Source organism: Strigops habroptila, chromosome 9, assembly GCF_004027225.2.
Source record: "Strigops habroptila isolate Jane chromosome 9, bStrHab1.2.pri, whole genome shotgun sequence".
Taxonomy (NCBI): Eukaryota; Metazoa; Chordata; class Aves; order Psittaciformes; family Psittacidae; genus Strigops; species Strigops habroptila.
Window position 1 is genome coordinate 16,517,489 of NC_044285.2, and position 288,358 is coordinate 16,805,846.

The 288,358-nt window shown below is 40.3% G+C and overlaps 5 protein-coding genes across 21 annotated transcripts; 2 read left to right on the plus strand and 3 right to left on the minus strand.

The window, feature by feature from the left end:
* The first annotated feature begins 37,781 nt into the window (after nt 1-37,781).
* KLF13 (Kruppel like factor 13) lies at nt 37,782-65,578 on the plus strand. Of its 4 annotated transcripts, none has more exons than XM_030497617.1 (3): nt 37,782-38,039; nt 38,236-38,766; nt 60,403-65,578. In XM_030497617.1, the coding sequence occupies exons 2-3, from the start codon at nt 38,277-38,279 to the stop codon at nt 60,693-60,695; spliced, it is 783 nt and encodes a 260-aa protein (XP_030353477.1). In that variant the 5' UTR covers nt 37,782-38,039; nt 38,236-38,276; the 3' UTR covers nt 60,696-65,578. The 4 variants fall into 4 exon arrangements, with proteins under 4 accessions (XP_030353477.1, XP_030353478.1, XP_030353479.1 ...); XM_030497618.1 differs by having other exon boundaries at nt 38,239-38,766; XM_030497619.1 differs by having other exon boundaries at nt 38,260-38,766.
* A 19,683-nt stretch (nt 65,579-85,261) lies between these two features.
* OTUD7A (OTU deubiquitinase 7A) lies at nt 85,262-202,978 on the minus strand. 5 transcript variants are annotated; one of them, XM_030498194.1, is made up of 16 exons: nt 202,865-202,978; nt 156,279-156,351; nt 155,571-155,675; nt 139,099-139,235; nt 130,042-130,197; nt 129,232-129,383; nt 114,974-115,156; nt 113,987-114,205; nt 105,464-105,565; nt 103,817-103,944; nt 102,638-102,750; nt 96,198-96,325; nt 94,189-94,338; nt 89,089-89,203; nt 88,763-88,847; nt 85,262-86,885 (listed from the first exon to the last, which is right to left on the minus strand). In XM_030498194.1, exons 6-16 carry the CDS (start codon nt 129,377-129,379, stop codon nt 85,452-85,454), a joined length of 2,805 nt encoding a protein of 934 aa, XP_030354054.1. In that variant the 5' UTR covers nt 129,380-129,383; nt 130,042-130,197; nt 139,099-139,235; nt 155,571-155,675; nt 156,279-156,351; nt 202,865-202,978; the 3' UTR covers nt 85,262-85,451. The 5 variants fall into 5 exon arrangements, with proteins under 5 accessions (XP_030354054.1, XP_030354058.1, XP_030354055.1 ...); XM_030498198.1 differs by having other exon boundaries at nt 85,262-86,882; nt 139,103-139,235; nt 202,865-202,952; XM_030498195.1 differs by having other exon boundaries at nt 139,103-139,235; nt 202,865-202,952.
* A 36,177-nt stretch (nt 202,979-239,155) lies between these two features.
* Nucleotides 239,156-240,978, plus strand: GCNT3 (glucosaminyl (N-acetyl) transferase 3, mucin type). Its single transcript, XM_030497537.1, has one exon. The coding sequence runs from the start codon at nt 239,156-239,158 to the stop codon at nt 240,446-240,448; it is 1,293 nt and encodes a 430-aa protein (XP_030353397.1). The 3' UTR covers nt 240,449-240,978.
* A 6,109-nt stretch (nt 240,979-247,087) lies between these two features.
* Nucleotides 247,088-252,406, minus strand: GTF2A2 (general transcription factor IIA subunit 2). The gene is made up of 5 exons (XM_030497606.1): nt 252,336-252,406; nt 251,666-251,807; nt 251,076-251,180; nt 249,835-249,961; nt 247,088-248,162 (listed from the first exon to the last, which is right to left on the minus strand). The coding sequence occupies exons 2-5, from the start codon at nt 251,735-251,737 to the stop codon at nt 248,137-248,139; spliced, it is 330 nt and encodes a 109-aa protein (XP_030353466.1). The 5' UTR covers nt 251,738-251,807; nt 252,336-252,406; the 3' UTR covers nt 247,088-248,136.
* A 370-nt stretch (nt 252,407-252,776) lies between these two features.
* BNIP2 (BCL2 interacting protein 2) lies at nt 252,777-271,516 on the minus strand. 10 transcript variants are annotated; one of them, XM_030497595.1, is made up of 12 exons: nt 271,374-271,516; nt 269,552-269,679; nt 268,891-269,021; nt 268,117-268,184; nt 266,815-266,982; nt 264,182-264,358; nt 263,413-263,515; nt 262,983-263,114; nt 262,452-262,538; nt 262,227-262,325; nt 260,776-260,811; nt 252,777-258,193 (listed from the first exon to the last, which is right to left on the minus strand). In XM_030497595.1, the coding sequence occupies exons 3-12, from the start codon at nt 268,938-268,940 to the stop codon at nt 258,145-258,147; spliced, it is 969 nt and encodes a 322-aa protein (XP_030353455.1). In that variant the 5' UTR covers nt 268,941-269,021; nt 269,552-269,679; nt 271,374-271,516; the 3' UTR covers nt 252,777-258,144. The 10 variants fall into 10 exon arrangements, with proteins under 10 accessions (XP_030353455.1, XP_030353461.1, XP_030353459.1 ...); XM_030497601.1 differs by lacking the exon at nt 260,776-260,811; XM_030497599.1 differs by lacking the exon at nt 269,552-269,679 and having other exon boundaries at nt 271,374-271,468.
* Nucleotides 271,517-288,358: the final 16,842 nt, after the last annotated feature.

The following is a 288,358-nucleotide window of genomic DNA, read 5'->3' on the forward strand; positions in this document are numbered from 1 at the left end:
ATGACAGTGCAACAAAAGTAACACACATTAGATAATATTGCTTAATTTCAAATCTTTGCCTTGCATCCTGTTTACTGCATCTGCCATTTTTCATTCATCATCTATTTCTTTTACTGTTCTATGTATCAGCAATGTTTTATTCTACAAGCATAAAGAGTATAAAGAAAACTGAACTTTGATAAAGCATTTACCAAGTACATATCAAAAGATATGTACATACCTCTCTACTTCAAGCATGTTTCAGATGGCAAAAAATTACTTTCATTAATAATTTTGAAGATATAAAAAAAAAAAAACATCTCTTAAATACAAGAAAGATAGATGATGTCTTTGCTTAGATAATATATTCCAAGTATATTAAAATGTTATTGCATTAAAAGAACAGCTCAGATTTAAACTACTTAGGATGAATTAAAGTTGAATGTCAGAAGACATACCAACAAAGGTAACTACCACTTGGGAGAAAAACCCAGGCAGTTCTCATCTCACTAAAGATAGAGTGAGCCTTTTCAGCAGCCTGCTTTGCAAAAGACCTTTGACCCAAGCAAATGGCCACTCAAACAATGGCATAAAAGAAGACCACGTTTCTTTCCCCGGTTGCACCCGATCTGTTCATTTACCTCACCATCTTCCTTAAAATAGAAAAATGAGAAGCACCTACCTTGTCAGCCTGGAAGAAAGCACCATATCCTTGGGATGTATGTTAGACACAGTAAGATAATGTTTAGTTTAAAATCAAAGTATTCCCCATAGCCCTTAGCACGCAGAGGTTCTTTTAGCTCCACTGGAGGATGTGCAAACATCTACTCAGGGTATTAGAAAAGGCTAATTCCTAATTCCGTCGACTAAGCCTGCTTGCTGCTATGGACTACTACAAGCTTTATTCCTTTTAGAGACTTACTGGTTGCCCAAGGTGACAGTGCTGTGTCACAACTAATCATGAAAGTGACATGGTAAAGGCTTTCTAAAAATTCACCTTTGAGCAAAAAGATCAAATTACTCAGTCTCTTGCCTTTTAGGCCCAAAACCCAAGCACGTGGTTATGTTTTACTTTTCCTGTATTAGCTGATAGGCAATAAAGTTACATATGCTTTCCATTCACAAACCAAACTGTCACTCCAAGAATCAATGGCAGCAGACTGGAGTAGGCTGATACAACTCCCCAGATGGCAGCAATTCTAAAAAGAGAAGGTCAAGCCATGTCAGAAAAAGGAGAGACTGTCTGTGTGTGTGTGTGTGTGTGTGTGTTCATTTTTCAATTTTGGGAATAGGCCAATTCATCTTTTCTAACCATGTACCTTACAACCAGGCTGATTACCAAACAATAGAACAAATCCTAGGAAAGGTTAACACCTGTAACTGCCATCTACAGCAGGAACAAGAACAATGGTATTGATTGGAGGCATGTTGTTTGATGTTCCCTGCTACTTTGAAAAGAAACAAATACCTAGTAACCTAGCTGTGATCTTAATGAAACTCCCGTGAAACAGCTGAAAATGTCATTACTCAGTAAGGCATTCTCCAAGGAACATGTAAGTGCAGACATGGAATTTAACAAGATTTGTGTATCACAACTTGTTTGTATTTCTCTAGGGGAGATTTTATATTTTAAGTAAATAATGACAAAAATCTAAATGAGGCATTTTTGGTTTAGGTTGATTTCTACATCCTGGAATGTATTGTTTGAACAAATTATATTGTGGCATTTAGCTTTGAATAATCAGTGCTTACCTGGACTACCACATTTTATCAGGGGATGTGCAGGTAGCTGCCTATCTTCCTTGGTGGCCTGTGCCCAGTACCTCACATAATGCAGTATCTCATCTGGCTGGATGGATAAGATGCCTTCTGGAAGCCACAAGAACACAGCATGACAGTGAGTCACCCACTAAGCTAGCCCTGGAGAGAAGCAGCATCTAAAGCTTTCCACTTCTTGACTAATTTCACTATTTTAACTTTGAGCTCCTACAAAATGATTTCTTGAACTAACCATTTACAGGGCTTTACATTCCTGCTTAAGCTCAAATCTAATTAGGCTCTTTGGGGATCATAATACTTCCAGCTAGTCCAAGTCTTAACAGTTCTCTGGTGTTTTCCCCCATCCTTTCACAGTAGTCTGATCATCTGCTATTTCCATTTTCTAATATACAGCCCAGACAGATTGTCTTTGATATTTTAACAATACCTTGGTCTCTGCCTGGTGCTTTAGGCTAACATTTCATTACAAATGAGAAATTAAAATATTGCAACTGGACATAATTGCACCACAGACTGCAGACAAAGAATTCCATTTAGAAAACACATACATGAACTAGTAATCCCGTTTTTATCAACCTCAAATTTCTCCTTAACTTCAGTAAGTCTGGTGTATGAGCATCTTCCAGAAAATTCAAAGATTTATGAGAGCTAATACAACAAAATCTGTCATTTGCAATTAACCACCTTCAGCTAGTCTGTAGCATTCAACTATCTTTTTTACAAAGTTCAAACTATTAGATTGTATAACAATTCTGTGTACTGAGGTTAATTTAACCTTTAGATAATCCCCTGATATTCAAATTCGTTGTGGTGCCATTAGAGAGTACAACGTGTACCACAGAGAACCCTCTAATCATGAAAAAATCCTTTAGAAGTTTTCTTCCAGCTATTGCAAGCAGGAATCTGTGCAACAATGACAGAAGAAAGAAAATCTGTTCTCAGCCATTCTTTCCATGGTTTCTCACTTCCTCCTTTCTGCTTTTAGAACATGGAATTGCTCTCAGACACACCTGTGTCATAACAGCAGCTAAGGCTTCTCCCAGTGGGAAATACCACCTCACCCATGAGCCACAGTCTCTTTTTTTGCTTCTTTTCACCAAAGCATATCTCATGAGAATTTATCTAAGAACAAAAACTTTCTTAAACACACTGAGCACCTGCATCAGAAAAATCCCATTCCTAAGTATGTGATTACTTAGACAAAAAGCATCTTTGCAGGACAGAGTGCTAGATAATAAGCTGCCCTGTGGGTAAACCTTTCCTTTTGCTCTCCCCCCCATTTACTGGGCAGATGATTTTCCACAGAGGTGACAAAACAGTTGTAGGAAAAGTTCTCAATGTCTGTCAGGTGTTACTCTGCCAGAAATGCAGAGTTCTTGTCTGAAATGCACAGAACAGCACACTTCCCATAACTGAAATTACTCTGTGGTCTGCTACATCTGAAACAACGCTTCAGTTTCCGTAAATGGGAAACCATCTATAATTAATCTGCTTTGTAATTATCAGTCTTGAATAAACTACCTTCAGAGATGCATTTTCTGCACAGCAGCGCATGCCAAAGTAAAAGATAGCATTATACAGGTTTGTATGCTCTTCTAAATTGAATTAAGTTGTTTTGTGTCTCGTAAAGCAACTAGAAAAGTGGTAACTAATACAGCCACAAACGAACCTTTAATTATTCTTTACATTTTACGCGTCCCGGAGATGGACGTTCCCATCTAGTTTCTCAGTCTCGATGGCACACAGCGACTCCTTCTGGTTTAGGCTCTTTTTGTTTTTCACCGCTTTCCTGCGTGTCCAGCCACGCTTCCCAAATCATCCACATCGTCAGCTTCCAGCAGATGGAGCTAACAAGCCACCTGCTTGGCTTAGCTAGACGGGAAAGATAAACTGGCATCTAGACCAGACCGCTACTAACAGTACTAGCTGATAAGAACTTCTCTTGTGCAAATCAAATATCCCTCTGCGATTTGTTAGTCCTGAAGCAAAGTGATAGGCAGTTTCTTCTCTACCCTCCTACTTTAAATCATTGATCTCATATCAGTACTTTGCTTATCCCTTCTTCACAGAACCATGGAAGATAAAGGCAGACATGAAGAAGGCAAGGTGGCTCTGTACTTGAGTAAATATTTATTTTCATGGTCACAGCCACACTTTACCAGGGATATGAACTTCCTAGTTAAGCAATTACCAGTCCCAGATGCTACTAAACTACAAAACCATGGCTCTATCTTTACCTAAAAGGAGGGCGAAGTGACACATTTCATATAGACCAATCCGGCAGCAACTCAAAAAGACAAAGAAAGAGGTCAGGACACTCTTAGTGGCACCCCAGAACAAGACTCAAGAAGGACAGGAAGATTATGGGAGAGAGAAGCAGATTAATAAACTGAATTTGCAAGGGATCCTGATCTTTCTATTGCAGAATGAGACAAACCTTCCAACACTGGAGACAAAGTTCTTGTTCCTTGGATGCATCCTCAGCCACAGTAATCACATTCTTAGGATGCTGGCTAACAGTGCACTACGTCCCAAAGGCAATGATGGTATCTAATCTGATCTTCTACAGAGCCTTCATCAAAGATCCTAAACTGAAAAAAATTCCCACTGGAACATTGGCCTTTGAAGTGAGTCTCTCAAAATGGGAACTACCAGCATTCAAAAATATTATTTCTCTGTAACTAAAGTTCAGCCTGTGTAACAGGTTAAGTCAGATAACACAATCCAAAACCATGTATTTCCACCTCCCTACATAAAACTGACTACAGTCTTGCTCTTCATACTGTTTAATCTTACTCTCCTCTTGACCTATTGGGCCGTACACCCAGACAGCAACTCCCGAAGCGCAACTGTATCAACAAAGACTGGCAGGTTCAGAACAAGAATATATGGCAAACAGACCACACGTTACTTGCCTCAATAATTCTTATAGCTACACACAGATAAAGGCAGATTCTGACAAGTTTATTTTTCACAGAAGCAGACAGTGAAAGAGACTGCTGGAGATACTTTTTCACATTAATTTTAAGGTAATTTAATATTTTGAGAATTTTATGTTTAATACAATCTAAATTTTATCAGCTGGTGAAGTAAATGAAATGAGATTAATGTAATTATGATCGGTTGATACTGCAGGTACCGATCTGTTTGAACTGTATGCTGTTAGGCTATAAGCAATGTAAGAGTAATCGATGTAGCAAAATCTAGACAACAGTAAATGAAGAAAGCATGTGAATATTAAGAGCAAGCTACTGTTACAGCAGAACTACATTTTATGGGACCAAAACAAGAATTCTGGCTAAGAACACACTGCCCCTCTAATGGGCTCTGAGACAAAGAAAACTGCTGAAGCCAGAATAATACCATTAGCAGAATCCTGTTAGAAAATTAGACTTACAGCTGGTAATAAGAGACTCTTTAAACAATTATTACATTAACTTCTGGAAAATACATAAGGAGATTTATAGCTACCACAAAAAATGATTGCTTCACTGCTATTGTAAGCAGTATCAAACCCAGGCATTAAATAATGTTGAACTAGAACCAACCTAAAAAATTCAAGACTTTGACTGAGGCTCTGCTTTTAACTAGCTCAATTTGAGGGAGAAGGAGATCAATGTTCATTTTTGGGTTTGGTTAGTGTTCACAGATTCAGAGAACACTCAGCCACTGCTCAGGATGCTGGACAAAAAGGTTGTTAAATATGCTAAGATCCCAAGGCCCTCAGACTTCTCCCAGACCTTTTGCCAATTCCCAGGAAGACATTCAGCATGTTCCAGTTCTCACTCTAGCCCAATCTCACACACACACCCCCCAACTATTCCATCTCCTTACCAGAAGGGAAGCAGGCACTTCACTGCATTTGGATGCAGGCTGAGGAGAGATCGGACAATTCCTAAGCCAAAGACATCTCTGTGAGCAAATGTGACTGGCACAGCCCCACGATCTTACATCTGAAACCCAGCGAGGCAGCTAGCCCACATACCAGCTTTACTACTCAGTGCTTTTGTTCTTGAGCAAAGAACAATACGGGACAATTTAAGTCACTGTCTTCCTCAACTGCAGGGACAGTTTGTCTTCAGTCTGCTGTAAACAGACCCTTCTGTGGTCTGCACAGGTTCTTGGTGTTCCAAGCAGAAGAGAGTCAGAGCACACAGTGTTCATAACACCTCCACTGTGGCCCATGTTACAGCACAGTCTGGCAGATACACTGGCACAGAGCCATCACCTTTTCTAGAAGGGTCCAAGGAGCAATCAGACAAAAGAAAATACATGCCTTCCTTCCAGAAAGGGTCTTCCTAAGGGACACCTTTAACTTGCCTTATCTTTTTGCGCTGTCAACATAGTACAGACCATGTACCAAAGGAAGGCTGATCTCACAGGCATTTACAACTATGTGACTCCTTTGCTAGAAATGGGGTTGAGTGAGGATTCTGAGATGCCTTAAAGGGTTTGGGGAGGCTTAGGCAATGACTGAGGAATTTCGCATAAGCTCTGAGAGTAATTTCATAACACTGAATTTGAATAGTGCTAGTAGGGCCCTCACTGCAGTGGGGCAGCTAGGCCATCTGAAATGGCTGACACAAGAAACAGAGACATAGTCAACATACAGTTTGCTCCTTTTTCTCCCTAGGAGGTCCCTCCCAATCACCCTGTGTGGCACTGCTGTAGGGCTGCTCTCCCTCCCAATCTGAGCACAGTGCACTGGTGCATCGTACATATGGGATGTACGATGCAATGCTTGTCCTCATTCCCTCTAGTAGACAGCTCATGACTGAGCTTAATAGTAGTAGTACAAAGCAGAGAGGAGAAAATAGCTCTGCCTCCTACACATTAATTGGCTTTCAAATCTCTGCAGCACATCTATTCGGACATCTCTAGAGGTCTTAATCTATGTTAGGAACTAATTAAAGTTATGAGGAAAGGAAAATTATTAGCACATTTACCTAAGGAAAAGGGTCCTGAGAAGTCTGCAGACAGGTAGAGCACAATATGCTGGCAGCTTCTGAGGACCCCAGTGACACCTCGGGTATGAGAGGTTTGCAGGGGACAGGACCACGGGGCACAATGTTGCTGACCTATGCCAGAGATGAGATACTGTCTACATACTGTACGCCTTCCTAGCTGCCAAAGCTGTCTAGAATCCCAAAAGTGGAAAAGTAATTTGTCTTCCTCCTTGCTAGGTTTCAGGTCTTGTGCTCTGCGTCTTACAGCTATCCCACATTATGCGCCCAAACCAGTACACTATCAATTGAAAGGCAAGCTGATTCAGAAGGCAAGCAAGCAAGAGAATACTGACAGTTGGATTCACAAGCTGACACATATGTTCAACAGTGCTAAACAGAAGCTATTGCAATAAAAAGTTTTACTGTGACTATTACTGGAATTACTAAAATTAGAACAAGAGAGGGAAAAAGCATCCTCATATGAAGTGGTTAGTCTCACTTTTTATGATGTCAGCTACACAACTAGCTACTATGATTTTAGCCATCAGTTTTGGCTTAAATGGGATATTATGAATGCTGGCAGGCCCACTTACATAGAGGAAACAGACTTCTGCACCTTCTTGTGTACAGTTTGTAATCCAGAGCTGAACAGATGACTGTGTGCAAAGTCTGGTTCTCCCGATCTCACACGGATGTCAGCTCCAAACCCAACATTTCCTTCATTCAAATTCCTTAAGCACTGGCCTACTTTCCATATTTGTACTCAGAACTAAACCACTGCAATAAACAGAACTACTGTGCAGCAGGTGTTGTGCAGATCAAGATCTTTGTTCCTACAGGGAGAGGTGGGTGAGGCTTTGTACTTTAATTGTGCTGTTAAGAGGCTTACATGAGTCATTGCCTCTCCTCTTTCTTGCCTTTCTAATGGCCTTCTACTATACCAACAGGCACATGTGTGAGGGGACCATGGATGTAGTAAAAAGAACCTTGAAGAGTCCCTGCAGAGATATCAGTGCAGCTGGTGATGTTTCTAATCTTAATTTGGAATGACAATACATAAGAAGTTGCACTGCTAATAACAATAAGAAGAAAAACAGATCATACTAACAAATCCCAGAAAATCCAAATTAGGAACTAAACAAAAGTACCCCAGCTAATCTCTTCTGAATGCTGGCACTCCAACAGGTATTTGATAGTCAAGGCAGAATAAATAATGACAAAATTATTATTTTTAATTAATCCCTTGGGAGGGGGAAGCAGGAAACAGGAAGGGAATGTAAGTTGTCTTTGTGGAATGTTGTCAGATGAGAATTAAAATTCCAGTCTTTACTGAGGCCTCTGCTGGAATGTGTGAAACACTGGGTACATTCCCCTCATGCACATACACACTTTGTGTTTTATTTTTCCATGGCATGCTGGTTAAAGGCTCACAGCTGCATTCTTACTTGGTTTCTCAGTAAACTTGGTACATAAACACAGTGACACCCAAAGCTGCACTCCTCAGCCCTGGTGTCTTGTCTGAAATCAAAGTCATTTCACCCAAGAGTGAGATATATCTGAAGGTGCCTGGTGGGACTAGGAACAAAGCGCTGTACAGGATCATCCTGAGGTTTGGTCTGCTGCCTCCATGAAAAGCTCCTCGAACATGCTACCAAAGATGACTTAGGAAATCTTCAGTGGCCAGCAGTGGGACAGTGTGAAGGCAGCAGAACTCTGATTTCACTTTCAAATTGATAGAATTTGGCTTATGCTCTAAATCACCACTTTATATTCATCATCTATCATGCTGTTGATTGCAGTTGATTCTCAAAGCACTTACCTTTCACAAGGAGAGGAGGAGGAGAGGGGAGAAGTGATTTTTCTTCCTACAGTAGTTTCCCAGAACATGTGGTCTGAACACCCCAGACAAGGAGGCCCTGTAAAAGGGACAAACAAATCCCTTCACCACTGGGCCAGTTCCACAATTCGTAACAGAAAAATACAAATGCTTTTCCTAATACCAAATACACAAATTACATAGGCCACTTATTGTAGGCAACTATTCAATAAATCACAAAATAACATCGTGCGATAACAAAGTCAGATGCCAATTACTGACTCTTTACAGTCCATTCCCACTAAAGCCAAAGGCAAACTTCCAAGACAAGTATAAATGGAGCGGGATTTGTTCCAGTATCTTTTCAACAGATGCCTTATGATGCAGACAATACTGTAAAAAATGTCACTGTACAACCTTACTCATTTGCTTTGCTGAGGGTAAGTGAGGTTTGCAACTCTGAGAATCCCACTAAATATTACCTGAATTTCTAGGAGTTTAAACAGCTTTGAAGAAATGCATTCATCATGAAATCCACCCTGTGTTGGGTCCAGAAGAGGATTTTACCAACTCTATTTGGAACTAAGGGATATTGAGGCCCTGAGACGTAATGAGCAGGAAATCTCATGCCCACCACTCTAGAAGGTTGCAAATGCCTTGTTACAAATTAGTGTTAAAACTCAGATGCTAGAATGTAACTCTCATATGCAAGAGGACTATAAAAGATCACAGTACAGAGCCAGGCTGTACATAACAAACAGCAATTCCTCACAGATTTGGGCAAAAATTGTGTTCCTGGAAGCCCCACAGTGCCAAAGGAGACTCCCCTTATATGGGAACTTCCCAGAGACTACAAGTACTGTCCAGTTAGCAAGGGCTGGTGCCAGAGTCCTGCCCACAAGCCTTATCGCTAATTAGAGCGACTCATTAGTCACTAACTGCAGTTTCTGTTGGACTCACTGAGGGCAACTGGGGCAACAGTCAAGTTAAAATTTAAACCTGTAGATACAAAATACTGCTTTTCTAAGAGGAGTTCAAGTACACTTCAAATTCCACAAGAAAATCTATTTTCCATGGTAGAAGAGCTTCCTAGTTCCTGCAGCACTGAGCATATGTGCTCCAGATGACTGACACCAATAACACCTAAAACCACCAATGAATTCCATAAGCAGAGACACTAATGAAGTCAGGTTTTTATGGGTTTGTGTCTTATGGCCTCACTGCTGCACAATAACACACAAGCTCATGATACAGTCTCCCTCTCATACAATTATTTGGTCTCTTCCATTCTATTAACCTATTTAGCCTAGTTTCAGACACTGCTTTGCTGTTAAAGCTACCCAAAATCAGCTAGGGGAACCCACAATAGGCAGACAACCAGTAAGGCTGCATTAGGTCTCCCTGGTTTTGGAATCTAGGCTAAAAATAATCTATCCTCTGCACAGCTGTTGTTAAACATCTGTACTGTTGGGAAAGACCAGGAAGAGAAAATTCTTAAAATTCTGAGCGTGTCTGCTCTTATTCTCTGAATCCAGACATCAGAGTAAACTCTTTCCTGCAGGCCAAACTCCAGTTAGCCTAGCAAAATACAGGATTCCTCAGATCTATTACGGCCTAGTGCCAACAGAACATTGCCTGGGTCACTTCCAGAGAACTGTCCCCAAGACTGCATTCCCAAATACAAACAGGCCTACCCTTTTATATGGAAAATTAATATTTAACAGTTCTGACCTCAGGTACTGGGACAGCTTGTGCTTCCTTGACCCAGCGTGCAGAAAAGCAATTTGCCTCATTGGAAGACACAGTGCAGTGACGAGCCTTTTGCGTTCACAAAATTCACCCAGGTTCCATCTGGCTGTGTTTCCATCCAGACCTCAAAAAAACAAGTCAGGAAGATGATAAGCTTTAAGTATCAAAAAGAACATACAGCCTGTTGTCCAAGGCATGCCCACTTACAAAGCCAGTACTACCACTAAATTGTTTTAGACCTGCGTATAATCGTTTTACTTCTCCATCATAATTTCCTTGTTAAATGAGGCAACAGTAGATACCATTCTTCCCTGCAATGTATTTTTCAAAGATCATTTGTTATCTATAGATAGAATTTCAAACACAAATTTCATGTTTGAATAGAGAATTTCAAATATGCAAGTAGCCAGAGTAAACCAAACATTAGTATATCTTCAAGAACAGAAAAGTGACCATATTTGACAGGTAGTGCAGTATGTACCATATCTGAGGTGCATGTGGGCAGATATTTTGTAGCCTGCGTATTCACTTTCATCAGTTATTTATTTTTCTTAAGGCTCTAAACAAAACTACTTACATTTTTCTTTAACAAATCAGACATTTAAAAAGACATTTGTTTAATGACTTCATGGGAACCTTAAGCTATTGAAGCACGCACTTGGAAAATCCCTTCTGTCACAACTTGTAAGCTTGATTTGTCATTTTCTCATTATATGAGAATATACTTGTTTATTAGCCTCTGAAAACAGTAGAAGCCTTTCCAGTTACTTTAGATCAGAACTTGCAACAATGTATGACCTCAGTTTACATTTACATTAGGAAAAGCTAAGGAAGAGTTACATACTACAACTGGACCTAAATTAAGAATGGAAATCCTGCCAAACACAAGAAGGAGCTTTAACTACACTCACAGCTATACCTATTACCATCATGTCTTACAGCTGCATTGCTCAATACACTGATAACAGGCACATCTGTTTGGTTTGGGTTTTGGTTGGTTGGTTTTGCTTTCTTTTTTTAAGCCAATATAATTGACAACCTCACACATTCTGTTACTCTCTCACTAATACTTAAAGGAATGCAACATGTACTTTAATTACACCAGCACAGAGAATCCACAAATGCAATAGCACACTTCTGGTCAAAGTGAGATTAGATGGGTGCAAAACTGTCCAAGTCTAATTAATGTCTCAGATCCACTAAATACAAAACCAACCCACAGTCTGAAGCCAATCTTTCCAGACTTGTCCAACCAGTTTAAAAAAAAATACTCTATTATTTACCATATTTCCCTTGTCTATGCAAAACAGGTTAAATTCTAACGGATATTGCTAAAATATATCCCTTCCTTCTGTGGTACTAAACATGTTTGACGAGGAGTCTAAGACAGATCTTCAGCTATATCTGGAGCAGGATTAGAAGTGAAAGGACATATGGCGCATTTCACCTTCAGCTGTGAGATTCTGACCTTTTATTGTTTTCTCCCAGCTATAATCTGCTCTTCATGGTGGTTTTTGGTCTGTTGTTTTTCTTTTCTTTTTTTTTTTTTTTTGTTAGATATAGACTTTGAGGAACTTTTGCAGTTCCTAAAGCTTCTAAATTGTTAACTTCAAAGATGACACATTATGAAGAGTACATACTTAAAGTTTGATCAACACAAATGAACTTAGATGTGTACTCCCACCAAATTCAGTAGGCCTGAATTAAGTAAGGGCCACTACGACACAGGAACATTTGAGCAACGATATCTTTAAATCACCTTTTATACGAGGTGCAGAACTCAGATAAGTGACATCTAAGTTAGTTTTTAGAGTATGCAAAATAATAATCGATCAAACAGTCCAAATGCAAAGAATACAAAATTAGTCTAAGAACAAAATGTCAGAGTAGAAGCTTCTGAAAGTACCACAAAATTGCTGCCCTTTGAAGAACTGTAATTTGGTTTACTGTGTTTTCTCTGTTCTATGCTGCATTTTGGTGTGATGGCAGAATGACATCAAGTCTGTATCTGGTGTGGGCAACTGGGCAATAGGCCAGTCTCCACAACAGGCATTGACACCATCAAGAGCCAGCAGTCAAGCCTAACAAAGTCCAAACTTCCTGGCTATCAGTCGAAACATTCTGACTGAACGCAAAGTACTACAGACCTCCCTTACTGTGTGGCACCAGACAGCTAGCATAAGCCCAAAAGAAGAATATACTGCAAATAGTAAGCAAAAGCCAAGGGAAAATGGATGTCATCTGTAATAGCCTCCAACAGTATGATTTTCAGGGAGGCTTAGTGAAAGATAAAGTTACTGTTATTCAGCTAAAAGCAAAGACAGCAAAAGCTGAAGAGCTGAAGCCTGAGAGATCAACCAGGCCTGCAGCACAGGTATTCTGATTGTCACATGAAGCTGAACTGAGCAGTTAAGCTCTTTTTACACTCAGAAACATAATTTCATATTTTCAGCTTTTCAAAAGACAGACCATAATCTCCAGACCAAAATCCCCCATGCTTCAGAACAAACCTCAGCAGATAAATCACCTCTGGCAACATACTGAGATGCCCAGTCTCAGCACAGTGACTGATCCTGACATAGCAGAATAAAGGTCTGTGGATATGTAGCCCTCAATTTATTGGCTCAGCTGTGTTCAGTTTGTCAACTATTCACAGACACTCCAGAACACACATATACAAACAAGGCTAGCCTTGAATGCCTTTCTCATTTTCTCTGTTCATTTAAGCATGCATGGGGCACTCTACCCTCTCACCACCTTCAAACAACATTGAGCTCTTTATCTACTGTCAGAACTATGCAACTCTTTTAGTGTGTACGGGTCTAACAACTTGCATTTATCAGAACAAATCCTGTCATGAGATACTATTTGTCTGTGATTATTTAACATGTTGTGACAGAAGCCCATGTTGCAATGCAGTGGGAATTTACTAGCGGACACTCTTGAAGAATAACATGGTGCCACAGTCTCAAGAGGTTCATAAAGTATTTGTAGAGCAAATCACCTCTCCGAAGAGCAAAGGGCAAAAGCATTACTACTGCACACTTGAGGCTCCTGTTCTAATGCTGTGGTTTAAAGTGCTGAGGGTGTTCCTGCACTTAAGAGATTACTTTTGCTCTCTTCACCCCAGACACCACTAGAGTAAACTCTCTGCCACTGGCTGATTTGTTATATATTAAAGGAGCTGGTAGCAAAGGGTATGGGGATGAACACAGCTTTTGTCCTGAAAAGCGAGCAAATCCCCTAATACCCAAGAAAGCTGTAACATGAGTATCTCAAAGACACTCCCAACCCACTCCAACCCAGTGACTCAGGCTCATTTACTGCAACACTGCTTTGCTGGCAGAGGCATTAAAACAACTGGCCTTCTTTTCAGTGTACGTCACACTTGGGCAGTTGCTGATCAAACAGATACCACTAGTGCCAATAGCGGCTGGGTGTCAGCGTGCTTGCAACTGTGCTCCAGGGTGAAGGAGGAGGGAAGCTGCTCTAGACAGTGGAAACAACCTGCTGCTCTTCAGATGCAGTCTGTAGGAGAGATACAAGATTGAAGGCATCAGATGTGGACACCCGCTCTCCCCATCTCCTTTACTAACGACAGAGCTGGGGCGTTGCTTACTAGATTCATTCTTTGTTAAAAAAGACTGACAATATGTAAATAACTTGGGGGAGGAGGAATTGTTGCTACACTCTCATGTACTTAGACTGAAATAATGTCATTTTTTATGACTAACAGGAGCATTTCTCATTGTATTGAAATAAAAAGCATACAGAAATTAAGGTTCCAAAGTGGGGGCTAACTACTAAAGTAGTATTTGTAACATGTAGCAATACACTTTAGTCTTTTTGAAGGAAGCAATGGAAAAGAGGAGATACACATTCCCTTCGTCTTTTTCTGGCTACGTTCACACAGGATACTGAAGTAGATGGCTCTAATCCAGTATGGAAAGTTCTGTTTCTCATGCAGCACAGCCTATTTTGCTCTTTGATTACAGGGGATATACAAATACACTGTTACGCTGCCTTTACAGTGAGACAAAGGATCTTCGCTGTTTTTACAAAGTACAGTTTGTGTGTAGTAAACGATACCCTCTGTGGAAGGGAAGCATTCCATTCCTTTCTCCCCAGATCAGAGCGTGGGTGGACTGCTGAAAGAACACACGTCGGCGGCATTTCACATGCATGTTCCCATTTACCGGAACGAAGGGACAAATCTTGCCTTTGCAGTCAAAGCAGGTGGACATTTCAGTACCCCTCCCTAAACGCGTGGGAGGAAGACCCTGTTCTCAGCTCAGAAGAGAGGGGACAGACAGAAACCTCACTTGCCCGAGGGCAGAGCAGCACTGTTTGCTCTTCCCCTCCCTCACCAGCGGGAGCTGCACAAGTGTTGGTGTCTCTGCGGCAGGGAAGGCCGGACCGTTTCTCCCCCCCGCCGCCCGGGGACAGGGCTCGCCCCCACGCCCGAAGCGCACGGAAGCCCGGCCCGGGCTGTGCCCCGACACACGGGCTCTTCCTGCTCCTCCGCCAACAGTCCCTCAGCCGAGACGGGCTGCGGGGCAGAGCGCGGCGGGCGGGGAGCGGGGCAGAGGCGCGGTCCCGGTCGCGGGTGGCGGCGGGTGCGCGCGGAACCCGGCGGAGGCGCGGGGCGGCGCGAGGAGCGCCCATCGCGTGTCCCGGGGCGCCCCGCCCCGTCCCGCTATTAATAGCGCCGTGGCGGCTGCGGGCGAGGCGCGCGCGGGGCACCCGAGGACAGCGGCGGCGCCCGCTTAAACGGGCAACGGCAGCCGCGCCGCGCTGCCCCCCGGCCGCCAGACCCTGCGGCCTCACCGCCGCCCAGGCCGCCTCGGGCCCCCTCCACGGCGCGCACCCACCGCGGGCCCTTCTCGCTGCGCCGGTGGACCCCACCGCGCTCTCCTCGGGCCCGTTAAGAGAGCTCCGGCTCTCTCGGAGCCTCCCGGCTGTGCTGGTGACCGGGGCTTTGCGCGTCTTCCCCTGCTCTGCCCCAGAGCCTGGGCCGGCTCTGCTGGGCTCCCCTGGGGTCCTCGTGTTTTAGCTGCTATAATATTAAATATACTCCAGGCAATCTGCTGAGACTGAGCCCAGGAAACACGGACGTACTGGAAATGGGTAGGAAAAGCACCCGCATTTCCCGTACTCCCTCATTTCCAGCAGTGAGAAATGTAAAAAGGAATGTATCTGGAGACCAAGAAGCAAAAGTTTCTGTAGCTTGATCTCTTCTATACCAGTGCCTAGAGTGAGGCCTGACTGACAGAATACCACTCGTAGTCAGGTACGTACATCAGCAGTGGAGATTTCCACTTGCCTGACTGGGTGTTGATTTTCTCAGGAGGAAAGTGTCTGAAGAGGAGAGCCTGCTCCTCTCATGTGGTCCTCACTGTAATTTAGAAAGTTGGGATAACCTAAACAAAGACCTTCAAAGCCTTCAGTGTTCAAGCCTCTTTGTTTGTTTGTTGTGAAAAGCAAGCAAATCCCCTAACACCCAGGAAAGCTGTAGCATGTAGCATGTGCAATATAATTCAGAAGCCCTACCCTGAACTTCTGAACACAGAACACATGCTCTAAGGTCAAACCTTATCAGACAGAAGGGCTTCAATCTTCCCAGCCACTGTCCTCACAACAGCGAGAATCCAGTACACCTTTAATGCACATCTTTGAATTTGCAGTTCCATATGATTTTCTCCAGAAGGTCACTCAGAGGAGGAAAGGACTACAGAGCTGCAGTTAGCTATGCACCTACCTTACCAGGATCCAACGTTAACTGTCCATTTCCACCTCTCCCTCACTCTAAGCAACCTACAAAATTTTGTACTCTACATTTAATCTTTAAGGCTTAGGCAGAAACTACTAGCCTTGCCTTCAGCCTTACTCAATTAAGTCAACCTTGAACATTGCTAGATGACTACATTTATAACATAGTCAGCAACATTTGTGTTTCCATAAGTCCTCACTTTGTGGCCTGGACACAGCATTTTGACATGAGCTGCTGACTACAACCCTTCTTCCTACTTATTCCAGCCCCATCACATGTAGAAGCCAAAATGAGAACAAAATTAAGTCAATGTGCCCACTACCTGAAATCCCACACTTGCCTCAGGAGTGCTTAGCTGTCTTACACCTGCAGGGTTATTGTTAGTTTCTGGAGAAATTAACTTAATTGCAGTAGCAATAAAACTTTCTGCCCTCTCACATCAAATAACCTAATCTGTCTGCAGTAATTGTGCTGCCTTTTGCTCCATTTTCTTGCTGCTACTTATCACCATGCTTCTCACAGACCAACATCTAAACAGGCCTTGTTTTGACTAAGCTAAGGGGAGCAGACTCAATTCTGTATCAATAGCTTTTTCTGCACCCACACCTCTTTGGGCACCTAGGCCCACACCGCCCTCCAGGTAACTAAGCCTGAAACACCTTCCCCCCTGGTCTACATGAACAGCATTTTGGCTAGACTGTTAGAGAAAGCCTTGGAGGGTCCTATGGGAAACTCTATATGTTGACCATCTGAACCATGGAGCATGCATTTATTCACCTGGTTACTTACACAACCCTGCAATCCATCTGTTGTAGTGCCAGGTTATTCCAAGGAGAATCTACTCACTGCTTACAACTGAACAGTGGAAAATGGTGCCACTGAAAAGACAAAAGCCAGAATGCATGCCTAACAAAGAAAAAAAAGAGCAGTCTTCCTTCTTTTTATCTTGACATCAATGCAAATACTGGAGGTATAGAGGGGGAGCTTTACAGCATCGAACCTCCCTTGTTATACTTTCGCAACATAGAAAGCACTGCACTTTCAGGATTTTCCATCACCTTTCCTCTAGCTTAACTATAGCTGCTATTACTGGTGACGTTTTGATACTATATTTTGATACATCCAAATATCTGAATTTCATGTATCTAAGGAAGGAAGGATTCTACTCTCTGGATGTAGCCACGTCTTGCACCATTTCTTGTGAGCTTTGGGGTGTGCAAAAGATATGCCTTACTCCATTACAAGAGTTGGTTTCACTCCCTAAATTCATAGATTTACATGTGAAGAAATTCAACATGTTCTCCTTGTCCATGGTGGGTCCCTTCCAAGACCAACAGCATCAACAGGTGTCTAAGGTAACAGTCTGCAATCTATTTAACTGTGTGACATTTTCCACAAGGTCAAAAGCAAACCTCACAAGTTGACAAGTGAGATACAAAACCATAGCTTAACTGCTAAAGGACTCTGAGTTCAGTCATGCTGAGTGACTGTTCTGACAATTTCAGTGAAACAAATAGTAACATACTCAGCAAATAACTGCAAACAGCAAGGGGTTAAATAAGAGCAGTAAAGACTCTTATCCAGCATGATTTATGGTGCGGCTTTGAATCTTCCTCAACACACAACTTCCGCGGATTTGAGTGAGAGCACAGAAAGGAGTACACAAGTTGCACTAGTTATACTATCAGGAAAACGTACAAAGCAGGCTGAACACAGCAAGTTCCATGCCTATAAGAGGAAGGTAACACAGGCAAAAATGTAGCCAAGAAAAAGATACTATTCTTCAAGATGAACTCCACCAAATGACAAGATGGGAGAGTGGGTGTTATGATTGGCAAGAAGCAGTCAGGATTTCTGCAAGAACCTTTCTGAACACAGAAGTGATGCCAAAGGTGATAGGAAGAGTGGACGGCAACTTTGAATGGGAGGTCAATGGAGGTGGGGGGGAGAGTGGGAAAGGAGAGAACCTAATGAACAAAAAAAACCCAAGGCGGGTTTGTGAGAAAACACAAGATCTGTGTCTCTCTGTGTGTTTATATACATAAAAATAAGTGAGCTACGTGAGCTGTTTGGAGCCTGTCAAACTGATAAGAAATGGCCAACAGTGAACTAAAATCTAGCAAGAGAATGCAATTCCTTACAATATTAAAGAATGTGCCCAACATTCTTTGTTCTCCAGGTTTTTGATACCTCTAACTAGCACTTTGTACTGCGGTAACAGCAAATTCAAATGTCTCTCAGCCCAACAAAGATCAGCACTCAATACAGTATGACATGACATGGCAGCATGGTTAGAAATGGTGATGTTACCGTCTTGTTGTAGGTGAGGCTGGGAAGGTAGAAATGGAAAACCCAACATTTACCACAATGCGCTTTAGCTTTAGATTTTGCAGTTTTGGGAATGCTGAACACTGGATATACAGACCACCTCAGGTCCAGTGGGAACCCAAGAAAGTTTTGTGTTTGATTTAGCAGCCTCCAACTGGGCATCCAAAAAAAAAGATCCAGAATGAATGGAAAAGTTTTAGATAGTTGGGATGAATGACTTACCACAGGCCACATGTGAGATTGGGCACCTACTGGCTTTACTACCACCTTACTCACGAAAGTATATATGCATGTGTAGTCTTCAGTGGGACTTAATTGTTTCAATAGCACATTTACTACATTCAAGTAACAATAATGAACAAATGAAACATAATGAACATAATGAATGATTCAAGTAAACATAATGAACAAATATGTCCATAAGCAAACAGACGAATGGAAATTATATTTTAAACTTGTATGCTTTTAAACATGTTTCTTAAGAAGGAAATAGTTGTCACCATTCTGAAAACATTATCCTTCAGGCACCATAAAGACATGCTGCTGAATGCAAGAGTTTCACAGCTTTAAACTTGAGCAATTTTGGCTCAAAGCAGTCTGTTAGTCTTCCAATGTTATGATCATTTAAAACGGAAATTGATCACCCAAACCCAAAATCGCAATGTCATTACTGTTGACAGCACTGTCACAGCCTTCACCCCATGCAAGAGGGCTGGCCGCTTCCTCCTGAACTACACTAAAGCAGCAAGCAAGTAGTGACAGAGCATGCAGTGAGGACAGGCGCAATCAGACCTCCAGCAACTACCACCTGGAATTGGGACCCTTATTCTCATGGAAATATCTGGGCAGAACAACTTAGAAACAAACCTCTCCCTGTGTTAACACACTGCCTGGCTAAATAGGTATGGGCTAGGAAGAAATCACTGTTTGAAACACAGGAAGCCACATATCGCCATAATTCATACTTGCACCCCAAAACTTCATCCCAAAGAAAAGTAAAATGTCACTTGGAGCTAGCGAAAACACTTGGAAGACATTTTTGCCGTGAATGCTAATTCCCAGCTCCCACAGATGAGATAATGTAGTTAGGATTCTGCATAGCAGAGGTTAGGCCACTAGAGAGCTATCTAGTTGCTAAATTTAAAATAGAATTGGGTTGGTTTATTTGCAACTTCTTCTTTGCTGTCTTATACCTCAAAAGTCTGACTTAATTCTTATTAAATACCTCTCCAGCTTTGTGTGGCTTTTGGAGCAAAGTGAATCTAGGTGAAATTAAAGGTAAGATGACAAGTTCAAGCAGTTTAGTTCATAGGAATCTCTGGGGGATCCTTAGCACAAAACATGTTGAAGAGATCCAAGGCCTGAAAATTGTTTACTTTCGCACTGCACAAGGACATTGCATAGACTGATAGGCTGAGCGAAGAGAATTCCCTTAACAAGCCCAAACCAGTACATGTCCTGTGAGTAAAACACTTCAGAGCTGTGGGCAAACCCTGAATCATAGGCATTAACTCAAGTTATGTATTTTGCCCAGGCTTTAGTACAGGTAGAGAGATCAGCCAGCCAAAGTATGACGCCCTTACTGAATATTTCTTAATCAGTTCATATTACAGCTGCTGACAAACAAATGCATAATACCCACACATGACCTTCATTGGGTTTCTGCATGTCCTGTGCCATGAAACCCTTGGAGAAGTATGTAGATTAACCAAATCTTTTTTTTTTTCTAATACGCTGCTTCTTTCCCACAACTCCATATCCCACAGGGGTTAAATGGTACAGCAACAGAGTTAAAATAGGCTCAGGAAAAAGCATGAGACTTAAAAATAGATGAGGAATCCAGGAGGCAAAGATACAGGAAGAGGTCGCTGAGACAGGCTCCAACAAGCCTGTGGAGGGCAACTTGAAATCCTTTGCCTCACTTAAGTCAGTGTGGGTTTTGCCAGTGTCCTTTTACTGAGGCAGTACTTCATCCAGAGAGATCAAACTTGGATTTGATCAGCAAGTGAATGAAAAGCCAGTGTAGTGGGAGACGACAGTCACAAACATTTCACTGTTTATGTGGAGTACAGAGTGCAGTGGCCCTTGAAAGACACAGATTGGTTTCATGTCTGCCTTACACAAGCAAGATAGCTTTTAAATGAAAGTATTAGAACAAGATATGCTTTTGTTCTGCAAGGATATGAACCTCCTACCTCTTGTGGTTTTAAGGAAGATCAAGGCTGGAGGAAGTCTTACTGGGTTTGAAACTATGAAAGCTATTCATTTACAAATCTTTAGTCTTAACGCAACACTGCAGCAGACTAAGGGCTAAGGTAGTACAACACATGCTTAGCGACGAAGGACAACAAGACTAACTACACAGCTGAGTTTGCATACATCTTGCAGTGAAATCCTTCAGGCTTTTTAGCCTACAACAGACAGGTGACTGAACTCAAAAGAAAACAAAAAAAAGGTGTGACCAACCATTAGGTACCAGCAATTCCTCAAACACGTATTTGCATGTGTTGACACTTCTGAAAGGAAGGTTGTTGAGAAGTTATGCTGGGAAATAAACATTGCCTAACCCTGAAGAGTAACCACAAGAACAGAAGTGTTACTGCAGCTGCTCTCTTCCTCCCACAGCTCTAGTCTCTGACAACTGAAATAAAAATATTAAAAGTCATTTGAGGGTCTACCTGGTATTTAAGTAACTTTCTTACAGCTATATGAAGCTTGCAGTTCAAAAGTCTAGCAACCACTTCCACCCTATTACCCTCCACCCCTCCAAAAAGTTTGGCTACTGGGAAAACAAAATACGCACTCTCTCAGAAACTTTCTACTAGGTGTATTTACAAGTTTGGCTCTGCAAGTTTAGCCATGATCTTGGCTGATGGGGACATCAGCAACAGCACTTGTCCCCAGGCAAAGTAGTAACTGTTTGGTAATTTGGGCAAGGAAGGAGAGCAGGACATCTATTGAAAGAGATGGTCTGCTTCCCCATGGCCTTGTTTGCATCAAGTACTAGGACATACACACGAAAGAGGCTGAATTACTGTGCTGCTGGTGCCTACCCCCTTCATGAACAAAGCAAGCCAGTCTACCCTACTCTCCATTACAGTTGCTACCTCTACGCTAACTGAAGAGATACTTGTGCAGACTGTATTTACAAACACCAAGTGGTCACTGCCCATTTGAAACTCCAATATTTAGTCAGTTGAATTAGAAAGTTAGTCTAACCCAGTGAGTCTCAAAGTATAGGTGTGATCTCATCAGAGCCAAGCAGAAATAACTGCTTATTCTAATATTTGGGTTCATGAATCTGGTAGACACAAGTGTGTGGCTCAAAATGGACAGCAGCTGGAGTCAGTCTGGGAAACTCTGATGAAGATCATGGAATTTTGAAATGTTTTCTCAGAGAAAACCACCAACTCTTCTACTAGTTAGCATCCTTTGCCATTAGGATGTTATGCTGGAGGATACACTGTGTTTGCCTCAGAGAAGGAGAGGAGGCCAGAAATCAACAGAATCTCTCTTTGCCCTGATTCTTTTTCAAGGGTTGGGCTCAGTTTATCTTTTCACTTTGAATTTGGTAAATAATCTTGAAAGAATCACCATCCTGAAAGGATCCAATCTGCAATATACAGATGAATGATTCATGAACCACACGTGATGATCTGTAGAAACATTGGACCTAGAGCAAATGTGTGACAGTGCCTTGGAACATTTCTGTTTGAAACTACCAACTGAAATAAGCAGCAAACCTAACAAACGAATCTCCCAGGAACTCACTTTGTAGCTAAGTATTATGCAAGCTCTTCAGAGGTTAAGATTTTCTTTCCCTCAAGCCGTAGAATGAGATGGCAAGAATGAGATTCACCAGCAGATCTAGCATTTGGCAATAAAAAAGGAAGTGAAAACACATCACGAGTTGAGCAGCTCTTCTTGCATTTGTGGCTTTATATTACAGACTGGGGAGAAGAATCACTTCCCAAATACTACCCACAATTTAAATCCCAAGCACCTTCTGGCCAAGCAAAAGTCCATGAACATCTTCACCCAAGTTCTCAGGGGTCAGATTCACTAAACCCACCATTGTACTGTAGTGGCTGGAACACAAGTTTCTATCGTGGTTAATAAAGTTTGTGAAGTACAACATTCCGTATGCCCTTCCACTCATACAAAGCCTCAGCAACAGCCGCAAGCTGACAATTTATGCTTTCCATTGTGTATAGCTCATCTGTACGTGAGATGTAAGCATCACAAGTGCAACTGATTAAGATACTTCCAAAATTCAGCACAACAAAAAATTACCTGATGCCAGTCCAAAAGTGAATATGAACCTACATAATGAGACTGTTCCATGGGAGAGAAAGAAATGTAAAGAAACCCTGTGCTGTACCTTCAGATTTCAGACAAAACTGAAGCAAATGGCAGGAATTATATGCTTGCTATGAGGCATGAAGCCAGAGCTAAAAGAATTGCCTCTATTCAGCATCTCAGCTTTAGAAACAAGGAGTGGATAAACAATTAGACAATGGGTTTGGTGTACAATTTCACTGCACTGAGTCAGAAACAGCAGAGATGTATGCACTAGCACTCTTGGAGAACTGATGCTTGCATGAGGACGAGCTGCACCATCACTTCTGATCCATGAGAAACAAAGAGACCTGGCAGAGATTGAAAAGCACCCCCTCCTCATGCCACAGATACCATTTACTCCCAAAGCATTCTAACAGCCCTGAACACTTGGTGCACTTTCTCCAATGCTAGCGTCAGACTAAACTGCATAGCGTAGTAAACACAGGGAGAAAACATTACACAGCTGCGGAAGTGAAAGGGGAGATTTCCATACTTAAAGGCCTTGGCAAGAACAATCTTCAGCCAGACTTGACTGCAACTGTGACTGGCTACTTTATTCACCTATTTCTGTAGACGCTGGCCTTCCTCCACATACCGCTGATGCTTTTCAAGCAGACTGTGCTTTCCAGCAATACCCGTCATATGCCTCCAGCCTCTGCAACAGCACACTGCCTTGGCCATGAACGTGCTTGCTGTCCAGCCCGTAACCGCACTGACAGCTGAGCACTCATTTTATCAAAATGCCAGGGCTTTGGCCAAAGTTTTTAGCTGCTGCTTAAACAAACCCTCAGATCCAAGTCTCACACACCCAACAGCACATGCTACAGAAGATAACATTCCTTAAAGCTGGGGTTTGCAGCACCTGTGAGTTGTTTTCATTCTCCAGTTTCTAGCTCTGCCAGAATGCATGTAATGGGAAAAGGCCTGCGTAGGTACCATTCACCTCCTGATGTCAGCACCCCTCGGAAAAACACATTCTGGTTTGAAGCTGCTTTTTACCAGCAGACAACTGGCAATAATGGATATCCACTGCATGATCTAATTCCACCGTCCAGTTACTAAGGTCAGCCTACATTTCTTTCCACTGGGTAAGTGTCCTTAAAACTAGATACAAATATTCATGTATACTCTGGAGCTTACTTGAGATGCTGTTGCTATAGTCTTGCTGTGCAGTGTTACACAAGCAGATTTCACATAAGATTTCACAATTTCCTAAATTAGACTGTGCTGGGAGTGGAAGTAGGAGATGAGGGAGAAGAATGCAAATACTTGATAGAATTAATTCAGTGTGACACAGTCAGAGCCATGCATCAGAACATCTGATTCAATTACAAACTTGAAACCAAGGATTTGAAACCCATTTTGCTTATTTTACACTCCCATTAGGTATTTGCCACCTACTGCAGAAGGAGAAAGAAAGGACAATATATTCTGTGAATGCTGCAAAACTCCAGCAATAATCTCCAAAATTCTTCACTTTGCATGTCATTTCCTGTTCCTTATCTCTTGCCTTTGCTCCGTTACATGTACTCTCAGTTCTTCACTCTTATTTTATTCCTTGAACCTCCTCCACTGAACAGTGACCTGGCAAGCTCCACTCATACTGGACTTATTTGCACCTATAGCAATAGAAAATGACCCTTTGCTGTTCACATTGAAGACCAAAACATACGAGTATTTTGAGTATATGGCCAGGACAGTGCCTTAGGAAAAAGAGCAAAGGTATTCTGCAATGTAGCACCACTGCCCTGGCACCTCCATCAGTGCTGTACATAAATTCATTTACCAGAAGTTGCTCATTAAGTTTACGTGGGGCCCCAAGGTCACCAAGAGTGGCTGTATCCCTTTTGCTCTAAGGGAGAAAATAGCGTGCAAAAAAAAAAACCCCAACAAAACAATTCCTCGTAAGCCTCTATCAATGTAGGAATAGAAACCATTTCTGAAAATAACTGACAACTTGAGGGTTCGAGTTTGTGGAAAGTGCTAAAACATCTACATCTCAGTGGAAGCCCCAAGATCTTCTGTCACTTTTGAAAAGGAAAGTAAATACTTAAAATTACTTGGAAGGTCTTGAAATCTCTACCCTACATACAAAAAGAAGAAAAAGACCCAATCATGCAGGTGTGCTCCCAGCCTTCCTAAAGGGCAAGGAAGGCAGGCCCTGTAGAGGCAAGCACAAAATACTGGTCAAGATTACACTTTTTAGCAAGGTGCATAATTTAGCTGAGTAAGATGCAGATGTAAAGAGGCCAGCCAGTCTTCCAGCTTCACTGGCTCATTTCAACATCGCATCCCAAGGCTATTTCACTATAAGATTTTACACAATGACAGTGATCTCCTAAAGGGGCATTTCTTCACCCTGGGAAAAACATTCAGAACTACATACAGACTAAAGAGCACAGTAGCCTTACCTCTACCTACTTTCCTCAGTTACAGCCGTTTGTTTTAATCTGTATTTACTGCCACAGGTAGCGTTATACATTTGACTGACTGCAAAAGACCACACAGGACCCCAGACACTAAGGATCTACACTCACACACACACCTTACTGCAGGAACAAAGGCTCAATTGATTGTCATTATTGAATTCCAAATTCTAGCAAATGTATTCAAAACCAGCTCAAGACTACCCAAGACCTCATAGCAGCCTTCCAGTATCTGAAGGGGGCCTACAAGGATGCCAGAGAGGGACTCTTTGTCAGGGACTGTAACGATAGGACAAGGGGTGACGGGTTTAAACTTAAACAGGGGAAGTTCAGGTTAGATACAAGGAAGAAGTTCTTTACTGTGAGGGGGGTGAGGCACTGGAACAGGTTGCCCAAAGAAGCGGTAAATGCTCCATCCCTGGCAGTGTTCAAGGCCAGGTTGGATAGAGCCTTGGGTGACATGGTCTAGTGTGAGGTGTCCCCACCCATGGCAGGGGATTGGAACTAGATGATCTTAAGGTCCTTTCCAACCCAAACCATTCTATAATTCTGTGATTTAGTAAAGGGAAGCAGCAAGCTTCTACCTAAAGGTGATAAGTTTTGCCCCTCACCGCTCAGTTCTTTATTCATTTCAACATTTTAATGTTTGTTTCCTAAAATACTCTGGGGGAGGCATAATGGCAACAAGCATTCACAATGTGATTTCCTCTTCCACTGCCCTGAAAAATGGCATTTCCCCCTCACTGACAGAGCTACCAGCTAAATTCACGAACAGGCAAGGTTTGGCTTTCTTTTTTTCTTACACCCTTGATAAAAGAGATGCAGTTTCTCATTGCAAGAGAAATCAGGGATGCAGCTCAGCTCTTCCCTTACTCTGAAGGCATTCATGTCCTGTTGTTTGATCAGAAGCTGTGAGATGCTGAATCTTGACTCCTTCCTGCACAGAGAAAACCAGAGCTCACCTGCCGTTTCACTAAGGGTCAGCTGCTATTAACTGCCTCTGCATCACCCTGCGTGTTGCTTCTTGATCTGCAGGGTTTCTCACCTGGGAAATCCCTTAGACCAAAGAAAATCTGTTGTTCAGCGATGAGCTAGGGAGTCAACCCTCTCTTTCAAATACAAAGGCATCCTTCCCACTCCTGTGGGTGCTGTGAACTCCAGCCAGAAGGTGTGTGCTCTGACTCATCACACACACATTAACACCTTTCACCTAAACAATGGCATTGTCTTATTTAGTAATTCTGTTATATAATCACTAAAGCATTTTATTAAGTATCACCACATTCTAATCTGAATCGTCTGTATAGGCTTATTTTTGAAAGGTACTGCAAGTTACAACATTGAAACACACAGAATGAAAATAAAACCTAACTTGGTTATTAAATGCAGGTTTTTAATTTACAAACAAGTGCTGTCATGGCAGTGTACTAATTGGCACAACAAGTAATTAAGCCTGCATACTTATTTTGCCTGTACAAGATCTCTGTTGCAAGCATCAGCCTTCATAGTGCAACTGAAAAACTAGGCAGTTGCGGGAGGACAGAATCACGTCGTGATAGAACGTGATTACACAGTGATGTTATTTCTCTTATTGAGACACAGCATGGCAGTTCTGCACTATGCAGTAAGTACATTGCTGTTAGAAAGGCAGCACCCTTCCTGCTGGAGGCTGCAGAGAGCAGCCCACTTAGTTCCCCAAAAAGCATCCCACTCGCTGAACAGATTTATTATGATTTTCTTTTATCTAGGTTTCCTGGAAAACGCATTACATCATGTCACTCACTGTGCTTTGTTCAGCACTTGTGTTATGCAAAAATCATCAAAAAATGTTAAACAGGCAGCACTGCCCCGTGGCCTTCTAGTGTCACCAGTGTGACAAGCAGTCCCTTGTTCTGGGCTGTTGTTGACCACAGTCGTGGTTCAGATGAACCCTGATGTGCCTAGTTGGACAGAAGAACACTGGCAGCTGTGAGATGAACACATGCAATTAGCCAGCACCTGCCATGCAAAGCACTCACAACCCTCGTTCATAACACTAAGCTATCTTCTGATAAATAAGGAGGCTACTGAAGACAGAATAACCATGCTGGAGAGAGCACCATAAATTAGACAAGCAACTGTTGCAGTGTTGAGTTATTATTAGCCAAGCGCACTAAATCCCAGAAAATAAGTAGAAATGTTACTAAGCTCCAGCAGGGATCCTAAGTTCACTGTCCACTTGGAGTTTACAGGTAAGACTTTGTCCTAAATTCAAATGACTATCAGCATGTTACACACTGCTGAATGTCACTGAACTCATCTCCTTACTGACCAAGGATTTTCTTTTTTAATACACAAGCATCACCAAAAAGGAAACCAAGCTTCTCAGGCAGGCAGTGAATATTCCCACTGTAAAATGTATTCAACCACTTAAATGCAGAGAAAAGGAGCTGATCACCTAGCAGATCTAGCCAGACCACATTTCCCACTACATTTTTATTCTTGGAAACATGAATGCATGAAACAAAGGTCAGTTTCATTACATGAGTACATAATCTGGACTATGAGTAAATCAATTAATTCACTGAGAAAACTATTGGTACCTGTATTCTAAGCACACACCAGTTAGTGCTATTTGAACCCTTTTATGTTTGGTTTCCTTGAATCTGAGTGAATGCATTTGATTCTGATGAACGATAAGTCCTCTGCAGAGCTAACTAAGTCCACATTTATCTAACATTTGCTCAAAGTAAACTCTGGACTACACAATTACTCTGCAACAATGTAAATTGTTGACTGGAACTCCATGTTGCAACTGCTTTCCTACAGCAGTTACATTGGGGAAATGGAACTATTGCTTGAGTTGGGAAACTAATCAATAAACCAAACTGCACATTTTCACAGTCACCTGTCTCTAAACCGTCTGCACACCAAGAATTCCCTACTACAACCTATGAATAGTGTTAAACAGTAAAATATATTGTGATACAGCCACAGGCAGCTCCTCAATAAACAATAATTCCTGCTGAATTAAAGAAAAACAATTTTCTGGGGACAATTTTCAGTGTGGGGCCACTGATGCTCAAAAGGGGGAAAAGCCTGTTGTAGCTTCCCATCAGCATAGACCAATCCTCTAGCCACTTACCTGTTTTCAAAGAAAATGTATGAAATTACTTGGTTGTACCATTTGAACTCATAGAAGAAGCTGGAAATTTATGAGTAGGAAACACACAGAATTGAGTAAGCCTGCCTTCCATAACGGAAAACAAAACAACAAAAAAACACAACTAAAAGGAAGTAGGACCATGCAAAGTGCAAAGCAGACTCCAGGAATTTGGCTCTGGATTTTCATACATTTTTCCTTGAACAAAATTTGAGTGCACTGGTTCCTCTGTCCTCCAGTGAGGCTCCCAAAGGGAATTACTCTCATATAGCTCAATGTAGCACACATGCCTGCTTCAGAACAAGTTTATAAGTAGTAAACTACACTACTGTTAGTTTAAAAGCAAGAAATAACAGCTAGGAATTTAAAAAATGGATGTCCAAGGTCTCCAAAACTACATTAAAAGTACCTAAAATAAGGAAGCCAGTTTTCAAAGTGTCAATATTCTCAGAAATGGATAGCATTGACAAGCTTATGCAGGAACATACTGGCAGATGGGAAAACTCATGAGCCCTTAGTGCCAGCTGGTATAGCTCATGCTCCTGTGTCACATGAAATGCACATCTTTCCCCCACTGCTTGGGTTTCCTGGAAATATCTCTAAGTTTGTGCACAATGCTTAGTCAGACCCAGTTATCATTTCTGCATGTCACACTAGAAACGTAGCCTTCTTGTAGTTTGATGACACATTTCTGCACTGTCGTTCTTTGCCTTAGAGATATATCTAACTTCTGCATCAGGAACTGACTCAAGAGAGGAGAAAATATTGTCATGTTAAATGATGTTATTGTCACCTAGTGTCCCTGAAAAAAACAAGAGAACTCTCTGATGTCTTTCTGCAGATGACACACAATACTTAAATTGTATGTCTAGCATTTAATGGCATAAACTATGCCATTAAAAAGCATTTGCTTTTCAGGTGTCAGCAAAACCTTTGCCCAGTGCCCTGTGGCTGGGCATTCTGAAAATGTTAGGATTGGATTCTCAACCCATACACAAAGGTATCTTGGTTCTCATCCTAGAACAATAACATTGGCTGGGCTTCAGAGTACTTTTTTCTAGTTTATATTAGTTTCCCACATGGATTAAGTTTGGGCATCTGTGTACTGCTATGGTGTAACTCATCCTATCCTAGACAAAATAATCTGGGGCTTAGACATCTGTAGGGCTGGTACTCAGGCTTCAGTATGTAGCTATCGGGGTTATCACAAAGATAAAGTCATAGCATTGTCATGAAAGTGAGATGCCAGCACAGTGCCTGAGGAGCAGGAGACATGGACCAGATGCACGTCTTGTACTGATAGTCTGGATATACCGCAAACATGGGCAATAAACAATTAGAAAAGGAAAGAAAAGCAGAACACAGCTTCATAAGTGGTTTCTATTCATAAGGAAACATACAGACACTACATTTAAGAGTACATGTGTTAAATACATATGAAACAATGAATCACAGAGTTTACAGTAATATAAACAGTGTACATTTATATAGGAGTAAGAAAAGTTGGCTTAGCTTCTCAGGCCCTGTTTCAGGGAGCAGGATTACCTGCCAGATAAATCTCCTATGCAGAAGTGGCAATAAAAGTTTTTGGCTGCAGACAAATTGGTAGCAGTGCCAAAGGAAAGGGAGGATGGGGGGGGTCAAATCTCAAAGTCAGACAAATCTCCCACTGCTGCCAAGAAATCTATTGCAGAGAAGGAATCACCGAAAGCCCTGAGCTGGACCATCCAAAATGGAGCACCAGGACACTGACCAGGGGAGACAGCATTAGGAAAAAGGACTGCTTTTGGTTAACACCAGTAGACAATTAGAGTCCCACAGAGACACTCCCTCACTCCCCCCTCCAGTGGGATGGGGGAAGGAACTGGAAGGGCAGAAGTGAGAAAACTTGTAGGTTGAGATTAAGACAGTTTAATAAGGGGGGTGGCGGGGAGGAAGGGGGAAGAGGACGGACAACACGAAACAAAACGAATCAAAGAAAAACAAATGATACAAAAGCAATCACTCGCCACCAGCTACACCACTACCCAGCCAGCCCTCCCCAACCAATGCCAACCCCTGGAAAACTGCTCCCAGCTTCTATACTGAGCAAGACATGCTGTGATATGAAACAACCCTTTGGCTAGTTTGGGTCAGGTGTCCTGTCTCTGCTCCCTGTTGGTTTCTTGTGCCCCTCCTCACTGGCAGACCACGAGAGACTGAAAAGTCCTTGATCAGGGTAAGTGCTACTGAGCAACAACTAAAACATTGGTGTGTTATCAGCATTGTTCTCAGACTAAAGCCAAAACACAGCACTGTACCGGCTACTAAGACGACAATTAACTTCACCCCAGTTGAAACCAAAACAATCACATAAGACCAAAAGCAACACTGAAAACAGTTAAAACAGAGCCCTAAATAATGATTCTGTGGATCAAATCCAGCAGAAGTGATTACTCTCCATGCATGGCTTCAGTTTTCCTCACTTTCTGCTTTATAACTGGCAAAATCTGACAGAAATATCAGACTCCTGTTCAGAGACTGAAAATAGAAAAATTCATTATTTTGTTTTACCTTCCCATTATTTGCTGTACCTTAACCTGAACACACTCCTTTTATCTTGCAAGCATTATTCAACTTGCTGGTGCATTTCAAAATAGTTTGTTCAGGGTTTTTTTGACATGACTCCTCACAAATATGCACCAGCTGGAGAACTGGATTTCATCATTTCAAGTTCTATGATATTTTTATGTCAGGAAAGTTATATTTCCCAATACTGCTTTTACATCAACAGTTATAAGGCCCTTTACTGGTATAGCTGCTGACTTGTTATGATTGAATGTCTCAGAACCACTGGTCTTCAGATATTACTTCTTCAGCTGGAAGTCCTTCCACAGCATGTTACAGACCACTGACCTACAGGTTTGCTCTCATTAAATTGTTTTCCTGTAATGTATGATGAACAGCAACCTTATAAGAATTAGGAGATAGGAAGGTAAAAGGAAGATGAAAAAGGAGATTAAAAGCAAAAACCCCTGTTTACTTGTGGGTCACCAGTTCAGAGGTCTGACCACAGCAGAAAGGCATGCCTATACCTGGAAATGAACCAAGACACTCTCATGCCTCAACTGCAGAGGTCGGGCACACTATGGAACAGGCCTGCTTGGTGTATTCAGTGATGTTATCGCTGTGAAGCCTTTTAGGATGCCCTGCTGATTATTATTGCAAGAAACAGCACTACTATCTTAAAAAAGGCTTCCCTGCCTGCTGAGACACCAGAGAAATGTCCCTATACAGTCTCAGGTATGACATTTCTTTAGCCACAGCTTTCCCAGAGATTGTGTGTAGAAAAGAATGCCATGAGCACAGATGTCTTCTGTGATCTGCCCAGTATGTGACGTCTGACATGCAAAGCAGAAACTGAATCTCATGATTCAGTTTGCTGCTCACAAAGAAGTGCTTTACTTCTGCCTCTGGGCTTTCCAGTATAGAAAGACCAGTGCCTAGAAGCCACAGAACCTTATAACCTGTGCAACTAAAAGTGCCTGGATGCTGGCAGGGATGAGGAGAGCTGTGCTATGGAGAGAAAAGCTGGAGGAGTTCACATGCACCACTCTGTAGGTCTGCCCAGAAAAGTCAGAGCCAAGTCTAGCTTTGCTACACAGCCAGTCCTATACAGAGCATCATGAAAGGCTAATAAAGGGGGGGAGGAAGGGGGGAAAGAAGTTATATTAAGAAAAGTGATTTCATATTTCAAAACACGCCTGTCTGCTTACTAAACATTGTGGTAAGTGGTATATGAGAAATACAATTGAGAAAATTGAGGAAAAGAATCAGGGCTGGATTCCAAAACTAAAAGCATTGAAATTAAACATCTCCCTGTACAAGCAGCAATGGTTTCACTGAGCCATCCTCCCCATCTTTCTCCTCTCAAAAGGAGGTAAAAATAAATAAAATAATAAATGAAATCAAGTCCTTCTCCCCACAACCCCCAATCAAGTCTCGCTGCTTGGAAATGCACAGGCATCATTTGCACATACAGTGGCTGTGCTGATTATGCGGATAGCCTAAGAGTCCTCCCAAGAAATCCATTAAAATGGATACAAGTTGCATACAAGACCATCGATGCTCATTGCTAACATCTAAACTATTATTTCATGCTCCGATACAGAAAAGGACTAAGTATTGAACAACAACTGTGGTTCCTTTTGTTTGTCAGTTTTTCTCATTTCCCACAAAGATACAACATTCATTACACAACAACTAACACTTCACTCAGACCAGTTAAGAGGGGGGGAGTTCGGTTAAGACTCTCCATTCCCCTATCCCTTACATTGCCATACTGGTCACATCAGTCTCCTACTATAGAAATAAACATATAAAATTAAAATAAATATTTAAACCACTATGTGCAATGCAAGAACATTTTTACATGTATATTGCACTCTTTTCCATAGCACACAATAGCACAAACTGCTATAGTACTGTATAGAGAACAGTCTTTTTTGTGTCCCATCTTCCAAAAGTATCAAAATGCTTTTTTTTTTTTTCCCTTATTTTCTCAATTATTCAATTCTCTCTGCCACACCAGTAATGCCTTCTGCCATTCTGTGTGCAACTATTAATTACTTCTTTAATCAAGCACTTCTTTAATTTCAGCATGGAGGTAGAACAATACTCAGGAATTCAGAAGCCTCTGTCCATCAAATTACACTGAAAATCAAATGGGACAGTTTGCAAAAGCAATTTAATGACATTTCCAACGTGTTTGGATTCAACTGAGTTAGAAAGATGGCAAGACCATTGTTTTGGCACTATTCTGGCATTTTTGATTCCTGTCACAGCCAGTCCAGGAAGCTCACTGCACAGCACACTGCTGTCACTGCAGCTTACAGTACTTTCTCAGCCCTCTGAAGCTGCTTGCAGTGTTTCTGAAATGTCAGTTGCTGACTGTAGACTCCCAGGCACCATGTATAAATGGCTTCTTATTTATTTAATTTTTCTTTAGTATTCAGGCCTTACCTCCACCTTTAACAACTGGAGACTTACTGGTGATGTTGATATGGATTCAAGCAATTACTTGCTATAACACAGTGGTTTGTCCAAAGTAAAATCCAAAAGATGAGGGTGAACATCTGATACTTTTTTATTAAGTCACAGGGAGCTGTGGCAAGAACAGTGGTGTGCAAACATTCCTCCCTCTATTCTTCTCTTCTACCAGTTCTACACTATTATTAACCCAGTATCAATACAAGAGACTTCATTAGGCATGCTTATCTTTGACAGAGCTAAAGGCCATAGGCTTTACAATTCTATCCCCTTTTACTCCCATGGCTATGAAATCAAACAATCACTCCTGCACAGCTCTTCCCAGAACTTCCCCTCGAACCATGGAACCACTAAGCAGCAACCACAGGGAAGCATCAATAAAGACTAATATTCTATCAAAAAAAAAAGGATTGTGAATACAAGTACTGCAAGAACACAGGCAGAGATGTCTGCTATCTTCTCTGTTTCCTTTTTTTTACCCTTGTTTCTTCAGTTTATTGGACAAGGAACTATTTACATTGACAAAATCAAATGAAATTAGTTCTTTTCATTTTACAGCTGCTGTGTAGGATCTGAAACAGGGAGAGGGACTATATGGCCTTTTACTTTTCCTGTTCTCATAGAGCTTCCTGAGGTGATGCAAAATAATGCAACTTCACTGAAGTCCACAGAACCGTGGTTTGCACTTTTTCTGTGTCTGACTCACTGGATCTAAAGCAGAAGAGTATGAAATACAGAAGAAATTATTGAGCAAACTAATGCAGAAAAAGTGCTGATGAAATGTCTGCTACTATAAAACCGCATGTTTAGATCTTACCATGTTCTTGGGAATAGTAAACTATTTTTTCTTATATAAAAGATGCTATAGCATCCTTTTAACTGGAATAGTGGTTTTTTACACCAATGATGAAAAATATTGCTATAGTTCAATTTTCCTTATTTTTTTGGCCACGCAAAACAAAACATCAGCTGGTCTTTATGTAAGTCTGGCATTTGTATAAGGACTTTGTTCTATTCTGTTTAAAGTTCTTGTTAATATAGTTCATAGAAGTACTTTCATTTCACAAGGTATTTTAGAGCTTCTTATTCCTGTAATTTAGAACAATGAGCTATTTGGGGAGAGGAAGAACAGGGTGGATTCAATTAAAAATATTCTACTGCTATGCATTTGCTGCTAAACAAAACTTTAACTTAAATATAAAGAAAACACTAAATATTAAAATCTCCTGCCAAAACCCAGGCTTCCTAACTTGAGTGGATGGAAAAGTAGTGCTATAACAGAGGAAAAAATTCTCACTTCAGCCTGCAGGTGAGAACACATCAACAACATAATCAAACAAAGAAAATTAAAGAGGGAAGTAGGATCTATTTTTATTAAACATTTTCGGTAATCTCAGTTTCAAAATTCAGCTCGTTTGGTGAGGACAAGCTCACAGTTGCAGGATATTCAGCAGAGGTGAATTTAAGGTTTCCTGCGTACTTACAGAAATTCACTTTTCACCTTGCTCAGAGAAAATACATATGCAAAAAATAATAATAATGAAGAAATAGGCAGGTAAATACATTATCATTACAAGAAAGTGTTGATAAACGGTCACAGTATTTTGGCTCATGATTTTCCATAAAATCTTTCTGTACTACTGATCTAATATTATCGCTGAAATCTCTTACAAAAGAGACTCTTCACCCCTGCTGCTTGCAGGGAGGCTATTTGCTAGTTAGTTCACACAGAAGCATTTACCATTTTCAATCCTGCACTAAAAGGCAAAGCTGGTTCCACCGTGCAGCTGGAATTTTCACGCTCAGATGACAAACACACTGCACGCTGCTCTCGTACGTGCGAAGAGACAGTGACTCTCATACTGATAGTAAGCAAGACAGGACTATTTTTTACTTCTAGTCATCTATTAGAGAGTCAGAGGCATATTTTAATTCACAGTCAATTTAAAAAACAATATGTGAACCCTAACTGGGCTATGCACACATCTGCTGGATACGACTAACTTTTCTTTTGCATTAAAAAACCTTTCTGTTACAAGTAACCTTCACAACACTGCTGTTTCCCAAATGAAGAAGTCACACCCAAAGGGTTCATCTAACCAAAAAAGTAGTAAGTTCTCATCAAGAGAACCCTTCTGCTCTGAGCCTCCCACCTCAGCAACCTGCCCTTCACCACACTGGGTGTGCCACATTTCTAGGCTGATACCAGAACAAGCACTCAACCATGAAACTGCAGAAGTACTAGACAGTTCATGAAGTTTAATGGGGACTTGCTTGTGGCCATTAATTTTACATGAAAGGCACTTCTATATAACAAAAGCTGCTATCAGGACAAAGCTTTAACCTAACAGGTCTCTTGAAAAATAAAGTTAGGGCTTCTCCCTGACGTTACCTATAGCCCACCATTACCTCCTCAGTCTGCCTGCTGCCATCAGGCCTGGCTGTGCACGCAGTGCAGTGCCTCTCTCCTCTGGCCAAAGACTCCAGGAACATGGTGAGCTGTGTCCTGCCTGCTCATATGATGAGGGCAAAACACAGGCAGCATCGGATTGTCACTGCAATAACCTCGGGAGACACAAACACCTCCACAACTACTCGGTTCCCAGACAATCCTGCCCTGAGGTAATATCACACAGCATACAAAGTCCTTCCTAATTGGCTGGCCTTCTCTGGAAGGTTCCGGAAGGGGGCAGAGCAGCCAATCACAGCTCTCGGCTCTCCCGAGGGTCTCTCCTCATGCCAGGCAGACAGGGAGTTGGCTGAGGTGGGATGCTCTGGGCTTGGTGAACCCACTGCTGGTCCCTGCCATCGTCTCTCCTCTGGCCAGGGCCTGGCCACACCAGCCCATCTGAGCCGCAGGAAGCTCTGGAGAAGCTGCTGCTACACAGCAGGGCCAGCAGCATGGCCAGGACAGGCTATGGAGGAACATCCTAAGATGAGACAGCATCAAGGAGAAGCGGTAGGAGGGGGGCACAGCAGCGTGGGATGGGGCAGGGAGTCATGAGGGTACCTCTGGAACCCCGCTAGAGCAAAGAGCAAAGCCAGCTGGGAGGTGATTGGCAACCAGAATAGTCCAGGTCTCCCTGTGCATTTACTGATAATGGTCCTTGGTGCTGTGGTAAGGATTGAGAATTTATGCCTAAACTTTGTCCCTTCCTCATTCCCCTGAAAATGGCCCATGCTTCTTGAAGTGGGAGAGATGCAGGGTTTCTGCTCTGGATCTACTACTAATTCTAAAGGATGGCCAGGTAGGTCTATTTTAGCAATCCTCCTCCCTCAAGGAGGAGGCTGAGCTTGAACTCAACTAAAATTTCCTATAAAAATGTTTTCTTCAGAATTCCTTTTTCAACTAGGAACAAATAAACAAATCCCAAACTCTACCTTTTTATTTGGAAACATGCAAACATTTCCTGTAGATATGCTCAGCAGAACAAATGATATGCCTCCATCAAAACGATCTGGCTCGATTCAGCATTAAACCACATCCTCCCACACTGGTTGTGTGACTTACTCCCCCCCTTTGCTGCAGTGACTCGAGTCCCGCGTAGCAGTGTGGCTGCGCTGTTCAGAGAGCTGTGGTGGACACAAGGTTACCAACGTGCCCCACTCTGAGGGGAATTGGGAACCTAAAGCATGTTTTTTCATGAAGTGCAGTGGTAGCACGAGCTCCCAAGTAAGACATTTTCATGTGTATGAAATTAACTTTTTACTCAGCCTAACACCAGAGCTGTTTGAGTTTCTGCAACAGATGTTCACTTCCCCTCACACCGCCTCCAACACTTTCCATCCAGAGGTGTTTCCAGAGAAGCCCTCCTGCTTTCTGACCACATCTATCTCAGAGAAAAGGTCCATACGTACTAAAGACAGGGATTAGTCTGGAGAAACACGTTCCGACAGAAGGTCAGAAGCACCACAGACTGGCTGCTGTCAGATCTGAATTCAGATGTGTTTCTCACACACAACTCTCAGGCATTAATCTCTGTAAAACTGGCTGAGCTCTATCTTTTGCACGTTGAGAATGATAATGAAAAGCACTTTCATTTATACTTTTAAATAACGTAGAGACAGTGGAGTGCTACAGTTTTGGCAGGAAGGCGATTTCAGGTGTATTCCCTGGCAGTGACACCTCTCACAACCTGCTAAAACCACACAGCAACTCCATCAGTACAGCCGCACACCAAACGGCGTCGTCCCGCTCTTTCCCGTCACTGGTATCGGTTTTAACCTCCTCCATCCCAGCAGTTGGGTGCCTGTTACGTTGCCCCCCCTTCGCAGCACCCGCTCTATCGCGACACGTCCGCATCGCTCTCGCCCGTTTCCCGCCGGCGGAGGGTTCCGCGCCCGCCGCCCTGCGCGCTGCGGCCCTGTGGAGCGGGGCGGCCTCCCCCCCACCCTAGCCAATGGGCCGCGTCCTTCTATTCGCTCGGCGCAGGCGGTGGCTGGGCGGTGACGTCAGGCCCAGATGTTGTCCCGGGCCCGCCCCGCAGGGCCCGGCGGCTCCGCGGCGCGGCAGCGGGCAGAGCGCGTCCTGCTGTCACACAGAGCGCGATGGCAGCTCTGCGCGCCCCGTCGCCGTGTCCTGCCGCGCACTCGGGAAGACAGCACTAACTCATGCGCCAAGCAACAAGCTGCCAGTGCCGGGATCGACCTGCTCTTCTTTTTCTCTTCTATTGGACTTCCAACGCTGGTTTTTATTTCATTTAGGGACAAGCTGGGTGTGATCGTCACGAACAAAGTGTGTTTCTGATGGCTGCTAAATCAGTCTTTACTGCTACCAAGAGATCCTAAGAAATAAGAGAGGGAAAGGTCTGCTTGCATAGTCTTTGTAAAAAGGGAAAGAGCAGCGTTGTGGGGTTTTTTTTTTTTTTGTTTTTTAATTTTTTTCCTGTTCTGTTTGGATTTCTTTTTGAACTTACAAAAAATGGCAACAGCAGCATATGTGGATCATTTTGCAGCAGAGTGCCTTGTTTCTATGTCCAGTCGTGCCGTTATCCATAGTCCCAAAGGGGAGCCTGATCCCCAACCTGGTGCAGCAATACCTCCTTCATCAAATGGAGAAGATAAGCGGGAAGTCAGAGAAACGGGGAAAGACAATGGATCAACATTACTGGTGGTAGCTAGCATTTTAGCAGATCTGAACCAGCATGTCCCAAACTCACCCGCTCTGAGGATGGAAGAAACTGAGACCTTGGATATCACAGAACAAATACACATTTCTATGGTTCCTAAGGAGTTTGGGGAAGAAAGTGTGTCTTCGGCTGGTAAGCGTGGAGGAGGAAGAGCAGCCACACCTACTAGCCTGGCTGCAGTAACTGAGCCAAGCCCCAGACAAAAGAACAAACGCATGAGAAGCTGGACTGACCCTGGATCACCCCAGAAAAAGCACAAATGCCACTATGTGGGGTGTGAAAAAGTTTATGGCAAATCTTCCCATCTTAAAGCTCATCTAAGGACCCACACAGGTTAGTTACAATCCAGCCAGAGATTTATTTCTTATAGCTTGGTAATTAAAATGAATGTGGAAAAAACCAAAACCAAACTTGTATTTGGCCACCATTATGGTTTTACCTCTCAGAACTCAAGCTTGGGAAAACCAAACGACGACAACAAAACCCTCTCTGGGACTAAACCCTTTCTGAGCGTAGATTCAAAGCTAATGTTGCCCCTTTTTTATTACTTAATGTCACAGGGAATGGCATGTGGGTCGTCTGTGTAGATTGTACCAAGCTGTAATTTTTAGCTGCTGGCTTCCTTGTTCGGTGTGTCTTCTACTTCCCTTTCCAGTGCTTCTTACCCTCCCCCATCTACATTTTCCTACCCCATGTTCCTGTCACTACCATTATACCAGCTTATCACTTCCCATGCAAGCATCAGTACTCTTGATATTTTAAAATTAAATGTTCCAGAGGCACCTGAAACAGTCTGTGTCTGTTTCTTTCTTTAGCAGACACTTGTGTGAAAGCTAGAGTAGGCAGGAAGGCAGATGAGAAGCTGAATGTGAGTCATAAGGAGATATTTATCATAAGTGTAGGGAGAGGGGGATATGCGCAGTCTCAAAAAAGCTTTTGGCAGCTGGGTAAAACTAATTTCCAAACAAAAAAAGCCACATTTGTATGCGAACACTATCTTGTTCTGACCAATGTTCAGTGTTTACTTTTTGGTGAAGACTTACTTGACCACTTTTTTGTTGCTATTGCAATTCATGAGGCACACAGAAAAAGTGGAAGTCTTGCAAGCACCATGGAAGTTATGCACTGAAAGTGTTAGGATAGGCCATTTTGAAACTGGCCCCACGCCTTGCCAGACCTTGTGCCTCTGCTTGGTGCTGGGGAACAGCGTGGCTGCCAGTCAGACAGGGAGCATGGAAAAACGAGGAGACGGATCTGTGCCGAAGGCCCCGATCATAGCACGTATGGCGAGCCACCATGCTGACTAGGGCAGGCACGAGCAAGCTGTTCCACTGAGTGATTTCAGACAACAAATTAGTTTACTAAGATCTGTGGTCAGTTCACTTACAAACAGCATTAAGAAAAAAGTCATCAGAACTAAGCATGATTTAGTGACCCTTGAACAGTTTTAGCTCGGAGGTGACAGCCTCACCCCCACTGGTCATACCTTCAGTGTACCTTCAGCTTTTCCTGTTGCCTTCCTGAGATAAAGAGCCCTTCTAAGTTAAGGGCATGTTTTGATTTCTCTGGGAGAGAAGAAAGCCCCATCAAGTTTGAGCATCTGGATGGACAATTCCCTGTGCCGCACAGCTGAAAGAACAGCATGTTCCTGGCACCTCAGGCAGCCTGCCCTGGGTAACTGCTTTTTGCGTCCCTGGGAGTTGTGCAAGAAAAGGTGCTTCCACTCGGCTTGCAGGCAATTGTCACCATTAATTTTCAGTTCTCTGCCTTCTTTTTGCTGACATTTGCCATTGTCCTAAACGTGAAAGATAAATTCAGCAGTATTTCTGGGCTTCCAAATCAAGTAGAGACCGAGAAGAGGAACTCCTGCCCCTGATAGAGGAGGGCCGGGCATGCCCGCCCTGCGGGAGAAGAGGGAGGGCAGGGCCGGCGGGGAGTGTCGCTCGGGGCTGGGCTGAGCCGAGTCATTCGGGGACACTGGCTTGCCTCCAAGTTCTCTGCCTTTTTTGGTGGGTTGTTTTGTTGGCTTTTCCCTCCTTTTTTTTAACTCTTTATTTCCTGTATTTTTTTCCTCCATGTCTGTAGGGCTTAAGTGGTTATTGCCGTAGCTAATGGCACTGAGAGAATAGAGTATACGTGTGTCTGAGAGCTAAAGGATAAGCTCGGAAAGGACTGGCTTTGCCCTGGGAGTGGCAGGACCCTCGGGGACTACAGCTTCTTTGGTTTTTTGGGTTTCCAGTGTCTGTGTGGGAAGCTTTAAGCAAAGCTGCCAAGTTTCCCTCCTCACTGGCAACAGGTCTGTCTCTGTTGGGATTGAGTTTTAAACAGGCTTAAATTCCTCTTACAGAACATTTTCTAAGGTGTTTGAATTTTTTTCTCTCTTTAAATTGTGACAGGCTTGAAAAAAGTCTATATGACACCAGGAGTTAAGCTAACAGAACAAATTATGACTTCCAGGACTGGCAAGTGTTTGTTTTTACAAAACATGTAATGGATTTTACTGATTTAGAGCAAGAGGTTTGGGTCTCCTCTGCTTTCCAGTGGTCCTGAACTAGTTAAGTAGCATGTACACATCAGTCTGCCCATCTGTCAGATGGATAAGGTGATAACTATCCACCTTACCAAGCAGTGGTGAAAGTACTCCAGGGACACATGCAAGGTGTTTTAAGCAACTACCCCAATAACTCCCAAACCTGTTTACTAAGAAACGATAAACCTTCCCCTTCTGCTATGGAGTGGAACTTCTTCCATGTTCTGTATGACAAGCTGGTATTTAGGGATGAACTGAGGGCTAAGAACAGTTCTGCAGGCTAGAAGATACTGATGATAATGCTAGAGATATTTGAATGGTGCAGCATATGACCTACTTTAGAAACTTGCTTGTCCTTGTCTGATATTGTGCCCAGAAACTAAAGGCTTTGCTCCTTATGCTTAGAGGAAGAATAGACTAGATTGCTGAGCTTATGCTGTGGCAAAGGGATACAGAGACTTCCAACTACTATTGGGTCAAATCCAGCCCACACTGGTAGGGACTGAAAGCTGGTAGTATTTTCCAGCTGTTTGGAGCCCCATGTGAAATCCTTCTGGTAAGTATAGCCAGATTTCAGGGCTTATCAAAAAACATAGTGCAGAGGATGCTAATTATCCTATTTAAAGCAGAAGAAACAAGATGGAACAGCCAAAGAAGCAGCATCTGCCTTTTGTCCTTATGCACTCACTCTGAGTACAGTGTTTTAGAATGAAGTTCTCTATTAGAACATAATGTCATAGAGCAAACCATGGTTTCTTGTGTTTGGTACAGTAGCAGTGAAGCTATCTCAGCCTTAGGAATACTTCATCTTTATTAAATCAACAAACCCTTGAACCAGGCAGAAAACATTAGTCACCAATGTCTTTGCTGTTCTCTTCACCAGATTTCAAACCCTTCCCCTCCCCCTACATTTCATGTTTATATTTTCCACCCTACTCTCTCACTGGATGTCCTGGAGTTCAACATGATCATCAGCCACAAATCCCTTGAAGTTTTAATGTTTACCAGAAGGTTATATTTAGTGTCAGTGGGTAGATGTCAAGTCCAGATTCTTTTCCACTGAGATTCCCGTGGACCTCAGAAGCTGTGTTGCGAACAGAGGCAGCACCATGCTTGTCCCAAGTTACTTTGATATATTGGCCTATGTTTAGGTGGATAAAGAAGCCTTTATGTAAGGTATGGGTAATATGTTTTAAACAGGAGGTTGATTTTCACTTTCAGTTCTAGCACATTTGATTTGCTCCAACTACATTAATTCAAGATGCAGCAGTAAAGCATGACTTCTTTGAAGTTAGTCTGAATCAAGATGCTATGTGTGTGTGTGAAGAAAGTGATTAACCAATGTATGGAGAAGCAAGTTCATCTGTCAGTGAAATGAAGTTTATCTTCCATTTTAGCACCTGGTGATTACCAGAAACTTAGCTGGTAAGCTAAAAGATATAGACTAGACTTGGATGGGCTTTCCTTTAGCTTGCCTATAGACACACAGCGACTCTGGAAGTCACTACATGCTCGTGTGTGGCAAGCAGGCAGTGTTTGTGAAGACCTAAGCCTTTGCAGGGGAATTGTAGAAGAGGAGAAACTTAATCTAATACCTCCTGTGCTATTTGAGAGCAGAGGACAACAAGGGCTACAGATTGCTCTTGTGAAGAGCAGGATGAATGAAATGAGTGGGTACTAGTGGTTCAGTCCATCCTCTGAGCTGCTCTGGATGCCAGGACTGACTGGGAAGCTGCACTCCCCCTGAATGAGATGCTAGAGGAAATGGGAAAGGCCTTTCCCCAATGCCAACTTCTCACAGGCAAGACGACAGACTAATTAAGTTTGTCCCTCTGCATGTTGCTCAGCAATTTCAGTGTTAGTGTCTGGGCCTCTAAAGTTTTTGAGTTCTTGTGTTAAAAGTCAGAAACAGCTAGCTTGCTCTGCATGCCTAACTCGCTATTGTTAGCATACACCCAGATTACCAAAAAGCTCCAGAGAGCCTCTAGGCTGCTGTGTTCCAAAATACTCTTCTACTGCCTTCCACCTCCTGCTGAAGTGCATCAAAAAAAGTGCATTTTGATGCTGAGTTTCTCTCTGAGACAGACTCAAATGCCAGCTTCATGAGACAGTTATCTTTCCAGCCAGAGCCATAAGCATTCTTTCTCAGTGTTAAGTAGTTCAGCAGCCTGCTCCTGCATTTTCCTGAAAACTGATAGTCTTAAGTGTCTTTTAATAAGCCTGTATTTCTAAAAGCACTACAAAACTGCAAAGCATTGTTTGTGTTCATTCTGAAAGAGCTCTGCAACTCCCTTCTTTCTCTAAGAAAACTTCAGCACATTAAAAAAATCAGTTGAAACCATAGACCAGCTTCATTTACAGCCCTGCTGAAGGCCTCACCGCAACATGCAATTCCAAAGAATGAAGTTCTTAGTTAAAAGTCTTGATCCTAAGCCTGAACCAAACAGTCTGTGTTCACTGAAACAAATAAGCAGCATATATACTTTAAGTCTCTTAAGGTTAAAATCTTTGAAATAAACACAAGGTATAAATGTCTTTAAAGAACAAGCAAGCTTTAAAACTTACAGTTTCCCCAAAGGAGCTAAAGCCAGGGAGAAAGACAACACTACTTCTACCCACTCCTTTTACCTGACTGGTTCAGGATTGAATAATAGGATTCAGTTAAGTCAGCTGCAAAGAGTTAGGGTTAAATTGGGTGCATGGAGAATCCAATTGGCTGATGGTATTTACCACACACTTGAATAGTATTAGCTACTAGTGAGAACTAAATCTCCTGTTTGTTATACAGGTTTCTCTGTGAAAGGCTTCCCTTTAGTTTGCCTCCTTTTACTCTCCAGTTTTTACGGAGATATTAATCATGTATATGTCACAGAAATAAAGCCTCTGATAACAACAGAGTTCAGGAATTGTAGCTAAAAAGCCTTTAAAGCAATAGTATACTTACTGTTGCCAGAACTGTGATGGAGAGAGGGTCTACTATGAAAAACACTTTTCCCCCCCCCTTCACCATTGTCTTTGAAACAGGTATAACCATCATAGCCAAATATGCTCTCTCCATAATTTAAAAAAAAATGTACATGAAGAAAATGACTCAATTTGTGGTTCCCACAGTTCTTTGGAAGTCACATTTTGCTGAGACCAAGACAATTACGGAGACAAGTCCAGCTCAGGCAGTGAGTCGCCAGCCTGTGCAATCTGTGATCTTACTGTAGTTAAGCAGAACAAAAAATATCCCACCTACAGTGTGGCTGTTCCAGCCAACATCATTCACAGAATACAGTGTTCAGGGACTGCTTTTTCTACAGGGTGAAAAGTCTGGATATCTAGTAGAAAATCAGAAATTTCGCAGAATTCTTTTTCAACAAACCATTTCCTTTTAGCATGGAGGTGGTACTCAGGTCCAGCGTAATGAGCCCTATTGGAAGTGGGGAGGATGGATCACCTTCCAATTGTTTTCCTCATCCTAGACACCAAAAGCAACATTTCCTTTCTCAATAGCAAGACCTAAGTCTTACTCTTTGTTGGAGTGAACCAGCAATCAATCTTTTCAATGGATGGATGATTGAAACTGATAGCTGTGTTTCTGTTAGAAATTAATCACTGCCTTATGAAAAAAGTGATCTGAATGATCTGTAGACGATTTTCAGTAGCGTTTAGTTCTCTGCAGGACACTGGAATGTATTTGCCTGTGACATGAGTTGTGGATAAACAAATCTTTTGCTAAACTGGAGTTCTTTATGAAACAAACTTGCAATTGGATTGCATCCGAAAAGAAGGCATCTTTAACCATTTAAAATACAACTGTTGCATTGTGTTATTGTCTGGCTGAACATGGTTATGGCACGTCCAAAAGCAGAAACCTGGAACTTGTTTATATTGGACATGTGGTTTCTAGTTCTGTTTTATAAGCTAAGCATGTTCCAACTTCCCCCCTCCCTCCTTCCAATCTTGGATCAGCTGTTTGGAAGTCAGTGCTGACAGAGCCAAAAATACTCTGCTGTTCAAATGCAGGACAACCTCTGAAGGGTCCTTTCTGTACAATTTCTGTAGGTACACTTTTTTCCCTTTGTTACCCACTTGGCTTTTATTAGGTAGATTCGCATGGGCAGCGAGATCATTATCTTGCTGTGTTCAGTTTAACAATAGCTAGACAATGTGGGTTACTAAGTGCAGGCACTGAAGTCAGACACACATATCCTGTATTTTTCAGGTCTTGCAGATTCAGCAGATCTTACAGAGCCTCCACTTTACATAAAAGAAAAGTTTTTAAAAGTTCAGAGTGCCGCTGCTGTAGTTACTGGTAGAAAAACGACCTCCAAAGCTTTTTTGCAGCCCTAACATAAAAAGCATTTACTAACCAGGAACTTGGCACAAGTCAAATGGTATTAAAGTGAGCATATCCTGAAATGACCTCTAGTGCAAGGAAAAGATTTTCTGTAATCAGTTACAGCACTTTTGTAGTGCTGTCAGGAATTACAGGCAAAATATTTGTGACGGGGTATCCGTTGACATTGCAGTCAATGGATCAATAAGCTATTTTAGATTTATTATACACTATATTTCTACCAGGCTGCTCTCTATTATTTGGAGGTTTTGGAATAGTGGCACCTGAAAAATTCCCATGAGAGAGCATCGAGTTGCTGCTGTGCATTTTGCAGCTTTCAGTCTGCTTTGGTCCTGCAGCCAGCTATAGCATCCCTGGACAGCAGAATGGGTGTGTAGTCATGTAGCCTTTACTGCCTTCAACAGTAGTTTTTAAAGCTGGTCAAGGGGAGATGCAGAAATATTAAGTTCCAGAGTAATATCAGCTGAGGTACAGCAGCTAAAAAAAACGTATAAAGCTTTTTAAACTGAACTGCTGTCAATATTGCCATCAGAAGAACTTACTGTGGAGCCAGCTGAGAAGGGTTAGAACATGACAGCCTAGTCCATCTTCAGATGTTCCCTGCAAAGTTTTGCTGAAATGGTGAGCTGTTTGTTAATAGATGAGAGAAATACTTTTTTGGAATTTGGGGGTAAATGAAATTACATTGGTACAAATTTACACACTAGACTGGGGCTTTATAGATTCTTGCAAAACCTCACAGTGCAGATGAGGCTTTTCTGCATTCTTAATCTGGTAGCTGAGGATCCTGCTATAGCAAATATGAACAGGGATGCTGCTAAAATCTCACTGAACCACAGACTAATTCTTGTTATATAGTGTAAGGGCTTGCTTACTGAATTTAAGTTTGTGATTTCTTTTACATGCCAGCAGAAGGACTGCAGACCAGCACTAATACATGACTGCCTTGGCAGGTTTTGATTGGTCTTTTCCAAGACCAACGGGAATCATAGGCAGCTTTCTTACGCATGCGTGTGAAACTCTTAATAGAACACTGAAAGCCCCTCTAAGTCAATGGAAATTTCCATTTGGTGTATATATGTTCATACAAGCAGTGTCAATAGAATGTTGGCAGATAACTAGTCTTATTGTATAATAAATCCAGGGCGTATTTGCAAAGTATGTTTTTTAAATTCTCAGAACATGGCCAAAACAAAACTGAATTTCTTAGATACCCCAAAGGACTACATCTTTGCCAGGATTCTCATTCCAAAAGCAAATGCTTGGAATTTATAGATGCCCTTACATAGTATTATTAGCATAGATACACCAATAAGAAATGGATTAAGCAGCTCTTTTTTTTTTTTTTTTTTTTTTAAACAAATAGCTGAAAAGATGTAGAATTTGGTAATGGGACAAAGTAATTCTATGTCATGGGTTTCACTGAATTCTAGAATAGTTTGGGTTGGAAGGGACCCCAAAGATCATCTGGTTCTAACCTCCCTGCCATGGGCAGGGACACCTTCCACTAGAGCAGGTTGCTCCAAGCCCCGTCCAACCTGGCCTTGAACACTGCCAGGGATGGGGCAGCCACAGCTTCTCTAGAAGTTAAAACTCACTGTTATGAATTGAGATGTTTCAATGTAGAACTCACTTGTTTTCTCTGCATTTCTGCATGTGATTCTTTTTTTTTTTCTGAGCAGTGTTGCCCCTGGAGGAAACAGTGTCATTACAGACATGACTTTTGGTTTGCTAAAGTCAATGATAATCTACTTCATCTTCTCTTCCCCATCATTTAAAATGAGATTGTTTAATAGGTTGCTGTTAATTCCTTGAAGTTTTAGGGCTCTATAATGTAAAAAGTCATAGTTCAGCTCTTTCACTATGTTTGATAGGATAATAAGGATTTGACTACTTTCCCTGCTCTCAGTATAACACCAAGCTGCTTCTTCTTTTGTCCTTCTCTTGACTGTTTATAGGAACATAACCAATTTTTTGTATGCAATAGACTACTCTCGTTTTGAATGTACAGATCGCTAGATTATTTTTTGTCACTAAGGCAAAAATTAGTATCTTTTATGTTTGTCATTGAGAATCTTACAGGTTACCAAAAAGGTCTGAGAGAATGCTATCTGGCTACTGCTTTGGTTTTGTAATGAATTCTTGGAAAAGCACCTATACTTTGTGCAAATATATCATCAATACCCTGCTTTGTGCTGCTAAGGTTAGCACTTGTGGGTGAGTTACACACTAATTATTTTGGAAAAGCATATGGCACCTGTGCTGAAATGCTGTGCACATGTTTGCTTAAAGCTTCTTTCCATGAACCAACTCTGGTCTTGTGTATAGTAAATCCTTTGGACACATCCACATTACAGTTCTGTGTTAGATATATACACTGTAAACTGGACAGGACCAGTGTTGTTTGCAAGAGACTGAAACTCATTTGGAATAAGCTATGTTTTTCTGGTGTTAGGATGAAAATTGCTTTCTTAGACATTCAGCTGAACTTCTTGCAGAAAGGCAAGGAACTGATGTGATTGATATACTTGATAGTTTTTCTTCTCTGAACACTTTGCTCTTACTTGCAAAGAAATCCAAGTTACCACGTAACTGTTTTCTCAACTAAATAGTTGTAAAGAGGCCGTAACAGTCTCATGGGTGCTCTGCAAGTTCTGTGGTATTCCCTTTATGACGAAACGATTGTGCTAGCACACTATTCATTTGAGTACATTCACTGCAGTTTCAAGGACAAACACAGTAAGAACAACACTAACTTCCAGTGCACAGCTGGTTTTCACTTGGAAATCAGACCACCTTTGGGTTTTTAATTTTTTTTTAATATATAAACAGTCCTAAGTCCAGCTTGTGTTTGACTCTTCTGATTATAAAACACAGTTGCAGCTCCTTACCATTTGTAGAGAACTCCACTGACACAGCAGTAGCCAGTGAATAATCAACTATAATCCTTCCAGCTTCTGTGTTACTTTCTGTGTGGACATTCCTTGTGTCCAGTTCCTTCTCCCATATATTAAGGCATGGGAACAGGCTGTAGCTGTTCACCCAAGAGTGGTGAATTTATTCTCTTAACGGCATTTACAACTTTGAGTAATAGAACAAAGGGGTTACGCTGAAAAGGTGATTTACAAACGTGCATTTATGAGCATGCAAGACAGCATCGTGTATACAACTTTACAGCACTGAGGTTATGTATCTTCTGAAAAAGAATGTAGAAGCAACCTGTTTGTATGCAGTGTAATTATGTATCATCTTTCTTAAGACTAAGATTTTCTCTTATTTGTCTGTTATTCACAAGAAGTATCAGTCCTAAAGTTGAGCTGTAATAACTTTTCTAGAGAAAGTAGAAACAAGTTTCTAAGAATTGGCTGAAATTCAAGGTCAAAGTACTTTGTGCATCGCATCTTTTGTAGGAATCATAAACTGTCCTTTCAAGCTGCAACAGCAATAGTGGGGTCATCTCAGTCCCCCAAAACTAAGTCAAGATACAGCCCAACTCATGAAGTTGCAATTCCTGTTTTTTTTGGTTTTATTTACAGTCAGTGTGTTGTAACAGAACCTTCTGATTACTCAAGTTTATGAACCTTGCAGCTCTGCATACTGCAATTCCTGAATCCCAGCCTGAGACCCCTCATGGCTGCCAGAGTTGTGCTTAGCAGGAGCTAGGAATATGGACAGGAAGTCAGGTTCAAATAATTTTGTAGTTCCCAGATTTAGGACTAGATTAACCAAGAGCCCAAGTGGAAATAGGAACAGCTGGGAACTTCTGTGATCTTTTTCAAGGAAGAAGTTATGTCCTCTCCATAGGGTTTTGAAGCTAGCCTGCAGACCTACATGGCAGGGCTATCTTTTAGCATTTCACAGTAACAGTTTAAAACAATGTGCATTTCCTATTATATTTCACAGAACTTTTCCATCAGAAGGAAGCTTCTCCTGAAAAATCTTTGGCCACAGTAAAATCCTGTATTTTGCAGAGTATTTCATTAGCCCTTCTGCTTTGGGCATGCAGAGTGTGGTCACCTAATTTTCTGCATACACAGGGAAGAGGTCCCCCATCTCAAAAAGCCAGAGAGGCCAGCAAATTTCCTCTCCTCACCCAAACAAGCAGGCCTGTTAGAGAGTAGACCTGCTCACTTCTTAAATGAAGTGTAGCAGGACATGAATAAATGTGCCTGAGGCACCAGTAATTATATTTTGACAAGTAACAGGGATCTTTCAACTATAACTTTTCTATCTTTATAACAACTGCATGCTTTACATGATACGTAGGACCTGTAGAATTCAGACTCTCTACTATGGAATCTCTCACACAGTAAAATGGTTTACATGTCAAGAGGCTTTTAAAGTACTTATAGAGAAAATGGTGACTGCTGGGCAGCCCTTCTAGCATGATTCGTATGTATAAACCACATTCTGTAGTGACAGATAACTGGTTTTAATGCTAGACTGCTCTGTAAAGGCAAACAATGAAAACATGGGTGCGGCATGCAGGGGAAAACAGAGCTGTAGCTAACAGAGAGGCCATGCTTGTATATATGTATAATTTGGTAAATTTCAAAATAGTAAAGATGTTCCTTTCAATACTACTTTGAAAAAGAAAAGTATTGAAAGTAGTATTTCCTTTTGAAAAAAGGCCTCCAGTTGATTTCTGTACCTGAGTACAAGATGAGTTAGTCGTTTCAGAAGTAGAGAGCTATATTTTCAAAGTTATATACACCAAGATGTCCTTGACAAAGCTGTCTTTGAAATATGTCCATGCTCTATTTCAGATCTTAGCATTTCAGTTCTGTTTCCCACCCAGAGTCACGCTTGGATAATTGGCTCCGGACTTGTACTCCCCCATAACCACATACTTCATCCATTCATTTCCAGCGCTCACCATGGCCTCTCTCCTACGCCATGACCCTACACGTCAGACGCAGCTGGTGAGGCTCTTCTCCCTGGTGACCCTGCAACACAATCATAAAACAGGAGAGATGGTGGGAGCTGAGCTGTGCCTAGGGTGTGTTACACTGGGAGTGTCAATGCTCAGAGAAACTGTGCTCTAGCAGCGATGCTCCTCTACTGCAGCCTAAGACAACAACCTCTCTGCTATCACATGGAGGTACCCCCCTTCATAGGACTTGTTGATGCCTGGAGTCTTACATGCTTAGGAAGAAGTTGCTTGGCAAGTCTGTCTAAGGAGGAGTGCTAAGGGAATCTCATTGCAACATCTTGTTAATAACCATTTATTTCTATTTTGGATAGAATATGGCCAAGGTGGTAACACGTGCTTTCAGAAACAGCTTGAGACATTGGACAGGAGCCTGATCTTTCAGAGAACTGGATGTACGCTGCTGCATGTTCACTCCAGTGATTAGAACATTAAGACAGCCAAAATTAAAAGACAACATAATCAGTGCTAATTGTTCAAAACCTCTCTTACTTATTTTTGCTTATATATGAGAATGAGGCCTAGATGTGTGCTTACACACCTTTGTAGTTTTAAAGAATTAACACATATAAAAGAGTGAAAAACAAGCTGAAACTAGGAAGGAGCAGGTAGCTGCTGCTCTTTTTTTCTTTTCATACAGCTGTGGTTGAAGGAGAGTGCTAGATGGGGAGATGCAAAATAAATAGAGAAGATACTGTGAGAATGGAACATATAAATGAGACTTGCAAGAGTTGAATGCTGAACTGCAAATACTGTCTTTTCTAAAAAGTTGACCTGCTTTAACAGTGAGCACACTAGAATATGAGTAGAACTGGTACCACAGAATCTGATTCCTTCATTAAAAAAACCCAACAAAACAAACCTCAAACCTAAATCCTGCTTTAAACAGGAAAATTGGCTTTATAATCTATGCAGATTTTCTGAAGCATATGCAAGGGGTTTATGCATACCTCAGCTGGTAGCTGCCTGGTGTCAAGCAACACTTTATCAGCCCATAAAACTACTTTCCAGAGCTGTTTCCCTGAAGCTGCATGGTCCATATGGTCATTGGCTGATGCTGCTCATAAACTACTTCAGCACCACCTTGCTCTCTGGCACAACAATCCATTAATCAATCTATTAATTCAGTTTTAAAAGAAAAGCAAATTCCTACTCCCTTCTCCATACAGTTGCGCTAAGCTCTCAAATCAGATTTTTCACTCAGCTTTACAGCTTTAACTGTGCCTATAAGTGCTGAAGTCCCAGGTTTCATGCATGCTATGGTACTGTAAGGTTGTTGATTAAACAGTTCAAAAGTTCAGAAAGAGACATTTCACAGTTGCAGCCAAAGGCAACTTTACTAACTTCTGTTTGCTCGGCTTCTGGCAAAATGAAATCTCATCCTGTCCCTAACTCCCGGGAGATGCTGTGCACATAAAATGTCATAACCTACTCGCAATGTCTATTCATGCCAAGGTATGTGGATTTCAGTTGGCGGCAGATGACATTCAACATCTTCCAGAATTCAGATAAATAAAGTACAGGTTTCAGTTTAGGTGAATAATCCCTTAGTCTGTTATTTCACATAGCAGGACAACCTTTAATTAATTTGATAAGTTTTGCTTTTACAAGCACTTTTCTGTTTTTAGTAGAATAGAATAATAAAAAGATCATTGATGCGTCAACAGAGAAAAGATTGATTCATGGGGTCATATGATTACTTCTCTGCAGTTGTAAAGCTTGGGGAGCCAAAGTTTCAGGATTTCAGCATGAATTTACCCACAATTCACACCAGATGAATATGTTTTGTCATTACCTATTTAATTGCTCTCCCAGTTAAAAGATTTCAGTTGTCATACCAGAGATCAGGAACATCACCATGTGATTTTTGAATGAAAGCCACCAAAAACTTATTTATGAGGTAGACTTTCATTGAAAGCAGTCTAAACCAGTACATAGGTAATTTCTGTGTTCACTGTACAGACAGGGATGGTTCGTGATGTTTCAGTTTGATTTCAAACATTCTTGCAATACAAGCATTCAGGTTTTTAGGTTTGATGTAACTATCAAGTTCCTCCCTGCCACAGTGATCGGAACTTGGATAAATTCAAACTTAAGACCATCTATGTAAGCTAACCAGAATTTTCCAATGAGGACTAAATAACAGCATTTTCAGGTAGAAAGAGGAGACCCTTGGGTTGTTAGAAGAGCAGGGAATAACCTGTGTCCCACACTGAAGGCTGGGGAAAGATGGGTCATCACCTTGATCAAAAAAGGAGCACAGTTATCTATGGAGATACATTCACAAGAGAATCTCCAAAGCAGCAGTTACGACATTTAGAAATCAGTATGCTGCGTTTGTGGTTCCTGCCATTTGACCCATGAGTACCTACTGGTTAATTCTACTAAGGACCACACGGTTGAGAATGAGTGGCTGGACAGTTAACCTGTCAGTTCTGTGGGGACGTAATCCTAGGTTTCAAGAAGTAGCACAGATTGGAAGAAGAGGGGGTAGTGCCCTATAGCGAGCACGTAATGTTTTTCCCCACCGTAAGAGCAGGCTGGAGAAAGACAGGGTGCCAAGGAGTGTAATACTCTTTAGAGCTCCCATGGAACTGCTAAGAGTCAGGTGTCTGATCTGGAGCTGGTTCGAGTTTGCAGAGTGGGCTAGTTAACAGCATGAGCAATTCTGAGGTAGCACAGGAAGGATCCAGACAGCGGTTTGTGATGGAAACCTTGTGTTTCTGTTGATACCTTAGCTACACATTCCGTGTAGATGCATTTGGTTCAGTTGTCTCAGCTATGGGTAAGATTTTTTCCCTCCTGGAGAATGGAGAATCAAGTCTGGGGAGTTTTCTTTCTTGGCTTCAGTTGCTGTCTGCATAACATTTTCATTAATCACCTTATCTGTTCCAACAGAGGATGAGTGGTGCAGCCGAAATCATCGGCTTATAACAGACGACAAATGAGCATGCTAGAACAGAAGTAACAGCAAATGACTAAACACGAGCTCAGTCCAGCATATATATTCATCAAGGTCCATATTAGTACTTTCCTTTTCAAGTTTTAACTGGCCTCATTTGATAAAAACATTGTATTCATTATTACATACATTTGGAGAGCCCTACTCTAGTCCCTTGACACTTAAAAAAGTTTGAATTGGCTTGTCAACATGACAGAAAAACAACAAAGTCCCACATACCTTCATTGATATCAATCTCTGTTATGTTTTAAGAAGCCAGACTGCTCTGACCTATGCTGAAGACACAGCTTTATATGTAAAAATAAAGCAAGCCCATTAAACACCAAGTTTTTGGCTCAAGGCAAGAATTCTAGGCTGGAATTCCTTTGCTGAGCTGATGCAATAGGTCAGAGTTGCTGATTAACACTTAGATTTTTTGATTTTGCAACCCCAGTATTCTTCTGAAGTATATTTAGTAAAAAGTGTAATTGACCAATGGAAAAGAAAAAAATCCCCCATCTTTGAGTTCAGTCATTCAGGAATGCCCAGATGTGTTTAGAGGCTCTATTTACAGTGGTTTTTTTCATTTATTTTCTAGTCACAATAGAGCTTTTGATGGCTATCCTCCTTTCTCTCATTGATGATGAGGAATCTCTAAGCCATAGGAGTGTTTTTCAAATTACACATATCTCTGTTCCCCCACTCTCACTTTCTCAGCCTGTAATTTCAGAGTTGCCTTTCTGCTGGCTTTTCTATTCCACTGGATTCTACTGCTGCATCAAATGGAGTCATCAGATGCACACGTTCTTACCTAAGTGGTAAGCATAAGATTAAGGTTAACTATACAGAAAGTTATAAAATTGCCGTTGGTTCAATGCTTTTTTAACTAATTCAGCCTCTTTGCTCAAGTAGCTTTAAATACTTCTGTTACTTGTAATAGAGAGTATGTATTTCAAAGATTTGTGTCTATATATCTAGACCACATCATAAAAGGAAGGAATCTTGATGGCTAAACTCACCTTAGTGATTTCGTATCTGATTATGTTTCAAGAGAAAAACTCTTCAACATATTTAACATACCCAAATGTAACTATGCTTACATGGCCTCAATTTTGATGAGGTCTGTATAATTGAATTCAGAGCTTCACAAGCCTGGCCTAGTGCAACTAATTTTTTTGTAGTTGCAAAAGAGGAAGGAACATATAAGACAGGGAGGGGTTGTGTAAGGAAGAGAGAAGAGATAAAGGGTGAACTCTTCAGAAACCAGGAAGTGACAGACTACACACGAGAAAGCCTAATATTAGTGATGACAAGTTTTATGTATCTTAGTACAAGGGTGCAGTAAAACAAGTAGCATCAGAATCTCAGCGCTCAGGTCTGCAAATATAGATGTGAATTTCAAACCATGGAATTCCTGAAGGGGTTTTTAATGACTTTTTTTATGGTCTTCAATTGATGGGAAAGAATTTAATACCTCATTTGTCCAGCAGGATTATCTAATTTTTGGAGTACTCTTTAGCAGAGAGAGAGAGAGAGATATTACAACATAAACATAGAGAGGAGAAAACCAAATAGAACTCACTATGTATCTGTACCCTGTGAACTGTAACACTCCAGAGAAGATCATAATACTTGTCTTTCTGTCATGGACTTTGGGTTGGTTGCTTCTTTGCATTGCCAGCAGTGCTTTTTTGTACTTTTTGAAGGCATCAGTTACCAACAGTTTGCAAAATGACTCAGGAGGACAAATTACAAGGAAACCAATGCGGTTTAGCATAACACTGGAAAATATGTTTCTTGTACTTAAGATGCTGTAGGGAATCACCAAAGACTCCTTGGGCCACACTGCAATGCTAGAGGGCAAATTCACAGTCACATGCTCAGCATAGATCTAAAATGTATTCCAAGATTTCTGTGTGAAGGAGAGGACAGACTTTTGGAGTCCTTACACTTGCCTGGGTAAGCTACCCCTGTTGGCTGTCTTTGAAAATCTCTTGTGCTTATAAACATGGAAAGCCCAGTGAAAGTCACATAATAAAGATGTCAGGCATCCAATCTTCATGGAGGGAAAGCTGCCAAGAAACGTTAATGAAGAATATTAAAAGCTTCGCATTTCTTTATTAGCAAGAACTATATGTCATTGTGTTGAAATTATCCCCAGAGCTAAAGGAATTAAATTAGTGTTACAAAAAACATCCCGAAAGAAGTAAATCATTTTATTCAACCAAAAATTAAATTACTATGGGCTTCTTGGTTTGCTGAATTCTTCTGCAGTTCAAATTTCAGATTCTTATTTCACTGTGCAAAAATGCGGGATAAAACACATGGGTATTCTAAAAGTGCTAAGCTATAGAAACTCACACAGATAGAGCAGTTCAGCTTGGGCATCCCAGTTTGAATGAGGATTCAGTAAAGCCATGGAATGCATATTTTAGACAATAGAAAGATTATGTGCTGGAGCATCCTGGAAAAAAAGAAAAAAGCCTAAAAAGCTAGAATGATTCTGCCTTGACTAAAGAGAAGCAAATGTGGCTGATAAAAATACAGTAAAGTAGCTAAAATTATTATAAACTGACATTTAAGACATTACTGAACAAGTTTGAAGTAAAGGCCTAGAACAGAACCGATAGAACATAATCTGTTTAATACAAACAAAACCCCCCAAAAGATTGTTTCCGTGATGGTGGAAGTGAGCAGTGACATTTTTTGGAAGGATCAGGTAGCTGCTTGGACATACCACATCAGTTATTTTGGTGCTTGGGTGGACCTGGCTGTAGGTAAGGCTAGGGGATGAATTTTGCACAACTAACATGTCTTTGGTATTGGAGCTGTTATCATTCTGGTATCTGGAGGTGTGTTCATCATTTGCTATTTGAGGTGTTCTAGTTAGCTGTGGTTATGCAGAGAGGTCACATGGTGTAATCTGTGCTCCCAGATGGAGCAACACAAGCACTTCCAAAGCAAACAGTAACACATATTCATTTAAAATGTAAACTTGCCGCTTGAAATTTCCCTTTCAAAAAATATTCCTGTATGTCTAAATAACTCAGTGAAAATGTTAAGACACAGAAAATAAACCCAGGATTTAAAGAACGATTATTATGGTAGCTGTTGCAGTTCCTACTCAGTAGTAGTTTCCTGTGCACACAGAAAATGTAAGATCCAATAATTTATCAATTCAATGACTGGAGTTGTTAAGATTAAAATAAAGATACCCACACTTGAAAGTGAGTTTGTACTTGGTGCCTACGTCTGTGCCTGCTGGAAACTGAGAACTCCAGTTCCTAAAAAAAGGTCCCATCACAGATAATGAAAATAGCAGGAACACACATGCTTCTGTCAGCAGGTACTAATGCAACCTCGTTCCTCGGTGCTGCCTGTCCAAGGGGCTCGGGGAGTATTATGTCCCAGCATCTAGTAACGTGTGAACATTGACTGAAGCTTTTCTCGGATTTGGACATTCCTACCACATTCCCATTAGTGGGTTTCTGGTGTCTAGTGACAGCCCAATATACCCTATAACTCTTTTTTTCACTGAGAACATTACTAAAACTTCCTCATTTTCCTGGAACTAGTCAAGCTTAATATTGCTGAATTCGCTACCTGTGTTAGATATGGGTGACGGTTGCTGGGGCATTCAAGAGCTGTTGTGTAAAACATGCTTGTATTAGGCTTCCTTGATTATGAACTGTCACCCCCAAAATCGTTAATTTAAAACTAACTGGTTTCCATTTATAGGAATTTGGAATTATGAGGCTTTGTAATTTTTTGATCCCTTCTTAAATACTTGATAAAGAAACCATTATTCATCTATCATCAAAGCTATGCACTATTTTCTATTTTGCACTCAGAAGGTTAGGGGCTTGGTTTTTGGCTCTGCAGAAGGGCTTGTTTATAAGCAAGAGAATAACAGAAGTGAAAACATTTGTACATACATGTCGGTGGTACTGAAGGATGACCTTTTCTCTTTCTCTTTTTCTTTTCTAAATAACAGCCAGTCTCAAGAAACCCAGTCTGCTTGGCTGAATGTTTTTTCCCAGGATAGCATTTCCTCTCTTGGAGGAAAGCTGCCTCAGTCACATCTCTATTTAACTGTCTGCCCCTCATCCTCCCCACCCAGTCTGCTGATCTGTATTTCCAAATATACCCTTAATTATGTATCTGAAAATGGAGAAACATAAGAATAGCACACAGTGGCATGTTCAGGTTTCTAGTCTGTTTTCATAACAACATACAATGCTGTTCTGCGAAGCAGCAGAACAGATTAAAGATCACAGAAAATTGTTTCTGGCTTACTGTTTCTGGTTTTGTAGGCGCTTGTGGAATTCCCAGTACAGAGATTTCTTTGTTACTTGGCATATGCTTGAAGATGCTAACATAATGTGCAGAGCTACTACATGAATTAAATAGAAAAAACAGATCCCAATACATGGCTTGACTTAATAATACTCTAATCTGTAGGGCAGTGGATATCACATTTCACATTTTTCAGACACAATTGCCTTATCTTTGCTTTGTAATCCTGAAAATGGATGGTATCACAGGTGTCTCAACCTGATTTAGCATTGCAGTCATTATTAGGCTATTTTTTAAGCATGCTTAGGCCTACGCAGTACTTAGTATCCTTTTTTATGGCTATTCAAATGCTGGATATCATACAGATGAAGTGGTGAAACAGAAAGCAAATTACTCCAGGGTCTGTACAGGAGTGCCACTTATATAGGAAAGGAGTCCTTAAAACTATGTGTGGATTGGGGTAAAGTCAAGAGCGCACAAAAAATGTGATACAAATGAAGCTCAGTAGACATCACATCTGGTTTCACCATCTCTGTAGTTTTTGCTTCCCATAACTACATAGAGTTGTCTCAATATATATAATACAAAGGACCTTTATATAATATCATAAGAACTGACTGGCTCTGCTTGCTTCTGAATCCTTTCCAGGAAGAGAGAAGAGAGGTGCATTTTTTAATGTTGTTTCTATAGCCCAGGCAACTCTGTGGTTCCTTTGGTGGTCTGCTCTGGCACACAATGTAAGCAGCATGAGCGGCTAGGTCTGTGCCACGGAAATGAATTTGAAAGTCAGTGCACCTGCAGATCTCATCTACTTTTACTCAGTGAGCACTGGAAGTTTCTCAATGCAGCTTTACACACATTTTTTTCTTTGGACCGGGTGGAGTTCAGGAAGAAGCCAAAAATGTTCTTGCTTGTGTAATTTTCAGTTAAGATCAGTTGAATTTAATTCTCAAATGTGATGTTTTTCCATCAGCTTGTGTAACAATTAACACAAGTTATGTGATGTCACGTGCTTTGGCAGAGGAGCTAGAAAGGTTACAGTTTGGTGGGATTTGGAACATGGAAATCCAAACCTATTTAAAATTGTAAAATAGTAACAATTTGCAATATTCCTTATCTCTTAAGGGCATCTCTTGCCTGCCTCTCTGAAGAGTAAAAAGCTGCTTTTTGATTCAGTTATCTATCTTTATCCTTTGGAGACTTACGTCTCTTTGAGACCTGCCAGTAATGCTCATAATGCACAAAAATACTCCCACTGCCAAGGCGCAGCATTGACTCTCGATGTACGCATTCATATGCTTGACGCACTTCCTGTCACATTTAAGATGTTTGATTACATTTCCACATTAATTTACAGCATCAAATTCTGCCCTTATTGTATAAAGGTAAAATCCTGACTTCAGCATTGACTAAGATGGAGCTCAAAATCTTTACTGTGTTATGTACAGCCATGTTAATGGTGAAGGCTGTTGTTGAGTACATGTCCATGGGCTACTGCTTATGCAAACTGTGGCTGCATGTTCCCTAATGAGATTAGGCAATCATTTCATATAATCTCTCATTCTGTTGATTGCTTTACTGCCCGTAAAAGAACATTTATATAACTTACCTGCACCGAAAACCACATCCCTTCTGTTTGAGAGATGAGGCTGATGACAGGCTGAATTTCCACATGTGGTTTTGGAGCAGCAGCTAGGTCTTGTCTTAATTAATACCCTGCAGCAACTTTGTTCCAGACTGTGTCCTAATTTTTTATGCATAATAATGATTCTCGTATCTTTACACAAGGCATCCCGCATTTCCTCACAATAGAGCTTTTCTTTGAGGAGGTATTGCTAAACCTCAACAAAGCTGAGAAGCACTCTAGAGACCGTATTACCACTACCAGAGTGATGCCAGCTTTCAGACAGTGCATGGAGGGGGAAACCATTTGACCAAGAAGCTTAAAGACAACTACCAAGAAGATATCAAAACTAGAGAGGACTGAGGGGAAAAAAATAGCTCCTAAGAAGGAGGAGAAAAAGGAACAGTAGAGAAATAGTGGAAGAAAGTCCACAGTTTCTTTGGCCCAGCACCCAAATCATCACCCCCATCATCAACACATCTAATCAGGCAGATGAGTAGGAACCTGACTGTTCTGATCCAGATCTGATATGTGGTGAGGAGAGGGGGAGATAAGTTGTGCAATACCTTCATCACCTTACTGTTAATGCTGGATAACACAGATCTTACACAATCCTGCTCCAGAACCTCTTCTCTCCTTAGGAACCAGACTGTCATGCCTACTGCAGGCTACCAAATGTGAGATACAGAAAAAGATAGCTGATGCCATGCTAACTAGTCAGAAGAAAAGGTACTGTTTTCTTTGTGCTTCATGGTGTTGTCAACAGCAGAAGCAAAACACTGCATGTTAACGCTTGCCTTCCTTGTCTGAAAGCAGTCATTTCATGGGCCAGTCCTTCTAGTGAAGGACATTGCTGACCCCATTTGTAATGAAAACATACACAGAGAAAATTAACTTGGGCAATAGAAACATCTGAAGATCATTGTCTCACCAAAAAACAATGCCGTAGCTCAGGAATAAGTGAATATTCCATAGACCTCAGTACAGATGTTCTTAAAGTCTGGAAGTCCAACAGACTACAAGAGATAAGAAATGTGACATCCATGAAACGATCAGGAGCCCAGCATCCCTGAAGATCCAATTATCAAATAAAGTATCAGTAGTTTGATTTACAGTACTTTTCAGTGGGTTAGAATACCACAGTGGCCACCTCTCTGGCAGACAGAACCACCTTCTCCACCCGGTAAGTGCCAAGTGGCATCTGCCTTGCTCCCAGCTTTTTTATTCTAAATTTTGCAGATAAAACCTACCCATGGATGACACTGCTGTCCCCTCCTAATCATGCCATGTTTGCTTCCTGCAGGTGAACGGCCTTTCGAATGCAACTGGCAAGGGTGTAACAAGAAGTTTGCCCGTTCCGATGAGCTGGCCCGCCACTACCGCACCCACACTGGAGAAAAGAAGTTCAGCTGTCCCCTCTGCGAGAAGCGCTTCATGCGCAGTGACCACCTCACAAAGCACGCCCGCCGCCACGCCAACTTCCACCCAAGCATGCTCAAGAGGCGAAGTGGAAGCAGCTCAAGAACAGGGTCTGTCAGTGACTACAGCCGCTCCGATGCCTCAAGTCCGACAATTAGCCCTGCCAGCTCCCCATAGACCTACCTGCACTGGATGTCAGCACTTTGTCTCTAATACCTAATGTGGAGTTTTGTTTGTGTTGCACACATTTAAAAAACTCTGTTGCTTCCCCTCCTCGGCAACCCTCCCGCCTTTGGTTTTAATAGCTGCCTATTAAATTTCCAGTCAAATTTTCTTTACCCAACCACACAAGTGGCTATTCTAACCTCATGGACAGACTTACATGTTACACTTAATGACTCCTGCTGTCTCAATATTTCATGCATTTTGCAGCCATTTACGGATCCTCTTGATTATTCTTTATAAGAAAATGAGAAAATCTTTAAAAAAAAAAAAAAAAAAAAGAAAAAAAGGAAAAAACCCCACTTAATTCACCTCAGGTGTCAAAGTAGTTTTTTAAGACCTGATTGCACAACACGAGCATACATACACTTACAAATCAACTGTGTTGGATTGTGTCCCCCTTCTCCTTTCTCAGGGATGGATATTTATATTACACAATACTTCCAATGAAGACACACCCTAACCGCAGCCTTACTTTGTAAATATATTTGCACTCGGAAGCTTTTTGTTAGGTTCTTTCACACACTGGGGAAAAATAAAAACCAAACAAACAATACAAACCCCAAACCAGTTACTGGAATGTAGTACCAGACTCTTCCATTGCTTGTTTTCCTGATTATATACATTGGGGAGTGTCCAAACTGGAGTCCTGTCTTTCTTCAAGCTGCCCTATGCTTTTGATAGTGAGCCATCTTTTCACTTCATGCTGAAGATGCTCCAAACCCAACTTCCTATTGCAAAAATCTCTGTGAGGTTGATAAACTTGTTTGTTTGTTTCATGCTAGATAAAAATCTGAGAAAAAAAGTCTAAATTAGATGCCTTAAGTAAGTAACCTAAATCACAAGGAAGCATTTTACACTGGGCAACATATGATTGCAAGGTGGCATGGAATCTCGGAGGCATTCTGTTGTCGCACTCTCCAAGTTGTAAGCTCTCTGCACTGCCTGTTCAGTATGGGACCAACAGAATATTCAAAGCAGACAGAAAACAAACCACACTAACTTCTTTATTGGTTTTTTGTGTTTTTTTAATGAACTATGGAAATAGCATAACTGAACCTGTGCCCGCCAAAACTTTCATCAAGGTACTACTTACCTACTGTACAGCTGTATCTTAGGAAGACAGATTGGTTAAGACATAGTTTCTGTGTCCTGCTGCATCACAATCATAGTCACTGATAAAAGGGTATAAATGCAGTTAAGTGTAGCATGGTGAAAAGAAACTCTCTACACCACACCTGCCATTTGATATCAAGTGAATGCCTCCAGATTCCAAATGAACCTGTATCTTACTTGCTGCTTTGCATTGATCCAATTTTGCAAGATTTTATTGTACTGTATATTAACTGTGAGATGCTAATATAGATTTCCAAGTAGTTTCATAGGTACTTCCATAATATTTACATTATTCCTAATACTACGCATTCTATTAGTTGTATGGATAAATACTTAAAGACAGTTCAAAGTGCAGATATTTTAATATTTTTTTCATGCTCATTTGCTTCAGATTTCACCTCTATAAAACCACAATTTTTCCTTTTGAATTGGAGATCCTGTAAGGTATAATTCTGTTTCATTTCACAGAAAATGAAAGCACATCGTAAGGGTTTTTTTGTAAGACAACAAATATTGTTGAGTTTGTGTGATGAGTTGCCTGACCACTGTGAGTTAGGGGAAGCCAGATCTGCTTGTCTCCATAGATTTCCTCTTTTCTTGTTTTCCTTTTTAAAATTAGTCATCTACCAAGATAATACAATTTTAACAACTTGATACAATTCAGGTAACAGGAATTCACATTCCAATCATTTCTGTGACTGCTAAAAGTGCTCTTGTGCTGTAGTTAGTAAAGAGGCATTTAAGCTATCTAGCTAAAGGAATTCTACAGGTCAGCTGTGTCTTGTGCACATACTTTGAAACAAGTCATAAACATATTTATCATTATCATTATACCTTAACAGAGGAATGGGGGTAACACAACCAAAATCAAAAGGAGAACTAAGTATCAGCAAAAATCATAGGCCTCATGTTCTAAATTCAGTTTGTTGTAAAATCATCTTTTCCAACAAGAGCATCATTTAATCTTTAGCAAAGGAGGAACCACTCCCGTCCATTTACTGAGGGCATAACAACTCGGCATGAGTCAGTAGGTGCATTACAAACGAGTTGTTTTAATAGCCTGGAGAAAGAATATTTGCACCAGGTTTTATTAGTACTGTGATTATGGGATATAAAGATTATGGACAACCTATTTTGTGTGACATAAGAGCTGTGTAATCTTCAACTCAAACAGTAGACTAAGCATTTTATGTGTAGTCCTCATAGATACTACTAATAATTCTCCAAGTTTGAACCAAAAAAAAAGGGTTCAGAGTCAAATTTCCAGTTCAGCCAGTTCGTCCAATGAGAAGGCTGAGTCTGTGCATAGCAGCATCGTTACACTTTCAGGGAATTCACTGAAATTTGTCAGTTAAACTTTTATTTACACCTTGGCTTTAAGTACCTCAGAGCGTGTTGGGCTGACAGTCACACTGCTGTGTTTTAAAATCCTAGCTAGAGTTTCAAATTAGAGTTTCATTACATGTTTGATACATGACAGCTTAAGGATAAAATTATGAATTCCAAACCACTAGTAGTTTCTAAGACTGAATGTGAACAAAACTTCTCTTAATATTTCCATACGGAAAGAGAGTGTTTGGGGTTTTCTAGCATCTGCTAGATGCTAGGAAAGAAGCAGAAGTACCAGCAAGGTGGTAAGACTTCATTCTGTGAAGTTTGAACAGCTCAAATGGTGTTTTGAAATCTGGGTGCTTATCTAAACCTCAGATTTTTACCCTTTTGTTGTTTCACCCAGCACTGTAAGCTCAAACAGTCTCCTGGCATAGCAACAAAACACTGCACACTCAGGAAATGCTGCTCTGGCAAGGTGCAGATTTCTTCCCACTCCTCTCCATTTGGAGGAGTGTGCATGTCTCCTCCTGCTTCCTTTCCCTATGTAATCTGTTAAGGTGAATCCCCACAAACTACAAAATCGCCCTAATTTTATTTTCCTTTTAATTTCAGAATATAAAGCCAAGTTCATTGTTATTAAGAAAGCCCTGAAAGTTTGTTTGTGTTACTCCAGCCATAATTCTATCTTCCTCTCTAAAAGTTGAGCTTATCTGCCTTGCTATACAAAATGGGTGCAAGTCAAAATCATCACTTCACTACCACAATGCAAATAAAACTAAAGACACTCTTAGAAACTCATTCACCCCTTCCACTAACCTCATCCTCTGCAAGGGCCTAAAGTGCATTAATGGCCACATAAATTCAGTTTTTATCCTGATTCTTAGAAAACAGTCCTGGTAAACTCCTGGCAGCTAGATTTTATTGTGAGAATTGTTTATATCTACAAACTAGTTGTTCCTTGCTTTTATAATATATGCATATTATCTGTTTACATAACTGCAAAGGTATGTATTTATAGCAAGTCATCAGAAGTTTCTGGTGGTAACACCTAACTCATATACGTATCCTACCCTTTTCACTGCACTAACCCTTGCAATAACTTTTAGCTGTGAGAGCCTCTGTACACCTTTAAAACCTCATTACCTTCTGTGTAGCTGTTCAGCGATTTCCGTGGTTCATGCAGCCAGGCAGTACGAGGCTGTGTAAGGAGCTTACCCATTTCTAGCTATTCACGGTCACAACTGCTTTTCTCCAGCAGAATCTGTACTGTGTGAAGTGCATTTTTGTTTTGGGGAAGATGGTCTGTGAAGAAAGAGTAAGGAAAAGGAACTCTGCATACTTTAAGCTTACCTTTTCATTGCCATTTAATTTACTAATTTCATAAGGTGATGCCAACAGACCGACTTTCAGGTGCTCTTTTACTCCATCACACCATACATTCGTGCATTAGGTGCTAACATATAGTCTATGTCAGTGAATGGTATGATGAACATCTGTATTTTTAACTCTTCTGGGATAAAGCTATATCCTTAGGCAGAAGAAAATAACAGAATTATTCTTGTTTACCCCATAAGCCAGAATATAAAATGCAAAAGCCTATTCACTGGTATAGGGTTTTTTACATATAAATATAAATATCTATATATGTGGATTTATAGGCATATGCACATATATAAAAATATGTATATATGTGTATATTGCACAGTACGTGTGTGTATACATAAATACACAGCAATGTGTGTACACTACACGACAAATAATGAAGAGATGTCTACAGAGCAAAAACAAGTATCCATTTCATTAGAACTAGTGATGGGGCTGAACCAAAATCCTAGATCCAAATGCCATTGCTTTTGGAAAGCGTGAACCTGTGTTTTGAGATTTGTGGTTGAGTTCCATCTCTGGTCACAGCTGCAGTTACATGTGTATATATGCATTCTGGGGTCGTGTGTGCATGCGTCTGCGTGCTTCTTCACAAGCACATGCCTGTGTGGGTGACAGGAATATATGTGCCAGTAAGTGTGCATGGGTTTACATATATACTTCCAGCTTTGGTGAACTATGATGTTGCCGTGTCATCTTCACCTGTACAGTTTTATCAGCAGCACATGAATGCTTCCTTGGGTCACTTTGCAACTCTTTAAATCACTACATTGAAGTATTACAGTTGTACAGTTATACGTTCATCTATTCTTGCTCTGCTGTAACTTTTTATGTATTTTGTACCGCATAGATTATATATTGTGATAATGTCCTATGCAACAACAATAAAGAAGGGAAAGAAAAGGAAAAAGGGAAGAAAATTAACAGCTGTAAAATATCGTCTTAACTTGTATGCATGGTTAGTGACGTTTACATTTCCCAAAATAAAACTTATAGCTATGAAATACTTAATTTCCTTCTCTATGTATCAGTTAAAAATCATCAATTGTTAATATTTCTGCTGTTTGTTTGAGGCTTGATACCTTGTTTGATATGTTTGTTTAAATTTCACCCTGTGCTGTTGCTTAAAAGGGATATATTTTTTAATCACTGAAAGTTTCTGTGATGTTTGTTTTGTACTCTCCTCTGCTTTAAGCAGTATTTTATAGTTGCACAGTGAAATTCCCTTCTCAAAGCTGGCATAGACTGTGTTTTTCTTTACAAGATGGTTATGGGATTAATATGCATGGGTTCAATGTCAGAGTGTTAACCATCCTTTCTTTCAAAGCTCAGTTCTTTGCAAATTTCTGATACCATCTCTGCAAGTAGCAGTGTCCTATCCAAACAGCAGTAATTTAATCTCATAGCACCATGAAATGTTCTTGCCTAATTTTAAAGATGAGGAAATTGAACCACAAGAGATTTGAGTGACTTTCTCAGAGACACGAGGCAGTGGCAGATGTTTGCCTTTATCCTCGTTTGAAAGCACCACCACACCCCCAGGAAAACAGTTCTGTGCCCTATAATGAATATATGTCTATAGAACACTCTAACTGATTGCAAAAATAATTCAAACCAGTGGACTACTATTGGAAGATGAAAACTAAAACATCCAATTGCGGGAATTACTTTAAAATTAGTACATTTTCTTTTGCAGGGGCCATGAAAACTCTTCAGAGCACATAACTTGGAGACCCATTATCTTTAATAGCAGGTTTCCCCATTGCAGTGTTGAACTGCCAGCGCTGTTCATTATCTGCCCATGCGCCCTTCACTTGTACATCTGTATATGTCTGTGATCAGCTGCTATTTTATAGCTCACTAAATAACAGAATGCTTAACTGTGCTAATGCAGTATCTAAGGGCTTGTTATCTGAGCATAACGGCCTCTGCGCACATGAAGTGGATTGCCCCGACTATTGGTGAGCCCTCATTGGAACGCAAGACAAAGTGCTCTTGTCCAGCAGAAAACCACAGGTTTGTTTCATGATCTGCTACTAACATCAGCATGACGTGGCCTCTTCCTGCTTATTCTCAATGTCCATGTTATAACTGGGAAATCCCAGGCAGGGGATTCTCTGAAGCATTCGGATTCTGAGAATCCTGAAGCAAAAATCCAGGTAAACCATCTAATAACCTGAGTGAGTGGAAGTTCCCTTGCAGACCTTGTGTATCAGTCTGTCTGGTGAACTTCTTACATTTCAGATCCACTGAAATAACTAACATTACCCTGCCCCTGGCAGTCTTTCCTCCAATGCTTCCCCAGACCTCCTTGTCACCCCATTCAGTTTTCACACTCGAACAGACAGGCTAGGCTTTCTGTTCTAGCTGCTGTAGAAGTCCAGTTGCTTTTTGCTAGTTTGTTCCTGTGGACAGGGTTAGTGTGACATACCTGGCTTCTGCCGCTACCTGGTTTTCCAGCCAGTTGCTCTGTCTGAATTCACTGTTTGTACTGGGGGGAAGGTGGTGAGGAGTCTTTTTTCGCTGATGCTGGAGAAAGCTCATACAGACTCTTGCTCCTCTGTGAAGGAATGAGCCTGAAGTTTCTTGAAAATACAGGCTACACAACACTTCTAAACACTGTTTTGTTTGTGAAAATAGGCCCTGAAGAGTAGCATTTCTGAAGTCTTCCTACATGAAGGATCCATCTTATGTCTGATAATCAAAAAGCAGTCAAAGACTGTTTTCTAACCTTTCTAGAAGAAAAGAGAAACAAATCCTTCTAAAAGGATATGCCTTCTTTTCAGTTTAAGTATGGAGTTGTTGCCTTGGTACTGTAGTGTTATGTGCCTCCCCACCCAGACACCCACACTCTGAAACATGTAGGTTCGCACATTCTCACCTTCAAAAGAAACTTCTCCTCTCGGGTTGCTAGATGTATGGGTTTGTTTTGCCTGTGACTCAGCATTTGCCATGAAATGTTCATAGACTTGGCAGTAGTCCATCAGTTCAGAAGAAAAGCGATATTAGTGCTGGAATTAGGATGGGATTTTCCTATTTACACTGACCTGTGTATCATTTCTGGCTTCAAAGCAGTCCCCTTCAGGTTCATTACCCCAGCTTTTCAGGAACCACGCCCATGGCATGCTTTGCTGTTTGACTGCAAGAGATTAAAGTGCCATGAATATAAATACACAGTCATAGAAACAGAAAAAAAAGTGAGAGAAGATGGAGATAGAAATAAAAGAGAGGTGAGGACAATGAGACATGCCCAGTTTCCAGCAGCTGACCAAAAAGGCTCATACTGCACCAGAACACATGTGGGGCTGCCAGGCAGCACCTCCAAAGATGACCAGAAACTGCATCATTTTTTCCAAGAGCGGTAGAGGAGGAAGCTAAGTCAAACAGCAATTCAAGCAGGCAAGCCCACATGTCTGTCTAGCTACAATGCATTGCTGGCAAGAAAAGAGTATAAAGAGTGAGGGATTATTTTAATAGATTTCTCAATCCATGCTCCAGACAAGGGAGGGGAGTCTGGATGCCCAGACATCTGAGCAGCAAGAGGGGAAGAGGGAAGCGTGAATGAACACTGGCTTTGGGAGCCAGATTTGTGCTTTGGGCAACTCAGAGAACAAGTTTACATTATACAAGTCTGGAGAAAATCAAATATTAAAAGAGTGAAAAAGAGAGATCTGAGAAAACCCGAGAGGGGTTTGAGGCAAGATCAGGCCCCAAAGGTCTGCTAACAAAACCTAAACACTGAGCTTAGCAATGACTCTGCCTCACCAAGAGAAAACAGCTCTAGAGTATAATTGCTGCCGCATCATAATTGTAAATAAAGGATCAACCTGTCCTACCTGGTTGGCATTGGCAGGAGCTTGATTTAATCTTCGGTTTCCACTGGCTGGAATAAATGTTCGACAGGAAAAGAGGGGGTGGCATCAGGTGCTGGGCTGAGAAGGGCTCTAAGATGCTGTTGCTGGCAGGTTTCTGCTGAGCTGATGTTTCTTCTCTGCATCACTGGCTAAACGTGCCTGCCTGAGCACACTGCAGCAGGTCTGAGCCTGCTGCATTAGAACTTGTTAGGTACGTGCCAAAGGGTCACACAGGCTTACACTGCCCAAGCTGGCTTGTTGAGAGCCAGCCCAAGTGTCCTTCCCAGGGCCTACCAGGTACAAGTGGGGAATCTCCCAGAGGGAAGGTTCCAATGGGTGGATGAGAGAACACCATTGAGGAAAATGGGCCAGTTGAAGGACCAGAGAGATGGTGCTGGTTAGAGAGAGAGGTTCAGGTGTATGGCAGCATAGTAAGAGGAGTGAGATGTACAACTCGTGGGAAACAGATGTAAGGTACTATGAATTGGCAAGGTATGGTAAAGAGGGGGAAGATAAGTATAGAAAAATTAGAAAGAAGTATAGGGTAATTTTATGTCATTTGCTAATAGAAAAAGAAGGGCCTAAGGTGCAAAATCCAAATGGGAGTCTAGAGGAAGGAGTAAGGTTGCTCAGGTAGTATTTCCAACAGACTAGAAGGTAAGGCATGTCAGTGTGTAATAAACAGGACTGTGTGTCTTTAAGAGACCAATGTTTGTGTTTTCCCATGCTCTCCTATTGTGGAAATAACTTTCTGAGTCATTTCTCTGATCCTGGAGACAAACTGAACAGACACAAAACATAATAAAACACAATAGCAACGGGAAGAGAGAAATTCCTCCCTCCCCCTTCCACCACATGTGGTTTACGTCAGCAATCCAAGCACACTCAGAGCCTCCCAGTGGAAGAAAAGCTGGGAACAGTGTTGTTTGGTACACACGTTTGAATCGAGCTCACCTTCCACTACATAAACGGTTAAAAAATGAAAGCCACGCTTCCCCAGTCTGTTACTTGTAGATACGTTACTCACTCGCTTTGGTTTAAAGTCTTGCCTTCCAGATTCTCCACAGACTATGAACTGCAACAGGCATTTGCTAGCTTTTTTAAACTTCAAAGCTTTGCACTTCAAAGACCCTGTAAATTTTCTCTCAAGCCTGATGCCCCACCCTCTGCAAAAAGGTGTCAGTCTGGGACTCTCTCAAAATGCCACATTTGGAAGCTCACATACAGCTAAAACTCAACATCACAACTATGCTCTTCCCAGAGGGGAATAATGAGATGGGCACCCCCACACGGGGCTGGCCCCACACCAGGTGTATCATGACTTCCTGCACCAAAACACAGGATCACATCAGACCCGAGACGAGTCCCTTTTCTCTGTTTCTTACTGAGAACTCCCATGAGGTTGTCACATCCTTGCAGGTTTGGTTTAACACACAATCTTTTTGTTAACTTTGGAATTCATAAAGCCAATCCCCAGCTTTCCCACTCTCAGGAGCCATTTGCAGCCTGCTGGGAGGAATGGGATGACTTGACAGGAAGAAGGAAGAATAAAGTTTTGTACAGGACTGTGAATCCCTCCCAGCTGCTGCAGTGAGCCCTGCTCATGGAACCAGGGCCAAGGGAGATGCCCGTGCTCCCGGGCAGCAGGCAGGGCTGGCTGCAGGTCTCTCAGAAGAAAAGACCTCCCGACCCGCGGGAGAGGAATCACTCCCAGAGGCTGAGGGTTTGGAAGCAGCCACAGCACCCCCCAGCTTTTCCAGCTTTACATGAAGACTGGCTCGTGGATGGCTTCCCCTTACCATGCCCTCGCATGCAGCAATACTGAAGAACCCGCGTGAGCGAACAGAGGCAAGCCCAGGAAACAGGAACCCTGTGGAGGGTGCGGCTGCACAAACAACGGGGCTGGGTGAATAAATCATGCCTGGCTGTTGGCTTCACTGTAAGAAACCTTCCATTAAGTCTCCACTGGATATTTTTGGACTCTGCCTGTCTATTTTTAGGAGGGATAATTAATACTGAAGGAAATAAGGAAAAAAAAACCAAACCTGAAATAAAGCTTTAAGTCCAAGAATGGAAAATTTGGTATTCTCCACAAAATCACTGTGATTAAAGAGGACTGAAAAGGAGGGGTTATATTTCAGGAATAAAATTATGCTACAAGTTACTGTAAAAATTGTGTATTACATGGTGTTGGCTAAGAGAGGGAAGGCATTTCAAGAAGACAGCGCTTCACCACTTAACTGTTACTAAACAGGAATGAAGCACAGCTGAATGCCCAGCTTTAAATCACAGCTGTACTCTGCCTGCTTTTGTGTAGCCCTGAGCTGTGCTGAGGCTCCCAGCTCCTCTGCTTTGGGAGGGGCTGGATGGGACCTCCAGAACAACTGGCACAGGCTCTGCTCAGTCCTGTGCATGGTGTCATGCAGTGAGAGAAAAATCACAGCCAAGTTACTGAGCACCCTCACCAGGCCCTTAAAATAGACTGCCTGAAGAACAGGGCTATCGTAAGGCCAGAAAATCTGTTTTATGAAGTAAGACAGGAGGTTCTCTTAGAAAAAAATCCGCCCTCTTGGATATGAGAGCCAAAACATGATGGAACAGTGTGTGCAATGCTTTCAAAATTCAGCTATTATTTTACTAACAGCAGTTGTTTATATTCACATCCCTTATGACAGCCTTAAGACAGCCATCTATCAGTGTTCATGTTACCATTGCCTGTAGAAGAAAAAAGCCTTTCCTTAGTCACCTTCTGCTTGTGAGTTCATCCAACTCCCAGGTGACACGTACCTAACAACAGCCACTGCCATCAACATCTGTGGGTACCTCACACATACATGCAGGGAGCTGACGTGAGCACAGGATAAGCGCTTTCCTCCTTACCCAGAGCCTGCTCCAGGAACGATCTGGGCATTGGAGCAGAATTAGCCCTGCCTGCCTGTAAGCACTGTCCTGCCTTAGAGCTGCAGGATGTGCTCCCCACACATCCTCTCTTGACACTACTAATTCTTTAGTTCTGGTGGCAAATTTATAACATGCTTGGTAATGTATTAACCAGCCTTCTGCAAAGTGTTGGTTACTGCATTAAATCCCAGAGTCCTGGTTTCAGCTGTAACGGTTATTTTTCTCCTTCCTAGCAGTTGGTGCAGTGCCATGTTTTGGCTTTAGTCTGAGAACAACGCTGATAACACACCGATGTTTTAGTTGTTGCTCTGTAGCACTTACCCCGATCAAGGACTTCTCAGTGTCATGCTCTGCCAGCGAGGAGGGGCACGGGAAGCCAGGTGGAAGCAGAGACAGGACACCTGACCCAAACTAGCTTAAGGGGTATTCCATACCACAGCATGTCATGCCCAGTATAGAAACTGGGGGGAGTCACCCGGAAGGCCCAGATCGCTGCTCGGGTTGGGCTGGGTATCGGTCGGTGGGTGGTGAGCAATTGTGTTGTGCATCACTTGTGTTTATTGTTTGGGGTTTTTTTTTCATTCCCTTTTTAGTTTTATATTCTTTCCCCTTGTTATTCATAGAGTCACACATCTATAGTTTGAGTTCATGTCCAGAAACAACTTAGTATTTTCTTTGTAATTTCTCAAGTTTCTAAAAACCTTTCTTTAAAGAAGAAGAGCAACATTTTTTACATGAACCTTCTGCCAACATTTAAAATCCCATGGATAGAACATTTGCCACTTTTTTTTCTTCCTGGAATACCATGCAGAAGACAAGAAGTCAGTAACAGATTTTACAACTGACACCGATACCAAATTAAACTCATGATTCTTCTCTGTTCACATAAATTATGTCATTTGAACATTACCCATAAGCACCTAAATAGTAAATATATTCACATATTTAATAATTAAAATGCATTAATAACTGGGTCTTAAACTAGCCACTGCTATTTGCTTCACTTCCTTCCTGCTCACTTGAACAATCAGTAAGTTAATTAATCATAAGTTCATTATTACAATTGGCAGATGAAGTCTAATTAATTTTACTTGAAAAAACCAGCAACCCTTGAAATACAATACCACGACTTACATGCAGTTGAATCTTGCATTAGCGGTATGGATGCTTGGGTCTGCCTTGCTTTCATTCCAGCCCCTCCAACAGTTTTCAACTTTTGTGAGCATCCCGCAGATGATTTGCTGTAGAATGAAGAAGGTAAATTCAGTATTATTGTGCACAGCACTGAGAACCGTGGCTTTTTCACTCAGATGGTTCTGTGAGCTTCTTGAGGGAACAGGGTGATGTGACATTTTTCTGTGCAGAAAGACAGTATTTTCATCTTGCAAGTGTAACCCGGGGCACAACAGAGTGAGGCCAGGAATTCTTTAGGCATCTCTTCAGCCCCAAGAGCTCAGTTAGCTGCCTTGGCCTGTGCTTCATCCATCAGATTTCTCCTAGTTCTTACGCTGCACATAGCTAGATGTTGGGCAAATGCTATGGTCAAAGTGATAATAATCATGGCTTTGTTAATTTTTTTGCCTTAGATTCACAGCACTTTGTGAGTTTAGATTAGCTGTTTAGCAGTCTTGTAAACCATTATTATCAGCTCCCAGGGTAGCCCTGTAAAATCTGCTTAAAAGTCTTCCTCGTCCATCCTAGGGAACACGCAGCTGGCATGTCAGCCATAGCTTCTGCTTCCGTTTCAGGATCCTTACACCCCTCTGAGTTTTTTGCTTTCAGGTTATAGACCTCAAGAGGCAACACCTGCAATACACCTTCCTGTAGCAAAGATTAGCAGTAAATCATGTAACTTTTCTGATAGGATTTGAAGTTGCCAGAAATCAACTATAAATGCTAGTTAGTTTGGTGAGGAAAAAATGCCACACAAGAAAGTTGGAATCACTTACGACAGAGCTGACAGGTTGAAGAGAATTCCTTTTTATCAGCACTCCACAGATGTGGGCTATTTCCTCTCCTCTCATTAAGAAATCAAACTTTCACTATATGCTAATACAGATAAGCATCTATCACCAGATTTCTGTGCTGTGGTATGTGATACCAACACCACTTCCTGCATCCCCACAGTGGGAGATGAGTAGATGGTTGTTAACTGGTACCAGTTGTCCAGGGGCAACTGCAGTGTGGGTTAGTGCAGTGAGCAAGCCCTCAGAGGAGAAGGGTCACCCCAAACAGAGCCATTTGACAGGGTGACCCAAAGGAGTCGTTATTTACTAACGCTGGTTTCCCTCTTTGAAACTTTTAGTGAGGTAGATTAGCAACGAGCAGCATAAACTGAAATGCTGTTTTCCAAACTTCTGGATTGACTGAACACTCATCCATGATAGTTCTGAGCACACCATGAAAAGGAAACAAATCTCCAAAACAAGTTGAGGGAATCTGAATGTTCGGATCTTGGCCAGGATGCCCGCTGGGGAGGCCAACCAATGTTTGATTTCAGCAAGTAAAGCCTTGTGTTGCTTTAATGTCCTTCCCCCAGGGAAGTCTCTAAGTGTTTTCTTAACTGTAAATGTCAGTTCTTCAAGCAAGTCTGCCCTTTGTTTTCCTGAAGCTCTCCTGGATTTGATAAAGCTCTAGAAGGATACAGGAATCTGATCATATTAAACAAATTGCATGATTGTGGTCTTTAAATCAAAACAAGGAGTGTGCTCAAGAATTATTTCATGTGCCACTGCAATAAAGGTAAAATAATTCCAGTATTGATCAGCCAGGCAGATAAGTTTAATATTACAATGTCCTTATGTTTAAGAACCATATTCCTAGAAACTAGTCATGCCACTTAAGAAAACTCTAGCAAATGGAGAGATTTGAGCATAACCTCCAGAATTAGGTATGCTGACCCTTAGCTTCTCTTCTGTCTCCAGGTGCAGCATCATGAAGAAAGGAAGTCCTAACGGTGGGTTGCCATATTAGTGGATGGATACCTTTGAGATCTGCAGAACAGGTAGACATATTCAAAGATTTATCTCCCCGTTCGCCAAATATTTTATTGATTTATCCCCAATTCAAATTCAAGATGATGTCAAACAACTATTTACACACATTGTGAGCACAGGCACAATAATAAAATGGTTAATATGGAACTTGAATCAAGAAAGAAATAAAGGTAAAATAAAAAATGTTTACTTATTTCCAACCTTTTTCGATTACTTGAAAAGATTAGAAGTTTATCTAATATGTAATTAACCACCAATTCAATGTCTCAAGAGAGGGCTAGCCCCACACTAAGAGTTTTATCAGCCACCAGGAGAAAGTGCTTAAAAGAATTATTAATAACATTAGAAGATTAAATGATTGGATGCTAATACAGAGTAATGTGGATTGCTTAGTAAACTGGGTACAAACAAACCAAGCATGCTTGATATAATCAGAATTAACTCAGGTATTTAGGAAAACAACAACTTGGCTATACTCACCAGACGGAGGACTCTAGCTCACAAAGCAAGGACTCTGAAAAATACTAGGTGAAAGAGCAAGGAATGAGAGTTCCTTGTGCATCTTACGGCCAGAAAGACTAAAGATATCTTTATGAATAAGTATACAATAATTTCAGTTAGGAAATAGACTCGTACTGACATACAGACACTATCAGTTCTTATATAGAAGCAATCTAGTTCAGAAGAGAGGCTGTCTAGCAGTCTGCAGCAGGGTCTGTGTGAGTTAATTCTTGTTGGAGCTGAAGTATTTTTCACAAAAAGCTTTCAGTCTAATTCAGATATCTACAGATGAAGGGAGATATTAAAAGGCTAGAGGAGACTTGAAGCACAGGCATGAGAAAGACTGCATTCCAGAAGCTGCAAATAAACCTTTGCAACAGCCTTGGAAAGCACAATCTGCTTACCCTAACACAGAGGTCAAGGGATGGCCCCATCAGTGGGTACAAGCAATTCAGGGGCAACAGAGAACTCAGACAGGAATGAAATGAGATCCAAGGCCAAAAACCGGAGTTACTTACCACATGGTAAGATGACTTTCTGCAACACTGGGATTTCTCTTCAAAACCACTGCAGTTCAAACATAGTTGTTTGCAGACATCCTGTCTGCTGCTTGTTCGTAGATGCCCTGAGGACGGTCACAGTGACAATCACAGCACAGGCTGTACAACAGCAGCACAGTGGCTTGGCAGCACTGTACCTCTGCATGGAGGAGCCTTGTGCCTTTGGAGCCTAGGAACTAGGAATACTCTGTGGAAATGAAAGCTGAGCAGGCCCAGCAGTGACTGATGGTTGGCTTTTGCCTCAGATTGTCAGAGTTACCCAATTGATCCAAATTAACCTTGAAATCAAATGGAGTGAACTTTGTGGCAGCAGAACGAAAGCTTGTGATGAACCAATTAACCTCCCTGGGTGTGCAGCATGCTCATGGGGCCTGGTTTCTTTTCTAGGCTTTAGAGTTTCCCCAGCATACACCGAGGAGAGCACACAGAGACCACAAACAAGAATTCAAGCATACGGATACTTTAGAAATAAGTTAATTTTATTGAATAGGCATTATAGCTTCTCTCTCTTTCAAATAATGGAGAAGCCAATTCACACAGATTACAGAGCTATCAGTTACTTTGAGTAATCTTTCATAAAAGAAAGAAATTAAATACAGTTCTGCTATAAAAAGTGCAACAGTTGTAACTGGAAGTTTTTCAAAACAAAAGCAAGTTTTACTACCTATTGCAAAAATTGGTTTAGTGCTTTAATACTTTACAAAGTAACAATCCAACTGCTAAAAACAGCTCTTACACATCATCTTTGTCAAAGTATGGATCAGATTAAAAATGACATTTAAATTGAATTTGAATGAAACCTGCATGTAGAAAAGGTTCTCAAGAATTCACACTTCACAACAAAAAATATTCATTATCCTTCAACATTCATTAATGCTCCTGTTTCTTTTGAACAATGGATTTAAACACAATATGGCAGTCATCTTAACAATGATCAACTGTTTTGTTTGCAGACGGAAGTGACTGCAACCAATCATGTCTTTAAATTACGAATAGGGAAGGGAATGGGAAAAGAGAAATTCACTCCTTTCATACAGGATAAAAGTTTTGCAAGAAAATGGTCAGAGAAACCTGAAAAGTCACTCCAGCTATAAATGAATTTGTATCTATTATATTGTTTACTGAATTCCTAAATCAATCTCTGCTAAAATCATATAAATTTATAGAAGACAACAAGAAACTTAAATCCTGACTCTGAAAAATGAGAAGGATGGTAAGACTCCCAAGAAGTTGAATTCTTAACCAACAGAAATCAGCCAGACTTGCTTTATTCCTTATTAACATCTATTTAAACCCCGGTGAGAGCCAAGCACTCCCTCTCCTTGAAATTCAGGCTTCAAGTACAAATCCATCTATGGTACATTTCTGCACTTTTAAAAATGCTGAGCTTGCTGGGTTACTAGGAAGAGACATGTTACCTATCCTGATTTCTTAAACTTCATATAATAAGCTTTGGTTAGAATTGAACAGAGACTTTCAGTTAATGAGCAAATGAATTTCTATAAACGCGGGGTGTGACATCTCTGTTATTTTAACTTATGTTTGGGGAGACAAGCCACTCTGCATGTAATCTGAACTGAGAGCCACATCTTCTGTATTGGAAAATCTACCCCAGGCTTTAAGGACAAAGAGCTTTTGAATTCGTCTAAGCAAGTAGAAGATGAAAGGAAAAATGTTAGCCATAGAAATAAAAAAAGATGTACAAATGACTTGGGGAGGGCATATTATACAACAGTAATAATAAAGTTATGATGCATTAGCTACATATACCTTTTGGGTATAATAATTCAAGCTGTCCTTCAAAATTTGCCCATAACTGAGAGGCATTGCGTTTTAACACCACAGAATTGTGTAACAAAAAGGTAAAGCATACTGACTGGCAGAAATACATGTAAACAGCATTAATATTTTCAATGGTTCATTCCACTTTTCCATACAAAAATGTTAGTCACAAGAATCCATGAGGAAGAACGAGGCCTTCCAAGGAGAACAAAGTCTTTCAGCCACACAGCAGTCAACTTCAAGGATTATGGAAAGTTTGTAACACTATTTTACGTCTTATAATTGAATGTGAAATAAAGCTCTAGAGAGAGTCCAATAAGAAAACAAGAGTTTTACACAGATCTGAAATCTGCTTTACTAGCAGGGTAGGAGCTTGAAAAGATACAGAAGGAATTGCTCCTTCCCAGGACAGAGCACAAACCTGATCTAGATCACTGGGATACAAGTTTGTACCAAACTGTCAAAGCTGGCCTGGAATACTATGGTTGGGAACTCCTAGCTGCTGAGGTCTATGTAGCTAATTACATTCATTACTTAATCTAGGCTTAAATCCTGTTTGTTCTCCTTGGTTTATGGATCATGTGCATGCAAAACTCTGAGCAGCTCCGAGGGAAAAGCATTTCTTGTACTGTACACACGCTATGTGCATCATACAAAGACTGTATTTACAGTACTCAATCTTGAGCAAATAAACAATAAAATCACTGATTTCTGTTAGTATTAAACATAAGTGCACACACTTTGCAAGGTTTAGAGACGAGAGCGCTTCTATCACGCCCGCATGGCTGTGTTTCAGTTCATACCTGATTGCACGCCCATTAAAAGGAGATGCAGGGCATTCTCTGAGCCTGAGGTGCCATGTTTTGCTGCTACAGCTCCTGCATATTTTAACCAAAAGCATGGGGAAGAGGCTTTGTTACTTAAAACTGGAGGCAAATGACAAGGCAGTGTTCCACTTCATCTTTACTGAAAAGATGCTGCTCAGACACCACGGGCCAGCATGAACTGTACGTGTTTTAAAGGCAAGAATGACCAGGCTTGCTCTGTTCTGGCTAGTTTGGCCATGTCTTGCAGGCTCCTGATACACTGTCAGGCTTCATCAGACAAATCTCCTGTGCCAAGGGATTCTAATTACGTGGCAAAGCAGCTACATGGGATTTAAACAGGCAGCTTTTACCTCTCTGCTTGCCTGAGAGGGAAAGTGCAACTCCAGTGTCATTCCATTTTCATGTTTGTATTGATTTTGCATGTGAACAAAGGAAGAACTGGGTCGCCACCATACAAGCTTATTCTTTAAACTCCCCCCTCCCTTTTTTAAAAAAACCCAGTATTTGAAAGGGACAAAATGGAAATTAAATACACAACTCACATAGAGGAGTTAGGCACTCTTTAGTTCTAACACAGGATCATATTTGTGCAGTCTCAGAGGATTCTGCCACTAGAGTATAATTTGCTTAGTTTAAGAAGGAAAGAAAATGTGACGTTTTTCTCTCCCTTCTTCCCCAAGAGCAAACGTCTGCAACAAAGCCAGAGACTACATTCGATGCAGAGATGAATGGCAAAACAGCATTTCCGTGTTCCCAGAATACAGGAAGAGCTACAAAATTTCCAGTCTTGACAGGAAATAGTTTTTGATACATCTTAACTATTTTCCCTCTCTTTAGTATTTTGGCGACATGGTTACTCTGTTAGTTAACATAATCTCTGTATTTTTACCCTCGTCTCCTCTTTTGATGGAGGTTTCCTGATACTTGTCAAATAATTACAATTTCTTAAAGAAACATTTCTTTTAAGATCAGATGTTACTCAGATGACTGTGCATACAGTTCTGCAGACCACAGCAGGCTAGAGTGTTTTACAGTCATGGTTAAATGAGGAAGTGGGACAGAGGCTGCATCCAGTTAAGTGACTCTCAGTCCCCCGAGAGTCATCATTTTAAGGCTGTTTGGAACATGGTGGCTTTTACCCATATCGCGTGTTCCATAGTGCAAATGTGCATCAGCCATTTCAGTTCTCTTGGTACAGTGCATGCATTCAGGTAATGGGAGATAAAACAGCAATCAGAACGACATATTCACTTGAGAGGCAAGAAACCCAACCAAACCAACCAGAATGATCATTACAGCCAAGAAAAAAAGGTCTTATATCCCCCAAAATCAGCGGAATACACTAGCCCCGTTAAGAATGCAACAATTAAATGGACAATTATATGGTGTTTTGGTACAAGGCAAGTCTCTCCACACTCAAGCAATCACTTTATGAGTAAGTCCAATTATTTGTTCGCACATAGAAAACTGCTAAAGAGAAAATGTAAATTCCATGGACTGAAGTGTAGACTAATAAAGAAAAGCCCCAAACACGTATTGGAGAAACGCTCACTTGGTTTTCCAAAACCAAGCAAGAGCTTTTGCTCCCACAGAAATTGATGCTCAGTACATCTTAAACCCAGTCTCTCTATTAGGAGAAACCTAGATGCAGAACCTTCATGTTGAGCACCTGGATTTGATCATTTTGCTTGCAGTACACACCTTAACAAACCAACCCCAACAAACTAAACCACAAAAGTTATGGAATTTTTAAACCTACACTGAACTAACTTAACATATGCACTAGTTTGCAACATCTTTTTTGCACAGTTCATCAGTAACTGATAGGTACAGTACAAAGAACTATGAAGAAATTAAATCTGAACACCTTAATCTGAAAGAAGCTAATGCATATTTGTTACCTATTAAGACACAATGTACCTGCCAATTAGAGGATGACATTTCTATGATCTAGAGTGATTTTCTTCCCACAGGTGCTAAATGATTGCACTGGGTATTCCTTCTTGATGTTCATTTGGAAGGAATAATAAATCTCTGATTCTGTTTTCAAAAAAGGCAAAGCAATCCTACTCCAATGGATTCAGGGAGTATCCTGAATGTCCCAAGTCAATCAGTCTGCGCAGAAATGTTTCACTTGGTAAGGAAATTTTCCAGATGAGTGTTTATTCAGAAGCTGCTTATAAAAGTGGCTATTGGTAGGGACTGGAACGAAGCATGGAATTGTTGTACCAAAATAGATAAAGAAAAATTTAAAGCTTTTCAATTAAAAAAAAAGTGTATATTCAACTTGCATTTGATATAGATGTGCACAACAGACAGTTAGAAACGACAAGTGCATTTACAAAGCTTTCTTTTCATGGGTAATTTCCATCAGCATTTCTGAAGGCAACCTACTGAAATGATGACCCTGTTTATAATAAAGGCGCAAACTATTGCTCTGTAGCATATTTGGAAAATAATATAAAAATAATTTCTATATTACAATTTAAACTTGGCTTGTAGAATTCCAACATAATACAGCCTTAAGTCTACAAACAGAACATACTTACAAACACCTTTGTGTTGCTTTTCTCTCATTTTTAACAATATAGTATTTCAGTCGTATACTATATGGAAATTAATGTGCAAATTAAAATAGATGCGAGTGTCTGTTACTGAAATAATTTAAATTCTATATTAGATACTGTTTGGTGATCCTCTGCACAAGCTGCCATACCCTAAAACAAATGCTCTTCGAACACACTGAGACACATAAAATACACTAAGCTGAAAAGCCATCTAAATCAACATCTGTTAATTTGCTTCTCTGAACCTATCTTTCTTTCAGGTCATTGTGATTTCTATTAACATTTGGGTTTTTCCCTGTGCAAAACATTCCCAGTGTGATCAGACCTTACTCCCCTACCAGATTGTACTTTACTTTCACATCCAGCTTGCAAGTATTCGGTGTGTCCATGAAGCACCTGATTTAAGGCCCCTCACTGCTAAGGGGATCCTGCCCACAGATTTCAGGACAACACGCGGAGCCCAAAGAGGCCTCAGGCTTCCCTCTACTCCTCAGGCAAAGTTCTCATCCTTCCTTTCGCTGGAAGAGTAAGGTCAGGCAGCCTGAGGGGAACCCGCGCTGGCTGAAGGCTCAGGCCTTGATCCTACAAACATGAATGCTGTTTCTGAAGATTTAAGTTTTTGAAAATAAGCAGTCTCCATGATGTCAGGGAGACTTTCGCATTGGTGAAGTTGAGCACCAGTGGGACTGTTTGCAGAATCAGAGGGCAGTATTTTGTCAGATCTGTGCTGTGCATTTTTTGATATCTACACATCCATCACACGAGAAGTAGATGTCCCTGAATACGTCTCTATGTGCAAGGACTGGTGTTGCCTCAGCAGACTGCCTCCACCTGCAGTCCAGCGGTGCGCACACCCGCGCTGAGTGCATCTCCTCAGTGCCTTCTGTGTCAGGGAACACTGCTCACACCACGAGCTCTGCAATTGCAGAAACGACCACTCTGAACACTTCACTTGGCCTAGTTAGACTTCTTAATAAATAAGCAACAGACAACTTTCCAAGTGCAGCATCCTCCCTTCACTCATCCCATTAATGTAACCTTTAACTTAGGAATATGGAACTAATTGCTAAAGAGAGCAGGGTCACACACTGTATTTCCATTGCATTTATAAGGCTTAATGAACCATAGTAACAAAAGGTTAATTGACTGTTCCAAAATCCAAAATATCTGAAGTTACTTTGGATAACATACACCACCTTCTGAATGAGCTGCTTGTTAGCCATGTGCTACAACTGACACCCGCATCTGACGAAGTACTTGTCAAGTCTAGCACTTTAAATGGATCTTCAATATAAAGTGTGACTGAAACCCATTCTGTATAGTGTCCTCTGTTACAAACAGACCTTTGTACCAGAGTTTATGAACAAAGTAAAAAAAGTGCATAATAGGAGTAAAAGCCTGTCTTAAATTAGAAAAATTGCACATTCACACATTAAAAAATTCCAGCTTCCTCCAACCTAAACATCTCCTGGTGATTTTAGATCTATTCTGGGAAGGTGAAGCCTTCCCAGGAGTTAGTCTGTACTTTTGAAATCCTAACAACAGTGGTAGTTGTTGACTCACTATCCAGGAGGCTGGCGGGGGGGGAAGCACACACAAGTGCAAGAGCATGCATGTGTATTGTGGCCACTTGAGCCAACAGCTGAGATGAACAGGGTCCTCCAGAACCAAAGCGGGGTTCTGGACTATGTGGTAACTCTGACAAGCTCTGAGAGGCCTGAAGACTATTCCCTCTCACACCCAGCTTAGGAATGACACAACATCTTCCAGTGCTGGTGAATGCAACTCACGAGCAGTGGGGAATTCTCTCTGGAAGAAAAAAAGATAGAGATTTGCCTCTTACATCTAGACTCTCATTTTAATGGGACTTTAATGGGCTTCTTCAGCAGGGGGCACTGTTTCTGCACATCTGGGCTGTTTAATACCAACTCTGGAATCTCCTTTAGACACCTGCCACAAACCTCTCAGAGATAAAAAAGAAAGAAAAAAAAAACCACAAAAACCAGAGTATGACGTATCCAGAAAAAAGGACGACTGGGAAATGGTCGGTAGATTTTAGCTGGCAAAGTGCGTTGTAGGCCTGCACCTTCTCTTCAATAGCAAACGTCAAGGGACAAAAGAACAGTGGGATATTAGAAAGCAGCAGTATTAAGCAAATGAATTAAAACTACAAGAAAAGGATTCTGAGGGAACAGGCACAACTAAAAAACGTTCTGTCAGTATTTCATGTAACATATTTTAAAATGAGCAATCCAATAGTGATAAATATCATGGGAATATCTAAGGGACTTGAGGCTAACAGTGAACACAAGCTCAGGGTCCTATTCAGACAAGCCTGTTGTTATTCAGAAGACCAACTGTTCAAAAGAATCTAACAAACAGGTACAATCTAGTCACTAATTTAGAACAGAGGAATTTATCTAAGTCCTGACCAGCTGTACACCTCTTTCTTTGGTGAGTAGTCAACACTAAAAACGTTCTATAGAAACAACTCCTCCGAGAAGTGGGAAACTGCAAATTCTCATGGGAATTGCTTATTTTTACATTTGTGCTGTTACTTTTTTCCTAATTCAGAAAGGATACAACTGATTTAAATACCTGGGCTGGTGTAGTTCGTTGCTAATCTACTATTTCTTAAGCACAATTTTACACAGAAGCAATTCTCAGATTATCCAATGCTACTGCTACTCTAATGCTCTAACACTTCTTAAATATGGTTTTTTTCTTTATCCTGTCAGTTTTCTCAGTCTCAGTAACAAATACAATCACGTGTATGTGATGTGGTTTAACATGATCTGGCTTGTTTCAGCATCATCTGCAATCACAGAACTTCCATGTAATCATAACAGTTACCCAAGCCATGGGGTTAGAATGTGCTTACCTTAAGGACAGACGTCCCGTGGAGTTCTAACCTCTCATTACTCATACCAGTATTTCCATTTTGTGAAAGAATGCAAATTCAGTCACATTCAGTGTATGCTCAGTATACAACAAGAAATATGAAGTACAGGTAATTCATGGAAGAGCTAACATGGCAAAGACTGGGACTTTCCCGGAGTGGCTATTTAATAGGTTTATTTTTCAACTATTCCTTAAACCTCCCATTCAGCAGAAAACCTAAAGATACAGTCAATTTTCAGTATATGCTCAGCTCTACAGATTTCAGTGGGACATCAGCACAAGCTTACACGCTCCCTGAAGGCCACTGCATGTCAGCCTAAGTTTTGTATCTTGTTCCACTACTTCAGGCTTGGCTTCAAGGCTAACTAGGATTACCTGTACACAAGTGAAATAGTGCCACCCTTGTCAAGAGTAAAAACTGGGGTACAGCAGAAAAGAATCAGAAACAAAGACTCTTTGGCAAAGAACCTTTCCTGTCCAAGCCAGAAAAGTGCTATTCCATCATGAGTAAGGGAGAACTCACGTTCTGCACCTTCAGGTGGCAGAGTAGGCAGTCTGGAAGGCAGCACGTGAATCACTTGTGGAAAATGAGCTCTCTGTGGACAGTAAAGGAACCACTGCTTACAGCTGTAAGGACTACAGAGTTCTTACTACACTACGCCAGCTGATGGTGGAGGGCTGCAAAAATGGCTAGTACTAGAGAGAGAACTTCCCAGGGTCACACATCTACTTGAACAGTATTTGTGGAGTCCGCTTCAAAGAACTGTTTCTATGAGCAAAGTTTTATTTTCAATAGTATTGCAAATACTTCTGGAAATATCTGTATATCAGACTTGTGCAAACCTGTGCTAGGAGCTGCCAGTCACACTGGAGGTATTCTATGGATATCTTGTCACCTTCTGGGGAGCATGCACCTCACTCCAGCAGAAGGCTCAAAAAGAGGTGGAGCCAACAGAAAACCTCAGGAGTAGTCAGGTTCACTATAACTGCCACTCAGTAATGTTGAGAAAGGAATGAACAATGATTAAATTCATGCAATGGCTAGGGGAATCAATCGATGCAATACATTCGTTTTGACAAGCAGTTCATTCAGCTCTAAAATGATCCTCACTTTCCCAGCTAGTTATCACATTTTCCAAATCTAATATTTTAATTTTACTTTTACATTTCTCTCCATTTTAACAGCAATGAAAATACTGCTGAAATTCAGGCACCCAAAACTACACTATGAGAAGGGTTTTGGTGGTGTGAAGTCTTGCAAATCATAACGTAAAGCCTGTTTAAAAATTCGGTACAAATAAAAGTGGCTCAAATCTACTTTTTTTTTTTTAATTGGGAATATAGAAATAAGTGGTAAAAACTTAAAATTAGGAAGAGCTACAGCCCTCGTGAATTCAGACCTTTCACTCCCATTTTCCCAGCATCATTCCATTCCAGGCTGAAGCGAGTACAAACGTTAGTAGTAATGCAATATGCTGCCATGTTAAAAATGTGCAGTATGCAAATCACTACCCTCCTAAAAAAAAAATAAAATAGGCTATGAAAAATTTAGGTTTTGCAGAGGAAAAAATACTCTCGTAATAGCTATAGAATTTCATCTGTCTGCCAGGCAGATACTACCCTACTACAACACCACATCTCCGGTATTATGACTTTCCCCTATCATTCTACTACCTGAGTGATGTCAGTGTAAATTCAGGCACCATTAGTAAATTTTTGACCAAACATATACACAGCACTGACAAAGGAGTAAACAACCCTTCAGCTTACCAGTATATGTAAAAAAGACACTGACAAAATGGAAAATAATATTTTTGTTTTTATGATAAATTAATCCTATCATTTCCTCATTGCCCCGGAAAAGCGAAAAGCTAGACACTATTTACTCATCAATCCTTTATTCTTTTTGTAAGGATTCCTTCTGCTGCCATTCCACACTGTTTACTTTGTAAGTAAGAAAATGGTAAAACTAAGTAGTCACGGGAGCATCCTCAATGCCTGTGTCCCTTGCTTTCTCTCTCCCTGCGCTTTAACTCCTCTTTGTAGCAGTATGAACAGTAATTGTCAGTCTCAGGACGACCATAGAAGGAACAGTTCTCCTTCTTACAGCGGTTCTGCTGGATGGAATAGATTGGGCAAACTGTGCTTCTGCCTTGATTTTTATCATTGTTCAACCAGGTCTGTGGAGCATCCTCATCAGCATATTCTAAGCAGTCTCTAATATCACCAGTATTGAACCCATTTGTGTATGTCTGAGACTTGTGTTCAGTAGGCATGGCATAGCTCAGCGATTCCACCGTGTTCACCGTGCGGATACCGGATATCCGGGCTGGGCTATAGCTCTGAGAAGACAGTGATCTGTTCTGTTGGGGATAGGTGGCACAGGTCTTTAGGGTGCCAACCACTGGCTTGTAGGTATCATCTTGGAAGCTCGATGGCTTGGAGTTGACATCATGCAAATGGATGACACTTTGCCTTTGGACAGGTGGCGTATGGCTATAGTGGGCAGATACTGGAATGGGTCCACTTTTCTTAGCACCGTTACTTGGTGAAGAAAATGACCCAGGAGTGGGGCTAGTGCGGTCTTTAAATTTTAAAACCAGCTGAGTTGTATGGCTTTGAGGCAAGACGGGTGATGCCCTATCCTGAGGAGATGTTTCGGATTTTTCTTTTGAATATGCTTCTGGCTCCAGTTTCCTACTAGATGACCCATTCAGTGCAGCCTTTTTCTCAGCATCCTTTCTTTTCTGTTCCTGTTCCGCATTGAAACGCTCCTGTGCACTGGTCAGGTAGTAGCCTATCATCTCCTCGTGGAACTGATGCCTGTGACTGGTCAAGAGAAGGCCAGCAAAAATAAACTTCCGTTCCCCCTGCATGGCAGCTCTCAGAATATTGAGGCTGAGTTTCACGTCAGTGCTGTACTTCCACGGGTCGGACTGCTTGTCAGGGAAGGATTTAGCGTTCGTCTTTTCGACGGGTGAGTTGCTCGCTCTGTCAGTCGGGGATGGAGTGGTCTTTTCAGATGGAGAAGTGCTCGCAGACTGTTCAGACTCCTCTTTGCTCCCTTTTCGAGACTTGGATTTCTTCTCTTTGACTTTCTCTACTGCATCACCATTTTTCCCATTCCCTGAATTGGCTCTGCTCATTTTACCATGCACCAGGCCTCCAAGACCACCCATATTCTTTTTCAATTTAATTCCCAGGGTTTTACTGAGGCTTCCTATTTTATTGGCAACTGAATCCGTCCTGGTTTTGTCTTTATCTTTCCTCTGCTTGTCCTTTTCTTTTTCTTTACTGTTTTTGCCATTATTGCCATTCGAATTACTACAGATGGAATCTCGGTCCGAGTCCATTGAGTCAGCCAGAGACTGAACATCTTCCCCAGCTGAAGCTGTAGGGGATTCTGGTTGCGCCAAAGGGGCCTGCTATGGAAAAGTAATCATAATTAGATACAGCAAGATCAGTTTCATACAGGGACTGGGTGCAAAAAAAAACCAAACCCCAAGCCCCTAAATCCAATATGTATTTTAACATTGATTTAAAATGTACTTTTTAATTTATGCACTGACATTTTTAGCCTCTTTTCTTCACCAAATAAAGCTTATTTGGCTGTGCTATGTATCTTGCTTGTTCCTACAGTAGCTTTTGGCTCATTTCAAGCACATCTGTACAACAGAGGTCAGTCATGCAGAGGTTCTGTCAAAATCAGTGTCTGGGTGATGGAAAGAAGTGTTAGTGCTCCTGCTGAGGAGGAGGCTGCAGCACAACCTCCCTGCTTGTGTTGACCAGCTGAGTGGCTGGCCAGCATACAGGGACTGGCCACTCCATAGGAAGCATCTACAGTACAGGCTGCCTCAATGAGCATGGAAAGAAACTGACAACATTGTCATGGAAGGGAAGTGAGGTTCTGCTGAAAGCTGCAAGGGGAATGTGGCACACAAACCTGTATGTAGCAACCTATTTCAATTACTTTCTTCATTGTTCAGGTCTCTGGTGCATGGAAATCAGAGGTCTGATGCACCAGAGCTAAACATCTCGCCTGGAAAATGAAACCTCAACAAGTAGACTGAGGAATACTGTGAGGTGCATTCATTCTTACTGGAAAAATAACGCAGATAAAGCTCATGTCAGAAGTCTGAGTTCCACTGCATATTTTATGTAAGGAAATAAAACATATTTCTTGAAAACGCAGTAACGAGGATCCCAGGCTAATTCAGAGTGGGGCTCTGTTCATTTACCCCTGCAAAACCTAGTCTTGCTTTCAAACACCATGATGCTAAAATCTCCTAGAGAGAAATATGAAGCATTTAACTAACCAGAATGAGGAAAACAAAAGGAAAAAAAGCTTTGGAGAGGTACAGAAATGCACGTCTGCTTCTTGTCCCTGGGTACTTCAGTGTCCTCTATCTCTATGGAGTCCCTGACCACCCCACCACCCTGCTGGGAGCAGAGCTGTTATCCCCACTTGACAGAGGAGAAAATGAGTACTGAAGTGACCTGAGGATGCTCATGTGGCAAGTGCAAAGCAGGGAGAGGCAACGCAAGGTTCAGGCTCACAGTTTACAACTACAGGACCATTTTGCCTCTACTTTTTCTGATGTGGTAGCTACAACTGCAGAAACTGTAGAAAAATGGATTTTTCCTTTCTTGCAGCTTGTTAAATCCTTTCTTCTTTTGTGTTCTGTTTCTCCTTTCAAATCCCATCTGTGTAGGCTGTCTAAATCACCTCCATCCTCTCCTAGCAACCTTTTGCCTCCAGACTAACCCCGCAATCTATTCAATGTAATTTGCGGAGAAATTTACAGCTGACTAGGTGCCAGCTGGGCAAGGTCCTGAAATAGCTTTCTGAGAGTACCAGGCTCCAGTTCAGTGCCAGTCTGTGGCCTTTTGTCAGCCACTCTAAACTGGGAGCTGTCCAGGGGTGCAAATGTATTCTCAGAAAGGACCTGGATTGGTGACCTGCACTAGGAGAGCTAGCCAAAGTTCTAAGAAAACAATGGTGAGAAAAGGTCTATTTTAAGGCTTTTCTGAACTACACAGACTACTGAAATACCTAACAGAAAGATTAAGCTAGAAAATACATTTCAGAACAGAGTACCAGTTGCAACAAAATATACAAACAATTCTGTTATTAAAACCAATAACCAGAAAAATCTATAAACCTGACTGCAGTGACAGTGAGCCATGAGTGACCTGTCCCTGCTGCTGGGACACTGAGGTGTTTCCTGCAGTTGACCCTACACAACACCCTGCCCTGCCTTGTATTCCTCATCTGGTTTAGACCGAGGCGGGTTCACCTTACCCGTGTCTCAGATGGTATGCGTATCCATGTTACATTCATATAGCTGTGCAGAAGATTAAGCTTTGCCTCAAGAGACAGAATCAAACTAAGGACAAAAAAAAGAAGGAAACAGTCAGTCAAAAAGCCTGAAAGAAAAAGCAACAGTTCTTAAACGAGGAGATGCAACAGCAGCCTGAACTGTGACCGTCAGCCGGAGACCCACCCTTGTCTTCTCCCATGTCACCAGAGCACATGAACAAAGTCCCCTCTGGTGCAGTTCTCCCAGTACTTCAATCAGGTATGGCTCAAGACATTTTACTGCTTAATACGTTACAGAAAGGTCTTACTTGGCCAGTCTGGTGTTATCATTGTCATCTTTTCCCCACTCCCAGTCTTTCCCAGGATCGACCGCAAAGTGCAAAGGCAGCAACTTGTGTTCAGAGTCAGTCAGGGGGATCACCGCTGAAGTAGAGAAGAAACAAGGATTTGGGCAGGGGGAACGACCAAACCAAACCAAAAGAGATTCAGCTGTGAAAAGCAGCATAACAGGTTGAAGAAGGGCAGAATCTGATTGTGCTGCAGAACTGTCTCATTCAGAGCATCGCGAGAGATTTATACCAGGCTCCATTTCCCTGGTTTGGTGCTTGTGCAATAGAAGAGGAGAGGGGGAGGTTAATGCACTGATTGCTCCTGGAGTGAAGGATAGTCACCTGTGGAGGAGGGGAGACCTCCGAGAGAACAACATCTCCATTTTGTAATGCACAATTAACACTTCCTGGAGACAGAGCCATTAGAGTCACAGAAAGCAATAAAAAGTTGAAATATCCTGCCTGTCACATGGATGCATACACTTATTATTTTGTTTTTTCAGTTTAGTACCTTTTTGTTTTCCACTGGCAAAGAAACAAAAATACATTGATAACAGCATTAAGAAAACAAAGCAAAACACAGTTATAGTGATTTTGGACTCAAACTGTGAATTACCATAAGTGAGGAGCATAGATCAACATGCAGATGGGTTAAGAGGTCAGTCAGAGGCCTGGCTGGAGTGTAGTGAAAAGACCATTACTGCTGCTACACCCCAGCACTACTGTCGAGCTGCTCTGGCTCTGCTGTCCTTTCCCCTCTCTGCTGGGGCTCGGCCTTCTGACACATCTCTTAATGACTCTGCTTTATACTCAGCAGGCAGGGGCTGCACTCTGATTTTAGTGTCTATCATTCACCACCAGCAAGAAATGAAGAGGAAACCCACTGTCAGCTTTAATTAAAGCCAACAATTTGCTACCATTTCATTAGGGGGGAAAAAAAACCACGAAAAGCTGTTGAGGGACGGGGTGGGATCCTGAGCATGGTTCATGGTGCAGGTCACTGCAGCTCCTCTGACACCCATCAAGGAATTTCATTTTCTATACTAGAATCCCTAGGGACTCTGCCTGGGTACCGACTGCAGCAAAGCCAAGTGGGCAAAGAAACTTGGGGGAGTCACCCAAACATCATGGTACTGAAATACTGAAAACTGATTGCACTTATTGGTTATATGCTCTTTATAATCTTTTCTACAGTTCAGAAAGCATTGTTAAAACAAAGGCACAGCATTTATGGTTAAACATTGTTCCTCGCCTAGCAGAACACAGGAGATTTAATCTGCATTTTAGATTAACTCAGTATTCGGTTCACAGAGTCTGGCAACAACTGCAGAAAGTCTGTGTATTTGGTCATCTTTGCAGATGGAAAATAAAGGTCAAACCTCTACAAAACATTGCGCCCTACTGCTTATAGTGGGTAATTGAAATAATTCTCCTCATATTAACTGCAAAGGTAGTATAGAACAGCTGGAGATTAGTCAGCTTTAGTTGCTGATACTGCTGTAAGATGCAAGCACAGAAATTCGAATTGTAAGAGAATTTAGCTCCTTAAAGAAACTCAGTGTGAATAAGTAGCAGAGAATCTAACTCTATGGTTCAAAATACACTGTAAAGCAAGCTCCTGAAGCACAAGAATATAAGAAATGTGCAGTAGAGGTGACAACTGAATACACTTTTTAACACTTACTGGTTAATGAGGGTTTAACCTGCTCTCCAGTTGAAACCATATTATTTGAAACACAGTCTACAAAGTCCAAATGCCCACAGATGGGACATGTCAAATGTAACGGCAGCAATTTTGTCCGTGGCAGTTTTAAGACACACGCTGAGGACTTTGATGCTGTTCCTCAGCTGGGTGGATTGCCTTCTGTGCTGTGAAGTCACAGCGGGTCCCAGCACTCAGCTTCCTGCCTCATGAGTCATTATTAATCTTCTGTACAGAAGAACATTTTAACTATTTCTGAAAGCACCCGTAAAACAAAGTGCTGACACAGATCCTGACAGAGTGCCGTTAAAAACCACTGCCACACTTCTCACTGGTACTGCACACTGGTGTGGGCAGCAACCTCACTGCTGGCTGCCTGACAAAGCAGGGAGGTGTGGGAAGCTCCACCTTCAATGCAGCATGCTTAGGGCAGTCGAGAGCTGGTCTTTATTTCCCAATAAAAAAAAATACAACAGACCTGCATAAATATGGCCTGCACGAATACAGAAGTATTTGTAGATTTTTAATCAGATGTTGTGGATTTCAAAACAAAAGAGCCTTCAGTGACGACCAGAATGCCAGCTATGTGCTGGTAAAAAGATGACATGGCAAAATGTGATTTTAATCCCTCTAGACAAGAGGATGTTAGCATGTTTTCTCTCCTGATATGCCGGAGCAGAACTTCAGGTGTTCACATCAGCATTTAATTGACCAGAAACATTTCACAAGTATAGGACATGCTGTCTCCTCCACATGAAAGCTTCTCAGCACCTTCAACACATATGTATGTACATGCAATATGTACATTCAGACAGCTTCAGCTGCTGCTCCTGACAGCCGGTTCCATGGCTAGGGTATAAATACTCTGAGTTATGAACGGCCTGGCTACCAGAGATGCTCCTTTTCAGTCACTGCAGTCTAAGCATTCAGCTGCATTCGGACAGTTCACAACCTGGCCATGTGCTGTGGCACCTGTGCACTGCTTTCCACTCTCAACAACTGCGCCTCTCCCTTCCTCTATGCTCAAGCTGCCAACATCTCTGTGCTGACAAGGTACAAAAATAAGCATTATTAGAGCATCCTTGTGCCAACCTATTTCCTGACACAGCATTTGAAGAACAGCAGCAATGCTGTGGTTGCTGTCAGACTGCTGCAGTCTCTTAACAGCAGCTAGCTCGGCAGCTGAAAGCTAAAGCATTCCCTTCATCCCAGACTTAATGCCAAGTGCTCTCTGCTGCTCCACAGAATTGAAGCCTGGGAATTCAAGGCCTTGCAGTAAAACATGTAAAATCAGATCATACAAAACAAATACTATTTGGATTCAACAACCCTTGTAATTAACCTGGATTAATTTATACACAAAGAAAGCCAGTATTTAATGTTACTGATGCTGTGCTGGACATTTGGCAGCTTTTTCTCCCCAACACCTTTCTTGTGCTGTTACAGGTGTAGAAAAATCCTACTGAAAGACAGGTTCTAACCACAAGAAGTATATTTAACCTTATTGCTAACACTCGTGGAAGAAATCAAATACGTGACGTTGTTACCAAGCCCAAGCTCTTGCAGAGTGTAATTAACAGCAATATATGGCTTGTAATACTAGGAGCCTTCCACTAGGTGGCACCAAGGTGTATCACCGCATACTTTAACACATACCGAGAGCAGCTGAACATTAGTTTCCCTCACTGCCTGTTGTCAATCCTGTCACTTGGACGATGCCACAATAACAAAAGGTTTGGTGGGTGGCAGTTACTCTATCTGCAAAGTTATTGCAGAGAGAGTTCCGTTCTGTATATTCAATCAAATTATTTACACCAGGCTCTTGCCACACCTCTGATAATGAAGTATTGCATGAAGGCAGATCGACGTGCCAGAAATAACAAGAGGTTACTGTCAGTCTACTGATACTGTTCTGATCCCAACTATTAGAAAGGAAAAAATGGACTCTGCCTACTACAGAAAATGTCTTGTTTCACCCAACAGACCTAAAAAGGATCAAGACCAAAGACATGGAGGCATCTTCAACAAGAAGATAACTCTACAGTTTGTAACATACTCACATATACAGGGGTTGTTAACAGCAGGCTGACATTACAGTCCTGGCTGCAGCGTGTCATCAGCAACAATCACCAGTGAAATCGCATCCTTAAAACAGCTCTCCCAAAACTCTGTCTTCATTCATATCATGTTATTGCATTAAAATGGCATGAATTTGCTTTGCAGACTTCATTTCTCATTAGGTGTTTCGTATCATACATCAGAGTACTGCTTTGGAAATGGTTCCTATGTGAAAAGCATCTTCCTCAGGGTTGCTTTTCTACAGATTGAGGGCTGGAAGGCAGCTGCAATGTCCCAGTGTATAATGCAACGGCCAGACCTATTGCCAAGCACCCACCACAAATCCCTGAAATAGCTATGTGCCACTGAAGGGTTGGACTGGATTGATCTTCATGTTAAATATCTGACATCTAGATCAACCTTTTTCTTCATTTCTGTCTTATGATTCAGTCTCCCCTTCACCGACACACTGTTTGCTAATACCACATGCAACGCTTTGTAGAGTGTTTCCCAGCTCGCCCAGCCTCATGTAATAAACTCTCTGCTCCTTCCAAGGTTGGCTTACCTAGAGGATTGGGACGTAAAAGCAAAACTCCACCAAATTTTTCTAAAGCCTCACAATGTTTTTGGCAAAACTCTTTTCCCTTTCCCAGAAAAGGAGCAGAGACAGCTAGGAGTTAACCTCACAGCTTTCTATTATTAGGCAAACAGGTCTTCTAAGTAAGGGCAGTTGTAGCCAGCTCTGAGGCTACTGATGGAGGGACAAATCCAGTCCTGAAGCTCTGGTTACTCCCAATCCCTGAACCAGGAAGCTCAAATTTGACACAGAAATATCTGGTCAGATTTTGTTGTTGCTGTTCCAAAGTAAAACAGAAGACAGCAAGACAATAAGATAAAAACCATTTCAACTAAATGTTTTAAAATGAAAAAAGTGCCTTTAGCACACTAGAAGAGGGATTTTTCAATTATACGATTTTCAACAGTCATCTGACTTGACTAACAGTCTTCTAAACACTTTAACTATCCCAATTAACAAAGGCCTTTGAGAACCCAGAAGCACAGCAGGTAACTATGATCATACCTATTTACATATATGGAACTGAGAGAAAAGGTTCAAGTGCCAAAGTCAGACGGTGATAGCACAAGGATTAGAACTGAAGAGTTCTTGTGATCAGACTGCTCAGACTCCTAAGAATGCAGCAATAAACTTTAGAGGATATTTTTTTCCTTTCTGGTAGATAAATACACCTACAAGCAAAAGACAGTACTTTGTGCACGTGTTCAATGTATACCCTTGGGTTGCTGTGTTTATAGCATACCTTGTTCTCTCTGTTGATCTTTTTGTTCCATGGAAACAAGAGCAGAGAAATGGGCCTGATCATAGGCTAGCACGAGAGGTGAGCAATGGCATCTGTTAGGTAGAACTTCAAGTGGCAAATAAATTCCTCCAAATGGTATAGGTGCAAACGCTGCAAAGAAAAATGAGGGTTTGAGTTTTAAACTGTCAAAGAACAGACAATAGTGTTGGTTCTAGTGTTTGTAACAATTATGCCACAGCATTTTCAGAGCTTCAGGGGAGCAGCCTCAAGTGGAGTAATTGATGCAGAAAACAGTCATAACAGCAGGTAGAATTTCAGTATGAAAACATCAGGAAATACACTGAGAGGAATGACAGAAACATTCTGCTCTGACATATATTTTCCTTGCTCTAATTGTTTATTAGTAAAGATATTAAGGTCTTACAACAATATCCTGATGACTCTCACACGTCTGCAGATTTGTACCTTCCCATAATACTTGTAGGTAGAAGGACATTTTCTAATAGTCACCAGTAAATACACTACCAGTTCTTTTGGAAACATACTCTGCTCTGCCCTGCATTAACAGATTTCTGTAAGAAACATCACAAACATGTTTATAGTCCACACACACATCACCACATGTCATATATGTATGAATGTGTATATTATGTATTTATAGTAATGATAAGATTAAAACATTCTACAAGTAGAATTTGAATGGGATGCTGCACCTGTAAAGGCAAAGCTCTTTCCTTTGATAGATCCTGTGCTTGTTTATATACAATTATGGGAAGCAGCAAGTTTGGGCAGGAAAATTCTCTCAATGTCTCTGCTTCTGACCAATTATTTTTCCTTTTGCTGTCAAAATACAAATCCTTATTGCTGAAATATTACCAAAATGAGCTTAAGGAAAAAGTAGACACAAACAATGCCCTGTTTTTACTACAGACTTTTCCTTTAAAGAGGTCTGCTATGTCCAGACTTTGGGACAGAGAGCAGTATTGGTTTTGAGGCATACATCTACATCCTGGTGAGTCCTTCCAAATTTGCACGAGTTATTATGCTTTTTGAAAACCTGTGCTTTGTACACACAACAGTTAAACCAAGGGAACTTGATGATGGTGGTCTATGAGGCCAGCAGTGAGAAAACACTGGAGTTATCACAGAATCAGATTGGCCAAGGAGAAGAAAGTGTATCGGGGTGGGGTGTGCGTGTGTGTGTGTGTGTGTGTGCAACTCAGGATAGGAAGTTATGGGAAATGAAGCAATAGTGATCAAGCCTGTCAGAGCAGACAAACAGCAACCATGCAACCAGTACCTGTAGTTCAAAACTGGAAGGGAAACTGAAACTACCCAGCATTGTCCTGGGGAAGTAAATTTCTGCAAACTCCATCACTAGTTCAACATCCCACTTCACTCAATCAAAAATCCCCCTTTAGTTAAGCAACATACTATCATTCATTAGCATTCATACTAGTCCATGGCAAAAAGTGAGAGAGATTAATTCAATCATCCAAGCCCTGCTCAGGCAGCTGTGCGCTCCACATCGGGATCTAACACTTGTGTACTCACATGTGCATACTGAATAAAACATTCTGGAAACTTCAGAACAACAGGCTGCAAAGGCGTTAGTAAAACCAAAAAGCTAAGAGATACACATTCAAAATTCAACTATTCAAAGTCAGATTAGATTGATCTATGCAGAGATTTAAGTGGCACCAAAATAACACAGCAAAATTAGAACCTTGTTAACCTAGAGCAGTAAAATTTATTATGTTCTGTAATGTGGTGGTTATTTAGTTAAGAGTAAGTATATCTAGAATAAACAGATATTCAGTGGGACTTACAAATTTATCTGTATTTTTTACTTTTATCCAATAGAAATAGATTAGCATTCTGCTCTTTTCTTTCCCTCCAGAACAAGGCAGCAGCTATCCCATAAACACTCAGATATGTTACAGCTGGGTCTTCTGTTTGTGATTCAATTGACACAGGTGTGTACATTTATAAAGCCAAACACTTCTTACCTTCTCCCCCTGAGTCTCGTAACATGGTGTCTGCTACTACAACAATAGGTCTTCTCAAAATATGGGCTAAGACAAAAACATGGAACTCTTCTAAGCTCTCATAGACTGGATCTTCTGAATTGTCCACTCTGAAAGACACAGCATTGAAACTTTTTGAACTGGCTGGAACCAACCATTGTAACTTCAGTGAATTAATACATCATGGCAGCTGTTTCTTCCTTGCCACTCATATTCCCATGCTTCTGAAACACATATTCCAGTTATTGAAATAAGCAACATTAGAAATTGAAAAGTAAAATATATTTCTGGCAATAATAGCAACAGAGAGAATGTTTTCACTCACAGACTCCACACTAGTTTAGTAGCTATCAAAATTCATTACTGTCTGAACACGAGTATCTTACATGGTAGGAGAGCAGAACATGAAGCCCTATGGAGAGCACTATGGTGAAACCCAAGTCTTTTCTTCACACTGACCTTCTACAGGTCTGATCCAAATAGTTTATGAAACCACAGGAGTTAATGAAAGCCCTTCTGCTCGATTCATCTAGCTGCAGCAGATACAGAGCACTTCAAGAATTGGAGACATAATATTTCATTTTTAGATTCAAGTAAGTATTTTATTGAGGACTACCTATACCAATTCCAGAAACCCTTTTTCTTCATGTATGAATGGACAAACACAATTGCTAGGTTTTAAATGCTGCCTTTTACTGAAGAGCTCACAAATGTGCAGTTACACACTTCACGGCGCAAAACATTTGACAGCAAAAGAGAAACTTTCTGTTAAAGGAGATGTGCTACTAACTTTGAGGGATGTGCTGCTGATCACTAAGTGCAATGGGGTGCTTTTCCACCAAAAAAAGGTAAAAAAATGAAATCCTGACTTGAAATTATGGTTAAAAAAGAGGTTTTCCAACTAGCAACAGTGTGCTTTGGATCAGCCCTGCAACCTTTCAGGAAACAGAAATGCCCAGCACCTTTAGAAGCTAACCTATAAAGCCTATCATTTACAAAACAGATCATTCTTTTCTCCAGACTGCAAGAACAAACCTGTTCAATTCCCCACTTCTCTAACTGAACACTTCTCTAACTGAAGCCCTTCTATGGCTTCATAAGCATTTTATAGATTTTTTGGTTTCAGTTATCTCCTTTCCTATTTTTCTAGTTTAACGTCATTAATGTCACTATCACATTTTAAAGCTTTGCCTCTGCCTAGAAGACAGAAATAAACACCCTAGATGGAGGGAGACTGAAAAACGGCAGGGTTGTGGGAAGCAGAGCACATCAAAGATGAGAACTCACAGCTGAGTGCCACTTCAAAACATGATACACACAGAACACAGCTTCTGAGAGACATGACAAGCCAAGGTGGGCAGCATAACCTAGACACTTTTAAATGAAGGCAGTGATTGCCCTCTTAGTGTTAGGTGTGCAGAGAACTTCAATAATTCACTGTCATTAATTTTCATTATATGTGAATAGTTAACTGAACAGAACTGTGTGGGCACTGCTCTAGAGCATGTGGGACCAACACAGGAACACCCCCACAGGTCTGATGGCATCCAGCCTTCCCCTGGAACTTGATATTAAAATCTTTCACCTCAACCTAGGAACACAGCAGGATGGATCATTGACAGTAGGCTGATGCAGGACATGAATTTTTGGGTCAAGCAGTGAGACACCTCTCCTTCCCTGTCTCCCTCTTCCTGCTACCCAGATTTGTCAGAAATTTTTTGCTGATGTTCGAACTGAATTGCCTATTTTGTAATTCCCTCTCCGATTCCTTACTGAATTCTTCTCCATCATTGGCTGCAACAGCTTTTCAGCATTTGCATTGTGTGACCCTCAGAGCAATTTGTGAGCCAAAAGGAAGTTAGAAGAACATGCTACAAAGATTTCCAGCTATTTTCCTACATTAGTATTTCCAGACTATCAGTCCTAAAGTTTTCTTCAACTCCTTGAATTATTCTTCATCTCCCAGGTAATGAAGTTTCTAGAAGTGAAAGGCATGTTCCAGATGCAGCTCTATCAGAAGGACCTTTATCCCTTTGGTCAGCTGATGTCAAGCCTGACTGCACATGAAGTCCAAAATTCCACTGGGCTTTTTTTCCTCTTCAGCATCACATCACCAAGTCGCTTAAATCACTATTTATGATCATATTTGCACATTTAAAAATCATTCTCTTCTTTACACATCTGTTTTCCACTGCTCATTTTCATGGACTCACAGGGAGCTCTGGAGGTCACATTCACAACACCCCTGTTCCAGCAGGGCACCGACAGCCAGGTGCTCAGTAGTGAGACATTGCCCTTCTTTTCTTTGGGTGGGGGAATAAATGGTATACTGCATTGACTAAAGGAAGTGAGAAGGCTTCAAGTTCCAAGTTTTGTTTCTCAGGCAGAAATGATATATAGGAAAGAGTTTTGAAGGCATGTAATAAAAGAGAAAACCTAAATCAGCTTTCCATACATTATTATTTTGTATTTAATTGTGTGGGAATGCAAGTTTTTGTGTAAAACATGTTCTGTGGCATGTGAGATGCAACCATCTGTCAACTAGGAAGTATCTTGAATTCAAGACTTGTTAAATAAGGAAAAACCCAATCACTATGTAGGTATAAGTAATTTTAACATGACATGATTCTGTTTCCTCCTTTGCCTTGAATTTTCTCTCTTCTGGAGGCTGTGGGGTATCCACTGTTTTCAGATCTGAAGGGCTGCCTGAACTCACAAATCTGAATCTCTACAGCAACTGGATTATTTCCAGGCTATGTTTGGCTTAGTATGATTTACATCAACTAAAAAGAGACAAGATAAACAGACTTACTGGCCCCAGCAGAAACTTCAGCTGATAAGCAAATGATGTACTGTTATAATGAACCTTTTTCTATCTGCGCCCTGTAATTGCTGCATATACAGTTACAAAGGGATAGCACTCCTACAATAAACAACCAGATCACATAAAAATAGTTTTAAAGCAATATTTTGTTAAATGAGCTAAACTGAATTCTCTACAAGATGAGGGTCTCTCATGGCCACAATAGTTTTCTATGAAGAATTGTATGTTGAAATACTCTGAATACCTAACAGAATCTGAAAGCTCAGAGATGACACGCATTTGAGAGGTACCTCCTGTTTAAATGTTCTGGGTTTCTGCCTTAAATAGATCTCTAATGATATACAGGAAGATTACAACAATATTCCCTCCGTTCTTCCCCATGTAAAATCACCTGACTTTATGAATAGGATAGTGCCAAGGGCATATGAGGCAGCTAGCTAGAAGCTGACAGATAATACTAAATAAGAATACCATCCACTTTCAAAATCTCTATTAGCTCACACCATGACACCTAGCTTTCAGCTCTACCAGGTTTTCAAGAAGTGAATAACTGTGATATTCAATCTCACACTAGAACAGGCTTTGAAATCGCTGTCTTGACAACAGTCTGCAATATGAAGGAACGGGTTGGACTTGTCTCTTTAGCAGGATTGAAACAGTTAGGTTCTTAACAAAACCAGAGGGTACAAGACATTTTCCTTTTTCTAGAGCAGTTCCTCCAATCCAACACTCCTGGGTTTGCTTGTAAATAGAGATAAATGAAACAAGTATGTTAATCTGAGATTTATTTTTTTACATTTACAGGAAGATGTGCGAATCTGTTTCAAAACAAGAATCTGCTTCATAGTTAATGAGCTGGCTCTGCTTTAGGGCTTGAAGGATTTTACATGTTGAAAACAAGAACTGAAGAAACAGGTTTTTCTGTGTTCCCTTTTTCCCCAACTTCCAAGCCTCAGAACAAGAGCACTCTCAAAGAAGGAATCTTTAGGGATGTAACAATAATCACTGATCTCCTTTGCATGTAGTTCACGCAAAAATAACTGAGAGGAACTCGTGGGTGAATGAGGCAGCATAATCCCAGACTTACCCTTGTCACTGAATTCTTTTGAAGCATATACACTTTTGATACTTTAGCTAATTCTGACACCAAAGGAGAATGTTTCATCTACAATTCAAAGATTAAATGGCAAGCTTTCTTAATACAGCATCTAACTAGAGAAAGTAATATACGCCATCTCAAAAATAGGATTTTGATATTCCTTCTCCATCTCAAGGGTACATCAAACTGAGAAAAAGAATTCATTCTGTCACATTCATTCTGTCTTTGAAATGACTGTAAAGAGAAATACATATTTACACTTTTAATAGGCTAGGTTTCTTGCCTGATTTCTGTTTCACTATTTTAAAAGAAAAATTAACTATTGTCTATTTATCCTTATTTTGACTGGCAAAAAGATAAATGCAAACCCTGATGAGAACATTTAAAACCAAATTAAATCAATTCTTTATGTAATAGGATACTACTCCCTGCTTAAGTGTCTGTTGATCGACTGGCAAATGCACCATTTGAGGATATCTGTGGCTGGCAGATACTGCAACTACACAGTACATGAAACGTACAGAAGGAAACAGACAGAATAAGGCCAGAAAATATTGGTGGTGAACAGAAATGTGAATTGAACTGCATTAGAAGACTAAAGCATATCAACAGGAAAGTATCAACAAACATAGGAAACAAACGAGAGTAAAATGAAACCAATCTGTCAGGGGTTTTTTTTTGCCTCAAAATCAAAGAAAATGAGACAAATTATGGCTGAGAATTTTCTAAATAATGTCCTCCTGCATGAGTAGACTCACCTATCCTTGACAGGGTTAACGGCAAAGTATAATACTCTCTTCATAGCTCAGAGATTATTTTCTAAAGATGTTATTATTCTCATTGCATCGTATGCCCTATTTTGTCGATTTACTTACCACCACATGCCATTTTCTCCAAGGGAAAACAGTAGCTACAGAAAAGTATGCACTGAACAACCAACCACTGAATATTTTTAGTGATAAACACTGGACACAAAACCTAAAGCTTCTGCCTTCTTGAAGTTGGTCAATAATCCTGTACTTTGGGATCAACTGCACTGGAAGTGAGGGATGGTTTATCATACCGGATGTTTAAAGCAGATTCTATATGTGGATCTGGGTATTTCAATGTTGCAGATACTATTTCATCCCAAACTTCCCCTCTTCCCCCCAAATGTGTTTCTATCCATTTTTTCCAACACCTTCTACACATCTAAACGAAACACATGTTGGCAGCAGACACTACTGCATTTTTCCTGTGACCATCAGATTTTCTGTTACTGTTTATAATAAGCTAATTGACTAGAATGCTATCCAGTATGATACAAAGCACACATACTAAGCTGGTCTTCAAGAAAACACACTCTTTCCTTGCTTGCCCTGTTAGCACTGGGTACTAATTGACAAACATTGCAACTTCACAGAGCGTAATAGAAGTCCCTGCCATCAGCCACACTCCTATGGAACCAACCTAGATCAACAGATATGAAATGAGGTAAGAAAAGCATCTGACGTGGTTCTTAGAAATACAGACATACCCCATGCAGAGCCTTCCAGGAACAATGAACTTTACCAGGATTACAGTGAATCAGTTTAATTCGAAATAAATCTCCCCACAATCCTTAAATAATTCTTGCACTTGAGAGAACTGTTCTTGTTACATAAATAAAAGCTTGAATAGTCAAAAAAGGGCAACTGTTCCTTTCAGGGCAATATTAATTACTGTAATTTTTAGGTGAACTTCCTTATAACTGTTCAAAGATTGAACTAGCACACTGATTTTTCAGAAAGGTTTCATGAGGTTACAAAATATAATATGATATTCTACTTCCTGTTTAAAAAGGCACTACATCCAAATATTTAATCTTTAGCAAAATATTACTTTTTTGCCCTTCTATGTTTGGGGTTAGCAGCATTTTAAAAGCAGAAAATGTGAAGAGTTACCTTGGTGATTTGCCCTCAAGAAAGAATCTCTGAATATTTTCTTTTTGAATTAGAAAGCTAAGTGTGTATGAATAAGAGAAGACGGCATTAAAGCTGTGCTAATGTACAGAAAATGTGATATCCAGGCACAAACTACTTTCTTCCAGAATGCTGTTAGAAGAGGTGATGTTACTCTGTCATTCCATGTTTTAGTGAAAACATCTGAGCAGTGGCTGTCTTTCTGCTAAGCCTTCCTCAAAGAGCTTTGTATCTTTAGTGGAACAGGACTCTTCATCTCCTTGAAATGCTACGGCCAACATGCTGGTTCCAGAGACCCACAAATTAGGATTAATGAAATCCAGATTCTTGGATGCAAAGTAACTTCAAGTTAGTGTGGTAGCTGTACAAGGAAACTTAATCAAAAAGCTAAATATTATAATGAGATGTTTAGATAGTTATATTCTACCATGAAAAAAAAAAAAATCTCAACAGCTGAAAAGACAGTTCGATGGTCCTACAAACATTTTCCTTCATTTGTGCTCTATTGTTTTCCTATTGAGAAAAAAAACTAAAGGATTTTGTCACACTCTGAACTTACCCACCACCAGTGCCTCCGTTTTTGCTGAAATGTGTGCGAGGCTCGCTCGATGCCAGTTTAAGCAGTTCATTCCACTCCCGTTCCCATTCTTCTTCCGTATACACTAAACCTGACTATGGGAGAGAATGAAATACCTTTAGCATTATGCTGGTACAAAATGTAAACAGAGTTCTGCAGTAGTGTTTATGACTAACTTATTTTGAGCTTCATACATCATACAGTTCAACATCTTGAACCATTAACAGTTCAACATTTCTATTCAGGTGAAAGACTATTAACTTATGAAAAAAGTTCTACCCCACTGACTGCATACTGGATTTCATTTCCAGATGGGGGTCTGCTGCTGCCAAGCACAGCGCTCCACTATTGTAGATCCAGCTATTCATGCCCATGGGAATTCCTTGCCAGCATGGTTAGTGTGCTTCATGGCCCATGTCTGGAGGTTTGCTTTCTTCCCCAGTATCCTGAACCTTGGCAGGCAGGTGATGCTTGATACTTTATCCCTCTGTTCAATAGCAGAAAGGTAACACTTCTGTGCCCCTGTGTTTTCAGGCAGCCTGAAGCAGCTGAGTCAGTCACAGCTCAGCTGTATTCTCATTGACTGCTGTTTACAAAGAAGTCACAAACCTTTAAGCATATTCACTTGACTGCTTTCAGGATTACCCCTGGAATTGGCTTTTCTAGCCACTGTTTAAGCACGGACACCTTCAGAAAATAATATGTGCTGAAGTACAGCTTTTAGTTGACAATCAAACCAAATCTATAGATGATTTTAAGTAAAAAACATCCCCTCAGTATTTTTCACAGCTTTAAGAATCCTAATTCACCATTCTGGGGAATTTTTCCTAAATGGGGTTTTCTTGCTTTTGTGGATTTCATCCACTCATTTCATACTGTTTGTGATAGCTAAATTATACATTTAGTTTTGTAGCCCAAAATTTTCTACAGGTTCCAAACTCATCTTAGGCCTTTGTAGGCACAGAACTGTATGTATTTATGCTCACAAAGCTACAAATACCTTTGCCTTCTGATACAAAAATTTCAAATACAAGTATCTCTATCCCCATACAAAAATGGAAGCCCAAGGAATTTGATAGCAATTAAAACTCACACCAAACTTCAGAAGAATGCTTTTGGCCCTAAATGGTATTAACAAGATTGTCTCCAGGCCATACAGACCTCCTTATTCTGCTGTGTCTGTTGCCATCTCCATCTTCTTTTCAGCGCTTCCCTTTCAGCTCCACTTCTCATCATCGTATAGAGTGCTTTACGTAGAACAAGGTCCCGGTCATGAAATCCCCACATACCTAAAGAAGCACAAGAAGACATTCAGCTTTCAAGAAGCTACAGTGAAATAGAAATATTAAGTACTAATACAATTAATATTGCTCTATTAGCAAAAGAAGCATAGCTTATCCGTTATTTAAGATTCTCCTTGGCAAATAATTCACTCACTATTTTTATGGCTTCCTAAACAAATAGTGAATATAGATAAGCTAATGAGTAACAAGAGGGAATGTTATCAAAGTTTAAACGTTGATTGAAGAATGACTAAGGATTTGAGTTGTTTGAGTGTTTGCTTGAAGGCAGCTTCAACTTTGCTGCAAACAATGGAATATTCAGTGCACAGGCTGGTTTCAGCTGTAGTTGCCAACAGCTCTTGCAGACACAAGAATGCTAATGACAACTTGCAGGCACTTCTGTGGCTCGCAGATGATGCCAACACCCAAAGGCCTCTAATTCTTATATAGCACGATGGTACATTTCCTTCGGCTTCAACATGCAACTAAAGACACCAGCATTCAAAATGATTGAAAGTCTAAAAATACAATCAGCCAGAGGCTTTAAGCTCGTTTTAAAATAAGGAAACATCTTCACGTGGTTACAAAGAGCAACCTACAGCAAAAGTGAGCAGAGCTCTCCCCAAGACATGTGCCCACAGCCAGCCACGGTTCAGTTCCCATATGGACAGCTGTTGGTATTAAACACATTTAAGACTTCGCATGTCAAAATACTCCAAGCATTTGCTGTAGATAATACACCATTCCCCCTAATTCAAAACGAAGTGGACAAAGAGAAAGATCCTTGGAAACAGCAAAAGCTCTTTTCTTACTACTTCTTTCAAAAAGAAAAGCCTCTTCAAAATACTAAAAATCCCAGTGTTTTTTAGAAAGCCACCTTTTGGAGTCCCACTGGGGGGAGATTTTAGCAACTGCAACAAAAACAATCAGTCTCCTCATAGCAGGTTAGAATACAGAAGGCATATCAAAGACTTTAATCTTCTCAGGTTTCTATTTGATTTGAGGAAGGGCTTCAAAGATCTTGTATTTATGATTAATTTATTGGAAATTATTCTAATTCATCCCTAACTCTGTTTCCCATATACTTCAACTCTACAAGGAACCAACAGAGGTAATAGCTAGATATTGCATGCTTGAAGACAGCAAGAGAACTGTTTTACGCAAGCCAGACAACAAATGCAATTCCTCGCCAACAAGGACAATCCTGCAGAAGCACTGGGAATTTGCCTGCTCCAGAGCTATTAGGTTGGGCTCTGTAAGGAAAATGCAAATCACTGGTGTTTATGATACATGTTTTTTGATACTGTTCCAATTACACTTCTTTTACAACCTGATAAAACTTTTTTACCTTTCTCTCTCAAGCGTGCCTAAAGCAAACAATAGTTAAATTTGAAGAATATATTGCTCCAGAACCAGGCTTTTAATGAAAGTCTTTGCATCTCAAGTGTTCCTGAGCTTTCTCTGGGGATAGAGAAAAGGGGTAAATATTTTTGGCAGGAGGTTTCATGTGCAGACTCTCCCTTACCTAAAGATGCAGCATGCAAGAGGCAGTTTCCATCACCGGTTGTAGCTAAGGGAAGAAGACGTTTGCAGCTTGTACACACCGTGGACCACCAATTCAGTCGTCCTGAAAAGAAAGCCTCTATTAAACTGGTGGAGTGGACACTAGAACAGGATGTGTACTGTGTACAGGCATACAGCGATGCTGATGTTGAAGGTTAATCATGAACATCCTTTCTGCCAAGTAAACTTAAATGTAACATCAGAAATGAAAACTGAGAAGTTGAAAAGAAGAACAGATAAAGTACTCTCTAAATTAATCTGGAATAAAACAAGAACCCCTTTCATTAATTACATTTTCCATTCTCATCTGCTGCATTCAAGGGTGGATTTCGAAGGAGTTCATTACCTAAATACCATTATGAATCTTGGTATCAGTTCCCAAACATAACTGACATTGGCCTCCCGTAGACAGATGACAGTTTATGTTACAGTAATAAAGTCTCAAGAGACAATATACGTGTGTGTTAATCAAGATAATGAATGTTACCATTAGTTAAGTTCATTAAGTAAAGTACTATTGTTACAATCAGGTGGATTGTTTCAACAGCTGATTCTCTTCTCATTTACCATAGTGTAAATCATTATTAGACCTACTAAAATCAACAGCTATGCTACTAGGGAATTTAAATGAGACCAAAGGCATAGCTCTGGTGTAGGATAGCATGTGGCTTTCTCTCTGAGAACACTTAGAGAACCACTTATCCATCACTGATACGTGAGGCATGTTTTACAGATCATAAACCAGAGATGGACTGACAAGAGGACAGATACTGGATGTACCTACATGAAGCAAATGAAGCCATGAAGAGTATCAGTGCCAAAGCCAGCACTGGAAGTACAGAATTCCTGGCACACAGGTTGCAATGTGGTACTTACTGGAGTGCTAAGTCTTGATTAATGGGTCACGTAACATTTCGAATCTAATATGACTAACTGTATATCATCTTGGGGGATAAAGACAAGCAGATGATTAACAATGAGGAGTAGAGCTTGTGTATTTCCCAAGACTTTTGGACAGTCTGTGGGTAATGCACAATTGAATAATTGAATGAATAATGCAATAGGCAGCCTGTGGTGACTCCATTCTTTTTTTGTCCTCTTCTGCAGACTTCTCCCCTCCTAGTCCCTTTACTTGCAAGCTGAAATAGTGCAGGCAGTCTTGCATTAAAGGTTAAACCCCCAAAACAGAAATAGGTTCATGCAACGGAAAAAAACTTCTCCATTAATAAGTTTACATTAAAAAGTTATACTGAAGTTTACTTGTAATGACAGGTAATACATATTGTGCCAAAAAATAGTATAGTGATATTTTAACGTGTGCCCCCAACTCCTTGTTCTGGGTATGGAGAAATACCATTACTTGCATTTCATTAGTGAGTATGGGTTGAGAGGTTACCATGCTGTAAAGACACACAGAGATAATAACTAAGCACATCTGGTAATCCTCATATGATTTTAGCAGCCAGCTTGTAAATGCCCAACATCTCACACTAGGCTTAATGAGTTCTAAATTAAATATGCATTAAAAAAGCTTCATTTAAAGCACTATTGGACAGCCTTTGGGAAAGATAAATCCGAAATAACAAGTTAACATTTTTAGCAACTCCTGTGTCTGTGGGCTGTGAAATAACAACTTGCCACCTGCTTTATGCAGAATGCCTTGGTGGTATCAGATTCAGTAATAAGTTATACCAAGGTGCTGCTTAAAGCAGAGTTACAAGACCTAAAGCAGACAGACCTTAGGGCTTAAGGGAATAACGAGTGGTATTGCTTTGCAGACGAACTAGCAGCTATTGGTAATAAATGTCAAAGTCTGGTGTTTAGGAATCTTTGGAATAACAGGAGGTTTCTATAAAAGTGATCTGCTTTCAAGTAGATTATGCAAAAATATGTTTGTGGGCTTAGTTAACATCACAAAGCTTATGGCTGCCTAAAAAGTTAGCAGAAATGCATTGGATTATAACAAAAAACGCAGTGCATTTTCATTTTTCAGATCTAGTGGTTATAGTGGATCCCTTTAGGGAAACAACAGAGAAGCGGAGCTTGAATGAAAACCAGAAACAGTTCTTCCAGGCTGATTTCTGTCCGCTTTGGTAAGACGATATTTATGGACAAACTACACCCATTTCTCACTCTCCCTCCCCCTGCTGGACTCCAACTTGATCTTGATTCTTACTTTCCTACAAATCTATTTAATCTTAAAAAAATAAAATTTCAAGAAATCAATCTGTTGTTTTTACAGCAAAAAAAAAAAACCCTCTGAGAATTAATATAGCCACATTCCAGTACATTAAAATTTGGTCTTAATTTTAGATCAAGATTAAAAGTCCTATCCAGGTCTATGATTGAACAACATACGATCAGAGAGGCAGACACAAGCGCACACAATATTGCCCTTTCTCTGCATGATACTTAAGACTTGGGGTGAAACTCGAAAGAAACGTTAACAGAATCTAGTATCCTCCATGGCTGAAGATTGCCACCTATTGCTGTATTCTGATACTATCCTAGTTGTGCACTACACAGTGTGCATCAGACTTCACATAATACAAACTATATATTGGCTCCTCCTCCTCCCTCATTTGCAGGGCCCAAGAAGAGTCAATCGTTCTGATACAGAAACAGGTATGTATCTGGTATTCCGTGCAAGGAAGGTAAGCTGAATATCAGAGACAGTTAATGTTCAAGTATAATTAATAGACAGTAGAAAGGTTTGTTATTTTCATAAGCTTCCATATTGTATTACAGGCCACAGGTGTATTGTTTCGTGGTGCAAGATTTATGGGAGAAAATTTCCAAGGAGGATTCTAGATGGTTATTTGACCTGAATGGCTCAAAAAGGCGGCTGCAGAGAACAGAGAATGCATTCAAATATTAACAGGGGCCAAGTTTGGCTTCTGATATCAGCCCCTGATGCCTTATGCACTGGTACTAGTGTCGTGGTTTGAGCCCAGCCGGTAACTCAGAACCACACAGCCGCTCGCTCACTCCCCCCCCCCCCCTTCTTCCTCCCCCCGCTCCCGGAGGGATGGGGAGGAGAATGGGAAGAATGTAACTCCCACGGGTTGAGATAAGAGCATTCCCGCAACTAAGGTATAACACAGAACCACTACTGCTACCACCAATGATAATAACGATTAGTGAAATAACAAGGGGAGAGGATACAATTGCTCACCACCCGCCGACCGATACCCAGCCCGACCCGAGCAGTGATCTGGGCCTTCTGGGTAACTCCCCCCGGTTTATATACTGGGCATGACGTGCTGTGGTATGGAATACCCCTTTGGCTAGTTTGGGTCAGGTGTCCTGTCTCTGCTTCCTCCCGGCTTCCCCTCCTCCCTGGCAAAGCATGAGACTGAGAAAGTCCTTGGTTGGAATAAACATTACTTAGCAACAACTAAAAACATCGGTGTTATCAGCGTTGTTCCCAGGCTGAAAGTTAAAAAACACAGCACTGCACCAGCTACTAAGCAGGAGAAAAATGACTGCTATAGCTGAACCCAGGACAACTAGAGAAGATAAGAAAGCGTTTAGCATCACGCCCTTTGTGTTTACTAAGGTCCACTATAAAGTATTTATTGCCCAAGCATGCACAAGGTTGGTGGTACACAGACAAACCAACAAAATTCAAAACATACATGAGGTTACGTGATGTTAAAAGATGTAGCATCTTTGTAGAAACTCTGCATACATCCTTTGCTCCCTCTTCATTTTCTCCTGTCTGTATTTTCTTTTTTCTGGTTTCAGCTACTAATTAACTAAGTGGCTTTACAGACTTGTGATTTCTTCTGGTAGAACTAACCACGAAAAAGCTACACTTAGCAAGCAACAACTTAGTAGAACTCTCTCTCGACAGGGGAAAAGGAGATGCTACAAAGGTTGAGCCCCCTCTCAAGCTCCCTCTGAGTGTGGCTGAAGTTTCACTGCAAAGTTACTAACTAAAGTTACTAACTAAAGTTACTAGATTGCGTACTAAAGTTAGATTGCGTACCACGGCCTCCAAGGCAAACAGGCAGTTTCCTATGTGGCTTCTGTAGCATTTAATTAACTATATTCATGTTGCAAGTTTTTCTTCTATGGAAATACTAAAAATTAGATGGCTGCTTATTTTCATGAAATCTGTAAAAGCTTACTCACAAATGTTTGACATTGGCAGAGTTAAATTTGAAAAATAATCAGTGGTACAGCCTTAAGAGACAGCTTCCTGACACAAGCTCAGTTTCCTTAGGAAACTAAGCTAAAACCTGCCTTTCTTTCATTTCCCCAGCACACTGTATTACCAGATATCCACTCTCATCTACCCCCCAAGATGAGCAAGTCACCAAATAACATTTTCAACTTCCAAAGTAAGTCTAATTCTGGACACCCCACATCTTCTCCAAAGCAGTGATTCACCCTGAACATTCAGTAACTCCCTCTTCCCCCCTGGAATCCAACAGCAATAGCTGCTCTGGGTGCGCAGAGGACCAGCTGGCGAAGGCAGCCGAGGATTACTCAGCCCACTTGGAATAGTCAGATGATCAGCAATAGGGGCAGAAATCTCAAATCCAGATTTCAGTAGAGCTAATTCTTCACTTATGTGTTCCTGACATGTCTATAGCTAGAGGATTTGTTTATTTTTAGTTTTAGTCCTTCCATACAATAAACCTGTACTTGCAAGTATTGACATGAAGAAAATTACAAGAACAGATTTTCTACATTGGGCTTGTATTAATCTTTCCATGACTTTTTAAATAAGAGAAGAAATAAACATTTACCAATACATTTTCTGTACTACAAAGAAAGCACCTTCTCGTAGGAGCTCTCTTTTTTATTCTAGATGATGGAATCAGCTTTGCAGTAGCATCTGCAAAGCTATTCATATTTACTGCTGTCCTTGAAATGTAATGTTGAGCTGTGCATGTAGAAATAAGTAAAGCTGAGCCATCAAGTAAATGCTTCTCTTTTAGACTGATGCATAAGCAACACAGACTGTCACAGAAGCAAATCAAAGATCATAAAATCAGATGGCACAGAAATACATGACTAGGCCTAACTGGCTGCAGATGACTGACACTGAGTTCGGCAATCTGCGGGTCATGGCAGATCCAGCGTTACTGGTTTTCTTTGTGTCTTTCATAACCTGAGGCAGACAGTTTTCTATGGCATTACTGCATTTCATCCTACTCTGAGATACAATATGTGTCATTCATATTAGAACTGAACTACACAAACATGCATTTCGAAGCTTGGAAGTCAGGAAATTAATACAGTTCTCTTGTAATTACAACAGTTGCTATGCCAGTACCCTGCATATACTATGTGAAAACCTGTTAAAAATCCTGGGATAAGAAAATGTTTCTACAACCTGAGAAAGCATTAGTTTTTCTTTAACAAAACTTAATTTTTAACAGTTTAAAATCAAACATTTCCAGAATTCTGGCAGATTTGGCGTTGGGGATGCGAAACCCAGGCTTTGCAATTTATTATTTTTTATTTTGCCTGTAGCTGTATAAAATGCTTCATAGAAAACACAAACCTGAGCACAGAAAGAAGAGTGAAGGAAAGCAATATTCTTGAAGGTTCATACAGCTTCCTTTTAATTTTTGTATTGAATTACATTCCAGCATTGCAACATAAACTTTTTTCTTTTCATTAAAAACACTGTTACACCAGCCATTCTTCGGCTGTGTTTTTTCTAACTCATCAGTACAGCAGAAGGCTTTGCATTATGTCTCTCTGTGTCAGCCCAAAAATTAACATGCATATAACAAAAATGCAGCCAAATATTTAGAATTATAAAATTCCTTTCACACACGACTTCATTTGATATGATGAGTATCTGAGCCATTCTCCATTGAAGCACCACACTGATTACTGCAAAGTGCTCACAGATCAGTCTGCACATTACTTCCATCCTGACCCCACTCGAGTTCAGGCAATAATGAACACCCAAGTTCTAAGATGCACAAAACCCCCAAATACCTTTATGAATGTAGTGAATTCCATCCTCTAAGAGAAATATTCGGAAAGCAGTCACACAAAGAGTGCAGTACACACTGGAGCAGCAGAGAGTGAGTAAATTCTACTGCCTGTATCTGGGCCTTTCCTTTACCATCTCACACAGCATTTCTGAGTAAATCAGGAATTCTACCCTGAGCTTCTCTACAGATAGGATGTAACCTGAACATTCTTTCACGTAGAGATGTAATGGTAGCAAGTGCCTAAGCATATATAAAGAGAATATAAAAACCTTCCAGGCTTTTATAGATATCCAGCTCATACAGCCACTTCAGACAACACACGTGGCAGTCTGTTAATAATGACTACACTTCGGGAGTAGCAAACTGCTTTATGTTCCTAACAAAGTTCCTCTTCCTTTTGCCTAATCAGCTTTTCTTTTCTTCCCTTTCTCTTGAAATTCATGCCTATAAACCGAAGTGCACACCTCTCTCTTTTCCTTTAAAGATACCACCAACCTCAGCTAAAGCAGCTACTGTCCTTCATGGGGTTTGTTTTGTTTTGAAATAGATTTTAGGCCCTCTGCCCGGAATGCACCTTATCTGTTAATTTTTTTATGCCATCGTCAAACTGGGCCTGTTAGTAGGAGACAAGAAAATGTCTAATGCTAAGTGACTTTACTATTAATTCACTCTCTTCATTTCACACAACAATATGTCTAAAAGAGTCAGGAAATGAAAGGAAATGGAGTATCTTTCTATCTAAGAGAGATAAAAGGTCAGTTCACACCAAGTCTTACATTATTTCCTTAAACATTCACTGTTTGATCTGTTCAACTTGCAGAACTGTTTCCCAGGAAGTTCCAGTTTATTTGAATGAGATGCTCACATGAGTAAACTAGGCCTATGTAGGCTACAAGAATACCTGCAATCAAATCCCTGAGCAATTCAAATGGTCAAACACACTCCTTCCCAGGATGCAAGAGGCTCTGGGGAGGAAGGGACTTTTCCAGTGTGAGTCTAATTATTGCCGCAATTGAAGTAAAGAAAAGGCTACATGATGCATTCCAATTTTCAGAGAGATATGAGGGAGGAATGCTGAGAGGCAGCAAATTCAGTAGTTTTGGCAGCCCTAATTCAAGTTCAAAGCCAGCCAGATCTGTATGAATTAGAAGATGTCAGCTCTAGTTCAAATATTCCCTGATTTTAAGGTCAGAAAACCACCGTGATCCTCTAGTTTGCAATCCTGCACTAATTGACTGTAAAGGCTGTAATTCTACAGAAGTAGGTAGATCACCAATGGTACTGTAGCAAGGTATTTTCTGGTAGCCCATGGGAATTGGGAGTGTTTGGCAGAGCTGCCAGAGGAAGAGCCATTCTGGTTTCTTGCTGTCCTTTTTGCATCAGCTGGTTCCTAGAGAAACTAGAAATATTTTCTTTATAGATGAAGTATAAATACTTCATCTATAAGTATTTAAGTATGAGTTTTCTCCTTTTTACAGAAAAGGCCTTCAGAATACTGTTTGGGTTTTTTGTTTGGTTTTGTGTTGTTATTTTCCCCTGAAGTATTTACTATTTAATGCTGTTATCTATGTCTTGCTTTTCAAATACCAAAGCCAAGAAATGAGTAAATGACGATACATGATAAGTAGTCAGTGTGACCCCAGATCAGCAGAGGTCCTGCCTAAACCCTATGATGCAGTGCCCTGATCAAGAACAAGCACCAGTTTACCAGTTGAACACACAGTGCATGACTACAAACTGATTCTCAAGGATGAGCTCTCAAAGGAGCACATGGCGTTACACAAGCCAGTAGAGCAATCAACAGGAAAAGGCAACTGGCTGTTTGATAGCCCACAGGCAGCCATGAAGTCTGATTTTGTAACTCCTTTATATCTTCAGAGTTGGGCATTTCAGTATATAGATGTATTCATTTCACAGTTCATTAATATACTTGCTGTTTCATAAGGCACAGATACTAATTTTAAATACATTTCTCCGTATCCTTCAAAACTGGCTTAAAACCTCAAACTACTAATAAATCTGAATTAAAATTAATTTTAAATGTCTTCACTTTTTTTCCCCATGGCAATAATCAAGTATTACTTTTAAATTATTTAGTTTCTTATTACAAAAATAGTAATTAATACATAAAATACATATTTAAAAACTCAAGCTGCAACAGAACTTGAAGAGGTTTCTTTGTTAGTCATTGCAATGTAATTTCCTCACAAGAACTGGAAGTATCAACCTCTTCCTACAACCAAGACTCATGCCCTTCTCTATTGTAGGACTTCCCCATCAGTCCTCCTTCCTCCCTCAATTTCTTTGCTTCATTAACTAAATGTGACAGTTTTCACTATTACATTTCTAAAGAAATAGAGGATCAGGGTATGTGTCATTGTGCAAAGAGCACAGCATTTGCTTTTACTCTCTGGCATTTATTTCCCATGCAGAATGTGCAGGCTCCAGAAATGAAGCATGATTAGAAATGTCAACCAAAATGCCAGATTGCCCAGATGCTGACATCTGAAGTATTTACCCACCTGCTTGCTCCAAAGCAACCATCGTTGCCTGCTCAATTAAGTCACGCTCAATGAAGCTTCTGAAGTCTTCACTGTACACGCTAAGGTCTGGCAGTTGGAATGTGTAGATGGGCATCTCCAAAGGAAACTGTTCGTTGCTGCACTCATTTGCTACATGTGATCGAGCAAGAGAGACTATGGCTGAGCTGGCATGAGAAATACCTCTGGAAAGACGCTTTTCTGTAGAGAAAACAAAGAGATATTGTGGCCTGCAAGACTACATAAAAGACCAATCAACACCCAGTCTGGCAAATGCCTGCTCATTTTGGTGTGAATTACAGTTCCTTGATAAATTAGTGTACTAAAAAAAAACCAAAAAAACATTCCAACAGTCTGAGATGGAGATCTGAAATAAAACCTATAAAAGGCCTGCAAACCAAAAACTAAATGGCAATGTTTATCATCCTGTACTACAAATCAATTGCTAAATGTAGTTGACTCATTTTTCTTAAGGTTTCCATTTCTATTTGCAGACGATGGAATGCTGTCTTTTCTTCTGTGGAACCAAGAAAGAACAAAATTTTAAAGCTAAATGTTATTCACAGATTCACCCTAATCACATACTATAAGAATGCAAAGACCGAAATACGATTTTTATTTCTTTTTTAACCTTTTTTTGTTCTCAATAAGCATAGAAAACTACATACAGCAGTGCTCTATGACAACCCCTAATTAATTCCTTTTATACGTACCACAGGACTGCTTGGGGACAAAGTATTTGTACTTTCACCACACATTAAAAAATAACTTGCAGAACTGATGCAAAGCTCGTGTCAACTGAAACATGTGAAACACAGGCTCTAGCACCAGCTTTGTGAATGCCATCACAGTGACACCATTCATAGGCTGCTGGCAAATGACATCCAACTCCCTGCAGACAAGCACAACTCGCAAGCAGGCAAGCTAGAAAGCTGCTTGCCCATAGAAGCCCTGGAGCAGAGCTCTTACCTTGAGCAATGTCATCCTGCCTTTGCAGGCAGGGCCGCTCTGCCTTTGTCACCTGGGGAGGCTGCTCTGGCTCCTGCTGCTTGTGGTATCTGCCCTCGTTGAACGCCTGTGGCAGGTTGGCTGTGTGTACCTGTCGGAGCTGCTCATAGTCATTCAATGCTGCTGTCAAGTCCCAATTTTTGCCTGCCAAATAGCAAAAGGACATTCTGCTCACGTCTGTGTGTGACCACATTGCTAACCTGGAAACCATCTTCATAAGCACTTCAAATATATACCTAAATAGAGAAATCAATCTTATTTAAAGCATCAGCAAGGAAACAGAGGTTCTTTGGATAAAAGATTTTACAACCACTCATCCTTCAACAAAAATGCAGAGTTGATAAACACCTTGAAAGTACACAGCAAATGGACAAGGACAGAAATCCTTTTACTTCTTTTTTTAATTTGTATTTTAGTTTTCTTTATACCATAATTGGAGAAGACCTCAAGGAAGCTCTTGTCTAACCTCCTGCTCAAAGCAGGGTCAGCTATAAGATCAGACTAGATTGCTCATGGCTTCATTTAGTTTGGTCTTTAAAACGTTGAGAGTGGAGACTGTACAAACTCTCTGGGTAAACTCTTCTCAATTTGATTGTCTTCATGGGACCTACAACCACTCTGAACCTCTCATTTCAACTAATCCCCACTGCCCCTTGTCCTCCTGCAACGCATCACTGTGCAGAGCCCGGCTCCAGCTCCTTGCTAACCTTCCTACTGGAAGCTGGCACTGGAGGGCTGCTGTTATATTGCCTCAAAGGCTCCCCATTTCCTGCCTGAACAAGCCCCACTCTCTCAGTCTCTCCTCACAGGACTTGTGCTCCAGCCCCCAAGAACTTTTGGAGCCTTCCCCTGAACTCAATCCAACTTATAGCTGCCTTCCTTGGACTGGGGGTCGGTGGCAAACCACAGTATTACAGATACCTAATGAGTGCTGAGCAAAGAGGTAACAATCACTGCCTGCAATCTGCGGGCTATGGTCCTGTTGGTAGAACTCAACACATTGCTGGCCTTCCCTGTCAGGGCTTATGGATGGTTCATGGGCAGCTTGCTGACTACCAAGATCTCCAAGTCTTTTCCTGCCAAGCTGCCCCCCAGCCTGTATCATTGGGGAGCTCCAGTGTTCATCCTTGTCGAATTTTGTAAGGCCCCTGTTCTAATTCCCTTTCTCTGTCCAGGTTCCCCTAAATGGCAGCTCTGCCCTTAAAGACATCAACTGGTCCTCCAGTTGGTATCATCTGCAAACTTGATGTTACCTCACTCATAAAGGCTTTAAACAAGTGTAGATCCCTGAGGTACAGCATTTGTTACCAGCTACCCATGAACCACTACCCTCTGAGCTTGACCATGGTAACACTTATTTGCCACCTAGTTGCCCAACCCTTCAGACTGTAACATTCTAACTCAAATATAGCAATACTGTGGGAAACAGTGTCAAAAGCTTGCTAACACTCAGTTAAAGGTATCCCCTACTCTCCTTTCATCCACAAACCCACCTATTTTATCACACAAGGCAACCAATGTCAGGACATCCCTTGCTCAGATTCTGATCAAATGGCTCCATAAACTGGCAATGGAAGATGAACACTAAATCCCACAGAATTTAACCTAAAATAATGACAGGCAGCAATAATTCACATCTATACAGCTGTATTCATAGTAAATAATGATTAGTGGCAATGATGGAAAGACATAACTGTTAGTGTTATGGCACAGGAGAGTAAGCAGCTTTCTGTTCGCAGAGTAGCTAGAATGCAAATGCAAACCACTTGAGGTGCCTTTATCTTACGCATCAGAGAGAACTTGCTCTCTCAGAGATTTTAAAAGTCTTTCAGAAAGCACATAACATAGGGCAGTGAAAACACGCAGTGAGAGGATTCCACATCTGTGCGAGCTGCTCATGGAACCTGCCAACACAAAACCGGCTAAAAGATTTGCTTCCAAGCTCCCACTTCACCACACTGCTATGACCAGGGGTAAGAGAATGCAGGCTAATACCTAGAGGTGGAGAGGTCTGCTCAGTGCAAGTGGTGAAGTGCTACTCCTCACTCTCAAAAAAATAATAATGAAAAAGCATTGAGATGTTTGTATGTTATATTCAAAACAATCTTGCTAAGTTAAAATGCCTAGATGTCCCAGCACTCTCCAAGTACTTGTTTTTAATTGGAAAACTGCAAATATTTAATAGCAAGAAAAAAGATCTCACTAATTATATGAGACTTTCACAGCATTTCATGAACACTTTCTCAGATTCAAAAGTAACCTGATTCTGACTAATTCAAGATTTATTACACCATAAAAGCTTGTCACTTTATGCACTTTGAGAAGCTACATTATCTGAGTAGCAGTTAAATATAACTTATTTGCTTACACAAAGGAGAATAAGCTAAAAATAGTACAGTTTTACACAGATAAAGTCTTTCACTGTTACAGTCATCTCTGTGAAGAACAAAAACCTAACTGAGGTAGGGAAAAACCAGCACAAAGAGCTGTTACCTGCAGGGTTGAACTACACTAACTCAGGGTTTGAAGTACTAAACGCAATTGTGAAAGGAGAATTAATACCACTGAGTAAGAATGTTATATACACCCTGAGCAGTCCATGATACAAACCACCATGTCAGTGATACAGAACCATTATATGTTATGCTGTAATCTTCTATTAGAAAGCCTGTAGGACGAATGTAAATTCAGTGAAAATTGACAAGAGACCCCAGAACAAGCACTTGAGTTATTGCCAGTGTTTTTTTCCTAAAAATCCCCTGCAGATTCAATGGCTACAATCCAGTCAGGGCTCTGTTCTAACTATATATCCCATTGGAATCAAGTTGCCCAACCCAAACATCAAAGAATCATGAGTGTTCCCAAGATTGATGTGATCACATAGCAATGTTTGGAGTGGGGATTGCTTTTCTTTGGTCCTGTTTTTAGGATGCTCTAACAATATGTTTTAAAATCATCTCCTCAACCATGAGGACAATAAAATACAATGTTTTTTAAAAAAAGTGAAAGTGGCAATAGATATAATTCCTCAAAATGCAGGTTTAAACAAAATGGTGTTATCCAAGTATTGGCAATGCTGCAAGTCCAGTGCTACATGACTGCCAGCAGCAGCCTGGGTTTATTCAGTATAGATCCTTGAGTAACAGGCCTCTATTAATGGAACCTAGACAGCATTTCCTCTAGTGTCAGGGCATTCCTTACTGGTCATCTGCTTGACGTATTTTCATGTTTGAAGTTCTAAAATCTAACAAAAATCACTATGCATGTACTGTGACTGCTGTGTGATGGGGCTTTGATGTGTGTAACAGAAAAGCAGAAAATGAGTAGACTAAAGACAGCAGGATTTCAGTTAGTCTTAGGCCAAATACAATAATCTTATATAAAAGCTCTATCACTAAAATTACATCAGCCTTCAGGAACTAGCCTCACAGTGTGTCAGATTTAAAACTAAATTGCATGGTGACTCTCAAGTTATGCTCCATGGTACAACTTAGCAACTGACCTTCTAACGCAGACTTGAAACTATTAATAAAATTTCTACATTACAGAGAAATACTTTATTTTCAGATCTCTCATCTCCATGGAGTTGTCCCCATCTCCTGAACAAAAGCACCAATTCATTATCAAAGCATTAAACTTCAGACAACCAACACAGGAAATGATTATTAGACTCACTTTCCCAAAATTTGCTGGAACCTCCAAGTATCAGAATGCAAGAAAAAAATCCAATCGAATTAGAGAACACATTAAGCACCTTTCCATCTCTATGAAATATTGGTTTTGAATATTAGCCACCTTAACTGACTAGCATAGGTCTTTTCAGCTACCCTCTGTACGGGAAATATGTAAGCTTGCCCCCTCTGCCAAGGCTTCCTCTCATTTTGTTTTGTATTTTCACAAGTAAATACAAATCATAAACCTTTTGTTTTTCCCCATTGTCCATAAGAACCAGAATTCATCAGTTTTGGAGGATTAAAGAAGAAAATTCTTAAGCCAAAGTAGAGGAAACAGGAGGCAGCAAAGAGAATTAGGGGAAAGGAAGAGAGGAAAAAAACCAGGCATTTATAAAAGACACTGTGAAGAAAAAAAAAAGCACAAAATTTTAATGCAGTGTAAAATAAAGTAAAAGTAAACAGATCTAATGAGAAGTGTGATGTGATTTGAACCACAGAAAGATTGCAGAAGCAACGGATAAGCTGGGAACAAATCAGAAAGATTATTAACTTCAGGGATGTCCAGAGCAGATGATCTGAATAAGGATTTCTAGCAGTGTGACACGGCAGGTGGGAAAGTTTCAGCTGGAAGTTACTGAAGAAATGAGTGGGGCTTATGATTGTGGAGATGTTCAGAGCTAACTCTGCCTACCTCTCCTATAAACTTTGCATACCAAAAGCTTCTGAGTTTCTAGATCTGTATCTTACCACATTCCAAAAACTAAGTTTTGAAAGAAGAAAAAAAAACAAACCCTGAGGTATGCTGGGATAGAAACAACAAAAATAAATTCATATAACATGGGAATCAAACAGATTCCCACACTGCCTCACAGAGCAGGTCTCTCCTTCCAGTCTTGCTATTTGTCCAACAAGTTTCAGCAGCCTTCTGATTTTGGACTCTTCTGGGGCCCTAGGAAAAAGACTTTTCTACTGTTTAAGTTCTGTTTCTATGTCTGTTCCCTGTTCTTCTCTGAAATTTCCCATTCCGTGCTCCTCACTCATGTCCCTAATCGGTCACATCTTTTTTATTTTCTTTAATTGTCATCTCTTGCTCAGACCCTCAACACAAGGGAACAATCTTTCCTATGCCACAGAGGTTCCACCTGACATAGGCACTGACATGCCCTGCATCGCAAGGCTGAAGAAGCAACAACAGCTAATTCACCTACTTTACATAGTTTCATCAACTAAATTCAGTCAACTAAGACTTTTTGTTGCAATCTGAAGGACAAAAACAACACAAGACTATTTTTCACATTGTCCACTATTTGTTTTTACTATTACTTATCTGATGCACCCTACTGCTGACTGCTGACTTCTTCATTTATACAACATACTATTGTCTTTAAAAGGTATTTTACAGGCATAAAAATGTTATTTCAGTACATTCAGTACAATCCCATCAGATGACAAGTCACTGGTAGCACTGTATCAGTTAGGAGCAACCAAACTGCTCGAAAGCAGTACTGACCCAGTGGGTTTACATGAAAGGCTTTGAGTTTCTAACGGTCTGAGAACATCAGTCAGCAAACAGCTGGAGCAGCACAAGTCTGGTCAGAAAACACAGGTACTGAATCACATTAATTCACAACTGAACACAAAAAATTCTCTTACTGAGCAATTATTTCCAGAACAGGCACATGTGCTATGTGAGTCAGCAGGTGTGAAATCTAACAGGATTGACAGGTCTCTGCTTTAAAACCAAAGTGTTTCCAGTGCAGAGGAAAACCAACAAAACAAAAAGCACAGCTGAGTAAGGACCGGAAGGTGCACCCCGGGGAACTGGAACTGATGTTTAGTGTCACAGACAGCAGGCATCTACATGAAACGTAAATTAAAAAATAAACTCCACTACAGTGTCAGTTTTCTGTCCTAAATAATAGTTCCTTGAATAACAACAGGTTGCATTGTCAGCCTGAAGAAAAAACAAAGACATAGATAAACTAATATATAATTTAAGAAGCCACTTACCCATTTTGGCCTGCATCAGTAAAGGGTTAAAAAAAAAAAAAGGGGGATGCTAAAGAACACCAAGCATAGGACTCGCCTCTGAAGCATTCATAGAATCACAGACTGGTTTGGGTTGGAAGGGACCTTAGAGCTCATCTAGTGCCAAGCCCCTGCCATGGACAGGGACACCTTCCATGAGCTCCAAGCTCCATCCAACCAGGCCTTGAACACTTCCAGGAATGGAGCAGACACAGCTTCTCTGGGCAACCTGTGCCAGTGTCTCAGCACCCACATAGTGAAGAATTTCTTCCTAATGCCTAATTTCAATCTCTCCTCTGTCAGTTTAAAGCCATTCCACCTTGTCCTGCCACTACAGGCCCTTGTAAAAAGTCCCTCTCCAGGTTTTTTGTCAGCCTCAAGTTGCATGTAGGCTGCATCATCCACCACAATGGATCCAAACAATACAACTAGATAGAGCTCGCTATTGAAAGCTCTCTTGGAAAAGCTCCAGAGTGACATCCTGACAAAGCCCTGATTCTTTCTTTTAACAGATGTGTTTCCAACTCATCCCACTTTTAATAAACTGATCAGTTTGAAAGCTGAAATCTGAAAGCAAAAGAGCACAAGAAACTTTGGACTTTTACTTTAAATCCTTTGCCTCAAGACTATCACAAACTGTAATTTTTTAGAGGAGAAATACACTCCACCATCATAAAAGTAGCACAGTTAGCACCACTCAGGTTTTACAATAGTTTCCATAGTACTTAGCTGCATTCACCCTTGGTTTTCCGGAGAGTGAGTGATCGTCTTGGTTTTTAACACAGCCTTTCTCTAGTCCAGTCTTCCAATTGATTGTGCTGTGATGAGGAAGTGGCTTCTTAATGCTCTGCAGCACATGAGCAATCCTTGCTTGCTCAATGTTAAGCACATGCTTTGTCAGACCACAGCTTGTACCCTCTGATAACAAAAATCAGACCCCCATGAAGCAGTCTATGCTAGCTGTACCAGTTCTGGATTCTACATTTTTCAGGCAGATAACACTCGGGCAGAAAGACCTGAATGACGTGCTACTATTTATTCTTTGAGTTTTTGCTTTTTATTGTTTTGGCTAAACCAGCATAGCTTAGTGGGGTTGTAACAGTTAATAAATTGATTGTCTTTCACGTCTTAAATCGGATGTAATAAAACCAGAGGACATTTAGCATTAATTAGTAGGAATAGCAAGCACACAACTATAATGCGCTCCACCCCGCCAAGCTTTCAAATATCCACCTACTCCAGTATGGTAAAAACAACATTTGAAAGGTCACCAGCAATTCTTGATTTAATGCTAAACAAAATGCTAGAAAGGATGCAATTCGAGATGGGGAACTAGGAAAGATCTAAATAGCATGGACCACAATGAAGGGCAACTTGCAGCAACAACATATACACAGGACTTCAGCGAAGGAAATTTTACAAGGGGCGGGAAATGCTGTCTAAAGCTAAACAGGACCAAGACCACATATGAAAAAGGATGCAGAAGGGGAATGTTAGACAGAATTAAACAATTTGTGATGCAGCCTGTGTTTACAGTTCATGAACTGCTGGCACATATATCTAAGAAGCAAAAGCAATAAAAATATCCAGTAAGAATTCATGTGAAAACTTTCACAAGACAAAACAAGAAAGGAAAAACGGAAAAAAAAAAAAAAAAAAAAAAAAGCCCAAATGCTGCACAGCTCACGGGGAAAGCAACTTGGGCAAGGTTACAGAATGACGCCTTTCAGTAAATAAAAATGAGGTCTACAGAAGCACAAAAGAATGGTGAAACTGAACAAGAAACTAAATTGAAAGGAAGACAGCATCATTTTTCAATGTGACAAAAGTAAGAAAGTAAAGAAGGTATTTTGGTGAGATGGCAGTAAAACTAAAATGCACAAACATTTTGGAATTTTTAACCATTCTAATCAGGTACAATATTTGTCTATCTACTTTACGTCTAATGCCATTTTTATTGTTAATGCAACTCACACTTGAATGCAATACCATTTAGAAAACATTTTTGTTAACAAGCGAGAGACTACTGAAGAACCAGTACTAGCAATGTAACTTCCAAAGGTTTTGCCACTATTTCTTAAATATTTTACTGTCATTGTCTGTATTTTTACTAGCAAATCAGAAAAAAATTGCAATCTCACTAGTACTAAAACTAATGCAAAGCATCCACAGAAAAAAAAATCCTCCCTATTAAAATAAACAAATTCCATAGTGTCCCTGCCCACAGAACAGGAAAAGTCTTGCTGACAGACAGGACTTTTGTTTTCAATCTCATCCAGGTCAGTACAACTCTTTCCAATCCATTGCAGGGAACATGCCTCTGTGACTCAAGTACTCCATGCCAGCATACAGAAAGGTGTCCTTGGCATAGCAGCTGACCCACAGACACAAAACATCAGCTGTTAAGTGGGAGGCACATCTTCTCCCCTTCAGCCCATTTGACAGAACCAGCATTTTACATGAGACTATACTGTGGATCAGATACAAATCAAATAAACAGGCACAGGAATTTTCAGCAGGAATGCTTGATTTGTGTAGTCCTTCCCCTTACGAGGGTGAAAGCTACCTGTAAGGATGTACAATCTTAGATGTTTACAAATGACCAAACACAAATCCAGTATTTGGCAGGCTGTATAACATACAGGGCACTTATTCCATCCACGTTCTCCTGTGCTATCTATCAGCTTAAATGCATGCTAAAAAGTAAAACAATACGAATCTCCACATCATGACATCTTCCTTCCGACAGACATAAAATAAGAATACGAACTCAAGACCAGTTTTATTTCTTCTGAAAAAACTTATACGCAAATCGAGGATAAAATCAGATCATACATTTTAAAACAAGATTCTGGTCCTCGTTCTCAAAGGAAAATACTGTAGCAAGGACATGTTGTTGACATGTGCCTCATTTTCTGCTAGAATGCAGAGTCACTCAAAGCTGAACAGACAGCTGGAAATGACAATTTTGATCTCTGTGTAACGAGACATTGGTAGCAGTTCAGCTTCCTCTTCCCTTTGCCAGGGCTTCCACAAGAGAACTAAAAAAGGAACTGTCTGAGGGATAGCAGAATAAGAGACTATTTTGGGGAGTTAGCTTTGTACACTCAGTCACGTGACAGCACTGTCAATTTCTCTCCCCCTTTCCGTTAATTACATGCTTCTCTTTGAATTCCACTTGGATACACTATTCTTTGAGGAGATGTCTCTACCTACTGCATATCTCATGTTCCATATGGTCAGTCTCCTTTACTGCATATATTTCATGACTGGAAAGCCAACCTCCTGATTTTTGAATTCATGAGGAACTACCTTACAATTAAGTGCAACATAAAGCTGGAAATAGACAGCATTAGTTTTATAGAAGGGTGAAATACTACATCATTTATATAAATAAATTAAACCATTTATACAAGGACAGGTTCTCAGTTAAATATAGAATCACAGAATAGCTAGGGGTTGGAAAGGACCTTAAGATCATCTAGTTCCAACCCCTCTGCAATGGGCAGGGACACCTGGCACTAAACCATGTCACCCAAGACTCCATCCAACCTGGCCTTGAACACTGCCATTGAGTTTGATTCAGTTTTGATTATTATTTTTAGATTATTATTATTTTTAAAATTATTTATAAACTCAGTGAAGTTTCAGAAAATGTAATACCTACTCTCTATAATCCCACATACAGAAGTATGCTTTCAGTTCTTGGGAGCACACAAACAAGGTAAAAACTTCAGAAAGTGCTGAACAATATCTCAAGAGATACAAAATGAAACAGATGGAAGAGTTGGGACAAGTCATCCAAAAATGAAAGTGAAGCTAGAAAGAACATTTTTAAGAAACTAATGGTTTTGCAAATGTGTACAATCCACTAACATATAATTGGCAGAGCTAATGCTACAGAGTTGAAATTTATGAATATTAATTTACAATTAATTTTACATAGTTGTAAGAATCTTAATAAGTATAGAAGTCCAATATTAGAGTTTTATACCAGATAGCCATGAAAATATTGTAGATTGCTTTTACTTTCATAAGGATAGCAGCACCAGGCAAGGGCATGCTCTCGGTCTTTACTGGAAGAAAAAGATTCTGGATCACTGATTTCTATCCTTTTTAACTGGAATCAAGGGGGAAAATGGGCAATATGATAAAATTTCTCACATACTTTTCATTCTTACTTTTTTTTTTTAAATCCATTCATACATCCACATTAAATTGCCCCATAAATTATTTCTGTGCTGCACCATACACATCAAGAAAAAATATTGGCTATTAAAATCAATATTGAACACAATTATTTTCACTAGCACTTAAGAAGAATTATTTTCACTGATATATTCATAGATATGTTCTTCATACACTGATGTGAGATTAAAGGCTGAGTATATATTTTCAGCATTCAAGAGCTAAACAATTAATCACTGAAAAGTAAAATGGCAGGAAAAGAAAATGAGTATCAGAGAGACCTGAAACAGTGGTATTGGTGACCTGTGCAATAAAACAACATCGGAAGCAGATCTCCCAGGCAGTGAACACTGAGTAGAACAGATGACCTCATCTGAGCTGGAGTTTTGCTACCATCCTAAACATACAAGTGGACTCTAACAGAGTATTTTGCTTTCCTGGAGTTCCTATTTTCAAAGATGAGGATAACCCAATGAAAACAAAGAATGCTTCTGTTTAATGGTAAAATTCCTGTACAGTAATACAGAATGAACTGTGCCCTACTACATCCCAAACTGTGTCCCTTTTTACAAGTATCAGATTGTCTTTCAACCATCTAGTTTCCTACAGGTACTAAGTTCCTCATTAAAGACATGCCAATGTCTTGTATTTTTCAACTTAGGAAAAGATACGAAGGTTTACAGTGTGCTCTTAGATACTGCTAATTCAAAATGAAGCCTTTGTCTCAAGGAATTATGTGTAAAGTTGTTGGAGTAAGATTTACAGTGATGAGAATGCTCTTGTTCTCAGGAAGGCTGAATGAATAAATCTGTTGTGGGGTTTTTTTGGGAAGAGACAAACTTCCTTCCTCCTGAATGAAAGCACACAGAGACAAAATCTCAGCTCTGCAGCAGATGTTTTTGATACAAAGTGATCTGCTTCAAGCATATCTGATTCCTGAACCATCACACTGTATAACGTTAGATTTGATTTCCACATCCCCCGAGTCAAATGCTGCTCTGAAAGCCAAGCAACTGTCACAGCCACTCTCCACCCTATAATTTGCTAACATACGCGGTGCTCATATATTCTCCCCAACCCATGATTTTATTTATCATCTGGTATAGTCAGCAAATAGCATTTGGTGTCCTTTCATTTGCATAGGGACATACTCCTTATTCTTTGGTTGATTTGTAATTATTAACATAAAAACATCAGGATTTATGATGTCTTGGAGATGCTATGAGTTCGAGGACACTTTTGTGTAGATGTGCAGGCTCTCAAAAGGTAATTCCTGCTGAGTGTTTACTTGAAAGACTCTGCAAGATTGGAGATGATGGTATAAACAGCTATCAACCAAGTGTCCTCCCTGAAGTCCTAAACAACAAGGATGAACACTGCAGTCTTGTGATCGTAACCAAGCTGAAAGAACTGTGCTTCCCATTTTAATAATTAGCTGTAATAGTAGCTAAGGATTGTGGCAGGGCTGGTAGAAAGCTGTTCTTTCAACTGGAAAGAATGATGGAAGTAGTCTGGGTAGCCCAGGACAGCATTCAGACAGAGAAAGTGAGGAGTGCTAAGCAGAGGAAGAAAAAGCCCTTCAGTATAAAAAGTACAGAAAGGCACCAAGAAGAACAAGCAACTCAAATCAAGCATGATATGTTCTATGCACAAGATACTGTCAGCAAGTAACAGAACAATGTTAGTTTCACTGCAGCTTCTGATGGAAGACACATTCTGATGTGGAGACAGATCATCTGGAGAATTCAGCCCAGAAACAGATCACTTGGCTATTGCTCAGCCAGGCAGGGACACTGGGCACAAGGGAAAAATCTAGGCTAGATGAGAGCCTCCTGAACTGAGAGGGATAAGATGCTGCTTGGGTTAGCTGTACATAATCCACATGAGAGGATTTTTCTCATGATCTTGGCTACCTTGGGTTCTCATCCTAGAAGCAGGCATTCAACTACTGGGATGTTCAAAGCTATAAAGTCATTCTAAGCTCTGATTAAACTCAGTTACTAAGCATCCACAGCACATCAGAGAGTGGAAAAAATGTTGATTACTCATGTGACTGTGTATCTTTAATAGACACATATGAGTAATAAGGTAAATGATTCTGTGCTATTAAAACCTCTGCTAAAAACAACGCATAATCTATCCTTTGCAATATGCCAGTTACGTAATGCTACATGACTATAAATCTAACATTGTTTGCTATGCTTCATTAGTATTTAACACAAATGGTCTGCATTGACAAAATACATCCAGTCATAAATATCGCCACTGTTCTACTGAACAGTTGGGAAAAGGCCTTAGTTTTAAAATATTTATATGTAGCTTAATTAAAAAAAAAAATCACTGACTCAATCACATCACATAGGTCTATAACGTATCAGATTGGAATCTCAAGTTTCTTTACAATACTCAAGAAAACCTGAAGAAAACTCAAACAGTCAGACAGATGACTTACTGAAGTGTAGGTCCATGCGCTGTTAAGCCCCTTCTGCCTTTGCACTTTGTCCAAGTCTATACATGTAAGTTCTCATAGCTGTATCACATAAAGAGCAAGTAGCAAGTAACCTACAACTGGCCCTTCAGACTCAATTACCAGTAGGTATAAAACACATTGTGCATTGGACAAATGCAAACTAAGCAACTTTATCCAGCAATGAATAGCTGATTAGACAGACAGAACACTTTTCTAAACATAGACATAGCAATGTCATGAAAATAAAATTAATTTCTTAGGCAGAACTAAGAAAAACAAACCCATTTTTAATTTTGAAGTCCGCATTCATGCCCATTTTCAGATGTACAAAGTCCTCATACCACTGAAATAATGCTTTGAAGTCCATAAAATCTGACCTCCTTGACAGTTAAGCAGCTGCACAGAATTCTAGAATTGGTAAATTTGAAACCTCAAACTGAGCACAGACTTGACCACAAACTCCCTGTGCAACACTGAAGTGAACCTGGCTAGAGATACAAACAGCAGCATATGCAATGTGATTGCAGAAAGGCAATCTTAGTACTAGAAAGATATATACCAAAATAGCCCAAACATTTCCGCATACATTCTTTTGAATGACAGAGAAAACACAGAATCTTGGAGCTCGACACGCTTAGCTTATCAAAATTAGATAGAAAAGCTATTGGTTTATGGCATTATTTATTTTAGGATACTGATAGCTGGCAGGAAGAACCAGACACAAATAAAATAGAACCGATACATGTGTGCATATGTATTTTTAAAAAACCTCTTTATATCTTCATTCAAACCAAGAACAAGCACTTTCTGGAAGATATGCATCAAGCACAACAAGCAGAACATTTCCGTGAGACAAGTAGCTGTGCTAAATAAAAAGTTCAACAGAAACAAGACTGCAGGGATTTTACCAGCGGACAGGCAGAATACAGAAACACCAACAGAGCAAATATTTAGGACAGCTTCTGGCAATTTAGAAAATCTGTATGCAATCCATATACAATGTATAGAATTTTTAGCTATTTGTACAACAGCCGCTGTGTATTTAACCTACCCATTTGCTGATGTATACTTTTTAAGTCTGCTGTAGCTGCTCAGTAGTTACTTTGATCTAACACACAATTTCTTAAAGCATATTAAGATTAAAAGACAACTTTCAGGAAAAGGCCCAGTGTGCATGTGTCAAGCCCACAGAACCACTTTGCAATTTGTATACCATACAGATATCACGTACTCATTTCTAACTTCCTGTCTTCACAACTGTTGTTAGCCCACATCAGAAGAAATTAACAAAACCAACCATGACAAAATGCCTTCAAATATCAAAGGTGTCTTTCCACTTTTAAGCGAATAAACTTTACACAACTACAATAAAATTATAGAAAGACCCAGTTATTTTTCTGATATCGGTTCTCAGATGTTTTCTAACCGAGCCACTTTACTCCCACACCATGAAGTTCAGGTACACATATTAATCACTGGCCCCAGAAATATCTCTGGTTTCTCTATCACTTTATGGGAAGTCCATTTCAGACTAAACTTAGCTGCTTTGCACAGTGAGCCAAAACATTTATAACTACTTCCAGGCAGCTGAAAATGACAAAATTCAGCTAAAGTCCCCTCCTCTCTCTCCCTAGCACAGATGCTTTTAAGGCATGATTGTTAATAACCTAAAACACAACCATCTAACACTAAGAACTTTTTTATGTTTTTGCTGAAAACACCTACCTTAGTACTCTCTATGGTCAGCTTATCACAAGAGTTGACTTACTAGTCAAAATACTAGTGTCTCTCTTTTTATGACTGGCTCTTCCTTTAAGCAAGTGGTGAGCACAGGAAATACTTGTGTGCTGTCAGCTTACCTTCCAGTAAGTCTCTCGCCAGACCTGGTTCTGCCCCTGTGGACCGAACAAAGTCTGACAGGACTGCATCCATATCAAGAGTCATGTGATCATTCAGAGGTGCTGCCAGACATGCAGCAGCAGGACTTGCTGGTCGGCTAGAAGGCATCCATCTGCCAAGGAGAAAAAGAAATGGCATTTTAGGATATACTCCAAGTGATGTAAATCACATTTTTCATCTCTTCCCCAAACAGGACTATTAAAATTTTTAAACCATTCAAGTTAAAACAAACAGTGATGGTCATCCACCTCTGCCTTAGCCTAAAAGCTGTTGATCACTCACACTGGAAGGTTTTCCCTTTCCTAACATTTCATATATTGTTTTTTCTTACGTGCAAGCCTGTAAATAATTCTGTAACTTGAAGACTCCAATCCAGCTAAACAAAGGCACTGTGCCATGGCCGACAAAAATACAACTGCCCTTCTGCATTTTGTACCTACTTTTTTGTTCCCAAGAACGTAATGTTCTCCACAAATATCAAATAAAAACTAAAGCAGGCATTTCCTGAGTAGTTTCTGCTGGATAAGCTATGAAGGAAACTGTCACTCAAAACACAGTTATGCTAAAGGTTGATGTAGATAGATGAGATCCAGAGGGCCCTTCCAACCCTAACAATTCTGTGATTCTGTAAAGGCAACTGTACTTCTACCCTGCCTGCACCACTGCAGAAATAGTGCGAAGCAAAGAAAACGGGATGAAATTAAGTGAAACATAAGCAAAAGCATATGTTTTACTTCTATGCTTGTTATTCATCATTGGACAAAGTTTACCTTTGAACATGAATTAATTTTTCCTGTTAATTCCTCCTCTCAGGCTCAGCTGCAGCTTTACTGTGTGCCAAGGGTAAGTACTAGTTTGGAGATTTCCTACTGGCAGCAGATGATACTGGTTGGCTCTTGCTTGTACCACAGCTACAGAGAAAGAAACTGTGAAAGAAATTGGAAACCAGTTGATTTCACTGTTCCCCAAATGAAACACAGTCCTTTCCCACTCCATGTGCAATTACCTGGTCATATCTAATCTTAAAAATGGAGTGCCTTTGCTTTCTTAGAAATTGCCTTTTTCTGCACTACATACCCCAGGTAGGATACAAACATCATTTACCTTCTGCCCCAGGAGCGTGGGGGCCTTCTTGGCCTCATCCATGAGGTCTGCCTGCAAAACCCACCTTCCAACAATCTGAATGTATGTGGGATATGGCTACACAATGACACACTTTTTGGTATCAAAGCATGCTAGGCCTACCCACTTAGTCTTCTGGCCCCTCCACTGTATGTTTTATACTGCCTCTACATCTGTGCTTTTATACTAGTTATACAACTGTATCATTATGTTTGGGCCACATCAGGAAAGCAGGGGAGGTGAACCCTTCTATTCAGCCCTGGTGAGACTCATCCAGAATTACATCCATTTCTGGCTCCCCAGCACAAGAAAGACATTGACATACTGGAGCAAATCCAATGAAGGACTGCAGACTGCGCATCTGGATCACCACTGGACAAGGGAAACACTTCTCAAATGAAGATGGAATAACAGAAGGAAAGATGGAAATACTGAGGAGGAAATACTATAAAGGAATGCACACACTTCAGGAAGAAAACTACCTTAGTGGATTATAACCAAATTTAGCATCTAAGCTTTGTACCAACTGAATTTGTTTCAATTCAAACGTAAGACAAAACCACTACTTTTACTGAAAATAAAAAATAAACCAACAAAAAAAAAATCAACGACAAAAAAAAAGCTCATAGATCTACTGTACTAAACATCCATACAAAAAGTCACAAGAAACTGAATACAATTAATTTCTTTAATGACTAAGAGAAAGAATGAAACAACCAGCTTAAAGAACCTGCTGCAGGTGAATGATACAAAGCATCAGTGAACCTCATCTAACAGTCCAAAGTGGCTGCTAATTTTGAGTGCACCAGCTGGGCACTCAAGTCCAGTCACTAGGTGTGGGGCTAGACTGCTAAGCAATTTGGAAAACCGAAGTGCATATCAGGCTTAACAAGCCAATTCATGAGTTGTCTCAGTATCAGCATTATTTCAGTGTTGAAAAGATTTCCTTTTAACAGCAGAAGACCCAATTCTTTCAGCATTTATGACATCACCCAACACCTCAGAATTGCCTCTTGATTACATGGTCATACAGAATCCATATATTGACCATGTCAACAGATACATTTCATCCTTAACTCATCCCAGTAAAGGTTACCCAAGCTGCCCATGAAGATCTTTACCACAAAAGAGGATTTTTCTGGTAATGCAGAAAGTTCTCTGTCTATATATAGAGAACTGGTAGTATCTGATGAAAACATGGCCCACCTGCAGCAGAGCCAGAGATGAGGCCAGCCATGGTTTTACTGAAAAACAATAATTTAAAGTTAAATACTCTCCGGGTTCCATTATCTAGTGATAAATAGCTGTACAGGTAGAAACACCTGCCTTGTGCTGCATGCCAAGGAAGCACACTCCATCCAGACCTTCCAAATGCACGACAGGGACATGATAACATTTTCTAGTCAAACGCTCCCTCTATATCTGTGTACTTTGCTGTGCAATTCTCCAGGCTCTGCGTCCTGCAACTGTGCTTAGAACACCTGCACAAAAATACTTGTTTAATTCTTCCTGTATTAATACCTATATTCTTCCTACATATACCTATATTTAATTCTTCCTGTTACTCATCAGACCTAAATTAACAGCTCAACATAGCCTAATAGTGTTTATTCAGACAGTTGTAAGAATCAATGATGAAACATGTTAATGAACGTTAAAATGAAAGAAACCAGAACAAACCCATCACCGATTACCTGAAGGAACACTGGTTCACCGTGTTGGATTACTTAAAAATGAAATCAGATGTACAGGACTGTGCTGACTGGAGCTAGACTCCTGCCCAGCCTCCATGCAAACTCCAAATTTCAACTAAAATGCCTGCTACGCATGCAACTGAGTAGCTGTCTGCTGTGGAAACTCATTCCTCTTACACTGGTAAGGCCTCACAAAGTCCCTGAAACATTATAAACTGAATGTGGTGCTACCAAATCCACAAATATTAACAGCTATAGTAAAAAACCCCAAACCCTCCCAATGCAGCATCCCCTGCCCATCCAACCCCCCTCCCAAACTCAAACACTAGGTTTCCTACTGTAACAGTATTTTACTGTTAGTACCAACTACTAACCATGTATTAACTATTTTTCTTTTTTCATATAGCCAACAGCTCCCCTCTACCCCATTTTGAAGTCATGATTATCACAGAGGACAGGGGGTCTGGCTGTTAGTTGTACTACCTCCCCCTGAAGAAAAACCTATACCAGAACCCTGAACTATGCATGCTCTACACTCTGAAAGCGAGGAGCAGGGTTGGTAGGATCCTCCCTGTGTACAGTTGAACTAGCACTATTTTCTTCCCCCGAGGGAGTTGTTTTCACAGCTCTCTAGAACTTAGAGGAGGAAAAAACCCAACAAACCAAAACTCAGCTAAAGAAAAAGTCTTAAAAAAATTATCATATTTGCCAGAAAACTACTATTAGCCATGAAAACCCACCCAGATGGAATAGTAAGAACTACTGAGCAAAAGAAGAAAACAAATTGTAAAAAAAAAAAAAAAAAAGGAGGCAGTGACCAGAAGCCTGATGGTTCCCAGACATACTGTTCTCACCACATGAGCACAACCTCTCTTCACCTACAAAACTATCCCCACCACCTTTGCTCCATGTGACTGGTCAAAGCATTAACACAACTCACACCTGAAATACACAAACTTGAGGAGATCAAACACAATCACCCATATTATCGTCACCTGTCAATAAGCATCACTCCTCTTGTGGGTAGCAGCACAGGCACACATATATACTTGCAGTACTCCTTTTAAATGTGTCACATATGACACACAAAAGGCACTTTGAATCAAGTGTAAATGGAAACATCTTGACCCTCAAACACAAAGACCTTGGTTTTCACTCATTCTCTAGCCAAACTTCTTCTCTAAATAACTTATTTATACAATGCAAATACAAGAGGCAGAAGGATTTGTTGTATATTCTAAGAAAAAGCATTTTAAAAGTATTTAAAGAAGAGATACTGATTGCTTCTAAATGTTAAGGTGGGTTAACAGGACTTGAAATCAATTTAATCAATTAATTTAATTAATTTAATCTCCATTATATTTGATCTTTTCTTCTCTAAGTACCCCTCTCAAAACTGAGCCATGCGTGGAAGGAAACTCTCTTCATCTGAATCTAAATTTGACTTCTTCAAAATCAAATAGCTTCTCCCAGTCAAACAATAGGAAGATATTTTTTTCCAAACAAATGGAAAGAGATGCATAGGGGTAACTAATGAAGCAAAAGCATGTATGTTAAAACAAATCCCATACGTCCAGAAATACAAACAGCTAACAAAACAGAAGCAAGGAGCAGAAAGAAACCAGCGCACAAATGGTGCACAAATGGGCAGAACCTCAGGAAGACGTAATGACTGAACTGCAACTAGGATCTTTCATAATTTTCACAGACAGGATGAAATAAGCACTATCAGTAATGTGCCAAGCCTCAGTGCTCTGGGAAGCCATTAGGGTTAGACAGACAATCACTGACTGGATTAAACCAGTTTCTCCATGTGCTGTTTTTAATTGCCCTGCAGTGTGATGAGGCTAACTGCCCACTAGCATTACTGGCATCTCCAATGCCACTGGCATCACAAACGTCTCTGATGGTTTGGCAATATATAGGTTAACAGGCTAAGTGCAGACCACCCTTCTGTTCAATATTCAAGCTGCTTGCATTTTTGGTTATGAAGGCAGAAAGACCCTGTTTGTGCACAGCTCCAGGCTTTGAAAGCAACTCTTTCTGACATACCATATTTGATGGACAATGTCATTATTCTACAATCTTGACAATAATACGAAATTCAACCAATGCATTAAATAAGACCATTTCTTCCTCCCTAGTTTCTGGTTTTCTAATAAATAAATATGGGTAGCAGAAAAATACAGACTATATCGTAAATGTTCATCTTTGTATGTAAATATTGAGGATATAACATAGTGTATCCACAAAGATACATGATTGCTTAACTGTAAAATTTGCTCACTGGTCTGAAATTTTTATCTCAGATTCACAAGGAATAGCCTACATCAATTCTTTTTCCTCTTAGATTATGCTCAGAGAATGACAGTTGAAACTAAGAAGGGTATTTTGATCAGTAAGGTGGCAGAAGGCCAGTCTACTAGTAATACCAATGCCCCATACATAAATGCAAATAAAAATACTCCAAACAACTGAAAAAAGCCAAACCCAAACCAAAAACCAGTCCACAGTCTTAAATTAGCACCTCAATAAACTGCACAGGCATGTTCCAAAGCAGAAGCTACAGAAGTCTCTTAAAATTCCAGCCTGACTGATGACAGCTGTGTACGACACTGTGCAACTCTCAAAATTTAAAAGGAGAGATTTTCTGGCAAATTCCTCAACAGCATCTCTGCTCCTGCTCTGTTGCTCTATGAAGAAAGGTGTACAGAACTTGTAATTCAGTTGTATTTATTTACCATGATCCAGTAGTCAGAAGGAGGAAAACAAACACATGGGATTCAGAGAAAAGCTGTGTCAAAGAGGAGAAAGCAGAGATAAAGCATGACTGCAGAGTCTAAGAAACCACACAGAAATCAATACAGGTACATAAAGGTATGTAGCTAGTGCTACTCTAGATAGCACATAGCACCTGCTGGGTTTCAGCTGTTGCTTCAGAAGTGTATGAGTCTACTAGTTCCATGAGGCTATCTCAGAGCATACAGAGCTTTCAAAGTAGCAATACACATCTCTGTGTGAGGAAGGTGCCCAAATCACTTATTTCCACATATAATACTTGTCAGGTGCATATTTAGGTACCTGAATCACACTTGGAATACTGACTACCTGAAACACACCTGGGGATCTTTCTTTATTTATTTATTTAAATGTTCACCTTAATTTATTTATTTATAAATTTATTTATTTAAATGTTCACCTTAATTTGTCAAGACTGCACAAGACCATAACTAAATACACACAACTGCACAGGAATGCTGACGTAAAGTTTTTCCAGAAAGTTTTTAAGTTCTCACAGCAGTTTTTTCCTAGACACAATGATTTCAGTTGGAAAGACAAACAGGGTCTCAATAAACCCATTCGAATAGAAGCTTACCCTGTTTCCTAATAAAAATAGCTCTCAGGCAGTTGAGTGACAAATATAAAACTGGGTACAAAGAAATACTCCACACCTTTTCTTCAATCAGGACATCCTAGCTCCCTCTACACTGATTTCACTTTCCCAGAGATTCCAGGCCTTCAACTTCTACAAAACCTCTCCGGTATTGCCCTACCTTGCATGGCATTGATGCTGCCCATCAGCAGAATGCTCCAGTCCACCAGAAATTCAAATTTGACTGTAAATCACTGGACACAAGGCAGCTTTTTCACACAATGCCTAAGCATGCTTAAGCCTAACACTCTCAGAGGAGATCTCTCAGATCATAGTGGACTTAAGAGTAGATATTTATGCTCAGACTCCTATATCACAGTATTTTAAAGGCCAATTAAAAGAGAGCATCTCTCTTAAGCATTTTACTTTTACATCCTGTATTCATCCCATGCAAATCAGACATTACTTCACCAGCTTCACACCAGTTTTGTTCTAAACACACTTTATCTTCAAATACCTTGCAGATTTAGCTGCCAAAAATATAAAGATGAAAGCCAGTCTTTAACCTCACAGTCAGAAGAACATCTCACATAGAACTAAATATATACTATACACTTCTATTACAGATTAAGTGGACTTAAGTTTTGCAGCCTGTTTTGTATGACTAAGCCCATGCTGCTCATAGAATTCCTATGAAAGAAATAAAATATTATTCAGGAAATATATCTGTACAAACTGTACTATTTAAGCTACTGTACACTTCACCAAAACGCTCCTTCAAGCCTCTGTACTGAGCTAGGAAGCTGTACCTTTAATCTGACTGCATTCAAATTAGCTGCACTTGACTGAGTTCTCCCATCAGAATGGCAAACCACTCCATTAAGAGGCACTGCATAATTACATTAGTGAAGGGACATGGGGTCACAAAATATTTGCAATAATAATCTGCAAAATTACAGGTTCTGCAAAACCTGTACAAAACGCTTTAAGCTGCTGAGTGGATAAGATCTTGACAGCAGATGTAGTCACAGTGATGGATTACAAGGCATTAGCTGAAGCAGCCAAAGTGATCATAACTACCTAAACATCATGTAACATAGAATCATAGCATAGTTAGGGTTGGAAAGGACCTTAATGGCAAAGTGGGGTATTTATATGTTAATCATAAAACAAGGACTCTCATAACATGTAAGATAACAAGACAATATGCGGTCACTTGTACAATTATGAGCCAATTTATCTTCTCAAGTATAAAACATCAGAGTTAAAGAAAAGGTGAAGAACAAGAAAGAAGACAAATAAAAGCTCCTATCAGGCATTATTACTAAGGTTTTGTCTGCACAATGGAATTCAGGAAAATTAACCCATATTAATTTAACTGGATTTGGCCATGTCCATTAAATTTATTTGCAAACACCTTCATCTGGCAATAAAATGTGGTCTTGGTCTGGCTCATCTTGCCTTCAGAGTGAATTAAACCAAATTCACTGGAGGCCACTTTAATCATGAATAGGAGAGTGCACAGAGAGACTTGGTGGCATTTAAGCTGCCCTCTAAATTCCTCCATTTAGTTGATCTGCCCCAATTTTCCTCAGTATCTTGTGTAGACAAGTCCTGAACTGATACATTAGACTCAGAAGTGAAAAAACCCCCACAAAAAAACCAGAGGGAAGCTATGCTGAGGAACCCTCAGTCCACACACTAAATCCCCGTGGGAACTGTCAGAGAAGAGCCAATACCCAAGAAAAGAGAATTGTTCAACTATTTTAAGGTCAGTTCTAGGAAGGGTAATGCCCAAGTTCAGGGACCAACTGGGAAGTGTTTTAAAAACACATCTACAGGTCAGTTTCCAGAAAAGCTATTTAAAATATCTACCATTTGAATTATTTGAAGCTAGAACTATTGATAAAGTACACCACTAAATCATCTTTTGAAGCAATTTATTTAAGACTTAGAGGTTATAACCTATTACTTGAGGCTAAGATGAAAGAAAGTGGAAAAGAGAAATTGAAAAGACCATGCTGCCTTTAAGAGCTATGGCACGCTCCCACTGAAGGAACATTATGGAAAGCTAGAGACACTACTCAGTACATTAAAATATCCAGAATATGTTCCAAAACACCTATAGTCACTGCTAACAACTGAGAAGTCCTTTACTTGCACTCCACCGCTGAGGGCAGCCTAGCAAAAGGCACACCACCAGTCCTACAGCAGGTGCACATGCAGGAGAATTCATTCAGTACTCAGATGTCCTGTTTACAACTGTGTTTTCATGGAGCTTCAGAGGGTTTTCATAACACTATTGTTCCTACTCAAGAATGACTACATTCTCAGAGAGAGAAAATGTCACAGATGAGAAGTCCACAGAAACAGGGCTGCAGAACTGCAATAAATGACAAGCATGAAACAGCCTTTCCAGGTAAGGATCCTTTATATCCCTTCATATGTATATGTTTCTCAGGATAAACCACCACCATTGCTATAATGGTTTTGCTTTCATACAGGACAACAGATAAGGCAATTACAGTGTTTCCTTTATTTAATTCACGGGGGCCCTCATAGTGTGAAAGTAAGCAGCAGTGCAAGAGCTAAATGTAACAGCACTGATAAAATTGGAGTTTCCCTAAAACAAAGGCCTTAATTTTAAATCAAATTCAAGCATCAATTATTCTCTTATCAGGGAAGGTGATAAAGTAGGCAGTGTTGTACTGTACTGGAAATATAACAATTAGGCTTTCGAATGTTAATCTAAGGCCTCTTAAATGCACAGTTTCATTAAGTAACATGCATCTCTTCCACTATAACACAAACAATATCAACAAGCTCAATTATTTCCTCATTCAGAATTTTTTCCTTATTTTTCCCCTCATTTATAAATTCATCCTGATGCTACCAGTAGATACTGTTTCCAGATATTGAACATATTCATCCAAATGGCATTCTTTTTCAAATAAAGAAGGTATGCTGGCCAAAACTCTAATCTTAACACAGTTTTCCCTCACAAAACATATATCATGTACTTTGCACGCATAATATTCAGTCCATAAAAAGCAAGATGTCTGAGTAACAATTGCTGGATATATATAATGTGGAGTTTCATTATTTTTTTCACGTCTGTGTTGCATTAAAAATGAAACACTTGGGCATACAGGCACCAGGAAATGCATGCAGCTCAACAATCAACACAGTGAAGACAAGCTTAACCACTTGCTGTTTCTAACATTTTGAGTTATTTAGCCCCCTATTTCTACATTGTGAATTGTAAAATTAATTGTCATAGCAACAGGAGTCTAAGTCTTCATTTACAATGCAGATAATCTTTTTGTTCATGTTATTCATGCACAACTCCATAGCCTCTGATCTGCAATGTGTCACAGTCATCTTTTACCAGGGAATGCGGGAGAGGAACAGAACACACAGGTATGACACGGTGGTGTGCAGTGGTCAGGAAGCAGTTCAACCTCAACTCCTGCTTTACAGCAAGTTACTTCCTCCTATATTTTCATTTAAGAACAAACAGCTGCTGACAAGCCAGCCTGCTAAGAGCAGTTCTGCTGTTAACGCTGCTTGTTTTTGAGTTGTAAATAGACACACAGCTGATTAAAGCTACATTTAAGCAAGTTTTTAATTCGACTTACTTACAACAGACTTTAAAGAAGAGTTCCTGGAGGCATGTGTCAGATGGGCATTATGCTCCTGGTTTTTGGTGAGAAAAATAATCTGGTTTTGCCACAGTAGAAGGTATGAATAAGCAAAATTTTGTCCCCTGAGAAATCTGGAAAAAAAAGTAGTGTATTAATCACTGTACTTATTCTATACTATCTGAGTAACAACAACTAGCAAAAATCAACTTCACCTTTGACCTTAGGAGCCGAACAGGTACTCTCTATGCAGATAAATTAACATGCACAATAATTTGCATTAAGAAGATTACTTGGGCACAACCCAGACAATTAAGGGAAAAAAACAGTAATTATGACTGTGCAAAAATATCCTTATGGCTATTCCACATGAGTATATGGTCATTCACACTTTAAAACTCCTCTAATAGTTCTTTCTCAAGATTCATCAAATAAACCTTTCAAAGTTTTACTTCTCATAAGCTATCAAACTCCAAGGCAAGGAACTAGTGAAGAGTTATCCAGACGATTCAATCAGGATAGCCATTGTCTTTCATGGAAAAAAGGGACAAACACATGAAGAAAGAAGGAACACTATTTCTATTTATTTTAAAAAGAAACAACATTTCCCTTTGCATAGAATCTACTCCTATTTGTTAAGCGTAAGTCTTGCTCCTTGCAAAATACATAATCCAATCACTGTAAGATTCACCTTATCATTTTAAATGACACTTCCAGTCAGTTTCACTGTTTCTGGTTTTTAATCCATTCACAAAACTCATACGCTTGTAACTGAGCCCAGCCGTATCAAACTCAGGATTGAACAGCTATCTGTCCAAAACCTTTCCTCTTGGAAAACATTCCTTCTAATAATGCTTTTATAGCAGGCAGAAATATAACAAGGTCCACACTTTTTATGAATTTGTGATAATTATGATATGAAAACAGAACATTATATTATTCCCATACATATGGAAATAACCAAATCTCAGTAGATAATAGTCCTGATGCAAAAAATCCTGGTTGACTGTTTAGCAACTCAACTTAAACACAGTGTTTGTGAGCTAATACATAGTACTTATTAAGATTCCTAGCTTCTTTGTTTTCCCCTTCACTGTGATATATTTTCATGCAAGAATCATGAATTCATCTTACTAAAGAATTATCTTCAGTTCTTTGTTGGAACTTCCTTATGAATGTACTGCATCACAATTATCCTCACACAGATTAAAGTTCAGAATAACATAAAAACAATCATCTTGTACATTTCAGAGGAAATGTAAGCATCAGTCAAACTGAATGTGCCTATGACCCTCATCTTTATCACCCTCACGGAACTTAAAATCCCAACAACTGGAAAACCCTCACCAAGTTACAGAGGTAACTTTTCTTAGCTGTGACACCTTTAAAGATACTTCGACGGCAAGGGATAGAAATAACCATCAAGTGTGAATACCATGTTAACAAACTGAAATAGCTACACTATGAAACTCCTATTAGCTGTGGGGAAATAACTAAAAACTGTATGCAGCCTTCAAAAATCAAACAATGATGTCTCTGCTAAGGAGAAGCTAACTTCTGCCACTGCCCTGGAGAAAATCAAACAGTCCTTTGTTCAGCTACATATTAGGAAACCATGATTGAAACATTTCCATAGTTTTGTTCAACACATGAGCTGCACAGAAAAAATAAACCCTTTCCATCCAACACTTGACCTACTTCTTTCAGTTGAAAGAGGACTTATGTTGGGGTTTTTTAGCCAACCAAAATGTCTAAACCTGGGAAGCAGGAGGGGTGGGGGAAGATGTTTTAAGATTTGGTTTTATTTCTCATTATCCTACTCTGATTTGATTGGTAGTAAATTAAACTGATTTCCCCAAATAGGGTCTGTTTTGCCCGTGACAGTAACTGGTGAGTGATCTTGTCCTGTCCTTTATCTTGATCCCACAAGCCTTTCATTGCATCTTCTCTCCCCTGTCCAGCTGCGGAAGGCAGTGAGAGAGCAGCTTTAGCGTGCACCAGGAACCCAGCCAGAGTCAACCCAGCACAAATATTCGCAGTAGCTTTCCCATTTTTTCCTGTCTTTGAGTGACATTTTGAAGTAATCACTGACAAGGAGCTGAAGAAGCTTCCCCCACTCAATTTTTAGAAGTACCTCAATTCTCTACCAAGACTCTCATACAATCCTTATCTTAAGCTCAAAAGGGATCCATCTTCCTCTTCTACCTATGGCATAGAACTGAAATACTTCCTACAATCTTCTCAGCAGCTTAGGACTAGCCCCACAGTGCTGAAAACCTTCTCTGCTAATGTTCTATTGGACCTGGATCAGCATCTCCCTGCAAAGTCACAAGGGTGTGCTCACTGCCATTATTTCTGTTTCATGCATGCAGTCTGCAGTAGTTTTAGGACAAAAGGATTATCTTTTAGAACATCAGCTTTGTGCTTAGTTTCTGTTAAGACTAGACCTCTTCAGAGCAAATTTCACATCTAGAACAAGGTCTTACCTACAGTTACATTGCTCAGTGGTTCCTTCATTTAGTTCAAGCAACTTAAGAAGTAAAAGACTTTTATGACCATAAGGAAACTGTAATATTTAAGAACTAATAACAAGAACACCTGAAGGAAGAAGGATTTATGTTAAAGATGGCCACTGTTAATACATAGGTCCTCCTAAAGAGAAATGACAAGCATCAAAGAAATTACTATTCCAGTTATGGAAAGTGGCTCTGCCATGTCCTGCAAGTGTCCGTGTTGAAAACTGTGGGGGCAAAGTACAAAATTCAACACACGGCATCTGTCCACAGCTCATCTACAAAACATCTATGGCTGGCTAATGCTTCATGTTCTTGCAGACACCTCTGACAGTTATGTTATTCCCCAGAGTAAAGCACTTCTGATGATCTAACGGGCACTTCACACTAGCACAGGCTGAAGTGCTAGAACAAACATTTTCTTTCTGTACTGAACCTTCATCACTTGACATCTCTTCGTAACCACTGCATGAGAAACATCCACCACTTCATCTATGTCCCAAGTCTCTACAGCCTGTCACATGTTACTGATGAATTCTCCACTAGGTAGGGAAAAAAAATGAAGAAAAAGGGGAAAAGAAAAATTTCTTCTTTACCCTGACAAGTGGTTCTTCCATGTGAGAAATGGAATACATCTCTCCTTAGCTTATGCTAGTTTGACTCTGAAATGTGTGCAGTGGATTGAGCTGGCAGGGATATGAAGGCAGAAGCTTAAAGGACATCTGAAGTGTTAGCATTATGAGCTTTGTATAAAGAGTCTTATTGATACAAGTCTCCAAGCTTCCTTTATCTCCTTGTACACAGAGATTAGAGAAAGGCTCAGATGGTTAATTGTATGTCAAATGCACAGTCAACACATGAAGAGTTCAGTACAGTCTTTTAAAATGGAGTTTTCAGCATAGTCATGCCTTGATGTAGACAATTCAACTATTTTAAACACAAGGCTTGACTGTCTGTTCCTCTTCACTTTGCATTGTTCCTCACATCAAGACAAAACATAATGGTGATTTTTCCACATTCCCCATTGTCCTGCGTTCAGCTGTAACAGTTGTTTTTCTCCTTCTTAGTAGCTGGTGCAGTGCTCTGTTTTTGACTTTCATTTGAGAACAGTGCTGATAACACACTGATGTTTTCAGTTGTTGCTAAGTAATGTTTACTCTGATCAAGGACTTTTCAGTCTCATGCTCTGCCAGCGAGGAGGGGCACAGGAAGCTGGGAGGAAGCAGAGACAGGACACCTGACCCAAACTAGCCAAAGGGGTATTCCATCCCACAGCGCATCATGCCCAGTATATAAACTGGGAGGAGTCACCCGGAAGGCCCAGGTCACTGCTTGGGTCGGACTGGGTAGCAGTTGGTGGGTGGTGAGCAATTGTATTGTGCATCACTTGTGTTTATTGTTTTCCTTTTCCCCTTTCAGTTTTATATTCTCTCCCCTTGTTATTTCCCTTATCATTATTATTATTGGTGGTAGCAGTAGTGGTTTTGTATTATACCTTAGTTACTAGACTGTTCTTATCTCAGCCTGTGGGGTTTACATTCTTCCGACTCTCCTCCCCATTTCTCTAGGAGCGGGGCGGGAGGGAAAAAGCGGGGGAGGGAGCGAGTGGCTGCGTGGTTCTGAGTTACCGGCTGGGCTTAAACCACAACACTCAAAAATACTGATCCCACCAACTGGTTCATCCCACAGGTTCCGTAACAGACTGATGGGAAAGTTCTCTCTCTTACAAAAGCCCTAAAAACAACAACAGAATTGAACTTCTGAGATTCAGATTATGTACAGAAAGCAAGTCCTTGTAAATCCTTAGGTGCATACAATGTAGAAAAAATAGCAAGTTGCTGGCTTGCCAGGCATTCACATAATGTGCTGAAATTCAACACTAAGCACATCAGCTCAGTGCACACAGTGGCCAAACATGCCATAGCAGGAAAGAGCTCACACAGACACATTATGCAGCAAACCAGAATCAGTAATTGCCCCCAGCCCTGTGATTCGCATCCTTGTTTCTGTGAAACATCAAGTTCCTCAGTTATAGCATTTTGTTTGGAAAACTAAACTAAGATCCTACTAAGAACTATGCTTTAATGCCATCTCCAAGATTTTTAGAACCACTACAGATACAAAGGAGAAAATAAAGATCTGAGACATGGAATCAGGAATGATTCATATCACAACATTTTGAAGATGCATAATTTAAGTACAGCAACTGCGTGTTTCACTTAAACTATATAAATAATTGACAGTCTGTGAAGAACCCATCAGGAAAACTGAAAACCATGCATCAGACAAATCCAGGGAAAGCACTCCTCCTCCCATTTGAATAGTGCAGAACAATACACCACAGATGCAGTATTAAAAGGCCATTAAATAACTCAATAGCTACGCTGGTGACTGAGCAGTCACAGCCTGTCATGTAGCCGATGAAAACCTGAATCCTGAACTCTTCCTCATCTCAGCATGTCAAGCTGTAGGAAAGTCATGCAGTGAAGATCATGCATCACATTTTATAACCAGAAAGAACTGAAACATGACTATAATCAATTATAGTGGCTACTAACTCGGTTTAATTACACTGAAGACACTCATTCCTACAGTCACTATGGCAGGTTTAAAGCACAATTCTTATAAATCATATTCAATGGTTGGAATGTTTGCTTATGTTAAAAATCTGTATATTGGTATCAGGGCTAGGGAAAAACACCACGGTTCTTTCAGTTATGTGTTATTCCTAAAACTTTCTGCCAGGGCAGGAGAGGATGGGATGGCATACGAATGTTCTTTTCAATGCCAACTCAACAGATGCCTTTCATGGTGGAAAGGGAAAAGCATGGCAAGTTTTGTTGAACTATCTAAGCAGAAAATTACCAGCTCCAAATTAAGTCCTGAAGAAGTTGCTGAGAAACATCCTACTGCAGATGAAAAGATCTCTCTTTTGAGTCCTAGGAAAGAATAACAACTACATGTATCAACCAAAGAGCAACGTCAAAGGAACACCTTGCGATAAGCTGAATGCCTCAGGTTTGGCCTTCATGAGAGACTTCTATTGATATATAGAATGTTTCTTAAAGAGAAGGAGAGATTTCTCTGTGACCAATCATCACACGTAGCTACAGCTCCAGTGGATAAAAAGTGTGCCTGATGGCATAAACTTATTTTTGGATTTGTTTGGAGGACTGCTGTAACTGACAAAAATCAAATCAGGGTTGACTTATACACCAGGACCTAGAGAAGCTGGATTTGCAGCTCTCTCTGACAGCACACTTCTACCAAAGCTTCAGATTTCCTCATTCTGGCCATTTTTTTCCAACTCAAACTGCTGCTGAGGAACCACTCTGGGCAGAAGGAGAGAATGGAGTCCCCCATTGCCACGCCATGCCACAAGTACACTTGGGTTTACTTTCATGTCACTGATTTGAATATGTTCTGTTCTAAAACTGACTGAAACTGACCCAAGTGGTGTTTGGTAGCCTCCGAGGATGTTGGAAGTATTTCTTCAGTTCATACTAGGAGCATATATTAATTTTTGCACGTCATGAAGAATCAGTATAGAAAATATTAAAGACAAGATTTATGCTAAATATTTTTCCAAACTTGTCAGTGACCTCTTGCACCCCAATTAGAGATCTCCTGGGGGCCAGTAGGAAGAGCTGAAAAGCTTTGTCTTCAGGGAACTAACAGAACAGCAGGCTTGGTCATTTGGGCCTCTGTCCTGGCTTATTAAAGCTTTGTTTTGGTTCTTTGGGGTTGTTTGGGGTTTTTTTTCTTGCCAAATGCTAACATGTACCATGCAGATCTTTTTTAAAAAATAATGGCTAATCTAGTACTGTGCTATTATAATTCTCTGCAGCTTTCTTGGAGTCAGTTTCTTTTCTGTGTCACAACTCCTCTTCAGACTTGTGCTTATACATATTGGCAAGCTATAAACCTCACTTCATTTTGATCAAAATATCAAGTGTCTACTGTGAACTTACGTAGTATTAAGAATGGCTGCTCATCAAAATGGAAAGAAAAATATAAGATGCCCTATGCAGCAAGAAAACCCCTCTTTCATTTAGTCAGATCAATTTGGTAACATTCTGCAAGTTTTTTCTCCCCACAAGAAAGTATAGTTACAGTTAGAAAAATGGAAAATCTCTTTGGATTTACATCTTTTTCCTGTAATTCAGGTAATATTAAAAAAATAATAGCAACAGGAAATACTCAGGTTCAATGAGGAAAACTGGAAGCTGATGAATCAAGGAAAGTGTCACAAGAAACACAGAAGAACTGTACACAAAAAAAGCATTAACAATGAACAGATATTCAAAGTTTGGTGTTAAAATAGCACAGGCTGATTATTGAGAGCTTCTGAACAGTTCTGACCAACTTCAGCACGATTCATGTATATTCAACATCTCTAAGAAGTAGACCATTACTTCTAATGGCCACTGTCGTCTTTATCTATTACTACATTCTATGAAAAGCAGGACATGGAGTTAAATATCAAGAGTGTGGAACAGGACATTTAGAAAGCCAGGGAAAAGAAAAAACAAATTAAATTACCATTGACTGCAATATAAGCCTGTCGGTGGGAGAATAAAAACCCACACCACACTGAATATTAATGTCTACAGAAAACAACTAAAGAAAATAATGACAATGCCTGGGGTTTTTTTTAACTTCTGTACCAAATTCACACATGGAAACAGCACCTGTGAACTAAATGAAGAACAATCTCTTCTAAAGCAAACTGCTCACCACAGACTACTAGACAGAAAAAAAGAGAAAATACAGCAGAATCTGTATTCTCCTTGAGCACCAGTTGACAAACATGATGACAACATCACTCTACAGAATTAGAACATGTTTTGCAGAGCTTACTGCAAGCTTCAGCACATAAATATCTTTCAGTTTTATCTACTGCAGGAGGAATTATTTATATAGATTTCTAAACATCTCAGACATACAGATTTCAGAAATACCTGTACTGTCCTCTGCTTTTTATAACAAAAAAGCCTTGGGAAGTAGACAGATTCATAGAACAAAAAATCCTTGAAGCTATCCAAAGTGACATTCTCTTTCACACATTTAATTTTTCTGTCTTTATTTTAAAGACACACTGACCAAACTCCAGCTCTGCAGCTGATCTATGCTAAAGGCATAGCAGAGCTGATTGGGAGTTGTTGCTGATGATTATTTTTAGAAATAAAATATCATCGCTCTGAACAATACACACTGCCAATTTGCTAGAAGTTTTTCCAAGCAGCAAGGCAGAAAAGGGCTCTGCCTGACAGGCAGGCCTGCTTGTATCCAGATAGCAAAGAAGAAAGAAAGAATCCTGTTACTGTTGGTTCAAAATAAAAGGATGTGGAGATGGAGCAGAAATGATTCCAGTGATGATCTACAATTTCGGTTAGGTGTTACCTGAAACGGCTGGGAGGAGGGAAAGAGAGAAAAATCTATTTGCTGTGGGGAGCTGGTCCCCAAACAACCGATCAGTAGCATTTGGCAAGGCAGATACTCAACAGACAGGAAAGATTTACACCACATAAAGGAAAAAAAAACAACCAACCAACCAAGCCTTTTCATGTTCTTCCATCACCTGCAAAAAAGCAACACAATGAGCTGATCAAAATGGTGGTTTATGAGTGACCAACAACAGTGAAGCAGAGAAACAGGGTTTCTCTCATTTCCCTGTCTAGCTTTGCAGAAACCTATTTGAAAAATTATGGTTTTATTGTTTGTATCAGTCACTTTCCACTAAATCAGTCAGTTTGCCAGACAGTGAATATGTGCAACATTCGCTTGTCTGAGTCAGCTTTCTCTTCCTTACAAATGTTTTGGAGAAACATCTTGCTTTTCGGTTTGCTGAACCAGTCAATTAACCAGCAGCGTTCTCCATTTCATGACAGATGGAATGAGCTCATTTCTTGAAGCTGCAGCCAGTAGACACTGAAAAGCAAACCATTTATGGAGAGTTCATAATACTTTAAAATGTAAAAAGGTACAAGCTGAACTTTATCTTGTTGATAATAATTTGCTTTTTCAAGCACTAGCATCAAAGTAAAAGTGGAGGTGCCAGGAAAAGAAGGTTACTACTGTAAGTTAGTCAAATATTTAAACTTGGACCTGAACTAAGATTATGGCATAAGTATTTGTGTTTAAATTAATACAGAAATTGATCTGGTTATATGCAACATAATATACGCAACTCAGAAACTACAGAGCAACTGCTATTTTCTTACGTATAACATTAATGTTTCTGATGATCTCTAAAGACTAGAGGCTTTAACTAAAAAGGAAAAAAAACCAAGATAAAACACCACTTTCACAAATAGATTTAATCCAAAAGAGATTTAGCTGCAAAGAACTTCTTGGGCAACTTCAAACAGTCCTGAATCTGACCTGTGATTTTTTACAGAGCTTATGTGACTGAATATACAAATCCACATCTGCTTGACTACATTAGCCTGTCAGTCTCCTAAAGAAAAGCCATAGCCAAAAGGCCCAAAATTATGTAAACAACCTCCAGCAGAAGGTTGAAAATCTGGCTCTGTATTTCTCTATAATTCAAATGATAGAATCAAAAGCTCCAAGTAGCATGCTCTCAACAAAAAGACATTCAGAACATTTACATTAGAATTGCCATTGCTACTTACAGATAAGCAGTACACTTTCCCATAACATTTTACCTCTTGAAAGTCAGACTCTTTATAGAATGTCACCACAGAAAGCTGACCTTGGGAGTCTTCCCGTCCAATCAGTCCTTCACATCACTACAAGAATGCTCCCAGAATCAATGAAAAAATGTATTGTGATGATTTTTGTATGTATTAAAATCTGCTAAAAATCACTTGAAAGAGTTCAAATCTTTCCTAATTTCTGCATAAAGATCATTCCCTCACAAAATAAAATACCTCACCACAAAAATTTACCCGATTATTTGCACAACTTCTCAACTAAGATATTTTATCAAGACATCCTTCGAATCCCTGCTTGTTTAGTAAGACAATTTGTTAGTTTATTACACATCAGCGCACAATTCATTTTTATGATACAGCAGCAATAATTAACTTAAGAACACAAATGAAACCGCCAAATCTCAAAGCCTCCGGTCAAACAATACAGGCAACATAGAATCCCAGACTAGTTTGGGTTGGAAGAGACCTTAAAGCTCATCTAGTTCCAACTCCCTGCCACGGGCAGGGATAACTTCCACTAGACCAGGCTGCCCAAAGCCCCGTCCAGCCTGGCCTTGAACACTTCCATAATTACATGCAGCACACAAAGGATGTTGACTCAGTTCCAAATTTATCAAAATTTGTCAAAATGTGACCAGGAAATAAGTGATGGAGGTAGTTCAAGAAGAATTGTGAGGGGATGATTTACCCGAGAAGGAGTTACTCCCTGTCTTCTCTATCAATATATCAACTGTCTCCTTTTAGCTATACAAACAGTACCAGCTTCTCCATCCATATGATCTCTGCAATTATACACATTAATAGCACAGAGATCAGGCATGGATACTTTTTGTCTAATTTTACTGAAATTCTTTTTGTCTTCACAAGAGGGGTAATTCAAAACAACATTAATTGTGACTCTGAATGAACTTAGATCAGGCTATAGTTTGGTTCTGCAACGTAAAAATTTATTACAGAGCCCATGCAGCACCTAGAATGGATGACATTTTTTTCAACTGACCTGATTTTAAAGGTCTAGTACATTAGAAACTTACCTAAAATAGTAATACTTTGAGACAGAGCTCGTATTTTCCTCATGTAGGCACCGTCAGTTAGCTGAGTCAGCAGACACTATCCTCATATGTGCACCATACAGTTAACAGTAAAAACAATGGAGTCAAAATTCTCATGGGCTTCATGCTAAATAAGGATAAAAGGAGTGTTTCAGTACTATAAAACTCTTTATACTGCATGAAATGTTTAAGCTGTATCCTTCTACTGCTCTATATTGATTTTCATGTCACACTGTATTAAGACCCCCTTAGATTCAGATGTATTTCTTTAGAATGACAGGCTCTTGCTCTGAACTAAAGCAGTCAGCATTTTTTTCTTAAACATACGTCTTGATGATTGGACTGTCCAGTGAGAACACAGCATTTTTTTAAAGTACACATATAATCCTTTTCAGCCAGGTGTAGAAGTACCTGCCTTGGAAAAACAAAGCTTTACTGCAAAAGCTTCAAGAAAGAAATCTTCAAGACAAGCAAAAACTTCCTGGAATTCCCTAAGAACCTACCTCAGACAGAAATGACCAAGACATTAAATTTTCGCTTGGATACACTGGCCTGAAAAGTCATGTGAAGTTACCGTCTTACAGACATGGATTCTTTCAGTGGTGAAAAAAATGATTTATACAGTTGTACAAAAGAGGATAAATCTCATTTCTCACTACGGAACAGGGTTTAGAAGTATTTTACTTCTAGCAAAAGTATTTTGATTTCATGATGACTAAGCAAATGAGTCTAGTTCATGCAGATAACAAAAACAGTAATGAAACCTATGAAGGCATATCCCAGAGGTAAAGAGCATGAACTAGAATGTTTGTTTTCTCCATTTGAAAAAGCAAAGCTACGCTTTTGCACTCACTGACAATATGTACCTCATACAGTAAAACATTGTTATGTAGTAACAAAATTGTTTCATAATAGACAGTTATTAAAATAACCAATCCACCTAGCAATTAAATCTCAAAAAGATGGAGCATTGCCTGTAATTAAAACACACTTCTGCTCCCACCCACATTAGGCAGAGCAGCCCGAGTACCCTAATATAGCAGTTAGTCTTTATTAATTGTATCTTAATGATGATTCCTAAGACAAATTTAATATTGAAATTCCAATAGACCACAATCAAATGGTCTTAAATGAGCCTAAAATTAACAGTAACTGCCAAATGAGGAATTCAGGAGTAAGCTGCCGGTAGTGACAGGTAATATGTCCCAGTTATTTACAAAAGCAAATGCCACTGCCCTATAAGCCAACATACTTGTGTAAAAATACTACCACAGCAATAGCCAAGAGGACACTTGAACAGAATGGAATAACATTTCTGCCTTATCACTCTGACAAGTTATATTGGCTGCATCAGAAAACTGAACGTGAGATTTGTTTTCTATTGATAACTACCCTCTTCACTAGCGAGAAGTGCTGGGACATTGCTTACATTCCAAAGAAAGCAGTTTCCTACAAAGTTGCAAGCAGTAGTTCGTTATGCTTTGGGTGATACCATCACCAGCCCTCTGGAGGACAGCAGATGTGGGATTTATCAGATTTCTTTGCAGAGGATGAGCCTAGAGCAGGCACTGGGAGGGAGGGTGAGAGACACTTGGGCTTATTTACAACCAAGAAAACTCCCGTCAAAGCAGACATGGAGCTTAGTAGGAACTGAAGAGTTTACACAGCACAGGCTACAGCTTCAAGACAGCAACCCAACTACACCTATGACTTTGAAGTTTTAGCCATCCAAGCCAGGGTTTTCTTTTTCATCTTGTGCAGAGAACACACAGAGAATTAAGTTCTGTTAAGCTGGTAAAAGGGATATCCAAGAAGGATCGATTCTTGCAACAAATGACCAAATGCTTAGAAGTGAATTTTGCCATCAAAAGATTTTTAGATTGGCAATGTAAGGTGGAATAATGGATCATTTCATTTCCTCCTTTTTCATCAGCTCTGCAGGCTCCCTGGTCTACTCAATTTCCTACTATTCTTGTCCTTCAAAAGCAAAAGCTAGCAAAAGTATACTGTAGAATTAAACACTTCAGATGCACAGATGAGACTCATGAGATAGATTTGGTTTAGATAAGGTACACCCTTGAAATCAAGGCTGGGAAGGTAAACCGCACAAGCCATGAAGTTATGATTCCTGAGAACCAAGCTTAGATTTTTTTTTTCAGCTAAATCAAGCCCCAAATGTGGAAAGAGTCTAACTTGTCTTATATGCAGGCACTACTTATCTCTGTTTGACCACTATCGCTACCAAGAGACTGGAATTGACTGCAGTCACTGCCCCAAATAAAATAATCACTTTTGAAAGATCAAAGAAGCCATTAACATGGATTGACTTTGCCCCAGCAAAACAGAGCAATGCAATCCGCTCAGTGCTGGTGGTCTGGCAAGGGCAAATACAATTAATCAGACACCCAGTAGAAAGATGGGGACTTGTGGGTGCTGAGGGCAGTGTCCCCACTCACAAGGACTTCTGAAGTGACAACAGTTCCAGGGGAATAGTTTTGTATGCAATACTTGGATACAGCTTTTTCCCCACAATTGAATTGGGTACTTAGAACGTTTTCAGCAAGAATCCCAAAAGTTTTACTAAAATCATTCTTAATCCTCAACAGCTTAAATAAAAAGCAGTTCCCACAGAGGAGAGTGGAGTTCTGAAAAAAAATGGTGCCACAGCTATAGAGAGAACTGGTGAGCTCAGTAATAGTACAGGAGCCTTAAGAGAGCTTGGTACGTGAAGTCCCACTTCTGAAAGGGGGAGACAGAAAGAAGGATAAGGACCTTTGGTAGGCAGAGACAAAACAACCAACCAACAAAAAAAACCAACCAACCAACCAAAAACCTCAACAGAATCTGAGCACGGCTCAGGCCTGGAAGTAGGAAAGAGAGAGACTTGTGAATTCTAACTTAGTATGAAGCTTTGCTTGTAAGGAAACATTCTTGTCATCTCTCTTTTTCTACCCTGTATGAAAATCTGATTACTCAGAATCTGTGAGGACAGGAGGAACACAGGAAGAACAATATGGCACTATTACCCAGGCCTGTATTTATTATTTTCTCTTAAAACCGTATCAGATAATATTTGGATAATTGCAACTCAACAAGGAAAGAAAACAGAAGAACTGACAAAAGTAATTTCAGGGTCCCAGATCAATACAGTATATTACCGAAGCTCACAACTGTCAGACACAGAAACCCAGCTCGTTCTGAAGGGCTGACTATTGACTTCATGAGACAGCACAGCAGAAAAACAAGACCATACATGCCAAAGCACAAGAGAGCACACCACCACCAGCAGAATACACAAACGGTCTGTTCAGCTGCTGTACTTAGAACAGAAAAATGAAAGCAGTATTGGTCAATGATACCTATTTGAGCTCTTTGAGAGACATTTCACAGTTGAGACCAGCTCAAGCCCTCGCACTGACTGTTGTTCTTGGATGAATGGGTTTGCTCACAAATACTCCTTTTTCTTTCTGTAACACATGCATCTGCTTGCCAGCACCTAGCTCCCATTTCAGAACTCTCTATCGTAAAACAATGTGCTTTTGTGCATTGCTCTTCTGCATCAACACAGAGCCCCCCCTCCCCATCTTCAACACAAATGTATTTATCACTGATTCACAATGAATTTGAACAAATACATGTTTCTCTCATTTCAAATGACTTACATAAGGACTTATAAGGAGACAAAAAGAAAATACATCTTTCCAGTGCTCTGTTCCATGGAAGAGAAGCATACCTGCAGCAGTATAGTTTGTTATTTGATTACTTAAACATTTTTTCTTTACCCCAGACATATTGCTTAACAAATTCCATAATTGCGATATTATAAATATTTCCAAATAATGAAACTCGAATCCTGATCCTTTGTTGAAACATTTAATCCAATGCAAATGCTGATTCAAATTCAGCACTCCTCCCTGAAGCTTGATGATATTAAAGATGACCAAGATGTAAGCAAATCAAGATGAAATACAATGTTGCCTTCCATAACTCTACCCATGCTTTACTGAGTTCTGTAAGAGTTCTCCTTGAAATTGCAGTAGCATAACTTAATAAACACATTAGCAAAGAACTGGGCAGATGTTAGTTTCTAATGTCTGGAATTGAGAGACTCAAATGAAATCCATGTTTGCCAATTTTTTCCTGATTTTCTTAAGCTTTGCACTACGTGTGAGTTAATGTAATTTTTTCCTATCATCTTACTTTCAAAATCTTTTTTAAGGTTTGTCAGGACAATGTTTATGGAAGCTCAGAACTCTGCTACTGACAATGGCTCCACTGAAGGCTGGAATACCAGCAGCAGAACAAGGTTGTGGCTCAGGCTTTAAAAGCACAATCTCCAACTTAAGCAGAGAAGTTTAGTTGAAAAATACACCACTCCAAAGTCAGCTAAAGCCAGCAGGAAGACATTTGCAACCCAATAGTCTGCCCAAAGCTCTGTGATCAATGAAGAGTATTCACCATCTTCGCTACACAAACTTCTATTTAGAAGAGATTGGGAAGCATCAAAAGTATTAGAAATAATTTTTCTTGAGGCAAGAGAAGATGAGATTAGTTAGTTAGCTTGGAAGTTTCTTCTGTTTGAATTTGAATAGGTTTTTTTCCTGATTCCTTTCTACTCAAAACACCACGAACCTGCCATTACATTCCCTAAGCTTTGCTAGAAGCACTGCCTTGATGTTATGAAGCTCTGCCTCCCCCATTCATCCATTGCTCATGGTCAACTTATCTCATGATACAAGTTCACGTAATCCTGAATAATAAAAAAATAAACACAGAAATAATCCAACAGAAAGATTTCTTTTTCCACATCACTGCAAGAGTTTAGGCTCCTATCTCTTTATTACCAGGAATGAAAAGGCCCTTCTGTAAAGCAAACTGGAAAACAGATGCTGTGAATCTAATCATGAGAAACACTGCTGAATTTCTCTGGCATCTATAGGGCTGAAGTTTCAATACTGACTGCTGTAGAATAAGTAGTTACTATAACTCTCCATAAGGTACGGTGTGAATCAAGACACCTAGAAGAAATTTAATTAAATCTACTTTAAAGCTAAGAGTCCTAATAAGAAAGAACTGATCTTCCAAATACTATTCCTGATTCTGGAGTGAGCTAAAAACCCCTTCTCCTCATATTTCCACTTTGTTTTAACAATCTGTATCTAACACCACAAAGTATTTATGCATAGCACTTATTAAAGCCATTCTGAAGAGCATTACCACTCAGCTACACCTCGATCAGAATCAGACGGACCACCACAAATCCATGCAACAACTCAAGGAGGCTCTGCAGAGAGGCCTTACCACCAGCTGCTTATCAGAGATGCCAAGGTAACAAACATCATTCCTCTGAGTGGCTTCAGAACACTTGCCTCCTACCATGCTGTAGATTTTAACAAGAATTGTTTCTGAAAACAAGGAAACACACTGTTGAACAGAAGAGGGGGAGTACCAAATCTATGAAAAGGAGTGCAGCTCAATTCTTGTTAAAATCTACAAATCGTGGAATCTCACAACAGCATTACTGCTGCTCCTCACTAAAATGTTATAGATCACTTCATGAATGTCAAATATCATAACACCATCACATTCCCACGTGACTTACTTCAACCTTTTGAACCTCTTGAAGGGAGGTTCAGGATTTTTCTCTTTTCTTCCACACTCAACTGTCCAGTAGGTACATGTCTCACAAAGCATTAATGAGCTTACTTAAGAATGTGCCTGTAAGGTGTGCAATTACTATACTATTACAAAAATGAAGCCAAGGAAGACAGATTAGTTTAAAAAGCATTATTAATTTTGAGTCCCTGCACTTTATTACAACTTTAAAGGGTATTTAGCAACTCAGAATTAAAGATCTAGTTCCCATGTACTTAATTTTCAGTGTAATGTTCAGGACAGACGCTGTGGTGTCAAATCAAGAATACAGACCCCAGTTTCTCATACTTTTCTTGTGTACACGGTAGAAAGTAATTATTTTCAGCTCCATTTAATTTGCTGCTTTAATTTATTGAATGTCACCTCAAGCAGTTCTGTGGAACTATGTGGCAGGGGAGGAAAAAGCAGTAGGGAAGAACTTCTTTAATCAAGCACTGCTGCCAAGGAAGAGTTATGTCTAACATGCTGCCAGGGAAGGAGAAACATTTGTTTGGAAAGTTTGGTTTAAACAATGTATTTAGCATCATTGAGAAATTCTGTAGCAGAAGCAGGGACAAAATCCAACTTACCATGGTGGGTTGTACTTGCAAAAATCTCCCTTCTCTCCTGCATGCCTATCTCATCTTGGTGAAGCAAAAGAGGCAGGCACCCACACCAGAAAACCCACCTTCTCCCTAGAAAAAGGACAGAGAAGTCAGCAAGTAAACAGCAATTTACAGCAGCTGATAATCAGCTAAACACCACTTATTTAGCAAATGTATTGTTCATCTCACTGTCCTTACCAAGGTTATTACTACGGGCATCTTCTATTTAAGTCCCACAATGGGTTGCACCATGTTATTACCAAATGAACCGTTAAGAAATATAAAAGCAAAGAACTAAGCTCAAAAGAGAGCTTCTGCAGTGACAGATCAGCTGCTGCAGCAGTTTAACATGGCAATGATATGGATGGTTTTAGGAACTTATTCAGCATCAAAGCTTTAGGAAGCGTAGATAAAGATTCATTTAATGAGTAACACTGCATCATCCATCAGCTCTATGTTGCCACAGGCAAACAGGCATGCTGTTAGCTTGCTAATAATTTTAGTGGGTTTCTTTGGTTGGCTACACTTAATTGTTGTCAACCAGAAAACAAATTAGATTCATGTTTCCTTTGCAAGGCTCAGCATTTCAGAACAACTAAATGACAGATGCTAATTTGGGCGGTGGAGGGGATGTTTTTGGCTACTTGCACAAATGAGGTAGGTAGGTCCCTGTTTCTGTGCTAATATGTTTACCTATTTAGGAAGGCAGGAGGCAACTGTCCAGGTGATTTTACTTCTGACTGTGAAGCTCTGCAGTATCATGTGCCTGTGAGAGAGAAGACCAAAACATGTTTTACTCCGAAAGTGACACTGTGAAGTGCTGTGCTGCGCCCATTTATCATTCCTGCTACACACCCTGACCCTGGAGTCCTAATCTGCAGTACTGTTACAGAGAAATGATTTCTTCCTTTCTCCAAATTTTGACCATTCCCAAGATTGTTACAAGCACTTCAGTACCTCACTGTTGAGATCACAATGGCTTTTCCATCAAGAACTTCAGCCAGAGCCCAATCCAATTCAGATTAAACAAAAGAAACATTTATTATCAAACAGAGAAACAGAAAGGAAACTTTCTGGAGGGAAGCAGTATCTGACCACCAGCACACATTAACCTTGACAGAAGGATCCTAAAAGGTAATTGATACCCAAATAGTATGGCCTTAAGATTGAGAGCGCTTCACCATTGCAGAGCTATGTATACACATGACACCTTCTTAGGCATGCAGCCCCCTTACTGTTGGTTCAGAGAAACAAAGGCAATAAACCTCAAAATGCAGTGTAGAGAGCTCGTTTTCCACTGGTTTGACTGCACATTCCATGTCAATGACAGAACTGAGGAAACTATTCCAGCCAATCCACTATATTTAGTCCCTTTCTACTCACTTAACGTTCATTTGCAGATTGAGATTTACTGATTTTGTAAAAAAAAATAAAAAATAAAAATACAATTAACACACACACACACCTCCCCCCCGACCAAGCAGCAACCACACAAGCAAGCACTGCAGACTGAGCTAAAGGAGTCATCAATATTAATTAAATTAACCATGAAGCATAGACCCAAGTGGTGTAAAGAGCTGTACGATAATGGTTTGTTTCCTGTCTGGATATGTGAGCATGTTGTAGTTTATCCAGTTTTTATCTGATTTACCTGTTAAGAGTGTTACAATAATCAGCATGTACTTTCTTTTAAAGCTTGTTCATGATACTCTACCCAAATATCATTTTTTCTTACACCATCGTCTACTTCTCTGTTAGTCCAAGTTTTCAAGTATTTTACTTTGCAGTTTTGTTGGCTATCATACTTGCTTTTTCAAAACAAATTCATACATATATACATTTATATTTACTTGTATATTAATGTAAGCAAATCCACATGTGTTCAATATAGTCGTTTTATAAAAAGACAGACTAACAAACTCTCTTCTGTTTTCCTTTTCCACTCAGCTATATTTTTCCTAGTATATGTTGTTGCACAGATTTATTTCAATAAAAGACACCTGGACTGGTCATTTTTAAAGCTGTAAGACACTACCTGCCTCCCAGGTTCAGTTGAATTTTCCCCTGGTTAGCTCAAGTCAGCCACCTAGAACACTGTCTAAGAGCACTTTTCTGTGAAATTCCACTGGAATGGGAAAACATCATAGTAAAAAATAAATACCATCCCTATTCATGGTTACAGGAATAACATATTTAAGGTGTTGAAAAAGAACATGCAACTCCATGCAGTCAAGAACTGCATTTTCACAAATGCCTACTAAAGTCCCTAGGCAAAACCTCACTTACATTTTTGACTAAAGGTATCACACCTTTGATTCCCAGCATTACAAGAAACAAGCTAAAATGCCAAACTAAGATAGGTTTTCAAGAGATTGTCCAGATGCTTTTTCACTCTTGCCAAGGTCTTTATTTCAGACTTCTAGACTGAAACATTACCCAGATTCCAATGTTACGGGAGTGTTTGTATCATTATGCGCAGATTGTACAAGTACACGTAATTATGCTAAAAGTCTGGTAGCCCAAGAATGCAGCTCAGGATCTTTGAGTTCGTCTGGTTCCTTTCCACCAGCAACATTTCATTCACAAGCCACACACACAAATCATTGAGAACAAGTGGTGTGTCAGTAATGCTGCTGCTAGAAACAAAGAGCAAGCCCAAGCCTGCTGTGCTGTTCTGATGCCCCCACATCCTGCCCAACCGCTCAATAGTCACAAAACTCAATTAACACTTTGAGAAACAGGACACATGGAATAACTACTCGGAGTACCACTGTCCATCAAAGTGTCCATTTGTTTCTCTGAACTGCCATTAAAAACAGCTGTATGAGTTGCAGAAGTTCAGAAATAGAACAAAGTTCTCTCTAGATGGAAAAAATGTGAAATAAAAAAGGAATAGGTAAGAGACTGCAAGGAAATGTCTTTCCTGCTTACTCTGCCTCCTGCTAAAATCATCCCTCGACACCTACATGCATCTGTTGGATAATAAAACAGAAGTCAGGACAATAAAAAGTAGTATCCTGTTCTCAACTGGGTGAAATTTATATACCACCACAAGCAATGGACAAGAGCCTTCTAATGCAGAGCCATAGCAAAAGCCATAATCATCTACGATTGGGAACTACAGGTTTAACTGAAATTGTAATTGCCAATACGAGCAATTAATTAGACCTCCGTATTCAATTCGATATACATTTACTTGATGAGTCTGTCAAAATGACTCATACATAATGAAAGAAAAACAAATAGCATTATATTCAAACTGAAACAATCACAAGAAAGTTTATATGGAAACAACAAACATTTCCAGCAAGTTCCTACGAAGGTAATTAGTGCTTTCAACATTCAGCCTGGTCTTGTTCATGGCATAACTGAAATGTGACAATCTCTCACCAGTGATTCAGGAAGGTTTTGGTGTAGTAATGTCTTCACATGATTATACTCCAATAAGTACTGCATGCTCTCACACTTATGTGATACGTATTATAAATATATTGATTATATTACTGTTTAAGCTCAGATTTACAATTCTATCTCTGAAAATAAAAAACAGACACTTCCAGGCACGCAGGTGGTAGTTACAGGTGGGTTTCAGCAGCCCAAAGAAACATACTGAAGATTTCCAACTTCAAAGTGCAAACAAGGACCTTTGTGAACAATTTTATCCTGGTCAGGTCCCTCACGAGAGGCTGTAAGAGGACAGTGCAGGTATGCTGGAAGCGCCATGTCTGATGCTTACAGCAGGCCTCAGGCTTTGTCATGATTAGGTACTAAAGGAGTTTTTGCAAAAGCTGCTGTATTTGAACACTGACAGAAACAGCACCACCAAGATCTTGGGAAGTTTTCTGCACATTCCCTTTAGCTCTCAGTAGTGCCTCTCTTGGAAGTAGCAGCCTTTTCATCCAAAGCTCTAATTTCAGACATGATAAACCTCTCATGTTTGTTGCTGCTGACTTTGAGCATCTGTCGTAACAGCATGAAGTCAAAGAAAACACAGCAATGGTTTGACTGGTCAAAAGCTGACCATACAATGGAGAACTTTCTTTTTTATATACATAACACATACATAAAGCAGAGCCACTTTTCCATGCCCATGCTTAGAAAGCTACCAACTCTAAACTCTCAAGTTTATCAGTTACCTACGTTCATCTTCTGAAATTAAATAGCTAGAATCTGAATGGGATGAACAATGGCTATTATCTCTCATCTCTACAGATCTGTTTTAGACTACTTTTCCAGCAAAATTAGTCTGTACTGACCCAAAGATGATGCTGAAATCTAGGAGCTTCAGAAGGTGGATTCCTCTTCCTTCCCTGTGGTTTGGGCCACTTGGTGCCATTTGCTCCTTTGTATTTGCTCTGACACTTGTCTAAGTGGTCCCCGGGCAACTTCGACTCACCCCACCAACAAAAAAAACCTGACATTTTTGTTTTGTCTGGAAGAATTTTGTGCTGGATTGAATCAGTTCATAGAAGGGTCTGCAAAACCCCAGAGCCAGGACAAAGCAGATAATGAGAAGCAATCTCTTCAGTCCTAGAAAACTGCAGCAACAAAAGCGGATGGGAATACCTTCCTTTTCTTCAATAGCCAATAAACATCTAACCAAGAGTAAGACTAAATTATTTGACTCTAGCTACACATCATTTAAATTAATCTGACTCCTCTATGCCATTAGAAATGCACCAGCTACTCTTGTCAAGTCTCTGTAAACAGGACTGAGAAACACAAAATCATAAAACTTGGTTTTATCTCCCCAATGCTGTGAACACCTAAACTTAGTGTACATATTAATTCTTTTAAACACCATCAAATAAAAGTAGGTTTGGTTTTTTCCCGAGCAATTTAAAGTTCAAAATTCCCAATTAAGCGAGTTCTAAGGCAGTTTTTGCAAGTTAAAAGCGCTACGGATCTAAACTGAACTCCAGAAGTAGATCTTGACTACATAATTATCTGTACACATGCACTAATACATCTTGAGAAATAGAGACCAGAGGAACTCCAATGCTGGGAAAATACCTTGGGAAAAGGGTTACATTGTATACTGAAAGTGCCCAGCCTGATAAACTCCTACCACTTCAGTATGACCTTATGAAGAAAATTATTTTGGATTTTAAATACAAATTTGTCTAATTTCACCTTTTAGTTCGATACAAGCTCATTCTGTAGCTTTACTTCCATTAAAGGAGTAAGTTTCAGGGAATAAAAATGATGTCACATTTCTATGTGACCATATACCATATACAAAACCCCCAAGATATGTACTTCAAATTTTAATTATTTTTCCCTATGTAAACCAGTTATGGGACTTCCAAACTGCTTTCTGATAAATGCTTTTTTCCCTTTTTTACAGTTACTTTTAAAATAGTTTCATTTCTTTTGTCCTGAATTAGATGAATTTAAAGCCATAAAAATCTACTTGCACTTGCCTAGACTGGCTACTTGCCAATCATCATCTTTGAAAGGTCATAGAGAACAGGGGAGGTGCCCAAGGACTGGAGGAAAGCCAGTGTCATTCCATTCTTCAAAAAGGACAAGGTGGAGGAGTCAGGAAATTACCAACGAGTCAGCCTCACCTCTGTCCCTGGAAAGGGGATGGAACAGCTCATCCTGCATGTCATCTCTACAAGTGGAGGAAAAGAATCATAGACCTCACGGATTATCTGGTCCAACCTTTCCTGGCAGAGCATGACCTAGGGTAGATGTCCCAGCACCTTGTCCAGATGAATCTTAACAGTGTCCAACATTGGGAAATACACCACTTCCCTGGGGAGATTATTCCAATGGCTGTTTGTTTTCATGGTGAAAAATTGACCTCTTGTGTCCAGTTGGAATCTCCCAGGGACTAACTTGTGCCCATTACTCCCTGTTCTTTCCATGTGACTCCTTGTAAAATGAGATTATTCATCTTCTTTGTAACCACCCTTTAAATACTGCACCATGATGATAGGGTCTCTCTGAGCCTTCTTTTCTGTAGGCTGGACAAATGCAGGTATCTCAGCCTTTCCTCATACGGCAGGCTTCCCAGTCCTTGGGAAGTTCCGTCTGAATATAAGGAAAAAAATTCCTTCTGTTGAGGGTGGCAGAGCACTGGAACAGGCTGTCCAGGGAGGTTATGGAGTCTCCCTCTCTGGAGACATTCCACACTCACCTGGCCACGTTCCTGTGTAACCTGCTCTAAGGTGGCCCTGCCTTGGCAGAGGGGGTTGGACTAGATGATCTCCAGAGGTCCCTTCCAATCCTAATGATTCTGTGATTGGTTTTATATAACAGCAAACACCTAATCACCAATATGACAGTGTGTTTCTGAGATCTTTTTGAACACAGGAAGAAATCCTAACTTCAGTGAGGTCGGAGGAAGTTTTCCATGAACTTCACCTATAAACATCCTCTAAATACTGTGAACTCTTTTAACAACCAAAAAAACAAAAATCTCAGGGGAAGATCAGTTAACATGTCTCATCTTTAAACACTGACTTTGACCTGCAGATTCTCTTTTTCTTTGTGGTTTGAAATCTTTCATATTAGGTTTCAGTTAAAAAAAAAATCTGAAATATATTTACATATATATTTATGCATATATCTATATATAAAAATCTGCCTTGGTTGTTACCCTTTCCCATGAGCCTCTCGACTCTGGTACAAGAAGACACATCTTGAACTAGTGTTTAATCAACAACTCTTTCCTATCATACTCCATTATGGACATAACTTAAACCTTTTACTAATCTAAAAGTATGTCCTTTGTTCATTCCAAGGTGGCAGAAGATGAACGACTTATTCTAAATTTATCTTCCTGATTTCTAATTAACTTATCTGTTACCCATTTCTGAGAAAAAGCTATTTCTGAATTTTATACACATGCAAAAACCTCACAATAGCAACTGAACAAAGCCACGTTATGAACTTTCCCCGAAAGGTATCAAAGTAATTTACAAGCTCACAAACACTTCCGTGGTGCATTACATCAGGAAAACCTGTTGTTGGAGAGCCATACAAACCTTAGCAAAGAGCTGGAGGGCACTGTAATTGCAAACTACACTACCTTCCTCTAAAAGAATATAAAATGCAAGCAATTCAAGTTACTCTTTGCACTGTACACCAACCACTCAGTTTACTAACTTCACAGGAAAAACACGGCCACAGTTTCACCCTTCAAGACTTCTTTACAACACTTCATCAACTTCATAGGGACAGCTTTGTCTTTACAAATAATAAACACAATTTCACTTCTAAAAGGCTCATAACCATAAACCACACCTCTAGATACAAACCCTGACAAGCTCCAAAGCCCACTGATGAAGAACAGTTATACACCATATTTCAAAGTACCTGATCAGGTGTGATAGGACCTTTCTAGTCACTATTGCGTGAGAAAATGTAATGCAAAACTAGTACATCCTGATGCCTACAGACTCACAGTATTCTGTGAGTATAAAGCACAGTCTTCTATTCATTTTAGTTTCTCATGAGATCTATTCTCCTTTAATTCCTGCTTCACCAAATAAAGCTATTTTCCAGTTGCTACTTTCCCGATAATGCAAGAAAAAAAAGAAGTCTGACTTGGAGGTTAGTGAGAGCTTCCTGTAAAAACTGGGAACCTGCTACTGCTTTCTGTCATCACAGAAGCATCGTTTGTCCTCAATCAGCTTCTTAGAACTGAGGACTGAGAGAGTAACAAGGCAGGCTATGGCCTGCCTCATCCACACTGCAGGGCTGAGCTGTGGCAATGCCACCAGGCTGCACGCAGAGAGCTGCCTGGGTTGCTGCCCATCTGTGCTCCTCACCAGCAGCTTCTCAAGGGTGAGAGGTGGCCAGGGAAGAGAATTGAGAGCGTCAAAGACACTGAACCATATGCAAGTCTGTGCCGTGCTGAGTGATTGCTCCTGCACCATGAGATGCAGCAGAGCAAGCCTGACCTCTGTACCAGAGAAAATGATCAAGGAAACAGAAAAATGACACAGGGAAATTCTCCTTATGATTTAATGAGGTGGGGGAGGGAGAATGGATCTTGAACCATAGGCAGTTAAGTCTTCCATCATTCAAAATATGTATCTATAGGCCAACGTCAGTGAAAGATTAAAAAAAAAAAATAAAATTAAAAGAATTAAACCATCTTTCTTGTTTTTCAGAAATGCTCTAAGTGGAAAACATGATGATTATATGATGAGCTGTCGCTCAGCTACAACCCACTCAGTTCTATTACTGCTCTCTACAGCTGCTTTAGCATTCAGTCAGCTCAGTTACCTTTTCTATTCATTATAGGCAGAAATTCTCTAATGTCCCTTATCACACAGGGCAATCCCTGCCCTCAGAGTCCAAACTGATGTGATCTTTTTGCTTTATTGGAATCTAGGACTGAATTGTAAAAGAGAGTAGGAACCCTGTTTCCACATCATTTGAATTCCTGCACCATACACATTTTTCTCTGCCCTTCCCTTTGCTCTCTGGAAGACTGAGGTTATAGGGTACACAGCACCATTTGCATATCAAAAGCAACAGCACTCCACACAAAAACGAAAAGCAGACACTTTTCTGGTTTCAGTGACTAAGAGCTTAAGACATGAAAAGAATTTCCTTCCTCTGAATCTCTAACTCCAAATTCAGGTGTAACTCAGTTCATCAGGACTGGTTCATATAAATATCTTTAACTTGAGGAAGCTCCCTCACTGCCACTGTTACCTGATAGTTATTTGCCAAAGACAGAGTTCATTTTCTTCCCAGACCCTTTCCTTCTGAAGCAATTAGAGAGACTTCACTGTCTTACCTGGAAGAACACTATTCAGAAAAACCTGCAAACAAGTTCAGAGATTATGAAGAAACAATTCTTATTTATCTCCAGTTATTCACAACTTGTCTGAATGGCACTACCCTACTTACTGGGGTCTTTTTTTTAGCTGGCCACCATGACCTCAGATGGATCAGATGTTGTTATTACAATAAGCAGGATGACTCTCTGCTCTACCTTACTCAATCCAGCAAAAGAACATATATACAGCACACTACGCCAGGTTACTTAACTCCATGCTAAGGTAGCAACCTTGCCCTACGTTTCTAAATGGAGGTGCCTTTTCTGAAGCAAAGTGTCCAACACTGGTGTTAAGAACATACCCACAGACTCTCAGTGCACAGGTAGCACACCATGAACTCTAAGCTAATGTGTGTCCTTCATGAAGCTTCAAGAGACACAGCATGGGCACTATATTATTGCACCCCACTTTAGGAAGCAATTAGGAGGCAGAAGCAATTCAAGCACAAGCTGTAATACCTGCTGAAGCTCCACATGCCCCTAACTGTACCACACCTAACCTTTACACCCTCAGTGCACCACATCAGCCTCCAACAACCTAAAACCAGCTGAAGCAGACAGGCAAATACATACATAAATGCAAATGCATTCATAGTTCTGTTTCCGGGAAAGACCCTTCCTGCACCTTAATTTGGCTCTGTAGCCTAGTGCTTGGCACACGGACAGACACGTGAGACTAAGGACACAAGCCCTCTTAACCAGTGTAAGGCACAATAACTGGCCATCTGTATGTTGCTCCCCTATTATCTGTACTGATGCTCACATACATCAGGTAGATGAGTGCATAAATGCTTTACAAGGGGTAAGGGAAGGATGGAACCATGTCCCCTCTCCCCCATAACATGACTGTGATTGGTAACATAAATCTTAATGACTTCCCTGCCTAGGAACATACTTGGCCATCCCCACACCCTAGACAGTGATGAGGTGGGAACAGCAGAATGAACTACTCAGAAACACCAGCTGTTTGCCGCAGTGTCTCACTCCTCCCAAACCAACAGCAGTGGGTGGTGGCTGAGCTGTCCTTGACCCCATGAAACCCTGCTTCAACTACTTCCCACCACTGGAAATGTTGATGTTTTTCCAAGTCCTACCATGAATGCATTACTGATGTCATGAGGAATATCTGCTTCAGATGGTTTAAAGAAAACCAGCTAGCAGACAATTCGCACACTCAAGAGCCATGCTGTACTATGAGTACACAATATTACACATTCATTTGACTCGTGCCAGCCAGTCAAGCTAGGTTATCATTCATGAGTCACCTTTTTAGGTAAATCCTCAGAGACACCTCATCTATTTCCCTGTATGCCTTCAGTTAGAGTCAGATCATTGAAAGAAATCGCATCGCATCAGAAGCGAGAACCAGTGGTTCAAGTCAGTCTCAGCAAACTTCCTTGCACTCTCATCTATTCCTTTCTTTATAAAGCACACAGTGCAATGGCATGCTCATGTAACATAACAGAAATCTGCTTATGAGTACATATTTGCATAGGAATCTTAACTCCTATGCTATTTGCATAGGAATCTTAATCCATTTTCATTTTAAAAGAAAATTTATCAAATTCTCAAACTTATTTCTATACTAATACTTGCATGAAGCCAACGGTTCTGCCGCTACCACGTTTTTACAGAGAAGTAACAGGATACTGGATCCACAGAAGACCGAGATCTCAAATGCAGAGTAATACTATTGCCACCATTCTCTGCAACCCTTATAGGATTACAACTCATCTGGAACACTATATCCTTCTATTGCATTTCAGGTGATACAAGGGAGAAAAAGCGTTAACTGGACTTACCTGCTGAAGTCGTACATCTTATGGTGAATAAACAGTTCTCTCTTTAATGGTTGCCAAAGCAAACACTAAATTTCTATTCATTATCTGGAGAAAACTATACCCATCTTTCTAGAAGGGCTTGCATTTGTGGATTCTAGATCTGCGCCAATTCTTCCAAGAGACTGAAAAGCCTACATCCTACACACATGGAAAACATGAGGTCTTTGGGAACCTGGCTTCCCGTAGTCTCACTGGGTTGGTTTGGATGGAAACAAGCATAAGAGAAGTAGCCATGTGTCATGTCAGTACACGCAGTGCTACTTGCAGGCAGTTTACACCAAACACAAACCAAGAAACAGGAGCTCTCTAAAATTTCACAGGAAATAAAGGCACACAGGACATAGAAAGTTGTTGACACCTGGCAGATACCAGTGGGTTTTAACCACTGACAGGTTCACAAGCATAGTCACACTCAAACCCAGGCTGACGGGGTACGCATCATCAAAAGTGAGCATTTTTCACAGCTCTATTCTCATGAAGCATGGAGAGGAAACTTAAAATTCCCAATTCAAGCAGCACATACAAACCTCTTCAAAAGATCACCAGTCAGCTGTCAAAACTGTCTTTTATGTCCTGCACCATCCCCAGTCCAACCCTGGCTTTTTGTCTGCCTGCCTGATGTATTCAGAGGTTGTTGCTGGAGTCACTTCCTCTTGCCTGTCCTATTTAACTAATGTAATTCAACAGAATAAAATAAACTATTTCTGTAATAGCAGGAAGGCACATAGTGAACCATGGAATACCAAATATACCAATTCATTCAGTGGATACACATTTTACCCACGAACACAGAACAAAGAATCCAGTGCTCACACCTGCACCCAGAACAGTCCATGCCGTTCAGGACTGAGGTCACCCCGAGCAGGACTCTGCAGTGCAGCTGCTGCACTTCACATCAACACAGCACTTCCTCGGGAATGGGAATGCTTGCTTCTTCCCATCCTCCTCTTCTTTTTAATACAACTTTCCCATATACTTCGCAAAACCACCAATTTATATCACTCACTGCCTTCTGGGGGCAGCTTGTTTGGTTGGGTTGGGGTTTTTTTTTTTTTTTCTAATTTGAGAACTAACTACATCACAAACTCATTTCCTATTGAAAATGACAGAACTGTCTGATGATTTTAGTATGGTATTAACAGAAGGTTCTTAACTGGTTTTATAACATTTTAAAACACCTAACTCTACTTTTTCGAAAGCAGACAAGACACAGTTTTAAAGGAGAAATGCACAACAATTCAGGTAAGTGTGACAAACTTCCGTTTTATGGTTACATGGTTATAGCCTTTCGGTGGTATATGACCCAGCGTGTACTCACTTCTTCACAACGCCAAGTGCCTCTCCAGAACGACCCTCTCCTCCGCATCTGCCATTATGCTAAACAAACAGCTTACACTAATGGAGAACAGCTACTGCCATTTCTCAAGTGCTCAATGTATATTCTCTTCACCACATCCTTAATGGTTCGATTTTACTACGAGCCTTACTCAGTACTTTGGCAAGTACCTTCCTTGTACTTGCCAAAACCACATTCTAAACATTTCCCAAACTATGCTGGTAAAGAATGAAATTTAGATTTCCTGTACAGGATAATCAATTTTACACTGGTAGCTACAGTGACAATAACAGTGACAGCCTAAAAATTCTGCAACACAGATAAATATTTAGTAAGCCCCAAGATAACTTAATTATAATAGATATATTAATTAACCTACACAAAAACAGATTCAAGCTCTCGTTTTGTAAATAGATCTGCAAGAATGCATGGGGTTTTTACCTGTGTTCCTGAAACAAGTTGAAAAAGACAAAAAGCAGATGTTTCAGTACTGGCCAGTGTATGTATCCAGCTAAGCCAGAGCCCCTCACTGAAGCAAGCTGGGAACCCTGCTCCAGTAAGCACTCTTAATGGGACCCTTTCAAACTCTCCTATACACTGGCAGAATAAGCAGGAAGTTCAACAACAAAAAAAAGGAAATGTATTTGCACATTGCAATACATTAAAACAACGCAGAGCATCCATTCTTCTCTATTCAAGTTCTGGTGTATATGTAAAAGAGGACGAAGAAGTTAAATTTTCAGTTTCAGCTACAGATTGTGCTGCATCAAAAGATGGAAACGTGTCTCTGCCAGTCCAGCTGCATGTCATCCAGGCAGCTGTTATTAAAAGTACTTGCTGGCATGAGTGGCAAAATCACCATCGCCTTCAATAACAACGAATCTTCTCTGAAGCTAAAAAATCACATGGTTGTTTTGCACTTTACTGCATGTGCTCGCATTACATCAGCTTTTGCATCAAAGCTGGTAGTGCAAAGAGGAAAGCAAAGCCAATTTTATGAACTGATGTAATCAAGCCTAGCATCTCTGTGGGGATTTTTTTGTTCCTATGGTCACAGTGACATCAGACTACTCTGCCTATTTAGCAGTGGAGGACGGTGCCAGTTCTTCACCTCTGCTCACACACTTCTCTATTCTTTTCCTCCTGCTTGTACATCCTGACACATTAGGAGTCAGCTTGCATTTCAGTGAGACACAGAACAACCCTTGCCTCCAATCTCTCCCCTGCTCCTTTCTCTCAATGTTTCCAGCTATCACAGGCAAAGTCAAAACCGTATTTAAGAAAGTGTAAAGGGGGGGAGGAGAAATCTCAGGAATTTAATAAAGCACATCTAAACACTGTAATGTGAATTTACACACTGGAACACACCCTTTTCAAATAATAGCTGTATTTTCAGTGCAGCAGACATTTGTCCATACACAGAGTTGACCTGGAAAGATTATGAGGCTGTCTGCTGATGGCAGAGGGAGACGCTTAGCTGGAAACCAGCCCCACAGACACCCAGACTGCAGTCAAATTAATGGGCTTGTTACTCCCAGCTTTCTAGTTTGCATGGGTCCATGTATGTGTTTCAAAAGGCTCCTACACACTTAAGTAAGCACATAACTTCACCTTTCTGTATCAGTTTCTACACCTGTAAAATGGGAATAATTATACTAATCTTAAGAAGAACTTAACACGAATAAACTTCTCTTCAGTCGATTCACTTCCTGTTCACATAATCCAGTCCTGGAATTCCCCCTATAATCAATTCTCTTATCCAAGACACAACATCTAGGCCAGATACATCTACACTCCACCCTGAAATCACCTATAGCTATCTTAGCATGCAAAACACACAAGTATACTGTAATACCTCTAAAAAGTGCACTTTGCAGTTCTTATTTGTACTGTAGAGCATTTGTGAGCAACTCTCATATTCTACCATTAGGGGAAAAACATTTCATCCACAAAGTGAGTTTGTACACAGCCTTATCATCTACAAACTTCAACAGAATATATTAAAGAAAATATATTTACACATGGAAAGTACTGTAAAACTTACTGACAAATGTAACCTGTTACTGAACCCTACCAGTATAGCCCTGCCTGCTGCATAGCACACAAACATCCATCTGCACAGGAGTCAGTATCAAAACTCATCCAGAAACATAAAAAAAATCCACCATCAAACCAACCAACCTACCAACAAACCTATCCTCCGTCCCCACCTCTTCCTCCATGTCTTAATCTATTGGGAGAAATTAATAAAGAGAAAACAGCACTATGTTAGATACTCCCAATTTCTGGGGTTTGGGGTTTTTTGTCTTCTTCACTACATTGGATCTTTTGCAAGGTTTAATTTATCATAACATTATGAAGCACTAAACTGCTGTGAAAGTAATCTTGCCATAGACTGAACAAAATTAAATGTCATGCTAGATAGTCATGTACGTAAGATTATTCCACATTTCTTTGGTTTTCCATCTCATACATTCTTTAGCTGAAGTCAGATAAATATTTCCCATAGATACAATTTTGTTATAAAATGTAGAAAATAAGAAAAATACAACTCTCTGGAGCTGAATTGCTTTCTTCAATCCCTAAACCTGATGATTTGTATCCCCCCCCCATCTGCTAGTATTTTTGAGCAGCTTACCAAGTACCATGCAAAGAAACAAGCAAACATTTTAATAACTACAAGTCAAAGGCATTAGGAAAGAGGTATTATCAATATAAAAAATTATAATGTGTGTTTTTATGGACCGAAAATGTTATGTACATGTTGAAATACATACAGGTATTGTATGTTTAGATAATCAATATGTAATCTATAGGTATATCTATAGTGCGTGTTAGCCATGCCTATATATTTTCAATATACAGCTATAAATACACATACTCTTACTTACAGATAATACAAATGTCTTAAATAACATCACTAACACCACCTGGTTTGATTAGGGTTGTTCTCATTAAATTTCTAATATAGACCTGGATGTACATCAGTCATTAACCCCGCAGTAAGCCATGCACCTAGAGCCTGGTCGATTTATTTACTGTTCCTCTTACTAGCAGCTGACAGACACCTGACAGAGCAGAAATGTGACATTTCATTTAACTTACCCAACAGCTAATTCCACCAAGCCCCGGATGTTTTAGCAGAAGAAGAGAAAAGAAGTTCCACAATTCTGGGGGTGGGAAACCTGTTTATCATAAATGCCCTTTGCTTTATTAACTTCTACCAAAAATTAAAAGGCGTTAATGTAAAAAGGCAAATTAAAAGTTACCATAAGCAGTAACCATTCCTGGTTTATTAGCTTGGTTTTTCTTTCTTTAATATGTGTTAAGGTACCATGTGTTGCAAAAACCAGTAAGAAATTTTCTAGAGGATATTTCATATTATCCATCAAGCCTTTGATGGACATTTATCAAATTATCAATTCTTATTTCTCTTGCAGAAAGAAGTCAAATTGCAACAGCAGACATGTATTTCTACTTTCATTTCACGTGCATTAAGCAGTATACAATAAAATGCAACTAGAAAAAATTATAATCAGCAGCAAAAATATATTGTAATGTAATTGTGTAATTTTTTTTACAGACACAAAGACAAAGCAACCATGACACAGGAGGAGGTGCCCATGGCAAGGGTCTCTAACAGAAGAGCAGACATTCCTCAGCTCCTCACAGCCACTCAGCTGAATCTGTCCCATGTCCCATGGAACCCTGCTCAGGTTTGCTCCTTTGCCAGCTGTGCTCACACTGTGTGTGAGCACCAGCAGGTGAACAAGGCATTTAGCAGCACTTCTGAGGAGCCTCAGGTTGTACAAATGAAGTCTTTCAAAGGACCAAATAAGCCATTTCAAATCACAGTCACCCACTGTAATGATGGGCAAAGTAATGAGCTATGAACTGCTGTACAAAGGTCAAATTAGAGACCAAAAGGCCTCCAAAAAATGGTAGAAGTACAGATCAAAGTGATTCAAAACCACTGAGAAAACAGAATTAACATGTAATTTAAGCACAACTTTTCAACAGAACAACTTTGCCAGTAGCAAAATTCTACTAGAAACAAAATAGAGTATGATGGCACATATTAGCTTTAAAGATAAGTATTTGAGCTATTTTTGCATTCTAGTTTGCTAAAGATTTCATATTATTTCTCCTTTCTGTCTGAAATGCATAGCCTATGCAAGATGGGCAGAGAGTGACGAGTTATGAGCCATTTACAAAGAACAGCAAGTGTGATATAAAACCACCACTGCCTGACAACATGGACAGTATCATAATCTAGAGGAAAAAAAAAAAAAAGTATCTTTACCCTGACTAGAAGTGACTGGATTCTGCTCAAGGACAAAATACACCCAAAGTTTACCAAACAAAGTTTCACCAACTCTTTCCATTGAAAGAAAACTGATCTTGTACGTTAGTTAGAAGACTGACCTTTTACATTGCCTGTTGACTAATGAAGAATCACATACACAGCAACTTAAACACCATTTGTAATGTCAGCAAAAATAGATCATCCTTCCAGAACTGACAAAGGTGTTCCATAATGATACTGTCAGAGCATCTTTACATATGAATAAAACGAAAATGCAGTCAGAGCACACGCAGCCTAACATTCAATAGAACAACTGTCATTCTGCAGCAGTAAAAAGCTGTTCAAGGCAGGAACAGAGTCTCTGCCTAAAATCCCCAACTGAGCAACGGTGTTACTGAATAGAAGGACACTGGGCAGCACAGGAAAAGACAGACCCAATTTTAGCAGTCAGAAAATATAATGGGGCTTGCAGCTGCAAGTGCATTAAGCTATAAGCTGGAGTCAAAACAGTGCAACTGACCATGAACACAGTTTCAAGTATTACAGTTACAGTATTATTTTACCAAATAGCACAAAAGAGCCTGCTACGCTGCTTAAAAAAAATCCCCAAAACTTCCTCTATAACGAAACAAGAACAGTGCCTGGCACAAAGAGCCCCGATCTTCAACTAGGTGCATCTGTGACCTAAGTTCATCGGAATAGTTCCTGCTGACAAAAACTGAAACAGAAAATCCTCCGTCAGGAGGAGGATGAAATGTCTAATACAGAAGATGAAAAAACAAAATCTACTTCTTGTCTTTCAGTCTCTCTTTTCCACTGTTCATCTATCAAAGGTGTCCAATGGATCATGTGCCAGGGCACATCCTGCTTTGAAAATCTACTCTACATGTGGGGCGTCCTAAGGACTGAATTTAAACTGAACAGAAAAGCATTTAATATACACAGAACCAATAAACTGAACAGAAAAGCTTTTAATACACACCAGTAAACCAACACTTGAGCACACTTCAGGGCACGCTGTAGCTCATCAGTGGGATGGCATTTATAAAGTCATAAACAGCTTCGGCAAAGCCCTAGCAGAGATGTCCATGTGTAGGACAGACAGTCAGATTTCCCTAATGGCTGGTACTGCTCAGTGCAGACAGTCAGAATCAAAACCAAGAACAGGAATCACAAATTGTGCATACAATTTGCACTGTGCTTCTCAAGCATCTGTGGAAGCTTTTCAAGATATAACAGGTTTCTAGAGGAATGTCTACTTCTTCCATCTCTGAAATGACATCTCTGCAATTGCTTACAGAAGATGGCAAGGTGGTTCTTATGGGTACAGAGAGGTGCTGCTTTGGGGGAGGGCTCAGAATCAAATGGTTGCACAGAATAGAAATCACAGAATGGTTGAGGTTGGCAGGGAGCTCCGGGTGTCCCCCTGTCCCACTCCCTGCTTGAGCAGGGCCACACAGAGCCAGTTGCCCAGGGCTGTGTCTGGCTTTTGAGGATCTCCACAACCTCCCTGGGCAACCTGTGCCAGCACTCAGGCACCCTCATCATAGAAAAAGTGTTTCCTGATGTTCAGCACATCCCCTGTGCTATAGTTTGTGTCATGGCCCCATCAGTTCCCAGTCACTATTATTTTTTCAGAAGACCGACACAGCTTTAAAAATCCCAACTAGACAAATGTGCAAACGCCTGTGTTTACCCAGCAGGTAAAGGACAAGAACCATTATAAAAACCTCAGGGAAGCAAATGAGGACGACAACATTTAACCTCGGCCAAATGAGAATTCAAAGCCTAAAAAGCCACAACTCGAACAGAACCTTACAGAAAGGAGCTTCTCTCTGAAAAGTGACATTGGTCCAGGGCTGGATGTATGGATGGCCACCAGTGATCATGTGGCTCTGCAAGAAGATCCAGCTTCACTGCTGTCTTGCACATCCACACAGCTACCTGATCATCTCCCTAACATTCACCTTCCTATTCCAGCTGGCACCAAGCAGAGGATTGATTTGGTCCATATGCTGCCTTCTGCACTACAGTCCCTTTCCCACCCCTATTATTTCTAGGCAGGGGCTCTAGAAGCTGCTGCATTGGGAATTGAATATGGAAATAAGCCTTTAACTATGTCTTATATTGCCATTTAGGCTTTTCCTGATACAAAACCAAACACAGTATTTAGGCCAGATTGGACTCAAAGTTCCCTGTCTCATGCAAGCTGGATTTATCAGCCATGTGCCAGTCACTGCTATTGCACATATACGGTATGTATGATCTGAATGCAAGCTGGCAAAACATCTGGGATTCCTGGGCATCTGTAGCTCCAGAGGAACTATGACTCCAACTGAATGTCCCATGGCCTGATTACAGCCCTACAGGAATTCCCAGGCAATCCTCCAAAGGCCTCACAAAGCACCCAGACAAGAAGCACGCTCGCACAACTGTCAGACACAGGAACCCACAGCATGCCAGAGAACAAAGCAATTAAATGGCAGAGAAAGCCCTGCTTAAGTAGAAGCTGAACTTTGCTAGAATTGGTCATTCTGACGTTATCTTCAGAAGGAAAGAATATTCTCTGTAGGGACTTCAAAGTCTTCAGAACACAGACGACAAAACTGGTACATTATGTCTTTCCCTAGAATACCTTAATTTCTCCAGATGACCAGAAAGAAACTTTACAAATCTAAGCTGAAATAAGATTTCTGCTGAATTTGTGTGAATTTGCACAGCCTCCACCAGAGCAGCTGTCTAAGCAATACTTTCACAATCCACCCTAGCACATGCACCTTCACTGGTTTATGCACATTTAACCTCTCAAGTTTGCTTTCCTAACCAGTAAAGGTTTTAAAATGATTTCCAGAAGTGAAATAGCAGAGAAAACTGTCTTCAAAGAAGATATTTGCCCCTGAATGATGACAGAGAGCAAATATTAATAACATAGATATTTGCACTCTGAGAAGGCCAGGATTTACTCCATTGGTAATCCTGTCCCCCATGGACTATTCCAAATGCACAGACAATTGGAGCCAAGGAGAACAGCTTGCAGACTCAGTCTACTTGAGCAATGCTGCTCTTGACCTTGCAGGCACTTGTCACACTCAGCTGAGGGCTGTAAGCACTTACCTCCAAAAATACTGCAGTGCTGCCCGACTGGGACTGGTCATCTAGAGCAAGTTACTGACAGCTGCTGATCAGACACTGGGTGCTTAAGCTAAAGCCAGTATTAAAGAAATTTACATGCTGCAACAAGGAAAACAAGTGATCTTGAACAACTAAATAGAAAAGAATAGAAACAAAAAAAGCAGAATGGAATTTCCCTCACCCCTGCATTTCCTTCCTCCTTTTGGCTTAGCGTACCACACAAAGACATAATAAAAACGGATGGAGCTTCTGTCTAAATGGATAGTGAAGTTCCTCAGTCAGGTAACGCACAGTCAAGCTGGCTGCTTGTGAGCATGTAACATTTCCTACAGAAGAATCCTGCTGGAGTGAGGTTTTCAGTGACTGTCTCAGCTGAACCCTCCAACTGATTTTGAAAGCCAGGTAATTAGCATTACATAGATACTTCAGCTGTAGCTACAACCCAAGTCATTCTCTACATTTCTATATTGATTTCTCCAATTTTCTTTCTAGATTCTCCAGAATCCTTACATTCAGTTTAAAACAATGTTTAGTTATTGCAACAGATTTAAAGAACTAAAACATTATCAAATGAGAAAAGGGCCAAAAGATCTTCTGCAAGTCTAGGAGGTCCTGATGCTGTTCTGCGGATCAGAAAACCACCATGACCTCCTGTATGCTGTTCCTAATTCACTGGAATTTTCCCCTGTTCTATCCAAGCAGTGTGCCTGTGGGCAGATGGTAGCAAGGTGCAAAACATGCGATGGACTCGCATCAGCTGCGCAACAGCGAACCTGGATATTTTTCCACTGCGCCCAGATTTTTGTCAAGAATTTAGGAGCAGCCACTCACGTTATCCTAGACCCACGAGTTCATAGGAAAAGCAAGTATACTTAGAGGCATGTATATATTAAGCAAATATGTATTAGTAAATTCCAATATACTTTTATAATTTCATTTTTTTAATGCATGGGAGGGGAAGGGATTTTTCTTCTCTTCTGTACATCTTCAATTACAGTCATAATTCACCCTACTGAAAAAGGAAGGTGAACCATACAAGTGGTGAAATGTATCTATACCATGCTATGCAAAAATGAAGAAACAAAAAGAAATGAGGTTCACAATCACTGGAGCTGCACACAACACGAGCCTGTAGTATGTCCTGTAACAGGCTTCAGTGCTCCCAGGTTTTAGCTCAGCCGGACTGCCCCGAAGGACAGTACCCAGTAATTCACAACATGGACAAATTCATACTACAAAAGATTTCCTCTGAAAAAGTCCACAGATTTCCTTATTCATCCAATCAGTCACACAGAATGATGGGAATGCTGAGAAAGCTTTTGTCTTATTTTTTCATCAAATGCAATGGCCACAGGAATCCGAGTTTCTCTAAAACAGCAAAACTGGTTTTCCAGTTGTCAAGCTCTGTAATGCTAAAAGTCATATACAGGGAGTTGCACTGAATCCGTTCTGAAACCATGGTCAAGCCACTGGGTTTGTTAACCTGAACATGAGCTGTTAGTTTGACATTTTGCTGAACATGAACCAGAACAATGGAACTGATATTGTGAACTAATGTAAAAACTAAACTGAAATATTTACTGTTTCTGCAGCTTCATGCAGTGTTATGATAAATGTAACAGGAAGGTGTTTACTGGTGTTTGGGTTTGAGGGGTTTCTCCTCCCCTTTCCCTGCATTTTTCTTATAACAACTGAGTAGCCTCTGTTATTCTTTTGGACAAGCAAAAATATAACTTTTCATTCTGACTATTTATAAATTTTTCAGAAAATTCCTAATTTTAGGAGAATTATTAATAAAAGGTTCATCATAGTTTTGTAATGAATGAAGGGGAAAAATTAAAAAAGGCTTTTTTAAAGCCAGTTTCAACCAATTATATTTGTCCTGACTACATAATCATTATAAAAGTTGCTATTTTATCCTCTTATAAATTTCAGAATAATACTTAAGTCACTCACAGAAGTAATTCATAGGACAGTAGTGTAATTCAGGAACTCTGATCATCTAGTTCCTCTATAAGACAAGGCAAAGAAATTCATTCTGCCATCACTATCAAGTCTGACTTTCATTTGAGAAACATAATTAATCTTAGGAAGGCAATCAGCTCTGATGTAAAAGACTTCAGCTGGTGGAAAACCCATCAGATTCCAGGTGGTTGATTAGACCTACCACTGAAAACTTGGGGAACTTGCTTCCAGTCAGCTTTCCCTAGCTCCATTTTCCAAGTCATGGATCTCATTATACTATTCGTGTGCTAGACTAAAAAATACACTCCTACTATCAGAAGTCTTTCTCTCTCTCCTGGTAATTTTAGACAATAATTAAGTCTCCTCTTATCCTTCTTCTGCATAAACAGTTTATTTTGAGCTTTGGAAAGCTCATCGTGTAAGAGTGGGTTATAGAAACTCATTGTTTCAGCTCTTCCCTCACATCTCTGCAGATCGTTGCTCCTACAGCACTGAAAACCTGCTCTCAAGAAAATAAATAATGAAAGATTTACCCTTAGGTTTTAGAAACACACTTGTACAGCCTGGCACAGTCACCTTGGTGCTGCATGCAGCCAGCAGCATCACACACAACAGTACAGAACATGTGAGCATTCAACAAGGGGCCGGGCAGTCACTCACACCTGACAGTCACCACCATGCCTTTTTCCCTGGGAGATGTTGAGTGGCAGACACTGACAGCTGAGGACACCACGGAATGGAGCTACAGGTTCACCATGCCTGTTTTAACCCGTGGACTGTCAGCCACATCATAGATTTTGATTATGAAACATTTCCTTTTTTTGGGAAGTAGTTGGTGCATCTCATAAGAAAGGCACAACTTCTTCTTCATTCATAAAGGGCAGCCTGAGGCTGATGGAAAAACACATCAGTTAGAAACACAGATGTGTCCAAACTGTCCCTCCCACTCGCATGACTTCTCATAAGGGTGGGTGTGAGCCTTCACAGAGCTTGGATCTCGCACACACTTTTCCAAAACAAGCCTCAGAGTTTTGTGAAGGGGCTTTCTGTTTAAGTCAGTACAACAGGCAAAACTTTCAAACAGTATCTGCAACCCAGAACCAAACACATTCACTGAAATGGAAGAGGAACTGATAAACAGAAAAGTCAATCTTCAAAACCACTGTCAGAAATAGAAAAACCTTTTGGGGCACTCTTTTCAGAGACATCAGAAATGCTCGAGTTCTAACCGTGAAATTGGAACCTGGTAATTCACTTTATTACAAAAGGCTGCATTGTAATAAGGACGCATGAGGCACTGAGCTATGAAACTTCTGATACATTTCTTTTATCACGTGCTAACTTCTCAGGCCTTGGATTTCCAAACACAGTCTTCTGCTAACATTGCTCCTGAAGCAGAGATTTTTGTACTGTTTGCTTATTGTAAAAATATATAAACTGCAGCCTTTCATCTATATATTAGAGAACAACAGAACAGTTTTTACTGTGTGGTGTGGATAACAGGGAATGCCTTTTTCAGTCAAACTGCTGGAAACGTAAGATGAATTTTCATTCTCAAATATGTTCTGAAATTATAGAAACTAACTTTCATTGTGTTACTGGAATAAAACCCAACAAAACAGCAAGAAAAATACATGTCCTGGTATTTTGGTCTCAAAAAGGATTCTACGAAGCACCTAGAAATTTTGTCTTATTTAGAACGACGTATATAGGAACTATTGACAACAGCAGGTAACCCAATAGTGGGGTACAGTTAATGGGGTTTAAATCCAGAAAGAATTAATATCTTCACTGGCATGGCATCCAGCAAGGAATGAAATGGATCCTAGAATGGTTTTCTCTCTCTGAAGTCAAACTGGCAACAGTAACCCCTCTGCTATTTTCTAGTTGCTGTCATAGTTGCATCCTAGCAGACATGCATCCTCCCATCTCACAAAATCAACCTGGATTTAGTCCACCATTTTCTGCAAAGAGAAGAATCGCCAGTTCCCTCTACAGAATCTAGTACTTCCCTGCGGAATTTGAGAGCTCTCTGAACAGATACTTCAATGTCAGAGGCAAAGGCCTTTGGACAACTATACCATTGCTGTAATACTGAACTTGCAAGAAAAGCTTTGGCACCCAGAAGGCATAAGTAAGATACCATGGCCCTGCAAGTTATTTGGCTTTCAACTATTTATAAATGACAAGAACAGAAGGAGAATTTCACTCACTGAAGACACTGATACTGTGTATACATCAAATGGGAGCTCCTATCACAGCCAGTCTGACTTCACTCCAAAACACAAGGCTGCAGCTATTGGCTGTTCTTGGCTACCCCCTCACAGCATCACCTTCTAGAAAAAAATAAAAGCCATTATTTCAACTTCAGCTAGAACTACATTGATCTATCCCACTGATCTTCAGGATCTTCCTGGCTGAAAAGAATGAAAAGCTCAAGACTGCTAGCAAACAAACCAAACCAAACCTGACCAGAACAGAGATACAGGCAAGAGAGGAAAGGGACCCACAGCATCCTGGCTGTCAGCAAAAGGAAAGGCCTAGCAGCTTATACCTCTTGTGCAGAGTTTTTTCTTACCAAATGATTTTGATGGGGCAAATAGCTGCTACTCTAAGGGACACCACAGACACCGTAGAAGCAATAAGATTTTTTGCAAGTAGGCAACGTTTTAATAAACTGAGCAGTTCAACAGGATTTTTCCAGTGTCTAAATAATATCAAAATATTCAGTGTATTGTACTGTATCTGATGGAATCAGTAGTTTCTCTTAGCAGTGCACAAGACTGTCTGGGAAAGCTGCAAAGTCAACTGTTACTAAGCCTGGAGGGAAACTTGTGGTTTAGTACTTCAAATAAAGTGTAATGATCATGGGTCATACAAGGCATTATTTAAGATCTTTTCCTTTAAATGGTAATAGGACTATGTGATAAATACTCCACAAATATGAATACATTAGTGATTGCAAGGAAAACCAGCTCTCAGAAAACTTGCTAAATAATAAGGTCCCTCTCCCCAGCCAAGAGCAAAGGAGATGTACTCCGAGAAGGCTGTGTACATGTACACACAGGATGGCAGGAAAGGAATTAGCAAGAAGTCTTCTAGCTACTCAAATGCCTCATTTGATCCTTTGTTCAAAACCTTGGAAATATACAGCATTAATTATTTCACCTCAACAGAAGCCTTTTTTCCCCTCAACTTCAGGAAGCAAACATGTCAAAAGCTGTTTGGACTTTGATATTTCACAAAATAACACCATGCTACAGCAATATTCTTTTCTATGCTCTAATTTGCTCTGCTTTTTTATTTAGAGAGATATTAGCTGCCAAAGTAGGTGTCAAGCTTGAAGATCAGAAAACACCTTCTAAAATTAACACTAAAATATCTAAAGAAACAAATAAAGTTGCTGCTTGGGTGAGCAACTAATTCATACAGAATCAGTCAGAGAATGTATTGCCAGAGGTGTAAATATTACTGGAAGATAAGCTGGCAAACCAAGTTATCCACAGACAGTCTCAAAGCCTCCTGGCCTTTGTTCAATCAATCAAATTACCGAGAAGACAGATAATCCTTCTGAGATACAGAAAACAGAAGAGCAGGGAAGGGGAGAAGAAAATGTCAAATTACATGAAAATTATAACGGAGAACATTATTTTTATAGGAAATTCTCCATCCAATTCCTGGAAAGAGAAACAAATAGAAAAACTTTGTGAAACACAACCGCTACTAAATCAATTTAATAAAATAAATTAATAGCTGCTGCAGGAATAAGAATATTTCACTTGGTAGTAAGTTTCTCAATTCCTTTTCCTGTTAAAAGATCACATTTTACAGTCTCCAAAGCTCAGTGGTTTTGCTTTTGTGTTAGGCCCATCTTTCACTGACCATGGCTGTGAGCTCAGCTTTTGGAGAGAGAGAATTCCAAGTGTGGATCCAGCAGTGGAAAGCTGTTAGGCATTGCTTTCAACAACAGCACCTGAACAAAAGCAAACCCTCTGTCAGAGCAGGAGCACTCCCTGCGAGCAGACTCTCTCCACCTCTCTTCAGGAACAGCAGTTTCCAGGGTACTGCATCAATAGATATTTGCTTCAACACCGGAAAAAACAGCTCATCAATCACACACACGTTCTCAGACACCCACAGCAAACCCACCCCCTAACACTGGAGACAAAATGTAGATGTGTTCCAAAGAGGAAAAAAAAAAAAACAACCACAAAACAAATTCAGAGAGAAGAGCAATCTTTTCAGCAAAATCAGCCTGTTAGCATTTAGTGATCAGATCTGAACACCATCTTTAATTACCCATTTGCACAGATTGCTGTACAGACACGAGACAGCATTTACTGGACTTCCAGTCTCAAACTCCGAGCCTGAGCTGTCAGATTACAGGATGATTCCTGTTTGAATAACACAATTTAAAATTAACTGGATGACATACCAAGCAAGATCTTATAGTAAAAACCTATTCCATAGGTTTCAACACTTTTCGAAGCAGATGGTAAAGTATTCAATCATCCATTTACACATCAAGATTTGAAGTATCTGTTTCCCTTTGTTATGAATACATTTTACTAATATTTTTGTATGACAGCCTTTCAGAAAGCTACAGTACCACATATCATACTTGGGTTCCCATTTTAGAGTTGCTCTGATTTAGAGACTTTTCATTTAGCTATCTGTTGAATTCAGTTCTCACTTTAGCCCACAGCATTTTAAACTCTGAGCCTTCACCATCAGATCACCGTCTCCATTACAGGGAATCTCCTATATCAAAGGACTGTTAATCAACAATTGTTGATTGTTTTTCAGAAAAACATCTCATCAAACTCAACAGCTCTTTCTAAAGTAAAAACACACCAACCAATTTGAAAACCTTCTGTCCTCAGTACCTGAAACTCTTTCAGATTCTATAATCTGGCCTAGAGAAAAAGATAAAGAATAAAATACTCAAACCTAGTCTTTATGTATCCACCCAAAATATGAAATGTTCAAGAAATGTACACCATGAATTCTTGTTTATCTTGTCCTAAACAATTTTCTATATAATTTATTCCATCATCTGGACTACAACCCAAATTGGATATTCCAGCTGCTATCAAAGTAGCTGCAGCCATTCATGGTATTTCTGATTGGACAGAAGTACATATTCATTAGATAAACAGTTATTTCCAATCATGTTGGTGAAGCTATATTTCTAAAAAGTAGACAAAATAAATATATTTTCCAAAAAGAAAATATTCATCAGAACTATGATAAAACAGAAGTGGCATGAGAGGCAGCAAGTGGGAATTCTGAACAGCTCTGCTGCTTCTCAGAGGCTGGAAGAAATTAAAATTATACCAGGGGTTAAAATAAAGCTTTTATTTCTTGTGAATGGCAAACATACTTTTCACTGTCTTGCATCACATACTTCTATCTCTGTATTTTGTGCCGTGATGATAATGAGCTGTTCTACAATGCATACAATAAAAAAGAGGCTGTATTAGTAACAACTTTCTGCAAGAACTGGGACTCCCACACTTGTTTATCGCTTCAGGGAGAGGGGGGTGACAGATTTTGCTGACATTTCCTCTTGGATAGCATTGAAACATGAAACAGAAATGGTTCATGAAATGTATATTACATTCTCCACAGCACTGGAAAAAATCACACTGCCCTCTCCCAAATTACACGTAAAAATAAAGGAACACTTCAGGATAGCTGCTTTCTGCAAAGCTCACATACAGAAATCGTTTCCAGCCAGCACTGTCTGGCCCAAAGCTTAATTCCACTCAGCTGTTGAGAATAAAGGGTAGTGATTACAGGAATACAGTGCCACTTCAAACACTGGTTTTGTGGTATACCAGGAACAATATCACAGATTAACATCCCTCATGTGTTTTGGAATGGCAGTGTGTGGCTGCAGTATGCCCCAACCCAGAACCCTGGCTGCTGGACTCTGCTCTACTTTTGTCTCAGTAGTTGAAGACTGGTTTCATATAAAGCTGCACTGATCGGATTTTAATGCCTTCCAGCACAGAACGCTGAACTGCACTAACAGGTTGAATATGCAATTGTGCTGAGCTATCAGGTAGATTAGATCAAAGACTGTTTTCCCCTCCAAATAAAAGCATCTCTGTCTGTCTCTCCTCTGGATAGATGTAGTGACTCCCTCTTCTACTTGAAGATGTTATCTTGATTATGAAATCTAAGAGATTCATTGCATACTGTAACTTTTACAAGTCAGGCAACGATGGGACACATAAGTTAACTCCAAACCAAACATAATGAGCAACCTTTCCTTGCACAATTTCACATCTTTGGAGAATATCGGCATTAACGTATATATTTTATTAACCATGTTCTTTTTGATACAAAAAAACCTTCACATCTTACTTCTATCAGACATTTTACCTCAAATTCTCTTCAGTAACACCCAGCTTGATATATACCTAATGAACTGCCCCCTCTAAAGAGATGTATCAGTTCAATTTTACAGCTAGGCTGATTTTTGAAGACTTTAATGCTTTTTAGGCAGCGTCCCCTCAGACCCATTGATCCTTTTTTTCCCCTTCCAAGCCTGGGCAATGGTCATCACACAATAACTCTGTTAGTCAAAAAATTCACTTGGGGGAGTGTCTGAACCAAAAAAAGGAGGATTCCAATGGACTTTGTTACACTTGGAATGTCCCATTTGCGTTTTCCCTTTCCCATTTCCCCCACGAGCTTTATCTATTATTAATCCATTTTACGATCGAAAATTTTGGCACATGAGGAGACCCACAGTAAGCTTCACTTACAGCAGCCAGTTGTCAATCTCTGATTATAAGAGAGATTCCATATCTGATTCTGATTTTGCTGCTAATAACAGGAATTGCAACATACAGACTTTCTAATGCTAAACAAGTGAAAAATGAATAAAGCAGTTTGAGAACATCTTAAGCCAGAGAGAAGTGTTATTCAATTTCAGTGGGAGGGAGAGGCTCAGAGAGATGACAGTAATGTCAGTAGGGACAGGGTGAAGCTCTTGGGTTCCAGTCCAAAGCTTTCAAATCCAATGCTCTAAATGAGAGTCCAAACTCTAAATTTAGGTGTCTAAAATTAAAATGGCCTATCTAAGGGGTCAACCATCTGTACCTTCCAGTTAATTTAAGAGACACTATAGTTACTCAGTCGGGAAAAAACAAATCACTCAGTATTTACATACAGAGCTCATGCCCTAAGTTTAAGGGCACAGGTTTAACACAACATCATTTTCTGGACTCGATGCATCAATTTTCCCCAAGGTTAAAAATTTTGCCTCAGACATGGGTGTCTCTTTACTCGTAGTATTCTCAATATCAGAAAAACTCTTCCAGAAATAACAGGGCATGCTTAGTCAGGCTAATCCAGTTAGATTCTTCATTTACCATGGACAGTAATACAACTGATTAACACATATTCCCTTTTTGTAAGGGAATGATGTTTTTGTAAGTTTGACAATTATCCCCTATACATGCCCTTACTCCCCAGTTGAATGATTATCAAGGGAAGAATGAGGTACAATTCAGAATCTGAGCATTAATCCTCCAAATACTCAGTGAACTACAGTTGACAATGATTGGAAGTTATAGAACTGCCGCTGCTGGAAGATGCAGACACAGGTTTAATAGGATGTGGACATTTACAAAACATCTAGTTCCAAAGGGATAAAAAGCATTTGATTTTAAAGCAGCATTTTTTTATTTTCTTTTTTTACCCTCCTCTCTCATTTCTTTTGAGAAATATTTAATAGACTCACAAATAGAAAGCATTTACTTGCCTCTCCTGAGTAGGAAAGAAACAGCCTCAGAGACAGATTAGAAAGATGACATCCATGATGAGGTGAGAAATCTATTGGGGACTTCATTTCTATCCCATTTCTGCTACACACATCAAAACACAACTGGCTCACTGTGTGTTTTACCTGTTTTTAGAAGATGTGGAACTATTGCAGATCCTTGCTACAGCACCTGACTGTTCAGCTCAAACTTAGGAGAGACATGCAGTTATTGTTCCATGTCTGCACTTCAGCACCTGATGCATCAGTCAAGACAGTGATTATCATATCATTTTACTAATATTCTTTATGAGGCTGGAAACATTTTAATAAGAGATATTAGATGATAAGCCAATAACCACATAGCCCCTCAGCAGGAATCTAATTCCTCTCCCAGTGCCAAGTTTGCTACAAGAAACATCACATAGTTTGGTATTTGGCATTCACTGTCTTGTAGAAACAGACACTAGCTGTGACAGCTCAATCAGATCTTGCAGCCATGAGGTTATTTTCATCCCAGGATATATATGTATATATGAACAAAATAATGAGGTGGGGTTTTTTGGTCGATTAAGTTGCCAATCATTGCAGCTAATCTTTATATTAAACAGTATATTTCCAGGCAACTTGAGTTCCCTGTGCTTGCATCATGCAAAGGCGCTTCCTCGTCACCTTATGAAAACGCAAGTAGTTTTAATACAGTTAGATGTAGGTTAGTTTCTTTGTCTTTCTAGGATGACAGAAAGAAGCTTTTACTGAAAATGTAAAATTATGGAGCTTGTTTTTCAAACATTGTTTAATGCACTAAAACAAAACATCTAGAAAGCATTCAACTCACCATTAGTATGTAGCTACCATAACTATATTCTTTGATTTTAACTGGAGAATTAATCTAGACAAGATACTAGTATATCCCACAATTTCAGATTTCCTGTGATTGAACAACAAATCAATAACAAACTTTGGCACAGCTGTAACTCTCAAAAGATGCTGACTATTTCTTTATTTCTAAGACTGTACATGAATCCTAAGCAAAAAGTCATTGGCACTGAAACGTTTCATTTAAAGCCCCCCTAGCATTTAGATGCTTTACCATAACCAAGATAAACTATGTACAATAGCTTCTAAAGCTGCATTGTGCTAACAGTAATGAGGCTGTTTATTTGAAACAAGAAATTGCCCATACATTGCTTGGCTGTCTGATAAGCCACACCAAAAATACCTCACAGGAGAAATGGCTCAAGATTTCGCGGAGAACCTGGGAGGTGACTGTGGCACTCATACCAGAACACTGCAGTGATTCTGTACAGATATTATGCTTTTGGGGGTGGGAGGTGAGGGAGGGACACGGACACCACAACCAAACAAAAACCAAACCACCAAAACTGAAACACCAATGGTGCAACATAGGAACAATCCCAAGCAAATTCAAATAAAACCCACACTGAAGAGCATAAAAAAGCCTTGGATCATTCACTCCCCAAAAGTCTCAATGCCTCCCAAATCTTCTCCCTTGGAAAGCCAGCAGGGCCAGAGCTTCACTATACGCTACTGTATTCCCACTGTATTCCCTGCTATGAGCCTAGGATAGACAGCTTGAAAGAGAAAGGAAGGGCCTATGGAAAAAGCCTATGCTGAACACCAGGAACAGCAAGCTATCCTGTTCTAGCTGTACGTGCACACACAGAGGTGTCTACATGTGCATAGACATCCATGCATACACACATATATATATTTATTCTACCCTAACAGCGAATAAACCCCTGCGTGGCAAACATCCTTCTCTGCCACAAACACAAAGCAAGCTTATATTCTAGAATGGGTGTTTTGTCTTTGCATAAGGGACGATACTTTCTTCTGCAAGGGCTCCTGACCTCTTCTCTCTACTTAATTAAATTTAAGATAAAAAATATTAGGACATCTCCTTTGGTTCTGCCATGGAAGTAGAGAATACTGCCCAAGAAGTACTTTGTGCATTTCCTTCCACATCGAAGAGCAGAGGTGCTTTTGATCAGCACTGTGGGAAGCACACATTTTGCTACTATGCCTTTGGTTGCAGTCAGCAGCACAGTTCCTGGAGCTGACTGAAATATCCTTAACAAAATTTGATACTCAGCAGCAGAAAGGATGCTAAACCAACAAAAGAAACAATCAGACTCCACATTGCTTTCTCTTGGGAACACTGGACGTGCAGATAAACCAGCAGAACCAAAAGCTGCAGAAACAGTGCAAGGAAAGAGCAAGAGGTGAATGTCTGCTCCTTGAAGGGCCTATGGCATGAGAAAATGAAGTTTCCTCATCTCTGAAGCTGTTCTTCGTATTCCAAATGTTCTCTCCTCTACATCTCCTGAAATGCAGAAATAATAACCAGAGCAAGCATAGTGCTGCTCCTACAATGCAGTCTCAGAAAGTCCATTCATATTTATTTCAAGCATACAAGCATTTGTCATGGTTTAAACCCAGCCGGTAACTCAGAACCACGCAGCCGCTCGCTCACCCCCTGACCTTCTTCCCCCCCGCCTCCTCTCACCCCCAGAGGGTTGGGGAGGAGAATTGAAAGAATGTAACTCCCACAGGTTGGGATAAGAACAGTCCAGTAACTAAGGTATAAAACAAAACCACTGCTGCTACCACCAATGATAATAATAAGGGAAATAACAAGGGGAGAGGATACAATTGCTCACCACTCGCTGACTGATACCCACCCGGACCCAGCAGTGATCTGGGCCTTCCGGGTAAGTCCCCCCAGTTTCTATACTGGGCATGACGTGCTGTGGTATGGAATACCCCTTTGGCTAGTTTGGGTCAGGTGTCCTGTCTCTGCTTCCTCCCGGCTTCCTGTGCCCCTCCTCGCTGGCAGAGCGTGAGAGACTGAAAAGTCCTTGATCGGAGTAAGCATTACTTAGCAACAACCAAAAACATCAGTGTGTTATCAGCACTGTTCTCAGACTAAAGTCGAAAACACAGCACTGCACCAGCTACTAAGAAGAAGAAAAATAACTGTTACAGCTGAATCCAGGACAGCATTTTAGTCATAGAAAGAAGTTTTGGAATGCTCAAACCAAGATGCACAAGCAATGCTCTTGGACCAGGAAACCCCCAGAACGCTTTCTGTTTCTGAGGCCAGGTACCTCCAGACAGGACACAACAGCCAGCTTAGCTGCTGACTCGGAAAGCGGGGGGAAACTTGACCCTTTTCCAGCCCAGCAAAGGGACACCTTTGTGTTAACCAGGTAGGGAGCACCAAAGAAAAGGTCATCAACAAGTTAGATAAAAAGTTAAAAAGACATAATCAAAAATCACAATAAGAACAAAGACATTTTCTTGCTACTATTAGGCCACCTTCCTTTTAAAAATGTTACCTGTATGCTTCTACACATAGAGTCATCAGGGAGACTTCTGCATGATTGAAGGACTGTAAAGCTGCCTGAAATCTGTCATGTGAAATACTGCAGAATGTGGAAGTTCTCACATTATAAGACCTCAAACAGAATAAATCCTGAAATTGTCACATGAGACATAAACTGACAGTCATAAGCTGTCTCCCCTGTTTCAGCATCAATCCACGTTTGGATTTCTTCCCTACCTAGTCATCTTAGAAATCCATTTCCTCTAAGAAAGATGCAGAAGCTAAAGATTCATGTTAGTCAAGATCAGAGACTAGGACAGGGTGAATGCAGGTGTTTCTCATGGCACCAAACATAGCTTTTGGCATAAGTGAAAAGTTGTTGTCCTAGTGAAAAGACTAACTGGAGAAAACTTTAGAATCAAGGGAAAATCCCAGAAATCAGAGCTGCATGGGAACAAATGAACGACAGGGGTGCCCAGGGACCCTGGCCAGTGATACCCAATGTTGTTAACTACAAGGAGATGCACAGCACAAACCAATGGAACTTTCAACCTAACCTTCCCAGTGATCTCCCTACTGGGAAGGGAAGTCAAAACCTTGTGAGCGCAGTGCTGGCAGCAGAACACTCAGTGGGTATGCAACATAAATCAGAAAATGATAAAAGCCTCAATCTTGTGGGCTCTTAAATAAACCCCAGTACATAGCTCGACTGCACGCTGGTTTTAGCTCTGACTCACCTTTGACAGCTGTCATGCTGTTTCCTGTTAGTTCTCCTCAGCATGCTGTGGCCTTTCTTATGAAGAGTACTACCTATTTACAGAAGTTTAAGCACATTTCATTCACCACTTACAAAACGAAAGTGTAAAGAGAAAAGAGATATCAAACTCCCCAAACCCAGAAAACATTTACAAAATTCAACTTTATAACTATAATTCAACTTCAATTGGCAGGTCTCCAATTGAAGCTTTGCTTTACAATCACAAAAGCATTTTGGTAGAAAATGGAAAACACATTCTTTCAAAAGACAGACAAATTTCGCACTGCTAGTTGCTGCTACCTCAAGGAAAAACAGCCTACCAAATCAAAAACTGAAACACCTAAAATAGAAGTTTGCAATTAATAATAAAAAAGTTATGAATCCATGGAAGGGTATCAAAGAATTAAATTTTCTTTCACCATTTCCATTTAGTATCATGAAAGGAAGCAGCAGAAGTATAAAAGCTTGGGCAAGAAAAGAGCATCTTAGTCTCTTAGGAGTTCATTTTATGCTGTAATTGGTAAAAAGCCTCTCTAAAAAGGTTATAAATGCCATATTAATTTCATTAGGAAAGCTCTCATGGCATATTAATATAGTTTCTGGAACTTTATTGGATCTTTTCAGATACACAAAATCTTAGGAGGTAATTTCATTAACAGTAAAGATATGGAAAGACAACTAAAAATATTTTAAACAGATTGATAACAATTCAGCTTGGAAGCATGCATGTTTATTAGCACACTATCATTCTCTTCCCATTAACACCACACTGACACACAGGAGCTAGCAGGCTCTGCTATTGAAATTATGTTATCCTCAAGGCCTCTGAATTGGCAAAGACTGCATGAACAGCTCTCAAAAGTTTAATGACCTACTCCTTTATTTAAGGCAGATACTCATTTTCAGTGATCATGTATAAAGCCTGAAGCTGAGCATGAAATTTAACAACTCTCATAGCTTATGTTGCTAAGAAAGACGGCTTTTTTTCCCCAAACAATAACGCCGTAGGTAATTCTGGACATATAAAATACTTCGAGTGCCAGCTTGTACAACAGCATTAGCAGCTTCTCCATCCTGGCCTTGATTCTCTAACCTGACTTATACATGCAAGCCTCTGAAGCTCCCTATGGTCTCCGTAGAAGCCAAATGGAGCTTTTTATCAGAGTAAATTTCTAAACCACAAATACATAGAAAGCAAGTTCTATCAAAGACAGATACGTACAAAGTATGTAGATACTTTATAAGTCTCACACTCTATGATCACTTTTACAAATATAGTATGTATGGTTTAAGTCATGGTCATTCTAAAACCTGCATATGCTTACTGGTTAATTGAGACATCCCGAGCTCAGCTATCATTCAAAAGCAAATTCTTTCCTCACAGTCACGTTTTAAACCCAGCCTGTTCATTCAACTTCACCCTTAGCCATAAGAAAGGCAATACAAAAGGGCTTCTTTAAACCACAAAGGTACAACCTGTGTGACCAAAGCTGCTACTTTTTATGTATTCATAGTACTCATCTAATGAATTTAGAGCCTATAAATCAGGAGTGTCTTTCTGAAAAGGATGTTATAGTTCAACTAGACCTATAGCGTTTTAAGCAGAAACTTCACTGTCAAGTTCTATAGCTTGAGTGCTATCAGATCAGGCCAGAAAACCTCATAAATGTCCCACTGGACTTGGCAGTACAGTGAGTCACATCCTAGGCATCTCTGCACCAAAACACTAAATCCCCACTGCAGTCAACAACAGAGGCAAAGGCTCTGAAGAATTTACCCATCAGTACATAGAAACTACATTCTCGAATAAAAAGAGAGCTTTTAAGCCCTATTCTTCTGAACATTAAAGCAAATTTTATTACTCTTACTACATTTGCCCATTCTTTTGGCAGTTTAATCTGAAATTTTTCTTAAAAGATAATAAAAATAATTTTTTTGGAAAATTTGTTTGATGACTGATCATTATTCCCAAATCAGTGCAAACCCTACAACTGGCAAGCATGGGATTCATAAGACAACATATATTTAGAGCAGATCCACAGTATGTAGCAGCAGTAAATGAAGTGTAACTGGTTGCCAGCCTTGGAAGGCAGGTGCAGGGACCATGACAACGAAGACCTTGGGCCCACTATAGGAGAGGATCAGGTTTAAGATCATCTTAGGAACCTGAATGTGCACAAGTCCATGGGACCTGATGAAATTCATCCGCGGGTCCTGAAGGAGCTGGTGAATGAAGTTGCTAAAGCCCTGTCCATCATATTTGAAAAATCCTGGCAGTCAGGTGAAGTTCCTGATGACTGGAAGAAGGGTAATATAACCCCCACTTTCAGGAAGGGGAAAATGGAAGACCCGGGGAACTACAGACCAGTCAGTCTCACCTCTGTGCCTGGCAAAATCTTGGAGCAGATACTCCTGGAAAGCATGCTAAGGCACACGAAAAACAACAAGGTAGTTGGCAACAGCCAACCTGGCTTCACTAAGGGCAAATCATGCCTGAGCAATTTGGTGGCCTTCTATGATGGGGCTACAGAACTGACAGGGGCAGAGCAGTTGACGTCACCTACCTGGACTTGTGCAAAGCGTTCAACACTGTCCTGCATGACATCCTTGTCTCTAAACGGAGAGACATCAATTTGATGGATGGACCACTCGGTGGATAAAGAATTGGCTGGATGGCCACATGCAAAGAATTGTGGTCAATGGCTCAATGTCCAATTGGAGACCAGAAATGAGTGGTGTCCCTCAGGGGATGCAAGGGCTGGGGCAGCTGTGCAGCTCCACCTTTTCAGGTACAGAATCAATGTTTTGACTTGGGGTTTTACAGCTTGGCTGCTAATGAAGTTACAACTTGATCTGCAGTTTAATCATCAGGACAATAATAAACTTTTAAAAAATACTTTATATGACCTAGAAGCCTAAACCCCATTATAAGAAGTGATCTTTTAAGGACATGTAGTCAGCTTTTCAAGTGAGTCAAGGAGCTTTGGAAACAATTCTCTCTGCATAGGATACTGATATTATAAAATAATTAACTTTAGCCTTTGTCTCTCAAAAAAAAAGCAGATTTCAAGTATTAACACACAAAACTTTTAAATGTTCTGCTGCAAAACACTAAGGATCCACCAAACCACTTAACAGTCTGCTGCTGTTAGACTTTATCAACTTGATCAAATCCTGTAACATTTACATGCATAGGAAGATGTATTCCAACATAACACATTACTTTGTGCACTAGTGCTAACATAAAGGCAATGTGGTTATTCTTAAATGTAAAATATGTTTCCTGTAATACTATGGAATCCTGCTACTAACACATTCTGTAAATACAGCAAACCCTCTTGTCTTATTTAACATGCATTATATGCAGTGACCCACTTTAACAGTGCAAGGCTTGAAGAAAAGAAGAGCTGTTGTAGATCCACAAATACATAACATCACTACATCCCAGCCAAATGCGCAGTGGGAACATGTAGAAGCCATGCAGAAGGAACACTGCATGTCACTAGCAGCTCTCTCCATCCAGGTATCTTATGAAACAGGTGATAAGCTTTTACCTTACCTGGCCGCTCAGGAATTTATACACATGAAATGAATAAATAAATAAAGCAAGCAACTTTTCTGACAAACCACTGCAGGACTAGCTACTTCCCTGCTTCAGCACAACTGTACAAGGTTTCAAAGATTTTATAGGGTTTTTAATATATCTTTTTGCTAGATGTCACTAACTCATTCTTGTAGAGCACATGCTTGAAAATCTTCAGCTACATTTTCAACAAACTTTTCTTTCAAAACCACTGGTAACACCTTGTAACTATACACATTTACATAGTTTTCTGTATACAGCTACTGCATTTCATTCGCTTTATAACTTAAAGCGGAAGATCAAACACAGGTCACATTTTGCATAAACATCTGTACAGAAAGTTAAGTTCTGCTTTGGCATTTTTATCTTCATACCACTAGTAAAACCCCTTCTTACTCCTGCATTTAAAGAAAAAAAATATGAAATGGATTGTGTGTAGTGCTCATTATCTCAAATTAACACTATATTAAATTTCTCATGGTATGGTGAATAAAACAAATAAGATAACCACAGTCTACCATAATTGGAGTTTCACTTATTAGAGATTTTTTCATCTAGATCTCAGGATTTTAATGTACAGCATTGCATCAGTTATAAAATTACCTCCTCTTAAGACCATGAAATATACTGTACCATACTGGAAGGATACGAATTCCCTGGAAATCTACTCCTCTTTTTATCCCACCCCTCGCTAAACAAAATGAAATTTCCATAGCCATCTCCAAAAAAGGCATGGCTTGCAGATAAAACAGCACCAAGAAATCACACCTAAATAGCAAATTATTTTGCTCAGTTACATTCTGCCCTACTTCAAAAGTAAATATACTGACATGGCATCATATCAAGCAGCATAAAATAGATTTATTTTTTTTTCCCCATAGGTATCAGTCATAAGAATTGTTTTAAAACATCTGGGACTTAAACTGAAGCTCTCTGACAAGTGACTTCTTTTTTCCAGGTGCGACCAGTGTAACAGTAATAGCAGTGAGCTGAACCCACTGGTTGGCCATTCACTGCTTTAGCATTTCAGCTTAAAAAGTATTTTACTGCTACTACTATTTCCTCTGAGGTCATTTTCTGCCAAAGATACTCAGAACTCCAAAACTCAAAGGTTATTCTCTGGCATTATTTTACTAGGAAAGAAAGTCCATTTCAGTGTTTTGGGGGAGGTGGATTGGTTCAGTTTGTGTTTTAAAGCTCCAGACCTCTTTTTCCCCCAGTTCCCAAGGACCATGGCAGCATGACTCTTGAGGAATTTGCTACAGACAGAATCATCTTCTCCTCCAATGATTAAGTCTCAGATTTGTAGAAGAAAAAATGGTTCACAGAAAACATATGTATACATATGTTACCATAACTTCTATAGGATAATGACTTGGGTTAGGCCAGCCGTAGTTATGTCTATTCACAGTGACACACAGCACACACAGTAAAATTATGTGTCCTTGCAACCTTTTCCTCACAAGAATAAAGGATCTCTTTATGGAGGTAAATTTTATTAAGAAAGCAAGAGAAGGGTATTTCCTGGTTTTTCTTTGGTAGCTGTAAATATATATTTAATGACAACCAACTGGCTTCAGAGATATCTTCTCTCATGAGTACATATCCCTCTATTTATACTGGATAGGGAAACACTTTATATTGAATATGAGAGGCATGTGGAATGAAAGTTAACAACTGAATAGCACTTGAAGGAACCATTTTCCCCCATTTTGATGTAAAGCAAATTTTAGGAGACAAAACTGGGGGATGGAAAATCATAACGGCTCCGTTTCTCCAACTCTGTATCAAAGAAAGTCACAAGATTATCAGCTAGATGCAACCATCTCAATCAACTCCAGATACTTAGAACTGAGCTGATCAGGCATGAATATTCATCTCCGGTGGTAGCAAAAGGCAGTGATTTATATTTCCATGTTAATTGAGGTCTACACTTCACTAGTGCAACATTTTGTGCTCATAAGAGCTTATCTCAAGCACCTGATCTGCATTAGTGCTGAGGGAGAGCAGCCAAGCTAGCAATACCTCAAACTGGATGCACATTCATCAGGCTTTCCAGCATGAGTACATATTGCTTATCTGCTGAAGTGAGCATATCATCTTTTTGCGGTCAGAGCGCTACCAGGCCTGTGGATAAGCAATACCTCATATCAGCAAGGAGTATGTGCCAGTAGATCAATGTTTTCAGCCTTGCTTTAAGGAAGATTTCCCCCATGTCTCATAAGTAATGACTAGTTTGTAGCATATGTTTATAATCACAAACAAAGCCAGTTCCAACATTCCCGGACCCCACTGCAAAATTGTTTTTAATTCTCCCAGCTGTAAGTCCTGAGACTCAATTTCCCATCTAGCCCCTGCTTGACCCATCCTCCTGTGTCAGTGACAGGTATCTTCCCTTTAAACGGTGAAGAAACTGAGATAAGTATTTGGGATGGATTAAGCGATAAAAAATCTGGGTATCTCCTGTTACAAATATTATGTAGCCCAGAGAGTGACAACGTAGTAATGATTATCATTATAAACAACACAGCTCTATACTTCATAGTCCTACTCCTTCTGCACATGCTTTTATGTATCAATGTCAGAAGAAATTTTGAACAATGCAGAATGATAGAAGTGTAAACTGTGTTGCCCAGAAGACATTACAGACCTCCAGATGGGGCTTCTTCAAGAGAACCTTTTCATTGAACAAGGAGAAAAGACTGCGTAACCTTCACAGAACATGCTTTTTCACAGCCTTTAGTTTCCTCCTATTCTTGCTGAGAATACGCATCCTTCTATTAGTCCTGACGAAATTCTGCTTTGAGCATTCACAGTCTGCCTATACACCGATGAATATCTATACTTGTATTTTCTGCTCCAAACTATTATACAGTCCTTTTCTATTAAGCATCCCCAGTTTGGAATGTTAGACCAGAGAGATGCAGGTATGATTACAGACAGAGAGGAATGAGAGAAAAATCAGTAAAGCACTTCTGCGTACCTCCCAGAAGAGGAGGATTATTTATATGACTGTAAACAACTCTTCCTAGCTTAGTTGAAACTCTGCCTCCAAGTATTTAGCCATGAACAGAACTCCTCTACCATAACACAAACGTGCAAGAAAACTGCAATTATAAACAGATAGATGCGAGTTCTGTGTATCTGAGGTCCTAAAAATATTGCATTCATATAAAGAAGCCTGAAGGAACAAACTCTCTGTTGTTAAGAAACACTTAGCTTCTACAGTACCTGTCATTCCAAGTGTTCCTCATCCACTAAAAATCATCCCCAACTACATGGCTTAAAAATTCATTCCTTCATACAGGTCTTTCAACACAGAAGAGACATTGTATAAAGCTCAATATTATAATATTTCTACAAATATTAGAAACCTGATTCCCCCCACACACACATCTCCCAGGATATCAAAACTATACACGATAATATACATGAGAATAACTCATAGGACCTCAAATTCTTGCGGCAAACTCCATCAGACCTGGAACTTCCTGTACATGACTTGGCATTGACATGCCCTCCCATGGTTTTGTTTCAAGTCTTATATTTATTATTATTGAAAAACCAAACATGAAACACTTACTGAGAAAAAACTTCAATTGATATAAACCATCTCAGCTGTTGTGATTTTTGTTTTAAATTTCAAGTTTTCAGGTTAAGCTCACAATCTCTGAATTCAATCCTCAGCTTCTAAATGCTTGGGCATCCCAGTACTCATGGTTAATGAAAAGGTTACAGCTTTTCAATAGCAATTTATTAACAGCAAAGAGCCTCAACTTCTCAAACTGCAGACACTGTATCAACCTGACTTAATTTAATGTTTTCCTCCTGGCCTTCTCTGGAAGACTACTACATTGTACGTTACTTCTATTAACTTGTGCTGAAAGACAGCTTCTCTCCAGCAGTATTTGTAAAAGTGATGAACACATGAAACTCCCTGAATCTTTCCCACATGTGAACTTTATCTACAGGTTGCATATTCTGTCATTATTTCTGTTAGAATTACATAAATCTGCCTCCCCTTTATACTCTAACTTTCCTTTAATTCATCTGTACTCTTCCTGAGACAAAGATGTAAAGAGTTATTTAGAGACAAGGGAGGTGGTTTCATTGCTTCATGCTCAATTAGAGTTTGCTAAATCAATGCTTTATTTACACTAAAATAATCTTTTCCCATTACCACAGTGCTACTTAATACACCTATATGTCCTCTTTTTCTCTGGAATTGATAACGTAACAGCTCTAAGGCTTAAAATAGAGGCCACTGGGATATTACGTATTCTTAGGTGAGAGATGGGCAGGTTACTGGTAAGCATCTTAGATCTCAGACTAATTCTTGCTGACATATCTATCTGTAACACTGGGCCTGGGTTCTGTTCTCAGGTAAGTATGTTACTCTGATTAGAGTGAGTGTTCTGTCAAATCTGTATGTAAGTGTAGAGTTTGACAGTCTGTGTTTACTACTACTGTTTGCTGCAGACTGAACCTAAATAATAAAACTCAAGCTCACCGCCATCAAGAATCTGTCCTTTACACTGATCTCAGTGCTAACAGAGAAAACTAACACAGGATAAAAGCTCCTTTGCAGCAGATCTCAGAAGCTTTGAAGGCAATATAAGTGTTTGCACAGAAATGTAATGAGTATATACTTAGACAGATATATCTAGGATCACTTGCTCCATGTCCTTGCTTTGCAGTTTCCAATGGGCTGTAAGTACCTGACAGAGTCACTTAACAGTAATAGAGAAATGACTCATTCCAGCCAAGAGACAGGGCAATCCAAGTCAGGGACTGTTCCTCACACTTTGTTTCTTGTTGCAATAGATCTCAAAAGAGACAGGAAAAGCTAATCAAGTAAAGATATTACCTGCTGTATGGTCTTATTTGGCATTCTTGCAGGCACGATTTGCATAGTTTGAGACAGACAAAACCTACTACAATGTCAGGCTCCAAATTAGAGTTCTGTCATTCCTATACTTTGAGTGTTGATGTAGACACTGCCCATGGGACACAGTAGTAGCCCCTCTTTGCTGGAAGAGTGCTTTTCAAGAAAATTATACTTACTGTACTATTTAGAAAGTAATTACAGTAGAAGAGCGTAAAGTGACTTCACAACCAAGATCAATGCTGGAAAAAAAGATCTTTAATCCAATGCCCTTCTTCTTGAGGCTAGAAGTAGTCTATGGAACAGCTGAATTATCAGTCACCCACACATCTGATGTTTCAACAGTACCAATACAATAACCTCAGCCTGATCTGCTGTGTAACACAGAGCAAAGGAATTTGTTCAATGATTTTTTCAATCACGAATATAACATCAGCAGTTTCATTCCTGCTGAGGTGCTGAAATATAGAAGACAGAAAAACATACTAGAATTTTTTCATTGAGATTTCCTAATAGGTAATAATTATTTTACCAGTTTCTATGGTGCTATCACCATGGCATCTAGCCATTTTAATCACACATTTCTGATAACAATATAGCAATATCGTAGGAATACATCGCATCTCCTGGTCATTTGCAGCAGTAACAACTTCGTACATTTCCATATGACAGAGGTCACTAATGGCATCAGACGACATCAGGATTAGAAATGTGATATTTGAAGCACCTAGTTAAAGAACAAGTTCTCAGTGTTTCTTACTCTAATTTTGAAAACAATGGTGGAAATTCAACCATTGCTGCAAAACCCAGAACCAAAATTCTTTCACTGAAGCTTGCTCAGTTTCTACATGGGATTTGCCCCTTCTCTGATTAACCAGTCAATGCTGATGATTACTCAGCAATCCTAAGAGAATGTGCAAGTGAATAAAAATTCACTGTAGAGTACTGAATATCTGCAAAACACTGACAGATAAAAATGGGTACTTCACCTTTCGTTTTAAAAAACAACCAACCACCACCACTACCCAAACCCATGCTTTATATAGGTTAAATGCTACTGAAGCATCGCATACAAGATTGAAACCATGATCAGAGAACATAACTCAGTGTTCTGACTGATGAAATTTTCAACATACAATGTAAAACACACTCATTTTACTAAAAGCATCATGAAGTATTTGCAGATATGGTCTTTCAGAGAGAAAAAAAAACCCATTCAAAAAACACTTCCAGCAATAGAAATCCTCCGTTTCTTCTCTAAATTACGTAAGAAATTACATTTTCAAACTATTTCAGAGCAAATTCATACTTTCGTCCTGGCATTTCCAATTCCCCCCCCCCCCCAAATTAAAGTGTATTTCAAAAAGCTGAGAGACTCTAAAACATTAAATGAATTTATAAACCCTTTCAGTAAAAGCTAGTAAGCAAGTTCAACAATTTCTCTATTTCAAGCCTAAAGCTTTGCCAAGGGTCCATTCAAGAGATATTAAATAAATGCACATAATGTCAATAATATTCTGCAGCAGAACACTACAGCAGAGCACTTTGGCTAAAAATCACTGGGATAACCGTGTCCTAAAATAGACAGCATTGACTTCAAACAGAAGAACAAGAAACTGAAGTAGACTGAGACTTGAAATACATCACAACTAGCTTCCTCTCATCAAACTACTTAAAATCAGAAATACTCATAACAGAAGCAGTTACATGAGGAGAACAATATAAAACTAGAACTATGTCTGTCATATCCCCAGTATCTCCATGCTTGTTAGATTTACAACTTTTCTTCCCTTGGTTCAGTAGTTGGGGAAGGACAGCTAAACAAAGGTACTAACAAATATTTGATGGTGGAATAGTTGTATTGTTACATTTACATGCATAAACTACTCAATCTGCCTTTAAAATACAACCAGTTACTTACTTTCAAAGATCTGAGGACACTTCCATCATCTTATCTGGGGACATTCGATTTCCTCAGGTTTGTGTCATGCTTTGTCTTAGGAAACCATCAGTGATGAAGTACAGGAAGATGCAATATACCATCTATGCAACATTTATATCGCACTTTTATCTACTCTTGCGTAAGACTACACTGCTGAATTTTCAGACCACCTCAGCAGCCAAATTAATCTGCCAGTTTTCTCATTAGGGCAACACTGTTTGTTCAGAAGGGCCACGTACCATTTAGGTCTATGCTTTGGCCTAAATATCTATGAACGCATTTGCAAGGTGTGCAGCACAGATCAAATATAAATGAACTGGGAGACTACAAAAATCATCGAATCACAGAATAGTTTAAGTTGGAAGGGACTTTAAAGCTCATTTAGTTCCAACCCCCTGCAATGGGCAGGGACAACTTCCACTAGAGCAGGTTGCTCCAAGCCCCTGTGTCCAACCTGGCCTTTATCACTGCCAGGGATGGGGCAGCCACAGCTTCTCTGGGCACCCTGTGCCAGTGTCCCACCACCCTCATAGGGAAGAACTTGTTCCTAATATCTCTTCTAAATCTCCCCTCTTCTAGTTTAAAGCCATTCCCCCTTGTCCTATCACTGCATGCTCTCATAAAACAGCCCTCTCCAGCTTCTATCTTCAAAAACAAAAAAAGCCTTTTGTTTCAGTCTTCAATTTAGTAACAGTTGCATTTGATATTTTAAAAGCTTGCCACTTCCTTAATTAAAAGTTTATGTTTAATTTTTGTTTAACATGAGTCCCAAGACATTTCTGAATTTTAACAAAAAAGGAGATTCAGACTTCATGATGGTTTTTGGAATGTACAATATATTAAAGAGAAGGAAGCTTCACTAAGCACTGTAAAATCTGAGGTCTAAACTATCCAGTGACAAATATTCTGCCAGGTCTCTTAGTCCTTTCCCTCTCCCAACTCCAACTTTCTCTCCGACGATACACAGGCATGGGAACACCTTGCCAGCTTTGTTCTCCTCCTATTAAGACTGTAGAAGTGACTGTGTCTAAAGGCAATAATGAGATAAATAACAACATGTGACGAGATGTTGTGTTTTTAAAGTTCTTACACATCTATGCAGTAAATTAAAAAATTTAGTAAAATACCATTTTCCCGCCCAAATAACACAGATGGGATACCAATGAACTCATACAAGACTAAGTGACATGAAAACATCACAGGAATTAGATTTAAAACATACAGTTTTAAACTAAAGTGTTCTACATATAGGACTTTGGCTAATTAAAATATAGATTCCCTATTTTTCTAATCAGTAACATGAAGGACAGCTATGGCAGCACTTGGCACAACGTAAGATCTGAGTCAGTGTTCACACATACACCTACACGTGTACAGCCCTACAGCACTTCTGACCTGCAGGACAGACTCAAGTCTCTTCAGCCCCTGGCCTTCCTGCTGGGTCTGCCAACATGACAGCCAGGGAGATGTGCTGGGGCAATGACACGTGCAGAGGCAGGCTTACTATGAAAGGACCAAGCACCTTCCCACCTGCTCATTCCACACTTCCTCGGAGTCCACAACATCCAGCCATTATCACCCTTATTTGAATCTGTATTGATAAACCAAGACCCAAATCTTCTAAAACCCATTTGCAAAAAAAAAATACCCTTTTCAAAAAACAGATATATTATAATTAAGCAAATGATCAGTTATTTTTGCATTATACATATAGCAAATAATTAGTCTGTTAAACCTGATCCCTACCAAGCCTCGTATTCTTAACAATTATTATATTAGACATGAATTAAGCTGTCCTGAGGATGACTGAGCTTCTTGTAAACTACAAACATAAAAATGTAATATCACAAAAGAGCCAGCTTTACAAAAACGTCATCTCTGTGCCACGTCACACGCTCATTTCTGCTGTGTGGGCACACATAGCACACACTGGATCTCCACACCACAATCCGTGTTACAGCTTTACCAAAAGCACACAGGCTTTTCATAGGAAGTTTCCCAGAAAGCAGCAGGCTCTGACATTCAGCTGTATCCCAGGTTCCAATGGGGGAACTCCAGCTTTCCCGTGTGAGCGGCACACATGTCCCTGGGCAAGACCTGGCCTTCATCCACAGAAGGGAGACTTACACCGACAGCAGGAAACAGAGCCAGACCCAGCCTCAAGAGCTACCACACTCACAGTTTAGTAACAGATTATAAATAAAACAACACTTTTCCTATGAACACCACTTTCAATTCCAGAAGCTTAATATACTTTGCTTTAAATCTGTGCCATAGCAACCTCTTTTACAGTCAATGTCATCTGTAAGGCCTGAGTTACAATAAAATGTAGGCCAAATTCATCAGATGTTAGTTTCCTTCAGTTACAGAGCTCAGCACTCTGCCTGAGTGTCATCCTAGATGTGATCCGAGTTGTGTATGTTGCACCCAGCAACGTATTTTAAACCGCTCCATTGCAAAATACTTGCCCTGATCATCAGTTTCAAGCATGTCTGAGACGCTGAAGGTCAAATAAGAAGTGTGAAAGGTTTCTTCCTGTTTCCATTAATGTATAGCTGTGTGCTAGAAATTCCAGCACTACTCAGGCCTAGGAAGAGAAGCCTCAAGAGCCTGCTAAAATACAATAGCGCTATGGTTGGTCAATTTAAAGGTGCATCTAAGAGACAACAGAAGCCACCGTTCCTCTTGCAGTGCGGAGCTATGGATGCTCATGAGTACCACTGCGTGCGCACGACACCGACCAGTGATGAGGAACTTCTGGTGACAGAACTATAGCAGAAGTAGTCAACCATTTTTTCCTTTATTTTCAGCTCCAGCTCTTGAGGGGCTCTGTATCTCTATGTCAGATTGATCCTTAATGAGCCTCCAGAAACAGCTTACAACGACATATTCCTGCAGCCCCCAGGGTAAGCGTAGGGGTAGTGAGCTTTTTAAATTTGGATTATGTAAGGTCGTGTGCCTCACTGCATTATGGTATAGATGCATGTTATTCCTCACTGCACTATACTGCACCCTGTGAACTCCAAATGATCATTATTCACACAGATCCTGACAGATTCTCTTCTGTAGCTTTACCGGAGTGAGAACAAACATCACACGTACATCTAATGTGTGTTGGAATGAGGTCAACCCCCAGATGTCCTGGCAGGGTGCAGGAACCACACGAGGAGATACCACCTGCCCAAACGGGCCTCTTGCCCGCAGCACCGGACCCCCGGCCCGGGAGCAGGCTCCTGTCACAGGACCGAGCCGCGAACGCGGGAGCGGAGCTCGGGCGAGCGCCTGCAATGCAGAAGCCCTTCCCGGAGCCCAGCGATGAGTCGGGGGAGGCAGGGCGGGGGCCGAGCCGGCAGAGCTGCCCGCAGCCCCACCGCAGCCCCGAGGCTCGGGGCGGGAGGCGTTTCCGAACGCCCGGCTTCGCCCTTACCGGCCGCGGGCTCTGCCCTGCGCTGCCCGCAGCTCCGCGCACCAGCAACTCCTGCGGCCGGGCCGGCGCGGGCAAGGGCAGCGCTGCGGGCCGGGCCCCGGGGACACCTGCCGCTGGAAGACACCGGCCCAGCCCCGCGCCGCGCTGCCCGGGGCACCGGCGGAGGAAGCGGCTCTTACCTGCTGCCGCCGCTCCTCCCGCGCCCTCACTAACCGAGCTCCATCTTCCCCGGCCGCGGAGGGGGAAGGGGGGGTCACCCCGGCGTTGCCGTCCCCCAGCTGCCGCTTTCCGTCACCGCCGCCCCCCCCCCGCAGCGGCCGCCTCCCGCCCGCCCTGCAGCCGGCACCGGCAGACGGAGCGCGAGACCCACCTCCCGCCGCCGCTGCCGCCTCCCCATGAAGTCACCGGCCGCAGGGCCCGCCCCGCCCCGGCTGCCCGCAGCGCCCCGCCCCGCGCCCCGCCCCGCGGCACCGCGCCCGCCGCCCCCCGGCCACCCCGCCGCGGGGGGAACCCATCCCGGCGCTGGGAATCACCGTGCCTGGGTCCGCCCTCTGCCAAGCCGACATGTCACCCCAAGCTCCTGCTGCTCATCTGCCTTCTGTTCCGTACTTCATGTTACTTGCTTAAGGGTCGACAGCAAAGTTGACTCCAGCCTACCGCAGTTTATCCAGTAATCCGGCCCCAGCTCACTCAGTACACAGGGGTGTATTTCCACCTCAGCTAAACCTACCCTTCCCCCCTCAAAGCAGCCTTCTACTTCCACCCTTCCAGAGTTGAAAAAGAAATGGATTTAGGAATATACAGCTTGAGAAGAGAGCATTCCCTTTTTGCACTTACTATGACAAAAGTAGAAACATGCAAGGCCAAGAACTAGGCAAGAACATAGTGGCACAGAAGGGAGGGAAAAAAAACCCCAAAACTCAAACCAAACAACTAAAAAACCCTAAAAGAAACCCCCAAACCAAAAAAACAAACTACCAACCAAACCCAAACCACAGGTACAGGAATACGTGTTGAAGAAAAGCCTCCTTATCCAGGAACACTGAGAACTCTCATCCGAAACCAGCCTACTACAGATGCCACACCATCAGTGACAGACGCACAACACTACATCTTTAGGGGAACACCAGATGTAAACAAAACGTGACAACATGCTTTGCACCAACACAGCACATCTGGAAGACATCTGGTGACATGTGGAGACTGTTTTGCAGATATGCATTCTCTTATCAAGTGAGATTTAATGGGAAGAAAAACAGTTACTTCTTCATTCTCTGCTAGAACCCCAACATCAATTCAGAATACTGTTAAACCCCCCAAAGAATCCCATCTGACCGATGAAGATATTTTCTTTTGCAAATAATGAGGACAACAGAAATGAAACATGGAAAAAATCGCTTTGTGAAGACATAAAGAGAGCCTCCAGGGACTAGTGCAGAGCTGTCAGGGCTGAAGACACTCCAAAAGCAGTCACAGAAGCGATACAGGCCCAGGATCAAACGATGGTGTGGCCAGAAGGCTCTATGTTGGCCAACTGGTGATAGAGCAGGGATTCATTCAGACAGCTGCTGCAAGAGAACTGGCCAGTACTCTCCTTCAGGCAAAGCCAGATGTCATCTTAGCAAGAGTCTGTAGGGCTTAACAAAGGAAAGGGTGCCCTGCATGGCCAGGGAGAGGCTCTCCTACTGAGGCTTGAAGTTTCCTCATTCATCTTTTCTTGCCACTAGCAAAACTGTCTTTTATGCCACAATTACGGGAAAACAAACATGTTTCTAACAGCCAAAGCCCCAGAGGAAGTGTGAAAATGCAGAGATGCTGGATCAAGGTGAAGCGTTCACATCCTTTGGGGTCACTATGTTCTGCCTCCACAGCAGTGGGAGAATGTCCAGTAACAGCAGTCTTCACAGATTCAAGAACCAAAAATCTTTAATTCAAACAGATAAAAGAATACTGCAATCTCTCACGTGAACATCTTCCCCGTCTTTAAATTAGAAAGCAGGTAGGCAGCAGCTCACAATGATCAGGAACCCAGAGATCACAAAGTCACTCAGAGATCTTAAATTTCCAGGCTTTTGGAGAAGTGAAGTATGCATATGACTGACAGTCCCTGCAAAATCTGTTGTGCCTTTTCTGTGATCATACATGGACACAGGCAGAAGGAAAGAAAGAAAACAAGTTCTTCACAACTCATGTTCCATACTGTTCATCAAGCCTGGCAGTTACGTGGCTGTCAGCATAACGTGGCCTAAGCTGATGGCTTTGAGCTCAAAAATATTCTGGTAAGATCAAACCCATTTCTTGACCTCCACCAAAGCAAAACATTGCCTTAGGTGCTCCCACCCTCTGAGGAGGGAAGCAGGTATCCTCTTGTTTTCATAGCTAGGTAAAGACAGAAGCAGAACATCTCTGCAAGTGTGATGCACCAGTATGAACATTTTTAGGTATCTGCTTTGAAAAAGATGGACTTTGGCCTTCAGCTGCCAGCCAGGTACGCAAGGGAATGCTGTATTGCTCTACCTGACCTTTAGATTACTTACCATGCTACCACAATCCCATGGGATGTGGCCAAACATCATTTTGTATACTCAGAATTGTCCTCAAAAACCTTGCCTTTTGGGATGGCGTGAAAGAGGGTGTTTGTTTAATTATCCTGAACCCCAATTAAATGAGAGTATAGAAAGGGTATAAGAGTCATTGCCCATAATCTGAAGAAGAACAGAACCCTAAATAAGCTTGTTGCATCAGCTTGATTCCTTAAGAAATTTACTGTAATTGGAAGGCAGATGGTGAAGGCTTTTGTTGCAATGGACAACTCTAATGAAAAGATCCACACTGGCAACATCCTAAGCAAGCATTCTGGGCATGTCATGTGAACTGGATGTGTGGAGACACCCACACATAGGGTTGAAAGGCACAAAGCAGTCTCACAGATCTAAGGGACATTTACTGACACTAGATTCTGCACTCTCATCTTGCACATACATTAAAAGCTATGTTGAAAGCTACTGCAAGTTAAATAAGAAATTATAACAAAAACCCTCCCAGGGTAAAGAGGCAGAGATGAAGCAATAAGCAGCTTTTTGTGGCTAAAACAGAAAAGGAGGAAAGCAAGAAGGAAGGCTGGCTCCTCCCTTCCCCTTACTGTTCTCTGTAGGGAGGAAAGACAAAACTGGAGGCCAAGGGCCCACCTCCCATGAAATATTTATACCTATCAAAGGGAGTTTGTAAAGTTATTAAATCCAAAGACAATAAAGACACTGGGTAATTCGTGCTCTTCAAGCCAAGAAACAGTATTCCTAATAATACAGCTTTTTATTTAAGATCAGCCAAAAGAAAGCATGTTGCAATAGTAATGGAATGGGGGAGAAAACCCAGATACAGCTCTACAAAATGTGTGCTACTGTAATATATATAAATCCGATTTGAGTCCACCTGATTTCTAATATATATAAACCTGACCTTACAAAAAGCACCAGACGTTCCAGGTATTTATTAAAATTGAACACTTGGCTAAACAGAGACAGACGTAAGAGCAAGAGCACTGTGATTTGGTTAGCTGAATATAAGCAGAAAATAAAATTCCGTGGGTACCGAACTTTTACTAGGAATTCCGCATATGCTTAAAGAGAGGAAAGACTCTGAGGGTCATTTTAGTTATAAATAGGGCTAAAATCACCAATATTCAGGTATAAAGAAAGTTCATTTTACCAGTTTCATTCCAGATTCTCTTGCCTTGCTTTATTCCCTTGTTCAAGGCATAGTTATTTTATCTTGGCTACATATCTTTGCCTCTCCAAATGCAATGTTTCATAGAGAGGGAGAGATGCTTCCTTCCCCTCGTAGGATGCCACTGAACAAGCCTCCAGGTTGCTTTTTCTCAGCAGGGCTTACCTATAGTGCAGCATTTTGCTTTCCCACAGTACTGCAACAGTAACAGCAACCACACATATGCACACTGTATCCCACAAGACCCCTGTAATTCCCAGTTTATAAATGCAGCGATTACACAGAGGTTAAATAATTTGAACAAGAGGAGACTCCTTACCAGGCTGGGTGAAGACGACATAGAATCTAAGTGCAGGCCTGCTGATGATTCTTGAGAAGTTTTTGGACAATGTCTTGAAAACACACATTTAAATGTAAACGTGTGAATATCATTAACTACCATGAGCATTTCATGACCTCTAGGACATTCTGCTGCTGGTACCAACAGGCAAAAGGCCTGTCACAATTGGTGCAATCTGTCTAGAGGGTTGTTTGGGGTTTTTTTAAGTCAGCAAATTAACAATATTAACAATTACTCCAGTCACTACCTTATAGCCATCAGAGACAGTCGCTGCAGAGATCCATCAAGTCTCCCTGCCCAGATCTTCAGTTTCATTGGAGGTTTCTCACCAGCCTCACAGCCCCAGTCAAGCCCTTCTTGCATTCTCTCCTACCACTTCTCCTGCTTCTGCCTTTCTACAGCGCAAAACTATAAAGAAAAAACAACACATAATGTAGCCATCGACAATGCATATTCTCTCTAATTTCAGTTCTACAACTCCCATGGTATTCTGAGCCTGCCACGAGTTACAGAGATATCCAGAAGGGATATTAGGTGAGTTCCAGATGGAAAGTGAAGGTAAGCTTGTAGTTATACTCCCCAAAAGATAAGAATATGAGGGTTTATCCTTCTGGACCTTTTTCAAGAGTTCTGGATAAACAACTTTGGCAGGTGAAACTCTGAATAATTTCTCTCTCCTAAACAGTAAATAAGCAGAAACTCCTCTTCTACGAGACCCCACAGAAGAGTGTCAGACTATAGCAAGGGTTTTTTGTTTGGTTGAGATTTTGCTTTGGTTTGGGGGAGCCACACACAGAGGCCAGTTGAAAAGGCAAGATAGACACACTGAGTTATGAATACTGCAGATTTAACTTGAACTAGAAATTTAAACTGTTTTTGAATAATAGTAGCCAACAGTACTTAAAATTAGGGTTCCTGTGAGTTGTTGCTTCCCCAACTTATGTTTCTAGAGATAAAATCATCAGCATTCTCGCTGCTGAATCCTACACTGTTTGAACGGCATACACTGTTTGAAGGCAGTGCCCTTCACTGTTTGAAGGGCAGGCCAGGACAGAACAAGGTTGGGGGAAGAATCAGGCTGGTTACCTCCTCCTCCTCCTGACCTGGGAGGCTGCGACCCAGAAGAGGTTAGCCACTTCCTAATTAATTTGATTTTTAAAGTTGTTCTTATTATTAAATGACACTCAAATTAGCAGCCTTTCTTGCCAGCCAATTGCTTTTATTGCTTGTTAACTCTGGAAATATCTACTCAACAAGAACACATTTTTCTATCAAGTCAGCTGGGAAGTTTATTTCTCCCGTCATTACATCAGATTATTATTTTACAGTTACAGACAGATTGTTATCAGCCTTCAGAGGCTTTAAAAATAATACAATATGGTTCCTGGCACTCGCAAGCAGGCTGAGAAATGCCACCCACACCATTAGCAACACATTTTTTACACAGCAAGCAAGAAGATTTGTTCTACAGACGTTTTAGAGTTAATTCTGCAGTAAAACCTGGCACACTAGTAAAACCTAGGATCACTAATGCACTAAGGCATGACACTTCGGTACGGAAACTCAGCAGAATAAACAGTTTTTTAAAAATGCCAAGGCAAACCTTTCTAAACCTTTCTAATCCTCAATGCCCAGAGAAAAAGCTTTCAGTACAAAACATAGAACTTATGGGAGAAGACAACTTCCTATGTGCAACAACAGTGAGCATCTGGAACAGTCAGCTCTGGAAAATGGGCAACCATCTAGTAGTGAGTAGTGAGGCAACCATTGTCTCAGCTGCCTTTAAGAGGGAATTACTCTTGCATTATCATTAGTACTGGAGACATGGAACTCGTTCATATACCAGATGAACCAACTGTACTGCAAGAGTACCTGTCTGCATTCCTGACTTCTGCTGAACTGCAAACGGCTAATGCATTTATCACATCTAAGCAAACAACAATACTGTCCCAGAAAACACAGAACCAATTAGCAGACCTGGGACTTTTCAGCTGGTTTGAAAAGAAATAAACTACTACTTTTAATAACTAAAAGCTTTTACGAAGTCATAAGAATTAAAAGTCAGAGATACATTCTGCTCAGTTTGCAGAAGCCTTTGCAATAGCAAACAAAGCACTCTTTCAAAGGTGTTGGTGATGGCAAATATTTTACTACTAAAAGGTAAATTTTCTTCTGGATTATCGCGTTCAGCCTGAGAATGACGCCTAAGAGCAGCAGCTGAAGAGACTCAGAAACATGTAAAGACATGGGAAGACTTCTGGGTGAGAAGACACTACAAGATACCTAGTCACAGTCAGAAAACAGTTGTGGGCTTCTATTGCTATCCTCACAGTCGAAATCAAAAGAACATGCCATTAAAATAAACCCCTGTGATTGAAGTTACAATACTTCCCCCTCCCTTTCAATGCATTAAGTGACACCAGACACATCAAATTCACTAGACATTGAGATCAAGAGGTTAAAACAAAGGCTGGACAGCCAGACAGCTCTGGAATTCTATAAACTGCCTAAGGACACCGGGTACTCAATATACATAGAAATAAAATTATTAAGATATATTTTAATCTAATGGCTCATAAGTTATTTTACTTATCCATGAAAGAAAACCACCATGAACTGTTAAAAGACTAGTTGTGGTTATTCCTGCCAAGAAAAAGTTTCATATTCCCATCTGGCCAGCACACCAAAGTTGAACATCTTATAAAAGGTGCTGCCTTCTCTGCGACACAATTTTGAGCAAAGACAGAAGTTTTCACTGCTAAGAATTCTTTAAAGTTCTCCATCAGTCTTTAGTCATAAAAGCTAGAAATTTTGATCAATCTTCAGTTGTTTAGTTAAGATCAACATACTCAGTTCACATATTCAATTACAGCAAATGGAACATGAATCTGAAAGTTTATTACAACCATCCTAATTTTTTTTTTTAAATTCTTAATAAGCTAAATGCAATCTTGCTAAAATTCCTACATCATTATTTGAACTAGCAACAAAGCAATTCTTGAACACGGCTGTAAGACTAACTTAATAGCCCAAAGACTGCTTCAGGCTTGAAGCAGAAATCATACATTGGTCACACCGAATTAGCAGTAGTCATAAGGATGCTGGAGACCATTATTCCCTGTGCGCACATGTAACTCCTACTAACATTAACAGGGTTACCAACCACACTGAGAGGAAAGCTTGCCTTATTATGTGAACATTGTTGCAAAAGATTAACTGATCGCTCATGCTAGATGGATAGAATGTTAGTTTTTAACACTGATTCACTGAAGAATATAAGAGCACATGCTGCTATTAAATGAATGCATGGCACAGACAACGAATGAAAGCCTGCCTTTGGAAAAAAGGGGCTACAAGACCAATACCATACCCTAGGAATCCTCTCCTTCAGAGACTGGAAAAACTACAGGTCTGGGAATGAGGCTACATGGACTTCATCCAGGTTTCTGCCATGGATGCATGCGTGATCAACCACACACACAGCTTAATCGCTTCAAGGAACATTGATGCCATCTAACACAGGAGCCATCTAATAAGGTGTCCACATCAGAAGCCTGCACTCCTCATACAGTCAACAGACTCTTCGGAGGGCTCACAAATCTAGCTCTACCACTCTCCACTGAATATTAACTAATTAAGCCCAGACTGCTACTGCAGATACTTAGGTATAAATGGTTACATTTACACTAACAGTAAAATACAGACTGGTTTTTTTCCAAGTTTGCAGGAGGAAAAAACACTGAAGAAGTATCAAGTGAAAAACCACAGAATACCTCTCATCTGAGTAATGGCACAACAGCACAATATATACAGATGTCAAGGTTACTCAGGGTCACCCTTCCTGCTGAATGAAACTGAAAATGAAGGAGCAGATCCCTGAAAAATGTATTATCTGAAGGGATATCTCACCACCAGATTTTGTAGCAAAGAGTTAAAGCAAGGTCATAAGACTGAGAAGTCTGAAGGACTGAATACCAGAAGACAGATACTCTACCTTCTTGGAGCATCTGCCATGTATCAACATCCATGGACACATTTAAGAGGCAGAATGTGACTATTTAGAAGCATTGCAGTCATATGGCAGGGCAGAAGAACCCAAAAAGTACAGTACATGTGTGTAGCACAAGCAGGCCAGCAGAGCATGGGGGAGGATGGTATTTCTGAAAGAGCCTTCCAAGGAACAGCACAGAAAACCTGTCCTATGCAGGCTTGTGACAGCTCTTGGGACTGAGAATTTCTAACTTGTGTGCATTCAGCAGCAATGAAATATCACAGACTCATGCCACACGAACAGCAGTGACTGCAACTATAAAAATGAGAGGTTAGGAAAAACAGCCACCCACCCTGGTCAAGCTCCTTTGTGAGCTTTAACTTTTTTCATGTCTTGTTTTCCCTTCCCTCTAGCTGAGACTAGACAAGTGATACCACCTCCGATTTTTCTCTGACCACTGCTTGGCTGTCCCTCTGGATTACTGTTGCTTACTGATAGAGGAGAAATTTTGTTGAAGACTGTCAAGAGATGCAACATTGCCTAGGTAAGATTTCATTTTCACTGTCAGTCATAAGAGCTCTTTTCCCCATCCAAATGGACAATCCTATTTGGATCAATCAAATGCTTGAATTAAGCCTCTACTAATCTTAAGGAACCCACCATTAGTGAATACCATGAGTGAGCAAAAAAGATAGGCAAAAAGAGTGAACCATCATTGTATTCTGCTACTTTTAAGGCAGTCAGTAATTTCACCTTGATACATTTTGCATGCGTATTAATTTAATAAGACTAAAATCCACAGTTTGATACCGCATTCAGATATCTGGAAAGGGGTGATAACAGCACTTCCTTTTCCTGGCTTCACAATATTGCTGTAAAATAAAGACTGGAGTGTGTTTCAAAGGGTGCATAACACAAGGAAAGTGCTCTAAATAACAAAATGGTTCTCTTTGGTTGAGCTTTTTCATATAAATGCATACAATAAAAAGTAAAAGCACATAAATAGCTGATAAGCAGCAAAAAGTATATGTAATGATAGAGGATTCTTGACTCATATGAATAACTTCTATCCATATGAACTTTGAGAGAGAAAATCCCTGAGTTTAAATACGCAATATTTTTCAAGGGGGGTTTCTATTTTCCTGTTGCTTCCTGAAAGAAGTTCTAAGCCACTGGCACCAGGGGAATATTGTCCATGTACACAGAGGGGTAAACAAGTTCTTTACCGAGTATACCCATCAGAAATTCATCTGCTACTGCAATCGTGGACTTGCTCTTCCTCCCATCAGTTAGAGAAGAAATGATGGTAGCCCAAAAAGTGCAAAATTAGGTGTACAGAGAGCTACCATTGCAGCTGATGGCTCAAGGGCCAGAAACATTGCAAAGCACTACACACTTCCAGAGCAGTCGATCAAGGCAGTATGTTTCTTCTTTTACCTCTTGCTCTCCTCCAAAAGGCAATTAAAGGTAGCAACTCAAAAACACAAAAAAGAGCATTTTTCTAACTCAGATAAGAGATGCTGTAAAACCCCTGTTCAGTGGCAACCAGCCTTTATTTTCATTATTTAGTTTTAATAGTTCATCTGGTCTGCTGTAATAATGAATTGGATAATAACTTGGACCTAACCAAGTTTATAATCCTACTACGATAATTAAAGGGTTAATTAACACACATGAGGCTATCTGCAAAAAATCCGATTTCTAAACCAAATGGTATTAGCAGAGAGAACTTCAGCCCGGGATTCAAAATCTGAGGATCTTCAAGCAAATTATTCTTCATATTTTCAGATTTTACTACACCGCAGCTCACAGATCGGTGAGTGGATTACCAAAGGTTGCCAATTAACCAGACTTAAAAAAACAAACCACGTTCAACCTAAACTAGCTACAAGGGCTACATCATATTATCTGTTCAACATCACTGCCAGCTTGATAAATCTCTGTAGACAACAGTGAAGTCATAATCATGACCATTAGCACCTTATTTAAACCAATGGATGATGTTTGTCAAAACAAGATCAGGCCATACTATGGTAACTAAAGGCACAATAAAAATAGATCAAATTTTTATTATTAAACTCTTTATTAGTGACTCACAGCAGAGAACAGGTATTACTTGATAAACAAGTTGGCAGAACACATGGATCAACTTAGTTTATTTCTGAATTAGAAATAAAATGTCTCTCTGGTCACTTGTTTTGTTTCTTTGATCCCTTTGAAATGATGACTGTGAATGCCTTGGCTGTGTCAGATGGTACAGCTTGGTTTTCTTGGCTGAAATGCTAGAAACCAGTCTAGCTTACAGAGAGCCCCAGATGCTTGACTCTACCTTTACCCTTTGCCTCCTGGCAAAATGTTGTAGAGAAGTAAATTAATAGAATAGAAAATTACTAAAAGGCCTTCAAGGAGAACCTCAGGAATGCCATGATTAAGACAAAATCAAAACTGGGTATTATTTACAAAAGGAGGAGTAGTTTTTGATAGGCATCCAAGGGAATGCTCTCTCAAGGAGGAGAGGCTTAAAGATGGAAAGGAAATAGAACTACAAGCTTTCCCTATCCTGATAATTAATCCAGTGTTAAAACATCAAAAGATTTTTCAAAACTGCATTTAAAATTTAGTTAAAAGAGTGGGTAAAACTTCATTGGCCTGACTTAGTTCTCTACAATTTAATGATGCTGAGAAGAACAGAAAATTGGAATGGCTGTTCAAACACCTACCAGATGACTGTAAAGGTCAAACCAGTACATTTCACTATCGGTTTTCATGAGTATTATGCAACTCATCTGAAATTCTACTCTCAAAGCAAAAAGACTAACACAGTGTTTTAGAAAGCGTTCCTCTTCCCCCTCTCCAACAGTTACTAAAAGAGCAAGGGAGAAATCAGACTTGCACAGAATTAATTGTGACTCATTAAATGGAGCTTTTTAAGAGTCAATGAAACAGTATTCACCTATTATAGCTCATGATCTCAAAAAAATGCAGCCTCCTGGGCATGGCAGCTGCACTGCCTCTCAAAAACCTCCCTCTGCACCCACAGGGATCATCACTGCTAATTCCATCTCACACACTTTATAAGCCTTCATTCAAAGCAAAGCATTAGGAAGCAATAATATTTTATAGCAATCTGTTTCCTACTACCCACATTGCATTTCTCTATGTAACATGAATTTACCTGTCTGAATGAGAAAGACTGAACTTTTCATTAGTCAAATAACCTACCTCATTTACAATTATCAAGCAAAATAGAATCATCAGCAACTTTTGTACCACAGATGTACTTGAGAAAACAGATGCACCAATGACCTCTAGCAGATCCTCTCTAAGCTTCCCATAGGTCACTTCATTCTCTGTGTATCTCATCCCTGTAAGCCAGCAGCACTGTGATATCCCTACAGGAGTTTACTCTCTGCAGTTAATCATGAAGGAGTAAAATATAGACAATAGCTTTTTCCATCAGTATTCTTATTCCAATCTGAAATAGATCCTAATAAGGAATCTACTGCAGCAATTTATGGTAATTTTTATATTTTTTGAAACAACCTCCTAGTGTATATTCAAATTGTGGTAAGACAAACACTTCCTTCAGCACACCTACCTTTGCCCTCTGTGGACTGCTATAAACTACAGATCATTTTGAGGTGAGCATTAGGCCTGAACACATTGCAATTTCTTTCTTTTTTACGATGGTGAAGGTTCAAATATGAAAGAAACTTCATTAGTCTACATATGTATATACGGTACACAATACACCTGCTGTTAAACCAAAGGTAATCATTTTGCTAGAACTGCACAGAAGCAAAAGTTCAGTTGAAAAAAGAATAATTTGGATATACATTTATGTGATTCAGTGATCTTAAAAATTAAATATAGGGAAGAAACACCAACTGAGAACATATTTAGCCTATTCCATATGTTCAGCAAGGTTGGTCTCTCTTGGTGTTTAAACTAGAGCTGCATAGAACAAATCATAAAGCTACTCCACCAAAGCAAGGGTTGAGTTTTAAAGCAGATAAATAGACCCATATATGTATGTTCATTAGGAAAACTCTGCCAACGCCAGGCAATTCAGATCACATTTCAAAGACACTGCCTTCAGGGTAAATCTTGTTATAAACACTGCCCAGCAGAAAGACACACAATAGCATGAAAACCCTCGTAAACATTCTAGAAGAAATACATGTTCAGGTGAAGCCGAATGAACTGAACTGCCTGGAACCCATTTTAAAAGCATCAGACTTCCCCCCTCCCTCCTATACCTCCCTTCATTTTTTATTTCCTAGTTGCAAATTTTAAAAAAGGTAGATTTCAGATGCATACTGAGCTCTGCTCTGGACAAGCAGCACTTCCTTGTCTCTTCAACCCCTTTACTAAGGTATTCATAAAAACAAATGTCAGATCTCAGATCGTAAACTTGGTTTATTTCCACTTACCTCATCAGCAGTAGCAGAGCTCCCAACCCATCCTAGAAGATACAGTTTTCTGCTGTTTCTATTTCTCTTGCCTCATCTCTTGACCTGAACAGCCCTGAACTTTGCTGCTTGGGTCCTTGCAAAAGACCAGAATTTGGTATTGTCAAGTTCTTTCCCTGACCCTCCAGCAGCAGAACTCCAAAACAACCTTATCAGACCTGCAGATTATCAGTCTCAACCTAGGAGTTCATAGGCTTCCAGCAGATTTACCAGAAATACTATGCCTTTCAGGAGGCAACGACACTGACGAATAACAGTTTGCTTTTTAGTACAGAAAAAAGAAAACTGTTCCCATGACTTCTGGGCATTGAGAAAAGGGGCAATCTTTCACCTCAGTCCCATTCCTAGTCAAAGCCCAGATACATGCCAAGTTGTTTTGCTTGTCTCAGTGGAATAAAAACCCAGCAGGATGAGCAGCCTCAGCGGTGTGCTGGAGCATGGGCTGGCAAAGGTCGCTTGCTGCCCCTCTGAGGCACCACTGCAGACGAATGACTGCAGAGAACTGCCCAAGCTCTGAAGCAGCACTAAATGCAGTGTGAATGGTGAGCAGAGCAAAACCACGCTCACAGTTACATACCCATTAAGAAGACACACATACTCAGAAGATAGCAGACAAAACATCATCAGCTGTCACCAACTGAATAATGAGAAAATGTGTTAAGTCTTCAATTGTGTGATTAAGAAATGCTGCCTTTGCAGCCCCTCCTTAAGGCCTCTAATGGAGAGATTTGAAATAATCTCCATACTATTTTTTGCTGAAATTTTCCAGGAACGCACTGTGAGGCACCTCCCAAAAATGGAATGTTTCTGCCCAAAGTATTTCAAAGTCATAAGGAAATGGGGAGCTGGTTCTCAATGCAAAACACCTGACAACCATAACAACTTATTCATTAATGCACACAAGTACTACAGCAGAGCACTGCTCTGCCTCAGTTGTCTCTTTTTTCCAAAGCCCAGTCCCAGTGTCCAGTGTAGCAGTGGCAAGGTGCTTCCTCTTCCATAGGTTGCAGTGCTGGGTTTGTGCTGACTGCCAGCAGCCCTGTCAGTGCTCACTGAAAAGGGAAGTCATTCAGAAAGGCTTTCCTTAAGTGAGCAGTGGTAAAGCCCTGATGGGGTGGGGCTGCACTGCAAAAACTGCCCTGACCAGGTCCAGAACAGATGTGCATTTCTGAAAGGAAGAACGGCTACTTTGTAGGGCTGTGCAATGGAAGAACATTTTACTGGGCCACAAAGGGGAGCCTTCTACCTGCTTCTCAGCTAAGAAAACTCCAAAAAGAAACAAAGACTCCATTTATCATCTGCCTTCCTGAATTCATCTACTTCAATTGTATTTTTTCTTTCAGTATTAAATGGGCTTAAGTTTCAGCCACCTGAAGCTAGCCATAAGAATATTAGCTCTTGTTAGTCTATTTTACTATGTTAACCCACTGTTTTCTGGCATGTCTTATTTTAAATTTGCTTTTCTTTAAACTTAGGTGAGAGTTAAAAAGTAAAGGAAATAATACAGACTAAGTCTCTATTCAAGGGCATCCACTAGAGCTTTGAGAATGAGTGAGCAGAATTACAATCCTCTGCCATGATGAAAGGCTTCCACGAAGCAGAAGTAGAAAGGTGTTCTGCCAGGTTGGATTGCTTCAGGCACATGCTGCTCTGTGACAAGTCAACAACTCTGTATTTATCTCTGAGGGAGAGTCTTGTGTCGTCTCTAAGGACAGTTCAGCTGAAAACGCTACAAGGGAACCTGTTACTAGCACATAAGAAACCAAAGAGCCGCTGGTTTTGAAGAGAAATATTTTTAAAGTTACATGGCTTGTGACTATTTTTGCAATAAAGGATCATGACTGCTGCATTTTGTAGAACCAAAAGATTACAGCCAGTGTTGGTAGGACGTGGCTGAGGATCCTGACAGATGCCAAATATGCTACAACTAAGGCCCCAGATACACTTCCCAGACAAAAGTTTCTTCAGGCCTCCCCATTAGTGGATATTCCAATAGACCTCTCTGCTTCACATGCACATGAAGTAAAATAAAGACTCAATCTGCCTTCCTTGGAAACAGGGGGACCTCTGTTACCCAGACATTCAACTTTTTAATAATTATGTTTTATCCTAAAGAGAAAAAGCTCTACAGAATTTACAGTACAGACCTTTATTGGATACTATCCTAGCTTCTTAAGTATGTTTTGCAAGAGAACAAGAAACAACTCGCTACAGCACCTGCATTTGAAGATAAGGAGATGGAAGAGAAATCTTCTTCCAAAGGGAGTTACTAAGATGGTATTTTCCTTATTTCATGTGAAAAGCTTGTGTTACAACTTAGAAGGAAAAGCTAAAGCGCTACCTGAATGTTAACTCTATCTGACACAATCCATGGTAGACCTTTTCGCCTAACACAGCAAAAAAGGAGCAGAAGCTTTAGAATCAACTACTGCAACATTGGGAGGAGGGAGAGGAGGAGAGATAAAATTACATTTCTCCATTAAAAACAAAGTTAACAGAATTTTTTCCAGTCGTATTTCCCACATGCATGCACACCCACAATTCTAGTTCCAATCAAATGGATAGGCACTTATTTAAAAGCATGATCATAGAGTCCGCCTCTGTACAACTGCATGAACCTCAATTGTAGCACTTAGTCTTCTTGTATAAATACCAGTCATATTTCTCCCATAAGAAATTTTTCTTAAGCACTTAAAATTGTTATTATACTGTTTAAATGAGAGGCATAAAAATGTGATACAAAATGTAAAACAGTATTAGGAAGTGGCTTCAGAACAGTTGTTTTGCTCTGTATCTCACACCTTCAAAATGGAAATCTGCAGCAGAGAAAGATTGACTCATAATATCAATTAAATGAATATATAAGTAGGCTGCAATTAATTAAGCAGATACGTTGCTTTTTTAAACTTTCCTTCTGTATTGTAGTCTTCCTTTTCAATCTCATTTTGCTGAGTCCAACTCTTCTGACAGCTGTTGACAGCAATATCCCAAAATACCACAGGTTTTCCTGCAGAAAACCCTACCAATACTGACTGTTAAATCCAGTACTGCATGTCAATGTGATGACTCACATCTCATTTCATTTTAATCTCCTTTCCTTTCATGTCAAGGACCTGAAGTTTTACAGTTTCATTACAGCCTGCTCCTTTGCCTTCTCTCATATACCTAAGACTAAGCAGAGCAAGTAGAACAAGCCCACAGTGGCTGTCACCAGCAGCACTTAAGCTGTTGTGACAGCAGGTTTTAACAATTGACAATTTCTCTAGAGTTTAAACAAAAGGAAAGAGACAAGAACAACTCTCAGTAATGCCACTCTGCTTGCCGCATAGTAGTAAGGTTTAAGAAGTATCCCATTTCCTCTTTACTTTTGCTTCCTTCCCTACAATGTTGAATTTCACAGAAATTACAGGAATAGCCATATTCCCATTTAAAGCTGTGCATTGAACAAAACCAAAATAGACATTCAAATCTAAGACTTAAAGTTGTGTTTTTATACATTCCTGCTCAAACAGAATGACTACACTTACTTGGGGCCATGATTAAGGCTGCTCTGTCATTTATGTTATTTAAGATAACCATACCAGTTTATTTTTTCATTAGTCATTTAAAAGTCAGACCAATGTATCTTGTCATATGTCTTGGGAGAGACTCTAACTCCACTTGGACAGATAAAAGATATTTCTATTATACCTTTCCATTAAACATCTGCAGCTGCCTCTAACTTAGATCAAGTTTGGATACTTAAACACAGGCATATGAACTCCAGTGTGCAGGCAGGCCTCCAAAACATCTACTCTTCTTAAACAAAGAAAACAAAACTCACCCCCCCCCAAACACCCCCCAAAAAAAACAACCCACAAAACAAAAAAAACACACAACAAAGTTCCTAGAAATGATGGTACTTCCTTCCAGACTGATAGCACTAAATCAAGTACTATGCACAGTTACAGTTCAGGAGATGGTGGGATCTAAAAATTTACTCTCATGCTGGTGATATTCTTTGACGTTTGTAGACTTACACCTACAAACATGCAAGGCTACAGTTGTAACATGAACCCGGTTCTCTTCTCATTCAGCCAAATAAACATGAGAGGGGAAAACATGATATACTAGCCTATGGTATGTGTTTTCCACGAGCAAACCAAAGCTAGTTGCTCTGGACACTTAGACATTTATGAATATAGCATACTTCCTACTCTGAGTCCTTAACTTGATGATCTCTATCCTACAGCCACCTACAGTAACCAGGTCATCAGTGAACTTGAGAGAGAAGAGCAGCACTTCACAGAAAATTGTTTTGTTTTGTTTTGCAAAAGCAAAAGCAATATAATTAGCTTCTGACAGTCAAATGAATTCCAGGTTTGTTTTTTACTATGTTGCAATGAAAAACAACGTAAACTCTGAAAACACGAGGTAACTGTCACATTATATTTAACTACCACGTTTCACTTCTGAGGAAACATCATTTGAATAAACAGATGATGTACCTATTGGGCTGCCATGATCAGTAGAAGCTGCAGAAGCACACGTTTGACTCTGAAAATGGCAGATATAAAGGACAAGAAAACAATATTTACTACTGAGCATTTCCAAAAGCAAAACCAGGGTTATATTAAATCTTAGTTTGTCTCATTCCTCCACTCAATAATAACATCGTTTTATTGTCAGGCTTGCTTGGATTCCTGAGAGCTAAATAAGAACTGAATCTTGCTAACAGATTCTCAATTAATTTCAGCAATATTTGCAGTCCTACCTCCTTTGTTCTCTCCCCTGAAATCCCTGGGAAAGTGAATGTACAATTTTGGTTACTTCATCAAATCATTTCTGTAGCTGGGAGGCTATTGAAAATAGATTGTCGTGCTATTTCAGGAACACGCACACCACTAGCCAGCTATTGAGTCAGTGTTATTTAAACAGCTAGCATGGAATAAAAAAGACTATGAAAAGAAAGAGTATTTCAGTAGATCCAAAGCAGTGCAAATAGAAGGACTGTAAAGATGTTTCTGATACATGTCATTACCTGTATAAGAAGTTGAACTTTACTGAAAACGGATGTCACACTAGGAGAGAGGCACTGTCTTATTTCCAAGAATTGCTTTCAAACTGCAACGGGTAGATATTTTCCAAACTACAACAGAATTTTCATCTGCTTAAGCACTCGAGCAAATAGCATTTCAAATTCCAAATTAGTACTGAGTGAGAATGAAAAGGTAATCATGGACAATATTTCATTAGCTGCTTATGCAAGTTAATCATAATTCAAGAATGCTGAATATAATTTTGACACTACACTCAGGGATTACTTTAAGATTCTAAAAGTGATTGGTTAGATTTCATTTTGTCCTTGCTTGTAGTTCATTCATGTACACATAGAAAAATAACAACCGTAAGCAATCAGATCAGCAACACTTAAAAGAGCATTTCCACAAAACTATTCCTGATACACAGGAAGGACTGTGATAATTTTTACTTCAGCATTTCTCAATGTAGTAACATGAGGATGGACCCACAGAAAAAGGCTTAAGCTCCCTTGACAAAACTTTTCCATCAACATGCTGCTGCACTACGAAGTCTAGCAAAGTCAGACCAGTTGCTAGGACAGGTTAAAATATGGAAAGCAGGAAAACCCCATTACTGACATAACAGCCTCATCATAGTTCAGTGTCAGAATCTTAGTGAACTGTAAGAAAAACTATAGCATTTTATGTACAACCATCATGAAGGCAATCGGGGTATGGAAGTAGTGAGTAAAATGAAGGCATAAAAGAAAAATTGTAACAAGATGAACTAAATAAAAAGCAGACTGTAAAAATATCAGTGGGAACCATCTTCCAAGCATAATGCAGTAAAATAAGAATATGAAAGGTCAGGTATTACATTGGACAGAGGGAAATACGCTTTCTTTGTTAACAACAGCTTTATACAGTAAGGAAACTTACTTACCTTTCTACAGAAACCACACAAATCGCTCTTCAAAAACTTAAATTCTGATATTTTGTCGCTTTGTGACAGTCTGGTTTTGATCAGGAGCAAAAGTTCTATGCATTACAACCAGAAAACTTTCTCTCTGTGTTTATGAAACATCTGGCACTAATAGCAAAGCAGATTAGATGATTTTGTTTCAGTACCCATAAGCTTTGAAACAGCCACTTCCACTTTCCAGGACTTTTCCTTTAGAAGGTCCAGTGTCAGATTCGCACACTCTACCTGCTAATCTGAGGTCGAACTGTCATAACAGAACATTGCAATTTGCAAGCAGAAAGAACTTGGCTCAGCCCTTAGCCTCACACATCTCAGGTCTCTGAGTGGAACAAATCTCCAAACCAAGTTGCTGGCCAAATTTTTTTCCGTATCTTCTTTCATGTTGTTTGTAGAATTATAAGCACCCCTGTGCCCTCCTTCCTTCCAAGTGAGATGTAACTGCATTTTATTTGCATTGCAGCTGGCAGTGATCATAAAGCTTCCATACTTCAGTGATAATTAAAAGAGTGCAAGCCTAGAGAGCTGCATGCGAGTAGAACCTTCTTGCCACACACAAAGCCAGTATTTCCTACACAGAAGTACTACTACAGCATCTTTTTAAGCCAACGAAGACCGAGTAGCACAATCAATTTCAATATCATTGTGCATAGCATGCAGATATCTTACCAACACACTCCAGATCATTTGCACCCATGACATTTTATCCAAAAAATTAAGCATGCAAACAGCTTCAGTATACCTAAAAAGGCACCCAGGAAATGACAAATAATCTGAATTAGATCTGCAAGAATGAATTGTAAATAGCAAGTGATTCTAATGGTTATAAACTTCCTCAGAGCATTCACCCAGGAGTTGGTTTTAAACAATTTTTATCATTCTTTGAGCAATGAAAGAAGCAGCACCCTAGAAAAAGAGGCTTAACTTCAGAAGCCAAGTTAATGAATGCATACAAATTGAGATTCCTCCCCACTCCTCTCAGAGGCAACACTTCCTGCTCTTGCAATTTTATCATGACTCTCACTATTTTTAGTGCTTTTCTTCGAGTCTCTGCGGCTGGAATCATGCCTGAGAGTCTTAGCATTAATTTTAAAAGAAAAGATTTCCACTCCCCTCCATCCTCAGAAAATCCTGACAGTGTGAAACCAGTGCAGCCTACAGGCTAAAAATGTAGAAAAAATACAAGAAATTCAGGGTGGGTTTTGGTTTTGTTTAAATAACCCCTCATGATTTCGAAGGTGATTCCTTGAGTGACAGGAGCATCAGCTCCTCCAAGCTGATTGCCCACTGGAATCTCTCAAGAGCAGCTGTAAAGCACATCAGCATTTTTACATGGACAAAACATGCAGTGCCACTTTCACTGCTCTTTGTATGCAGTCGATATTCCTACTCTTCAGAGTGCTAATCCAGTTCTCCGAAAAGTCCTACTCTTAAAGAGAACATTTGAGCTTTTGAGCTAAGAATTATCTTATGCACAAAGTAATTTTGGTTTACAAGATAATTTCCTTTTTCTTCTCTGAAAAGCTAACTCTTCTGCAACTAAGAGGATATTGCATGAGAAGGTAAAACTAAGAGTTATAGAATCATAGAATCATAGAATAGTTAGGGTTGGAAAGGACCTTAAGATCATCTAGTTCCAACCTCCCTCCCATGGGCAGGGACACCTCACACTAAAGCATGTCGCCCAAGGCTCTGTCCAGCCTGGCCTTGAACACTGCCAGGGATGGAGTATTCACAACTTCCTTGGGCAACCCATACCAGTGCCTCACCACCCTCACTGTAAAGAACTTCTTCCTTATATCTAATCTAAACTTTCCCTGTTTAAGTTTGAAGCCATTACCCCTTGTCCTACCACTACGGTCCTTATATAACCTTCAAGAAAGGTGCAAATACACATTAAGAAGGAATATGACATCAGGCTTCCCTAGGGAAAGATGATGCTTCTACATTCACCTTAACATAGCCACTTGCTTTTAATTATCCATGCAGCTGGAATTTGAACTGGAAAGTTAAATCGATTATCTGGGTTTTTTCTTATGATTGAGCAGCTTTTCTAAAAAGCTCCCACTAGATGGTGCCACCGCTTAAACAATTCATACCCCGACTGCACCTCCCGTGCCGCTTCCAAAGTGCGCTCAGAGACAGCACACAACCGGGAAGCAAGTGCATCTTCTGTGATTTGTATCTGTCAAAATAGCAGCCAAAGTAGCTTTCCCCTACACAAAATAATTAACTCCTTTCTTTGGCATTTCTTTTAAACAGGAGGGAACACCAGTTGTTCATCTGAGGGAAAACTGAACAGTAATGGAATCACGATGGCTCCCTATAACTCTCTGACCGAGAGCTACAAGAGAGGTGACTTTCACTGCAGATCAGGGTAGAGAGAATGCTGTTCTTGGACTTGCGAAACTCGAGTTCAACTCCCTCTTCTGCTGGACAGACCAAGTCAGCAAACCCAAAAGCAAGTCTCCTCACCTGATATCACCTCAGTTCTCACCTGCAAATAAAAATCATGGAGCTGTTGGTTAGTACTTGCAACCTCAGCCAGAGGCTGAAAGGACAAATACATTTAAAAATTATGCCATATTCCAAAACTGAAGTATTTTAGTATATGTATATATGAGAGTCACATAACAGCTTTGGCATTCACTTTCTCTTGGCCTACACTACTCTGAACACATGCATTTTGATGAGTTTTAACATGAGCTATGATGACTGTGAGAAGCCTCTTACCTCCTGTTGCTCAGCTTCTACTGTCCCCTTACCTCCTCTTTGAAGGCCTGCTATTTCATCTCCTGAAGCTCTGAACTTTGAAGAAAGCCTGGTGGGTCAAATGTATTACTATGCAGCTAAAATGGTTAGCTATGCCTATCCTGGTAGCCAAGGATGGCTGGATTTTTATTTTAGTAATTTTCTTTAATCATTTATCAAGAGTGCCAGGAACCATTTATTACAAGTAAGGTTAAACTGATAAATAAAACAAAATGTCTTCACCAGTTCTAGATGCACAGCATAGGAAGTTCTGAGCTGACTTTGTTCACAGCCAGCAGAACTAGAAGACTAAAGCGTATGTTCTTCCAAAACACATTTTTAATGATCATTAGTAAACAGATTATAACCAAATACGAGTAATGTGCATTTAAGCCTATAAGAAAAACGGAAGTGTTGAGGTAACATTAGAAGTCAGTCGTGTAGACAAGGTAAATTTTCTATCAGCTACTAGACGTCAGACAGACTATTTAATCAATAACGTATGTGAGATAACACACAGAAAGCACACACCTTCGTTTCACAGGGAAGAAACCTCCACCCAGCCATAGCTCCCCTTCACATGAATGTTAGAGGGAAAAAAAAAAAGGGAAAAAAATGCTGAGTAACACATACACCTATGAAATAAACCAGGAACTGTTACAGGAACTACGAGAGATCCCTTACATACAACTGCATGCACATGCAACTGGGAGGAAGAACACTAGGTTAGAAAATATTTGAAAAAGAAAGAAGACTGTGCCTAAGATATTAACAACTAAGACCTGAAAACCAAACCTGAGAAGACTCTTCCCACTCCAGATGCGTCATGGGATAAAACTGCCCCAGGAGATGACAAGACCTCCTATAAACTAAGCTAAAACTTTGGTGGTAGTATCATCAGGGTGCCCACTTGGGATGAAAAGAGATTCAAGCTTGTGGCTTTCACTACAGGAAAGAACATGTCTTGGGTATACACAATACATCCAGCTGATAAGCCTTTTACTGCTCTGATCATATTTACTCTGTTTTAAAAACCAAACCAAACCACCAAAACTACAAAACCAAAATAAACACAATCATCAGGTCTGTAACTCTTTGCCAGATTGTTAAAGGGAAATGGAACTGGCAACCTCAGAAAGGTACCATAGGATTTCTCAGGAATTAAACTGCCCAAAAGGAATAGCACTGTGCCACACTAAACAGAAGTGTGTTATAAATGTCAACAGTACAAACAACAGACATGAATATAGCTGCAAAGAGATAGAATGAAAGTCCAATGATAATTCAGTAGCTTGATTATTCATGGGGGAAAATTCATAATAATAATTCAGTTACAGTCAGTTCCTTTTTCATATACAATGGAGTAATGTAGCCATATAGTTACTAAACAGCTTCACTATATAAAGTTCAGCAATCATGATGTAGCTTCTTTGAGTTGGTACTATTCCCATAGGAAGTAGAAGATAATCTCCTTTTCATTTAAGGATGACTATAAAACAATATAAATAAATACTGAGGGCACATCTATACTGCAAGGCCTTTACTAGCATGGCAAGTAATCTGTGTTACTACTAGGATATAAAGAATGGCCTATATCAACATACAGAATAGCTGTTGACCAACCCCTGTACTGAAGGGCACTTTATCCTGAAATGAACTGTTATGCCACCTGCTCAAGTACCATGAGTAGAGCTGATCTAATCACATACTTCTATGCTGGCAAAATTATGTTTACATTTGAGGGTTTGCCAAGATGGGGATTTTGCCATGCCAAGCCTATACTTGAGTTCACACAAATGCAACTTCTTCCTACAGTTAATGAAGTGACACCTTCACTATCATCATCTCAAAGCTGACTACACTTCCTCTGAGATGGAGGATGAAGCTACTTCAAGAAAGTTCTGTCCTTTGTAATATGATAGATAATATTAACATCTAAACTGGATGAGAATCCTGTTCTACTTACTCGCTTTTCCTTCACTAACAAAGCTCCTGACACTGGTTGTGAATTTGGCCCCTGTTCTCTTTGTTCTAATGCTGCTGCAGCATTAGACAAAACATTCTAACTGCAGATAGGGTCACTACACAAAGTAGGGGACCAGCTGAAGAGAAACAAGGAACAGCAGACTCCAGACCACTCTGAATCCCAGCCTCAGCTTAACACTACATCTGTTGTGGGAAAGTCATCTTTGCTGCCCTGTGAGCACAACTGCTGGCAGTTCTCTCTGGAGGCCAGGCTGCTATTCAAGATCAGCCTCCAATTGACAGAACTTTAACTTAATTGCCCCACTACAGGCAGGATGACACTTATGGCCATTCATAAAGCAGCAGGGATCCAGGTGTGACCCAGTCTTGCAACGTAAGAGAAGCTGTAACAGAAAGAATTTCATGACCCACACTCCAGGTCGACTCACAGAGAATTGCATACAGCACATTGGAACAAACAGAGGCCAGAGACTATGGCACTTGTGCATTTGCTGGACTCCCCCATCCTCATAGCACACAAAGAATAGCAGGAAAAATAGCTGTCAACTTCATTTTATAGAAGCCACGCTGATAAGCAGCTGTCACAAAAGCAAACAAGGAAACTCCAGATGAGAGATGCATTTCCGTGAGAGCCTGTGCTTTGCAGACGACTGAAGAGAATGAAGAGGGGCCATAATCGCAACTACAAGTGGTTCTGAAGGAGACAGCAAATTTGAAAGCCTGTATTGTATATCTAGTGTTTTACTTAAGTTCGTAGGTCCTAGTCAGGGAAGATACTATTGGACATTTTTCAGCAGATCTCTTAAATTTGCAGACCCGATTCCTCTGGGTTCCCAAGAATATTCATGAGCCAAAATGCCAATCTAAACGACAAAGATTATCCTTATAATTAAGGCTTAGGTACTGACATGGCATCTCATACTGTAGAAGAGATTATACAGTGAAAATATTTAAATTCAGAAAAGCCCTGTGAGACATGGAAGATCAGTTCCACAAAATGAGTATAAAAATGAAGTACCAAAAAATTAAATGACATGGCTTTTTACCATGGCAAAGTCTGCCACTAAACATGAAATTGAAGCTTACTCTCCAAGGTACAAGGCCAGCATTCTGAACACCCTTACCAGAGATAGTCTCTTTCCTTTTTGCTTATCTTATAATCTTTATTGCTAGAGAGAGTAATATCGCTAGAAAAACATGTGTACAGCCTGTACCCAAGCTGCACCTTTTCTCAAAACATTAGATAAGCATTCTGTGAAATCTGCAGACACCTGATTGAAAGATGGCATGACCAAAATGTATGGCAATCGTTCATTAGGATAGAGCAAGGTCAGACAACACAGCTATAAAAAGACACCTGAAAAGCATTTTCTCTATTAACTGAAAAACAACTATCAGATTGTTAGAAGTTCAGACTTTAGCCAAGATTATGTGCACACTTGTGTTTTACTGGTTATAAATGTGGACTTGTAACTGCTGTCTGAACAGACATCAGAGGAGGCAACCAAAAGGCTTCCTTTATCTCTAACACACACACACATACACACACTTTTCTTCCTTTTTAAGCCAGAAGTTTTCTATTTCCAATAAAAAGCACCACAAAGCATACGAAAAGACTGGAAGAACTAAAGTGTAATCTGTCTGAAAAATAACTTCATTTTAGATATTCTAATAACTTTAAAAGGAGATTTTCTAAGTAAGCATAGGCATGAACTGATGAGCTTGTATGAAAGCAAGCATTTCTAGTGTGTTCCTGTCTGGAGTTCAGATAAATACTTGTGAGAGAAAACATGCAGAATGCAGAGAAAAAACGGTCTGCCATTCCTGTCCCTCCCTGCCAAAAAAAACCTTATTGACTTCTAGGTCACTGTCATAATCCTATATAGATATGTAAATATACGAAGAATGTAGTCTGCAGCTGCTGACTGGCTTCTTCATCAAGTTGAAATCTTGACTTCTTTCCTGGTATGACTGCTATCATTACAGTCATCCCTTCCACGCTTGCACAGACAAGAGAACATGAACAAAGAGATCTACCTTTCCTTTAGCCAACAGGTAAGTGGGCTTGTTTCATCCAGAGAAGCGCTATGCTAAAAGCCACGGTGTTCTTTAGAAAAAGAGACATGAAGTTTTTCTTGCATTACTAAGCAGGCACTTGCCCAAGAACATTGTATGCACATATTTAAAAAAACAAAACCAAACTTGTTCTCTAGTAATTTATGATTCTTCAAGGTGACAAAAACTAATCAACTTTGTCTACTCATTTCATAGAATGAATTGGAAATCTGCAAGAGAATATACACCTGGGTTTGCCTGAAACACATGTACACAGCCAACAGCAGTTTTAACTTAAAAAGACAAAGTTAGCCAGATTACTTTGCAATTCAATTCAAAACCACTGCTGCACAAAGCAAATAAATCCACCCAGAACGTGCAATGTTTGAGAAGAGTTTTGACACAAAATTGTTCTTCCTTTATAACCAACAATACTGGTCTTGGTGATTATTTTAGTCAAGGGTTATTTATTTTTTTCCCCCTTGAAGAAAATAACTTCCTTTTCCTTTGTTTCCAGTAGAACTAACTCGAACTCAGAAAATTACACTGCGCTAAAAGGAAGCTAGATTCCTGTGTCTCAGTAGGATAGAGATTTGAAGAGGTAGGAGTACTTGTACACAGAAAACAAAGTCATACCTAGCTGGGAAAGAATCTTCAAGGATGTACACCGAGTACACAAAAGTTAACAGGCAATGTGCTATACATAACTTCAGCGTTAGAGGCAGCGTCCAGTTCAAATAGCCATTGAGAGACAGAACAGGATTTGTTGACTGTGGATTAAAGTTCTTTCTCATAATACTTCTGAACTGATGCTAGTCAACAGCATATTGGGAATCCCCTACTGGCTACAATGGAACATAGGGAGTGACTAGATTATATTTATATTAAGTAGTAAGACATATACTGCTTTTTCATCATAGAAGTGTGTAATACTATTGACTATCACATCTGACGCTGCTTAGAAGAGGCATATTATCTTTAAGTATATTTATATGTACACAATATAAAAATTATTTAGTTGAAGTTCAGAATTAGCAACTGGCAGAATGTCTCACACTCATTATTTGAATCATCTGCTGGAAACAATAGAAGAGTTTCAACTACAGTTGAACTCTTCACCTACAATTGAAAACCAGGGCTAGTCGAGGGAACACAGCCAGCTCCCCGAGCTGTAAATTACCTTCAGTTTACTTAGAAATACAAGCGGAGCAGTGTAAAAGGCAGATCCTGCAACACATACTGGATGTGGCAGATCCCCTAACTCAGCTGGCAGATAGAAGCTCTTGATGACACTAGTAAGTTGGAAATGCCACATCTGCTTCAAATGGGTCTTTGTCTAATTCAGTCTCACTATTTAGCCCATTCACCTGGTGGTGAGGGTTGCAGAGATACCCACCAGCACCAGAACTTTGCCAAGTTTTCATAGATCCTGAAGTTAAAAGGAAAAACAATGCTAAGATGACTCAGAAACTCACAGAAATTGCTTGTTAACACGTATGACATGCTTCAAGTGTACTCTCCTAGAATCAGAGAATCACAGAATGGTTTGGGTTGGAAAGGACCTTAACATGATCTAGTTCCAACCCCTGTCATGGGCAGGGACATCTCACACTAGAGCAGGTTCTTGGGGGATTTGAAAACAATTTTCTTATTATTATTTTAAGATTTGTATCCTCCCCTCAGCTTTAGTCACCTTGCACTAAAAATGCTGGAGAAACAGTTGTAAAATGGGACACATGCACTTTGCAGGCATTATTTGTACCTACATGTGTAACTTGGCACTCCATCTAAGAGTCTTTTGATCACATCTACAGTTTTAAATGTGAAAAAAATCAGTAGCAAACAGGAAACTGATGGCATACAGATAATCTCAAAGAAATCACTAGTAGAAGCTCCAAACACAACTGAAAGCTGAAGAGTTGGACAAGCAATTTATATCAATCCCCTTACTAAGGAAGGACAGAAAAATGGACTTCTGCTGTAAGCCTTGAAAAGAAAATCTCTTGCTCAGTCTTACTGAGAAAATGCTACAGATTCCAGGCATTTAGTATTTATTGTGGGTTATAGTAACTTGTTTTGAAAAATAACCCCTATTTCTAACCACTCTCAGTTGTGAAACTCTGCACACAAACCCAGTCATCTTCTGTGCTCCATTCCCTCGCAGCCCCCTAGCATTCACGACTCTAAGAACAGTATAAATATAGCAATCACAAATGAGAAAGTTCATCACCATCACCTATTGCTCTCTACTGATCTGAGGTGAAAACACATGTATCAAAAACATGTAATTCCTTACAGCCAGGCACACAAAACCTCTTCTGAACCCTGTGTGTGATTTTGCTGGATTTTTATCTCAGATGTTGGCAAGCATTTGCTTTAACATTACATTTGGTAACTTCTGGTACTTCAAAGGAAAAGCGAGTTGGCTCTCGCTGACTGATAAAGACTGTGCCATTTTACTTCCGGTTGGAGTCAACCATATTTTCAACATGCTTCAGGCAGATGAGGGTGTAGTAATGGCAAAACTACCCAGATACAGAGACCGTAGTTCATATCGTCCTGTGTGTGAAAAAGTTTTTCCTCTTCCATGGAGAGTTTTGTCCGTGATATGTATTTTTTTTATTCAAATCAACACAACCACAAACACCACATTTACTGATCCAGTTTTCTGCTACATGCTAAATATTCATGTCAGTAAGTACAAATATGCCAGTTAAGTCTCAGCAGCAAAACTATGACAGTATCACTGGGCAGACTTATTGTTTCAATTACACTAACACCCTCACAAGAAACAAAATAAAAGTATATTAAAAAAAAAACCCCAACCAACCAACAAAACATGCAACTATTGACTATACCCCCCATTTCCTCTTGTACATTAGCTTTAGCAATAATGTCTGTGTGTCAGCAGCAGATGGACAATGCTGTCAGTATGTTAGCAATTCTGTCCTGCACTGGCATGGCAGAGGGCATCGTGCCATAGCATCAGTCAGTATTTATACACCACTGCTAGGACCTCACCATTTTAAATGCAGAACACTGCAGCCCTTTTTGCTGTATTATTTTCAAGTAGTTTCTAGAAGACCATGAACCATAACCTTCCTGAAATAAAGGATCATTAGAACTCTTACAGAACACATTGTCTCAGTATGTAATCTACTGTTTGCTAAAATATACACTTGCACAGAGTGGTAGGGTTTTTTTTTGTTATTGTTGGTTTTTGTAAGTCTAACTAAGGAAGGAACAGGGGGAAGGACACAGTTCAAACTTACCAACTCAGCTGAAACCAGCCTTTATCGCACAAGAATTGCTCTACAGTTAGTCAAACACACATTTTCCAAACATTCTCATCTTTTATGTGCTTACATACAGCAAAATCTCTCTAGTTTAAACTCATTTACATCAGGAATCTTCACAGAGGAAGGGGGGGAGGAAGGAGGAATGCTTCTAGTGATGATTCCAGCAGCTCTTCTCTGAAACAACCTACAAAATTTCATCTCGGTTGTGATGAAGAAAATGGCCTTATAAGCTAGCTCAGTTAATTCATGTGAATCAATTTTTAACTGAAAATATATTTTATAGTACCATCTCACTCTTCTGCAAGCTGCCTAATAACTAGAGATGCAAATACCTACTGGAATACAGATCTATTTCATAACTTGAAAGACTTTGAGTCTATGACTTTCAGTTGCCATGACACAGTCCAGGCAAAGTGATTAATTGCTACTCATGACAACAGCACAATTGTTTTAAATAGGTGGGTGAAATGACCTGGAAATACTGTTCATTGCTGCCATTAGACAAAATTAAAGTCATTTAAAAAACCCCAGCTGAAACAGCTGATGACTGAAACTTATGCAGGTATATGCCCTATTCCAACAAGAGGAGTTAAGACACTGCACATTTTTCTAGCTAACTAATGACTGAGCAAGCTAGAACTAGGAGGTTCAGGTATAAACTACCGAAATCAGTAGTCTGAAGTAAAATGCAAACCAATTCTGTTTTTCCTCTCACCTCTCCACCTGTCTTCAATGAAAAAGTTCTTTGGCTCATGTACCTCAGTTCAGATTTCTTGTCACTGCTTTAAATACTGGACTCTAACACCATCACTGCTGAATGCAGAAGCAGCAGAAGAGACTCCATGCAAGTTCAGAACTGAAAATAACATGAAGACAGGGGCATGCCAGTGTCATATCTTTTAAACAATGAACTACTGCTCTGCTTCCTGCCGCTGAATTTGCAATGAAGGTGTTTCCCATAGGCCTACAGTTTGGTACTGATGAAGAGCTAAGTATTGACCTAAATCAAATGCCAAAATCAGAAAGAATGGCATTTTCTTTTAAGCAGAAAATAAATGCTAGAATGTTAGAGGTTGTTCTGTGGTTTGTTTTTTTTTTAATAAGCTTACTAAATAGAGATATATATGCTATTCTTTGATTCATGAGTCAGAAGATACTGATATCTAGCACTAACATCAACTACTTGGTTCACATTAAGATGTGCTCAGTCATGCTCACCCACAAGCACCAACAACCACAACCTTCAGTCAGCAGCCATTAACATTTCAGTCTGTCAACACTAAGTGCTCCTCAAAACACAGTTGCACCTTTGGCCCCTTCTGTAGGAGCAAGACGTAATGGATTCACACAGCATCTATTATGCACATAATGACATAATTATATAGCACATAATAAATGCCAGAGGAAAAATGAAATTGCTGTCTCATTAGCACTACTTGAACAGAACTGTTCCACAATCCAGGTTGGTGTATTCAGGCACTTCTCATTATTTTCAAGTGGGATGCTCATATACCTTAGTGGCTCTAGACCTCAGCTGCTTACCTAATGTACAGAAAATTTATCTTATGCTATTGCTACGTTTTTGCCTGGAGCTAGTTCACAGCAGTGTGGAACAATGTCCCCAGACAGAGAAATACTATGAACATGGAAGGAATGAAATAATAACCAGTAAAAACCTTAAGGATTTTCTATGACATAAGTGCAGCTAATACTAGCTGCACATGTCTTCTAGCTTTGCATGACAGGAAGCAAAAATGTTAAGTGTATAGGAGATTTTTAAAGGGAAAAAAAAAAAGGAAGCAAACAGATCACCTGAAATAGGGAAAAAGTAGTACAACACTCCCAACACTCCCCCACAACCGCTCAGCCTCACCAAGCAATTTCATATTTGACCACTGCTGTGTAGCATCATGTGTGGCAAAGGCAGCAGGTACCTTCAAACTACTATGAAATACTTTGGTTTCTTTAGAGAATAGCAGACAAAACAAGGACAGTTCATTGCAGGAACCTCAGATGGAACTGAATAGCCCACAACAGTTCTAGAGTAACAATAACCTTTCCTCTTGTGGCTTTGCTTATATTACATTCAGGAGTGTGATGGTAAGCAGTGCTCTGCATGTAGCACAGGTATTGAAGGAAAATTTATCGGACTTACTGATCCCAGGACACCCATATTCAGCAACTGGATAAACTCCCTGCCCGAAGCAGCTGTGGGACATTCAAAGACAATCAGATCAACTGTAGCTCTAAACATGTTCAAATGTGTTTCTGAGCAGCCACAGAGACACGAAAGAAATGTATGACATTACACTCAAGCTCTGAACACAGTCCGTATGTTAGCCTTCAATCTGTGCACAGATACTACAATGGCACAATCTATTTATGACCAAAACAACCTGCACAGAACATTGATAAATTAATACAGTTCTACCACAGATGAGAAACATCGGAAGTTCAGAATACTATTTAGACAGCTGCCAACAAGGCAAGAAACAAAGCTAGCATGCTTTCAAGGGTTGGGTGTTTTTTGTTCAGATAAAAACTCTCAGTAACACTGCTGTATATTTCAGGAAATCTTTTATCTGTTATGAAATAATCTCTTCAATAGGTTAGTTATCATGGGTTCTCCATTGTGAGAAATGTACAAGATTAAATTCATTCTTTTTGATTCTGTATTTCTATGGCCCTGAACTCCTCTATCTAAAAGAGTTTTGTTTGCTGTTTTGTTTATATTTCCCATGCTGTATGAAGCAATCTCTTTCTAGAAACAATGAGGCATGAGCTAATGTATTTATTATCCCCAGTATCACTGTGTTTTCTTTGTGTTACATCCTCCAAGAAAAATCAGGTTATTTTCTTCCCCCAGGACACAGCCCAGTTTCCAGTGTTGGGCACCACAGAAACAGCACCAGTTTTTAAGAGTGGTTTAAAGGAAATTATTTTTAAACACCTTTACCAGCACTGTTCCGCTTATTTGCCTGTCTCTTCAGCATCTGCATAAGGTGAGTAATGCCTTATCCCCTGTTTTGCTGTTTTATACAAACTGGGATTTAGGAAACTCATTATACCTCATTAGTAGAGTTCAGCTTTTGTGTAAAACATCAGGTAATAAATAACATCCTGTTGACTATGTGTCAGTTACGACTATCTGCTTAAACTTCCTTCAAAGACATACTCACTGTTATTCCATACAGGCCAGCTGTTTTGCCTTGGATAAAAGCAGCAATCCTTCTCTCTTCCAGTGAAACTTCCACAGCGGTCCAGAAAGAGCAGAGCAATGAGCCTGCAACTGTAAGGTGATTAGCACTGAGCAGTTACAAAAGAGGAACTGATATGCATGCTACAAAAATGACTGATTTGATTTTTTTACTTACTGTATGCTGCCTTTTCATGCTCTTTCTGAATCACCTCCATGTAGTGGCAGACCCAGAGGTACTGCATAGAGCACTTTCAAACCGTTTGTCACAAACCAGCCATGAAGTAGAACTCTAAAAAGAAAATTGACATCCAACGATTTCCTCAAAGATTGACTTAATTTCTAATTAGTCATCAAGATGACCAAAGATGATGCTGGTCTGGATGCAGTATTAGTAGCTTGTAAAGATACTGGTCAACCTGTTATAGAGTGCACAGGACAGAACCACATAACTCGGTTGAAATTAAATGGAAAGAAAACCAAAGCTGAAGTTTGTAATAAGAGAGTTTTCCATTTCAAAAAGCAAAATCTGCACAATACTCTGTTCATCAAGCTAAAGTTTTACACTTAAAGAGTACACATATAATACATACATGTTTGCATTAGGCTTGTTATATTTATTTTGAAACCTCAAGACTTCTTTGTTCACATCCCACACACACACCTGGAAGCAAGATGTGCAAAAGACTCCATACAAAATAAACACTTCTGGTCTCTGAAGATACATAATGGGAATTTTATCATCATGTTTTCCAAATGTTTGTCAGTAATTTTAAAACTATAAATCATAAAATTATAAGCCAAATACAATTCTCTGAATTTGTAGCTATCACAATACAAGCACAGTCAGCAAAAAAAAGAAGGTCTGAAGAGACAAGAAGATGAAAATCTAATTTCTTGTGAGCATAGTTCAAAGGAAGTATTGATGCAAAAAAAAAGTATAGTTCTTTTGGAAAATACCCATTTCTACTTGACACAAGTAAGAAAATTCCCTCTGTGAATACACACAAAAAAGTGAAACACAGCTCTTCGCAACAGAATACTGTATTTTAACACAAGGCATATACTTAATTGCAAATTATTAATAGTTAGGACCAGCTTTGCTTAAGTAGTAGTCAGTGAGAGTATCACTGATTTTGTTTAATGATACTTCATTACATATCCAAAAAGTTACAGGAAGATCAGAGCCAGCCCTAAGTATTTTTAGGTGTGGGCCTGCAAAGTAATTTTACAATCCTCATGCCAGTAGGTATTTCTCACATAACTAATCCATAAAACTTTAGACTAGCAAGCTGATTCTCCATGGGTCCAGATTACCTGCAGTCTGTAAAACTGGATAACCAACTATATATCTTTGACATTTTAACTATATCATAAATCATATGGTAACTGTAAAATACCCTAGTGGACTCCGAAAGACTAGAGCCATCAGCCCCTCTGAGCAAGTATATAGCCCACTGAGGGGGGGAGAGGGAATAAGGGAAAAACAAAAGCCAAAACAAATCACACACAACCTTTTCCTTGTTTAAGTCATCCTCTTGTCACCCAACTCTGCACACTGTTCCCCTGTCATCAGTATAAAAGGACCAAGTTACAAAGGTTCATCTATTGGGTTAAAGTGTCATTGATTTTGTAAGGAGGCAGAGAGGGCATCTGTGACAAGAGACCAGAAGCTGCCAGACATAAAAACTGAGCCAGCCAGTGAACCTGGCAGCGCCTCTGTGAAGAAAATGTTTCAGAAAGGGGTTAAAAAGCAAAGCTGCCCAACAGCTGCCACGGTGGAGAAAGCGTGACAACCAACCTTCCTGACACCAAGGCCAGTGAAGAAGCGGGGGTGCAGCCCGGAAGGAAGCTGTGGCCACTGGAAAGAAGCCGAGACAGGAGCACGTTTCCTGACAGAAAGTGGCGCCTGTGGAGGACCCACACTGGAGCAGGTTTATCCTGAAGGACTGTAGCTTGTGGAGAGGACCTGCACTGGAACAGCTGACAAAGCAAAGTGCATTGCTTTCTGATTATAATTACACCTCATGCACATACTTCCTTTTATTTAAAGCTTCACTATCTGGATGACACTGAATAACTATCAGACACAAAGGTTAATAAGAGTCATTGTGCTGTGGATATAAAGCTCCTCCCGTTGACGCAAAGTCCTGGAGAATACAGAACTTAGCTGTGAGCTAATAATGCCTACAAAGCAGTCACCCAATGTAGGAGAAATCACATCACAATGCACACTATGCCTCCAACTGAATAAGCAGTAAATAAGACTCTCTTCTGACAACTGAGAAAATATAAAATACAGAAGGAGCAGAATGATAAAGACAACAATGCCCTGACAGCTTAAAAGTGGTATTATCACTTAGAGACAGAATCCTTCAAAATCCCTACAGCTGGTCTGTAACAGACTGCATCAAATACTAATTTTAAAAGAAAGCAAACAAACAAAAAAGTACTATCAAACCACTTGTGACGAAGAAGCAGCTAATAGCAAGCTAACAAAATTCTCAGCTCACCCAAGCAACGGAGTAGAACACAAGATTTCTTTGTAGCATGTACAAGCCTGGTCTCAGATGTCTATTTGAGTAGGTAAAGAAGCTAACAGTATACTTATATATATAAAAATTCTTGCCTTACACATTTTAGTAACCATGACTTCAGAGTGATTCCTCCAAGTCAGTTCTGTTTGTCCTTCTTTGTTAATGCTGCTTTCCCAGAGAAAACCCTCTTCTTTCTATAAGCTAACTGCACCACTGAGACTATAAGCCTTGCCATCACAATCTAAATTTCTACCAGGTGCTTCACCAGGCGTGGCACCATCCCCAAACAATCACATAGTAATTTCTCCCCCCTTGGAGAAGCAAGCAGAATACATGTTTCTTCTCCACTCTTCAACGCATTTATCTGAAACACAATGTAAAATTGCGCAATCACGCAAGTAGGTAACGGGTCACCCTGTAAGGATTTAACAGGAAAGCTGAAAACCAGGAACTTCTCACTTGATATGGCTTATTAAAATGGAAGGAAGTACAAAAACTAGAGAGATGTGCCACTTAAACTTAGCAAAGTTGTTTTAAGTGAGAGTTCTCACACTGATGAAGAACACTGCATTCTTTGGTATCGACAGAGGAATTCTGGAAATTAACAGAAACACCAGCCTGTCTCATGATGGCACGGTGGTGTTTGAGCCACAGCCATCAATGCCAAGCACCTGAACTCCTCGCTGTGCTATTCCTTTTTGCCATTTCAAATACAATTTAGAGGCTTGTGGGCTGTTCTATGTTTCTGCAAAAAGCATACCACAAGAATATGACATTATGTAACTTCTCACAGATAGTGTTCTGCAAGATTTTTATCTAAATATGATTAAATCATCCTCCTCTTATATTGCAATCTACTGTCATATCTCATATCTTTTTACGTAAGCCTTTTTTCCCCATGTTTCTCCCAAGCACATTCACTTTGGCACTTAGCCCAGGCAAACTGACAGCTGGGCAATACTGTGTGTATCATATCACCGCCTTTGATAATGCCCATTAGAATTTCTGGACCACATCTAAGACAATTATTTGCTAAACTGGGTAAAGCTAATACCTCAACAAATAATCTCAGGTTTGAAACTGAGGAAATTACTGCTGCTGTTTTCTAGAACCTGTGCAGAGTTCTAATTCCACCATCCTCAGTCCAGCTACAGGTTCTGTGAGTTTGGCTCTTTTCTCTCTACATCCGGAGAAAGAAGGGGAAAAAAAAATAAAAGAACTATACCTTTGTTTGAATTAGAAAACCCACCTTAGAAATGTTGAATCATCATTGAAACGGTTAAAACCAGCCCCTTTTTACAAACATGGTACCAAACACCAGGTTTGGTTCAAACCACGAAGTGGTTCAGGATGACTGGACAACAACTTAGGGAATGTTATTTTGTTCATCATGGCGCAAGGTACATTTTAGTCACTCACAGTTATCCCTCTTTTTCTATTAAGTGATACTTAGCCAGGATGTCCATGTAGGTGTATGCAACAGGTCCTGACACCCTCCTATATTCTTTCACTCCTTCAAGAGCACACTTTGTGGCAAATTATTTATAAACCATGGCCTCTATCTTCACCCTCTACTTCCACTGTAGAAGCAGAGATTGTACTTTGATCAGTTACCCAAAGTCTTGTGCAATAATTCTTCACTAAAGCTCAAAAAGCTCCAGGCCAGCAGAAAGCTTGCTGCAGCTGCACTTCTGCACTACGGCACTAATGCTGTTACTGCCTTGACCTTCAAACTGGAATGGCCTGAACACTAGAAAAGCAGGTTAGCTCCTAAAGTCATCTAGTAAAGTCTTCTTTAAAAGCACACATGGAGTTGCATTCTAGAGGAATTTCCCTTGTGTTACGCGCTGGACAAGGGTAAGATAAAATATCTTTTTTTAAACAGACGTACAAGATACACAACCACCTGCAGCGTCGATAAAGCCAAACCGTCACGCTACGGGGAGGGAGGAGACTTCCTTTTATTCACCTGCTATTCACCTGCGGGTACGCCGAGATCGCCCTGCCACTGCTCACCACCACGCAGGAAGCAGGCACCCGAGTCACTCCGCGCAGCGCCAGCTCCGCGCCACCGGAGACTAGCCCGGACCCCCTGAGGCGGGTCGGGCGCCCCGCACGTGTAGTCGCGGCGCGGGGCCATGCGGCTGTGCGACAAGAGCCTCCCCCCGGCGGCGCGGCGGCGCTGCGCGGTGCTGCTGGGGTCGCTGCTGCTGGCCGCCGCCTTGGCGCTGCGCGGCGCAACCCGGCCCTGCCCGGCGGGGCACCCGCGCTGCCGCCAGCGCCTCTACCGGGCGCTGGAGCTGTCCCCCGGCAGGAGGATCAACTGCTCGGGGGTGGTCCGCGGGGACGAGCGAGCCATCCAGGAGGCACAGCTCAGCAACCTGGAGGTCGCCAACAGAAGGGCTTCCCTGACCCCCGACGAGTACCTGCACATGGCCAAGGACTGCAGCGCCTTCAAGGAGAGCCGGCGGTTCATCGAGTTCCCGCTGAGCCAGGAGGAGGAAGAGTTCCCCATCGCCTACTCCATGGTCATCCATGACAAAATCGAGATGTTTGAGCGTCTCCTGCGGTCCCTCTATGCCCCCCAGAACGTCTACTGCGTCCACATTGACAGCAAGTCCCCTGCCGCCTTCCAGGAGGCTGTGCGGGCCATCATAGCCTGCTTCCCCAACGTCTTTGTGGCAAGCCACCTGGAAGACGTGGTCTATGCCTCCTGGTCCCGGCTGCAGGCCGACCTCAACTGCATGCAGGACCTGTTGCAGAGCCCCGTGCCATGGCACTACATCCTGAACACCTGCGGCACTGATTTCCCCATCAAGACCAATGCGGAGATTGTCCGTGCCCTGAAGGTGCTGCAGGGGCGGAACAGCATGGAGTCCGAGAAACCGTCGGCCCTCAAGCAGGAGCGGTGGCAGTACCACCATGAGGTGGGGCAGTTTATCTCCCGCACAGCCACCAAGAAACTGCCGCCGCCCCACAACTACCGCATGTTCACGGGCAACGCGTACGTTGTGGTCACGCGCGCCTTCGTGCAGCACATCTTTGAGGACTCCGCTGCGCAGCAGTTCCTCGAGTGGGCCAAGGACACCTACAGCCCTGACGAGCACGTCTGGGCCACACTCAACCGCGTACCTGGTGTGCCGGGCGCCACGCCCGCGAACGACAAGTTCCAGCTTTCGGACATGAATGCCCTGCCCCGCCTGGTCAAGTGGCAGTTCCTGGAGGGGGACACCAGCAAGGGCGCACCCTACCCGCCCTGCACCGGCCAGCACCAGCGCTCCGTCTGTATCTACGGGGTGGGCGACGTGCCCTGGATGCTCCAGCAGCACCACCTCTTGGCCAACAAGTTCGACCCCTTGGTGGACGACGCCGCTATCCAGTGTCTGGAGGAGCACCTGCGCCACAGGGCCCTCTACGGCCAGGGGCTCTGAGGGGAGCCGCCGCACCCTCGCGAGCACCTGTCTCCTTCCGCAGCCGCGTCCAGCGGACGGCGCCTCAGGGGCCGCGGGGCAGGGGGGAGCGCCGCGCCGTGAGGCCAGCGGGCGCGTCACCCGCGCTGGCGGAGGGATATGCTGGTGCCGGCGGTCCCCCGAGGGAAGCGGGAGCGGCGGAGCGCGGCAGGAAGCGCCCCGCGAGGTGACTCACAGTCGGGACGGGACGGGCGCGGAGCGGGCGCCCAGGGGCCGCTGAGCGCGTAGAACGCCCGGAGCCGAGGGGCGGGCGGTGCCCCGCGGGCGGGCTGCGGCAGGCCGCGCACCGAGCCGCACGGGGTCCCGTTCTCCTCACGCAGCGTGTGGGCAGGCGGGGCCAGGGCACAGGCCGCGGAGGGTCTGGTTCCTGCTACCAGCAGAGCTGAAACTAAAATAGTTTTCTACAACGCACCTGCTGCCCTGCGCAGCCTAACAGCTGGCAGCTGCTTTTGTATCACTTTAAAGTCTAGTTTCTGTCAATACCGTTACAAAATCCTTCAATAAACCGAAATACAGTAAATAGATAGTTCTTTGGTATTGTGTGTCCTGTTGTCTTCTGAAGAGAACTGGTTGTGTTCTAGGCAGAGCCATTAAACGAATTGAACATCCCTGCCCCTGTGTTACAGGTGGAGAAGCGGGGTGCAGACCAACAGCTTTCCAGCATATTCCTTGCTTCCAAAAAAAAAAAAAAAAAAAAAAAAAAAAAAAAAAAAAAAGAGAGAGAGAGACTTTCGTTAGGAGTGCTCTTGGTAATGTAATTGCCATATCCAGTGGTGTGTCTGGCCTTTCAGATGAACAGCACAATCATCCAATACATTGTTGTTTCTTTAAGTTTCTAGAAGCTGAAAGAAAGATTTGTGAACATCTGTATTTCACCCACATCTATTTTTTTCCACCTTCTCATGTTAAAGCCAGGCACTTTCCATGGATCCAAGAGCTTTTCACTACCTGTAATGCTGAGGGATTAATTCAGTTGTCTTTGTATTAAAACAAACCCCTTTTTGTCAGCACTCATCTTTATAAACTCAAGGTCTCTGGTGGGAAATTTGCATTATAGAAAGATGTGTAATTTATACAATGATGAAGCAGTTCTGTAGCATGAGGCTACATGAATTTTAGATGAAGTTATGACTGCAGTCACACATATTTAAAACAACTATTTAAATAGGATGAGAAGAGGATATAACTGATGTGAAAAGGTGTGTTATTGCAGGGGTTTTAGACATCTTAAACTTGGTTGTGAAATTCCAATTTTTAACGTGATGGCAATTTCACAGCAAAAATAGGCAAAACCCCCAACTGCTGGGCGAGAGAAGCTCTCAGGTATCACTGGGCATTTGTTCATTCAAAAAGAGCAAATGAAGTAATAGGATTGCTGGTCCCAGTGGGAAGCTCTTCCCAACTTCTGTTTATGTAAATGTCTGTAAAGTAACCAGACATTTGCTACAGCAGAGATGGAAGCTTTACGCTAACCTGATAGCAACATAGAAAATTTAAAAATGGTTTCAGGAGCAAATTCAACATGAAATAGCAAATATCTCCATGTCTAGTACATTCCTTTAGAACAAACAAAGCCCTGCTGACTCAGGGTAAGAAGTCAAGTCTCCCAACATAGAAAGCTGCATCTAACCACTGCTGCCAAATGATTTTGCTTGTTGGAGCTCTTTCATTTACTCCATATTAATACATATTAGCCCCAAATGGTAAACTACTGCTGGTGGTTCATTGGAATACATTCAAGTTTCTGCGCTAAATGAGGCAGAGCAGGGTCAGTGTGTTTCTGAGCATGGCAAAGTGGTGTCTTTTTCCCTTGGAAAATGGAGAAAAAAGGTGCATATTCATGGAGAGGGGGAAAAAAACCCCCGCAAAACAAAACAAACAAAAATAACCCAGACTTCTGTACTCCTGTTGTAAGGAACTGCATCAAAACCAAACTCCTCCATGAAAGGATGTCTGTAATATCTAAATAATTCCCTTCTGAGCACCTACAGAAAGCAAAAAGGTGTTTGGGGGGTGGAAAGAACCCTAGTCCGAAATAGACATTGTTGAAAGAGGCACCTCTGTTGTTTTACAAAAGTACCTGTAAAGAAAGATACTTATAGATTACTTATAGGTGTGTTAACAATATTGTTTATTCCCTTCACTTTGTAAATATGTTTAATTCTTCAGCTGTTTCTTCTCTGAGAAAAACAAAGTATTGCTTGTACATACTATTTAAATAACAGTGTTTCATCTATTATTGACAGACACTGCCTGACCAAAAAAGTTACAGATGGAGAGACAGAGACAAATACTTAGTTCTGGGGAAAACAAAAACACTAGTTCAAATCTGTTCCCTGGTAAGTCTTTAGCAAAGCCAAAGTAATTTTTCTTTTAATGTTACTTGTTGAAATCTGTGCTCTTCCTGGTTAGACATTTATCCATATTTGAAAGAGCTTGCCTATAGAACATGAAGGTCTCAAGTGAAACCAGCATAACAAAAAAAACCAGCTTGGCAACACACTAAAGAGGGACAGCAGTTACCTAAGAACATAGCCTACGCAGCCTTGTCTGTTCAGAGAGATCACTGATTTGTATGAAAACAAATCTTCTGGCATTATCATCTGGAGATGTAAACAATTTGTAAACTTCCACATCCAACATTTTTGATTCAAGGAAAATTTTGTTTCTGTTGGTGCTGTTACTCATGATTTATCTCAGATTGTTTCCAAAAACAAAGGTGTATCTTTGTGCCAATTTATTTTTAACTCACCCTCTTCTTTTCATAGTGACTTAAATTCTTCTGAAAGAACAAATTCAGAAGGTGAACTAAGGAATACTCTCAGCACTTCCTCTTCCAAAGACATGAGGAATGTCAGATTTATGAGTGCAGTCACATGTCAAAGCAGCAATACAGAAAAGAAAAAAGAAAAGAATTATTTTTCCTTACCATTACAAATGACAACAAAAAAATGTCACTCAAATCTAATATAGACCTTTGTAGTCCAGAGATCGCAGAGCATCTTAGAACTAAGATAGCTAGCATCTCAGAAAACTGGCAACAGGGCACAAAGATAGGATGGAATTTCCCCAGGTTAGTTGCAGAACTGAAAAAAGAATAAACTCCAAATAGAGTAGGGTAAGCTTTAGCCCAAAGTAGCACTGGCATATAAGAATATAGGATCACTTCCAAACAATAGATTAAACCCCATATGAGCTTAATCAGTAAAATCTTGGGCTATCCAAAATGGAAATAGTCATATTAGAAATATTAGTGTCAAGTTTATCTAGTGAAAAAACTACTATGAAAGAAAAAAAAAATAACAACCACAACAAAACCTTTTTTTCATCGAAAACTAGATAAAAATCTACTTCTGACACTTTTGTCTACAATCAGTTGTTAACTAGCAACCTGAATTTTAAACAAAAACTCCCAGTTGTTGAAGTAGGAAATATATGGCAAGTTGCCATTTATCTTTCACAATATGCACAGGAGGAAGGTGAAACTATAATTCTGAAATCAAATAATTGTTTTTAAACTCACCTGGCTTTAATTTATATTTTATTTCCAAGTGGGTTTCACTTTACTTTTACAAGAACAACCTAATGTGAGCTAAAACTGGCATAATAGGTATTTAGACATAGACAGGTCCATGAACAGCTCTTACCTCCAGTTGGGAGGGTCTGTTTCATGGCTGCTTTGCATTTCTTTCATACCTGATATCTCTGAAGTCTCCTATAATAAAGAGATGAGTCAATTGAAATAAACTCAGAGGAAAGCAGGTAATAAATTCTGGAAAACTAGAAGCAAGCATGACCTATAGAGCAAAATATCAGTGATGTATTTGCAGTCATGAGTAAAACTGATTCAGGGAACAGGGTTAGGGTGTTTTTTTTCTTCTGACTGCATCACCAGTAACCATGAAACATTAACTAGACTCTCAGTGAACTATTTTCCACTTCCTTGAAGGATGCAGGCTCTTGTAGCACAAGGCAAAAGTCAAAATATTAATAGATCTGTGACTTAAAACCTACTAAGCCATAATAGCTTACTTATACAGTAAATTTATCTCTGAGAAAAGCTGTTTTCCTAAGATCACCCTTTAAGTTACAGTGAAGGAAAAGTCCACATCTATCAGTACAGCTTAAAAAGTTAAAATGCCTTTTTATCATGTTCCTACTCCCTGCCCCTGGAACGTTTAAAGTACAGGAAAGCAAAACCAAGTCACTAACACCTTAACTGATACACTACCTCCTAAGCTGCTGAGAGTCTTAGCGAGTAGCTGTGTTTCAAGTAACTCTCATCTACCTCATGGTAGTAAAAGTCATTGTGTAAAAGTACATAATGATCCTGATTAAACTTGTCTTCTGGGAATTCATCTTAAGTCCTTCCTGCTGCACACTTTCCTTTAATTTGTGTCTCTCTGATAACATTTAAAGTCAGGTATTGACATCCCTGACTGAGCAAACAGCTTACTTGAGATAACATCCGGTTTTGCACACTTGTGGAATTTACAAAATCCTTTTTCTCAGAAGCCGTGTCTAAACACAGGCAGTCACCCTCAGCCACTTCTGTATTGCTGTTTATTCTTTCCTTTTCTTCACTTTCTTCTAGGTAATTTACTTTCTAAATAAATGAGAAAGTAAATGGAAACATCCATTCCAGCTTAATGTCAAGATGCAAAGGTATCTCTTGCTTTCTGCTACTGATGGTGGAAGCAACTGGGACCTTTTCTGAAGAAAAATCAACAAAAATCCCCAAATGAATGAGTCAAGACTATAACACTACAGGCAAGGAAGAACCAAACAGGCAGCAGCAAGTATGCTGATGCTGTAGCAATAAGATGATTTGCTTCCACTGGATATTAAAATAGTTTGGTATAACAAAAGTGCAGTTAACACTTTCAGGTGTAAGTTCAACATATCTTCCAAGACCAAGCACATTAATCATATGAATGTGGAGGGATTAGCTGAAATTCAAACAAAAAAAGTAGCAAGTGGCAAGAAACTTATGGAGAATAAAGCAATAAAAAGCAGGAAGAATATTGGCACCAGACCCCCTTACCTTCTCTTTGCTCCCCTCTCTTTCAGTGAACTGAAACAGCCTCCACAGAAGTAGCAGATCTGAGGCCAGGACAAACACCATCCAAGAAACCTGGTTAGAGCCAAAAAGAATATGTGCTGCCAAGCTAGTGTCAAAGCTTCTGTTGACAGCTCTTGAGGTTTGCAGGAATTAATTCCTCCAGAAGCACAGGCAAGCTTCTCTCCTGCAGTGAGCAGGCAGCAGTCTTCATCCCATAAAGCAGATTCTCCCCGAGGCATCATTGGAGCAATACTAGACATCGAAAAGGTTATGCCCAAGAATTATTTACACTCATATGCCTCAAGAGCTGTTTCCTAAAGAGATGGCAGAGTTAACAAGGTAAATACCTTTTGTTGAATGGGGAGCACTGATCACAAAAGTGCAAGTATTCTTTACATACCCAGGTAAACTCAGTATTCTGTCCGCATCCAAATTTGAATTCCATGTCCTAGAAACATCTCACATATGCAAAAATACCAGATACCTGCATTGCTTAACACTGGCTGCACTGTCAGGAAGGAGATGGTAGATGTGTACGTAAGCTAATTTTCATTTCAGAATGTCCATCTCATTTTCAAATGCTTCAAGGCAAAGCAATATTCACATCTCTGTTTTCACACTGAATAGGAACCACGTAAGTAGGGTGTACAATTCAAAGTGTTACTGTTATGCATCAGCATCAGCACAGGGAGTATCCCATCACCTCCTTCCAAAGGACCAAGTCTAGAAGAGCTTCAGTGAGACCACTGCTGCTTTTTTTAAGCAAGTCAGTAAAGTTGTCCTGAATTATGAACATAATCATTTCTGGTTCCTGCTCACATTGGTTTGAATTTCAGCAATTACTAAGTAGGAGACATCTTTGTCAACAAAATAATTTCTCCTTTAATTTGTAATTTTTCTTAGTGTAGATATATATTCATTACCTTATTTTCTTTTTCAGTTAAATACTTCTTTTCCTGTCAGTTAACAGCTAAGGCAGGAGACAGGAACAGCAAACTTTTATAGTTGCAAGGGCTGAAATTCAGTTTACCATGCTTATTAGAGAACAAAAAGTGTGTAAACCTAGAAGGTTGAGTCTGATGTAGAAAAAACCACGGATATATATCTGCATCCTTTAAGATAACAACCTCTACAGATAGGTAGTGTGCTGTTCAAATGAGAGCAACACTCTGTTGTTCTGATTGCAAAAATGGTTACTTACCAACCTGCAGTTTGCAGCGAGGGACATTTAGCATAGATAAAAGACAAAAAAAATTCATGGTAATCACAATGCTTGGAACAGTCTTGCAAGCAAGTTTGTGAACTCCTTCCTCACTTGAAGTGAGAGAAGCAGAAGTTAACCAAATATATATATGGTTTCATGTCCAAACGTAGAATTTAGAGAACTGTAACATGTCAGTCTAGAAAGGCATTAGAAGAGATACTAAAGCTTTATTTTAATTAACAGACTGGGCCACTGACATGTAGAGGAAAGTTTAATTTCATTCATTCAAATGTAAAATTATGCTCCATTTTCATCACAAACTGAAGATTTAGACTGATCTGAAAACAGTTACCCCTTGACTTTTCTTCTGTATGGCTTCCAGTTTCTACTGGTCTTTAAGTAGCCTACTGTCAAAAATAAATGGAATTTGGCAGTACCGAAGCAACAGGCATTCCTATGACCACACTGGAACAGTCACTGTCAGACAAACAAGCTGTCAGTATATTATATTCATACTTCTAGTGAAGAAACTATTTTCAGGGTTTCTTGATTGGAGTTATTTAATGTGTAAGCCTAAAAAGATCAAAGTTATCCATTTGGTATCTCAAAATTCATAGCTCAGCTCCTTCCCTGAAATCCTGCTGGCCAGGTGTCCTAGTAAATGTATTTCACAACAATGAAAAATAAGAGAAACAATAAACCAAGCAGCACTAACATTTGTTGAGAACATAAAGCAATCTTACGAGACTCAGTTTCATTCATTACTTTGATTAGCTGTGCAATAACTTTAATACTTGGGTTACTATATTATTAGCTGAGAGTACCAAATGGACAAATTTATAGATAGAAAGATGCAGTAACAAATAGACAAATATACCGGCCAGCATGAGTTGCTTTTGTCGATGTCCTCCATCCTGAAACAGCCATTTCCTGCAATACTTACCAGTGAAACCTTACTCAGAACCCTGTAACTGGATGACCTCTGCATGAGTAACATGACTCTAAACACACTTAGACAATCTTGGGAGAATATAATAAATATATTAATGATTGTTTTTAAATAAAGTTTTCCAATGATCAGTCATCCACAAGTTTTTAAATAAAAGTTTATTACAGAAACGACTTTGAACAAAAAAAACCCAAAACACAACAGTATCTGTTGTAATTAAGAAAAAAAAAAAAAAGGTAATATTGTATTCATGCCCTATAGGGTGAACTGAAGAAATGCTACAGGTATTTCTTTTGCTGTCATTCTGAGAGACTTCCTAGCATGGATTAACTCACACTTGCATCACAAGAATTAAGAATGAACACAGTCCCTCTCCATGCTTCTCTCCAGAAAGTGCTGCATATTAAAATATTGCAGACTAACTCCAGTTCTGTTCATTCTGCAGTATTGGAACCAGTGTCTAGGAAAGAAAAAACAAGGTGTGAGTAATACATACACCCACTACAGTTGAGTATAAATTAAAGAGAACTAATACCCACTCTCTAATACCTTCCCCCAGCTCAAAAGCATGCCCCAAGCATTTTAGGACATGTTCTGTACCTACCCTCTTCCCTCTGCTGCTACTGATGTGGTGCACGAGCTGCCTGTGCTCTTTCATTTCAGTTAGCAACGTTCAGTTAGCCAGCACAAAACTTCAAGGTTGTGCACACACATCATTTGCTATTAAGGCATTAAAAATACAAGAAGCTTTGCTCTGATTTGTAGTGATACACAGTTTTACTAGAAGGCCACAAGCACATCTGGCTAAATGACATAACCTACGAAAGAGAAAGGGGTTTGCACATTCAGTAGCATAAGCTCCCATGGAGTGTGGGTTATAGTTTATTACGCATCTTGAAATAGATGCAGGAACGAGCACGATCTTCATAAAATAACAGAGAAAATTCTCTGTTCTGAACTTTTGTCAGAAGCACCAATTAACACCAGTGCAACTTCTGGTATTACTATCATCACTGCTTTCTTGTTCTTAGAGCTATAGGAAAAATACATGACACAGATGTGGAGAAAGACAAGTCAGTGTTTACTACGTTCCTTTAGCAAGACAACTCCTTGTGGGCAATAAAAAAGGCTGTAATGTTAACAGCAACTTTAAGTCACCCCGTTCGTTAAATCTTATCTGCATATTTTATCAAGAGTGAAAACTATTAATGCTTGGAAAGTAAGGTTTCGTCTACTAGCTATAATAGGCACACAAAAAATAAACAGAGTAAGATTATATGCTTGGCTAATACCAGAAGTTGAGCAAACAATAAATTCTGTCAATTCTTTAGAACTACGACTTGTAGTCATGCCAGGATCAGGAAGCCATGAAGAACCTGTTTCAGAGGGCTAGAGTATATTTAAATAAAGCCCTTTCCATTCTCAGCTCTTCCTTTTCACATCACTCTCCAGGTGTGAAACAAGTGACACCATCTCCCACATCTTTAATGATGCTCTGCCACAGGGATGGTTTTAAAAGTTGTAAACCAGCTTGCCACAAAAGTTTTTACTTTTTCTGGCAAGGAATTTCAAGGAACACTGACAAAAGTAATCCAGTCAAGCAGATATGGAACATAAGCTCCCACAAGCAGTGTACACACAGTGGGCCTGTTGAGCAATATATAAACATTTTAATATTATTTGCAAATGCTGGCATAAACTTGTCACATCCCCTATGATCAAATCCAGCAGACGATTGCTTTATTTTCTCTGACAAGTGGTTGCTCAGACTGATAAGGCACTCCTTGAATTCAATAAAACATGGTGCTTTTCTAACAACCAGGTTAATACCAGAAAAATCTCCCAACAGAAATTCAATGAAGATTACTTCCAACTTTCTTATTGCTCCAGTGGTATGTGCTTGCCAACATCAGGTCTGCAGCACTCTCTAACACATTCCTGTTTCAGTGCTTATGAGTCAAGGAGCATTTAGCTTGGTTTTGTTGCATTTATCATATGTAAAAGGGAGTGCAGAGCACTACTTTTATCTGAATAATACAATCAACCTAGCTTTTATCAGACATTTGGTCAAAGCTTTCTAAAAATTATCAAGTCTCGTGTGTCAGTTTATTTATATCATATTCCATACTTACTTTTTCCATCACATGCTACAATTTTCACTTTATCCACTTTCACAAGTTCAGTGACCTCCCTAAATTCAACATCATTCAGTACAAATGTCCATACGTTGTCACAGAACCTGTATGTATTCAGAGACCCCTTTAAAGAGACAAGAGACATTTTCTATAGGAGGCATCCAGAAAGTAACAGGAAATACGATGTTTACTGAACCACATCCCTTCTACCATTAGGTTTGCCATAAAGCCAGCCGTGACCCTGAACGCACGCAAACTCGGCAAGCAGCAATTCTGAGGAGAACTGCCCTCCAGTGGCTGAAATTCTCAAGACCGTGTATGTATTCCAAGACTATTATGGTTTATCCACGGGGAATCTTCACAGGTACGTTAAAGAGTTTTATAACTTTTCTAATGTGTATAAAGGATCAGAATCAGACAAGATTTCTTAAAACACTGGCCATAAGAAAAATCGATTACAGCAGTGATCATAACAAGATGGGAATTCTGAAATTGTTCAAATAAAGCCAGTTTAAAAAATGACAGAACTGACTTATGTGACATAAGGCAGTTAGTAAAAAGTAGTTATGCTCTTTTTAACATATTTGCGTGGTTTAACAATCTAAAAATCTTTAGATCTCACTTCATTAAGGTATTCTGCATCAACTGCAGAGGAAGTATTAGGACATAATTTAACAGGACAACTGTTTTGAGTTTTTTCCTTAAAATTACAATCAAGTTGACATGTAACCATGTGCTGGCTATCTGGCATTCATTAGGGTGGCTGGCTGAGAAAAAAAACCCTTATTTTTCTGTGATACCTACAGAAAATAGCTACAAAATGACCCAGTGTCTTGCATAAGGGCAGATGTACAACTCTCTAGTCTCTCTGCATTACAGATGTGGCTGAAAATCTGGCCTCATCTCACTTCTGCTAGGTCTAAGACAAGCAAGTCTCCCTCCCCACCTGTGAAACACTAAGAAAGGCAGTGCAAAGCATTTCCCTCTTACCTCTTTCCCTGTTTTCATCCACCCACCAAATCTCTCCCTAGTTTTTGCATTTATTTGAAAGATCAAATGCAGACTGAGAAGGTAACAAGCCTCACAACTGCATACAGAATAAACCTGTCAGCACTCACTATATTTCAGAGTCAAAATGGACCTTAGTTTTTGCTTGGAGCACTCGGCTTTTAACGGCATTCTGCACCAATGCTTGGTTACTCCACCCCATGAAGAACTTTTATATAGCGTTACCTTACCCTGAAGTTGACCCTGTTCCTGACACGCTGTGCCAGTGCCGAGTTGATAGCTTTATCAAACTGAAGTAGCACCTGAAGCGCCAGCTGAGGAGTGATCTGCTGGGACTGAAGTAGTTGAAAAAACAGGTTTGAGTTCCTTCAAAGTAAACTCAAAAAAGCTGTAAAAACTCCCATGCAGCAGATCTCTAGCAGGACAATCTACAAAAGAATTATTTTACTGCCTTTTCCTTATTTTAACTCTGAGAAAAGGAATTAGGTGCTAACATGATTTTTGTGCTACACAAAGAATTCATCTAGTAAATATCAACTGCAACCAACCAGAGGAGCAGGACATCAGTCACAGTGCTCTGGATTAACCTGGCTGTTTGTTCACTGGGTACCGCAAGAGGAGGTTATGTTCCTATGGAAAACATTTTCCTTCATGTAGGATGTTAAGAAAAAGACTTCTCAGGAGAACCGAGTACCAAAGGCTTTTGATTTCAATCAAGTTTTCCAGCCATTGGCCATAAGTACCCAATACAGTGGCCACAAAGCTGTTTGAGTAACAATCTCTCTGTTAAGCTGATTGCAGACCCGGACCCCACACGCACCTGTATGAGCTCGTCCAGGCTCTCCTGCAGACTGTTCCCCAGCGTGGTGTTCCTGTACAGCTGATAGGCCATGGCTTACCGGGACGGGGCGGGGCGGGGCGGGACAGGCACCCTCCCACCATCCACTGCTCCTGTGTCCTCGCTCTCGTTTAAAACAAAACAGAAAATGACACTACTAAAAAACCCCTCTAAAGACGACAGAGACCTAACGTACACTGCACGGTGAGAGCAAGCAGCATTAAAAGATCGCTCTGCAAGCCCCTACTGACAGTATGAGCGCCCAGAGCACAGAGCACTAACAACGAGCAGACCAGGAATGCGGCACACGGAGGGAGGAGGAAGGAGGCGGCCTTGACCCAGCCGGGCCGACACCGACAGGCCTCTGCCCCCACACGGACGGGCCGACATTGCCCGCCGGCCCTTCCTTCGGCCTCCGAACCGCTCCCCCCCCGCCCCGCTCGGGAAACTCCCACGGGAATTCCGGGCCAGCGCTGGGCACCGAGCGGCCCTGGCCCGGCTCCCCGCATCCCGGCCCCACCCCCGTACCCCCCGCCCCAGCGAACCCGGGGGAAGGCGCCGGTCGCCGCACAACAGCCACGGGCAGCGCCGCCCCCCGGGCCCAGCGCCGGGGCTCCCGCTCGGGGCAGCCCCTCGGCAGCCGCAGCCTCACCCGCTCCGAGCGGCCGAAGAGCAGCGGGGCTTCCGCGGGACCGGCACCCGGAAGCGGAACGGTGAGGGCGGGACCCGGACTAGGCCCGGCCCCGGAAGCAGCGGCCCCGCCGCGTCCGTTGAACAGGGAGTTCGTGGGGAGCGGGTGAGGGTGAGCCGCTTACAGCTAGCACTGAGTGTCTGCGGCTGCGGGGTGAGGCTCCTTTTACCTCTTCAGCGACTGAACCCCCTTTTCCTCTGACACGATACTCGAACCTGTAACAGCTGCCGAACACCTTCGAAATACTCAACTTAGATCGTTCAATTCCATCGCCATAGTGAACTGGCACCGACAGTGCTCCGGGAACCAAAGCTAAAAGTTGTGAGGAGGAAGGTGGTGCTGTATACGATCACGGGAAGGCTCTCCTATTACCAGTGTAGGACTAAGCAGTAAAATGAAACATTGAAAAGATAGTTATCGCATATAGCGTTTATTTGTTTTCCTAATTCAAAAGTTTCCCGTAAGCGTTAACAGCTAGCACATTCGGAGATACGTTTATCATGTTACACTGGGACACCCAGGAACAGAAACAAGCTCGTTTAAAAAGAAAGGATCACGACATTCTTGAGAGGTAGGTGAAGAGTCTTGTATTTACATAGTTTGATATTAAAGGGCAAAGGAAAATAGGCACATCTGTGAAGAATAGTTTAAGCCAGTTGTATCATCTGTGATTGACAACTGGTGTTTTTGCATGACTGCTGCAGCTTCATGTTGTTCAACACTGCACATTCCTCATATCACACACTGGAGTTTACCAGCACCGACAGACCATGTCCTAACCCTTCCATCTACCACTCCACTGGCACAGCACCCTATAGCTCTGCTCAGGCTTTTTAAGTAAAAGGCTTTGTTCAGGTGACTAAAACATGGCAGGACTGCAGAGCCACTGGGGAAGTAAGCATCTGTTCTATTTTGTAATTATTAACCTGGAATTCCATGTCAGAAATATTAACTGGCAGCTTAGCAAGCTATAGCAAGGAGCATGGTAAAATCAGAACTTGACTTTCTGAAAACACTCCAGTAGCTTCTCCTCAGATCATTTTCAATACTAAAATAAAAATCAGTATGTTTAAATCTGAGTGACCTGGTCAGTCCAAACTGCAAAATGGAAAAATAAATTTAGCTGATCAAAGAATGGCTTTAACTTCCCTGATCTCAGTCATGCTTGAAGGCAATGATGAAAACCTGTAACACAACTGCACCCTCTTCACTCCAAATGCCCTTTTTTCCTGTTAGCTGGATACAGGAAGTGAGGTGTGATAAGGAATTTACAGTTTTGAAGCTAGGAAAGCTGCAAGATGTGTTTTCCAGATTATTTAAATACTACTTATATTTCCAAGTGCAACTCTGACTAAAACCGCTATCCTTAAAAAGTATAATTAAAGCACTTATTTCAGGCATCCACAACAACAAATCCTCTAGAGAATGACCTGCATCCACAAGGACTGAATAGCAATTTTCACCGAAAGCTTTCTAAGACTCTGGTTAAAAACGCACGCAAACTATCATCCCTCTCCCCTCTGTTCTTTGTATAAGACTCTTCTGAGCGTGACTGGAATGACTTGAGCATTAAAGTCATCTCCAAAGACAACAGCTTTTGATAAGAGATGCATTTAAAGCCACCCTTATACATAATAAATACTGTATAAATCCCTAAGAAACACTAATATTTGACAGTGGAAGAAATAACACTTTTCACCAAGAAACTTCTTTCTTTGTGACAGATTTAGTTTAGGAACTGCCCATTCACCATGCACTCCCATTACTTTCAGCTACCTACAGACACTCCAGTAGATGACATCAGTGAAGCTGACACAGGAGTAGGCACCAATGCCACCCTGTCCTCCCTGTGACACACTTTGAGGTCATTTCATAGAAGATTCCATTACTACCAACATGTAATCTAATCTTGAAGTATGACACATTAACAGTTGAAGGTTTTAAGCTGTCAGAGTGTAAATGTATGATGCAAAAACCTTGCTGAAACATGCTAAGAACAGGCTATGTACTAACTGTGCAATTCAGGACAGAACTGCTGTTTCTCAGCACGAAGTTCCTCACAGCAAGCAGTACCATTCTTCACTGAAACTAAGAAAAAAAATATGCTAAACTGCAGTTATGAACAGCATTACATATTATTCTAACTAGTTCTAAGCTTTTTTGGAACAACAATTCTCCATTTTAACATTCCAGAACTTCAAAGACTTCAATTTGCTTCAGCACTAAACCCTTATAACAACCCTCTCCATTACTTCCCAACAGAACATGGCTTTGCCATGCCGCACAGAACCTCAAGGACACCCAAGCAATCTAGAGCCTACTCACCTCCTGTTTTAGTGACACTTACTCCAAAATATCTTTGCCACTTCTGAAGACTTATCCTGTTGTAGAAATCAATTTTCAAAATGTCACATCCACACACAGGGAGGCCACTGCCCCAAATGTCTCTATTTCAGTTGTGCACAGTAGTCACAAGAGAGAACTACTGACTTAACACACATCTATATAAACAAACCAAGGAGACCTCCAAATCAAATCAGTGACTCATGAAATTCTTTTCTTGACAGGGCTCAAACTGTATTCTAGCAACATGAGTTTCACTTTTAGAAGGAAGTGCCATTAAAAGGTGAATTCCCTACAATACTGTTATCATAAAGTGATTCAGGGTTAGAAATAACTTTTATTAAAGTATGACATTCCAATTTTTCATGGGTTTAAATATTAAAATATATTAGATTATTTTATAGATTTAAAAAGATAAGTTTGACAAAAAGTTACCCATAACTTTGGGACCTCTTGCTTTTTGTAAACAGCCACCTCATCATTAGATGATGAGCTGCGAAAGGTTGGAGGGGAATCATTCCTTAGTATGCCTCTTTCTCAAACTGCGTATCTTTGGGGACAGAACTGATGTGCACTATATTCATTCACAAAAACTTACACTAGAGAAAATAAACCATTCAGTGAGCACATACACATTTCCAAAAGAAATAGTACTATTGCAGCATGGAACTGCAGAATCACTCAGCAACCAGAACAGGCAATAATCCCATCATTTGATAACACAGCCTATAGAGAGGACTGGCTACTCTATACTGTGCTATACACATACGAAGCAACAGGACATAAGAGAACCACAGTTCTTCCACTAAGAATATGGTTTTACTGAGAATAATACTCTTTTAAATTATGACAAATTGGAACTGAGATGATCAGAATGCTTAGTATCTCACTTCAGACCTGCACAGAACCAATAGAGATCAGGAAGGTTTATAGGTTTGCGTGTTCACGCACACTGCACTGTGATGGTATCAGAAGTAAACAAGCTATAAGTGTCCAATTTACTGACTGGAACCTGGGCCAACGTCAAAACTGAAGCAGGAAATAAGACAGCCCCAAAGACACTGTTCACATGTGTTCTGCTTTCAGAGCAAGATCCAGACCTGATCAAATGGATGCAAGGCAACTTGAAGTTAGCATTGTCTTTTGAAAGAGAACAGCCTGCACAGTAATCTCTTTGAAACTGTAAAACAGAAGCTATTATAACAAGAGTACCTAAATCTTGAGATGAAAGTCTCTGAATTGCAAACTTAACTCCCAGAGACATGGGCAATTTGCCCTCATCTGACATGAAAACATGCTCTCAGAGTCTATACATGTATTATTAGAGACAGTAGATTAATTGTTAATTGGTAATAAGTCTTGACCATGGAACTATCTCTTTGACAGCTATTTATCAGTGTCAGGTAGTAATCTGCTTGAACATAACCTTATTTAAATAAGAGAACCAGCTTTTAATGGAATTGAGAATTGGTATTTTCAGCATTAAGACAAAATTGTGAGCACAGTAAAAACCAGAAGTGAAGAAATTTGCTATGCTATTCTGTTGCTCAGCTCCTGAATGGGTATTTGCACACATCTGTCCTTATAGGAAAATAGCAATGATTATCAAAAGATGTTACAAACTTTTACAACACATCAACTAGTGCATCATTGTTGCCCTAATAAACCTATGAACACTAGTTATGAGTCCAAGAACACCTTTTACAGACACAAGTTCACTACCATTGTGGGGAGGAAAGAAACCACCAGCCAACCGACTTCATTGAATTACTTCAAGTGAAATTAGTGCGGTCTCATGTGCCAAAATAAGAGCTTTAGAAATTGATGTTTCATCTACACAGATGACACAGTGTCGAGGTTTAAGCCCAGCTGGCAACCCAGAACCATGCAGCCGCTCGCTCGCTCCCCTTCTTCTTCCCCCCCCACTCCCAGAGACATGGGGAGGACAATCCAAAGCATGTAATCCCACGGGTTGAGGTAAGAACAGTCTAGTAACTAAGGTATAATACAAAACCACTACTGCTACCACCAATAATAATAATGATGAGGGAAATAACAAGGAGAGAGAATATGAAACTAAAAGGGGAAAGGAAAAGAAAACAATAAACACAAGTGATGCACAATGCAATTGCCCACCACCCGCCGACCGATACCCAGCCTGACCCAACCAGTGACCTGGGCCTTCCGGGTAACTCCCCCCCAGTTTATATACTGGGCATGACATGCTGTGGTATGGAATACCCCTTTGGCTAGTTTGGGTCAGGGGTCCTGTCTCTGCTTCCTTCCGGCTTCTTGTGCCCCTCCTCACTGGCAGAGCATGACAATGAGAAGTCCTTCATTGGAGTAAGCATTACTTAGCAACAACTAAAAACATCCATGTGTTACCAGCACTGTTCTCAGGCTAAAGTCAAGAACAGAGCACTGCACCAAGAACAGAGCACTGCACCAGCTACTAAGAAGGAGAAAAGTAACTGTTACAGCTAAACCCAGGACACACAGTTAGCAAAAGACTCCCGATGCCCCTGCAAACAACTGATATCATGGCTAGAGTATCTGTGTGCTCTACTGAGCACTACCAGAGTTACTGCTGACGACAACCAATACTCATCCAGGAAAGACTGCAATGAACTCATTTCCTACTGGTATCTGGGACAACTTTCATTTACTAACACAGAATCTAAATTTGCAACTTAAAATTGAGAAAGGCTGATACATTGCCAGTCACTCAGTTCAGCTGCTGCTTAAACCCTTTGGCTGCTTAAACCCTTTGGCCAATAGGCTGAAGCGCACAGAACTGCTGTTCTGCATTCTGAATAGTGGACTAAGACACCAAATTCAAGCTCACTCTAGTGAGGTAAATGAGTACTGCTTGTAGCAGGGCTGTGAACAAAAACACGGATCTCCATGCTTGTGAAAGACAACATTATGTGACTGTTAATATCCAAACAAATTAAGGGTTCCGTGACAACCAAGAAATGCACTTGACCATTTACAGCAAAACAGATTTATACAATAACAACAAGTAACTTATGGCCCTGTCTACCTGCAAATGAATTCCTTCAGCAGGTACACATAATATATTGCTCAGTCATAAAAATATATATATATTATCTCTTTCCTTTAACATTTAGGTATATAAATATTTTACTGAAGAACATGCATCATTTAGATAAACGACTGCAAGAACATCCTCTGAAGACACAGGGTTCTTTGATATTTAGCGGTATAAATTGATTATATAAACACAGCTATTGAAGTCAAGACAGACCAATACAGCAGTAAGCAGTCTGTTGTGTGCCAGTCCAAAGGAATTAAGCACCTTTTGCAACAGGTTATATTATATACACACACAGAGAATGCATTGTAAATGGAGCAAAGATAACATCATTCCATCTGCATATTCTTCAGTCTTAGCTGGACTCCAAACTTACTGGTCACTCTTCTGCTCTTGTTTTCCATTCAGCTCTTGGTCAACTCTGCTTAGCAAAGAAAGCAGTAAAATTGAAACTATGTTAGTAAGTAGTTTAGTTTGATTGCTCATATATTAAGCAAAACCTATTCATCTTAACAGGAAAACACAAAGCTTTTACATGGAAAAAGTTTTAGTAAATAAATATTAAGATTTTTATTGAATGCAGTCACAACAGTGTTGGGGTTTTTTAAACTCTGTTTTCCTACCTCCCCTTAGAAATTAATTAAAACTGTTGAGAAACCAGTTAAGTAACTAAACAAACAAAAAAATAAATAGCATTTGAAAGGAAGCATTTGAAAAGTGCAAGTGAAGTTTGACTGCGGAAGAAAAAATAAAATACAGCTGGCTCTGTGCTTGTATTAATGAATGCAGGTTCACAGGTAAAAATGACAACCCTGGCAAGCGCCACTAGTGCAATGAATGCAGAATAAGCAGAATTACCTTTAATGCTATAGTAATTAAGGCAAGAAGGTAACAGCACTAGTTGAATCAACAAAAGTCAGATGGCTCCTTAACTGCAATACTTTTTCTATTAAGTTCTAAGACTCCTGTAATTACCCAGGCAAAAAATAAAAATCTCCACCATGCTGCTAAAGCTGTTGGGTTCCTGCTTTAGTTTGTGCCCTCCCTTTCTTTTTTTAAATATACCTCTATCTGCCTTGGGACTAGCAAACAAAATGTTGCTTTGCAGAAAGCAGTGGATGCTGGACAGTCCTGCACAAGATGTACTCTTCCTCTTTACAGGAAGAACAAGCTCATCTTAACTATATCTTCTGGAAAACAAGTTGTGTGTGGAGGTAAATTAATTTTAAAACCAACAGTAGTTCCAAGTGAGAGAGACCAAGGCCAAGTCTGTCTTCTAACAACCTGTCTAACCTATCTGTCCAGTCTCTCTAACTATACCTAGCAATTTTTCCAGATGACTCAAACAATGACAGCTCTTCTAGGCCATGAACCCGTAATAAGGGGAGGCAAGTTTTGGGGCTTTTTCTTTTTTTTGCAACTGTAAAACTCAACCCAGTACACAAGGATCCAATGGGTCTGGAGCAGTATTGTCTAGAAGCAACAGTCCTCATCAAATACCTGTTCACCTGCACAGTATGCAGCTGCAACCTCACCCCTGTCCTCACTGCAGTACCTTAGAAAAGTATGTTTTGACATGACTTACAGGACTAATCACAAAAAGTATAAGAAACTATGGTGAGCTAATGCTAACCAGCTATGCCTAAACATACAGCTGATAGTATAAATCCATAGAAGCATATCACATTCTAGCTTCCAAAGTGATTCATACACATAGCCAAAGAATTCCTACTGTCATCCTCAACAAACACAGTAACGAAACTTCAACACATCTCCTTTCCCCCTATTATAATAAATAATGCCCTACAACTGTTTTCAAAGTGATTGAAGTCTCAGTATCAAACAGTGCCTGCTGATCTCTATACTTAAGCTTCACTTAGGAACATACTAGTGATGGTAGCGCAAGTGATAGTACCAACAGGAACACTAAAGAGTGCTTGTTGTACTGGAGATTTTGAAAAATGTGTACACATTCCTGTTTGAATGTCTCAAGTTTGCATCCTGGGTACAATGGGCCCTGCAATAAAACTGGGCAAATAAGAAATTGAACAGAAGTTCTGCTTAATATGTACTGAAAGGGTTTCTTAAATTTGACAAGGTTAGTACTTCAGGTTGAGTTGGAGTAATTCCTAAAACGTTCAACACTTGTCATTACTTTACCTGCTGGCTTTCGGAAACAATTTCAGTTCATTTTAATCTCTCAGTGTTCCTCTCTCTGTCTATTACCCAATTTAGACAATCAGCCTCCCTCAGTAGTTATGCACACACAGGAAGAATAATTTAAAAAAAAAACCCAAACAAACCAAAAAGCTAAGTTAGTAGCAAAACCTTTCAGTACATTTGTTAGTGAGAGTGACAAACCGGATCCATTGCAAATATCTCAGCAGCTGCTGGAATAGCTTGAACAGTTAGCAGGAGATTGAAAATTAACAAAATGAAAATCCAATGTTTAATAGCAAGGAACGTAGGCACTGCAAATACAAACAGCACTGAACACTACTGATTTGAATTGCATCAGTGTAAGTTAATAACTGAAAAGGTAGTGAATACCAAAAATACAAAATACGAGATTCAAGATGAGAACTTCTTCCAGAGTTGCATGTCTGTTGATACAGAGCTACAGCTCAGCACCTAAAACCAGCTCTTCCTTCAGACATCACTCCTTGTCAGAAACAGTGAAACTTGATTTAATAGATTCACACAGAAGCACTACTTTTGCCTTTTGAAGATTCAGTTGAGAATCCATGTAATCCTCTTAAAAAGTGAGCATCTCATGTAACAGAGACTATTCACAAATATCTGTTTGAATATCCAGGGAGAGTTCTTTTAGATAACAGACTGTACTTGCAGGCAGTATAATTATTTTAATGCATAAAAACTTGGTCACTAGTGCATGTTTATATTTACAAATGCTTATTCCTTTATGCAAGCCAATCAACTGGGAGTTAGTTGCAGTGCAAATCGTCTTATCTAGATGCAACCCTAATCAAAATATGAATATACCTTTTCTGTTTCTTTCTAAACTTTTCTTCTTCATACCTTGGTGAGGAAAAGTTTGATTTCAGTAAATGTAACATATGAAGGCCAAATTCAACAGAAGCTGCAAACTGGTGTTAGTGTCAATACAGTTTGCAGAAACATACCAAGTTTTGAAACTGATATAATTAAATATATAGTACCTCCACCATTTATAACCATTAATCAAGAAGCGTTACAATTTAGTTAATGACACTTGAATTCAATACAACTTCTTGTACAGTATTAACATCCACCACTAAAGTCTGTATTCAGAACAGTTGGAAGCCAGATATATTCCTCCACAGAAATCTGAGAATTAACTCACAAGTTAACCAAGTTCAGCCTTTGCAGAACAGTTAAAGGTTCATCAACGCAGAAAGGACTATTTCAAGACTTGGAATGACAGTCTGAATTTTCATAAGACATCCCTCAAAAGCCCCAATAAAAGAAGTATCCTAAAGCTAGCACAAGACTGCTTCAGCATTGTCATGTCTTTCCTCCCCACCCCAAGAAAACTGTATCTTCTCTATCTTATGAAAAGTTAAATTGTGCAACTGCTATCAGGTGTGTACTGCAATAATCAGGCATTTGCAGGGGTGAGGTGGGGATCTGTCCAACATGGATGTGGCCCTTCTGTCCAGATAGTGAGACTATGCCATAGTTCCATATGGAGTTCCCACTTTGTGATGACCTATTGTGATGCACACGCTACAGGTTTTGTATATTATACCCTCTAATAGGCAAATCAGTTCATCATGAGAATTGTTACTAGTTTCATCTGGCTTTTTTAAGACTCAGGTTTATGGTTTCTATTCGATTATTGCACCCACAAATGCTGCTGACAAATGTATTGTCATATTTGAGAGAGGTGTTCCACTGATGTTAAAATTGTATTTTTATCTGGAGGGAAGGAAGAAGAGAAAACCAAGGACATTGATGCTGCCTTCACCTGTTTGCCAAAGTAGTTTTAGAACTCTTACTGGGTAGGGATTCAGCATTTTTCAACCACAGCTCTTTTTTTAAATGATATCCCAACTCAAGTGATACTTCACCACTTAACTTGTTCCACATTTCAGCACAAACACTGCAGATACTCCGTATAACTTCAGTTATCAACATGCCCAAAATCTCTCACTCACCAGCCAGTTTAGTATACTGAGGTGAATGGAATGGGGCCTTGGCTCTAGAAGACTTAACTCACACGCCATAACTAAGTAATTAGGTAAGGCACTATCTGTGAAAATCCCTATACATAACACACCAAACTGTAGTTAGCAATGTGGTCAAACATGGATACTCCTCCTAAAGCTACCAGTGATCTGAGTTAAATTAAATTATTAAATGCCAAGTATTACATTCAAATCAATCAGAGATTACAATATATACCAGTTCTAAAACATGATCAGTGTAGAACATGTCTGAATAATAAAACGTACTGTTTTATGCATTCTGGGATGCCAACGTATTCCATGGGGATGAGTTCAGCTAGCTCTGCCAGCGTAAAGACATACCTAATTTTTTGGCTGAATTTTGAGCTGTGGAAGAACAAATGTAGGGTACAGTTACAACTTAATTCTTGCAGTAGGTCAATATTAAAACAGTTTGTGAAGTTTAAAGTAAACAGTAGTTAGGGTTTTTTTTAATAGCTTCCAGATTCTTACCTAATAAAGGGTTTTGTGACAGCCAGAAGTGTTCTGATGAACCAAGAAGGATGAACTATGATTAGTGATTTCAGATTTTTCCTTAACCTGAAGAATTCAAACAGCAGACAGTTACTAGAACAAAAAAGCAGCACGCCAACAAGGGGGTTTTCAACGTATAAAAGGTATGTTTTCGCAAGCACAACTATTACATCAATCTAGTATTCTGACACTCCATTATTAGAAGTTATCATCTGCCAGAAGAAAAAAAATAGCACAGAACTGTATAATCAAAATGTAAGATATAGTATGAGTTTGACAACAATGACAAGGAAATAACATGCCAAAGAGAAGTTTCTTTGAATCTTTCTACGTAACTAATGATGAAGTTGTTCATGAAAGACCCCTCATTATTAACCTTATCATATTAACACATGAAGTTTTAAGGATATTCTACATGGTACCAGACACCACAGTAAACAGCAGTTTGTCTTAAGTATGTAGATCACTGAGCATGTGAATATAATAAGAAAACACTGCAGAGCTTCTTACCTTCTATCAATTTGCTGGTAGCATTTCCTGAGCCAGCCTAAACTTGGCATTTTTCTCCGTGTTGTTGCACCATTCAGGTAAACTATCATATAGTTCTCTGCTACCAACAGCTCTAAAGTGCCAATTACATACCTACAGAGACAAGCAAAGAAAACTTCCAAGTGAGATCTGTGGATATTGAAGTAATTGCTAGTAGTACTCAAATTAAAAAAAAAAAATATATAAATATAGAGTTGTCAACAATGTTGAGCAACATCTGATAACTTTTCCCCCTCTCCCCTGGAAGCAGATGGAGTTGCTTTTCTCTTTGTTATCTTTCCCTGACCTGAAATATAAAAAACTTCATTAAAAAAAAGAAATAATTGCCCTTGCATTAAAATGATAAATTTCACAAGGTAAAATTAAGTATTCAAGGCAGATGATAACTTACTTAAATAGATTGTCCATTAGGTATCTATAGTTCGGCTGGCTGCTTTCAGGCATAAAGCAAACAGCAAACACGACAATGGCATTTAACCCATCACCATAGTAGCCTAAAAACAAGGAAAAAAGCAATAGTAGTGACCAAGGTGACTGTACACTGATTACATTTACACCACGCCAAGCACATTCAGTAAGCTTTTTCATTATTTACCTTAAAGAGATCTAAAAACATCTATTCTATATGGATGGATTCATACAGTTACAGAAACCCTCAAGATTTCAAGTTTGTCTACTTCTAAAGAAATAGCCGAAGTTGATGTAGATCAAATGCTGACTCAACATCTCAGTGCGGAATCTCAGTATATTTAATAACATTTAATAACATTTTTATATAGTCAAATTTTCTTCCAACCTAAACTCCACAGACTGTTAGGAAAAGTGATTAAATTGATTTATGCCTTAGTAGATTTACAGTTAATGCCTCAAACACTCTTAAAACCAAAAAAATCATACTGGTAGCACTGACACTGTAGAACAGGTAAGTACAACTTATTGCATAGGTGCATGTTAGTACCTTCATCCGAACATGCGTGCATTTTTGGAACTTAAATTTATTAGCGGAAAAAAAATACATTAAAACAACCATGTGCCTTAATACTGCAACAAATGAACCATCACTTGAGTATTTATGCCCAAAGCTCTTCCTGTGCCACCCCAACTCAGCTTAAAGAAGTAGTTTCTCAAGAGTTCCTTCTCAGCACATGACAAATCCTTACCACCATGACTGATAACTTTTTTGTACGGTTCAATTGCCTTCATGTCCACCCTGTGGTCCTGTTCTCCAATCCTAAACATTCGCCAGCGTCGACCATCATCTTTCTCCTCTGCTGCAGCATATTCAGTAAGTGATCCTTTCCTAATTACATCAGTAGTTTTTGGTTTCGGAAGATCATCTGCCGAAGTTAACACACGTTCAAGATCCATTATGAATACTTACGTATAGTGACAATCAATTACAACACGGGTTAACCACTTTGCTATCTATTTTAATATTCTCTAGCCAGTCAGACATATCAGCTGACTTAGTTCCCTCAGTCATTACAGAATAGGATCTGATGGGTGTCATATAGTTCATCAAAATACTCCATGTTGGCAGTTACCCACTGACTGTAATTTTCTGTTAAAGTACATGACAAATCTCCATTTGTGTAAGAAGCCTATTTAATTGTAGGCTTTCAGAACACAGACCTTGATGAATCTCACCAAAACAAAGTGGTTAACTCCAATGATAATTACACAGGTTGCCGGATCACAGATTTACATAAAAGCATGATTTAAACCATTGACAGCACCTTGCAAGCAGACATGCAGGCAAATTATTAGAAATTAAATCTAATTCACATGCGTGCAATCAGTATATATGAATTTATGTTGACAGCAATCTGTAAGACAATTTGCTCCAATTAAATAAGATTCTTGATTTTGTTGCACAGACCTTACCCAAAGCGAGAAAAACCTACTGCAAGTTAGTTGTCTGTTCCCAAGACAAAGCTGTTAATTGAAACTATCCTTCCAGGAAAATGAAGGCAGCAGCATTAAAGGAAGAAAAGACAGAAACCCTTTTCAGCCACTTTTAAAAACAAGACACAAACATCTGGAACATTTCCTTCACATCATTGCAAAACTAACCCTACTTCTTCACTAAAAATGCTGAGAATCCTTCTACACAAGTAAACCCACAGTCTGTGATGAAAAGTTCCCCTGCAATATGTTTTTAGCTATTTAAAAAAACCCCACCAAACTTATTCTAAAGAGTGTTTCTCCTTTTATAAGCTATCTTGGAATGAAGAACAGGTAGTGTTTAATATAGAACAGTGAAAAGAGCTTCCTGTTTACTTAGGAATTAAAATTATTTTATTTCCAGAATAAAAAAAAAAAATGGAGTTAACATCATTACTTCTTAAGAAACATTCTTAAGTTATAAAGTTTACAGAAGTTGAAGACTCCAACTGTCTGACCAACACAACAGTTCTTGGCTTACATAAAAGGGCCTTAAAACATAATTAAACTGCAAGTTTAAAACTTGTACTTTAACTCCTTGTTGTGGTTTAAGCCCAGAGAGTAACTCAGCACCACACAGCCATTCACCTACTCCCCCACTTTCCCACTGCAGGTGGGATGGGGAGGAGAATCGAAAGAATGTAAACCCCATGGGTTTAGTGTAATAACTAAAGCACAATATACTACTACTACTACTACTACTAATAATAATAATGATAAGGGAAATAACAAGGGGAGAGAGTATAAAACTAAAAAGGAAAGGGAAAAAAACCAACAATAAACACAAGTGATGCACAATACAATTGCTCACCACCTGCCCACTGATACCCAGACCAACCCAAGTCAGCGATCTGCCCTTCTGGGTGACTCCCCTGAGTTTATATACTGGGCATGATGTGCTGTGGCGTGGAATACCCCTTTGGCTAGTTTGGGTCAGGTGTCCCATCTCCGCTTCCTCCTGGCTTCTCCTGCCCCTCTGCACTGGCAGAGCATGAGAGACTGACAAGTCCTTGATCAAGGTAAGCATTACTTAGCAACAACTAAAACATTGGTGTGTTATCAGCATTGTTCTCAGACTAAAGCTGAAACACAGCACTGCATCAGGAGAAAAAACTGTTACAGCTGAACCCAGGGCACTCCTACACAGAACTCTTTACCCCAAATTTGTTAGAATCTCCAGATTTTGCCTATAAGAATAAGATGAGGCATCTATTCATTTCTTAAAATGAATATCATTACTAGTGTGGCCACAGCTAACATCCTGTCAAGTAATTTCAGAATTCCCTGACACAAAATAGAGGCTCTTTTATCACTTCCAGTCAATCCAGAACACATGCAAACTTTAAGGCTACTGAGCTTTTGCCATTCTCACCACAGTAAGACATGATGGCAGGCATTACTGAGTATTTTAAGAAATACCATTCAGCCCTCCTCAAACACGACGGCTTGCGTTTTCATTGATTTCTGACTAGCTAATTTATATCCATTTATATGGTTCACCTCCATTTAGAAGTATCTGCAATACATATAACACATATTGGATTTTTTTTCCCCAGGTTGGTTCTTAAAAACACACTGCAACAGAGGGGAACCTGGTCTCTTACAGGTGTTTAATGACATTCACCAAAGTTTGAGTTACAGTTATTATTATGTTGCCTGCTTACTGATCAATCAAGGACTAATTTGGTCTTTAAAAATTCACTGCACCTATTTCCAATTTATAACCTAATCACCTATTTTTCCTCTTTAAATATTGGTCATGGTTATTTCCCACCTGAAATAGTGTTGACCTGTACATAAGAAAATAGAAATATTTCAGAGCCTTAGGCAAAATTAACAAAATACTAACCTTCCCATTCAAACTCATTGCTGTTTTCTGAAGGAGTATCTAAATTGTCCAAATCAATCTCTCCACTCTCATCCAAGTCATCAGACAAAACAGATTCCTCACTGTGATCCAAAGTTAAGCTAATATCGGGAGCCATTAGTTTCTTCCTTGCTTTGGTTCCATTAACCTCTGTATTTTAAAAAAAGCAAATTATTTATTTTCAAAGCTAAAGCAAGTCGACTTAAGCATATTAACAAGACAGAAGAGCCCAGTGCTTTCTCAGAATGTATTCCAAGTTAAGGCCCCTAATTTAAACAACCTATCTTTGGAGTAAGAATTAAACACAGGGTGAAAAGAACAGCACTTCGAGGTCAGAGTTCTCAAGACTCTAGGTTTCCACAATTGCATACACACTGTGATCACAGTGGTAGACCACCACACCCCCTACAGAAGAAAAACCTCAAGTGCTGCCACCACCTAAGCAACTATTACCCATGGTAGCTATATCAAAGTGTACCATGAGTTGTTCTAGGTATTATACTAAAGAAGTCTTGCAAATAATGCAATAGATTTATGTCCTTAGCCCTTTTGTTAGGTATTGGAAACATCATAACCATCTTTGATGAAATAAAAAATAATATACAAGCTAAAAAAAAAAACAAACCAAAAAAGTCTGACAGACAACAGCAAGAACAGAAAATTAAACTATTAGGTGAGAATACGCAGAATGCTTTGAGACACAAGGCAAATACTTATGTGACTTAGACAACAGTTGAAAGCAGGGAATAAAATGACTGATCCAGAACTGGAAATGCCACAACTAAAGCAGATAAAAACTTTTAAAACGTAAAAAATCCCCGAAAGTATTATTTCCCTTCTGCCCATTTAGACAGGCAATGATCTTAACAGGCTGCAGCAGTCTGAAATTTGGAGTGAAACTAAAGTAGGTCCTAACTGATGCACGGAAGCCAAGTGGACCAAGGTTTTAAGATGGGTCAGGAAGTGAGTGCAGTAATTCATTTTTGTCCAGTATTACCTAGATAGCTCTGTTCACAGGGAGGATGAAGAGTCTCGTTTTATTCCAAAACCCTCTTCTTTCTAGACAATATGTTTATACTACCCTTCATATATAAAAATGCTGTTTAGAATGCTGCTTCTGCTTCAAGCCTGACAAGAAAAAAAAACAACCAAAAACCATCCCCACACCATCAAAAAACACCACTAAACAAAAAACCACCCAGAACCACCCTACACCAAAAGGGAGCTTTAAGACAGCCATCTAAGTAGGAAGCCATCAGCTTGACTGGAGTGGAATGTTCTCACCAGCTTCACTTTCTGTGCCAGTGGCAGCCAATACATCTGACTCCACAGGATCATCCTCTGGCAGAGGCCTAGTGCACAAAGTGGAAACTGCTGTTAAAAAACTTGTTTTCTTTTTTAAATGGACAGTTAAATGCCAAATATTTAGACTTACACACTGCTTAGTACTGAACTAGATTTACTTATAGTCAAAATTCAAGCTTTCACTAAAGCAAAGCACCCAAGTCACTGAAAATTCCTTTACAGCATTCAAGCAACCATCTGTTGATGTAATAAGTGCCAAAATATTGGTTCCTACTAGTGTGTCATCCTTAAGAAAACTTGTCACATTCTTGCTTGAGAATATTTGACATGAAATACATTACACAAGTAGTTCAGTCGTGTTATTACAGAATACCTCTGATGCAAGTTGGTTTAGTTTCTTTGTAGGCCCAAGCATCACTAGCAGTCTTAACTGTTACAAATTTTGCTCAGAAATGTTGCTTCATGAAGTATTTGGGCCTTTAGACATGAGTAATAATACGCAAACAATGTAGTTGCAGAAGATCACCACAGAGAACAAAGCCAAACTTGCAGATTTTCACTTCAGTAACACTGGCAACTTCAACAGTGGCATTTCTGTATTACTTAACTTACACATGATCCCTTTTCCAGAGCACAGAGCTTTTAAAAACCACTATATTAATGGAAATCGTGGTTCACGAGGAAGATAAAGAAGTAGCTTATTCTGGATGTTATGCATTTGATTTGAATTACTTAACAAATAAAATTAAAAACCTTGGAAAATCTTCATCTTGCCATTCTTCCTTAAACTCAACACCTTCCATTCTCCAGCCAACTTGAATTGTTAATAGAGACTCCTGACAAGCCAGAACCTCTTGTCTTCAGGACAGTGGGCTAAAGAGGAGCTGCAGGAACATAACAGAAGATGCTAGTTCAATACTATTTTAAGTCCCACACTTGCAGCACATCCTTTTACTTAGCACCAAGTTGAGGTACTATGCAGCAGGGGCAAGAGGAAACAGGGAAAAGTTTATGGCTTGTTTCTATTTATACTTTTTTTCCCTCATACAGAACTGCTTATGGAATGGTTTATCATACAATCATTTAGGTTGAAAAGGATCTCATAGAGCCCAATGCCCTGCTCAAGCAGGAACAACCTTTCAGTTGAAGTCAAGGCCTCAAGCAACCTGATTTATCATTTAAGATAGTACCAGTTCACTCCAAACTTTAAGGAACTTGACAGCTCTCCAGATTCTATAGGATATACTAAGTGTATATTTTAATAAGAACAACCCAGATGGTGAGATCTAAAATACCATCAAGTTCTAACCCCCCACTCCACCCCGAAAAAACCCCAAACAACAAAACCCCCCACCACACCAACCCCAAGAACTCTACAGATAACTAAGATAACTATTTCAGAAAGCAATCTCACCCTGTGATGTGCAAGTCAAGCTGTGCTTTTTCGCGCTCACCCATCACCAGCAAAAAGAAATCCCCAATAATGGAACATAATAAACCACTCTGCTGACACACAAGTCCAAGCTCTTGGCTGCGCTGGCTCTAAAGATTAGCAGGAACAGGTACACTTATCAATGAGGATGTTAACAAAACCAACACTAATCAAAAGATTAGCTGGAACAGGTACACTTATCAGTAAGGATGTTAACAAAACCAACAGTAATCAAAACAGGAAGCTGCTTTTAAAAGCAGAGAAGCAATGAACAGAGAACACAAGCTGGAATGCAATCATACTGCTAATGAAGACATTTATTTTTTACATGCCTAAAAAGAAAGGTATACTTACTATGCTGTAGGATCACCTTTCATGACAAATCTCAATTTCTCTTCTCAGGACCTGATTACAGCCACAGACTGATTTTAAAGTGTCCTGCAATGCTCAAAGCTACGTTGTACAAGCTGATTAATTAAAAAAAAATAAATCCAAGAGACTGGGTTTTTGTAAAACTACAGTACCAGAGACAAAAGTTTAAGCTTGTTTAAGCTTATTTAAGCTTATAGAAGGTAGGAACCTAGTTCCTCTTCAGGGTCAGACTCCCCTGGTTCAAATCGCTCAGCCCCTGCACCACTCGGATGCTGGCAGTGTGTGCCTGTGCACGCAACCTCCAAGAAGTTGCCCCCAGCAATTATTCTCCCAGCTCTCCCTCATTCTGTTTGTCCTTTTTGACTAATATGCTGTCTGAAGCAGCTCTTTACTGCTTGAATTACTCTCCTCCAGAAACATGTCCTCTCTTCCATTAAGATATTCTCAGCATACAGTTTCTCCTGGGTACAAACCTGCTGAGCGTTTGCAACAATGCATTTTGAATATTTACTTGGAGATCAGATGAGATTTTGGTCAGTAATAACAGTGGATATGTGCATAGTTCTTTATGCACGTTTCAGACACTGAGATGAAGCATGAGAACTTTCACAAGGTACCCTACAGTTAAGGGAACACAGAGGTTACAGTCAGCATGGAACAGACCATCTGATGCAACCATGGAATTGACTGTAGGTGAAAAGACACTAAACCTAAATGAGAATCTGAACTGATAACTTCATTCTTAGGGGACAGATGAAGAAATGAAGAAAACTGACAGGAAAAAAAACCCAAGCCAACACACAACAACAAAACCACAAATCAACACCACAAACACCCCCTATCACTGTGCTGTGGCTGTAAGATGCTACTCTTAAGCTTGCCTGCACCGTGTTCACAAGGCAGTTCCCGCAAGATAGCTTAAAGCAGAGTTTTGCTCCAAGACGCCAACAGTAACCTTCCTTTGAAAGGTTTAAACGCATATACGAGTTAACCAGAAATAACCGATTACTCCATAGCTATTCCATGAGTAGCTGGAAGTGAGGAACGCAGCCGTTAACCCGTGCGGCACAGCTCTGCGCTGCGCCTTTACCCAACCGCCCTGGGAAAGCCCAGCCCCGCCGCGCGCCCGCTCCTCGCTCAGCCGCGGGAGAGAGACGGGGTTCGGCTGCCGCGCCCGCAGGAGCGGGTATCCTCAGCTCCACATGCCCGGGGCTGTCCCCGCCGCGCCGGCCCGGGGCCGCTCCCCGCGCTGTGAGGAGGCATCCGCGGAGCTCGCCGCCCGGCAGCGGCTCTTCGGCTCCACACCCCGGCAGCGCTCCCGGCTCAGCGCCGCCGCGCACCAGCGGGCAGGCCGCGGCCCCGCCCCGCGCCCGCCCCGCCAGGCCGCGGCCCGCAGCTCCCGTCCCGCCGCCCCGGCCGGCCGCGCCCGTACCTGGCCTGGGGCGGGGGGGAACGGGCCGGGCCCGGCCTTGCCCCGGCCGCCGCGGAACGGGACCTCCGCGCCGCGCGGCCCTGCTCACCCGGAAGTGCCCGCGCCGCCGGGCTCACGTGACAGCGCCCGCCTCGAAAGGGGTTGGCGCATTCGCGCGCATGCGCAAAAATATCGCCATCGCCACCGCCGCCCCCCCTCCCCCCGGCAGCTTGCGCGTGCGCAGTGGGTCCCCGCGCGCGCGGGCGGGGCGGGTCTCGCGGCGCGCTGAGGGGAGGTGGCGCCGCCATTGGGGGAGGGAGCGGACCCGCGGCTCCTCCTGCCCCCGGCCTGGGCGGCCCCCGCCGCGGCGTTAACGGAGCCGCGGTGGGCGGGGCACAGGGAGTGAAGCGGAGGCGTTGGGCTCTGTGTGCTGTGCCCCTGTGCGGGAACAGCGGGAGGAGTGTCAGCACGGCGGGACCCTGTGAGCAGGTAACACCCGTGAGGCAGGCCAGTGGGGCGCAGCGCACCCGAACCCCCACAGCATCTGAGCATACAGCGTGAGGTGTACAGATACGGCGTACAGCGCACAGCCCTCCCTCGTGGCATATTGTGCACAACAGAAGCACGAGAAGTCAGATAAATCTCGTTTTCATCTTTTTTTTTTTTTTTTTTTTTTGCGTACTTAAGAATTAATCATATAGTCACAGACAGTTTGGGTTGGAAGGGGCCTTAAAGCTCATCCAGTTCCAAGCCCCTGCCACGGGCAGGGGCACCTTCCACTAGAGCAGGTTGCTCCAAGCCCCTGTGTCCAACCTGGCCTTGAACACTGCCAGGGATGGGGCAGCCACAGCTTCTCTGGGCACCCTGTGCCAGCGCCTCAGCACCCTCACAGGGAAGAGCTTCTGCCTCAGAGCTCAATCTCCCCTCTGCTTAAAACCATGCCCCCTTGTCTTACCACCGCATGGTGACAGTAGCGAAGGGTTACTATGAGGAGGGGATCAAGACGGCAGGAAGGTTTTGGCTAAGGGCTAGAACTTGCCACTAACACATCATTGTAATACATAGGCAGACGCTAACTTGATCACAGCTGCTCTGTTGCCCAAAGGTGACTGATGCAGCAATAGCAACAAAGTTAGTTTCATTGTAGGGTACTGAAGGAACTTGGAATAAATGTGACAGATGTGAAGTGTGGAAAAAATTAAGAGGCAGTACAAGGAGGCACAAAACAAATGGAGTGTTGGGAAAGCCTGGTTTCAATAAGAGTAGCTCGTGAGGCAGAGTGAGGTTTAAAGCTTTATTCAAATAAAGGGAGATCCCCACCAGACACACCTGATTCAAGGTTCTCAATTTGCATTAAGTATCTACCTGTTTTATACCTTCCCCATCTGCAAAGCCCCTCCTCCTTTCTCCTTTGGCTTAGATACTGAGAGGTTGCAGCTGCCCAGTCTGCGTATAGTGGAATTTTTCATTCTATGTGCATAACCTACATAAGATAGGCAAGTTTCACAAGGCTAAGCAAGTTTTTCAAGGTTTAACAAGTTATCACATCATTTAGATGGTTTCTCTTTCATAGACCCACAGGTCTTTTGTAAGATTCTGTGCTCAGCAGTTTATATATTTTTGGCAAGGACACAGTCTTGTTTTGTTAAACAATTCCCTCTTCTTTTTATTCTCATTTGGTCCTTGTCACCTTTGTTATGTCACTGTATTTTGTTTGTGGAGGTAAGGACACAGCAAAAGCTAACCAAATATTTCATGCTTAAGGACATGATAGTTTTCAGTCTGCTCCCAGCCACACACCAAACTTAATGTTACTAGTGTCCCTACTTTGGAACATCATAGCACCCCAGCTCTTAATAGTGAAGATCTGATTATGTGATTGATCAGTTTGTAATGTACTTGCCTGGGTATCAAAGACCTGAATGGCAAGAGATCTCAACCTGCTGATTTGGAGTATCTGTGAACAGTTGGAATTGTTCTAGAAAGAACTGGGTCTGACTGACCTCTGAAGGGTGCCTGTGGTTACTAGAGGAGCACATTGCATTCCAGAAAAGAGTCATTCCCTTTTACGGGCTGCTCAGTTAACAGGGATCAAAACTTGCCTATTTGTTTGATGCCTGAACACCCCTTACTTTATCAGGAAACTTAAGTTTGCAGAGTATGAATTTTGAATCAGTACTGTTCTGTTCTGGTTTAGATAAATAGAAAATGAGATTAAATTATGCTGGAGAGAATCATTTTATTACCCAATAGATGCCCCATCCCTGGCAGTATTCAAGGCCAGGTTCGATGGGGCTTGAAACAACCTGCTCTAGTGGAAGGTGTCCCTGCCCGTAGCAGGGGATTGGAACTGGATGAGCTTAAAGGTCGCTTCCAACCCAAACCAGTGTGGGATTCCATGATTCTATAAAGGGCCACCATGACTTAGTAAGTCAGAAGTTTGAATGTTTTCCAGAAAATTAATGTTTTAAGAATAATTAAGTCTCATATTAAATTCCTTTAATGCTTTTCTAAATATGCTTCAGTTGACGATAAACTCAAAACTGTCTTCAAAATGCACAAATGTCATTTGCAGGACACCAATGCCAAACTCATGTCATCACGGTCAGCAAAATTGTGCAGTTTCCCATCTCTTACACCGGGTGGCACAATATAGCTGGAAATCTATCGAGTGTTCCAATGTAACCTAGAAAACAAGCAAACAGGAGGTCAGAGCCAACTGCTAGGGAAATGTTGAATAATTCTATTTTTAAACATCAGACAATTGCAAATATAAGCAGTTTCTCACATGAAAGCTTTACCAAAGAGAACAGGCTTGAAGGAATGATGCTCTGTCACATGAATTTTGTCCTGTACATGGGAAAATATCAACTGGTGCACAATTTCAGGTCTGAAATAATACATAATTAACCTTTAAATAGAAAGTAGGAAAGTAGTCATGAAAAGAAACAAAATACAAAACATTCACCTTTTTCATGGCCTTTTTTGATTTTACTTATTACAAAAATACTTTCTAGTAATCTGTTAAAACCCCTGCGCAATGACTGGATTATAAATGGTTCCTTTCCAGTGGTTCAAGCAACAGCTCAGAAATGTTAGAATTTTAAAACATTCCTTTGAAAATTTGCCTCTGTAGGGTTGGGTGTAGAGACTGCATATGTGTAGCATTCCTTCTTGCCATTTTCCCTATACACAAAGTACAAATACTGGGGTATTTTCCCAACTTATTTTGCCTTTTCTTGATGATAAGGGCTTTGAGGCTAGAGTCTACCTCTGCTTTTGTCCATGCACATAACTTGGCTCCTGTCTTAGATACCTATGATAGAAAATGACAAGAGCAACACGTGATAGAGTAGTAGCTTTCAGATATGTGGACAGGAAGTAGGTAATGTATATTTGCCTCACTTCTGATATTCCTGTCAGATACTCCATTAAAGCCATTCTGTAATCAGTTGTCACACTGTTGTACCTAGCTGTGTTTTATATTTCCATCCTCTTTGCATATTGTGGGGTAAGATATTGATCAGAAAGGACCACACTCCTGTGTCCCTGTGTACTTTCTCCCAAACCTCCCTAAGCTACTTCAGACACAACCCATGATGCTACTGTGAACTAGTTCCTAAGCAGACTTGCACTCTCATCGCCTAGCATTCCTCCCTGATGTTTTGTCTTTTTCTATTTCTGAACAAATACCTTGTCGTTAAAAAGAAGTCAAGGTCTGAGTCAGGTCTAAGTGAAGGTCTTGTGTTTGGAATTCAGGTAGAGAAGTACAAAACTGAAAAGAATGCACATTTTCTATAATGGTCAAACCAAACCCTTTACCATTTCAAGGACATAGCTGTTACCTACATACAAAAGAGAATGTGTTCATCCTCTGCATGTAAGATTTTCAGGTTTTTTAATGTATTTTTCCTATCAGAGAGCATCATGGTTTGTTGGGTACAAATAGCCATACTCATATGAAAGCAAGAGCCAGTTTCCTAGCCATGAGAATCTTCATGTCTGCATGGGGGAGGGGGAATGTAATAATTACCCTGTTTACAGAAGTTGTTGATCATCTGCTTTAGTATTTAAATACTACTTTAGTATTAAATAAATAGTATTTGCTAACTACTATGCCCTCAAGAAAAGTAGATATTAATCCTAAATTTCACTTTGGTAGAAAACTGAGGGGCCCATTAACTGTGGGAATAATGTAGAAAAATAAAAGCAATGGGGAGATCTCTTGCATCTGCCTCTTCCACATAAATATCATTAGACAATTCCAGTGCACCAGTGGAATTGCAGACAAACGCATGACTGTATACTGTTAACTCACATTCCTTAGTTTGTACTAGAAAGTCTGCCTATCTCAGAGAAAGGAGATAGGCAGACTTTAGATACAGATAACTTCTGTTCTCTGAGGTTGTTTTCTGTACAGGTAGTTTTGATATGGTAAACATTCTTATCTTACTGTGCCTCATAAAAAATGTCTGATCGTTGCCATTTGCCATATCAGCTTAATGTCTGCCATAATGCTGTGTTAATAAGACAGTTTTTATCGTATTGTGGTCAGAATCCAATATCAAGTGTGGGTGAATCACACCAGGCAAATACTTAAGCACAATCAAGGAATCTGCAGCCTCCTTCATCTGAAAATGTGGCGTTCTCAGTTGGCATTTCCGTGTGTTCTGATGGTCAGGCTGTTACTCATACTTGCATGCAGAATGAATTCAGTAAGACTTGGTTCAGCTCACTTCTTACAGTTTCTGAAAAAAACATGAAGCACCCTGTTACATGGACAGAAGATATCTTTGCTGGTTGAGCTTGAGGGGAAAACTGGGTACAATTATATATTCTTTTAATTATTCATGACTTGGGTCTGAAGTGAATGTGTATACATTTTTCACTTATTCACTTTATAAAATTCAAAACTAAGCCCAGAAGCAGTTTTATTCTTGGCAGCGTGACAAGTTTCCTTTCCTCAACGAGCCAGTCAAAGGAATTGTTCCTCAGACAGTTTGTCATCCTCACGTATCCCAGAGAGTCTGGAGGGGGGCTGGCATTCATTACACCCCCCGTCACACATAGGCGTGTGCACTCTCTCCCTCTCTGACTGTGACAACAAGCCCATCTCAGAGAACTGTGTTTGTATCTAGCATGTGGCTTCAGTTGTGTAGCTGATTTGCAGTTCATTAATCTAGAAAGCCTTGCCCAATTCTGGGAAGGACAATATCCCATATCCCACTTCCTGTCCCCGATGCAACACACAATTTAGAGAGGGAATTTGCTCTGTTTTGTGGAAAAAAATAGAGCAAAAGCAGCCTAGGATGCCAAAGCTGATGTAAACATACATTAGGAAATTGTTTTGATCTGGCCTATCAGGCTGCTGGCAATGCACTGTGCTTCCTTGGGAGACATGCAAATTTATGGGACACAACTTGACATGATTAAGGCAATGCATACAGAAGAGGGAATTGCCTTTCGGCAAGAGAATTATGTCTAGAACCAATGATTCTTTATGTTCTTGGCAGTGCAGGTAGGATCATGAAATGAGGGGCCTCTTGCAGATTCATAGCAATTTAGGTGTTGGGTTGGCAATTTTTTTAAACTATATTTTTCCAGCTTTTATGGTTGTACTACTATTAGTTGTTTGTCTTGCAGGGGAACCTAAGGACAACAGTAAATTTGTAGTTTTGAAAACCTAAATCTGTATCTGTTGATACTATCGTAGCTTATGATAGCTTCTTGAGTCTGGAAACAACCACCACTAAAAGGAAAAAACCAAACCACCACCAAAACAACAAAAACCCAGGAGTTAAAATAGTGCTACAGAGAGGCATCAACTTCTGCTCATTCACAGCAGTGGGGTTCTTCACTTTGAAATTTCAGAGTCTCTAACTGTCAGAGACAGTGACACTCCTTGTTGACAGACGTGTGCTCAGAACTCATCCACATGCCTGAGCGGAGTCAGATTCATCTTGTGCCAGGGTTAATGAGAAATTACTGATCACTGCTTGGGAATTTGGGGGTAAGAATGGCTGAACTTAAGGTGAAAGACTCCATACTCCTTACTACTCCCCTGAGTCAGCCTAGCAAATAGCCAACTGTAATATCTTAATTAACTGTGTGTTAGAATCAACCTTATTCTCCCTTGCAAGCTGCATACATTGCTAATTAGATTAGGTAAGCGCACAAGAGAAGCAAGTGTTAGTGCTGTGGTGGGGCAGTTAGGTTTCCCACTGTACTGTATAGCAAGGCAAGGCTGGTGGCACTGGGGTGATGTTGAAATGGCACCCTTTAATTCAAACATAAAGATAAGGAAAACCACACTTTGTATGTTGGAGAACATCACCCTTCCAACCTCCTGGACAAAACCGGCACAACAGACAAAGGAAGCTGTCTTTGCATTCCCTTCCCCTGTAGCACAAAGCATGTAGCTCTGGAAGCTGTCAGCTCTCATACACCTACTATACAGAGAGCCCCCAACACACATGTTGTGCTGCTTTGCATGCTCATGAGCCCACGTCTCAGTGTCGCCTTGCTGCGCTGCGCACACAGTGAGAGGGAAGAGGAAGTGTGCTTGGAGTGTGTGGTACTCTGCTGTGCACAGCTGCCATATGATTCATCAGGGACCTGCACCATCTGGTACAGATGAGAGCCTATCTTGTTACACAGTGTCTTTATCAGAAATAGGGGCTTGGAAGAACATCACAAAGCTATGGTGAGTTTGCTGGTGCAAAAACCTCATATGGAGAGCCTGACCACTTCCCAAAAATCACATCCTCCAGTTTGTCCCATGCAGAGTTGATAAATACTTGGATTATCTAGGTTCTGCTAGTTGGGTAAAACTTTTTAAAGTGTGTCATTTCCTGTGCGTTTTTATATGTAACAAAATACAGCCCCAAAGTCCTTTTTAGAGTTAAAAAGCTTCAAATTTGTTTTTCCCATCCCTCTCCATCAGTACACAATTCCTTTGACATTTCCTCCACTGGTACCTGTCATGTTCTTCTTTAAATTCATTTTTGGTTCCCTGTTGCTTTATGTATTAAATGCTTTTTTCTTGAGGTAATTCCCCTCTAAGCTTTCTCTCTCAGTCCCTGGCCCTTCATCTCAAAGCTTTTATTCTGTTAAAATACTTAGATTTTATCCTAGCCATTAATTTTAATTTTCAAACAGTATTTTTTAAAGATTAGCTAAATTAAATCATTTTTGCAATTAGTGTCAAATTAATCCATAATGGAAGGTAGATAACAGCAGGAGATAGAGTCTCTTAGATTTTGACAGATACCCTCATTGGGTTTAATGTTTTGTATAATATCTCCTTAAGTGAGTGAAGAGCTTGCTTCGATGACTTCCTTCCCTCACATCTACGCTGCTGTCCACAGAGAAATAATATCTTTGATTATGGGGAAAACTAACTTTCCTTCTTCCATCTCTGGATTCTGAGGGGGAGTATTGTTAACACTGGTTATCTTAAAAACCATTTTTTGCCATTTTCGGGCCTGATCTCTGGCACTCGATAGGTGAGGGTTGCTGCAGCTCTGGGGATTGTAACTTACAAAATTTACCACAAAAAAACATTTTTTAATCTTGATTTCATAGAGATAGGTGCAAAAGCAGCCAAATAATCAGCTTAACGAGTGGAAATCAAGGAATAGTAATCTTCAGTAGGCAGACTAGTGGAGAGAAGGAGGCTGGAAATGGGATAACAAGACCAGTCTTCTCAGGAATATGTTCTGGATCAACAAGAGCTGGGCCAAACATACTTCACTATCTTAGGACTTTGTCATTGAGACTCATTCAAAGAAAAGGAAGCAAACACACTGGTACTTATATTAGGCTCATTTGAGTGTTTGGCTCTAGACACATCTGTGCCCAAAGTGCTTTAATTTGCCGTACCTGATTCTAGGCAGACCTTCAGCTCTGACCTGGGATTGAACTCGGCGTGACTTTCTCCGATGATTAAACGCTTGCTCCTGTCTGCTCAGGCTCCTCAGACACTTTCATTTTCTCAGACAATTTTCTTTTTTTTTTAAATAAGCAGGGACATGGGTGTAATGGTTCATTTATTCTGGCATCAGATGGCATCACTTGGTTAAATGATCGGTTTAAGCCAAAACTTCTTTTTGTACCTTATCTGGCCTGTTTTAAGTTTAAAGGGTGTTAAGAATTACTGAGCTTCAGGAATAGATGAAGAATTTCTAAAAACGATCTCTGAAGTTTGAGAAGACAAGTAAGTAGTTCTGCTGGAGTAAAATTCATTCTTAATTATTTTTTACTCATTTTGGATGAACTTCCCTTGTGTACTCTGTAAATACATTTTGGGCTTGGTCATATCCTACTAGTCTAACAAAATTCTCACAGAATACTAGTAGAGCTGGTGAACAAAAAACAAACCACCGGCCTCCCCAACTCCAAACATCAGCTGTTGTCATCACAAGTAAACACATGAACTTTGAGATCCTACAATTAAACACAGAGGATACATATAAGTAAAATTGAAGAGCTAAAATCTTAAACTAGGGGTAGTGAGACCTTCAGCAAGCAAACAAGATTTTACCTTTCTGCATGTGAAAGGGCACCAGTTTCTCATGTATCTATCTATCTTGGCTGCTGCTGCACTGCCTGTTGAAGTTTCCAAGCCTAGCTGTGCCTTCCTGGCAGAGGTTGCCATACTATGACACAGGTTTCACAACTGTTTCTTTTCTACTATAGTTTATAGCCTATCTTAGCAGCACAAGTTGAAAGCTGGGGCAATTCAGGCTAAATTATTACATTATTAGGTTAATGAGCAAAAGCTGGTTTTGCTGGCTCTACCATGAAGGCAGTAAGAGAACAAGTGGTTGGGATAAGCACTCATGACTTGGAGATAATGAAACACTTTTGGAATGCCTTTGAAATTAAACCTGACATGCAGGAAATCTGTGTATAATTTTCAGTTCTGCTCTTTTCATTACCTTGGCCAAGGATGATCAAATCTAAGGTTTGGTTCCGCACTACCCCAATTCATAAAGAAACTGTCGTCTAGATTATAAATTCTTCTGAGCAAAGATGATGTTAAGCTGTTACTTTCGCAGTGAGGCCTTGGCTTTATCTGGAGCTGCTTAATGGTACTGTAGTAGAAATCAGCAATACAAGCTATTGATTTAGGGATCATTTAAATTCAGTATTAATCATATTTGTTCAGCTATAGTAGGTGTATGAACCTCACAAATGAGGAATACTCCCAAGTCATTGAAAAACCTTCTATGACTATCCTCTATAATATTTAAGCCTTTCAATTTACTTAATGTTGAGCTGAATGTGAGCTCTGCAATGATTAATGAGATCTCTGAGAATGGGGATGTCTCCCTCACATATTGCTACCTTGTAAAGGTTGCACCTAAATGCTTCCAGAGACCTAATTATCATTGGTGGGTATCAGTCTGTCCTCTCACAGACATACTGTGGATCTCAAGTTCAATAGAAATAGGGGAGATAAAGAATGGAGATAAAAGCACAGCATTTTGCAGTCAGTGGTCACATATGAAATTAAATCAGTCCTATTTGTTGGCTAGAATACTAGCAAGGAGTTTTTTTACTGAAAGCAGAACTGAAAATCCTTTGCATCACTGCTATTGACTCTAGGTAAGCAAAAATCAATGCAGATCTGGCTAAAGGTGGCTGGCTTTTGTTCGATTCATGGTCAAATAAAATGTGAAAAGCACTGTTACATGTGATGATGTTGGGGCATTGTAGACACCATAAGAAAATAAAAAGGGAGTAAGAGACATGTCTGTTGTGTCCCAGAGTCTTCAGTTTATTCCCCAACATGCAAAAGGATTGAATAGCCCAGAGCTTTCTACAATAGAGCAATCTAGAATATTGCCCTGAATTTCCAGCAGATTTACAAACTGCTATTACTAAATATGACTCATCAAGATTAAAAAAGAAAAATAATTGAGCCAGAGCTGTTGTCAAGTCACTATTTAATGTTACTTTTTGTATTTGCTGCGATAAGCACTAAAATTTGCAGACTCCTTGATAAATCATTGTTTAGCAATGTCTAGAGGGTCCAGTAAATGGTTTGAAATTGCTACGGTGTAATAAATGGTTATTTGATAATGAATGAAATTGTTTGAAAATACTGTTAAGATGTCAAGTTTTAACATATAGAGCATTAGTCAGGAGGAGTGCAAACATGGAAACCATAGTGACACTATAAATATACCGCAACAAATGCATTTATTTGTACAGGGCAAACAGGAGGTGCTGTATACAAACCAGTATAAATTGATATATGAAGTTAATTTCAATCTGTAAAAGTAATTGCATTGGTTTAACTTATTTAACTCTCCTTACAATAATATTTATAGCAGAGCAAGAAAGTAAAGAACTAAATGATGATAAATAGATAAAATACATAGGAAATGGGAATTGTTTTCCAGTTTAATTACGCTGTCACATAAAATTATCACAGAAATACACTATGCCGACAAGGAGAATACATTAAAATCCCATTATTCTGTGCAGAGTTGGCTAGCTTTTGTTGCTGTTTATTCCAAAAATAGTTCATCATCTTTTCAACTAGCATTAAAAGTTAAATTTTGTCAAAAAATACAGCAGTGCAAAAAGGACAATATCGGCTGTGCCAGTTGATGGTTAGCCCGTAGCACAAAGCTGGGAAGCAAGCACATGGTACCTTTCTCTTCAAGAATAAATCTGACCATGTAGTAAGATTTGAAGGGAAAAAAATGCCCACTCAGAATAAGTTATTTTCATTCTTTTTTTTCCTTGGACACAAGGAAACTCCAACTGGAGCTTTTGTGCGTGGCTGTAGCCTCTATAAACCCTGTGGTGATGGGACACTATTGTAGCTACAGTAAAACATAATAACAGTTTTCCTCTCCCAAGCCAGATATTTGTGGTTTCAAACTGAAGTTAATCTTACCATTTCTTGTCATGATGAACAGCATTAATGTGTGTGGTGTTTTTTATCCTTTTGCTGATTCTTGGTCTGAACACAACATGACATCCTCACCAGAGGCAAAAAGGTGAGGCATGTGTTTCTGTGAAGGGGAGTTGTGTTTTTTTTTCTTCTCTGTTTTTTTCAGAACAGTTGAAGTTTAGTTTGCTTGAAAACTGCTTAGAATGTAAGTAAAGAACACTAGAATGCTGCACTCAGTGCTAATAATATGGCTACATTATTTTGACCCCTCAATTATATCATAAAACTTGCTGTGTTTTTAAGTTTGCAACTTCCAAAGCTGTGTGATTAAGTAGGAGTTGGTGCTTTAATTAAAATAATATTACTGTTTAGGATTCCAGTAAAAATCTGGAAAATATGATTCTTCAGAGACTTCAAATTCAGAGGAAATTTTTTCATATAGACCTCATTAATTTTTAAGATCTTATTATTTTGAAACATACTTTATATTTCTTTAGCATCCAACTGATGAGATTTGGTCACTGAGGATAAGCAAAAATACTACTTGAAGCAGAAAGGCCATTTCTAGAATATGAAATACCTGTGAAGAGAATACTGTGTGCAAACTGAAACCCCAAAAGATAAGGCAGCTTCCTGTGTGAGATGAGATTTAGGTCACCAAAGATACTCCCAGTACTTGTCATCCTTGTATCAATTAAATGAATGGACTTGCTCCAGAACTTTATTCCAGCTCTTTAAAATGATGTGTATGCTGCAAGAACAATTTTTTAAAGCTGTCTATTGCTCCAAGAGAAGGCTGTAACTAAAGGAAGCTATCATTACACTGCAGAATGGATCGTTTATAACACACCAAAATGGCCCATTATTTACAGTTCTTATTAAAAAAAGTGAACGTGGAATGCATTCAAATTTCAGCAAAGTTGCAATACTGTTAACTTGCCTCCTAACAGCAGCAGATGATGTTTTGGCTCTCAAGAACAATTTATAGCCTTTATACTACCACATGGGCATTTCAGAAGGACAAAAATTGAAAACATCATCTGAATGTTCATGCAAATCAGAGACAGGCACCTTAATTCTCATCTTCATCATTTGCTGATCTTAACCTTTGGTGACACATGTACAGTTACATTTTTATTTGTTACTTTTTGAGGGGCTTCTGATTTTAGCAGTCCAAAAATTAGATAAAGCCTAAATTTTAGAGATATATAGCATCTAAACTATGCTGAAAGCTAGCGCTCATCTTCAGTAGTGCCAGACATATGCACCTCAAAGTATCTTCAGAGCTGGAGACACAAAACACAACAGTTCTAACTATCTCTCATTAAAGATCTTGAGAATCAAGTGCTGTAATTGTTGGAGTTTTGACACTTAGCATTATGAAGGCATATAAAGAGATACAGCTACTCCTAAGGAACATTTCTTTTAGGTCTTGCCCTTTGTAAATGGTGCCACTATAATTTTTGCCTGGAAAGTTGGGTTTTAACAAATTCAAAATGAAACTTTACCAAAATTAAATCTCAGCTGTTTTCACCATGAACTTGGCTTTTATGGCTTTAATTTGGAGGTTCTCTGTGAGATTTGCATTGTTGCAAATATTTTAGTAAAGGTAATATCCATTCAGGCAGGAGGGGGGAAAGCTAATGGATAGTGAGGTACCAAAGAACAGACCAGAGCTGAGTGGTGTCATGAATTGTTGTCTTCATCCTATTGAAGTAATTTAAAATCTTTTTTTCATTTTATCTTTCTATGAAAGCGGAACAAAATTCAGAATCTTTGCAGCAGTGCTTTTGGGCTTAAGATTGATGCACAATTTCACACACCTTTTTGGGATGAAGTACTGTTTGAGCTGATAATAATAATTAACATTAGAAGTATTACTGTAATTAACAAGTAACAGTATTTGTTACTAGCACACATACACACATATTAGGTAAGAAGAGAACTAATTACATTCATCAGATTGAGTTATTACTAGTTTCCTTCATGCAGGACAACATTTACCATCAAAACTGTGCAGAAATATTCCATAACAATGTCCTAAATTCAGAGTCATCCTGGGGAGTCATTTGCACTTCCTTCCTCCTTAATTATGGCTTCTTGGACTCCAGTCTCTTCTCAGTGGAGTCAACAGAAACACAACAGGAGCAGAACTCAGGTCCTGTGGCCACAGATGAGATTCTGAAAATCACTAACTTCTAGGAGCAAACTGAGGTTTCACTTGAACTTCCTGCAGTCGTGGTTTTGTGCCTCTTCAACTGAGCGTCAGTGTCTGGGCACAGGAGAAGTAACGCTTATCTTTAAAAGCATTTTCTAAGATCTGCATTTGTCACCATCACATGGGAGGGTGTTAACGCTTCTTTCAGTTGTATCTTATATGTTTATACCTTTGGCAAGAGCATAGAGACTCTTATCTCTGAACACACTCCTCAAAACACAAAGAACTAAACAGAGGTAAAAATCTATTTCTCTTGCTAGTTTTTTCATTTTCTAGAAAATTAAACTACATATATACAGAATCAAGAATTCCTTAAAAGAAAGGAAAGGCACTTGTGAGGGTTGAGGAGGTTGTTTAGGGGAAAAAAAGAAACAAACCAGGAAAGTCTTCAATGACAATTATCACTATAACAAAACAAAACAAATTGTTATCTTCCGCAGTCAGATCCAGAATGGAGTCTCTGAAATTGAAGAACTTGTTATCCTAAAGCAATCCCTCCACACCGTCACTGAAGCAAAATATGGAATTTCTGTCTGTTTTTCCAGCTTGTACCAAAAGTTGCCCTCAGATCTCCAGGGTTGCCTGTCCCGAACATGGGGTGTCTGTGCCGAATCTAGGAGAAAGTAGATGAGCTAAGTGAGTCAGCATGTCTGTTAGTGAGGGTGCTGTAAAACAGGGGGGTTTACCACTGTTGGGACATCTGCTTGGTAACTAGGACCCAAAGTAGTCCCATATAAAGGCCTCAACTCAGTGTGATATTTAATTGCATAACCCAGTCACAAGCAGAAGGGCCACTGCTGTGCTTTAATCTCAGTGGTACCTGATGAATCACGGCCAGTGCAGTGATTTGTACGTGTGATGTTGTTGTGCAGCCTGTATACGTTGTGTCAGTCCTTCTGTGGCTGAGCATTTCCAGTCCGTGGCTTCCCTTTGCCACAGGCTGGCAAGGCATAATGTGCCCATAATATTGTCTTCTGGTTTGTCAGCTGTGCATTGATTAAGATACAGATGAGCCATATGCTAGTGTACTAAGCTGTTAAATGGATTTTTGGGGAAGTTTGGCTGTAAGGAATTCTGCAAGTGCCAGCTCAGATTTTCCTTTGAACTGCATTAGCCATAAATATGGATTATTCCTGTAGGTCCTATATATGGAGAATTCCATCTGCTTAAAGGTTCAGCAGCAAAATGTGAACATAATTATTTCCCAGCCAGATAAATGACTCACTTTAGTAGAGACATTTTGACCATGTGGCTTAGTCAAAGTGTAGGAAAAATTAAATATTTCCATCCCTGTCTGCTTGACATTAGACAAATATATATACCTACATCTACATGTATACACGTACAAAATAGCACAGCTTTTGACAGCTTCACTCTGGTCAATTTGTTTGAATAGCAAACCAACAAACAGGTTCCTAAACAAAAGGATAATCCAATTTCATTGCTAAAATCTGAAGTGAATTTAGTGTTTCCTACTATTTGTGAATAACTGCTCTCTGAAAATATTAATTTATGAATATTACTGAGGAGGTGACCACTCAGTGCTTAATAGGAACTAGCAATTAGTGCATGTAAATCAACTAAGACAGCAGCATCTCAATTGCTGTTCTGCATAGCGGAATGGTTAATTTGTAGGAATACATGTTTCCAGCCCAGATTTTAAAAAGTCACGTTTTCCACTGCTGAAAACCTCAATACCTACAATATTTGTTGTGCATTTTATGATTATTCGTAATGCCCTTGCAAACATGTGTAATAAAATGCTAACAAACCATCATCCATTATTTAATTATGTTTATCTAGACGGATTAAGTTGGGGTGGGGGGAGCCTGTGGTAAAAAGTATTGTTTCCCATTTGGCAAACACAGACTAAATTTACAGCTTAATTATTCCTTGTAGTGCTGTAGAGAGATTTTCCTGTTAATCATACTCAGGTCCAGAGGTGATTTAAAAAAAACCTCAAACCAAACAAAACCCAAAAAAAAAACCCAAAACAGGTTGTGGATTTTTTTTTTTCTTTTTTTTTTTTTTTTTTTTTTTTTTGTGGTAAGGTTTAACAATTATGTTGACTCCCACTTAAATCAACTTCCCCTCCAGCAGGGGATTTAAATGGTTGTGAGGCTTCACTGGGAACTACGCAGGGAACTTCTCTGACAGTGATGAAACACCTTCTATAGGGCAAGAAAAATATCTGAGAAAATAATGTTATAGTTGCCTTGAGAAACTCTGCCTATGGAAAATATCAGAATAATTCATCTTAATTAATAAAAGTACCTCTATGTTTCAGCAACCAGGCAGAAGAAAAATAGAGGTCAGTTCCAGAAACCTTTACTCATAAGAGTATCTCTCTAAATTCCAAAAGATCACTTGTGTGCAGAGTGATGCCCATGTGGTTAAAGACTGCAGTTTATCTCTAGATGTTACATGAGATCTTTTTAATTTGAAATCTTTAAATAGTGCTTTTTCAAAGCCAAATCCATGCCAATAACTACAGGACCACTAGACATTAAAAGCGGAATCAGCATCATCTTTAACAAAAATGACTCCTCTTGCAAAGATAGCCTAGGAAATGCTTACTGAGAAGAATCATCAATCAATCTTCATAGTATATTCTTCAGCAATAACTGGGCAAAAATATTCATCGCAGTGAGTACTTTATATTAAAACGAGTCACACTGAACTTGTACAGTAACCCATGAAAATATCTCCTTTTAATGCTGAAGCTTACCATCTTCATCGTCATAGGATAAATTTGTACATCAGCTGCATGTGAAACAGACAAAAAGGTTGGCAAAAGATTGGCAGATCTGTCTTGGCTCTAGCCAGCTGTGGTTGGATTAACTTCTATGTTAAGTAGCTAATAAATTGCTTTCTGCTAAGTATTTAGAAGTATATACTATGAAGAGTTACGTACCTTCCAAACTTGGCACAAAGCCTGCCTTTGTTACATGAACACAAAAACCTCATGTCAACATTTTAAAGGGTGTCTGAGTTCTGGATATGCATTAATGAAGTATTTGTCCTGATATTCTCTTCCTAACATTTTCATATTTTTTCAGATATGGAAATAAATTGTAGGTTGTTAAGCATGGGTAAGAAAAATAAAAAGATGGTTTACTTACAAGGGTTGACAATCTCTTCAGAGAACATAACATGAGTAAGAAAAAGCTTAATCCAAAACCCAGTATATAGATATTTTTGCATCGATTTAACCTATACTACCAGATCATTTATATAAACTACTTCACTATATACCTTCCATTTTCTGGACACTGGTGTAGTTCTGGGGTAGCCTATTATGAAATGTTAAACAATTACCTGTATTAGTAGTTACAGAAAAAGGTGTGATTTGGGGTTTTTTTCTAATGTTATCATGGCAGCAGAAATTCAGGCATATGTGAAGGTAGCAACTTAGAGTGCTTTCAAAGGTGCTTTTAAGATTTTAAGAGACCTGTGTTTCCTTCAGGGGAATTAGCTGTATCCATGTAAAAAATACCAATCCCTAGCCATGCTAAGGGAACTTGTTTTACTTTTCTTTAAATCATCATAAAGCAGCAGTAGCTTTTTTTAATTCTTTTTTTTAATCTAGAGACATGATAAATGAGACCTGCTTTTTACAGCACAAGTGTTCTAATGCATTTTCTGTAAATCAGCAGAAGAAAATAGGAAACCAAAATTTTCTTATATCTGAAGAGTGAGCTTTCAGGAGAGCTGCTTATGATACTGGATGATAGCATACGTGTAGTTAGGAAAATGTAAAAGAAAAAAGATCTGGAATCATTGACATTAAGGATGCCATGTATGGACTTAAAGCTTTTGAAACTCAATACAAGGTACACTGCTGCAAAACACAGAAGCCATTTCATAGCCTTAAAAGAA

Excerpts from the sequence above, each read along its gene's own strand:
- OTUD7A (XM_030498194.1), bottom strand. The coding sequence starts at position 129,379 with ATGCCTTCTAGCCGACCAGCAAGTCCTGCTGCTGCATGTCTGGCAGCA. Across the intron at positions 114,206-114,973 it reads GCAGGATGACATTGCTCAAG|AAAAGCGTCTTTCCAGAGGT; the intron begins GTAAGAGCTCTG and ends TTTTCTCTACAG. Across the intron at positions 103,945-105,463 it reads CTTGCATGCTGCATCTTTAG|GTATGTGGGGATTTCATGAC; the intron begins GTAAGGGAGAGT and ends GTGCTTCTTTAG.
- GTF2A2 (XM_030497606.1), bottom strand. The coding sequence starts at position 251,737 with ATGGCCTATCAGCTGTACAGGAACACCACGCTGGGGAACAGTCTGCAG. Across the intron at positions 249,962-251,075 it reads GGAACAGGGTCAACTTCAGG|GGGTCTCTGAATACATACAG; the intron begins GTAAGGTAACGC and ends GTCTCTTTAAAG. Across the intron at positions 248,163-249,834 it reads TGTAGCATGTGATGGAAAAA|ACACTGGTTCCAATACTGCA; the intron begins GTAAGTATGGAA and ends TTTCTTTCCTAG.
- BNIP2 (XM_030497595.1), bottom strand. The coding sequence starts at position 268,940 with ATGGAAGGTGTTGAGTTTAAGGAAGAATGGCAAGATGAAGATTTTCCA. Across the intron at positions 263,516-264,181 it reads AAAAGTTATCAGTCATGGTG|GCTACTATGGTGATGGGTTA; the intron begins GTAAGGATTTGT and ends CCTTGTTTTTAG. Across the intron at positions 263,115-263,412 it reads CTAATGGACAATCTATTTAA|GTATGTAATTGGCACTTTAG; the intron begins GTAAGTTATCAT and ends TTGTCTCTGTAG.
- KLF13 (XM_030497616.1), top strand. The coding sequence starts at position 38,226 with ATGGCAACAGCAGCATATGTGGATCATTTTGCAGCAGAGTGCCTTGTT. Across the intron at positions 38,767-60,402 it reads TCATCTAAGGACCCACACAG|GTGAACGGCCTTTCGAATGC; the intron begins GTTAGTTACAAT and ends TGCTTCCTGCAG.
- GCNT3 (XM_030497537.1), top strand. The coding sequence starts at position 239,156 with ATGCGGCTGTGCGACAAGAGCCTCCCCCCGGCGGCGCGGCGGCGCTGC.